The 288,358-nt window shown below is 31.8% G+C and overlaps 26 protein-coding genes, 1 long non-coding RNA gene and 1 pseudogene across 34 annotated transcripts in view; 20 read left to right on the forward strand and 8 right to left on the reverse strand.

Moving 5' to 3' along the window:
• LOC25495189 (methyl-CpG-binding domain-containing protein 9) overlaps positions 1–464 on the reverse strand; it is a 14,189-nt gene extending 13,725 nt beyond the window's left edge. The window contains exon 1 of the mRNA XM_013595371.3: positions 1–464. This exon is cut by the window's left edge and continues 264 nt beyond it. Within this exon, the coding sequence (XP_013450825.2) occupies positions 1–233 (233 nt within the window). The 5' untranslated portion in view covers positions 234–464.
• Positions 465–10,110: 9,646 nt separating this feature from the next.
• Positions 10,111–14,441, forward strand: LOC25495191 (uncharacterized). Of its 2 annotated transcripts, none has more exons than XM_039826656.1 (6): positions 10,111–10,359; positions 11,737–12,106; positions 12,299–12,405; positions 12,543–12,675; positions 12,785–12,979; positions 13,651–14,441. In XM_039826656.1, exons 2-6 carry the CDS (start codon positions 11,825–11,827, stop codon positions 14,071–14,073), a joined length of 1,140 nt encoding a protein of 379 aa, XP_039682590.1. In that variant the 5' UTR covers positions 10,111–10,359; positions 11,737–11,824; the 3' UTR covers positions 14,074–14,441. The 2 variants fall into 2 exon arrangements, with proteins under 2 accessions (XP_039682590.1, XP_013450827.1); XM_013595373.3 differs by having other exon boundaries at positions 11,809–12,106.
• A 3,018-nt stretch (positions 14,442–17,459) lies between these two features.
• Positions 17,460–17,810, forward strand: LOC120580952 (RING-H2 finger protein ATL3). The gene has a single exon (XM_039835308.1). It carries the CDS (start codon positions 17,460–17,462, stop codon positions 17,808–17,810), a length of 351 nt encoding a protein of 116 aa, XP_039691242.1.
• Positions 17,811–26,720: 8,910 nt separating this feature from the next.
• Positions 26,721–27,601, forward strand: LOC25495193 (putative RING-H2 finger protein ATL37). Its single transcript, XM_013595375.3, has one exon. It carries the CDS (start codon positions 26,830–26,832, stop codon positions 27,295–27,297), a length of 468 nt encoding a protein of 155 aa, XP_013450829.1. The 5' UTR covers positions 26,721–26,829; the 3' UTR covers positions 27,298–27,601.
• Positions 27,602–33,472: 5,871 nt separating this feature from the next.
• LOC25495194 (probable zinc transporter 12) lies at positions 33,473–35,976 on the reverse strand. The gene is made up of 3 exons (XM_013595376.3): positions 35,155–35,976; positions 34,605–34,754; positions 33,473–33,971 (listed from the first exon to the last, which is right to left on the reverse strand). Exons 1-3 carry the CDS (start codon positions 35,740–35,742, stop codon positions 33,660–33,662), a joined length of 1,050 nt encoding a protein of 349 aa, XP_013450830.1. The 5' UTR covers positions 35,743–35,976; the 3' UTR covers positions 33,473–33,659.
• A 922-nt stretch (positions 35,977–36,898) lies between these two features.
• Positions 36,899–40,223, forward strand: LOC25495195 (nodulation receptor kinase). The gene is made up of 6 exons (XM_013595377.3): positions 36,899–37,233; positions 37,329–37,442; positions 37,719–37,940; positions 38,053–38,168; positions 38,887–39,147; positions 39,824–40,223. The coding sequence occupies exons 1-6, from the start codon at positions 37,113–37,115 to the stop codon at positions 40,067–40,069; spliced, it is 1,080 nt and encodes a 359-aa protein (XP_013450831.3). The 5' UTR covers positions 36,899–37,112; the 3' UTR covers positions 40,070–40,223.
• Positions 40,224–58,447: 18,224 nt separating this feature from the next.
• Positions 58,448–65,456, forward strand: LOC25495196 (potassium transporter 8). Its single transcript, XM_013595378.3, has 8 exons — positions 58,448–59,280; positions 59,401–59,890; positions 60,274–60,327; positions 62,177–62,437; positions 62,525–62,577; positions 63,111–63,234; positions 63,325–63,579; positions 64,101–65,456. The coding sequence occupies exons 1-8, from the start codon at positions 59,242–59,244 to the stop codon at positions 65,153–65,155; spliced, it is 2,331 nt and encodes a 776-aa protein (XP_013450832.1). The 5' UTR covers positions 58,448–59,241; the 3' UTR covers positions 65,156–65,456.
• An 8,181-nt stretch (positions 65,457–73,637) lies between these two features.
• Positions 73,638–94,127, forward strand: LOC120580953 (uncharacterized; annotated as a pseudogene).
• Positions 94,128–101,859: 7,732 nt separating this feature from the next.
• On the forward strand, positions 101,860–105,921 carry LOC25495203 (uncharacterized). Its single transcript, XM_013595385.3, has 7 exons — positions 101,860–102,132; positions 102,222–102,311; positions 102,526–102,702; positions 103,878–104,048; positions 104,186–104,428; positions 104,544–104,632; positions 104,959–105,921. The coding sequence occupies exons 1-7, from the start codon at positions 102,045–102,047 to the stop codon at positions 105,787–105,789; spliced, it is 1,689 nt and encodes a 562-aa protein (XP_013450839.1). The 5' UTR covers positions 101,860–102,044; the 3' UTR covers positions 105,790–105,921.
• A 2,869-nt stretch (positions 105,922–108,790) lies between these two features.
• On the forward strand, positions 108,791–109,610 carry LOC25495204 (uncharacterized). The gene has a single exon (XM_013595386.3). The coding sequence runs from the start codon at positions 108,883–108,885 to the stop codon at positions 109,351–109,353; it is 471 nt and encodes a 156-aa protein (XP_013450840.1). The 5' UTR covers positions 108,791–108,882; the 3' UTR covers positions 109,354–109,610.
• A 4,814-nt stretch (positions 109,611–114,424) lies between these two features.
• Positions 114,425–117,958, forward strand: LOC25495205 (uncharacterized). The gene is made up of 5 exons (XM_013595387.2): positions 114,425–114,475; positions 115,246–115,351; positions 116,752–117,465; positions 117,575–117,678; positions 117,920–117,958. The coding sequence occupies exons 1-5, from the start codon at positions 114,425–114,427 to the stop codon at positions 117,956–117,958; spliced, it is 1,014 nt and encodes a 337-aa protein (XP_013450841.2).
• A 5,288-nt stretch (positions 117,959–123,246) lies between these two features.
• LOC25495206 (RING-H2 finger protein ATL46) lies at positions 123,247–126,219 on the reverse strand. The gene is made up of 2 exons (XM_013595388.3): positions 124,480–126,219; positions 123,247–123,671 (listed from the first exon to the last, which is right to left on the reverse strand). The coding sequence occupies exon 1, from the start codon at positions 125,643–125,645 to the stop codon at positions 124,491–124,493; it is 1,155 nt and encodes a 384-aa protein (XP_013450842.1). The 5' UTR covers positions 125,646–126,219; the 3' UTR covers positions 123,247–123,671; positions 124,480–124,490.
• Positions 126,220–129,317: 3,098 nt separating this feature from the next.
• Positions 129,318–133,239, forward strand: LOC25495207 (WAT1-related protein At4g15540). The gene is made up of 7 exons (XM_024786253.2): positions 129,318–129,715; positions 129,868–129,933; positions 130,074–130,187; positions 131,058–131,289; positions 132,187–132,345; positions 132,427–132,578; positions 132,992–133,239. Exons 1-7 carry the CDS (start codon positions 129,522–129,524, stop codon positions 133,164–133,166), a joined length of 1,092 nt encoding a protein of 363 aa, XP_024642021.1. The 5' UTR covers positions 129,318–129,521; the 3' UTR covers positions 133,167–133,239.
• A 2,143-nt stretch (positions 133,240–135,382) lies between these two features.
• On the forward strand, positions 135,383–140,350 carry LOC25495208 (WAT1-related protein At3g28050). Its single transcript, XM_013595390.3, has 7 exons — positions 135,383–135,722; positions 135,868–135,933; positions 136,023–136,136; positions 137,645–137,876; positions 139,482–139,640; positions 139,726–139,877; positions 139,994–140,350. The coding sequence occupies exons 1-7, from the start codon at positions 135,529–135,531 to the stop codon at positions 140,166–140,168; spliced, it is 1,092 nt and encodes a 363-aa protein (XP_013450844.1). The 5' UTR covers positions 135,383–135,528; the 3' UTR covers positions 140,169–140,350.
• Positions 140,351–141,984: 1,634 nt separating this feature from the next.
• Positions 141,985–145,530, forward strand: LOC25495209 (WAT1-related protein At3g28050). Its single transcript, XM_013595391.3, has 7 exons — positions 141,985–142,365; positions 142,658–142,717; positions 143,088–143,201; positions 143,411–143,642; positions 144,329–144,487; positions 144,575–144,726; positions 145,164–145,530. Exons 1-7 carry the CDS (start codon positions 142,172–142,174, stop codon positions 145,336–145,338), a joined length of 1,086 nt encoding a protein of 361 aa, XP_013450845.1. The 5' UTR covers positions 141,985–142,171; the 3' UTR covers positions 145,339–145,530.
• A 1,278-nt stretch (positions 145,531–146,808) lies between these two features.
• Positions 146,809–151,301, forward strand: LOC25495210 (WAT1-related protein At3g28050). Its single transcript, XM_013595392.3, has 7 exons — positions 146,809–147,221; positions 147,431–147,496; positions 148,126–148,239; positions 148,848–149,082; positions 149,658–149,816; positions 150,287–150,438; positions 151,076–151,301. The coding sequence occupies exons 1-7, from the start codon at positions 147,022–147,024 to the stop codon at positions 151,248–151,250; spliced, it is 1,101 nt and encodes a 366-aa protein (XP_013450846.1). The 5' UTR covers positions 146,809–147,021; the 3' UTR covers positions 151,251–151,301.
• A 1,973-nt stretch (positions 151,302–153,274) lies between these two features.
• Positions 153,275–183,407, forward strand: LOC25495211 (WAT1-related protein At3g28050). Of its 3 annotated transcripts, XM_024785589.2 has the most exons (8): positions 153,275–153,585; positions 179,452–179,497; positions 179,723–179,788; positions 180,235–180,348; positions 181,011–181,242; positions 181,628–181,786; positions 182,162–182,313; positions 183,209–183,407. In XM_024785589.2, the coding sequence occupies exons 1-8, from the start codon at positions 153,432–153,434 to the stop codon at positions 183,381–183,383; spliced, it is 1,098 nt and encodes a 365-aa protein (XP_024641357.1). In that variant the 5' UTR covers positions 153,275–153,431; the 3' UTR covers positions 183,384–183,407. The 3 variants fall into 3 exon arrangements, with proteins under 3 accessions (XP_024641357.1, XP_039682788.1, XP_039682787.1); XM_039826854.1 differs by lacking the exon at positions 181,011–181,242 and having other exon boundaries at positions 153,276–153,585; positions 180,235–180,310; XM_039826853.1 differs by lacking the exon at positions 179,452–179,497 and having other exon boundaries at positions 153,420–153,581.
• A 1,395-nt stretch (positions 183,408–184,802) lies between these two features.
• Positions 184,803–188,815, forward strand: LOC25495212 (WAT1-related protein At3g28050). Its single transcript, XM_013595395.3, has 7 exons — positions 184,803–185,107; positions 185,362–185,430; positions 186,059–186,172; positions 186,669–186,900; positions 187,469–187,627; positions 188,041–188,192; positions 188,520–188,815. Exons 1-7 carry the CDS (start codon positions 184,914–184,916, stop codon positions 188,695–188,697), a joined length of 1,098 nt encoding a protein of 365 aa, XP_013450849.1. The 5' UTR covers positions 184,803–184,913; the 3' UTR covers positions 188,698–188,815.
• Positions 188,816–190,169: 1,354 nt separating this feature from the next.
• Positions 190,170–193,181, forward strand: LOC25495213 (WAT1-related protein At5g40240). Its single transcript, XM_024785897.2, has 6 exons — positions 190,170–190,525; positions 190,622–190,687; positions 191,128–191,241; positions 191,932–192,172; positions 192,554–192,712; positions 193,026–193,181. Exons 1-6 carry the CDS (start codon positions 190,335–190,337, stop codon positions 193,179–193,181), a joined length of 927 nt encoding a protein of 308 aa, XP_024641665.1. The 5' UTR covers positions 190,170–190,334.
• LOC25495214 (alpha-dioxygenase 1) lies at positions 193,040–202,630 on the forward strand. Of its 2 annotated transcripts, none has more exons than XM_024785896.2 (10): positions 193,040–193,177; positions 197,193–197,456; positions 198,082–198,231; positions 198,376–198,509; positions 199,718–199,934; positions 200,247–200,392; positions 200,641–200,874; positions 201,030–201,232; positions 201,342–201,585; positions 202,045–202,613. In XM_024785896.2, the coding sequence occupies exons 2-10, from the start codon at positions 197,214–197,216 to the stop codon at positions 202,268–202,270; spliced, it is 1,797 nt and encodes a 598-aa protein (XP_024641664.1). In that variant the 5' UTR covers positions 193,040–193,177; positions 197,193–197,213; the 3' UTR covers positions 202,271–202,613. The 2 variants fall into 2 exon arrangements, with proteins under 2 accessions (XP_024641664.1, XP_013450851.1); XM_013595397.3 differs by lacking the exon at positions 193,040–193,177 and adding an exon at positions 196,644–196,915 and having other exon boundaries at positions 202,045–202,630.
• A 7,851-nt stretch (positions 202,631–210,481) lies between these two features.
• LOC25495215 (alpha-dioxygenase 1) lies at positions 210,482–216,402 on the forward strand. Its single transcript, XM_013595401.2, has 10 exons — positions 210,482–210,655; positions 211,059–211,322; positions 212,270–212,419; positions 213,797–213,930; positions 214,048–214,261; positions 214,357–214,502; positions 214,737–214,964; positions 215,126–215,328; positions 215,453–215,696; positions 216,023–216,402. Exons 1-10 carry the CDS (start codon positions 210,533–210,535, stop codon positions 216,246–216,248), a joined length of 1,932 nt encoding a protein of 643 aa, XP_013450855.1. The 5' UTR covers positions 210,482–210,532; the 3' UTR covers positions 216,249–216,402.
• A 9,620-nt stretch (positions 216,403–226,022) lies between these two features.
• On the forward strand, positions 226,023–231,701 carry LOC25495216 (alpha-dioxygenase 1). Its single transcript, XM_024785898.2, has 10 exons — positions 226,023–226,179; positions 226,899–227,162; positions 227,393–227,542; positions 227,689–227,822; positions 228,529–228,742; positions 229,021–229,166; positions 229,489–229,716; positions 230,261–230,463; positions 230,563–230,806; positions 230,961–231,701. Exons 1-10 carry the CDS (start codon positions 226,057–226,059, stop codon positions 231,184–231,186), a joined length of 1,932 nt encoding a protein of 643 aa, XP_024641666.1. The 5' UTR covers positions 226,023–226,056; the 3' UTR covers positions 231,187–231,701.
• Positions 231,702–235,267: 3,566 nt separating this feature from the next.
• LOC25495217 (uncharacterized) lies at positions 235,268–236,271 on the reverse strand. The gene has a single exon (XM_013595404.3). It carries the CDS (start codon positions 236,103–236,105, stop codon positions 235,524–235,526), a length of 582 nt encoding a protein of 193 aa, XP_013450858.1. The 5' UTR covers positions 236,106–236,271; the 3' UTR covers positions 235,268–235,523.
• Positions 236,272–239,037: 2,766 nt separating this feature from the next.
• LOC25495218 (protein ALTERED XYLOGLUCAN 4-like) lies at positions 239,038–242,572 on the reverse strand. The gene is made up of 3 exons (XM_013595405.3): positions 242,115–242,572; positions 241,485–241,771; positions 239,038–239,978 (listed from the first exon to the last, which is right to left on the reverse strand). The coding sequence occupies exons 1-3, from the start codon at positions 242,446–242,448 to the stop codon at positions 239,181–239,183; spliced, it is 1,419 nt and encodes a 472-aa protein (XP_013450859.1). The 5' UTR covers positions 242,449–242,572; the 3' UTR covers positions 239,038–239,180.
• Positions 242,573–251,102: 8,530 nt separating this feature from the next.
• Positions 251,103–258,579, reverse strand: LOC25495221 (uncharacterized). Of its 2 annotated transcripts, none has more exons than XM_013595408.3 (4): positions 258,021–258,579; positions 256,330–256,701; positions 251,923–256,238; positions 251,103–251,616 (listed from the first exon to the last, which is right to left on the reverse strand). In XM_013595408.3, exons 1-3 carry the CDS (start codon positions 258,132–258,134, stop codon positions 251,955–251,957), a joined length of 4,770 nt encoding a protein of 1,589 aa, XP_013450862.1. In that variant the 5' UTR covers positions 258,135–258,579; the 3' UTR covers positions 251,103–251,616; positions 251,923–251,954. The 2 variants fall into 2 exon arrangements, with proteins under 2 accessions (XP_013450862.1, XP_024642413.1); XM_024786645.2 differs by having other exon boundaries at positions 251,912–256,238.
• Positions 258,580–268,869: 10,290 nt separating this feature from the next.
• Positions 268,870–270,727, forward strand: LOC112422452 (uncharacterized). The gene is made up of 3 exons (XR_003012749.2): positions 268,870–269,170; positions 269,309–269,410; positions 270,437–270,727. It is a non-coding gene; the product is annotated as an uncharacterized lncRNA (long non-coding RNA).
• Positions 270,728–272,564: 1,837 nt separating this feature from the next.
• Positions 272,565–276,805, reverse strand: LOC25495222 (uncharacterized). 2 transcript variants are annotated; one of them, XM_024785351.2, is made up of 7 exons: positions 276,652–276,805; positions 274,812–274,891; positions 274,624–274,712; positions 274,366–274,514; positions 273,746–273,827; positions 273,491–273,636; positions 272,565–272,867 (listed from the first exon to the last, which is right to left on the reverse strand). In XM_024785351.2, the coding sequence occupies exons 2-6, from the start codon at positions 274,846–274,848 to the stop codon at positions 273,523–273,525; spliced, it is 471 nt and encodes a 156-aa protein (XP_024641119.1). In that variant the 5' UTR covers positions 274,849–274,891; positions 276,652–276,805; the 3' UTR covers positions 272,565–272,867; positions 273,491–273,522. The 2 variants fall into 2 exon arrangements, with proteins under 2 accessions (XP_024641119.1, XP_013450863.1); XM_013595409.3 differs by lacking the exon at positions 272,565–272,867 and having other exon boundaries at positions 273,148–273,636.
• A 3,422-nt stretch (positions 276,806–280,227) lies between these two features.
• Positions 280,228–282,887, reverse strand: LOC25495223 (protein ANTHESIS POMOTING FACTOR 1). Of its 2 annotated transcripts, none has more exons than XM_013595410.3 (2): positions 282,735–282,887; positions 280,228–281,577 (listed from the first exon to the last, which is right to left on the reverse strand). In XM_013595410.3, exon 2 carries the CDS (start codon positions 281,542–281,544, stop codon positions 280,522–280,524), a length of 1,023 nt encoding a protein of 340 aa, XP_013450864.1. In that variant the 5' UTR covers positions 281,545–281,577; positions 282,735–282,887; the 3' UTR covers positions 280,228–280,521. The 2 variants fall into 2 exon arrangements, with proteins under 2 accessions (XP_013450864.1, XP_024642428.1); XM_024786660.2 differs by having other exon boundaries at positions 280,228–281,602; positions 282,735–282,844.
• Positions 282,888–288,358: the final 5,471 nt, after the last annotated feature.

Consider the following 288,358-nt stretch of genomic DNA (forward strand, 5'->3'; position numbering starts at 1 on the left):
CCGCCAGGAAGAGGCGCAGGACCACCGGGAGGAGGAGCGGGATTTTCGTGATAAGTACGAACGATGTCGACGGTGAAGTCAGGTAGGGTTTCAACGAAGGAAGAAGAAGGTGAAGGGATCTCGTTAAGGTCGATGCAGAGGATTGAACGCGTGTCAATTTGTTGTGGAGGTTGTTGCGGCGGCGGAAGGTTGTTACCGGCGGCGGTGGAATCGGTTAGTTCCGCCATGATCATCGGAGTGAGTTAGTTACGAAGAATGAGTTAGGGATTAAGGGTTGAAGCATTGTACGAATTGTACGAATCGGTGTGAGATTTTGTGGGAAGAGATCGAAGTGAGAGAAAGAGAGAGAGGTTTTTTTAGAGAGAGAGTGAGTTTCAGAAAAGGGAAAGACAGGGATGGGACCGTATCGAAGAGTAAACTCACACTCGTAAATCTCTTTCTGTGTTTCTATGTTTCTGTTTCTATTCTCTCTCTTCTATCTTCTCATATCTAGTGAGCGACACAAATCGAACATCAAACACAATACTTATTCGATCGACGGATAAAATATTTGAAAAAAATAAGCTAATTGTACCTTCTTTCTCCGTTTAGTTTCTATTCTCTCTCTTTCATGGGTTCATGAAGAGAGACGATATCTACCAACTAAACAGAGATATTAGATGTGGACATCATAAACGGTGTTGACTCTAATCGATCAAAATTTGAAAAAATAAGTTAATTGGATGTAATCACATATTTAGTGTTGGATATCAAATACGTTTTTCATTAAAAGTTTTGGTGTTGATGATAAAGAGGTTGAAGGTCCAACGAGTTTCATCAAACACGATTCTGATCGGTAGAAATTTGAAAAAATTAATTGGACCTAATCGCATGTGTAGTGTTGGACATCGGACGTGTTTTTTTGTTAGTAGTGTTGATGTTGAAGATATAGAGATTGAAACTCTATTGAGTTTCAGCAAATTAAGCGAGGTTTGTATAAATTTGGTATAATTAGTTTGAATTTTAAACATGGATGATTGTGTGTGGAATTGACATCATTAGTATGAAATTTGGTCGTATTCATATGAGTTTGGTGTAATTTACGTGGGTTTTTATTATTATTACTCTCTTTTGTTTGTTTATATCTATCGAACGCATGTGCGAACACATATCTTTTTTTAAGGGGCAAACATAGATGTTGGACATCGTGACATTGATATGGTTACACCGATATTGGTAAAAACATGAAGGAAAAGAATATGAATTAATTGAACTTAGTTGCATGTATTGGTGTTGAACACCGACAAGTGTTGGATTTCAGATATATTTTTTATTAGAAGTGTTGATGCTGCAGAGGTTGAAATTCTTATGGATTCTGCCAATTATGTGAAATTCATATGTATTTTAATCAATAGATAATTGTGTGTTGAAATGTTTATTTGAGAATGTGTTGTTAGTTTTATTTTACGGAGTGTTGTTAGCTTGTTAGCAATCTCTTTTATTGTATTGTCAGTGTTTTGAAAATTGAAGTAAGGTAAAATTATTTTTTTAACAAACATGTAAAGCTAGTTTTTTTTTAAGGAAACATGTAAAGCTAGTTGATTGATACAAGAATTTGTATTGTTTATGATTTAGTTACCTTAATGATTTGATTTTTGTTTTGTTTTGGTTCGAGCAGTTCGATTGCATTAGTTTTCACTTTACAATTATGACGTTTTAATGAAGTTTTATATGAGAAGCTATTGTTTGTGTGGTGCACACTTGTTGTATGTGGTGCGCTGTGTAGTTTTTCTTTCTGAGTTCTTCATTTTTCATTTAGTTTCCTCATTTGACATGTGCTTAGAACTTGAGAAAGAATTAGGTCGTGTTTGGTCTGACTTATTTTTTACTTTTCTACACAATAAAAATAGAAGTTTGGTCAAACATATTTCTTGAGAAGTTGCTTATTTTTCTTGTGTAAAATACATAAATAAAATTCTTTTGCTAAAGTTGTTGGAACTTACTTCTGAAAATTCTCGACAACTTTTTTCTAAGTGTTTCCCTTGAAAACCTATTGACCACATTTTATATTTCATTTTAATTTATTTTTCTCATATGTGCTCTTCAAACACTATTTATTGTTTTTTGTTTGTTCTTAACATATATATTTTTTTTTTTGTTAATTGTTGTAGTTTGTTTATGTTAAAAAATGGTTATAAAAATTGCTAAAAAAAACATGGTTATCTTTTATTAACCGTGTGACCAAAAAAATTAGTTATAAAAATTTACCATTCACAATTTGACATCATGGTACTTTTGACAATGGTATATTCTTTTTTTCAAAAGGAATGGTACACTATTTATGACATCTCTTTTAAATAAATATTATGATGTAAATTTAAAGGCCCACTATTTATATATTTAATCAAGATTTTTCCTTTTGAAAGAATCAAGAATTATTTATTGAGGCCTTTTAATATAATTTACATTCTCATAAAATGATTTTTATTTTCTAAAATATTTTACTAAATGTTTAAATATTAATTTATTTATCATAATTTATTATGAAACATGAACTTTCTTAAAATAAATTATTTTATTTAAAAATATTATCAAACACTTTAACAATTAAATTTGAAATAAAAAAACAACATGTACCAAACAACTTTAACTTTATTTTGTAAAGCTCATGTTTAGAACTTTAAGTTTAAAGTAGCTTTTATGTTTCGAAAAAGTTGGGCCAAACGCACTCATATATACTTTGTCTACTTGCTTCCATAACTTCTTGTGCACAAATAGGAGGGAGAAAATCTGGATTGGTCGTGGGCCTACGTGCTCCACATAAGACCCCTACATGCGGCACACATAGAAAATTTCAAATAAGAAAGCAATTACGCACACATCAGCGTGTACCAGGGGCAGAGCTAGGTTTTAAACATTGGGGGGACCAAGTCATAATCGGTACTACCTCCGTTCTTTTTTAATTGTCACATTTTGACATTTTACACAAATCAAGATAATCAACAATTGATACTACTTTTGATGCAATAAGTTATACTTTTACTATAATGACCTTATTCATTTAATATCTCTTTTCATATATTTCTTTCTCTGCAATAAATAATTAAGGACAATATTGGTAAAACAACATTTAATGTTGCATTGAACTTCGAAAGTGAAAGTTAAATAGGAACAAAAAATTTCTTCAAAAGTGACACTTAAAAAGGAACGGAGGGAGTATAATTTATCAAAGAAACACTAAATCTTCAATAAATATATATATATATATATATATATATATATATATATATATATATATATATAAAAGATATTTAAGTTACATCCAAAGTTAATTAGGTCTTTACCATAAAAGATAGAATTGAGGGCTCCAACTTACATAGGTCTTTAGAAGTGGAAAGGATTTTTGTACCATAAAAGACAAAGGCCCAACATACAATGAACACAAATTTTAATCACCGAGAAACCATATTAATAACCATGTGTAAATGCGTAGTATATAATAATAGTATAAAAAAAATTGAAAATTTGGGGGGGACCACGGCCACCACTGGCCCCCATGGTCCCTCCGCCTCTAGCGTGCATGATGCGCATAGCCATGCGTTTTTTTATTATTTTCATTTTATGGGTTTAAGGTTTTATTTATGGTTTAAAAATTAGAGTTGTTGTTGATTATGATGATGGTGTATTGATTAGATTGTGTGTTGTTGATTTTGAGTTGATGAATTTATGAGTTCGTAAGTTAATGATTAAGTAATTTAAGGATTTATGAGTTTTGGGAGAAGAAGAGATGAAGATTGGGAAATAACTTTGAATTTTTTTGTATTTTTTTTCTGGGTTTGGATGTGTGTGAAGATAGTTGAAGATGAAGAAGAACTAGACCGAAGAAATGAAAGAAAAATCATGTGTTGGTGGTTCATTATTAGATTCAATGGTCTTGCATGATCTAAGGGTCTATTTTATTTCAAAATGATTAAAGGGCTAAAATTAAATAAATTAATAAGGTCTACGGTAGGTCACCTACAATGTTGGTCCACATTAGACATTTTCGATTAAAATTAACAAAGAGAGACCAAATTGGCTGACAGAAGCATATTTTTGGAACCAAAACGCAACTTTTATTAATTGGGAGATTAAAACAAAACCTGAAAAATAATTAAGGGACAAAATCTCTAATTTTAAGCCTTAAAATAAATACTTTTTTTTAAGAGAGCCTTAAAATAAATACTTAAAATTTCACAATATCAACGCTAAAATTTATTCAAATAATTTAAACAAAATATCACTTACAATCGCACAAAGTGTGGATCCTATTCTAATTATTCTTGATACAAGATACATTTTTGTGCTTATAACAAACTTTAAGAAAATCATGAGAGATTAAGAATCATAAGAAAAAATACTTAAGAAAATGCATCAAGTAGTGTGGAAGGAAACTTTTTATCTCTAATTGTGCTTGAGATATCCACATTATTTCATATGTTCTCAATTGGAAAGAAAATGAACACCGATCTTGAAAAAATAACTTTCAATGGCAAATTATAACATCTTTGAAAAGACATCAATAATTTGAAGATTTTCAACTATATAAAGCTTCCATGTCCTTTCCAATATTCGATAATTTGTTTTCATATGGTTGAAACCAATCTCACAAGAAGGTTTCTTATTCTATACTACATTCATCATATACATTCTTACTCCTTTCCATAAATTCAATTGGATCCATATTCTTCATTTCTGGGGTGCGAATCAAAATCTTTGCCATATTGGTATGGCATCGTTCGCCCATATTCACAAGCTTATCACAACATTTCTTTGTTGTGCTCGTATTATTGACTATACTGTTTAATACTTCTTCTCCACAACGTGAGCCTATTTTTTCTATGCACGCGGATAAAAATTTGGTGTCGTCAGGTCTAGTAGCAAGATCACATTTGTTAAAAATGTCATCAGCCCTGGTAAGATAATGTATCCATTCTTCATTTTCGTACTTCTGATTGGTTTCAAGAATAAATAAGGTCATTTTTGTGTGACAATAACTTCCCGTATCAAAAAGCTTGTAACAACAATCTATGGAAATCTCAGTCTTACTAGAAGTAAACATTTTGTTGTACACTTGTTTTCCACATTGTTCTCCCACGTGGTTTGCACATTGATGCAAAAAACTAATATCATTACTTTGAGATGAAGCTATTGTTGTTGTACAAATGGAAGCAACCGAAATAAGAAAAAAGCCAAGTCTTTCCATGAGAATTTAGAAGAAAAAAAAATACTATATATTTTATATATTGAAGCTTTCCTATTTGATGCAACGTTTCATCAAAATATTTGTTTAAATAGGGAGCTAAATGTAATATGTTATTTTGTTTTCTATAATAATAACGTGTGGTCACATTGATCATAGTGAAACATAATAATAAAACATATGTTACTACTTGCATCAATTTTTTAAGTGGTTTAAAAGTTACACTCTGTATTAATGGAGGGTTTTAGCTATGGAAAGTAACTTATCTAATAACAACTTAAGAAAATCATACGTTATTTATAAATCAAACTGGCATTCAAAAATTAATTGAAAACGTGGTAGAATCGAGGCAGAGAATTAAACAACTTAAATAGATTTTGGCATACAATCTTACCATGTCATTATATTTCTCATTCCTTAAGGCACAACTAGCAGAAGACCTGCGTATTCATACGAGTATGTTGATTTGTAATTATATATATATATATATATATATATATATATATATAGTCGATATTATACAACTTAGAAAGTTCATGTGTATTTTTAAAATATCAATATCAATGTAATATTTTTATAATATATTTGTTAATTTTAAATGCAAAAATTTGATAAAATATTTTCACCGTGTGTGTTGCGTATTTTACGTGTTTATACCAGCCGGTACAAATTTCTATTGTCCCACATATATTTACCAAAGAAAAATATTTGTCCTTTTTTTCAATATTTAGCAGTGCACGATGATATTAATTAAAATCAAGATCGTCGAGTACATACTAATCATGCACAACGACGAGATATATGTTATTATAGTAAACTTTGATGAAATGTTGAACATTTTTTGATTGAAGTAAAAATATGAAAAATATAATAGATTTAGCTAATAAATAGTGAACCGAAAAAATTAATTGAGAAAGTGAAATATTAAATTTGATTAGAAGAAATATAATTTAATGGTGAGATTGAAAGAGATGAAAGAAGAAAAGTTGAAAGAGAAAAGGAAATTAAAAAAATATATTTGAAAAGTAAGAAAAGTTGTAGGTTTGTTAAGTAACGAAGCTCCCACAAAATAAGAAAGACCTTGGACACACAAACAGTGAAGGTCCAAAAGGAGTATATAAGGAAAATACTACGGTGTTTGAATAAACCTGTTGATAAGAACTTCATTCTGAGGAAAACCAAATGTCAACTCTGTTACCAGCTATGCAAATCTACCACACACTTATCTTAAAAACAAGGTCGAGCATAACAAAATTGAAGGAAAATTGAAAGAGGTGCAAACGTCTATGACAACATTTAAAGCACCTCAGAAGAAAAAGAAGCTCTTTTGTGACCACAAGCTGAAATATCCACCTTGACTTCAGTGGTGGTTCGTCAATCTCAAGACATTAAATATGCGATGAATGGGAGACAACCCATCAATTTTACATATTTAAATCGATCTTTATTTTTCAATCATTTCTTTTATTAGCCACTCCATCTCACAATTGTTTCTTTTTACCGTTTGCTAACTCGCAATTATGCTCGTTGTGTTTTACATGGACTGTATATCTTTTCCTTTTCTAAAAATTCCAAAAAAAAAAATATTTCAGTCTTTAGAGAATTATTCTAAAAACAAGAAAATTGTGATTTCTGCCCGCAGCAAAAGCACTAGGCACGTGGTGCAATGCGCAGGGGTGCATTACACAACCCCAAAATGCAAGGGCACACAACATATGCACAAGGGGCACATTTGACAGCCCCTTAAGGGTGAATTTTATAGTTTGTCTTTAAAAACCTTCTAAGAATTCCTTGATCCTTCACATGGTGTCTTGACTTGTCAAATTACATGATATATGAACAAAAAGACTCAAAACACGTATGTAGTTACATGATTAGGGATACAAGTGAATTACAACGAATCAAATGAAAACAATACAAAATGATCCTCAAACCATGGGCAAAGTACCTCTTATTTGTCTTCAAATTCAAAGAAAATAACTAAAAACATAACCTGATATATCATATGATGCTCCGTCATCACAACCCCAAACTTAAACTATTACCTGTCCTCTAGCAACAAAATTGCGAGAAGTTAGAATCTACATGAATTTCAGAATCGAAACATACCTTTTTCGGAGATGGTGCGTATATTGTTTCTCTTCCCACTTTCAGACTTGACTAATTTACCATTATCATGCAAGTGGGACAGACTTAGAGAGGATACTCATACTTTTATCCGCATTCATTTCCAAGATACACTTATGCATCTCCTAAAACAAGTGGGGTCGGTCAAGACATTTGTCACACTCAAATCGTCATGTGATTGCACCTAGCAAATGATATAACAATAAAAAATCAAGGGTTAATAGTGTTTCTGGCCCCTGTAATATGGTGCACTTTCGGTTTTAGCCCCTGTAAAATTATCTTTTTAGATTCCACCCTTGAAAAATGAAGATTCTTCCGGATTGGCCCCTGACCTCAATGTGTCAGTAGAATCTCCTACGTGGCAGTGATGTGTCAATTTTTTTTTTCATGCCACGCGTGTAAATTTAAGGCCACGTCATTTATAATTTAAAAAAAACTGAAAATTTTAAAATTAAATAAAATTGTTTTTTTTTTTTGTAATTAACTATTTTAAAAAACATATTATTTATTTAAGAAACAAAATCAGAAATCCTTCGATACTATTTATTTTCAAATCATTATCTAGTGAAACCACATAATTAAGGGTAGACTTCATCAATCTTCATAAAAATTTCATCAATCTTTCATTTAAGAGTAATCTAGTGTCCCTTCATATAACCTTCATCAATCTTCATAAAAAAAAAAACACAATTTTTTCTTTCAAAAATTTATCATTTCAACTTTAACAAAAACCACATAATTAAACCCTTAAATTTAGAATCAACATCACCACCATCATCTAACTCACAATCAAAACTAACACCCATTTATTAAATTCATAAAAATCAAACCCATATTTTCAACCTTGTTTATCAAATTCCTTCTAAACTATTCATTATCTACAACATATTCATTATCCATGTGTCAAATCCTTGTTCATACCCATCTTATGTCACTATAAGTTTATTTATACGACCCTTAAACAAAAAAAAATTAAAATGTTGGGAGTGAAAATTTCTCTTCGCAATAACACCACCACAATATCTCTCTACCATAATTTCGCTCTGCGCCACTTCAACAAAAAAAAAAATTGATTGTGTTGGGTTTGGAGTGATAGAGATTTGGTTAGTGTTAGGAAATTGTAGGATTTAGCGTAGTTGGGGGTTAGGTGTTTGGTTTTGATTTGAAAATCATGTTTCTATATCCATCTTCATTTCGAGTGCTACTGTTTGCAACTACGAAGAACCACTTTTCCGTAATTTTCTAGTGGAATATCATCGAGTAATTTTAGGAAGGGTGATGATGATGACAGTGTTGGAAAGATGAAGATGGTGATGAATTCTGGAAATTTTTGGTTGATTTTGGGTCAACAAATTCTGGATTTTATTCCCTAAAAAAAATTGAATTTTAGTTTTATGGATGGATAACTTCTGGGATTTCTTTTTTGTTAATTATTTTGGGGTTTTAAAATGAAAGATGTTGATAATGATGATGATGGTGTTTGAAAGACGATGGTTGTTTTCCATAGATGCTGAAAATGATTTTTTTAGGGGATAATATTAGGTGGAGGATGGATGGAAGATGAAAGGGACCTAGTATCAGGTGTTGGTGATACACGGTTAGATATGATGAACTTACTTTATCCAACGGTCTTCTTTTTGAGGGATTTAAAATTAATAAAATAGGACCAAATCGACGACGAAAACAAAGATAAGGACCAAATTGAAACGTTTAATAGTTAAGGGACCAAACTGAGAAATTAAAATAAGTTAAGGGACCGGAGGATGTATTAAGCCAAGTTTGAATTTGATAACCAAACAATTATATTCAATTGATTAATGAGTTTCACAAAATAATAAATTATTCAGGAGAATCCGAGATCAATTCTTAGGTAGAAGAATAATTTTTAGGTAAATGATTAAATTTGGGGATCAACTTGACAATTTAATAAAGTCGGGGACATTTTCAAAATATTTATAATCTGAAGGACCTATTCGAGAATGTCTCATAATGTGAGGGACTAATTTGATGATTTATTCCAATGAGCCGTCTGAAAACAATCGTAGTCCCATGGTTGATAATCTCAATTCTCAAATCAAAATTGAACTATATTTGTTTCGACCTTCATCTTTTGAATATGATTTACCGAAGTTAAAATATAGACGGTAAATTAAGATAATGTAATACAAGTGCTAGATACTTGAATCCTTTAATATTTTAGTTTGGAGTACGATTACTAGCCTATGCATATGGAGAAATATTTTAGAGAGATCAACCACTTTAACAAATCTTAATTTTATAAACAATAATATAATTTAATATAATTCATTTTGCTTTAAGAATTGATTCTATTTAAAGCTACAAATTGCAGTTTCTCATTCTAAAATCGATATTTACACATTAATTTATTGTTTAATTTTTTTACATAAATATAATATAAATCACTTTAGTTTCAACTTAATTTTAACTAAAATCAATTTTACAAATTCATTTAACTCAAAGTCGATTCAAATGAAAGTATATATTACTAAATTGAACATTTCAATTTTGAATAGACAAATGAATGCACGTCATTACACACAGTTTTCGATCTCGACCGTCAATCTAAGATCAGACGATTCATATCAAAACTGTCTTTGTTAGTAAGAGCGATCTCGACTATTGATTTGAAAATGAACGTCTGAGATTCAAATTTCGTAAGTTTTAGATGGTGTTTGTCACTTTATCGTCCGGATCAAGATCAAAAAATGAAATTAATTGGGATCACCTGATTCAGCTGGATACCCATACACACACTCACATGCAAATGTCAAAACCCAAATCTCTCTCTCTCTATTAATTGCCGGCCTCTTACCGTTTCCACTTAATACGCCGTCGTTTCATCCTTTGTCTCTTTCTTTCTTCACTCGTCGGTTACTATAATACTCAAATCCCACTCTTTTCAATTTCATTCTCTTCTTCACTACCGAGTTGACTCATTCTTCTTCTCAACTCGTTCTCTCAACTCACTTTCTCTGCATTTTCTTCATTCGGTACTCTCTCTCTCTCTCTACATTTTTACTTCTGATCCGTACGATTCACTGTAATTACTCTCGATTTTCGTTACTTGATTTTGTACTGAATCTGTTGATTTTTTTGATGTGATTTGCGATGTGATTGAATCGCTTTGATTTTTGAGTTGAAATTATTCTTAATCATGTTAATAATGCTTGATTACTGTTTCAATTTTTTGATTTTGATGAATTTTTGGTTAATTTTTGTGGAGTTTGAATCGAATGATTGTAATGTTAGGTTTTAGGATTGAAATGTTAGTGTATTTGTTCAACAAGATTCAGAGATCTTGCTGTTACTGTTGCTTTGATTTTGTACTGAATCTGTTGACTGAATCACTTTGATTTTTGAGTTGAACTTTGGTTAATCAATGCGATATCTGTGCCAATTTTTGATTTATTTTCTGCATTTTGAATCGAATTATTGTAATATTAGGATTTATGATTGAAATGTAAAGGTTTTTATTCTTGAAGATTTTGATAGTTTACTGCAACACATGCTGAGATCTTGCTGCTAAGTTTTGTAATTGTATAGTACTGATTATATTAATTTTGTTAGAATTTTGTTAGGAGTTTTAGTTATGTTACTTAGTTGCTTTGATTTTGTACTGAATCTGTTAATTTTTGCTAATGTGATCAATTCACTTTGATTCTTGAGTTGATATTATTGTTAATCATGTGTAATAATGCATGTAATTTTGCTTCATTATTTTTGTTTCTTGAGACTTGTGTGCAGTGATTTGAAGTGTGTCTGGTTTTAGTGTTGTGTTTGAAGTCAAAGTTCAGTTCTAAGATTGGAATTGACTTTTGTTGCAATCATTGATTTTCTTGGAAGTTTCGATATATGTGTGTGTTTGTGTTTGTGGTATCTTAGATTTAGAACTACAAAATTAAAGCAATGGTAGTGTAATTGTGATTTGGTGAGATATGGAAAACCATGAGCGAGTATAGCATTTTTTGTTCTGTGGCTTGTAAAAGTTATTTTCATGACTGTTAATTTGTTTTTAAGTTCAAATTTTGACTTAAGAGTGTTGTATTTGAAGTGGAAGTTCAGTTCTAAGGTTGGAATTGGCTTTTGCAGTAGTTGTTTTTCTTGGAAATTCAATATTAACGTGTGTCTGTGTTTGTGATGACTCGAATTGAGAACTAGGAAATAAGAACATTGGTGCTGTAATTGTAATTTGAAGAGATATTGGAAACCATAAGTGTTTAGAACTTTAAATAATTTTTTTGCCCTATGGTGTTAATTTTTGTTTTTTCGATGATTGCTTCTTTGTTGTTGAATTCAGATTATGACTTGAGAGTTTTGTTTTTGTTGTTGTTAAATTCGTTGATTTGTCATTGTACTTGTTTTTACAGAAGTTAAATAAATGGTGGTTTGAGTTTTTCTTAGTGCCGAGTTTAATTGTCTGCCTGGCTTTTTTATCTCAGAATATAGCTGACCGGGATGTCGGAGACAGCACTGAAGGATCTCAATAATATTCCTGCAACTGAAAGGAAGAGTGAGGGCTCTGGTAAGGCGTGTTTGACCAAACCTCCTGTTGACAATGCTAATGGAAATACTGAAGAAAGTCAAAAGAAGAAAAACTGTTCCTCTTTGGTTTCCCCACATGTTAATGGAAATCAGGCCGTGCCTGCTGATTCTGTTGTAGAGGTTGGAACTGTAGAAGTAGAATACATTGATTCTGAGAACTTAAATGATCTAGAAGATGTTGATGCTTGTGTCAAGGTATTATTTTATCCATCTTTTTTGGGTAGAGGGACTAGATGGGTTTGAATAGTTGATAACCATTGAAATTGGTGTGGTTCAATACCTTGGGGTGTTTCATTATATTCTTTTTCGTTATTTACCTTTGATTATTAGCTTTATATAATATTCCTTCAATACCTATCGTTATTAGTTATTTGTTTTTGTTAACAGACCCTCTTAGCTGGACTAGACTCAAAGGATTGGGTCCTGGTTTGTGATACTCTAAATAATGTACGCCGTCTGTCTATTTTTCATAAGGAAGCAATGCTTGATATTCTGTAAGTATTGAACTTTTTTCATCAATGTTTTCTGATTGAAAGATGGTTTTTAAATTAAAATACCATTGCTTAATATGCAATGGTTTTTGTTTGGTTTTATAAGTTATTAAATTGTTCATATGCTATATGGTAAACAGGGGGGATGTGATCACACGTATTGCCAAGGCCCTGAAAAGTCCTAGGAGTGCTGTTATCAAAACTGCCATTATGACATCTGCTGACATTTTCGGTGCATATAATGATCTTATAATAGATTCTTTGGATCCTCTGGTAAGTTAGAATTCCTCCTGTGTACTATTAAATTTGCAATCTTAAGCATTATGTAATCTCAGCATACACTTGTGGTAGTAAATTTACACGTTCTTAATGGTGGATGCAGCTACTACAGCTTCTTCTCAAGTCTTCACAGGACAAACGCTTTGTATGTGAGGCAGCAGAAAAAGCCTTGATATCAATGACTACTTGTATTTCCCCTATTTCATTGCTGCCAAAATTGCAACCATACCTTAAGCACAAGCACCCCCGTGTTCGTGCAAAGGCATCGATGTGCTTTTCTCGAAGTGTTCCACAACTGGTATGAGTACCTTTATGACTTTTGCTCATCTTGATGACTCTTCATATTGATGTCTTTTAGTTTTAATTTATTTCTAGAGTTGTTTCCCACGAAATGATTTTCTGTGATGGAAAAAGAAAAGCGACGAAACCAAAATTTTAGGAAGCCAATTAGTGATGCAGGCAAAGAACCTTGGTCACCACTGATGATGAAATTCCATAATTTTTTACGTTTGTTTTGGACATCTGACTGAATTTGAAAAAAGTTGTTTCAGACCCAAATTATTTAAGAAAGCTTCTCATGTCTATGTTAAATTTGTGAATGGTTTATCATGATCATGCATGTAATTCTGTTGTTGATAATTGATATATTTCCTAACATAGCAAAATCAAATAGAAGGACACTTAGTTGTGTGATCAAATAGCAAAGATTTTAATTGATACATGGCATGCCCTGAAAATATTAATTTGTTTATTGGGAGCATGTATTGGATTTCTAGGTTAATGATTATGTGTTTAACCTGCTAGTATTAATATTGGTCTTATATCTGTTTTGTTCTACCATGGAATGCTCTGCTAGTATTAATATTGGTCTTATATCTGTTCTGTTCAGCTAGAAAGGTTAATAAATATGGCCAGCCTATGTTTGCGACTGAATGTGGATCATTAACATTTTCTCTTTTGTTTGGATAGGGTGCAGAAGGCATAAATACATATGGCATTGACAAATTGATTCAAGTAGCTGCATCCCAATTGAGCGACCAGCTTCCTGAGTCCAGAGAAGCAGCTCGAACCCTACTTCTGGAGCTTCAAAATGTGTACGAGAAATTTCCCAATCTCGTGCCAGCAGCCACTGTATCTGAGGATCCAAAGACCGAGACAGTATCAGAGGATTCAAAGACCGAGACAGTATCAGAGGATGCAAAGACCGTGACAGTATCAGAGGATCCAGAGACCGTGACAGTATCTGAGGATCCAGAGACCGAGACAGTATCTGAGGAACCAGAGATCGCGACAGAATCTTGGGAAAGCTTCTGTCAGTCAAACCTTTCTCCTTTAAGTGCTCAAGCTGTACTTCGTGTGACCAGCATTGCACGGGAGGGTCTTGTTTCATGACACACACACATGAACTTCAGTTAGTGCACTTCATTATTTCCTGGTTTGCATGCCATTTTCTTCTGTATATACAGCGAGACAATTGAGATGATTTGAGTTGCCGGTTCGAAGCACGTATTGAGCCAAAGGTTTATGGCGTATTTTTTTTACTGAGCTGTCGTTACCTATGATTGATATTTGATAGATATATAAATTACGTTACTTTCGTTGTCTTCAAGGTTTCTCCTCTTTTGAATTGCATGTAAGTAATTGAGTTTGCTTTTATTAATTTTACAAATTCAATGTTGGCATGTAAGGGATCGATTCTGTCTAAATTTTGTAGGCCTTGTTAATCTTATACTAGTAGTTTTGGATTTTAGTATGTTACATAACGATGTTGTGCTATTTTATACACCAATTTTTTTGTTAATAACACAAATTTTAGAGGAAGAATAACTTGCATTATTAGGAATGATCACGGGTCATTAGGACTAATCAGTGGGCCATTAACTTTTTAGGTTTGGAGAATAACTTGCATTATTAGAAATAATCACGGGTCACACAGATGCTGTGTGGTTATGATCATTGAAGTATTAGTCTAAACAACTAATTAACTTTTGCTGATTAACTTTTTGCTGGACAGTTCAAATGTAGTAAGGTGACAGTATACTAATACTAGAACCAATTCAAAACAGCATTTCTATTGTGGTTGTAATAGAACTATCATAGTTGTGCTGTGCTACTACATCATCATTTACTTAACTATTATCAACTCTTAATCACACATTCAAAGCGTAAGTGGTCGTCTGATCAAAATCGGACTGTTTAAATTTAAGTTTTGTATTTTGAGTTATAAAATATATTTTTTAGGTCGTTCGATCTGGATCAGATAGCCACCAATGTTTCAAATGCGTGAATGTTGGATTTTTCCGACTGTAGCATATCCCATTTCCAATTATTGTAGATTTAATGGTTGAAGTATCATGTGCCTAAGTTGCAAAGACACCGAGAAGCTCAATTATTTGAACTAACTAGTAGACGCAATTGTAGAATTCTTTGGAGGGAACAGGGTGGCCTGCATACAGGAAGATGAGCTGTAATTTGCAATTTAAAGGCCATTCTTGAGGGTCTAGACATTTATTGTATGTTTGTAATGTTATTTCACTAATCTCGTCACAAATTTAAACATCTATTAAATTAGTCCCTCACTTTGTAAGATACTCTTAAATATTCCCTCCGTCCTTTAATGTAAACTCTGTTTGCTTTTTTCATATTTCTTAAGAAAAGTTGTCAGTGTAATTAATGTGTCTGTTTTGTGTGTTAATATTACTAAATTGTCCTTTGTTTGTATGTGTATTAAATTTGACTTTTCAAATTTCAAGACAAGTTAGTAGTATTAATTAAGGGTATGTTTAGGAAAATAATAATAAATGCATCTAATAATTTGGAAAGGTGTTTATATTTAGAGACAAAAATAAAATCAAATGAGTGCTTAGATATAGGGACGGAGGGAGTAGGTCTTTGAGATAATGAATATTTCAAAATGGTCCTTGACAATATCAACTTTTACTCAAATTAGTCCTCAATATGGTAGAGACTAAATTGATAGTAAGTGGTCAAAGATAGGGACTAAATTGATGGTAAATTGTTAAATAAAGAGACCTACTTAATATTAAGTGGTTAAATTTGAAGACCAACTTAATAGTTTAATAAAGTCGGAGATCTTTTTAAAACATTCATAATCTTAGAGACCGTTTAAGAGTGGAGTGTCTTATTTTATTCTTTAAACATAACTTAGTTTTCGAAAGAAACAAAAGGTTTGATTGGTTTTCTACACGGTAGTAGCTTTTGATCACTGGCCAGTGGCCACCATTCATGTACCCAAATCAGGGACCTCTTGTGCAAGAGGCAAACAGACAAGAGTATGACTATTCAATAATCAATATTGAGATGCGTGACAACCTGTAACAAAATAATGAATCTGAGTATATTATTAGCAGAAGGATCAATTTGATGTGCTAAATGGAGATATTTTTTGTTTCTTTTGACTCAGGGTTCTTTTTGTTTTGAGAGGATATAATATTTTGAGAAACCCACTAGCTAATAACACTGATTTAACTACCACTCTATTAATAATGAGTGTATGATATTTTCATTAGGGACAATCTATTTTGTAAAGCGATCGATCGATCTATTACGTAAAAAAAATGTAGAGATGATCTATATTTTTTTTTGAAAGGAAGAGAGATGATTTATATAAATATTTGATATAATTTTTATTTTAAGTAGTATATATATTGGCTAGAAATTTATCTTTAAGTAACTAAGTGTGAAATGAAAGCACAGTTCAACCCCCATTCACTCCTTATACAATGTAATCTGCCTACTAATCTATTTAAACTCACGCGACAATTATATGATATAATTAATGCTAAAAAAATTGACGTTAATTTAGTTTCAAAGTAATTGAAAAACCATCAATATAATTTGATGCCAACCATCTTTTTTGGACCTTAAACACTCCACTTCTCTATATTTAAAATGTGTGAACTCAAACTAATAAGCTACTTAGACTAAAAAAATATCAAGACAATATTTCCTATTTTTTATCAACAATACCCTAGTTAATTAAATATCTTCCTAACTATTTCACTAACACTACTACTTTGAACTACTCCAATTAATATATATACTTTAAACTATACACACTATTTTACTATCTAGTTCAACATAGCTAATAATTTTCTTAAGAAATATGCATTAGCTTATAATGACACGTATAAGATGGATGATTTTTGTAATTTTTTGCTTGAGCCAATACTTTTAGGTATCTTTTTTGTCTCATGTTAATGAGAAAACTTAAAGGGTAACACACCAAAACCAAAAGAAAAAGAAGGGAATTAAAGAGAAAAAGGAAAAAAAGATAAAAAAAAAGAAGGAAAAGTTTCAAATTAGTAGCTAACCGTACTTTTTTTGCTTCCACTTGTCAAACTAGTTACCTTGCCACCCACTCCATCGACATTCCATTCACCTAATACACAAATGACCAATATATATAAAATTGCTGATCAATCTATTTAATGATGTACAATTAGGTTCTTTTAAATGACATTCTTGTGTTTCTCTAACACAATTAAGTTACGTTAATCATCTTTCGACCGAACTCCACATTATCAGAATCGAGAGTCAAAGAGTTAAAGATGAAAAAATCACTCTTTCTTGTTATTTACTTATAGCTTAATGTGATGAAAGAAGCTTTTTCACACATGCATTGTTAATATATTTTATGCAATATTATATAGCAGAAAATATACAACATTATGAATTCATGTTTAGGAAATTTATAGTTTTTCATACAAGTGTTGAGAATGTTAGTTTTTTTAACTTGGTTGTTAATATTTGTGGGAATGGTGTTTTTGGTCATATTTCATGCATGTGTTTCTGAGTGGTTTTCTAGAAGAGGAGGAAGCGGAGCAATGATTGATAGGGGAAGAAGAAGAATTTCCAAAATTGATTTGGAGAATCTTCCATGTTATGATTATGTTGTTGATCATAGAACTAGCACTATTGATTGTGCAATTTGCTTGGAGAATTTCACTATTGGGGATAAATGTAGATTGTTACCTATTTGCAAGCATAGCTTTCATGCTCAATGTGTGGATCAATGGCTTTTGAAGCATCCCATTTGTCCAATTTGTAGATCTATGGTTGGTTCTCATAGTGGAGACAAAGTTGTTATAGGTAACAATGGAAGATAAATCATAGATTTTTAAAAGTTGTTATAGGTAACAAAGTTGTCCATCTTGAATAGTTAGTAGTTTTTTACTAGTTAGCTACTCGATTGCTCTATATCTAAGTGATGTAGTCCCTTGACCCTTGAGGTAAACATATTTTTCATTTTTAATACAATTTTCTTATAGTTTGTGTATATTGATCTCTTCATTGGCCTCTATCAAGTGGTTTGACACTGCAACTTGTTAATTTAGTTGGAGATTATATATATGGATTTTTAAAAAACGGTTGAAAGTTAGGACATTACTATTTTTAATAAAAAATAAACTCTATAATAATAAAAAATAAAAACAAATTTCATATATTTTAAAATTTATTAAAATATTAAGTTCGAACCGGGTCTTTTTTTTTTTTTTTTTTTTTTTTTGTGATGGCCGGGATTCGAACCCCGGACCTTGCATTTAGATGCTCTTGTTTAAATTAATCACAAGTTAGTTACGTTTAATTTTTAAGTTAAACATAATTTAAAATAACATTTTTGACAAGAGTAAAAATAATTAGATGGTGTTGTAATTTTTTTTGCTCCGTTTGGAATTATATTCTTATGTGGCTTGAAGTATATGCCGCTTTGCATTGCGATGCTTCAAATCATTTTTATCAATTCAACTTTATTGGTGGAGTTGCAAAGTCAATGCGATCCATGTTACAAATCATTTGGTTTGCAACATAGTGAAAAATATGGAAAGAAAGAAACAACTGGATTTTCAAGAACAAAAATTGCTCTATTCCACAGGTAGTAGACAAAATTAAGGCGCTAACTTTCATGTGGTTGAAGGGGAAATTTGTCAGTCTTCCTCTCAATTACCATGGTTGGTGGCAAAGTCCGTTTACTATCCTAGGCATCGGCTAATTGTTGTTTTTCTTTGGTGTTCAGCCTTAGCCTTGTAATTATTATTCCGACTTTGATTGTTTTTTGGTGTTTCTTCTTTAGCACATCTTATGCTAGGAAGACCTCTTTGTTGTGGTAATATAATTCATTTTACCTTATTAAAAAAAAAATGGTCTTGTAATTAACATTTTCTCATTTTATCAATTTAAAATAATCAACGTGTTGAGTAAAAATAATTAAAACGTGTCAATTAATTTTCAATTTTTTACAAGAGTCAATGATTATTGAAGGTGTTTGATTCAAGTCTAGCAATTACATTTTCCGGAATGCGTTGGTAGATACTACTAATATTTATGCCTACCTTTGTTATAAGGTTAATTTATTTTTATTTTTATTTTAGGGTATAAAAGTTTTCAATAATGAGATAACTTTCATAATTTGCATGAATTTATTTACGAGTGAGAATGCAATAATTTGCTTTCATATGAAATTTTAAGTACATTTTTGTTTTAAAAATAGGTTTTTTTTTAGAAATATTAAATTGTGTGGCAAACATATTTTTATAAAAAAATACCCGAAAATCAATTCCCATACTTATCTTATCACCAAGTTCTATAGTTGACTAGCTACCCCTTTTACTACACTCAACCAAAAGGTACTATTTTTTAACAAGAACCAGTTAATACTCTTATGTATTATTTTTAAACTCATGTTTATAAGAAAACTAAAAGTTAAAGAAAGGAATTGAAGAGAAAAAGGGAAAGTTTCAAATTACAAGCTAACCGTGATTTTTTGCTTCAACTTGTCAAACTAGCTACTTAACTTTTCCACTCACTCCATCAACCTTCCAGTCACCTAATACACAAATGACAAATATGTTAAATGGAATTTTTGAGTCACCTAGTACTATAAGTTCATTGTTACATTCTGATCGAACTATAGATTATCAGAGCCTTACTTTTTTATTTTTTTTTATTATCAGAGCTCTTGTCTTCTAAGAACCAAAAAGTTAAAGACGAGAAAAAGCTCACTCTTTCTTGTGGTTTATTTATAGTTTACATTTTTTTTTGGCAGATATTTTGTACCATAAAGAAACTGAGGAAAATTGGTGCATCCAATGTCTTGCTACATTTAATTACATTTCTAGAAGCAGAAGAATTTCCTATATCAAGACTCAAGAGGTGACAACAAAAAAAGGTTGTAATTTTTAGAATTTTTCTTATAATATGCACACACAAAAAAAAACTCAAAATTATGAATGAAGCTTCACCCATACATTGTTAATAGATATTTTGCAATGTTATTTAGCATGAAAAATACTCAATTTTATGAATTTATTACGTGTTGATACTTGAGAATATATGTATGTATGCATGTATGTATGTATGTATGTATGTATGTATGTATGTATGTATGTATGTATGTATGTTTTAAATGAGAAGGTCTTTATAATTTTTACTAATATTTGTAGGAATGGATTTCTTGTTTCTATTTCGTGAGTGTTGTTTCAAAAGAAGCATTTCCAAAACTGATTTGGAGAAGCTTCCATGTTATGATTATGTTGCAGAAGAAAATGGAAGTAACCCTTTGGATATTTGTGCAATTTGTTTGGAGAATTTCACTATTGGGGATAAGTGTAGATTGTTGCCTATTTGTAAGCACATTTTTCATGCTCAATGTGTGGATAAATGGCTATTGAAGACTCCAATTTGTCCTATTTGTAGATCTAGGGTTTGTTCTCATAGTGCAAACAAAGTTGTTTTAGGTAACAATGGAAGAGAAAGCATTGAAAGTGGTCTATCTAGAAATGTTGGTTTAGAATTGAGAGAAAATAATCCAACATAAGAAGTAGAATCACAAGAGCATTAATTAGGTAAGGCATAGGGAGGAAAGGGAAGAAATTATCCTATCTAATATGGCTAGCTACGACGTGGTGTATTTGGTTGAAAATAAATAATACTCTTTTCGAAGAAAAAGTGGCTAATATTTTAAAGGTATTGAATCGTATCAAATATTATGTATTGGAGATGTAATTAGTTAATAGTTTATTAACTAGTCACTTGCTTACTCTCTATATAACTCATGTAACCCTTGATTTAAAATAGTTTGTCATTTTCAATACAATTTTATTTTATAATTTGTGTATATTTAATCTCTTCTATAACCTAAATCCGTTGCTGGATAAAAAAGTTGAGATGATATCTACTACTATTTTTTCTTATGTTGTAGAGATTGGAGCTTTATCTATAACATCTATAAATATAACTATATAAATGGAATATATCATTTTGTGTTGAATTTTTTTCTTGTATTTTTACCCTTCATTTAAACTATTTTATCATTTTATATTATTATTTAAATTATCAATTGAAAATTAATTAAATCTCATTGAAATAGGAACAATAAACAACAACAATGAGGAATATTCAACAATATAAACAATATTGAACACTATAAAAAAACCTTATTTTTTGGTCTTATATAAAAAATATTGTGTTCTAATGTAACATTTTTTTCTTGTGATTTTACCTTCTGTTTAATTATTTTTATTTTATCATTAAGCGGAAAGAAATACATGTAACAATGGAGTATTTTGTCATCGAGAGTTTAACTCAGTTGACAAGGACAATGCATAAAATATGCAAGGTCTGGGTTCAAATCCCGACAAAAAAAAACAATTGAGTCTTTTATTATTATTAGTATCATTGTTATTAGTTTTGATCCTTCTAGTTTATTCATTTCTTTTAGTTGTCACACTTCAATGTTTCAAGTATAAAGCACCCATTGATTGCTGAGTTGAACAATGATTTGCTTGTTAGATGGAGACATTTACTCATGTCTTAGAGTTAGTTCTGCAGCTTCTGCTCATGGGTCACTTTCTTACCTTTCTTTAGCTATTTTTTTTTTTTTTGTATATTCTATTTTTGAAGGATTTTTTTAGTATATTCTATTGCGATTCCTTTTTTTTTACCATTAGATTAAAGAGGTCTACCTGCACTTTATTCATCCTTTAGATCTAGAATTCTATTCTACACGGGAATGAAATGATTTTCCTCCCTTATCTCTTCCATGTCCCCCCCCCCCCACCCCCACCACCACCACCACCACCACCACCAAATAAAAGCATTTACTTTCATCATTCTGGTTTCACCCATCCATCATCACCATGAACATCACACACATAAAACACCAACAACAACAACTTGTTAAACCCATAACCATTTGTTCAAAACACATCTGTGTTGTTTTCTATTTTCAGTTTGTCTTTCTCCTTACAAAATCTCTTGTGAATCATTAAAGAAAAGTTGTTAAAGATTAAATGATTCGTTAAAGGTCAAAGATTAAAAGATTTCTTGCGTGTGTGTTTCTTGCAATAATCTGAAGCAATAAAGAAAAGCTATTAAAGATTAAAGATTTGTTTTCTATTTTTGAAACATTAATCAAGTCTGCTAATTTGAGCAAAGTCCAAAATCTGGAAATGGAAGATGAATACACTGTGATGGTGAGTTGCTGGTTGTGGTTGGAGGAGAGAGAATTGTTGGGGAAGATAATGTGAAAAAAATTCAATGTAGGGAGAACATGATAAGAGTGTGCTCTTTATTTAATCAAATGGCTAAGATCAACTTTCCCATCATGGGGAACTACTTCCCTTTCCCATACTAAACCTCACCAGGAGTTGGAGAGTCTAACCTTCTAACTGCCGAGTTCAAATTCACTCGATGATAATTGTAAAACCATCATTGAAGTCATTTGAACCGAATGCTATTATTTTTTCTACTATATACGTTTACTACGTGTTTTATTTGTTTTTTTCTTCTTCCGAACTTACCTTTTGTTCAACAGATATAATCTGAACTATAGTTTCAGCTTCTAAAATTCGAACACGTCTTATATATAACTCGAAATCAGAAACTTCCATCACTTCAACAATTCATATTTTAATTTTACCAAACTTCTCTCTCATACCCTAAAATTCGAAAGCCTAATATTATGTGATTCTTGACAATTTTTTTTACTCAAAAGCATCATATTTTAAGCATTTTCAAACATCAAACACAAAATAAGATTACATTCTCTCGATTTCTCAATGTTTGGGTTGCAATTTTTTTGTTCCTGTCACTGAACCTGTTCGGATTATATTCGCTGAACTAGATTTTTCCTGATTTGGTAAATTTAATTTGAACTGCAACAATATCTGTTTTTTTTTATTTTATTTTTGTTAATTGTATGTATATGTGATGTTGCGTGTTTTAGATATGGACCACTTGGATCGTCTTAGGAACAATAGACCTTCCATGTCTGTTTCTGCCAGGCGAGAGCAATTGGAGAGGCAGGGGAGGGGAAGGGACCGCCGTTCTGAGTCTGAGCCTAAGGTGTACGAGCCTGAGCCCCAGCCCGAGCAATATTATATGGAGGAGGAGGAGGAGTGGAGGTGGAGAACACATATGATGATGAGCAGCCGCATGTGGAGGTGGTGCCACAACCGCTGGATGACTATCCAAGTGTCCCACATGATGTGTATGTGCTTGAGCATGTGGCCTATCACATGTTCGAGGGAGTAGTAAGATTCTTACAACTTTAAATTTTTTGTACTATTTTTATTACGTAAACTTAAGGCTATGTTTAATTTTATATAAGTAAACTAAACTGAATCGTGTCATGATATTAATTTTTTGTTTTTTAATTTTTGCAGTGGTGTGCCAGCTTAAAGTGTTTGAAGAACGAAAAAAAGCTTCAGGCTATACAAGAGTCAAATTTGGATAGGATGCAAGAGCGATGATTCAAAGATGCCATGCAAGTTTGGGGACTTATGTACTCACATAATGCAGCTATCTTGTCCGTGACCACGACTTGCTGTCTTCTTTTCTTGAGAGATGGCACAAAGAGACGTCTAGCTTCTACCTTTCGATTGGGGAGATGACAGTGACACTTGATTACCAATTGTTATATATTTTTGCATTTTACAAATACAATGTTCATCATCCTATTAAGGACAAATTTATTTATTTTAAATATTTAAGTAAATGTAGACAATATATTTTATAATAAATATTGAAAATACAATGTTTTAAAACAAAAATTGAATACTTGTAATACTATAATCATAGGCGTAGATAAATCATGTAATAAAATTGATGAAGACTAAAATATTATTCTTGGAGTCAAGAAAACAAAAAACAAGAAAATAATTCTTAATAAATATCGTTAAAAATTAAGGTTAAATATGTTCTTGGTCCCTATAAATATACCAACTTTTCATTTTAGTCACTCTAAAATTTTCCTTCAACTTTTAGTCCCTATAAAATTTTCAATCACCACTTTTGGTCCCTATTATAAAGTTAATTTTTAGATTTTATATATACATATTTTTCGTTAATTATATTTTAGTAAATTCAAAATTATTAAATTTATTATTATTTTTTAAGCAAAGGAGGGAAGCCTAGCAGTGCGCTAGGACAACCCAAAATAAATTACCAAAGAAAAAGGAGAAAACAAAACAAAGAGGAGGGGCCAAACCAAACCTCCTCAGGGATTTACAAACCTATAATTAGGCATCCCAAGCCTATCTCTGACAAAAACACCTCTAATACAATTAGGAAGATCCATCCAAATTTTCAAATTTATTATATATATGTATTTAATATCTAACTTATAATAATTGATTATATGTTTTTAAGTAATAAATAAGTTCCTTAAAAAAAGTGTTGAATAAGTTTTTTCTGCAAACAAAAATGTCAAATAAGTTTTACGCCCCTAAAAATAAAGACAGTTTTGATATTAGTCCTTAAAAATAAAAACAGAAGGTTTTTGTCCTCCCAAAATTTATTGTTTCATTTTTTTGACGCAATTGGTTGGTTTATGTTCATATTAATTTAAATGTTACGACCATTTTATGTTCAATTTGTGTTTAAGTTATATCCATGTGTTATGCTCAACTCTCATATGTCAAATTGTGGTCATGGTGATGTTACCTCTGGCGACATAGTTTGGAAAGTTGTTCCTTTTAATTATGACTAGGGAAAAGCTTTCATTCATTTTATTGTTTTGTATTTTAAACGGCATTTTGAGACAAGAAATGGATTAATTGCAACATAAATCATTATCATACAACTAGTTCACCATTCTCTTGTTATGTGACTTAAAACAAAATGAATTGCAATGATCATTGTGAGTAAGAAAGATTATCCTAAATATATATAATTTAATATTATACAAATGTGTAATCAAGATACCAATGTCACGTTGATCTCTTCCCTTAGTGCATATGTGTGCAAACTTTAATTTGTATTTATATTTTTTTTTTTAAGCAAAAAGGGGTGCAAATGAATTGAAACACCCTAAGTAAATTGGGGGACATAAAAATCTAACCAAGTGGTAAAAAAACAGTCCCAAACGGATAAAATAAAACAATAGAAAGCTCAGATCCAAGTCTATAACAAACATCCACACACCGCATGCACAATCTAGCAATTTGATTACGGATTCGAAACTAAATTACAAAAAAAAGACGATGAGTAAACTGAATTGCAACAAACACTGATTTTGAGAACGGTCCAACAACAATAAGTCGACCCAACAACAATAAGTCTTAAACTACCATTTATGGTCCAACAATCCAAGTCTAATTAGGAGCAACATAAAAGTTGTGTTAAGACAACCCTCAACCCAAAAGTCGTGCTTACGAATCTCCGGTTCAAGACAACAAAACAAGCAACCAGCCACAACAGAAGGACGCGTAAGGGTAGACGTACCACGATGAGCCAAAAGCAAGATCTCACAACCTCGACTGTGAAACCAACCAATCAATTCGGAATCCGGATCCTTGTTAAAGCTCACGTTGGACCCACCTTTCGAAACCCATAAGACCATCTACAATGGGGGGTTCTTTCCATATTTAACACCAACCTAAACAAGCACCCCCACTGCTGCATTGTGGATGGTCTAACTCATAACCATCGACAGAGCCTGGTGCAGCGGCGGTAACACAACCATCCACCAAACTTTTGAAAAACCTAACCAGAAGACAAAACAGACCGCAACTGAGATAGTAAAACCACCTGCATATATGGAGTTTCGACGACCATATTTTATTAAGTTTATAGAAGATCATAATTTCAAATGCTTATTTAAATTACATATAACTCAATTATAACCGAGTTGGTTCATGTTAGCTCTTGCCTCTAATTTAATATGTTTGCAATGTATTTGAGGCTGGTAATTAAAAATTGATTTGTGAATAAATTATACAAATTTATTTATAGTTATATACTTTTGCATTTAAGTATTTATTAATATATTTATTTGAAATTTTCTTCAAAACAGGCCCTTTAAATATTATGTATAAATTTAAACTAGGTATTTGTAACAACTTGAATCCGTAAGACCCTTCCAACTGTATTAAAGTACCTCCTTTGCAACCCGTTATGAAGCGTCGCAAAAACACTATTGGGAGTGGTTAGCAACCGTCACAAAATTTTGTATCGACGCTAATTTTCTCCAACCGTTGGAAAATTGTTGCAAATGACCATCTGTGACACTTAAAACCGTCGCAATCCATCATTTATCAATCGCAAAATGCTTTTTTTATTGGCAAATGAAAAGAAAAGGCCATTTTTTTTCTTAATAATTTATAATTTATAGTCAAATGAATTTAAATAAAACATAGATATTGATTATTTTTAAAATCTACCTAATATAGTTTAAATTACTTTTAGTTTTTTTTTTTTGAAATATATTAAACAAAAACTAGTGAGCTATTACAGCACAAGATGTGCCGGAAAATTACTTTTAGTTTTCTAATAACAATGATATTAAAAGTGTAACTTTTAGCTACCTTGTTGCAACTTCAAAATACGACAATGTGAGAACCATGTTGATATTCGACCAATATAGTTCTCAAAGACCGATTGAGTTAGACCCTCCTCGGTGAGATTCCTATAACTCAGTCAGGTTACTAATAGTTACCTTCTGGCTCACTGTTTCTTGTACTTTACTTTTTACTTATAGTTAACTTTCTCTTTGGTAGATTTTTGGTACTACATAGAAAGTGACGAAAATCTTTGCTAATTTAAAGGGCTGTCTTATAAATATTCAAACTGATGAATGAAGCTTCACGTTTAGAAATTTTTTAGTTTTTGCATCATTGAGTGTTGAGAATGGCATCTATTATAGCTATAGTACTAATATTTGTGGGGCTAGTGTTTTATGTCCTATTGCGTATGTGTCTTCCTTATGGGATTTACAGGATTATGAGAGTTGATAGGGGAAGAAGAAGCCTTTCCAAAGTTGATTTAGAGAAGCTTCCATGTTATGATTATGTTGCAAAAGAAAATGGAAGTAACCCTTTAGATTGTGCAATTTGTTTGGAGAATTTCACTATTGGGGATAAGTGTAGATTGTTGCCTATTTGTGAGCACAATTTTCATGCTCAATGTGTGGATCAATGGCTTTTGAGGAATTCCATTTGTCCAATTTGTAGATCTATGGTTGGTTCTCATAGTGGAGACAAAGTTGTTATAGGTAACAATGGAAGAGAAAGCATAGAAAGTGGCTCATCTAGAAATGTTGTTATAGAATTAAGAGAAAATATTCCAACATTAGAAGTAGAATCACAAGAGCACTAAATAGGTACAATTGAAGATCGGTTTGAAGTAGAATCACAAGATCCATTAACAGGTACACTATATCCTTTGGAGATTACTAATAAATTTAATGTGTCCATTTTGCATGTTGATCTTCCTATAATATCATTGTAATTTTTTTTAGGAAGTTATTTGGTATATTAATATGTCAAACTTCAACTTTTCATATTTCAAGTTAAATTAGAGTATTAATAAAGGGTATGTTTAGAGGGGAAAAAATGATAAATGCATCTAGTAAATTGCATATAAATGTTCTTTCCCATTTTTAATACAATTTTATTTTATAGTTTGTGTCTTTTTTTTTTTGAAGAAATTTTATAGTTTGTGTCTATTATATCTCGTTTAGCATAAAAAAAAATAGTATATCTCGTTTATGAACTCCATCAAGTTTTTTTAATACAGCTTCGACACTCTGTAATTAGTTAGAGACATATATAGAGTTTGTAGCATAACATAGCACCTCAATTAAGATACTTGAATGATGAACAATGATTGTCCATAACATAGCACCTCAATTATTGCTTAGTTGGTTCTCAGCTTTTGCTAAAGGGTCACTTTCTTACCTTTCTTTATCAAAATTTATTTTCTGAAACAATACTCTTTTTTTTTTGAAACGATGAATCCACTCCACACAAATTTAACCATTAACATATTTGGACAAATCATCAAGAAACTTTTTTTTAACAATAGCAAGAAACATAAAATAAGGTCAAAATTTAGCAAACATGAAAAGGAAAAAAAAAAAAAAGATCCAAACCTCTAAATTGTCATAATTGTAGATAGAAGAAAAAACGGATATCTAGTCATATAGAAATAGACAATTTTTAATGTTTTTGTACGTATTTTTAGTGTGCACAAAAACATTTAAAAATACATACAAAAACATTGAGAATTGTCTGTTTTTATATGACTAGATATCCGTTTTTTCTTCTATCTACAATTATGATAATTAACAAGTTTGGATCTGTTTTTATTTTTATTTTTTAATGTTTGCTAAATTTTGACCTTATTCTATGTTTCTTGGTATTGTCAAAAAAAGTTTCTTTGTGGTAAGAAATGAGTAAGGGATTATGTGAATGAATGGACTGTTGGCCCATGAAGGAATCAAACAATAAAATTACGATTATTACTTTTCCCACCCTCTTAAGTTCTCACGCGCCCTATATAATTACAAAAAAGCCCTTCGGATTATATATTATAGATAAATAATTTCCCATAAATTTCAGGATTATATAATTCAGAAAACTTTTTACCAGTTGTACACACTTTTCTTACACTTGCTTTATATTATATTATTTAGATGCTAAATTCATAAAATAAATACAAATAAAACATACAAATATACGAACAAAAATGGTACAGATTACATAATCTTTGAAAACCTTTGAAAACGTGATTCTTGTGGTGTAGACCACCGTCCAAAATATCCGAATATTTACGACATATTACAAAAAAAGGGCCTTTAGGCCTTTACAACAGGAAATCAAGCTCGAAGAAGCGGAAGTGCCCCAGAAACCAAATAAGTTCGGTGTCGAGATGGCAAGTGAGAATTGCGGATCATATCATAATCCTCATCTGCACCTGGAGATGGCAAGTGAGAATTGCGGATCCTATTGCTCATCGCACAAGCCCCGTCGGAAAGACAAGTGAACTTGTACTCATAACTAGGGGGCATAAAACGTAGTTCGAGTAGACCCCAATCGAAGAGAAGATCGTCGGCACTGAGCAAGATGTTGTCGAGTGAAAAGGTCATGACAGAGGGAAAAAAAACCTATCTCTGACGAAACCTTCGCTTGCCAGCACTTTCAACATGATCAAGAAGTGCTTGGCTTCATCTGACCCTGCACGTTGGGCGCTGCTAAGAACAAATTGAATCCTTGGCAGGCCAGGGTGAGGTTGTTGAAGCATTTGAGCTGCTCTGACAACGCAATATAGTGCATGGCCACTGAGAGTAAGTTGCTGCATGAACTTCCTTTGTCCCGCATTAGACGAAGTGAGGAGAAGAAGGCGCATGCAATCTTCCCACACCGCTCTGAGCACCACATGGTTTTCGGAAAGTCTCCGATGGAGTTTCGCGGATGCCCGAAAGGTTAACAACTCTCTAGTGCTCGAAGCGGCGATCTTCTTGGCAATGACGAGTTGAAGTTATGGCGGAAGCATTTCCATGGTGTGAAGTAGTTTATTGTTGCCTTGTGGGAGAAGGGAAGATGCAAAGGAAAGAAAGTCAGGATTTGGTGGAGAGCAAGAAGGTAACAAGACATTTTATAATGGTAAATGTGACTTGAGATCTTGGAGAGAAGCAACTATCATGGAAAGAAACAAATAAGCATAAATGCCTTGAGATAGTGGATAATTAATTGCATTGGGAGACATAAAATCTTGTGAAGAAAGATGCAATGATGATGAAAATTGGAACTTGAAATATGGATGAAGATGGAAAGTTCAAATAGGGCGTCCTAGGATCATAAATAAGTATGTTGATCTTCCAAACAAGATGTCTAGATTTTATAATCTGAATAGTTTTTGTCATTTCCGGATTATATAATCTGGACACCCTCAGTTATTTTTTGACAGTGCGTTTCACCAAAGGTTTGGCCGGTTAGTGGAGTTTTAATGCGTTTTTTGGACGGTTTTGAATGACAAACACGTTTTCATTGTATGTACTTATGACCTAGGACTTATATAACGGTTAACAGAGACCTTTGACATAAAAAAAAAAAAAACACCAAAAAATCTCATATCGAATGTGTCCGGATTGTGTTTTCCGGAAATCTTTAACAATCTGGTTCAGATTACATAATCCAAACCAGGGGTGATTTTGGTTTTTTTTTCTTTTCAGGGTGCGCGAGAAACAAGCAAGGTGGAAAAAGTAATAGTCTAAAATTAAAATAGAACATTTAGGTTATTGTTATATTATAAAATAAAACCATAGTGACCTGAAGGATTAAAAAAAGAGGTAAGATCTTTTCCATTTTTTTAATATAAATGGAGGATTCCATTTAGAGAGATCTCACTACTACTCCATCCGTCCCAAATTGTATGTCACTCTAGAAAAAATATTTGTCCCAAATTGTATGTCGTTTTACAATACCAATGAAAAATTAATGTTATTTTCCTATTATATCCTTAACTATTTATTACTCTCCCTTCTTTCAATTCATTCATTTATCTTTCCCATATCATTTATTGAGGACAATTTTGTAAAACAACTCATAATATCTCTTTCCCACACAATATTAATTACATTTCTTAATATGTGTGAAATGCCAAAAACGTCATGCAATTTGGAACGGAGGGAGTATTAATTATTTTATATTTTTTTAACTTTTTTGTGCATATCTCTCTTCAAATAAAATAAATGAAAAAGATTATAAATGGAGACAATCCTAACCCAAAAAAGGGACACATAGAGAGACATAAGTAAACGTGTAAGTCAATTTATCGATGGTAAATAGAAAGTAAAATTATTAGCTTTCAGTGTCAATCAGCTGTCCAACAAAGGAGGATGAGGAGTCAAAGGAGCGGGAGACTCTCGCTTGTGGACTTGTATAGGTTGTGGAATAGTCAAAATATGTTACAGGGTGAGAGTTCAATTACATTAGGGTGAAATAAGTGAGATGGACGAGATAACCCGTATTTTTCACAAGTTCATTTGAGGCTTGCATGCAAATGGTTGTAGCACTTTGAGAGATAATTAAATTAATGTAAAAATTTAGAAGTGTGAGATTAAAAGATGAATAAAAAACTTTATTTTGGTCTTGATTGATTTAATTTATGTTCAATGTGTGGTAATTGATATCTTTCATAAATTTGATATTGTAGTACTCACGTTTCATTTACTACAATTATTTGATTTGTTGAATTCTTTTGTTTTTTTTTTGGCAGATTTGATTTGTTGAATTACTTGATGATCAATATGACTTACATGATATGACTTATATGTGACGTAGTGATATAATTCTGACTTATTATGTAATGTACTCCCTCCGTCCCTAATTATAAGATCCTTTTGCTAAAATTACGGGAATTAAGAAAATGGATATTTGTATTAAAGTTGTTTGTAATCACTGTTGTTTTTACAATATTATCCTTAAGAGAGAGAGTTAGTTTATGTTTTCCATATGCTATTTATTTCTGATTGAAGAAAAATATGTATAATAAATAGGGGCATGTATGTAAAGAAATAATTAATGTAGTTGGAAATAACAAAGAGGTCTTATAAAAAGGGACAAAAAAAATTCTCAAAAGGATCTTATAATTAGGGATAGAGGGAGTAATAAATTGACATGAGAATAAATGATAATGAACGATCTTATGAATTTGAGACAATTAATTATTGGTGTTATCTCTTAGACGATGAAGTAGTGATAGTTCAAATCGCACTCCTAACGAGTATCATAGGCCCAGCGACGAAGCTAGAATTTTTTTTATGCAGGGGCCAAATTTAAAGGAAGAATAAAATATTTTTAAAACAAATATATTAAATTTAAGGATAAAAATAATTTTAGTCCCATAGATTATAATTTTTTAGGTTTAGTCCTTACAAAAAATTTATTCAATTTTTGTCTCAATTTTTAAAAAAATTACTAAAAAAGTGTTTTTAGTCTTGTATTTAATCTCTAACAAAAAATTAAGGACAAAAATCAAACAAAATCTTATAAACACAACTCAAAAATCGTAAGTGTTCTAAAGACTAAAAACAAATTTAATTCGAAAATTAATGACAATAACTTTTACTTATATGAAATGTAAATTAAAGCATCAACAAAGGATAAAAATTGACGATAGCTATTTAAAAAAGTTGTGTAAAATGCATTTCAAGAAACCAATTTTATCCATAATTGACCGTTTACTAAATAGATTAATAATGTCTTTTCCAATGTAAAACAAATTGGTTATTTGCAAGAAACTCAATGTCCATTTAATTTGTTTATGTTAATTTTCGACAACTGAATTTGTTTGGGGTAGCTCAATGTTTATTATATGGGGTAGCCGAATATTAATTTACACCAACTCATTAAAGATTAATATATTTTTTGGGGTAGCCAAGGCTACCCCTTGTCAATGAAGGGCTGCGCCCCTGCATAGGCCTAATAAGAGGAGACAATAGATGTAGTCTTGAAGTCGGTGGCAGAGCCAGGAATTTTATAGAGTCTGGGCATAAAATTTATCGCAAAACGTTACTTCCTTCCTGCGAATAATTTCACATTTCCTACGGATATATCTTTTATGCGGAACCTAAATCCTTGGCAAAATCTGCAGGAAATGTGTTTCCTGAGGAATTTACACAAAAATCCACAGGAAAAGCTAAAATTTATAGTAATGGTTGGGTTTGCTACAAAGAAAGTTGGAGCCGAACCTGGGCACTAGCCCAGACTAGCTGGGGGGTGGCTCCGCCCCTGCTTGAAGTGAAGAATATTTTGTCATCATCTATAGGTAGTGTTTGACAAACCTAAACGAATAGGGTCTAATAGTATTCTTTAAGAACGATATTCGACATTTAACCGATTTAATTACATGGAATGATCTAATGCATTTGTTGTGATCCTATCAAGTTTTTGGCATGATGAGAAGGTAAATATGATTAGACATTGATGTAAATCAAATTACCATTTACGGTATATATTGTCTAACATTAATTGTCATTTTAAAATACTAATAAAGTGTCATTTACTTTTTCCACCAACTCTCTTATTTTTTTTTGATAGATCTCTCTTATTTATTCATTCTACCTAACTATTCCACATTTCCACTAATTATTTCATTAATAAGACTATTTTAGTCAATGAAGCACATTTCTTTATAGAAATTAGTACACAAAGTTAATGTGCATATCTTTAAACTACACAAAGTTAAAGTTAATATCAGTATGTGTGCGAGTAATTCCTACTTCATCCGTCTTACAATTATTTTCTTTAAAAAAATTTCTTTTTCTCAAAATAATTGTCACTTTACAATATCATTGCAACATTTTTTTTTCTTCCCACTATTATACCTTTTTTATTGAATTTCATTCAACTTAACACTCCACTAACTACAATTAATAAGGGTGTTTTAGTAAATGCTACTAATTTTACCATTGAGATCAACATAATTAATCATTTTCTTAACAATCGTGCATAAACCTTAAACGAGTGATATTGTGAGTCGAAGGGAGTAAATTTTTAAATTTTCTTATGAAAATCATGTAATGTTTAGAAGAAATTGATACAACTAGACTTGGCTACTCTCGATGCGGCACCTATTGTATGTTTACATTTCTTTGTACCCGCGAGCTTATTGTGCACCTTGCATACTCTTGATGTGAATAAATATTAGCCGTTTAAAAAAAAAACTAGACTTGGCTAGGAATCTTCCCCCAATGCCAAAATTGACATACAAATCATCCCCACAAAAAGTGCTAAACTTGCCCCGAGTTGTAGCCTAAAATTGGTTAGCATTTTTGAGTTCATGAAGTCAGTTGCAACAAGATCAACAAGTGCCATGTTAATGAGAACCCCTGCAGATGCTGATAGAAGAAATCCTTCAACTATTAGTGACTTTGGACTACTTTCATTGTAGATGTTTGATATTCCCATACCAATGCCAATTCCAATTGGAAAAATCAGGCAAAAGAATAGTATCATAATTGTAACCTTATAGTATTTGAATTGTGCCTGATAATAGAAACAAAATGAGTATTAATACACTTGACATTCTTGAGTAAGTCAACAGTTCTCAATTGTAAATTTTGTTAGTCAATTTGGTAATCAAATGTGTTTTCTCTTAGTTAGTTTATTCCTCGAATATGTCTTCTATTAGTCGGTCACTTTGGTCCAAGAAATTACTAACAAAAGTGTTGGGTACGGCTCGTATAGTTCAGTGTAATGTTGTAATCTAGACCCTATTTATATATAAGATGTACATTGTAATCCCGAATCTTGAAGTAATAATTCGAAGGAACTGCAACCACTCTGCAGTCGGAGAGGTTGGCAAAATTGGCCAAACTTCATTACCAAACATTGTATGTTCATTGGCTGCGTTTCTTTTTGTATCTTTATTCTTTTGACTATGGTATACGATAGAACATTATGACTTGTTTGATTTATGTAATTGATCTCATTTGATCCGGAGTTGCTTTTCTAACAAGATTCACTTAATGAACTTTTGTATTTTCAATATGTTCTTGGACTATAGTGAAACTGACCACACATTTAGAGAAAAAAAAATGATTGTATAAAGTAATACTAACATATAAATAAGTTTCCCCTAAAAAAATAAAAATATAAATAAGTAAATAAATAAAGTACCTGAGAAATGCAGCCACCAAGTCCTATTCCTTCAAAGCATTGATGAAAAGTTAATACTGCCACCAATGGTTTGATTGTTTTAGGACTTCTTGACACCCCAAGAGATATCCCTAAAATGACTGAATGTAACACAATGCCTAGCTCCAAAATCTGCATATTTTGAATATATGACTAATTTAAAATAAAATAAAATTTAGTTCAAGGTATCTCTTTTAGTCAACATTATCAAATGTTATGGCACATGATACTCTAAAAAATCTTATATTCACATTCCAATTTTTAAGACTTTACTAACTTCTTCTTTTGGGTGAAAAGAAAATAGTCCTCAATAAGGTGTAACACTTTAATGATAAAATTTTTGTGATTCATCAAAATTAGCTGATTTTAGCCGCGCGAAAGCATATATCGAAAAAAATATCATAAAATCCGCGTAAAATCTGTGGAAAAAAAATAAAAAAAAGTGTTTAAATAGGGAAAAAAATCGCGAGTTTGACACTTATTAACTTTATATCATCATATTATAGACAAGATAATAGAACGGGTGAGTTACCTGAGAAACTATAGTATACCGGAGGCGATTTGTTGAATCTAATCTATCTGATGCAATTGAAAAATTATGAACATGACTACTACCATTATCTGAATGATGAGTCTCATCATTCTCATCCAAAGGCTGAGCTTTTTTCATTTCAGATCTTTTATGGTAGCCCATAATCAAAGCTTCCATAATTAAAGTTCCAATGGCTGCTACCATTGTAACAAAACCTGAGAAAGGAAACAATTTCCATGGCTTTTCGCTTATACAAGGACTCGTTAAGGCTTCGAAAGCATCTGGAAGTATGTGTATGAACCCGGTCGCTAGAATCACACCAGCAGCAAACGCTTTAACCAAAAAATAAAAATCATTTTCCGGATTTAAATATGAACATTTTTTTGCAAAGATTGGAATGCATACACCAATTAGACTAGAAACAAAAACTGTTGCCATAGCAATTAATTTATATTTCAATGCCTCAGATACTTTATGATAAGAATCTTCTACTTGATTTTCACAGCTACATTTTGAAAATACCAAGTTTTGTTGAAGAAGAATAATTATAGAAATGGTCATGAATTTGCTTGTTACAAACTTGATCATTGTATCTAAGGCTTTAAAAATAGAGAGAATGTGAAATGAAAAATTTTGTGGTTCAAATTGGTTAACTAGGAAAAAATTTCTAAGTGCTTGAAAGGTATATAGAATATATGAAGCATAATGAGTAAAAGCAATAGAAATAAAAGGAGAAACTAATAGAAAAATAGTTGACAAATACAATGAAATTAGTTTGTGCTAGGTAACATCAAAGGAGAATATACAAGTGCTTGTATTTGTCACCTTTGGAGAATCTTTGCCTTAGAATGATAAATCTTGTCTCTTGTATTTTTATAATAACCATTGCTTTTTAGGATATTTTAATTTGGTTTCTCTTTAATTATAAATGCATGACAATGATTTTTTTTGTTAAAATAGAAGAAATTGTCTTATCAAGTGAGAATAACATTATAATTGGACTATACAGTAACTTGCATTGGCCGGCAACAAGACTAATTGTACACAAGAATCAAAAGGGACTGATTTGTTCATGTTTCAATTTGGACGGTCTAACCTAAACCTCTTGAAATATTTTTATATGCATATGAATACTCTATTAACAAACATGAAATTAAATAACAAATATTCTATTAACTCTAAAAAAACCATGTTGGAATTCAAGTGCGAGTGCCTAGTTTCGCATTAATTATAACTTAGTTAAATGAAAGTTATATAAGAGACTTGACACATATATCTATCATCTTAAGATTTTGGGTGTGGAGATGTGATGTTCACGCTCTTAGTGATTCAATATATTATGTTGTTGCTCTCTGTGCTCTCTCAAGACTTCTCAACAAGTGGTATCAGAGCCCTTGCTCAGTTGGATGGGGAGCGGGAGTGAATCTAGATATGATGGATCCTTGTATCAAAGGTATTATTATTGGTAATGGAGTCAGGTGACATGTTTTGTTTCCGTTGGTTTGTAACGGCGGTGCAAATAGTTGGAATTTAAGTGTGAGTAATTCGTCCTAGATCGACAAAAAATTAGGAGAAATGACTCGTATATTTAATTAATACCTTAAGATTTTTGGTGAAGCTGTGGTGTCTCATAATAGTGGTTTTTTTTATCAATAGATGTGGTGTCTCTTTGTGATTTGATTTAATCCTTTGTTGCTCTCACTGCTCCCTAGACTCTTCAACAACTTTTCAATTATATAATTTTTCCAAGATTTTCTTGTATATAGTATAAACCAGTCCAATTCACAAAAAGAGAAAATCTCGAGTCTCCATTTTTGCTTTCTCAGTTTCATAAGCAAATAAACAAATATTTATACCAAATTGCAAATGTTTCCTATTTACACACCTCTTAGTTACTGGCCACATGTTATCAGAGTTACATTTTAAGAATTCCCTTTAATTTTTATTTACATCTTTATATGGAATCAGGTATATTGATTTTGATTGGAGCAGCAACAGTAGGGGCTATTTTGATATCATTTATCACTGCATACATCATTTATCTTAGATTCTTCAGATTAGCCTCACTACAAAATAAAGGTAAGACCAAAATTATTTTAAAAACTCATATTAGATACCATATCATATATAAAGGCTATAATATTATGCTTATGTATAAAATTATTATTCTTCAGTGACATTTGGAAATTTGTTAAAGAAAATTTCTTGTCCAAAAATTTCTATCAAGGAAGTGTATGCTGCCACCAACAATCTCAATGAAATGAATATCATTGGGAAAGGAACTTCAGGTGAGCTTCTTTTTCTCTATGTTAAAAACTAAATTATCGGATCGCGTCGATTCGGTAAGATTTCTAGGTCATGATTCAACTGCTTTAAACTGCTTGAAATTCTGGTTTGGTATATTAAATCTTAAGTCTTCTCCTTACCAAACCAAGTGAAGATATTCATTTATTTGCAGACCTTACTTACCTCTAGACCGAACATCAGATTGTTATGACTCCTTTCTCCTAGAAACCAGGGGTTAACAAAAAAAGAAGTCTTATTTGAATTTTATTTGATGTTAGGTAAGGTCTATAAAGGTACAATGAAAAATAATCAGCAAGTTGCAGTGAAGCACATAATCAATGATGATGGAAATATAGAAACTTTTGTGAGAGAAGTTACAAGTCTATCTCATGTCAAGCACCAAAATCTTGTTTCTTTGCTTGGCTGTTGTGTTGATGGAGATGAATGTCTTCTTATCTATGAACTATGTCCAAATGGAAGTCTTTCAGAATGGCTATTTGGTAATTAATTTTTTTTAAGTACTTATTGTGGCATGAGAGTTTGAAATTTTGTTTACTCTTTTCTTTTCACTATGATCTTTGAAGATTTACCAAATGAATATGTATACATTAGGCAAGAACAAGGTGCTTTCATGGATAAAGAGGCTAGAAATTGCAATTGATAGTGCTAGAGGTGTTTGGTTTTTGCACACATATGAAGGAGGCTGCATTGTTCATCGTGACATCAAGGTCAATCTTTATTAACATCTTAAACAAATTGAGTACAATGCTTAGAATTGCCATAAAGTTGACAGAATTATATGATGACACCTTGATTTTGTTAAAATTGTGATATCGAAATTTTGTCAAATTCACTAGTAATCGAAACATATATACTAATTTTTGGTTTTGGTACGACATGACACGTAGATTAATAATTGTGGTAAAAGGAGTCTTGTGTTAGTTTTTTTGGTTACACAAAGGGTGGGAGAGGTGCAACACAAAGACTTACCAGAAGGTCACCCATCCTAATACTACTCTCGTCCAAGTTAGTTTGAATTAAAAATGTAAAGACAATATATTCGGAAAATACTTAGGTATAACTATATTTTTCTTTCCTAAAAAAATGTACTTTATTCAATTCTTTTATTTTTTATAACTTTTTCAAATATGTATTTGTGATTAAATGGTGTATGTATCAAAATGTTTGTGACCACATAAGACTTGTATATGTGACTAAATGATGTATCTAAATGTTTGTGACCATACAAGACTAGGGTTCCTGCAATTAGGAGGAACCCACATTCACGTAGTCTGATATTGGGAATCGTCTGATCTTGATTGAATGGTCATCTTGATCGAACAATCAAGATTATCCTGAATGCGTGACTGCGTACTTTTGTTGACCGTAATAAATCTAGTTTGTATAGATACAAAGAAAATAGAGTGATGTATATTTCTCATGCAGCCAACAAATATCCTTCTTGGGTCAAACTTTGAAGCAAAACTATCAGATTTTGGATTATCTAAACTTATTGAGATAGGTGAAACATATGCTAGTTCAGAAGTGAGAGGGACTTTTGGATATGTGGATCCTGAATACCAAAGCAACCACCATGTAAATTCATCTGGTGATGTTTACAGTTTTGGCATGGTACTTCTACAAATTCTCTCTGGAAAGAGGGTCATAAATTTGAAACTGAAAAGACCAATGTCACTTAGTAAAATGGTAAGAAATCATGTCTCAAATCTCTCACACCCTCAACCTCGTACTAAATGTTACATTTAAAATATATATATATATATATATATATATATATATATATATATATATATATATATATATATATATATATATATATATATATATATTTTGTATTTTAACGCATCTAACTATTTCATTAACTACTATATTGACAAAGGTACTTTAGTAAATAATATGATCTTCGTCTTGATTATAAGCAAAAATTTAGATAATTGCTATTCATATTTTTGATCTCGTATTCTGAAAAACCCTTCAAAGGAAACTTATTCCGTGTAATTAATTGATGAGTATTTTATGAATGATTCATTGTATTTCTTCTTTTTCTTAGAAAACTTTTATTATATTTGAGATCACTTAATATAAACGTTTTTTCTTCTTATATTCGAGACTGAATTTGTAATTTAGAAATTAATACACTAAATGTACCATAAAAAAAAATTAGTACATTAAGTGATTTATGAAGGTGTGCATAATCTTTAACGGTATATATTTAACAGTGTTTTAAAATTCGGACTGGACCGGTCGGTATGGTAATATTTAATAAGAGATAGAGGAAGTACTCTTCTTTCATTATTCTTTTTTTAATCTTTGGTCAGAAGTTTGACCCTTTGTGCCAATTTTATGTGACTTCATTTCTTAGGCAAAAACATTCACTAGGAATGGTAGCATCACAGAATTTGCTGATCCTAGACTTGAAGGAAATTATTCTGAAGAAGCATTTGATTTTACACTTCAATTGGCTCTATCATGCACATCCCTTGACCAACAAAGACCATCCATGGAACAAGTTGTCAAAACACTAGAAGAGGCCTTATTGATTTCAAAGGGAAGGAAGAATTTTACTAAAGAAACTCTAGAAGATCTTAGTATTCCAATTGGTCCATGAAATGATTGTTATTAAGCTCAAGTTTTGTAATCTTAGTTTGGAAATTGTTTATTTTTTTGAAGTACTTGTTTTATGAGAATGTTACTTCTTGTAAATGAATTGCAACATGGAATTTTGTATTCAGATAATGAGAATAGTTGGAACTTTTATGTTACACCAGTAATAGTTCCGGCTTGTGTGGTGAAGATTGCCCCCACTTATAAACACTTTGTCAGACACCCTCTTACGATTTGGCTTGTGAGGTGAGTATTGTCCCCACTTATAAATACATTGTCAGGCACCCCCCTCACGGCCTGCACTATTGAGCTTGGTTCTTGGACATAAATGATGGGTAACACGATAGCGGAAACCAGATAGCATGTAGCCTAATGGACAATGAATTTTGAAGAGGCTCTGATACCATCTTAGAAATGGTGGCTGAACCTAATACAACCTCACAAAACAAAATTGTGAGGTGAAGATTACCCCTACTTATAGACACATTGTCAAACCATTTTCTATCCGATGTGGACTCTTAACGTAAGGTCTTTTAAAATAATACTTAAAATATCATTTAGTAAAAAGGAAGTTTTTTTTAAGGAAGTAAAATAAAACAAATTGTAATACTATATTCACAGGCGTATATGAACATGTAATAAATTTAATGAAGACTTTTTTTTTTTTTTGGTTACAAATGAAGACTAAAAATTCATGGAGTCAAAAAAGTAAAAAATAAAAAATTATTTTTAATAGTTTTGTTGAAGAAGAATAATCATAGATATGGTCATGAATTTGATTGTTACAAATTTGATCATTGTATTTAAGTCTTTAACAACAAAGAGAATATGATATGATAGTTTTTGTGGCTGAAATTTGGTTAGCTAAGCAAAATTTCTAAGTGCTTGAAAGATAGAATATAAGAATACTATATGAACCATAATAATGAGTTAAAGCTATAGAAAATAAAAGTAAAAGATAGTTTTTGATGAATTCAATGAAACTAGTTTCTTGTATTTGTCACCTTTAGAATTTTTGCATAAGAAAGATAACCATTCCTTTTTAGAATATTTTAGTTTGGTTTCTCTTTTAAGTTTTAAAAGAAAAATTATTGTTTCTTATTTTATTTTCATTTTAAAATATATATGTACATGAAAATGATTTTTGTTAACATAGAAGGTAATGCTTTATGAAAATATTTTACAATTTCAAAGATAAGTAGTGAGAATAACATATTATTCTAATTGGACCATAAATGTAAGGCTGTGTTTGGTAACACAAAAAAGCTAGCTTATAGCTTGTTGGACTAGCTTATAAGCTTGTTTTGATAAAATGAGACGTGTTTGGTAAAAAGCTTTTCTCACTAGCTTATAGCGTTTTTTAAGAAGCTAATCCAAGTAGCTTTTTAACTTATAGCTTGTAGCTTTTTATACTTTCTTCCCATTTTAACCTTTTCTTAATTTTATTTTATTTTATTATAATAAAAAAAAAACTACCCACTATCTTCTTCAACTAACCATGTTTACCATGTATGGCTTTTTAAATTTTCTTGTCCACTTTTTTGTTTTTTTTTTACTTTGCTCATAATTCATATAATATATAATTTTATATAAAACTTATAATAGTGAAGCAAGTTTAGTTAAATAAAATTCATAAAAATAAAATAAAAATTCGATTGAATTCATAAATACATTTATTATTTTGGAGATGAAAATAATTTAAAATATATTTAAATATTTAAAAATAAATGTGTTAAGTAATAAAAATTATATATATGATATTAAAAAAAATTAAACAAGCATGTCCTTTTATGTCATTTTATATTTATAGTCACTTCAACAACTAATTTTACCAAACACTTTTAATTTTAATCAGCTAACTTTTCAACTATAAGCTATCAGCCATCAGCTATAAGCTAGCTTTTCAGCTATCAGCTAACTTATAGCTTTTTTTTACCAAACACACCCTAAATTGCATTGGTCGGCAACAAGACTAACTATTCACAAGAATCATTAGGGTGGTATTATATTAGTTGATTTGTTCATGTCACAACTTGGAAGATGTACCCAAAATCTCTGAATTGTTTTTATATATGAATACATAAAAACCATGAGCATAGTAGGAGTTTTATGCGATCATCATTGCATACATCATTTATCTTATATGCTTTAGTTCAGCCCCACTAAAAAATGAGGGTAAGATCAAAATTATTTCAAACTTCTATATGTATTTATATATCACCGACAGTTCATATTAAAAACATGTTTGATATTCAACATGTGTCAATGTCTTATCTTTGCACAACAGTAACATATATGATTACATTTATTAATTCCATTTTCTCAAATTATTACTAACATTGACAAGCATGTAATGTGTGTGGTAAATGATGCCCAATGATGCTTATTACATTATACATTTATGCTTATGTACTACTTTTCTCAGTGACATTTGGAAACTTATTAAACAAAAATTTCTTGTCCAAAAATTCCTATCAAGGAAGTGTATGCTGCGACTAACCATCTGAATGAAATTAATATCATTGGGGATGGAAATTCAAGTTATAAAATGATACTCTTAGGTGGAATATTTTATATACAAGCAATGAATATTCTTCGAGAAAAACTGAATTTGATTCGTTGAACAACTCTTGACGAGACTTTACTTACCTTCTGACGGTCAATCTCCAGGTTACAAATACTCATTCTTCTATGAACAGGAGGTTGACACAGAAAAGATTACATATATTCTTTTGTTTCCTAAAATAACATAAACCGATTACTAGTATAAAGATTTGGTGACCTAACAAATTTGTCAATCATTGAGGAGGTGACAATTCTTGAGGACGAACGCTACACCAATTTTTTTTTGCCAAAAATGTACTTGTCCTCCTTCTCTACACAAATTTTGTCATTGTTGCTTTTTGTCTTGTCTTGGAACATGTTTTTACTGTATTATTTTTGTGTGTGTGCCCCGTTGCTAGCTTTTCATATACCAACTTATTGTAAGTATTATCTTTGGAGATTTTCTCTTCTAAGAATTGTCATCTGATTCGGATTATAAAATTTAAAATATTTTAAAGTGTTGCAAGTTGTTTTTAACGTATTTTTACATAGTTCGGATTCTATAATCCGAAATGTTTGAGACATGGGAAAAGAAATTCTTATACCATTGTGTTTGTTTGTACCATTTTTGTTCCTTTTCTTCTCAATCTTCTTACTGTTCACATAAGGAACCAGTAGACAAATAGTAGATAAGAATCATATGTAAAAAAAAACGAATTACAAACAAACATTAAGTAAAATAATTTTGAAATCAAAACAGCGAAAATATGACCACGCAGCCATGTTTATGTGATGTAGTATCTCTTTCATTAGGTTAGGGAAAAGAGTACCGCTCTTCTTGCATATGTTTTTGTTCATTTCCGTCAAAATTGTCGAACGTGAGTTAACTCATGCAAATGTATTCTCAACGTGAATTAACCGGCGCATGTGTATTTCTCAACGTGAATGAGCAATTCTCTAAGGAAAAGGCATCAATGGGCCTATTAAAACCCTGCTCAACATAATTCTAAAATTATAAAAATATAATTTCTCAATTCACCCCCTTATATGCTCATAGGCCCCCAAAATACACTATCGGAAGGATCCTTTCGATATTATTTCGGATAAAATACATTATTGAAAGGACCTTTCGATAGCTAATGGGGTCATACAGGCAGATTGAGAAATTATCACAAAAGAACTATATGATTAGTTTTTTGTATTAGCAAATTTTCTAGGGACAAATACATATGATCAAACTTTTTCCAGTCATATAGTGATCCATATGATCAAACTGCTAGTGTTTCATTGGTTATGCTTCCATTGTTGGCTTCAAGTTTGATGCTTGTTCATTTGTCAAAAGACAAATACATCAAAAGACAAATACATAGATGATATCACACGTCCACTATCTAAGGTGTAAGAAATCTGGAAAAGAATTTTCCTCTGAAAAAAAGAAGCATGATGAATTCAAAGACTTCAAAAGGTTATATGTTATGTATTTCCGTCGCAACATATGCAACAATAGGTGCAAAACTGAGTGAATAGAAGAAAAAAAACTCCAAAATTGTAACTTTTGTCAAAAATCCCCTTGACTTCAAAGAATCTTCAAAAACCCCCCATAAAATTGTCAAGCGTTGCTCAATTACCCCATCTGTTTGTTTTGGCAGTTAAACTCTATGACGTAACAGTTACATGTGGCAGCTCCACGTGGACTGAACCTTATGCTACGTCATTTATCCTATGTACACACGTGGACTGAACTCTTGACCTAATAATTGTGTTGCGTGTGTGACTTTCATTGCTGTTTGTCACTTCGTCTATGTATCAAAACAAAATTCCTCCCAAATCTAATACAATGTTCTTTAGAGGGACCAAGCGAGATTTTCAAGGCATTCTGCCCAAAAGGAATGATTCCATCTACATATCCTTTTGTTCTTTTTTTTTGTTGTTCGATGATCTTCATATCCTTTTTGTTGTTTGGAGTTTTTCACTTGGTTTTATACTAGTCGTTCTATTTGCATTAATATCCAACTCTAAAGTAGCTCAAACTTAGCCACCTATTTGAAGACTAAAAGCATAATAATACTGAAAATGACTTAGCACAAAACCTTATGCATCAAAGGGAGTGATTAATCTCAATCGTTTTGTCGTCCATGGTAGCCCTACTAGCTTTGAGAAGTTAATTTGCAGTTGTGCGTGGAGGATATGCGCATTCTGATTTTTACAAATAATAGCATTAAAACGATAACTAAAATGGATAGAGGAATAGTATTCGATTTTTTTTAGCTACACCCTATAAACGTTCAGCTACTCCATAAGTTGACGAAAATACCCTTAGTCCCTTTTTAAACTTTCGATCAAGTGATTAAACTTGACACTCGAAAAGTTTGAGCAGAAGGTATCCAAATGAAAACTACGATATGATAATATGATATGATATTTGTTCACTACAAATTGGACAGAGTAATGTACACCATAAAATGTTTTCTCTGTTTTTTTTTTACCTTTTTAAATTGAAGGACGTGATTTGTTAAAGTAAATATATTTGTCTCTCCATGAGCTGCAATTTGCAGTGCACATACCAAATCTCAATTGGTAGGTTTGAATTTAATAGACACAAAGGTTGTCAATTGTCAGATCATGCCCATGTGTTCCAATTGTCAGCATTTAATGGTTTCATCTTTTTCAAACCATATATTGAGCTTGTTTCCTTAGCTAGGGTGTCTAGATTTTTGTTAGTCCCAACAGTTTTTATTCTATTCCCATCTGTATTTTCTCTTTTATATTGTGGAACGTGAAATGGAATGAAGTGCAGTAGTAAATTAGAGAAAATGTAACAATTGACATTAGTCCTTTATGTTTGTAAATAAACATTCACACTGCTGAACTTTGCAACACAATTATTCAAGTTTTCTTAATAAAATTATGTAATTATTGAGGTAATTTGATCGCAATAATCATAAAAGAAACTCTAAAATCAAATTTTCGGAAAACGGTTCAATTAAAGAGAATTTGAGTGACTATCGGAATTTATGTCTAACCAAAAGTTAGACTCTTGCAATGTAACGAGTTAAGATTCGAATTATAAATGTAAGAGATATTCATATTTACTGTCGATACTTCTCAATTCTCAAATTCATAATATCCAGTAAAATAAAATAAATTATTTGAGTGAGACATTTGCTTTGTACCCATGCATGCTACCATATGTTAGCACGGGTAGTTCATTGTTTTTTTTTTGTGTTCGTGGTTCGAACCACGGACCTTACATATATCATGCATTGTTCAATGTATTTGTTTGGGTAGGAAGCTATCTATTTGAGATTTTTTTTATTTTAAATTTAATTTAAAATAAATGTAAAGCAAAATAACATTTATTTTAAAAGTATACTTATAGTAGTAAATATTAGAACTACTTCGTTCTTTACACTTTTTTAAAGAAAAACATGGGAATAAGTTTTTTCTTCTTCTTCAAAACATGTTCATTTTGCATGTTTAAACAATATATGTTCATGTTACCAACTGTATATGTTGAACAAAAAAGCATGTTCATGAACAATATATAGAATTCCTCAAAAAAACAATATATGGATTTAAACATGCAATTAACTACCAAAAGTGGAATGGTCCAGTGGCAAGAGACATGAGTCCCTTAAATATGTGGTTAGGGGTTCGATTTTTGGCTCATGCATACAAAAAAAAAATTGATTGAGAGAAGAGAACCCACCTCATATCAATATTATGGTAATCCAACAAAAACAAACATGCACTTAACTGTTCAAACCTCATCTCTTACATATTTAATGTCCTTACCAGCTAAATTTTGTTCAAAAAGACAACGTTAATGATTTTTTTTTTGTAGTGGCTGGGTTTTAAACCTCGGACCTTACATATATTATGCATTGTCCATATCAACTGAGTTATACCGCATCGATGAATTCTTTATTTAACATATTGAGACTGAGAGCAAGGAAAATGTTTTTAATTAAAAAACAGGGCCGGCAAAGAAGTTAAAAACAGGAGGCAAAATCAACTTTAATAAAAGATTTTTTTAAGAAGCAAACAAATTCTTTTTAATTGATTTTGAAAAAAGACAAATATTTTTCCCTCTTTATGGGTTGAGAACAGTTATATAGTTGTGACGTAGCACCTAATGATATTCAGCAAAGTGCCAATAAGATAATGCCAATCCAATATGTGCAGTATCATTCATCACCCTAATAATCTGTTTAAGAAAGCGATATTACTCCCTCCAATCTTTGTTACTATAAGAGAAATTCAATTTTAAAGTTCATTCAATAAATGGTAAAAACTATTATTTTATCGAGCATCTTTACAATTATAACTAAACTTTAGTATAAGCATACGTGTCTAGTTCAACTTCTACACTATAAAAAACACTTTTAATAGACTTAAAAGTAAAAATTAACAATTTCAACATGTTTGATTCTGTTTCTCAAAATCAATTCTCATCTAAGCTGGTGATTGACGATCTTCACGATGTTCTAAACTCTCATTTTAAATTTGGTTCTAAACTCTCATATCCAAACTTTAGTATAAGTAAAACTGCTAATTTGTTAGCAAATGAGTTGGGTTGGTTTCTTTTAAGAAAATCTTTATATAATTAAAAGGACTCAAATTCAATTTAATGTATGAAAGTGAATGTGATTTTAATTTTTGCAAGAAGTAGTTAGAATCACGCTATCTCATTAATCTTGATTTGATATTAGCCACCAATATTTCAATAACATACTAGGGTTTACCTTTGGCATCTTTTGGTGAGACCATCATTTTGATTTTTAATCCTTCGTAATTAGAATCTTTTTACTTTTAGTTGGAACATCTTTTTTCTTTTTTTAACAAAAGAGAAAAAAAGATAGAAAATAAAACCAAAAAAAGATTTTAACTAGAGTCGAATGAACTCAACGTCTGTGATATCCGTTAAAAGAATAGATAACATATCAACGGACTTTATGGAAGACAACAAAATTATTATCACTTAGAGCACTTTTCTTAACTAAATAGAAAATGAATTGCAGCATTACCCTCACGCAAAATGTGTTGAAGCTATTGTTTGATAGCTCATATCACATTTCCATATTTGTAAAACACATTCAAACCTTTTTAAACAAGGTCAAACTTCCTAAGTGTAATCATAATCAAGTTTGAGCATCTAACTCTAGAAATCGAGTCATGATGTGCACTCTCAACACTACTTTGGTCATAATTTTGAAATCATAATAATAAAGTAATAGCAACAAAACAACCCGTACCATTTTTTCCCTAAAAAACACATAATTAATGCAAGAGAAGAAGACAAAAATCAAATAGAGATATTTCAACAATTATTTATGAATATCAAAATTTAAAATCAAAGGGCCGGCTCGATTTGAGGAATATTAGCCGGCTGGAAGAAGGTTGAATTGAATGAACTCAATCAATTTTTGAAAGGACTCAATCAATATTATATACATTAATTATGAAGACCTTGAATAAAAAAATAAGGAAATTAACATGTTTAGTTTGTCAGAAGATCGACTAATATTATGAAAACTACTAGCATATTAGTGTGATAGTTCTAGTTAGAATCTTTTTGATTTTATTAATTTGACTGGAGTAAGAAATTAGAAAAATATAGAACTTATCACTTTCATCTACATGGCTACACCTGAAGTTTGTGGACTCTATCATTCGATATCAATTTTTTTTTTTAAAAAATATTCATTCTACAATTGGCAATTTGGCAACCCTTCTCCAATATTTTATTAAATAAATTATTGGAGTCCAAGTTTTAATATAGGGTTGTTGGTTGTAGGGGCATCGTTGAGAGTACAAGATGATAAATGAATTTATGGTTTTTTTTCCTAATATTTGGGTGTGACATTTCTATAGTTAATAATGAGGACATGAGTGTGAATAGGTTATGTTAAGCTTTGCAAGACACCGGTCTTGTCTGCTTTGAAAAAGTCAAACATGAATCCAACCATACTCTACTATAGATCTTAAATTTATTTTGAAGGTTTGAATTTGTTTTTATAAAAGTTTTTAAAAGATTAATGAGAATTTTCTATGATTGATTACACCAAATTTCAAAAGGCGGAGGGACCAATGTTGAAAAATTTAGGGATCAATTTCCAATTTCAAAAATTTAGAAGGACTAATTTTTTGAAGTAGTGTGTGGAACATTTTAATATTTTAAAAATTTATAAGGACCAATTTGTAAAATTGAAAAATATATGCAACAATTTGAAAAGAAAAAAGGAAGGACTAATGTGTTAACTTTTGAAATTTGTACTTTATAGAGTAAAGGGAGGAATTTCAATTTCTTAATTTTTAATTTCCAATTTCAAAAATTTAGAAGGAATTCTTTTTTGAAATAGTGTGTGGACCATTTTAATATTTTTAAAATTTATAAGGATCAATTTGTAAAATTGAAAAATATAAGGAACAATTTGGAAAAGAAAAAAGGAAGGACTAAAGTGTAAACTTTTGAAATTTGTACTTTATAGAGCAAAGGGAGGAATCTCAATTTCTTAACTTTTAGATAGTATTTAAATATGTTTTAGTTGTGACAAAATACTTCATAAAATCTCTTCATTTTAAAAATTCTTGAAATTTATCACCTATATATAATGAAGTTTACACTTTAAACAATTTAAATTATCTTCTAAATTTAATCTATTTTTAAAAAATCATCCAACTTAACACACTTTAAAATTCATCTTTAAGATCATGCTAATAAGTGTTCGCGAAACACTATTAAAAAAGTAAAAAGTATAAATTACTTATTAAAAACAACCGTTATTAGCATTTTCCTAACCTTTATTTAAATTATGTGTGTATATATGTATGTATGTAACTTAGTCTATTAAATTTTAGAATTTTTCAATTAAGATGTCTCATAAAAGTAAAATTTAAACTTTCTTATCAAAAATAGATGATATATCAGCCTCAATCTCTAGTTTAAAAATAAACTTGAACTTTCTTGCCGAAAATATAAAAATATTAATCTCTACATTTACATGTGAAATATACTCAATTTACACAAAAATATCCAGCTCAACCAAACTCCTAATCCAAAAAAAGGAGAATGGAAAGTTACCATAGTCAGCTTATCACTAATATTTGACGGTAGTTTGAGATGATAATAGCATCGTCACCTTTAATTGCAACACTATATTCTCAATGAAGATATTCTTTATCAACTTGATGATAATGCCAAATGTTATGTCCATGTCTGATTTAGTGGCACCTTGTACCCTTTTTGGGCTCCAAAAATGACTATGTGGGTCCCTTTAGGGAAAGGTCAAAGGTCTAACTGTGCTGTTCAAATTTTGACCATGTGCTTTTTTGTTGACTAGATGTAACTGTTTTTTTCCTCACAAATTCATAACACATGTCATGCAACATTCATGCATCAACCAAAGAATCAATAAATAGTCAATTTCTCCTCTGAATTGTAAGGTTTCGTCAATTATCTTCTGAAATTAAGAAAACTTCAATTATCCTTTGAAATTGCACAACGTTAATCAATTTATCCCTCCGTCAAATTTTTCTGTTAACTGTTTACGATTATGATCAAATATCCCCCTTGAAATTTTGCACTTATGTGCAAAATGCCCCCTAAACTTGAAAATTTATATTTTTTTTATCCTTGACTCAAAAGATATTAAAGGCAAACAATTAACAATTATTGATTATATAAATCTTTATGGAATGTATGTTTATGCAGCCATTGGTCATATAAATCTTTATGGAAGGTATGTTACTCTCATGTATTTTAAATATATACATATATATAAGACTTTTTTTTACACAAGTTGGTAATTATGTTAGAGTATGCAGTCATAAAGTACACAAGTCTTTGATAATTGTGTGTCCATAAATAAAATTCATAGGTTAATATCTGCAGAAGGAAGAAGAAACAAGGCTTAGGTTTGTGAATTTGCAACTTAATTAATGATATAATTTTTATAATGCAGGAAATGTCATATCTATTAGCTACAACATGTTAAATAGATTATGTCATAGACCTTCTGCATGAAGCCGATATATCACATGGTACTACAAAGTTATGTGATAGATATCAATTTTCTGCTACTATGACATTCTTGTCTTGGTGTATTTCAACAGCTTGATATATTTTTAGTGTTTGGTTTTTAGTTTCACCTTCTTTGTAAAAAAATTCTCTTGCTCCTTGTTGATAAATATGAAATATGAATGAAAAGGCTGCACATGACAAAACCATGATTTCTTTGGCATATATTCATTCATTTTCTTGTGAATAGAATTTGTATGACAATAGGTACAATATACTACTTAAAGAACTAAATGTATGATCTTTGGTAAGAAAAAAGTCTAAATTTTTAAGTTTAGAGGGCATTTTGCACATAAGTGTAAAATTTCAGGGGTATTTGATCATAACCATAAACAGTTAATAGAAAAATTTGACGGAGGGGTAAATTGATTAACGTTATGCAATTTCAGGAGGGTAATTGACGAAACTTACAATTTCAAAAGGAAAATTGACTATTTACTCACCAAAGAATTTAATGTATCATTTTTGTGGACGGCTTATTGAGATATTTTTTTGGGTAGAAGGATTATTGAGAATCCTAATTATTATTCATATTTTCATAAATTTAAGAGAAAATATGGTATATGATGCTAGGGTAAATTACTTCTACATTAACATCTAATTCAATGTTTTACATAAATTTTAAAAATGACGTTATATGTTTTAACTGTTTTTGTCTCGGATAGCTAAATTAATATTATTATTATTATAATATATCACAATAGAAATACATATTATTGAAACAACTAAATAGAAAAACTGTACTAACTTATTCATAAAATTAAATAGATTATAGAGAGCTAAGACTACCACATTTTTTCCATAGACAAAGCAACAAGCGTAAGAGACTGCGTCATTTTACACAAAACTCTTATTATACAGCAAATATAAGTTAGAAGTCTCATGTTAAAAAAAATGAAGGTAATTCGCTCATGCCTTTTAAATATTGTAGCATGTGGTAAAAGGACTAGCTCTATTGCCATGATGATAGACACCAAAAAAAGTCCAAACAAACACGAAGTGATGGACAAAATTAACCAATAATCGAACCGAGCCGGTTAACTGAATCGAACCATATCAAAATTAACTGAACCATTTCAGTAATTTTTGAACTGAACCATTATTTTAATAACAGTTAATTAACCGAACCGAACCATTAATAACCACAGTTATCCAAACCGAACCGAACCATAACCATATAACACAATTACACAACACCTCTTATTTTTCACTTCTAATCCATGTAATATCGATGCTTCAAAATACAATATTGGCACTTTAAAATTGCTACTTCTGATCCATATAATATTGATGCTTCAAAATAGTAGTAAAAAAGAGAATTTAAACTATTGTTCTTGCCAAAAGATATCCATATGCGCATTGTATTAATTTTCATCATGCATATTTGGTTATTATTACATGTAGTTTTATGAACAATGTTTTTAAACAAAAATTCACCGTTTCATTGATCTGTCATAACCAAAAAAATGCAGTCAGGTTTAAATACCATAAACCATGCTTGGAGATCAATATGGACAGAAGTAATATTAAGTGTATATCGTGTTATTATGATATAGGCAATAAATAATATGTGAAATAGTAAATAACAGTCACATTTAAATACCCTAAACCATGCTTAGAGATCAATGTTTGAAGTAACATGCGAAGTTATTTCACCATGTTAATGTAATTTGTGTACTTAAAATATAGGATAAAAAAATACATTTTGGTTCAAAATTTTGGTTTTGATTCGGTTCGGTTAATAGGCAAATAAACGGTTAACTGAACGATAACTTTGGTTCAGTTCGATTAGTTCCAAACCTTAAACAGTTCGATTCGATTATTCTGAACCATTTTAACATTTCGGTTCAGTTCGATTCGGTTAATATGGTTAACCGAACCATGTCCACCCCTAATTATAGCATAGGAGAAAGGGGAAGTTATGTTTGGTTAATTTTTATCACACCAATCATGATTTTGCTTCCAAAATCGTGTTAGACAAACTGAAAAAAAAAAAAAAAAAATCAATTTTTTGACAAATGGAAATTTCGTATTGATTTTTATAATTAAGCTATTATTATAAACACACGTCACTTTCTTTACTCTCCAAACTCATTATTTTCAACTAAAATCAATTTTGGAAAAACTCACTCAAGCACACAAATTTTGAAAATAATAATAAGCAGAATAATCTTTATTTTTCCTCAAAAACTCACCTTAACCATTAGTTTTTCCTCTGGTTTTCTTTCAATGGACTAGTCCCTTCGAATTAGTCGTTCCTTAAATCGGACACCGAGTTTTTTTAAAAAAAAAACTTTATTGAAAACACAACAATATTAAAAAGAAATAAAATAGAGTTTTACCGTCTATTGTGGTTATGTCCAACTCGAAAGAGATTGATTGTTATGCATAAGGATACCTGATTTCTTTTTTTTTCTTTTTTTTTAAAGCAATATGTCTAGACATTTATGTTTAACTTTTTTTTTTGGGACAACAATCATCACATAACTTGCCGTTGCCTTGTACACATAAAAAAAAGTTAAAAAAACAAGAAGAAAAGAAATTAGATTTTTCAAGAAAAAGCAACAAAAAGAAAAGGAACTTTAATTCTTTTTAAAGTTTGATGATAATTGGGATTTGATATGGAGGCAAAGCAAGGCAATTTGAGCATAAATTTACTCCCAAAACTTGAGAGGCCATGGACATTCACAAGATTGGAGATAAAGGGAAAGTGGTCTCTCAAATAGACAAGTAAGCCATTGGGAGGGCCATGTGTGATTGAATTGTACAAAAACTATTAACATTTTTGTAGCAAAAAATAGAGCCACTTGTCCCAATTGTTTAAATTCAGATGGTCTATAGTTCTAATATCACGCATTCACGCGGTTAGTACATGAACGGTTCATATTTCATATTAGTTAGGTATTTTGGTTTTGAAAAAAATCTTTCAAGTTTCCTAAAAAAAATAAATCTTCCAAGTTATTTAAATACGTGGAATTAATGATTAGTTTTGAATTTTATTTTTGTGTAGCTCGATTTTAAAAAAAATAGTCTCTGATAATCAGGAGTTCGACTGTATGATAAATGTAACCTTTTCGTAATTTCAATTTCAATTCTTTTCACATTCACAAATAAACCCCCCTTGGATGAGAATGAAATCACATTATTAATTAGTGTCACTTTCACTTATCTCCCACTTTATAATACTACTTATAAGAAGCCATACTTTTCTTATCTCATCTCCCTAATCTCTTATACTAAATTATTTTAATTAAGTCCAAATCACTATAAAAATGATAGAGCAGAAAAAAGCAATCACTAAAGTGATTTTGGCCAAAAACTTTAAATGGAGTTGGTATAATAGAAAGAATGGTGGTGGGGTTGGTTTATTTTTTGGGGTTGGTTTATTTTATGTCTTACTATAAATTTGGTGATTGGTTCCATTAGGTTACTTATAATACACAAAATTGTATTCTAATAATATATATATAAAATACCTAATAAGTATTCTATGGGACCCTTTGTGGTCAAGAATGAATATATTTAAATTGAAATTAATATTTGAGCAAGTAGCTTACAAATATTTGATTAAGACAAACAAGCCACTCAAAGACGTGTGGTTTTATCACACTACACACGTAACTTTCTTCACAAATTGCTTGTGAGATTTGAGTGGTGAAGGGTAAAACTTCTCGAGGTTTCTTGAAGATTAATGTGAAAAATGTGCATGCCACGTGTAACATATTTTACGTATAGAATTTAAATACTTTGTTCTACGTACGTGGTTATTATAATCATGTTCAGTGTAGCTGCAAAAGTAGAAGGCTTTTTAGGTAGAATTGAAATTCAATAAAATGCTATGATTTATTCTTTAAATTCAAACTTCTTTAGATCATACTATTCAGAATAAGAAAATTTTGAAGAGAATATTCTTTTGTCTAATTTGGAATGCACAGAATATTAAAAGAAAAATTCGTTGATACACTCAAATTTTGTTTGATACAGACACAAAGGTCTTAAACTTCATGAAAACTTCACCTTCCTTTTATATAAACAAGTAAATTCATCCTTGTGTAGTTAATATGAATTAGAAGTCTTGCATTAAGTATAAAAATAGATGTTGAAGAATATATCATTGAGAGGACTTAGCTTATAAATTAAATGTCTTTAAAGTTTTTGGTTAAGATGTGTTGTCAAACTCTCTCGTTTTATTATTCTTGATCTAATATAGTAGATGAACCCCTATACTTTTTTCATGACCCAACATGTGACCGACTCCTTGTGTCAGAAGTCTTTTTATCAATGGTTTCATGCGACATATCCCTCCTACGTGAGGGAGAGCATAACAAAATAATTGACGGACGCACACTACAAGATATTATTGTTGTAGTAAATGCGACTTAGAAGTAGCAAATATATAAGTGGGAAGAATTGATTAAAATGGATATTTTGAAGGTTGAGAGATTGATTTTATAGACATCCAAGTTTCTTTGATGGAGATGAATGCGCACAATCAACAACAATTATCCGTTTCTCAAGTGGCATATTGTCGAAAATTGGTCACATCAACGTGTCTTTGATGAGTCAATGTGTCTTAAAGCCTATTACAAATACATATTTTAGTGTTTTTTTCATTTGTTTTTTTTTTATGGACTAAATTGACCTATGAGAAACATAATTGATGACTAAGGGTCTTGTTAACTAAGTGATTAATTTTCTTAAGGGGAATGATATTTATGCAATCATTATGTGATAACTTTTTGACAACTTTCTTTCTCATATTCGCATAAGATTTTTATTCTCTCTCTCCATTGTTTTTGACCAATAAGAAGAGAGAAAAACAAGGTTGTCACCAAAGTTGTCATCAATTGGATGTACAAATATCACTACTCTTTTCTTAACTAATAACATAGTAAAACTAAAGAAATATTCTCTTCATGAACTTAACTCAGTTGATATACACATTGTATAATATATGTAAGGATCGAAAGTTTAAAACTCAAATACTCTATTTATTCACTTTAAGAGGTGGACTTTTAGACTATTGGACGATAAAACTAAAGAAACATTCATTTTCTTAAAAAAAAATAGGTCATTAACTTTTTTAGATCGACAGAATGACAATCTTCATTAAAAACTCATACATATAAATAAAATAGTTGAAATTCAAACACGACGACGACGTCTAGCCTATCAATTTCGATATTTTTTACCTATTGAGATACTATCTTTGGACAAAAAATAGATGATTATTATTGAAAGAAAGAATATTATTTTTGAATAGTGACAATGAAAGTAAAATAAAGATATTAAATAGCTAGATAGGTCAGTTTCAATTTCAAAGAAGTGGTCACTGGTGATTTGTTAGGTGATTGTAACTCCAAATGTGTAATGTAAGGACGTCGCAATTACTGTGTGCTGGTGGACATTGTTAATGCTCCCTCTCAGCATGGAATTGGTATGGATGAGGATACCCTTTCTCTTCACCTATGTCCCACACAATTCCCTCAAACATTGTTCACTCATTCTCTCTCACACTCACACATGTATGCAATAGTACAACTGTTCTCCATGATATTTCTTTCATCACTCCAAAATATTCCTTGTAGAATCTCAAAAAATCACAAAAAATCATTTTATATTTCTTAAAAAAAAACATTTTATATGCAACAACACAATATAAAAACAAATGGTGGTACTATTTACAATATTAATTTTGTCATATTTCACCAATGTTTTTATTATCCATTTTAAGATGCATGTTTTAGACAATAAATAACTTTATAAATATCCCCTTAAAAAAGAAAGTGTAAATAACTTTGTAACGTAAGTGTATATATACATAACTTACTGTATGTAAACTATCAGTTATATTGATAAAAAAAAAAAAAAAAACTTATCCATTTCATATTATGATTTTTCTTAAATAAGAAAGATGATATAAATATTTTTTAGAAATATTAATTTTAGTATCACCATGATAAACTAGTTTTGACCAAAATAAATTATTTATTATAAAATGTAGATTTTTTAACTAAAACTCTAAAAGTGATAAGTGTGGATAAAAGTGAATGGTCAATGTATTTATTTATTTATATTTTGAGCAAGATTGGTCAATGTATTATAGATTACGAAATTAGGATATAAACATTGGTACTATAATAATGATTTTTAAATATATTAAATTAATTCTTTAAAAAAATTAAAATCAATAAATAGTTCAAGTCAAACAAAAGTTTAAAAGATGATTGATATATTATAAAAAATTAAATTGGTTACTATAAATTTTACCCAACACTATTATAATTCTTCTAGAAGAACTTTACTTTTTAATCATAAATATTTTTCAAGGCTACCTTGGTGAATCTTCTCTCCCGACCAAGGTCGTAAAAATTGAGATTTTGTTTCAAATCGAAAGAGCATATCAAAATTGTAATATCTAAAATTACAACCAGAATGAAAGGATTCTAATAATTGAATTTTGTTGAATCGAATGGGATAACAAGATCCTAACCAAAATTAAAGGATTCTACTAAGTCACATTAAATATATACTATAAAGGCTCTGTTTGGTAAAAATAGCGGATAGCTGATAAGCTAGCTGATAGCTTTTAGCTGATAAGCTAACTGAAGTGTTTGGTAAAAATAGCGGTTCAACTAGCTGATAAATGTAAAATGACATAAAGGGTATTCTTAATTCATAATAAAAATTATATCATTAATTTAAGTATTTGTAATTTTGTAAACTAATTTTTCTTTAAAAAAATACTTTAAATTTATTAATTTAATATATCCTATGTATTATAAATTAAATTAAATTTTATTCACCAAAATTTTATCTTATATTTATTATCATTTAAGTGTTTCCACTTTATAAAAAAAATAACATTTACCTTAAAAACAAAAAAAAAAAGGTAGCACTAATAGAGTAATACTAATAACAGAGAATAAAGAAAATAACACTTACCTCAAAAAAAAAAAAAGTAACACTATTAGAATAATAGTATTTTGTTTCGTAAAAAAAAAAAAAACGAAGGTATATATTTTTTCAAAAAAAAAAAAAAAAAAGGTCAGCTGATATATATACAAAAATTGAAATAAAGGGATAGTAGTCTTTATTACGTAGCTTATTATAAAAATTATAATGGATAAAAATACAATTTAAATGAAATAATAAGGGTAAAATTGGAAGAAAAAGTGAGAAGCTATAAGCTATAAGCTCAAACACTATTTGGAATAGCTTCTGAAAAATAGCTTATAAGCTCGTGAAATAAGCTATAAGCTCATGGTGAAAAAGTGTTACCAAACAGAGTTTTTTTTGTCAAACGAGCTTATAAGCTATAAGCTATAAGCTAAAAGCTCTTTTTTGGGTTAACCAAACAGACCCAAAGTGTATAAAGTACTTAAACTTTGAAATCTTAAAACAAAATCGTAGAATTTTGATCAAAATTTTAACAAAAACGCTCCCAACTATGCTTTTCTAATCCATAAGTTTCAAACTTAAAATCTTATTTTCATTGTCACGATTGACGAGCTAAATGAGTTATAAGTAAGATGTCTCGAGTTTAATCATTAAAAAACTAAAATAATGACTACACTAGTTACAACCTATAAAAAAACTCATGATATTTAAGATATCTAATTTCTCAAATAACTTCAAGTTTGTTTTTTTTAATGGGAAATGAAAGTTACACAAAAAACCAAATACACTCAACCAAAACTTAAAACCTCACCTTAACCACCATCATTCACAAAGCAACAAACACCTTTCTTCTTTCCCTAAGTATCTCTCACACACAACAAAACACACACTCAACTACCACTCATCATCTAATCTTCACATATTAGAGAAACTAAAATTGCATCGCTATTTAACGTAAACTAATCTTCACTCAAAAAACTTATGTAACACACAAAGTAGATTCTTCTTTTCAAACCGATGTTTTTCCTTACATAAGAGACGAGATCGAACCCATAACCACTCATAGTTTTAATGACAAATGAAAGTTACTAATTATTGATAAAAACTTAAAAAACCAAAATCCTCACACTTCATCCCATCATTCATCAAACAACAAACACCTCTCTCTCTCTAAATATATCTCTTTCTCTCTCACACTCACAAAAACACACAAAAACAAAACATACACTCAACCATCCACTCATTATTATTCTAATAATCTCCATTTCTCAAAACTTTCTCCAACAACCTTACCTCACCTCATCACACCACTATTCTCTAAACTCTCTTCTTTGTTGTGTTTCGTGTTTGTTCTTCTTTTGTCTGCATTTGTCTCTCTTTCTTGGTTCATCCACTTTTCCCCTAACACACACTTTTTTTTTCCTCATTATAATAATATAAAAAACATCAAAAAGAAAAGAATAGTAGAAAACGTTATACATATACATAGTACATTTTACACTGTACCATTAACAAAAAAAATCACTTTTTTCCTCTTAAATTTCGGTTTTGCTTTCTTTTTGACTTGTTTTTTCAATTGGGTTGTGTCTAAATTCATAAAGGGTCATCTAAAAATGGTTTCTTTTTAGTTTTCAAAACATCAAATTTTCATCATGGATCTTGAGTCTGTGATCTACAAGAACCCAGTTAAGGTAAGCATGAACCATGTTTGTGTCATGTTTTTGTTCATGTTTGAATAAGAAACGTGTTAAAAATCTTTGCTTTATTAGTAATTATGTGACACATGATGTTTTTCTTCTTCTTTTGTATAGGATGATTCATGGAAGCATGTGTTGGTTTTGGCATATCAAAGTTTAGGAGTTGTGTATGGAGATTTAAGCACTTCTCCACTATATGTATACAAAAGCACTTTTGCTGAGGATATTGAACATTCAGATACAAATGAAGAAATCTTTGGTGTATTGTCTTTTGTGTTTTGGACACTAACTTTGATTCCACTTCTGAAATATGTGTTCATTGTGTTGAGAGCTGATGATAATGGTGAAGGAGGGACTTTTGCTTTGTACTCTTTGCTATGTAGACATGCTAGAGTGAGTTTGATGCCTAATACTCAGCTAGCTGATGAGGATTTGGCACAGTACACAATGGATGAAACTGTTGCTGTTGATAAGAAAAATGTTGGGTCTAGATTGAAATCTTTGTTGGAGAAACATAGAGTGTTTCAAAGGGTGCTTCTTGTTCTTGCTTTGATTGGGGCATGCATGGTTATTGGTGATGGTGTTCTCACACCAGCAATTTCTGGTATTTTTTTTTTGTGATTTTTGGTTCAGTAATAGTTTCTGCATGTTTGGATTGGCGGTGAGATTGGTAGAATTACTTTGAGCCATCACGATTTTGACAAAAGTTACACTTTTGTGTTTCAACAAAATCACGGTGCCACGTGATTTTGTCAAACTTGGTCATCCAAACATATGTTTTGTGCATGTTTGAAATTACGGTGAGTTTGAAGAAATCAGGGTGACATGTGATTTTGTTTATAAAATCATGGTGACTCACGGTAATTCCGTCAAATTTACTGTTAATCCAAACACAAAGTTTGTGATTTGACTGAAAACAGTGAACATATTTGATCTTGGTGGTAACTCACTTTTGTGGCTTTTTTCCTTTTTTTGCCATTTTTGCAGTTTTTTCTGCTATATCAGGTTTAGAGCTTTCCATGTCTAAAGAGCAGCACAAATGTAAGTTTCCTTTTTGAGAGAAAAAAAGCACTAGTTTTATTTTCAGATTATTTTATTTCCTTCCATTTCTTCTTCAAACTATGAGTCAATGTTGTAAAAAGGAATTGGAGATTGAAACGATGAGGCATGCCGTGGTTTAAACGGCTCGAACCAAGACAAAACCACGATCGAACCACTGAAATAACCGAACCATGCCGAAGAGTGGTTCAAGGTTCAATCGGTGGGACTGCCTCGTTTGATTTTTAAATCACTGCTTTTAAAGGAAATAGTGATAATCTAGCTTCTATTATAGGGAGTTTAAGCTTTAATTACTATATGGGGTATTTGTTGCTAACAAATAGGTCTTTTGGATAACCTGAGTGTTAGTTGGAAAAAGCTGTCCAATTTTAAATACACAACTTGGAGTTCATTATTCAATCATCAATTCTTTTATTTTATATTTTATGATACTACACTTAGCTTACAATTGCAGATTAAACTATTTGATTTATTTTAAAGAATCAAACTTTGATGAAGAGTAGATATCAAAATGTTTGGTATCATGAACAATTCTTGGGAATATGTTCTCACAATAATTTACAAGAAGTTTAGAATAATCCTCATTGTTTCTGTATCTTGTAATATGTGACATTGCATTTGTCTTAGTCAATGGTATATATGCTGTAAAGATAATTTAAAGATAATAGGATTAAAAGTTTGATTTGGTAGTATCAAAATGGATTTGTTTAATGCATGTATGAAATCTTCTTATTTTTAACCATTTCCTTTTCGTTTTTCCTATGCATGCTGTTTAAATTAGTGGAAGAAAATGGAGAACCAATGTCAAAGTCACTTTTCTGCTAAAACATGTAACCAATGTTAAGTTGATTAAAATAATTAAACATGTGGCTAAGGTGTAAAGTTTTGTAATCAGAAGATCAAGTATTAAAAAAAAGTTAGTTCCTTTAAAAAGTTAACCTTTCATTAGATTATAAGTTATAATATAAAGCACTGTGGTTTAGATGAGACTTCATTCAATAAATCCCTGTGGATAAATCTGGAAAAGTCATTGATTGAATACAAAATTAGGTTTGCCACTATTAGATTAGTCATGTACAGTGTGTGCAATCCCACTTTGATTTATAAATAATGATTATCTATATGGCCTAATTCTGTCAACTTCAAAATAAAATTTAGTTGTTCAAATACTATAGCATGAAGTCACCGCGATTACACTTTTAAATATTCACCTAACTTTTTCATTTTCAAGTTTGAAAACTGTATGATTATTCTGTTGTTTTATAGAAAAGTCATTTGAATCACTGTTACCTAACTTTTTTTGGCAATATATTCTGAAATTATGACTTGATGATTTGTGGACCAGAAAAGTTACCTTGGTAGTTAATATATATTTTACATAATTGAATTTTATGAAGCATTGCGCTAAGCATTCAAACACTAATTGACATTTAGGGCCGCTTTGGATTGGTTTATTTGAGTTTGTCTACTGACATAAGCACTTGTGGAAATTTTTTAGAGAGCTTATTAAAACAACTAATGGCATGTCCATAAGCTGCTTTCAGCTTATTTCCATGATATCCAGAATAGTGTGTTAAAACAGCTTATAGCTTATATGAAAACAATATTTTATTTTATCTTTTGTTATAGAAATAGCTTTTGCATAAGCACTTATATGATAGGTGCTTATTCTCTATGCACTTATATGATAAGTGCTTATGCTATATCAACTTAGTTAAGATGTTTATCCAAACAGGGCCTATATTTCTTAAACACTAAAATTAGAAAATTTCCATTTGCTGTACATTTGCTTTTGTTCTTACTGTTACACCGGTGTAATTTGGTTATGCAGATGTGGAGGTTCCAGTTGCTTGTGCGATACTGATATTTTTATTCGCTCTTCAACATTACGGCACTCACCGTGTTGGATGTCTTTTCGCACCTGTTGTGTTGACCTGGCTGATATGCATCAGTACTATTGGTCTTTATAATATAATCCATTGGAATCCACATGTTTATCAAGCTCTCTCCCCATACTACATGTTCAAATTTCTGAAAAAGACTCAATGGGGAGGTTGGATGTCTTTGGGAGGGATTCTATTGTGTATAACAGGTATGGAGTATATGCGGAGGAACTTGTATTCATGTATGCTTGACACTTGCTTTATCTGTATCTGATATTGTTGGTTCTATGTTGCAGGCTCAGAAGCTATGTATGCTGATTTAGGACACTTCAATCAATTGTCTATTCAGGTACACAAGAAACGAAGCCTTTTTTATTTGGCACATTGTATTCAAAATTGTGGGCGAATATTGGATGGAAAGCAATGAATTGTCTAAATTGTGAGCTATGTATGCGAATATTGTATTCAAAATTGTGAGCGAAATTACGATGACACTTTGGTTATGTTGAAACTCCGAAGTGCATGTAGCTTTTGTCAAAATTATGGTGATCTACCGTGATTCTACCAAAACCACCATCAATCCAAACATGCACTAAATCATAAGAAATTACCAAATTTACTTTGATGTGTACACATTCAAACTTACAGCACACAGTGTGTGTGCATTTGATGCATTCATTAACGAAGAGATATATATAAGCATCATTGTGTCAATGATCATGTAAAGTATCACATTTTATTAGCTAAATTAATTCATATGAAGAATTACGAATAAAGCTTTTACTTCTAGAAGTTGCTTTTACCTTCAAAATAAAATCATACTCAACATTTTGCAGAAATGGAAAATGATCAACTGTTTAACAAAAAGTTGTTTGCCTGCAGATTGCTTTCACTTTCTTGGTATACCCTTCTTTGATCCTAGCATATATGGGACAAGCTGCATATCTTTCCAAGCATCATGCTCTTGAAAGTGACTATAGAATTGGGTTTTATGTGTCTGTACCAGGTACATTTTCTGTGACATTCATGCACAGATTCAAAGAACGATTATTGTTTTATTTAGCTGTATATCTTACATTTTTTTCTCCTTTTTTAGTAAAACTTAGATGGCCTGTTCTTGCGATAGCCATACTTCAAGCTGTGGTTGGAAGTCAAGCAATCATCACTGGAACTTTCTCGATAATCAAACAGTGTTCCTCTTTAGGGTGCTTCCCCAAAGTCAAAATCGTTCACACATCATCGAAAATACATGGCCAGATTTACATTCCTGAGATCAACTGGAGTTTAATGCTTCTATGTCTTGCTGTTACAATTGGATTTCGAGATACCAAACGAATGGGAAATGCAGCAGGTAACTCCATCTTTTTATGTAATAATTTTATGAGTTGTTCAATCCAATTGCATCTCAAAACTTTGACTACACTGATGGTCGATATTAGTCAATTTTTTTCGCCTTTGACATGATCAAGCATCTTAAGTTGTGTTGCACCAATACTTCTGATTGAAGGTGTGTCCAGTGTCAACACATGTCAGTGTCTAACACTGACACGAAACCGATTCATTTTGTCACATTAAATAACTTTTTTCTTAAATCATTATTGGTGTCTATGTCTCAGTGTCATATTCGGTGTTTATGTGTCACTGTCAGTGTCGAAATCTGTATCTTTTGATGTTTCATAGACCTTAAGCATGTATTTGGCGTATAATTATATAAACTTTGGTCGTGATAGTTGAATTAGATAAATAAACTAACAATCCTATTCTTATAGGGAAGTTTTCTCAACAGAATATAACTTAAATCTATACATATCTTAACAGAGATTAAATTTGAAATATATTTGAAACGATTATTTGCTTTCTTTCGATAAACAGGTCTGGCTGTCATAACTGTCATGTTGGTGACCACATGCCTGATGTCTCTAGTCATAGTCTTATGTTGGCACAAAAGTGGCTGGCTAGCTATTTGCTTTCTATTGTTCTTTGGATCCATTGAAGCACTCTATTTCTCTGCATCCCTCATCAAGTTCCTTGAAGGTGCTTGGGTCCCTATTGCCCTCTCACTCATCTTTCTTATTGTCATGTATGTATGGCACTATGGCACAATAAAGAAGTACGAGTTCGATGTTCAAAATAAGGTCCCTATCAATTGGCTCCTCGGTTTAGGCCCGACTTTAGGAATTGTGAGGGTTAAAGGTATTGGCCTAATACATACCGAGCTTGTAGCTGGAATCCCAGCTATTTTCTCTCATTTTGTTACCAATCTTCCTGCCTTTCACCAAGTGGTAATCTTTCTCTGCATCAAATCTGTCCCGGTACCGCATGTTGCACCTCGAGAAAGATTCTTAGTTGGTAGAATTGGTCCAAAGGAATATAGGCTTTATAGGTGCATAGCACGGTATGGCTACCGTGACATTCACAAAGATGACATGGAGTTCGAGAAAGATCTTATATGCAGTATAGCCGAATTTATCCGATCCGATACTTCTGAATACGGCTTAGGGTTAGGAAGTTTCGAAGACGATACAAAGATGACAGTTGTCGGAACTTCATCATCAAACTCAGAAGGCGTAAAGATGTCAGAAGACGATCAAGATGATAATTCTCAGATAGAAGGAACTTCAGAGTTGAAGGAAGTTAAGTCACCCGAAAGAGTGAAGAAGAGAGTGAGGTTTGTTGTGCCGGATAGTCCGCGGATGGATATAGATACAAGGGAAGAATTGCTTGAGCTTATGGAAGCAAAGGAAGCAGGAATGGCATTTATAATGAGTCACTCATATGTGAGAGCAAAAAGAGGATCAAGTTGGATAAAGAAAGTTGTTATTAATTATGGATATGATTTCTTAAGAAGAAACTCTAGAGGACCAACTTATGCTTTAAGTTTACCTCATGCATCTACCTTAGAGGTAGGTATGATCTATCATGTCTAAGTTTTTGGCCAGTTCTATATCAGTTATATAGTTTAGTTTTGTACCTAGTGATCCTTATAGATGATAAATGGTGGCATTTTGTATAGTGACCCTCTAAGTGCAAGCTTCTTTTTGTGAGTAAAATGCTACCAACCTTTTGTTGTGTTTTGTATTTTCTTGGTGTACATAAATAAGGTATTTGTTGGGACTAATCCCTCAATATCAAGCTCTTTTTCATCCTACCATCAATATGAAATGTAGATACTGAAGAGTATTTTGAATGAAAAGGAGAAAGCTCAATGAGAAAGGGCTTAATAGACAATGTGAAATATTAAACGCCGCAATATATACACTTTCACGTGCCATATACAACTTTTGTAAACATGGTATGTTTCTAAAGTCGATTTAAAGGGTGATTGAAATATTATATCATCATTTATCATACCATTCTTTCAACTTTTTTAAAATTTCAAATATGTCAATATACAGACTTAGTTCCCGAAAACATTTTCATGCAAAACTAAACTCATGGAAGATGTAAACTTTTCGAACTCGTACTCCTTTATTGTGCCATAGTGCCATACATACATGACAATATATATTGCATTAACATATTACTTTTTTTTTTAGAGAACATTAATATATTACTTGTTTGTTTTTAATCTTATATATTACATTAATTTAATTTATATTATACTAGTACTAAGTCATATATTTCAAATAAAATTTATCATTTTCATTAATTTTTTTATATACTTGTGTTATATTTTGTATTGAACCTATCATTTTACCGTGTATGTAGAGTATTATATTAATAAAAAAAATTACATGTTGTATTTTGGATATCCAAAAACTCATCCAAATTAAACTGCATAGGTTTAGATTGGATTGGATTTTTTTAGGGTTTTTCTATCATGTGCAAATTTTACACGTTTTTTTTTTTTTTTGAGAGAAAATTTTGCACATGTTAAAAACTTTAAAATAGTAACTTTGCATTGAACATGTACATTTTGTATTTAATACTCCATCCGTTTCACAATACTTGTCGCTTTTGAGAAAATTACACATATCAAGAAATCAAATAAACTTTGTTATTTTTGATGAAATTCTTCGTGTTTTTCCTATAACGCCCTTAACTTTTTGTTATTTTATTCTATTTCTCTCTCTTTCTCTCTAATAGGTAACAATATTATTGACAAACCAATAATCAATGTTGCATTGGAAATTAAAAGTGACAAGTAAAGTGAAATAAAATTATTCTTCAAAAGTGACATGTATTGTGAAACGAAGGAAGTATATAACTTTTTAAATAATTATTGTTTTCAATAAAAATATGTTACTTTTAGTTGCTTTAACATGTGCAATATTGCACATGTTAGACAAACCTTTTATTTTTATTTTGGCTTAATTGCACTTTTGGACCCCTATCTTTTCAAAAGTTGCGGTTATGGACCCCTAACTAATTTAAATACAAAACAACCCCCTATGTTTCGATTCTTTGGCAGTTTTGGACCCCCAAGACAAAAAAATTTAAAAAAATTGACACGTGGCACCTCACTTAGGGTGCCACGTCAGCGTTGACCAAGTCAGCAATGGACTGGGGGTCCAAAACTGCCAAAGAATCAAAACATAGGGGGCTGTTTTGTATTTAAATTAGTTAGGGGTCCATAACCGCAACTTTTAGAAAGATAGGGGTCCAAAAGTGCAATTAAGCCTTTTATTTTTATAATAGTCATCTAAACTACATTGAATCATATGCGATTTTTATTATGGATTAAATGACTTCTTACCTCAAAATCGATCCAAAACACGTTGCTAACACACCTACATGTGTGATCTATGTAACTACATATGCACTTCTTTTCATCTATATTTTTGAATCGGTGCTTTTTGTGGTCCAACTAGGGTTTTTCTTTTTGAGAAGTGGTCCCGTAAGTTGCATTTTTTCTTCTTCCATAAATAGTTTTTTTAAAGGAAGTGATTAGTGGTTGACTGGCTGTTTTAATTGTGGATGAGAGCACGCTACAAAATCAAGACTAATTTGGTGGTTTAAACCACCAAATTTTTCCATAAATTTTGTAGAACACTCCAAGGTTTTTCCCATCGATGCAAGACTAAGAAGTTTTTAGGGTATTTTTCATTGCATTGATGTGCTTGTTTACAAATGTTTTTCATGAGCTACAACTTCTCTATAAGAAAATGTACATTTAATTGCTTTATCCAACTCCTGCATAAATGTTAATGTTAAGCTTCATGCTCTTCTTGTGGTGTTGGGAAAATCCCAAAACGTTGTTCTATCTACAGAGCTTAGTAATATGTATGTCACTCTTGGATATATCTCATTAGTCGCTCTACTTGTATTCACCATATAAAATTCCAATCGTAAGGATTCCAAATGATTCATGGTAGATGGAATCTCCTTTGAAAAAGAAAGACGTTGAAAATTATTCCAAAAGAGCAGGTTTAACTAGAATTCTAGTCAAGCACACTCTAGGGACTAAAAAGAAAAGAAAAAGTTAAACATGCTTATTTGAAATAAAATGGAACATAAACTCTTTAATCGACCCTTGATTTTTCAGATTTTTGAATCCGAACAATGTAAAGGATGGGAAAAAAAATTATGCAATTGTCTTTTATCATAAAGGTAAAGGGGGTTTGAAACATGCAAACAAAGTGTTCCAAATCTAATATCCTTATATGTAAAAAATGATTTTTTTTCTTCGAATTCTAGAATCCAAACATGTAAAAATTGTTATGAACCGTGGCTATATAACTGTGCTAATTTTCTTCCTTCTTACATGGTGGTAAATCATGGGAATGGATTCTCTCGATTAAAATCTCCTCAATTGTTGCATCTTAACCATAATTAAAAAAAATTAAAAGAATTTCAATTGAGAGAATCTATTCCCATAAAACACGCTTCATATTTTAGAATCTGAGACATTTTTTAAAAACCGATGAACGCGAGAGAGGTGTGTATAGAGATTTTACAAAGAGGAATGTTAATTTGGGCTGTTGAAAGCCCAAAAAGCTTATAACCCAACAAGAAAGAAAATGCTAACCTCTTCTCTCTCGCATCAAAGTTCAAAACTCGCTTCCGATCTCTCTCTCTCTCTACAACCCCTAGCTTCTTCGTCTTCCTCTTCCATTTTCAGCTCAGGTAAATTCATCTATTTGAATTACATTCCTTAATAATGTTTTTATACTACTTATTTTAATTATATTTCCTCACTAATAATGCTCATATTAAGCTACTAATAATTACTAAAATATAACACATCCCCATTATTAAAATAAATTATACAAAAAGACACTAAACTCGATAAAATAAATAAATAATAAAATAAGGCGTTACAACTCTACCTCCCTTAAAAGAATTTTGTCCTCGAAATTCAGAGCACAAGAGAAAATGAATTTAATTATTGCTTAAATATTTTAAACTATATATAACAAAATAGAAACTTAAAACAATACACAAAATCCACATTAAAGTTAGTCAGTTAAACATGATCACATAATAAAACATAACCATAACTCTATGGTCTAAAAGATATAGGTCGAACTCTAGATAGTCTTGACCAACTCAAGAAAATAAGAGAACTGACGCGATAACAAAGAAACATCTCAACCGTTGCACACTATTTAAACAATGAACAAAGTACATATAGATAACATGACAGACAAATAACACACATGGTCGGACTGGACCGATCTGCTCTGATACCAATTGTAACACTCCGTTTTCCCAAAATATAAATAATATAAAATAAATCAGAGTTAATCGCAAACAGGATGTCACATTTCGTTCTTCAAAATAATATTTAACACAAATAGAGTTAAAATCCACTCTTTATTTAAATCATCTGCTTCCAATAATTTTCAACAACGTCGCAACGGAAAATAATTATTCTTTCAACAAAATTGGCACTAAGGCCTCAACATAAACAACGTCATTAAAATCCAACAAAATTGGTCCAACAATAAATTCATAAGGAAAAATACGTAACAATGGAAATAAACATCAAAGTCCCCATCCCGTTACGTATCAGAGCGACTTCTAAGACGACACGAGGAATCAACTCACATCAGCGGTTACTCGTGGTTATCTGCACGTTACCCAAGTAGAGACAACATTCAAACAGAATGCGTGAAATTTCACATTCAATAATAATAAGCAATAATTCTATAAAAGAATTTAACAACATGAAACAACAACAATTCATCATCAAAAATACTTCACATAATTCCAACTACAAATCATCAATTAATTTTTGCTCAACAATGTAACAACAACTCAACGATACAAAAACACGACAACTCAACAACTACAATATGCATGTGGTACCATCAGAGCATCAAGCTCTCTTCATTAATGCCGTAATTCGACTTGACAGGTTACGACCCCCTTTCGCTTAAAATTAACAGAGCATCAACCCCTCTTCACTTAGAATTGACAGAGCATCAAACCCTCTTCGTTTAAAATGATTATGCATTGACACTACCAATGCAACAACAACAACAACATCGACAACAACATCAATAACAACTTCATAGTCTCACAATTCATTAATGGGAAATACATCATATAGGCATCATATTAAACAACCACAATTCATCATTCATCTTCATAAAAACATATTAAATTATCCACAAAAGGTTTTCACGTCAAACCAAGGCTACTAGAAAGATAACACAATTATCAATAAGTTTCATATTTACACTAAATGCCAACTCAAAATAGAAACGTGTGAGACAGACGCGAGAACGCGAACATGGCAGACTACCACTGAACAACTCGCGAGGCGAGCCAATCGACTCGCTATGACGAGTTCATCATATGGACTACTCGCCATGGCGACCAAGGTACTCGCCGTGGCGAGCTAAAACTGATAGCTCTTGGGAACTTGACATTTTTCATCCAAAAATCCCATTTTAAACTTTCCTATGCCCAAATTTGATTCCAAAACTTGTCTAAACATTTCTAAAACATGAAAAGGCACTCAAAACCATACAAAACATGACACAAAACATTATTTTAGAAAATCATCATTTTTACTACTGATCAGTCGCGAGGCGAGTAGAACACTCACCGTTGCGAGTTGATATCGAAGTCACTCGCAAGGCGAACAAGATCACTCGCCGTGGTGAGCGATGACAAACAGTTCTACGGGAAGAAATCTATTTTTTCCCAAAAACCCAATTTTCAACCACCCAAATTCCAAATTCAAAAGGAAACTCAACCTATGTTTATTCTACAATCTGAACCTCATTCCTTACGTTAATTCAATGAATTACCTACTCTTTCAACAATCAATTTTGCAATTTAACCCTAATTTCTATAACATCAAAACTATTAACAACTACAAGCTTAAACCCTTTTTCAGAACTATATACTCATGATTAAAGAAGGTTAGTCTCACCCTTACCTTAGATTGGTTGAATTCAGACTCTATAAGCTTGCTCCTCTTCTCTTCTCTGACTTCTCACTTTCTCCCCTTTTCTCCCAAAAACAGTTTCTACGTATTCTGACTTTCTAATTTGTTGTAACCCTAATTCTCTAATGGTCTCATCTATTTATAATCACTATCTGAGTTTGTTTTTCACTTAATCTCTTTGATTATAAACCTACATAATCTTCCTTATTCCAATTCTACCCTTATGCCTCATTAATTTATTTTAATTATATTTCCTCATTAATAATGCTCATATTAAACTACTAATAATTACTAACATATAACACATCCTCATTATTCAAATAAATTATACAAAAAGACACTAAACTTGATAAAACAAATAAATAATAAAATAGGGCTATAGCAACTATCAATCTATGCTCCAGGTGTGGGACAATAGATTGAATTATAGGTGTGGGACAATAGATTGAATTACACGAGTAATTAGAACTTTGCTAACATTTTAAAATGATTTTAAAATGAGTTTTACAACTAAAATTTAGAACTTTGCTAACACGACCTCATATCATATACTTATGAATGCAATTGACTAAATGGATGAAGTCCTTACGAACTTATAGTACTAGATTGAGTCAAATATAATTCTTATTTGCATATAGTGTTCTAGACCCCTTAGTAATAATAATACATATAAATGAAATTCTTGTATAATATGTTTTGTACTGAAACGTGTTTTGCAATTCCAAAAATATACCAAGTTGAATAAAAAGATTGTAATATGACCCACATCGGCAGCTTATATAGCATTTGAGAGGAAACCTTAGCTATAAATAGGTAGGGGATTGAACACAATTCAAATACTATCAAATGCAAATTCAACGTTTTTAAATTTGATTGGATAAAACAAATATTTGAGGTGATATACCTTTTTGAACATTAGTATTGTTTTTTCATAAACGAAAAGATGTGATGTTCAAAAGGGGATTTTTCCTTTAATTATTTGTCTTTATCCGTGCTTGGTCTCTATTATGGGACACACAATAAAATTATGAAATTTTGAGGCCCTATATCTCTAGCAATTCCTTTATGTTATTGGTATTTATTTGATTTGCATTAGTTTTTGGTTATACTCCGTCCGGAAAAGTTCGTTTATCTTTTATAGATAAATGCATATAGTATTGATTGCTTATATTCTAAGACAAATTTATAATTTTTACGAGGTAGATAGACGAAATGGTAAATGAAGTTCATCATCATAATGAAAACCAAAGAAAATGCAGAAGCTTATAGAAGAAGAAATCTCAGAAAATTAAAATGTTTATCGAATTGTGTTGAGTTTGTTACGGTTGATCTATATATAGAACCTATAGTTCTAACTAACTTAGATCTTCCAACCAATTAAGACACTAACCAACTTCTATATGGCTAAACTTCTCTATGTACCATACACTACTGCAATAGTGTAGCTAAATGGAAAACAAGCCTGTGACTCAAGTTAACTGATACCGAGTAACCGTTTTACAAGTTTTATAAAAAATACTCACTGAAACTCATATCCATAAGGGGATGGTCTGGGTTTCAAACCTCGGTCACGACGCTCAATCTAACAATTTCGTCATTTTTTCAATTGAGATAGAACTTGCGGACACGAATTTGTAGTATTAATAAGGGATATATTTTAAAAAAAGAATAATAAATACATTTAGAAATGGTCTAGTCTTATATACTAAGTTTTTTGCATGTGCAGTTTACTAAGTTCCGTCAAAAATATACTAAGTTGAATAGAGAGAATAGTTTTGACCTCACTTTTTTATTTCCAATTATACTCTTAAACAAATTTGCTATGAAAATGTTATATTGTTGGTGTCATTAAAATAAAGGTTAAATATATTTTTGGTCCTATAAAATTGGGACCTTTTAAGTTTAGTTCTTACTTAATTTTAATAGTTCTTTTAGTTCCTTAAAAAAATTTCTGCATCAGTATTAGTCCCTCCTCAATTCAAATTTGTTTTTTATGCTTAAACTCTTGAGTTTTTGAACAATTTTTTGCATACGTATTAAGAACATTACTAAAAGTTCCTCTGCAAAAAGTTGTCACAAAATTTGATTTCTACGTCCAAATTTTGTATTTTATCTTTAACTTTTACCGTTTTAAAAAATTCATATTTAACTCATTTAATGTTAAAAAATTCTAAATTTTAGTAAATGAACCTTTCATAATGTTATAAACTTGTCTCAAAAAAATCGTTCAAAAATTTAAGAGTTTAAAGATAATTAAACAAACTTTGTTGTAATAGGAACTAACATTAGAAATACTTTTTTTTGTAGGACTAAAAAACCTATTAAAATTAAATAAGGACTAAACTCAGAATTTCCCAATTTTATAGGGACCAAAAACATATTTAACCCTTAAAATAAACCATTATACTAAATATTAGGTGCAATAATGAATGGCAAAATATTTTTCTTTTACTGATTTAATTTTCTCTTAGAACACTTTCATGAGACCATTCATAAGTCTCACTTTGTTTATCCAGAAGAGATGACATAAAAGAAAAAGTAGAAAGTGAAGATCTTAAAAAAAGACGAGAATAATTAAGTTTGTCTTTATTTATTTTGATGCTGCATTTGATGGAACACTCTTTCATGGTCCATCTGTCCACACAACGATCGATAACTAAGTTTGTCTTTATTTATTTTGTTTGTAAGTTCACATTTACTATCTGAGACTGAGAATAATTAGAATGGCGTAACTCAAATAGTTAGACATCAAATGAAATAAATCAATTTTTTTTTGTTATTTATGTATTGAATTGACCAATTTTCTTGTCAGGTTGAATCTCATTCTCATCAAAATGAAAAACTGAGAATCAACCATAGTTGAACCAATCGGTAAATTGGCGTTTTTGAATGTTAAAATATATTTAGATCTTACTCTCAAAATTTAACTCGAGTCAAAACTAAGGAACATTGACAATGTGTATTAAAATATAACTTCAACATCCATACTAACGTCTGCGTGGATCTGAGTCTAATTCTCACATGTCATAAAAAATACGGCTCTCACTCTCAAAGTTATCATAATAAAAATGGATTGCACAACTGATTCATGGCTTTTGAAAATCGATCCTGTTTCCGTAACTTGGCATTCAAGCAAAGGTGTTAAACAAGAATCTCATGAAATTGTTTCAGCTATTTTGAAAGATGTTGAAGGTATGAACTCATCTGCAATAACAACAAATTCTTCTTACTTTTATAGTAAATTGATTGCCAGGGCTGCAAGGTTGGCATTAATTCTTTAAACAAGGGTCTAATATGACTGGTGCTGATTTTGGGTTTTGAATTTATAATGACCATCATTATCATTTAGAATACTTTCTCTATAAATTACAGTCTTGGGCATGCATACTATTCTGCAGCCCTGATTGGTATGAAGATGCTGAACTTGCATCAATTGCAAATGTTGCATCAACACTTACATCATTGGAAATTCTTTCTGCTAAAATGTGCTTATATGTCCCAATACAAGAGAACAATGAATCATTGATATCAAGCATTTTCTCTTACATATGTCCCACATCGGTAGCTTATAAACATGGAGAGGACACCTTATCTATAAACTGGTAGTGGACTGCACGTTTTAAATCGCAACCAAATGCAGATTCAATGCACTTAATTTGAATAAATCAAATCTTTGAAGATAATTTCAATCTAATGTCATTTTGCTTATTTAAAAGCTATTTTACTTTGAGATTGAGATTATTTCAAAAATTTGTTTTCATTTCAATCAGTTTAGTTGTTTTGTGAATTTTGTCTCTATTATATAATGGGACACAATAATATTATGAAGTTTTGACGTCCCTACAAATTTTGAAGCTTACTTTTTATTGCAACCATTTACCAATGAGTAAACGTAATTGTTAACTATTATAATTACTATATTATATATATGCTTAAATATGATAATTGTCTTTGTAATTTGGTCCAGTTTTGATTTTTGATCCCTGCAAAATTTTTTTTGTTTGAAAATAGTCCCTGACCCCACTATTCAGCTGAAGTGGCATGACTTTGCCCACGTGGTAGTTGCTGACTGTGCAACTTTTGACACGTGGCATGCCACATAATATTAAATTTTAAAAAACATTTTGAAATTAAGAAATCTGAAAATGATTTTAAAAAATAAAAAAATTCATAAAAAAACTTCCGATTATAAATTTTTTAAAAATATAATTTTTTGAAATATGAAAAAAATGGAAAATTGTTTAATTAAATAAAATCCGAATATAAATTTGTCAATATTTTAAAAAAAAATTTGAACATATAATTCTCAAATTTTTCCAAGAACTTTTTTTTTTTTTTTGAAAAGTTATTTTCTTGTTCTTTTACAAAAATATTCGTTTTTTTAAAAGAAAAAACTTTGAAAATTAAAATTTTTGAAACTAATTTTTTTGACAAAAAAACGTGAAAAATAAATTTTACGGCAATAGATCTGCACATTACTGATGATTGCCGTATAATGATGCCAACTAACTGAACGTTAAACCATGATACAAAACTAACAACTCTACATGGATGATTGTGGAATACCAACATTTTCGGCCAACTCATATAGCCAACTGCCATCAATAAATACATATATTTGATTTCGCTTTGCATTTTACACCGTAAAATTTCCCTTATTGACATATAAAATTTCCCTTATTGACATATAAAATTCGTTTATGTCTATTTTGATAGATATGTTAAAACATCTTTACACTTGTGTTTTTTGTTGAAGGGATCAATATGAACTTGCATCCTACTCCATCTCTTATTCTCTTCTTCTCACCCCTTCTCTCTCTTGATTTTATCATTTTATCTCTCTTTTGATCTTCTCTCTAAAATTTTAAGAGAGAAAGATACATTACTAGTTATTTAGTAGAAAACTTTATCATCCATCATCAACCGTGATCTATTTGGACTATCATTGTAACTTGGAAAAATGTTATATTAATTAATTGTGTATTTTCTTCTCGTTGAATTGGTTAAATCATCCAAATATAATGTCTATATTAACATTGAAGAAATTTTAATTTAACAATATGCAGCAGCAAAACAGTAGATATCTGAAACAAGAAATCCATAAGTTTCAATGAATATGATATAGTGTGAAAGCAATCATTCACATTAACTTTTTTCGGTTTGATTAGCAAATATATAGCATAGTTTTTGCATTAGGATGAAAAATCCATAAGTTTCAATGAAACAATGATATATCAAACACTCTCTCTTACATTTCCTTTATGTTATCTGTTGGATTTTTTGTCATCTGTGGTTATACTGCACATGTTGCTACTTGCTAATATATAACTATATGTTAGCATATATTGCCTCAAATATAATTCTTAATTGTATAGAAATCAAAGGCTCTCATTCACAATTACATATTTCCATATGAGAACCTTAATAAGACACATGAATAGAAAAGATACCAAAAAGAGAATCTTATTGAGGTTAAATCATGAAGTCATTTTATAATATGTTTTGAACTGAACGTGTTTGGCAAGTCCAATTGACCAAATTATATAATTATAAAGTGAATAGTAATAAGTCCCACATCGGCAGCTTATATAGCATTGAGATGAAACCTTTGATATAAAAAGGTACGTTCCAACTACTATCAATTACATGGTTAAAAAATGGTAAAATCAAATGTTTAAGGTGGTGATGTTGCCCGTACAAACATTATATAGCTTTTGTATATCTATATATACAAAATGATGTTCTTATGGGGAATCACTACTTTAATTATTTTGTTTTCATCTCAGTTGTTCTAAGCAATTTGTCCCAATTATGGGACAGAAAATAGTTATGAAATTTTGAGTGCCCAAAATGATTTGTTTTTGTCAATTTAACATTTTTTACTTCTATCAGTCGAAAAAAAAAAACATTTTCTTCAATTAATTTTATAAAACAAGAATAAATTTGCTTTCTGGAATACGTTGTTTAGTGGCATGAAGCAGGAGCACTAAGAATATGTAGTGGTCGAGATTAAAATATATTTTTTATTAGGGTTTTTTATTTTTTACTTGTTTATTATTTATTAATCTACTTTTTTTTTCTTCCAGAAAATATAAGGGGAAGCCTAACGTTTTTCACTTGGTAAAAATTTGTTGGAGATGGCACAACGATTGCTTCGCACCATTTACTTCCCTTTCCCTTGCACAAGGAATGCTACGAACAAATAAAGAAAAAAGGAAAAAAGTGTATTACATTGGATAACAAAGTAAAACATAAAAAAAAAAAAAAAAGCTTTTTAGATGGTTAAAAAAACAGAAGACTTCTTACGATTTCTATTGTTAATAGGCTTTGTATCAATAAGATTGGAAAATCAATTTTGCAGCACATGGTGGGTGAGAGAAGAAGAAGATGAAATGTTCACAATTGATTGGTAAGACACATGGTGGGGAGAAGAAGATGAAAAAGGAAATGAGTTTATGAGAATTGATCTAATAAGGTGAGGTATATGTGACTTTTTAATGTCAACCATTTATTTTGAATCTAATGGTTGATAATCATTCTCATATAAGATAGTCATTCTCATATTATACATTATATATATATATATATATATATATATATATATATATATATATATATATAATTAAGAAATTGTAAATGATTTTATAATTAAGAACACTTGAAATACTTTTTTTATTATGGCATATGCTTATATGTTTATGTCAATAGTAGATAAACTCAAATAAACTCTTTTAAGCTTTTGAATAAAAAAATTGTGTCGATTCATTGGTATGATTGTTCAAAACTCAAGGAGATTGTAACGACCTAAGTTAGGCCCAATTGAATAGAATAGGTTGAAGTTATATTTTTAGGTGAATGAGTCATGCTTTCTAGAATGATCTAGAGAGATCCTTTGTGATGAGTCATTGAAATGTCAATGCTATAAATAATGGTTTTGTCATTGTAATCATTGTGAAATGAATGAGTGAAGAATTAGTTTTTTAGAATAGTGTAGTTGTAGCTTTTAGGTCCTTTTTAGAGTAATTCTCCTCCAAAAGTTGTTCATAACAGATATGATCCTCTAGACACTTCTCATGACCCAACACTAAATTTACAAAAACTATTTCAAATTTTGAACCTAAACAGCTTTGCTCATTCTCAAAGTAAATGTCCATATTACCTTTGCGTGAGTTAGCATTTAAATCCCAACGTGAGTTAACTCACGTTGGTTTTCATGGGTAGTGAGCAACAGAAAAACACGATACTGTTGTTGTTGCTAGTATCATGTACCTGAGATAGAAACAGAGAGCTTGTCAACCAAAACACTCAAGTACAAAGTGCAATAAACCGAATAGTAAACTGATGTGAAAATACAAATAAAATAGGAATATATCGCTAGATAGCATGCATAGTACAAATGCTTTCCCTGTGATCCATAATATGCCTAGGTATTACGTAATTTGATAATTAAGTATAAATAAACAGTAAACACATAAAGAAATAGCTTCAGTGATTATTATAAGAATGATAGCAACATATAGTAATATATGAAAGAAACCAACGTGACTTAACTCACGCTCTGGGAGGTTCAGTATTTTGATCATTTACTTTAAAAATGAGCAAAATCATTTGGATAAAGAGCAGAATTCAACTATTTCTATCATAAAACAACCAATGTTGAGTTTGAGCTAAAACTTTAGTCTAACATTGCGCCCAACATCACCAGACACATTCACACCAACTCACAACTTTTTGCTAATTTCTTGGACCGTTGATCAAGAATTGTTTAAGTTAATATTTAAATTTGAATTCTTCGAAACAATTGTGTTTTATTGTCAAATAATTTAGTGGATAGAAATTCGTATTTAAGATAAAAAAAAGTGGATGTTTGGGGTTTGACCTCAACCTCTATATATGTTATATAATGTTCCTACCAACCGAACTTACTAAGTGTATTTTCTTATGAATATAGATCAACGAATTAAAGAATTTTGGAAAACATCAACCTAAATAATTTTATATTAAAAATGTAAAGAACACAATGAACCCTTCAAGTAAATAAATTATGGTTTAAATGTGTCATTGGTCTCTGCACTTTCATCAGATTTTGGCATTGGTCCCTGCACTTTTTTTTGTTTGGCATTGGTCCCTGCACTTTGTTTGGCATTGGTGCTGATTTCGGGTTTGGAATTTATAACGACCATCATTATCATTTAGGTCCTAAATTTTAGGATACTTTCTCTATCGAATTGCAGTGCTTGCAAAGATTGATTCAATTTGGGGTAGAAAATATAAGCCTCAAGCCTATTCACTCATTGCCGATTTTATGACCTCGAGTAGAAATTCGAACTCTAAGGTATTTTGTGCTTTGTAAACTACACTCTTGGGCTGGAGGGCTAACTGAATTCACTGATGGAAGAAATCAAGAGAGCGCTAGTGAAGCAATGAATGCATATTATTCTGCAGCCTTGATTACTATGGTATATGAAGATGCTGAACTCGCAGCCTTGAAAGGAGGAAATATGCATGAGAAAGGGTTTACTAAAAGTAATTAGTATTCTTTGGTCCTACAAAAGAGAGTGTTCTATGGTTTGGTCCGGCCTTGTGTAACATGTTTTGTTCTGAACGTGTTTTGCAATTCCAAAAATATAGTATGTTGAATAGAGAGATAGTAATAAGTCCCACATCGACGGCTTATATAGCATTGAGAGGGAATCTTAGCTATAAATGAGCATTGGACTGCATGCTTTCAAAATACAACCGGTTGCAAATGCAATGCATTAAATCAATGCAACTGGAGTGAAATCAAATATTTGAAGTTGTTAGCTTTTCATAAATTAAAAGTTGTTTTAGTGGGTAATAATTTCAAATTTTTGATCTTGTTCCAGTTGTCTTGAGGAATTTGTCTGTTTGTTTCTTGCAACATTGATTCTCTCTCGGTGTTGTTGCTAATATAATTTTAACGCATATACATTGCAATTTCAGTGTGTACTTTCTACTTTTCACTTAGGGGTAAATTTTTAAACAAATTTAATTTTTGCACACCTGAATCAAGGATCCAACATTTATATAATTCAACTAACTAAAAGAATTTTGCAAAACATCAATCTAAATAATTTTGTTATAAAATGTGAAGAAGGCAATGAAGCATACTTATAATGATCTGATTGTAACCTTAGATATCCCTTTCTTCAAATTTGCTGACCTTGAGTAGAAACTCTAACAATAATTACACGTGTCTGAGGTGTTTCGATCTTTATAAATTACACTCTTGGGCCGGAGGGCTAACAGAATTCGCTGATGGTAGAAATCAAGAGAGCACTAGTGATGCAGTGAATGCATACTATTCCGCAGCCTTGATTGGTATGGTTACTATGGTATATGAAGATGCGGAATTCGCAGCCGTTGCATCAACACTTGCGTCATTGGAAGTTCTTGCTGCTAAAATGTGGTGGCATGTGAAATAAGGAGGAAATATGTATGAGAAAGAGTTTACTAAAATTAAGAAAAATCAAGAAGTACATGGATAATATGTTTTAAACTGAACGTTGAGTAGGGAGACATTATTGAGTCCCACATCGACAGTTTATAAAGCATTGAGAGGAAACCTAAGTTATAAATGGGTAGGGGAATGCACCAGTTTAAAATACAATCAAATGCAATTGCAATGCAGTCAAAATGGAGTAACCAAATAATAATTGATATAATTTTTTGCGTTATCCATGATTTTGTTTTTCTATAAAAAAACAAGGCTAAAGTGCATTTTTTCCCCTTTAATTTTTAAAAATTTGCAATTTTGGCTTTTTAAGTTCAAAAATTATAATTTTGTCCCCGTCACATGTGTAATTATTGAATTAAAAAAATTAAAAAAAACATTTTAAATTAAATAAATGAAAAATTAAATTAAAAAAATATTGGTTTTTTTGTTTTTTTAACTTAGATGATTAGATTTGTTAGTTGAGTGTATTGTGATTGAGATTTGAGACTAAAATGTTCTGTATGATGATGATGGTAAAAGTGTTGTTATGAAGGGTGTAACACACGGTGCTTGTGATTACTTGATTAAGCCTGTTAGTATTGAGGCTTTGAAGAACATATGGCAGCATGTGGTTCGGAAGAAAAAGAACGAGTGGAAAGATATGGAGCAATCAGGCAGTGCTGATGAGGGATATTGACATCCAAAGGCATCTGATGATGCTGATTATTCGTCTTCTGCTAATGAAGGAAATTGGAGAAACTCGAGAAAGAGAAGGGATGATGAAGAGGAAGGTGACGATAGAGATGACTCGTCAACACTAAAGAAGCCTCGGGTTGTTTGGTCTGTCGAGCTCCATCAACAGTTTGTGGTTGCTGTGGATCAACTAGGAATTGACAGTATGTATCCTCACCAGCACTGTTCAAAAGTTTTTTTTTTCTTCCATCTTTTGTTCTCTTCAACGATAGAGAACGATTTAATGGTTTTTTATTTTTTTCTTATTTTTTTTTATTTTTTTAATTTAATTTTTCATTTATTTAATTTAAAATGTTTTTTTAATTTTTTTAATTTAACAATTACACACGTGGTGTGCCACGTAGGCATTGACCGGTCAAAATTGACCAAAATGACCAAAGATGCAAAGGGGCTAAATCTTAGGGGGCCAAAATTGTAGTTTTTATACTTAGGGGGTCAAAATTGCAAGTTTTTAAAAGTTAGGGGGAAAAAAGTGCACTTTAACCAAAAAACAAAATCATTTTAAGGAAGGAAATTAATTCAATTATTTATAATGTTGTTTTATTTTGTTTTTATTTATAAAAGTAAAATGATTTTTGACACATAATTAATTCAAATATTTTTATTTCTATTATGTTTTTTAATAAAAAGCAAAATGGTTATAGATAAGACTTCTTAAATTCTAGCTTAATCAAATAAAAGATTGAATTAGAGTGTAATATCAAATAATTTTTTATTTAATTAAATAGATTCAGTTGTGATTGAGTATTAAAAGTTTTTGTTTGTTTGTGTTTGATTATTTGGAAATTTATTGTTTGTGTACTTATTTTTATCTTTAGTGATTATAGTGGAAATCACTTGGAAGTGAAAGAGGATTTGATGGATTTGATTGCTCTCGGTTTGTGGGAGGAACCAATATAATTGATTTGTGTCTCTTTTTCTTTCTGTCTATTTGTGTTTGTTTAATAAGTTGCATTCAGAATTTGAGTCAGACCATCTCCTTTTTCGTTGCGACCCTTTTAGCAACGTTTGGTCTGCGGTTTTGCAATGGCTTCACTTATCCTTTATCGCTCCATCCTGGAGTAGGAATCACTTTTATCAATTTGGACATATGACTGGGTTACTGCGTTCTTCACACACTTTTTTTCGGGTAATCTGGCTGGCTTGTGTCTGAATTATTTAAAAGGAAAGGAACAACAAGGTTTTTCATCAGAAGGTTGCATATTCACTTTATTTAGAAGAGAGGGTCAAATATGCTTACTTTTGCTTTTAGCTATCATAAATGGTGGCGACATCCCATATCTTGTATGGGCATTAATCTGTAATCTTCTTATTTTTCCGTTACTTTACTTCGGTGCTCGTTTTTAAGCATCAATGACTTTTTATTGTACTCTGTTTTGGTGATCATATTTTGCACACCTTGTGGGAGACGCATTCAAAGTCATGAAACCCACCTGAGACAAATTTAGGATCATGTGGCCCACTTATCTTTTTTTGTTTTGTTTTGTTGTTCTTTTTTTTATCAATAGTTGCATTTGACATACGATGTTTTGAGGTACCAGCCTAGCTGAGATATCAATTGTCAAAATTATTGTGTGTCTCATCAATTTCAATTAGGTAATTTCTTATTATAAGTGTGATAAAATTATTGATATAAGTTATTAAGTGTCCTAAAATTAACCATTGAAAGTACACATTTAACAATAGTATAACATTGATTTTGTATCATCATAATGAACTTGCTAGAAATACTTATAACATATAAAAAGATGAATGATGCACTTCTAGCATACAAAGGAGCTCTTGTATTATTGATTACTCTAAAAAGTCTAAAACTAATTTTGTATCATGTATTATTGTTATAAGTTTAACATTGGAGAATTTTCCATCCAAAAGTTTAAAATTTTAGAAATTACGTATTGATATATTTTTACTTTTTGAGTTTAACATTGGAGAATTTTCGATCCAAAAGTTTAAAATATAATTAATTACATGTTTATATATTTCTATTTTTTTGGTGTTATTATTCTTAGATGCTAAAATTTCAGTCTACTTCGCAGATGTTATTGTTCTCTACTTCTGCGGTATTTTATTTTGTTTTGGTGTTGGTATACTAGTCCAGAAGCCTAATCTTATATCAATAATCAGAACATTGGTGAATTAAGCCTCACTCAATTAAAAAATCTCCAATATAGTGAATTTTCTGTTCTGGATTCCGAGAACAATAACATCTACAATACCTCAAGCCAATGTTAAGATGTAAATTTCCTTTGCTGAAATTTTTCGCAGTTTGATATATCTTTCTTAGCTTAATATTTCAGTCCTTATAATATACACTTTTTCCTTTAAAAAAAATACACTTTTTTAGTCCCTATATAAAATCTTGTTGAATAGGAAAAAGTTGTTTTTGGTCCTGGTTATTTTGTATTTTAGTCCCTATAATATTTTATCTATATGGAATTAGTCCCTTTAATATATAGATTGATTGTATCTTAGAAAACAACATGAACTTCATCTGAAATGTGACAATGACTAAAACCAAATAATAAGGACGAAATAATCTCTTATGTATTTTAATGACTAAATTGACAATAAATTTGTTTAGGGGGGTTAAAACAAAAAAAGTTAGATAATACATTTGTATATGTGATTTCAAAAGTTAGAAAGTATTTGAGTGAAACTTTTCATAGAAATGGAATTCTCTATGGTAAGAAATGGGGAGCTATTATAGCCAAACAAGGGTCTAATAATACTGGTGTTGATTTCGGGTTTGGAATTAATAACGACCATCATTATCATTTAGGATACTTTCTCTTTGGAATTGCAGTGCTTGCAAAGATTGATCCAATTTGGGGTAGAGAGTATAAGCCTCAAGCCTATTCACTCATTGAGGATTTTATGACCTTGAGTAGAAATTCAAACTCAAATTACGCACGTCAATGATGTTTTGAGCTTTGTAAACTACGCTCTTAGGCTGTAGGGGTAAGTGAATTCACTGATGGAAGAAACCAAGAGAACACTAGTGAAGCAATGAATGCATATTATTCTGCAGCCTTGACTGGTATGGTTACTATGGTATATGAAGAAGCTGAACTCAGCCTTGAAAGGAGAAAATATGTATGAGAAAGTGTTTACTAAAAGTATCAGTGTTCTTTGGTCTTACAAAAGAGACAGTGGTCTATGGTTTGGTCCTGCTGAGTGGAAAGAATGTCGGCTCGGCATTCAGCTCTTACCATTTCTTCCTATCTCTTAAGTATGTGAAAAAAATTATCCAATTTTGAGACAAGAACCTTATTCAGCCTAAGTCATGAAGTCCTTGATAATATGTTTTGAATTGAACATGTTTTGAAAGATGTTGAAGGTTTGAACTCATCTGCAATAACAACTATATCTTCATACTTTTATCGTAAATAAATTGCTAGGGCTGAAAGATGATGATTTGGTGGCTGAACTGACTAAGTGTGTGTTTTTTACAAAGTAATTGAGAACAGTGAATCAATGATGTCAAGCATTTTCTCTTACATTTCACTTTTTAATGAATTTTAGTTTTGATATTGCAAATATGTTTATCAGTTTCAATGTTTCCTGGCAGTTAAGTGTTGACAAGAAAGTGAATGTGTTTCGATTGTATCTATGTTAGTTTCATCCAAATCTTGTTATTATATAGTGTTCTAAGCTTTTAAATAAAAGAAGTAATAATGCATAGAAATCAAATCAAATATACTAAAAAGAGAAACTTATTGAGGCTAAATCTTGAAGTCGAATTTACTAAGTTTCTGTCAAAAATATACAAAGTTGAATAGAGAGACAATATTAAGTCCCACATCGACAACATATAAAGCATCGAGAGGACACCATAGCTATAAATAAATACGTAGTGGACTGCAAATTTAAACTACAACCAAATGTCAATAAGTTGGTGAAAGCAAATATTTGGGGATCCTCCATTTCAACATTGTGTTGCTTTTTTCTTTTTTAAAAGAAATAATGTTGGACGGGATGGTATTTCCAAAAATGTGTTTTTACTTTGGTTCTAGTTGCCTTAAAGAAATTTGTCTATCTATTATAAGGGACACAAGAGGCCTCAAATATTTTGGGGCTTACTTTATGGTTTTTTTTAGTGGGTTGGGATTTCAACTTGAAGTTTGTGTATATTATGTATTGTTCATATTAATTGAATTAAGTTTACGAGTATAAATATATGTTTTAGCTTATTTTTATTAAATTCTTCTAAATATAACTAGTGTTTGTTAAAATAAAATTCTAATAACAATTTCAAAACCAAAAATAAAATATCCCCACTAGATCATGTATCTCCGGTACCTCCAAGACAGACAACCGGAGTCCACAACCAATAGACCCCGATAATTATTTAGAGAAATGCTACAAATTTGATTTTTTGAAAATTTAATTTATGAATTTAGGATCTTTAAATAGTATTATGAGGGAATTCGTTAAGAAGAATTTTTTAAATTTAAAAAAAAATAAAATAACAAGACCTTTATTTAATGGTTATAAACCAGAAAAATCATCATCTCCATGCGAAACTCGCTCATCAGTTACGATTCCCAATCCGTAATCGACAAGTCACACGTGTGTCAGACAACGGCCATGCAACACTCACTCTCTATATAAAGGGGACTCTCAGCGGTCCACAAGGTTAGAATCTTCTTACTCTCTCACCCCCCCATTTTGACTCAATACTGACTTGAGTGTCGGTGTGTCTGCAGGTACACACCTCCCGCTCTTCCAGTCAACCATCAAAGGCATTCAAACACCGCGTATAAACTGCACAGGTAGTCCATTTTTGATCAGGTACGATCAAGTAGTAAATACATCTAAAAATTTAGAAAATGTCTTTTTTAATTTGTAAATTATATTATAATTAAGAGAATTTGAAATACTTTTTTTTTATTTTTTATTGTGGCATATGCTTATATGTTTATGTCAATAGTAGATAAGGCAAGTTTGTATTTTGACCACCAAAGACATAATAAAACAGAAAGAAAAGGAATGAAAATATATTCGAAGAATTTGTAAAAGAAAATTCCCATCACGAAACCTAGACATATAAAAACTTTTAACTTAACGATAAGGCATATATTTCTCATACACAAAATTTGTATATCCGATTTTTGTGTGTATACATAACACAACTCCTTAACAATACATGGAATCTAACCATTAACCGAAGAAGCACGTGTTTATCTAGAAGAGATGACATATAAGAAAAAAGAGAACGTAAAGATCACAAAAAATAGGAGATTTCTCACTCTTTCATGATCCATCGGGCTACACAATATTCACTAGGATTGGCCAGTTTTGAATATTAATTGTATTTATATCTTACTCTCATAATTTACTAAAAACCATAAGGTTGTTAGTGTTTTTTGGCCTAACAAAAGAGACAGTGATCAATGGTTTGGTCCTGTTTACTGGAAAGCTGGTTGTAAGCTCGACATTCTGCTCTTACCATTGCTTCCAATTTCATATCAAAAAGAGAACCTTAGTTAGTATTGAGAGGGAAACCTTGGTTATAAATAGGTATTGCACTGCACAGTTTCCAAATACAATCAAATGCCAAGCACCTATGCAATGCGTTTAAAAGTTGGATAAATCAAATATTTGAGGTGATGGATCCCACAAACGTCCTTTTGATTTTTCATAAATTAAAAGTTGTTTTTGTGGGAAATCATTTCAAATATTTGTTTCCATTCCAGTTGTCTTGAGTAATTTTTTTCAAATTATGGCAACACAATAAAATTATTAAATTTTTTGAGGCCACAAAAATTGAGGCTTATTTTCTATTACAATGTTTTACTAATGAGCAAGATTAATTAATATGTTTATTTCATGCAACATTGATACTGTCTCGTTGTTGTTGCTAATATAATTTTAAGGCATATACATTGCAAACATTGCAATTGCAGTGGTAACTTTCTACTAATTTTCACCTTTGGGGTAAATATTTAGCCTCTACTAAAAAAACAAATTTTGGAACCCTGATTTAAACAAATTTAACAAATTTAAATTCTGCACCCCTGAATCAGGGATCCAACATTTATATAATTCAACTAACTAAAGAATTTTGGAAAACATCAATCTAAATAATCTTGTTTAAAAATGTGAAGAAAGCAGCGTAACCTTACCTAATCGTTATTTTCAAAACAAAAAAAAAAAACTAACCTAATCGTTATAATTACTAGTGTATTTGCCCGGCGTTGCTCGGTTTGACATATATAATTAAGAATGACAAAAATTTACCGGGACGAATATCTTAATAGGTACACACAAATAAAATAAAATTCATCCAAAATCACAAATGACATGCATTCACCCAAACACGCCTAGAAACAATTGTACAATGCAATTCTATCAATTGTACACTTTCAAGGCATGAATGTTGAATGCGACCAAATTTATTAGTCCTCCTCTAGAAATCGATTTGTTTGACAAAAGTCTGGCAAAAGTAAAAGAAGTGGCAATATCCCCTTCATCCTCCTTTCTTTCAGAAGTTCCGAGCGGGAAAGACGGGAGCACAAGAGTAAATGAGGCAACAAACAGTTTTGGCAACGCATGAATGACATGTATCTGCTCAAAAGTCACTGCTAGACAACTGCAAGAGGCCAAAAAAGCCACATGTTGTCGGCGAATTCCCTCTACATTCGGACTGAAAGTGTTGAGGAAGCCATGAAGGAGCTTGCTGAAGTTTTCAATTCCATAGAGCATTCCCCTTAAACCAGCTTATGACATATCCATAAGCTATAACCTCCCCACTATTGTTTATGAAAACATCTTGTAGCTTATATGACGACATTTTGACTTTATTTTATCACTTGTCGAAACAGATTGTACATAAGCTCTTATATGATAAATGTAAATGTTTATGGTTAATTGATCACAGTTCAGGATAGTCCAAATTGAACAAGGTTATTAGTATACTTTGGTCTAACAAAAGAGACAGTGGTCTATGGTTTGGTCCGGCTGAGTGGAAAGAATGTCGGCTTCACATTGACTCGAAATATAATTCTTAATTGCATATATAGTGTTCTAATATTTTAAATAAAATAAGTAATAATGCATAAAAATCAAAGGTTCCTGTATAATATGTTTTGAACTGAATGTGTTTTGAAAGTCCAATTTACCAAGTTTCTGTCAAAAATATAAAAAGTTGAATAGAAACCGTATTAAGTCCCACATCGGAAGCTTATAAAGCATTTAGAGGACACCTTAGTTATAAATAAGTAGTGGACTGTCATATTTCAAATACAATCAAATGCAAATGCAATATTTTTCTTTTGAGATTGGGAAATTAATAATTCGGTTTGACTTGTGGTGTCGACTTCATAGTTATAAAGATTGGATTCTAATGGTTGTGACACCAGAAGGAATTGAATTATTTGTTTCCTTGTCTCTATTTGTTCTATTGTCTCAATTATTTGGGACACAATAAAGTTAAGAAATTTTGAAGCCCATAATAAATTTGAGTTTTTCTATATTCCATGACCAATATAGCCTACGAAGAATGAATGTAAATAAACTTTAATAAACTCTTCATGGATTTCGTGGAATACATTTTCCCTCTTGAATAATACATGAAATCTATAAGCTATGCTAGAAGAAATGACATCTACGGAAAAAAAAAAAATAGAACGAAAAGATCACAAAAGAAGAGATTTGAACACTCTTTCATGTGCCATCGGGCCATACAATAGTATTGGATCCATAACTAAGTTTGTCTTTTATTTTTTTTGTTTGTTTAATACTCCCTCCGGCCCTATAAGAAACAATTTACTTTTTTGATTAATTGAATAATTGATGTATTTGGTCTATTTCTAGGCTAGGTACATCAATTATTGAATAAATCTAAAAAATTAACTTTTTCTTATAAATAGGGTCGGAGGTAGTAGTTCAAATGAAGAGTTTTTTGTGGCGAATTTATACATTGAATTGATCAATTTTTTAGTTGAATTAAATCTCTTTGATGAAAAAAAAAGAATAGGGTCGAACCGATGTTCTACATAGCTATAAAAGATCGAGAATTGACCATAGTTGAATCAATCAACATATCGGTCATGGTCATTTTCTGGTTCAACTGTTGAACCGGAGGATTTAATCTAATTATCAAAAAGCATACCTTTCGGCTAACAATGGTCAAACTTGGATTTTGTATGCTTCTTCGCCTGTAAGGTTTAGTCACTGTCGTTCTAAAATCACTTCTGAAGTATTTTCTGGCATTTTCCAAACTTAAAAATGAAGTTGTTCTTGACAGGTTTAGTTCTTGTTACCCTTTGTCAGTTGTTGCTATGTTTGAGAAGAAAGATTCAGGTATTTCAATAATGTTAACTGATGACACTCAGTCATTACTAGCTTATTAGACATTTTTCATGTAATTTTAAGGATATTCATTGTGATTCATGGAGCTGCAAGCTACAAAACAACAAGAAATTGAAGTTTGAAGAAGTCAGAATTCGGCCACCGATTTTACAAATCGGCCAACGAATTTGCTGCTGATTTTCTCCCTTTTGATTCGACAAAAATCGGCCACCGAAGATGCAAAATCGGCCACCGATTTTTCCAGACTGGGCACACGTTTTAGTGCATTCGGACACCGAATTTTGGGCTCGGTGGCCAATTTTGGCAGGCTTATAAATAGAAAAGTTCGTTTTCAAAGTAAGGGTTCACGATTTTAGAGAGAAAAGAGATAATTGGAGCGGAGGCTTTGTAGATTTGGTGGGAGACCATCACAACTCATAGTCAATCATCCAATACATGTATGAACCCTTATTTTTATGTGAGTTATCTTGTACTTTAGATATGAGTAACTAATCTCTTTGTGGTTGAGACTGAGATGAATCTGATGTAATCCTATGGGAACCCTAATTTATTGAACTCCTTTGAATGTCAATGAAAGTCTAGTTTTTATTCATATTACTTTGTGTTTAATGCTTTTTGTATTGTTTATCATCGACTACTAACCCTAACTTTATGAATATGCAAATTGATGTTAGAGATTGAATGACCACTAACCCTGACTTTTGACTCTGATCTAGGTAATAGGTTTAACCTAAGTAATCAAGCTAGAGATAGATCATTATTAGGTTATGACATAGGGATTAACGTTATGTTAAAATCTCCAATGGTTTCAAATTCACTTAAGAGATTAAGGAGTTGTTACTTGCGGGGAGAACTCTAGGTCAAGAGATTGGGTAGAGTTACTTTGTTAATCTGTCGTTGAACTAAATAATCGTTGATTGAACTAGGAGTGCGAATTACATAGGAGAACTTCGGAGGATTCGAAGGTCTTAACCATACTTCTCTCTAATATTCTTAAAACCAACTTTTATTCTTTTATTACGTTTACTTTATAAAAACCAATCCAACTGTCTAGGAAAAATCAATATAAATTTATACATCCTTTTTGATAAAGAAATTGCCGAGTAGAAATTAACAACGGTCCTTGTGGATACGAATTTATTTATTACTTCGATAATTTTGGTTCACTTGCCAAATCTCTATCATTAGCGCATCCTCTTCATCTTCAGCTTTTGTCTAAGAAAGATTGTAATTCAGTGTTTTGAGTTATTTCAAGTATAAAAGCTTTGATCGAGAGCCTGTCGGTGCTGTTGGTATTCATGGATTTTGAAAACCGATCATGTTTCTGTATCTTGGCATTCAAGAAATTGTGTAAATGAAGAATCTAATGATGAAATTGTTTCAGCTCTCTTGAAAGATGTTGAATAATTGAACTCATTTGCAATAATATCAAATTCTTCATACTTTTATGGTAAATTGATTGCCAGGGCTGCAAGGTTGGCATTAATTGTTTAAACAAGGGTCTAATATGACTGGTGCTGATTTCGGGTTTGGAATTTATGATGAGCATCATTATCATTTAGGATAGTTTCTCTAATGAATTGCAGTGCACAAAGATTGATCCAATTTGGGGTATAAAATTTAATTAAGCCTCAAACCTATTCACTCATTGCAAATTTTATGACCTCAAGTAGAAATTCGAACTCTAATTACATGTGTCTAAGGTGTTTAGATCTTTATAAATTACACTCTTGGGCCGGAGGGCTAACAGAGTTCGCTGATGGTAGAAATCAAGATAGCACTAGTGAATCAGTGAATGCATACTATTCTTCAGCTTTGATTGGTATGGAATATGAAAATGCTGAACTCATATTGGAAATTCTCGCTGCTAAAATGATGAACAATGTTATTGGTGTACGTTGGTCTAACAAAAGAGACTGGTTATGTTTTGGTCCGGCTGAGTGGAATCGGCATTCAACTCTTACCAATTGCTTCATGTTTCAGAAGTTTTATGGTCTCTAATTTTAAGTATTTTAAGGGACTAGTAGATGTTACGTACTTTCACTAAGTGAGTGTTTTTCACAAAGACAATGAGAACAATGAATCATAACTTTGGTAACATGCCTTAATATACTTGGACCATTGAAATCCATTCACTAAATATTGTCTTATGAACTTATAAATATTCTTAAGTGTTCTAAGCTTTTAAATAAAAGAAGTAACAATTTACTAAGTTTTGTCAAAAATATACTAAGTTGGATAGAAAGATAACTATAAGTCCCACAACGACAGCTTGTATGGCATTGAGAGGAAACCTTAGCTTTAAATAGGTAGGGGACTGTCATAAACACAATCAAATGCACATTCAATCCTTTAAAGACGGGGAAATCAAATAATGGAATGCTTTTTGAATATGTCAACATCATTTTCTTTTTCATATTTGAAATATGTTGACATGTTAAGTGTTCCATTATTTGTTTTTGTTCTAGTTGTCCTAAGCAATTGTTTTATGGGATACAAAACACTTTTGAAATTTTGAGGGCTTAAAAACAATTGGGTCATGTTAACTTGTGCGCATGTTAAACAATTTAAAAAGGGCAATTTTGTATTAAAACATAATGTATTAACTTTTAATAAGTTGAATGCGAGTTTTTATGTGTATATTTCTTTAATAAATTCTTTAACATGTACTCTTGAGGGTACAAATTAACATTTGACAAAAAAAAATTAAGGGTCTTGCTAACCGGTGTTTCTAGGGCACTGGTTAAACATATCATAAAAGGGAATTATTACCATGAAAGGAAACTGTTTTTAACTTTATTATAAATTAATTACACAATTTTAATACATTAATTATTATATAATTTCTTTTTTTATATCCTTAACCAGTGCTCGGGGGCACGGTTAGCTTTTTCGAAAAATTAACGCCCTTTTATCTCTTTTAATTTTTTCATTTTATTTCGTTAATGTTATTGATATATTTTGTTTGATTTAGATACATTCCCTTTTGGTTATACTTCCTGTCTCTTCTCTTAATAGAGGAATTATTATGTAACAGGGTAGCTCTCTTTTTTGCTTTTTTCTGTTTTTGTTCCCCAGATTTCTTTGATTGTATTTGATATTATTCAGCTGGGTTTTTAGCACTTCTTGTGCTGAAATATTTAGGCGTTCAGTAATATATTCCATTTTAGCTTCTTCAAAAAAAAAAAAGAGGAATTTCAAAATTAATAAAGTTATTTAAAATATTTGTCATTATTACTAAGACCATTGTCTCTTAATAGAGGAATTTCAAAATTAATAAAGTTATTTAAAATATTTATCATTATTACCAAGACCATCGTAAACTAAAAAAAGTCTTTAAATGATCTTATGTACACATTATTTATTTATAATTTTTTAAATAAAAATACTATTAAAAACTTAAGAGTCTTGTTAACGAGTGCCCCCGAGGCAGCCCCGGGGCACTCTTTAAGCATATTAAATTTAATAATTATTCTTTTAAAAAATCAACTATTACAATTTCCAATGCATTCAATACACAACTTTTAATTAAAAACTTATCATTTAAAAGATTTAAAGAGTACTCGGGGGGACTCGTTAACCTTTCCCAAACTTAATAACTCCAATGATATTAAACTAAAAAGAATTCTTAAATAGGTTCATTAATATATACAAGCATTTAAAAACTAAATAAAAAGAAATTGAAAAGAAGAATCACATTTTTTTTAAGGGATCCAAGGTGAAATTTGAGAGTGGTTACAATGTTGAAAGAATATTCAATGGAAGTTAGCTTCGAATTGAGCCACACTCAATTGAAATATTATCAGATGGTGAAGATTATGGATAAAGTACAATATGTTTGCTACATAATTTTCTTTCCATCACTACAGTCCATGCCATTCACTCTTTTAATTTTCTTCCAATAATTCTCTCAAAAGCATACTTTTCAATTTAACAATGGTCAAAATTGAATTTTGTATGCTTCTTCACCTATCAGGTTGAGTTGCCATCTTTCTGAGATCACTTCTGAAGCATTTTCTGGCATAATTCAGGTGATTTAATAACAATGTTGGCACATCCTCTTCATCTTCATCTCCAGCTTTTGTATAAGAAAGATTGTTGTGTTACTGTTTTGAGTTATTTTAAGTATAAAAGCATTTATGCAGAGCTTGTCAATGTTGTTGGTGATTCATGGATTTTGAAAACCGATCATGCTTCCATAACTTGGCATTCAAGCAAAGGTGTAAAAGAAGAATTTCATGATGAAATTGTTTCAGCTCTTTTGAAATATGTTGAAGGTTTGAACTCATCTGAAATAACAAGAAATTCTTCTTACTTTTATGGTAAATCTATTGCTAGGGTTGCATGGTCGGCATTGATAGCTGAAGAGGTTTGTTTCCTTGATGTGATTCCAAAAGTTAGAAAGTATTTTAAAAAAACATCGAGCATTGGCTTAGCGGAACTTAAATGATCAATATCATTTAAGTTACTTTCTCTATGGAATTGCATTGCATGCTAAGATTGATCCAATTTGGGATACAAAGTATGAGACTCAAGTGGATTCACTCATGAAGGATTTTATGACCTTGAGTAGAAATTCAAACTCTAATGACACGTGTCTAAGGTGTTTCGATCTTTGTAAATTACACTCTTGAGCTGGAGGGCTAACTGAATTCAAGAGAGCACTAGCGAAGTCGTGAATGCATACTATTCTGCAGCCTTGATTCGTATAATATAAGAAGATGTTGAACTTGCAGCCATTGCATCAACACTTACATCATTGGAAATTCTTGCTGCAAAAATGTGGAGGAAATATGTATGAGAAAGAGTTTACTAAAAATAATAAGGTTATTAGTGTTCTGTGGTCTAACAAAAGAGACATGGTCTATGGTTTGGTCCTGCTGAGTGGAAAGAATGTTGGCTCGGCATTCAGCTCTTACCACTACTCCCTATTTCTGAAATTTTGTCCTCTGATGTTAAGTATGTGAAGGGACTTGTGGAGTGGACATTGCCTTTCTTTAGAAAGGGATGGTGTTGGAGAGGGTTTGTATAATGGAAGTGCACCACAAAAGATAAGAAAGTGAAAGGGTTTGTATAGCAGAGCTGTTTATCTGGTGGCTGATTTCACTAAGTGAGTGATTTTTACAAAGTATTGAGAACAATGAACGAATGATATCAAGTATTTTATCTTACATTTGGTATTCGTTGTATTTGCAATCTTTTTTTGGTTATATTGCACATTTTTCTACTTGCTAGTATAGAAATATGTTGGCATAAATGTTTCATTAACAGCTTAGAGAGAGAGAGTACTAAGTTGAATAGAGAGATAGTAATAAGTCCCACATCGGCAGCTTATAAAGCATTGGGAGGAAACCTTAGCTATAAATAGGCAGTGGATTGCACATTTCCGTAACCAATATCCAAAATGCAATGCTTTTAAAATGGGGATATCAATTAACTACAATGTTTTCTTTTTCTAAATGTAGTGTTTTTCATAAAGGCTATGATGTTAAAAGGGGGAATCATTTTAGTTATTTGTTTAAACTCCAACAGTGTTTTAAAATATCTGGTAATTGGGTTAGTGGTCTGACAAGTTTGTTATTGGTCGTACTGAATGACTATTAACCTGGTCCAATTAGAAAAAAGTATGATAAAAAAAAGGTGTGCAAGTATAAATAAAAAATAAAAAATAAAGGAAAAAAAATATATATACAAGCTAGTTTATTAAACTTTTTAACAACTTTTTTAGAACATTTCACTTTTCATCACTTTTCAATGCAAAATTTTTATATAGTCTTAGTTAACAATTCTGTATAACTTTTATGCATTATTATCAAATAAGTTGACTTGGCTTACTGGTTAAGATTAAGAATAAGGTAGCAAACTGGTTTGGTTCCGGTTGGGCTGTTCCGGTTCACCGATTTGACCACCAACTCAACGGGGGTTTCAGTGGGTTATTTGCATATCTGGTCCTATGTGCTGACCGAACCGATCACCCCTCCGATTCTCGGTCGGACCCAACCAGCCGGTTATGTCCGAGTTTCAAAACACTGATTTCAATTGTCTTGAGTAATTTTTATGTAATTTTGAGGCCCTATTTTGGAAGAGGGAATGATTTGAGGTACTGTAATTTTTTTGGAAGAATTTAGTTAGTTTTTAGATAAATTCTATTGTTTGGACAAATGATGGAAATTTACGGCGTATTTTGATTTTAAATCACCAATTTTGTACTCGAAATTGCAATGGTCTTTGGAATTTAAGACCGTTAATCAAAACAGTAATTTTGTTGGTTACAAGTATGAGGTAGTTCATTAACTGCATATGTGGCGGTCCATGTAAATATCACATCAACATCTTTTGAGACGCAACCACAAAAAAATTACTTTGGAATTTAGTGTTTGTCCTAGCTTCCACTTTATTGTTTTTAGGGTTAAGTATTTTTTCATCTCTATAAACATGTCAACTTTTCGTTTTAGTCTTTCTAAAAAATTTCTTTGACTTTTAATCATTCAAAAGTTTTACAGGATTTTATCATTAAAGTTATAGTCAGAGTATTTAAATGGTCACAAAATGGTGTGTACTGCTAGTTTGGTAATAGAAAACTTTTACACAAACTACCTGCATATGCACTACCACTATGTAAATGCTAATAGGACACTTGCAAGGCATGAATGTCGAATGTGATCAAACATGTTGGTCCTCCTCTAGTAAACGAGGCAACAAACAGTTTTGGCAATGCATGAATGACAAGTATCTGCTCAAAAGTCACTTCTGGAGAACTTAATGAGGCCAGAAAAGCCACATGCTGCCACGAAGCCATCAGGGAGCTTGCTGAATTTTTCAAACCAGCTTATGACATATCCATAAGCTATAACCTCTCCACTATAGTTTATAAAAACCACTTGTAGCTTATATGAAAATATTTTGACTTTACTTTATCGTTTTTTGTCGAAATAGGTTGTACATAAGCTCTTACATGATAAATGTAAATGTTTATACTAGAACTTTTACCCGGGCGGATAACAATGGAGAAACTAATATATTGCAATCTGATCCATTACATTAATAAAATGTAATGATATCTCTTATTTACATACGGGTCATATCAGCTATAATATATAGAAATCAAATATATCATTTTATTGATTTGAAAAGAAAATAAGTTGTATGATGCGTAAAGTTCACTTAACATTAACATAATTAATTATAAAATATGAAATACTTCTCTATAGACTACGTTTGAAATTACATTAGTATCTTTACCGTATCGATTATCATAATCTTTTGAAGACCGTTTTAATCTTAAAAATTGGACCCTAAATGAAAAGAAGCACAAAAAACTCAAAACTCAAAAGAGAAATCTTTATTTGAGTTTAAAAAACATCAAAAACTGAATGCTTGTTCCAATACAAGTCCATATAGTTCGTATGAGAAAAATGAGTTTTACAACTAAAATTTAGAACTTTGCTAACACGACCTCATATACTTATGAATACAATTGACTAAATGGATGAAGTCCTTATAAACTTATAATACTAGATTGCCTCAAATATAATAGTATTCTAGACCCTTAGTAATAATACATATAATGAAGTCCTTGTATAATATGTTTTGAAATTCCAAAAATATACAAAGTTGAATAGAAAGATTGTAATAAGACCCACATCAGCAGATTTATAATGCATTGGGAGGAAACCTTACCTATAAATAGGTAGTGGACTGCACATCTTTCATATTCAATCAAATGCAGATGCAATGTTTTTAAATTGGATTGGATAAATCAAATATTTGAGATAGTATCCCTTTTCGAACATCCAATTGTGTTTTTATAAACGATGCGATGTTCGAGAGGGGGTATATTTCTATTATTTGTTTTTATTCCTGTTTGGTCTCTATTATGGGACACAATAAAATTATCAAAATTTTAGGCCCTATATCTCTTGGAATTCCTTTATGTTATTGGCATTTATTTGATTTGCATTAGTTTTTGGTTATATTCTGTCCGGAAAAGCTAGTTTACCTTTTATGTATAAATGTATACAATCTTGATTGTTTCTATTCTAAGACAAATTTGTTTTTTTCTTTCTTTTCTATAAGATAGAAACTAAATATATATTTTCTTGTGAATCACCAATCTCGTACTTGAAATTGTAAGGATCTCTAAAAATTAAAGATTGTCAATCAAATGGTTTTTCCATTGCAAGTATGAGGTAGCAAGTTGACTGCATATGTGACGCTTACATGGAACGTCTTTTAGATTCTGTCAAAAAATTACTTTAGGCGTGTCTTATCTTCTTCGACTTTATTTTTTTCTATTGACCATGATTTATCATCATTTACGATACTTTCTCTACGAAATTTCAGTGCTTGCAAAGATTGATCCAATTTGGGGTGGAAAATTTAAGCCTCAAGCCTATTTACTCATTGCAGATTTTATGACCTGAGTAGAAATTCAAACTCTAATTACATGTGTCTAATGTATTTCGACCGTTAAGGCATATACAAAACCCTTCCAACAACATTTCATTTTAAAGGAGGTGATGCCCACTCAACATAAAGAGAGCAAACCTTCAGAAATAGGAAAAAATGGCAAGAGCTCAATGCCAAGCCGACATTCTTTCCACTCTGCAGGACCAAACCATAGACGAGATGTCAAGTATGTGAAGGGACTTGTGGAGTCGACATTACTTGCTTTGAAAAGGGAACGGTGATGGAGAGGGTTGGAACTTGCTAATATATAAGTATGTTGGCATAAATATTTTCACTTTTTCATGAAATGTTGTGAACTGAACGTGTTTTGCAAGCCCATTCACAACTTTTCTAAATACAATGGAGTACTAAGTTGAGTAGAGAGATAGTAATAAGTCCCACACTGGCAGCTTATAAAGCATTGAGAGGAAACCTTTGTTATAAATAGGTGGTGGACTGCATACCTTTCAAATATAACCATATGCAGGTATGCAGATGCAATGCTTTAAATTGGGAAGATGAAATATTTGTTACTGTTTGTTCATCTTAATGACTTTTTGTTTTTTCATAAATGAATCGATGTTGAGATGGGCAATCATTTCAAATATTTGATTTCATTCCATTTGGTTATATAGTAATGGGACACAATAAAATTATTAAATTTTTCGCCCCAATATTTTGAGGCTTTTATCTCAATGCTTTACCAACCAAAGAGTACGGGTAATGGATATGTTTGTTTCTTGCAACATTGATACGGTTGGGTTGCAAGTGTGAATTCTATGTCTCACATCGGATAAAATAGTAAAGGTTGAACACCTTATAAGTAAGAGCACCCATAAATCCATTGCCTTAAGGTTTTGGATAAGAGTGTGGTGTCTCTTTTGCTTGTGCGGTTGTTCTAGCCTCGATGTGGACGGTCCCCCGAGCTTCCCCATGACCCAACAGATACTCCCATGTTTTCTCTCAAAAAAAAATGTATGAGAAAGTGTTTACTAACAATAATAAGGTTATTAGTGTACTTAGGAAAGAGACAATGCTCTATGGTTTGGTCCGGCTCAGTGGAAAGAATGTCGGCTCGGAATTCAGCTCTTACCATTGCTTTCACTAAGAATGTATGAGATTTTTTTTACAAACGAATTTGTTTATCTATTCCTTCAACAAAATGTTTTTTTGTTTATCAGTTTCATACATTCATTCTCAACTTTGGGTCTAGATTGCAGTGCCGTCTTAAATAATTTAGAGACTCGTCTAAAATAATTTGAAGATTGTTTTAATCTTAAAATTTGGACCTTTAATAAAAAGAAGCACAAAAAACTCACATATAATGAAGTCCTTGTATAATATGTTTTGCACTGAACGTGTTTTGCAATTCCAAAAATATACAAAGTTGAATAGAAAGATTGTAATAAGACCCACAACGGCAGCTTATAATGCATTGGGAGGAAACCTTTCATATAAATAGGTAATGGACTTCACATCTTTCATATACACAAGCGAAGGGTCGAGTTTCAAACCCCAATCATGACGTTCAACCTTTCAATTTCGACATTTTACTAGTTGAGTTAGGACTTGTGGACACAAATTTATAACAGTATTATTAATAAAGGATATATTTAGAAAAAGAATAAGGAGAATAAATGCATTTACAAGTTGTAGAGTCTTATATTTTGGGACAAAGAAAATTTTGTAAATGATATTATTATTAGAAACTAAATGTGTTTTGCAATGAGGCCTTCAAGTAAATAAATCATTCAAATATAGTGAGGCTAACCTCTTAACTTAGGAAAACAGTGACTAAGAAGTATCATGTTAGTTTTTGCTTTTGTGGTTCTTCTTGGTTTGTTATCTCCAACTTCAGCTACAAGAAGTTGGTTATGAGAATGAAAGGCAACTGCAGAAGATAAGAAAAAGTTAGATGGTTTTGATGATGGAAACTCAATAACTACTCTATTATGGTGAATTCATAGCAGAACTGATGAATTGGTAGCTGAACTCAATGATATCTAACATTTTCTCTTACATTTCCTTAATTTGTTATTGATATCTGTTTCATTTATAATCCTTTTTGGTTATATTACACATGTTGCTAATACATACGTATGCTGGCATTTCACTTTTTCATGAAATGTTGTGAATTGAACGTGTTTTGCAAGCCCATTCACAACTTTTCTGAATACAATTGAGTACTAATTAAGTTGAATAGAGAGATAGTAATAAGTCCCACATTGGCGTCTTATAAAGCATTGAGAGGAAACCTTACTTATAAATAGGTGGTGGACTGCACATCTTTCAAATACAATTAAATGCAGATACAAATGCTTTTAAATTGGATGAATCAAATATTTGAGGTGATAACCCATTTTGAACGTTAACATTGTTCTTTCATAAACGAAATGGCATGACGTTCGTAATGGATTTTTGCTTCAGTTATTTGTCTTTGTTCGTGTTTGGTCTCTATTATGGGACACAATAAAACTATTAAATTTTGAGGCCCTATATCTCTAGCAATTCCTTTTATGTTATTGGTATTTTGCTTGATTTGCATTCCTTTTTGGTTATACTCTCCTGACCTACGAACTACTTTTCTTAAAAGTAATTGAAGCAGTAAACTTGTCTAATTTATAAATGCATGTCATATTGATTTTATATATTTCAAGACATCAAAAAAAAAGAAAAAAATTCAAGGCAAATTTACAATATTAATAAGAGATAGTATCTCTAATTTATCGGTGTAATTGCTCAAAACTCAACATGATGATAATTTGGACTCCTCATAGTCTATAATCATCATGGACATAGACACCTGCCCACAACATTTTCATCGTGGATAATGGCAATATTTCTTGGAGTGTTGGTCAAGAACTGCTCCAACTAATCTTTAAACTCGAATTCTTTGAAATGATTCATACTTAAGTCAAAATTATTAACCACTTGTTTGTGAATATAGTTCAATTAGCTACATAATTTTGGAAACATCAACCTAAACAAATCTATTTAAAATATGAAGGGAAAAAGCGATGAAACCTTCAAGTAAATAAATAAATTAAGAGAAATGCTAACGAGTGTCATGAGGGTTTAGGACACTTGCTAACAAATCTATAGAGAAATATTGTTTAAAGAATGGTGTATTCAACATATTAATACTTAAAAAAAAAAGTAATTTTTTCTATAAAAAAAAACTTAGCATCAATTATTTCCATTTTTTATACACGGAAAAGGGTAAAAGGCTTCACCACATTCCACTTGATTGGTAAGTAATAACGTACTAATGTTTCAAGTATATGGAATAAAAAGAAGAGGCTAGTTTACATTTTGACCACCAAAGACATAACAAAAAGAAAATGAATGAAAATTAGATTCGAAGAATTTGTAAAAGAAACTTCTTATAGCCACAGCATAGACGCATATAAACTTTTTTTTTTTTTTATTACAAAAGGGTTTAACACCCAAATAGACGCATATTAACTCTGAATAAATACATACATGAAATCTCTAAGCACATGTTTAGTTAGAAGAGATGACATGTAAGAAGAAAAAAAAATAGAACGAGAAGATCACAAAAGAAGAGATTTGCAACTTTGATGCATTTGATTGAACACTTTTCATGTGCCATCGGGCCATACAATAGTATTGGATCCATAACTAAGTTTGCCTTTATTTATTTTGTTTAATAGTTCACATTTATCATCTAAGAATAAATATGGTTTAATGCAAACAGTTATGCATCAAACTAAATAATTTAATCAAGAGTTTTTTTGTTGATTAATACATTGAATTGGTCAATTTTTTTAGTTGGATTAAATCTCTTGGAACAAAAAGAATAGGGTCGAATCCGATGTTAAACCTAGTTGTAAAAAATCGAGAATGACCATAGTTGAAACTATCGGTAGATTGTTCAGTTTATGGTTCAACTGTTGAATCGGCATATCCACTCTAACTTTCAATGTTAAATTAATTTAGATCTCATTCTCAAAAGCTAGCTCATGAGACGAGAAAGACAAATCATACACACACGCGCACCCACACAACCCAAGAACCTTGACAATGTGAATTTCAAATACAACTTTAACATCCACTCTCACGTCTAGCGCGAGCTTGAGTTTACATGTCCTACAAAGTAATGCTCTTATACCATGTTAAATTGATTTTTATCTCAATCTCAAATAATGAGGGTACCCAAAGACAAAAAAAAAAAAAACAACTTCAATGATAATGGGTACATAAAAAAAAAAACACAAAAGTTATATAGTATCATTCAATGTCTCTCACTATATATATATATCAGTTCTAAACTCTCCTGCCCATCTTCCAAAACCTGTATCATATTTATTTTCTATTCCCTTAATCCTTACTTTTTTTTTTCTTTCTAAAAAGGTAGTGCTGATTTCATGTAAAGAATAATAGCTAGCTTATATTAGACACCATCCATGTAGTATAATGTGTGAGCATTTCGTTTCATAATTTTGTGATCTTTTAGTCTCTTAACTTAGGAAAAGAAACAATGACTAGGAAATGTTTCATGTTGTTTTTTGCTTTTATTGTTCTACTTGGTTTGTTATCTCCAACTTCAGCTACACCACCACCTGCTAGTAAGTGAAACAACCTCTAAACTCTTATGAATATTTTTATTTTTATATTTTATTATATAGTATTAATGAAATTCATATGTGACATGCAGAAATTGTTACTGGAGTTGTTTCAAATGTTGTTTCTTCTCTTCTTAAATGGATATGGTCACTAAAATCCAAACCAAAAGTTAAAGTACCAGGTAAAGTTATTACTAGTAGAAAAATCAAAATCAATAACGAAAAAAATTGTTAGAATTTCCCCGTCACAAAATTTAGCGAGAGAACCAGTGACAGATTTCACTAAATTTTCGTCACTAATTTTTTTTCTAGTATCTTCCATTGGGTTTATAATTTTCTTGTTACTATATTAAAGTGCCAACATTGATCTAATTTCATGACAAAATGATTTATCAGTGCAACATAGTCGATCCATGGTGAAATTTGAGAGTGGTTACAATGTGGAAACAATATTTGATGGAAGTAAGCTTGGAATTGAGCCACACTCAATTGAAATATCTCAAGATGGTGAATATTTGGTTCTGGATTCTGAGAACAGTAACATCTACAAGATCTCAAGTCCAATGTCAAGATGTAAATTTCCTTTGCTCAAATTTTCTAAGTTTCATATATCTTTTTTAAGCTTATAATATTTTTCAGTCCTTATAATATACATTCTTTTATCACTATATAAAATCTTGCATATTGATCTCAAATGTTACAATGACTAAAACCAAATAACAAGGATGAAATAATCTCTTATGTATTTTAGGGACTAAAGTGACAATAAATGTTTATCTCCAAGACTATAAAAAAATTTAAGCCTACCTTTTATTCAAATTTCCATTCTTTTGTTGATGCTCTTTGTTGGCATATTGATTTTAATTTAAGATTATCATCAAGTTCTTTAGTAATGTGGCTTTATTACTTTGCTTCACTATGCAAATATACTAGATTCAAAATTCAAGTGTGTCCTTTAAGAATGTTTATTGTTTCAGTTATACCTTGTACATAGGACTTTGCTTCATGCCCGGGAAAACTTTTGATTCTCCTAAGCTTGTTGCAATAAACTTTTGTTAAGCTCAAGGTTCCACTTTATATGTTACAACATTCCTTTAGTCACAAATAAAAATAATATATAAAGTATAACATGGAATATCCACATGGTATTTTTTCTTTTTTGCAATCATTAGAGGAACATCAAAGGAAATTAAAGAAAGGAATATCTAGAGACAATTAGTTTAGACACTAGTTTGACTTCTATACCCCACTATGATCCCTTTTACTTTTCTTTTTGGTACTTCTTGCTACTTGGTATAAATTTCATGTACATAATCATATTGTAATTATTATTTATCTTTGAGTTTCTTAAAGAAATTATGAAATATCACATGGAGATTGGAATATAACTAACAATCATAGAGAAGACAAAATTTGGCTAAGTGGTTAAACTCGAATGGTTAATGAATTTTAGTTAAAGATGAATCGTTTGAGAGAATCCGGATTTAAAATCTGGCAAGAAAAATTCTTGATCAGACTTCACTTACGTCCTGGTTGAATTTTGGATTACCAGAATCCACTTCCGTGATATTCAATTCCAACCTCAAAATGATATTACTAGTTTCTTTATTGATATATGATTGGTAATTTGTAAATAAAATCTCAATTAGTTTGAGATTTTGTCTTCTTTGAGTTTCCTCTATAAATTTTTCCCCATTTTTGGTTTCATTTTTGTTTAGCTTTTTCTATAATGCATGTATGAACAACAGATAGCAAACCAAAACTGCTTGCTGGATCTTCTGAGGGGTATATTGGACACATAGATGGAAGGTCTAGAGATGCAAGACTTAACCACCCTAAAGGACTTACAGTTGATGACAGTGGCAATATTTACATTGCAGACACATTGAATATGGCCATCAGAAAGATCAGTGATGAAGGTATACATGGAAAGCATATTTGACTTTAATTTATTTTTCGTTATAGAAATAGTTATATAAGCACTTATATGATAAACGTTCAATTAAATTGTTTATCGGAACGTAACCCTAAACTCTATGACATGCTTTTTGTATAGGGGTAACAACCATTGCAGGTGGAGGAAAAAGAGGCCAATTAGGAGGCCATGTTGATGGTCCAAGTGAGGATGCAAAGTTTTCAAATGATTTTGATTTAATTTATGCTAGAAGTAGTTGCTCTCTTTTGGTGGATGATAGAGGAAATCAAGCAATTAGAGAGATACAACTCAATCAAGATGATTGCATTACTAGTACTACTACTACTAATGATGAATATGAGTATGACAATAGTTTCCCCTTAGGTATGATATGATTATGATCCTTATTTAATCTTATATCTAGTATTTATTTTCATTTGTTTATTATTTTATAGGAGCATGCTAATCTAAAATTTGTGTGCAAATAATAACATTACAGGAATAGCTGCTCTTGTTTCTGCTGGATTTTTTGGTTATATGTTAGCATTACTTAAGAGGAGGGTGACGGATATGTTTTCATCTTCAGATGTAAGTTATTATCTTCTATACAATGACCCCTCAGGGTGACAGATTTTTTTATCCCTCAGATTAGTTGACCCTTGAATCAGATACCGAGTTTTCAAAATATATAGTAAGGGTTTTAAATGGTGGTCATGGTAACGATTGCAGTCATGCTGCAATCCTTAATATTGCGGAGAATTACAATCAAATGTGGTTGATGCAACGTCAAAAGTGGCTGCGTTGTAATTTTGGCAACGTAAAAAATTGTTATATCGTGGCCTATATCGCTACCTTTAGTTCTAAACATGTTATAGCATATAACCTAAAATTTCATAATCTTGTTACATTTTCAGGATTCAAGGGCGCATATAAGAACAAAAGGAACACCATTTGCATCACAACAAAGGCCTCCTCCTAAATCAGTTAGGCCTCCTTTAATCCCAAATGAAGATGAATTTGAGAAACATGATGAAGGTTTCTTTGTTTCTCTTGGAAGGCTTTTAGTGAACTCAAGTTCATCAATGGGGGAAATATTTTTAAGCTTGTTCTTAGGATCCAAAAGAAAACCACTTTCATATCATCAATACCAACAACATCAACAACAATATCACTATGCAAATAGACAACATTCTAATTCATGGCCAATGCAAGAAAGTTTTGTGATTCCGGACGGAGACGAACCACCTCCTAATATGGAAACAAAAACACCTACACAAAGGAAAACATATCCTTACACAAACAAAGAATTGGAAATGTTGGAAAAAACAAGAGATAACGGTTTCTATGAAACAAATATTTTCCCTCCGCCTGTGCCGATAAATAGACAAACAGAAAGTACAATTTCAAAGCACAATCGTGCATACTTGAACATGTTAGACAAAAGTTATGATCATGAACAACTACAACAACATCATCATCATCATCATCAAGAACAACAACAACATCAAAATCATCATCAACAACCACAACATTCGAAGGTGCAAAGTCATTATTCTTCGACTACTCCATCGAGTTACTATGAGAAGAATTGTGAAACAAATGAGATTGTGTTTGGTGCAGTTCAAGAACATGATGGAAGACGTGAGGCTATGGTGATAAAGGCTGTTGATTATGGTGATCCAAAATTTAGCCACCATAATATTCGTCCTAGGTTAAATTATGTTGGTTACTCTCATAATTATTGAAGATTAGTGTGTTGATTTTGTAGCATCAAAGTTCATGAAGTGATAATTAGTACTTTTGTTTTATATTATCTACCGGAGAATGTAGCAGTATTAAAACTCTTGAATGAGAAATTGAGAATGTTTGTTCTTATATTTCTATCTAAGTCAAAAAATTAGTCGTCGCAGTTGTGTCCATAACTATTTAATTTATACCAAGAATATCATCTACTTTAAAAAAGGGGACAAAGTTTCTTAGTAAATATTGAAATATGATAAGATGAATTATCAAGAAAAAAAAGGATAAAGCAAAAAGAAAAGTGGGATTTGTGAGGGAATTGTAGTATTGCTTTTATTTTGTAGTGGCAAATCAAAAAGCAAAGGAATAATTTAAAGAAAAATTAAAAGAGCACAATGTGTATATATATATACCTTATGATTTTTCAATTAGATTGTGAGTAATAAAAAATGTTTGCTACTATTTCCTTAAAAAAAAGTGTAGTACGATTAGATTTCCAACAAAGCCAGAGAAGCAACAATGAAAGTGAAAAATAAAAAATTATGATTATGCTTCATGGGTGTCATTGTATTTTTGTTGCTGCAACATTTTCTTTTTCAATACTTGAATAATTTTAAAATAATAATCTACATAGAATTACTTATCAAAGTGGTCTATCATAATGTGGTAACCAAAAAACAAAAGTGGTCTATCATGCAATCCCTTTAAAAATATTCTTTGGTCAACAGAACCCCTTTAAATTATTCCTAAGATTCTATAGTAAGATGCAATTTAAGGATCTAGAAGTCCTAGTTTAACTGGCAAAAATGTCGATATTGTTAGGCCGGATGCCATGATCGGGGTTCGAACCCCGGTACCTCCACTTGTGTGTGTGAGTTTATAATGGCTTTGCCATTTCGTCTATCTACCAAAAAAAAAAATGCAATTTAAGGAAAATAATTTGTATAAATGAGTAGGTAGGTATTTGTACCTAATCAGGTAAATGAGTACATTTTTCATTGACAAATTTCCAGTTATTAAAATTGAGATCGAGATGTATTCCTTTTACTTTTTTATTTTCTTCGATAAATTTATTCTTCCTTTTTTTTTATTTAAATCTAGCGTCGAATTCACACACTGTGTTAGTACGAGGCATAAATATATTCATTTTAATTATTTATTGATAGATAAACGAAATAATAATATATAGAAAATTTATAATAGTCGAGTTTTTATTACAGTGTCCAACCTAACAATTTTAATATTTTTTTGTTGGATAAGTTTATTTAAAAAAAAAATGTTGGATAAGTTAGAACTTGTCAACGTATTCCAATTTATATATTATATATAAATCAAAATATATACATTTGATTTTTTATTTATAGTGATAAAATATTATATTCCTTTGAAAAGGTGATTACCTTACCTCGTTTAGCAGTATTAGGCTGGAGTAATATTTTAACAACTTACCACATATATTCTTGTAGGAAAGTAACACGTCACAAATAATGTACACTTTTGGATTTGGTGTGCTAATTTAATTCACATTATTTGTTGGTTTTCTTGAAATCACAGCTGTGCGTGGCTACTAAAGTATGTTAACCACCAAACCTTGTAAGCTAATCTAATGATTAATCAGTGATTTTTTAGTTTACTCGAGTTTTGTTTTGACCAATTATTTAGTTGATATGATTAATCATAGATTCTGTCCAAAAATAAAATGATTAATATATTGTTCATTATTGAAAGTTAACGAGTATCCCGGACACTCTTTAAAGTGTCGGTTACAAATAACGAATGAGTAATATTCCTATTATCTTGAATATCAATATATTGTTCATTATTGGAAGAAAAAAATTCCAAACTCTAACGTGAATGCTTTTCACAAAAGAACTTTCAACACGCATTTAATATTTCTTTATTTTTTATTTTAGTATATATATTAAAAACATTATGATTAATAAACATATTTTAGATTAGAGTTCGTTAAATTGGTGAACTCAAAACAAGGTCAATATTGACTTATCTTCGTATAAACTTCACATCAGAGTTTATTAAATCAGTGACCAACAATTGTCTACAATCTTTGATTATTGCCATAAAATCTAAAGACAACATCCCTACCATATATGTTATCTGTTACAAGCCTACAACTTTGTAATCGATTTTGAAATTCATATTCACAACGTTGCGATCTTTTGCCCATTGCATTGCAGATAAAGTCATATGGCTTCATTATCGTAAAAAAAAAAAAAAAAACAGTCATATAGCTTCACCCAATCCACATCAAGTAAATGTGTAATCCATTCGCTTTTTGCTATGACAAAGTTTCCTTCTACGTCCCGTATACAAACTTCAATACCTACCTTGTCGAGAGAATTTGAGAAAAAGGCATCAACATTGCATTTGAATTGGCCTTCAACTGGTTTGTCCACTTTGCTAATTCACTTTTCTTATGGCACTTGTTGGTGCTCACATACCCCATTCAAAGTATATACTACTCTCTTCGATCCTTGTTATAAAAGAATTTAAAAAGAAAAATGTCATATTTATAAAAAAATATCACAACTTTTAAGTATCAGTTATTGTTTAAAAGACTTTTCTATCTCTCATTTAATATTTCTCTTTTTAATATTAATGGAAGTATTTAATGTTTTACATTTTGTATGAGAGTATATTTGTAAAAATATTTAAAAAATTACATTAATTAATGATTTCGTTGATTTTGATATTTTTTTGATTTTATTTCTTATAATAAAGACAAGATGAAGTGTATATACTTTGCCATTAAGACAAAAAAAAAAAAGCATGCATAATTATTACTTGATTTATCTAGATAAAATCTCGTTTTTTTATCCAGAAAGATACAAACTCCTTATTAGTTAGATAAACAGTAAAAACACTAATCACGTTGTACAAAAACAAAAAACACTAACACTAATTACACACCTTTTACTAAACGGTAATTAAGTAAAAATTTGTTACACTCGAACAGTCATAACCGCCACCGCTATATATACACCCTCCCAAACCCAAACGTAACGAAGAAGAAGAGAAAGCTAGAGAGAAAATTACTAAACTAACCCTATCTCTCTTCGTTCTCTTCTTCTCCAGCCAGAATGTCTCCATTACCGGCACCGATAACAAAAACCACCACCGACAACGACGAAGACATGCAGGAAACTGCATTCCGGAAGAGAGGATGCATCTGTTTTCCAATTCCATGTTTCTCATCAGAAACATCATCACCGTCATGGTGGGAACGGATTCAGATACAATCACCGGAGAAGAATCATCATCATCAATGGTGGTTTCGTGGATGGATGAAGGTACGTGAATTGTCAGAGATTGTTGCAGGTCCGAAATGGAAAACGTTCATTCGTCGATTCGGTAAGAATCGGAATAGTTATGTTAAACAAGGTACGTTGAATTATGATCCGTCGAGTTATGCTTTGAATTTCGACGACGGCGCTACCAGAGAAGATGGTAATTTTTACGGTTATGGTGGTTTTTCGGCGAGATATGCAGCGGTTCCGGTGACGGAGAAATCGTCGATGGATTTAAAGAAAGAAGCGCCGGTGATCACGTGAGTTTCACGGAGATATGCTTTGTTTTCGTCGCATTATTAGTTATTGAAATTAGTTTATTTTTTTGTTGAGTATTTTTTATTGTTTTTGTAATTTGATGCACATTGCATTGAGAAAAAAATTAATGGGAGAAATTAGAATAATCTTTGGGAGTTTGTAAAATCTTATTGAAGTATTTCGTGTAGTTAGGAATTAGGTCGATAGCACGAAGAAGGTGGCAAATGAATATGTAAATAAAAAAATGATTTGATTCATATATATTAGAGATTTAAAGAAACATGTGATACATTTTTTGTTTTTTGTATAAAGAGATGCAGAGACTTGTGTCATCTTATTTATACGTTTTTGGATTGCGATACATTCATTTACCAATCAGTATTGTACACTTGCAATTTTTATTTTTTTTGTTACAACACTACTTCTAATCTAAAGTGTAAGCATTTTTTTAAGAGGACTCTCCGTTTCTTTTTATGGTTACAGAGGACTCTCCGTTTCTAAATATAAGCAAATTTTATTTTTTGGATTCATTCAATTAACAATGTATGTGGTTTATAATATGGACCACATACATCATTAATTGAATAAACTTAAAAAGTAAAATTTGCTTATATTTAAAAATGGAGGGAGTAGTGTAAAGTATATTTATTTTGACAGTGTATCACAATAAACTCTATTAAATAGCACTCTAATGTGTAACTCTAATGGTGGTTTCTTAAAAAAAAAAAATTAAAAAAAAAGTACTTTCAGGGTGGTCTTATCCAAAAAAAATATATATTGCAATCTTGGCTCCAATAATTCTTAGGGTGAAGAGGGTGGGGTTTAGTTCATGTTATGTGTATTGTTCGTCATCTTCATCTTAATCGTGCTATTTTTTAATCAAATTATATTATTGTTACAATTGTTGTACTCAATCGTTCTACCTCTGTATCTTGTCTCGTTGTCCTCAATCGTTCTGCCTCTGTATCTTATCTCAAATCTATTCTAGAAGAGGTTCTTAATTTACTTCATCTTTCATATTAGTTTGCCATTGTTCAACATTGGTTTAGAGATGCCAACTTTTATGCAAATTTGTTGTCAAAAAAGAATTTTGAAGCCTTTGCTAGATGCTACTCTTGTTGGAGCTTTCAAAGAGTATGGTTTTTTTGGCGTTAGGATTTTGAATTTTGGAGAAAATCGAACATTGAAGTTTAAATTGGATTATTGCATTTGTTGAGTTTTTTTCTTCTAGGTTTAACGATGAAGGATGGTGAAGGGGTGATGGATTATAGGTTTAATTATGAAGATTAATAGTTTTTTTACAAAATTTAACATAAAAGATTTATTTGATTGACGGAGGTATACCTAAGGTGTCTAAATGTAACAAGAATTAATTAAGGGATCAAAATAAAAATGATTAATAAATTAAGGGACCATATATCTAATTTAGATTTTTTTTTTTTTAATTAATTGATAAGCACGTCCAATATAAATATTTTTACATTGTGAATTAATCAAAAGTATTTAACTTTGATTAAATAAAAGTTATAAAACATAATAATAGGTTATGGTTAATTAACAGTCTAATTAAAATAATATAAAATATTTTAGTAATAAAAATTTATAACAAATTATTTTTTTTTAATGTTTCTTTTGATTTTTTTTGAATGTTTCTATTCGACTAAAAAGTCCATGAATTTCTTCTAGTTTCTATGTTGTTTTTAAGCTAGAGCTGGAGTTTGAAAAAAAGGGTTTTAGTTGATATAGATTGAACAAAGATAGCCAAAACCATACCAAGAATTTAAAAGATATTATATTTTTGCTGGAACAAGGAGATTTGGATTGATATAACTTGTTGAGAGAAAGTATAGAAAAGAATCATGGAGATGTGTTAGGACAGAGAGAACGATGAAGGAAGGAGAAGGGTTAAGGGAGGAAAGAAGGTAGAAAAAAAATCATGTGCTCTTTCTAGATCTGTGCACTGTCTAATCTGCACCGTAGAGTTTAATCTAATGGTCATTTTTTATTCCTCTCATCTCTCATTTTAAAATGTCCTCTCACTTGATATGTCTACTATATATATATATATATATATATATATGCTCAACTAGCCATAGGAAAAGGACCCTAGCCCCACGTGTGATAAAACCAACAAGATTCAACAATGAATCTTTCTCCGCTGCTGTCAAGTTTTTCGTGAACCTGAATCTGAAGCAACCAAGAAACCCAGCTCATAAAAATTATCAACACAAATCTTCCCTCCACAAGGTAAGCATTGGACTGCCGTTAAGAGAACCACAAACACGATACAACCACGAGTCTTCAAAGATCTGACCGCCATGTCGTGTTATTAAAAGACCCTGTTGGGGTTATTTGGAATGGGAACATACCTCAATTGTGTATTTGTGCTAGACTATTTGGGTTGGATTCTCAAATTATGAGGCTTACGCTCATGATGAATTAATCTTTTGGGTTGGATTCTTATCGTAAACCTGATTCTAACAAGACTATTTAAATTTTGCTCTTCACCCTGCACTTTTCACTCGCACCCTGCAGCAATGTCAAAAATGCCCTTACGTTAGTTAACTAACGCATGTGTAAATCAAACATGACTTAATTTTACACATGCGTGACTTAAGTCACGCAACATAAGTTAACTCACGCAGGTTATAAACCCAGTGTGAGTTAACTCACGCTAGTTTACATATCATATAACTTTCTGTTCGTTACAGACAGAGTCTTACGTAGAAGATCATCAGGAACTCAAAGAGAATGGTGGCATTTAATATTGGCACTGGCAACCACAGTCGATCGCGACTCAACCATTGGACCCAATTCATGCTCATTAGATGCCTACATAGCTAACAATCCTACAATAAAAGACAACAAAATCTCAAGAATTTTAAACATGAATACGACTCATTAGATGCCTACAAAAATCTAGAAGAAAATGAAGAAAACTTAACGTTTTTGAATTAAGACTAACGGAAATGACCAAAATGTGTAACGAAGAGAAGTTAAGGAACCCAAATAAATCGAATTTTAATTAAGGGACCAAAGAGATACACCTAAATAGTTAAGGGACCAAAAATGCAATTTAGCCATTATTTTATTATGCAAGACATAATTTTTTGTCTTCAAGATTGCACTTTGTGAGTTGTGATAAATACTTTATATTTTTGCGTTGATGTTTTTTTGCTATTTATCCTTCATGGATGTTGATTTAATAAATGTTTTATATATCATGTGACTAAGTTTATGAACACATTGATTTATTTGATAAATAATAATTTATGTGATATGTTTCTATTAAAAAAAATGTAATTGGTAGATGTATTGTTCATTGCATCTTTCTTTTTTATAAAAAAAATAATAATAATACATTTGAAATTACAGACCGGGTTGGCCCAATTGACCATGCAGCCAATTACTAATTGAGTTGGCTCAATTTCGGTAGCCCATAAATCAAGTGTGTCTTCATTTATATGAACAACCCACCGAACCGAGGTGGGTTATGTCAGACCAGCCCAATTGACAGCTATAATTTTAAGACAAATAAATCGTATGGTATAACAAGCTATAAAATACATAATTCACTCTTGAATCAATTGGTAGGGATATTGCATTTATTTGCAGATGCCAAAGTATAAACCTCGAACACCTCACTTATTCATTTTAAGAGGTGAATTTTTAGCCACAAGACTACTTGACAAAAAAAAAAAAAAGAATTCAAATTATTAGAAAGAGATAGTTTTTCACAATGTAGTGAATCAAGGTTCGAATCTCAACTGAGAGATGTATTCATACTTTAGTGTTGGACACATATCATATAAGATTAGATATAGGTATGAAAACTTAATAAAAAAATATCATAAAGAAATTATTATACTTTGGCCCTACTTTTTGAGAAGAAAATAATAGTCACTAAACATAAATTTATTTTCAAATATTAAATTTTTAATCCTTAAAAACTTATATTAATTTTTTTGTTTTAAAATAATATCTATATTTAATGCACAATATTTTTTTAAAAATTAATTCACAATATTTAAATTTCAGTCAAATGATCATAATTGATTTTTGTTTATATAAAAGTAAAAAACTAAACTAAAATCTATTTTTTAAAATTTCTTTTTTGACGAAGACTATTGTAATTGTTACATAAAGCAGTCAAATGATCATAATTGATTTTTACTATACAAAAGTAAAAAATTAAACTAAAATCTATTTTTTTTTTTATAAATTTTGACGAAGATTATTGTAATTGTTAAATAAATCAGTTAAATGATCATAATTGTTTTTTTTTATTTATAAAAGTAAAAAACTAAACTAAAATCTATTTTTTCAAATTTCTTTTTTGACGAGGATTATTGTAATTGTTAAATAAATCAGTCAAATGATGATAATTGACTTTTTTTATATATATAAAGTAAAATCCTAAACTAAAATCTACTTTTTTTTTTAATTTCTTTTTTGACGAAGATTATTGTAAATGTTAAATAAATTTAAGTATAGATACGTCCAAAGATGACTAAACAAAAGACATTTACCATCTCACTCTAACATTTGTCATACTAAACAAAACATAGCCCCAATACATAACTTCTCCTTCGTCGTTTTTTCCTTTTTTCCTCTATCTCTCTCTCTCTCACTCACTCTCCCTCTCCCTCTCCCTCTCCCTCTCTCTCTCTCTCACACACAGGTACCTATTTTTTACTCCAATGTATGCATGTATTTTTAGTTGATTTTTATGTTTCTGTCTATTTTCAATATTTTGATTGTAGGGTAACTCATTACCATATTTTCTTTTAGTTTGATAGAATCTGATGCAGTTAAACATATTTTAATTTATTTGCGACATATAGATTTAGATTACACACACACAAACACACATATATCGTTTGATCGTTTTTACATTCTTATTTTCATCGTGAGTATTGTTTATGATTGGTTTTCATTTACTTTTGATGTGTGTATTTTGCCTGTTATGTTTTGCAATACTTAACGTATATTCTTTTTTTTTTTAAAGGACTTAACATTTATTCTACTTTATTCATGTCATCAGTTAGTTGGTAACTGGATCTTTGAAATTTACGATATGTCAAGGAGTACCATGAAGCGTGTTATTACTGATCGAGATGTTGATATGGTAATTAATGATTTTATCTCTCTTTAGTGATTTGAATATGTGAAGAATTCTTCATCTTTTTCCATTGTTTCTCTAAAAAACAATGTTTTGATTAGTGTGTAAGTAAATATAGTCATTATTTTTATCTTTGCCTTCTTTATTTCACGTGCTCTTCTTATATTTATTTTCATTATAAAAAATAATGGGAATGTCCTTAACGAGTATTGTTTTATTAAGGTTGTTGAGAATATATATATGGATTAGAGAATTGCACTTATGGGTTAGACAATTTATTTTTAATACAACAAATATAATACAATAGTATGTGTATTGGTTTTATGTAGTTTTGACTTTTTATAGACGAGGTTTTCGTTATTACTCAGCTCAGTATTGTCAATTAGGAATCGCGAAAAATAGTGGTTTGGTCAAATTCCACTACTCAACACTGCTATAACTCCGCTACATATGTTATTTCATAATTTTTTTTTGCACTAAATAGAATAACAATGGCAGTTTATTCAAATTCTCCAATGTAACATATCTATAGTGTGGCTATGTAACAACAATATTTCGAATCAGTAGCTAGGTTCGAGGAGCACATGACTTTTCATAGTTGGGTTAATATTAAGACTTGATAAGTTATCAAAGGTTTACCAATAGTGTTGCGTAATTGTGTTCCTTCTTTTCCCTCATTTCCCTTTCCTGAAATCTCTTACTTATTCTATATTCTGTTTGGTTCACCCTACATGTATGAGAAATTGCTAACAACAAATTTATATGCCTCATTACAGGTGAAAAATCTCATAGAGCGATGCATGCAATTGTATATGAGTCCAAAAGAAATATTGAAAACATTACTAGAGAAAGCAAATATTGAGCCTGAATTCACTGAAATCGGTAATAAAGTTATTTTCTTCTATTTTTGTTAATTTACTTTTGATGTATTCTACGATATCTAACTTGATTAAAAATTTAATTGAAATATTTTTTTAATATAAATCATTTAATTATTGATATTTTGTTTATATTTTGTTCTAAATAAAGCATAGATTTCTGAAATATGACCGAGGTCTAATTTTACAATAGCTATGTTTTTCAATATGAAAAGATTAATTATAGTACAACAATGATAGTTAAGAATAAGATTTTAAGAAGAAATTGAGAGTTTTCAAGAAGAATTTTTATTATGTGCTTGATATTTAGTCTCAAGTTCTAAGTAGTAACAATGATAATATTATTTTCTGGTTCATTTGATTACGTTGCCACTACTTTATGTTATTTTGTAAAAAAAAAGAAGTCAAAATATGTTATATTTTGAAAGGAGCTTGTTTAATATTCGGGGTTGTGCACTCTTGTTCATGATTGTTTATTCTGTATTTTTATGATTGGTTAGGTTGATACTTCAAAAATAAGAAACATTTTTCTTCATTAAAACTTCAAATTAAAGAAATTGAATAATTTTTGAATGTGTGCAGTGACAAAATAAAGAAACTAGCTTGTTTGCTTTATATATGCAGTGAATTCAATTAATGGTTAAAAAAGCTTTCTTAGATTAGATACAACTAGAGTACGGTTCCATAAATGTAACATGTTTTATTTAATTTTCAATTCTTGTTTATTTAATCTTACATTTTCCATCACTGCCTTTATAATTGCTATGGTTTAATATTTGGACTATCATTTTTAAGAGGTTGATAAATAAAAACACACACACACACACAAGTTGCAATTGATAATTTAATTTATAGACTTTCAATGTATATCCATCCCAACGATTTTTACATTTTTGTTATAATAAAAACCGCAATAGTTTTATTAAGTTTCTTTTTCCTTCTCGTCTTTTTAGTTTGGCAAAAGCTTAAAGAAGAAAATCCTGAGTTCTTTCAAGCTTATTACACAAGATTGGCGTTGAAGCAACAAATTGAACAGTTCAACACATTGTTGGATAAATAAAAGAAATTAATGGACTCGGAACAAATAAAAGTTTCATCATTTCCTACATCTATCGGATTTCAGTATCACGTTGTTCCATCACCACCAAATTTTAATGGATCACATATCAATTCTAGTAGGTTTCTTCTTACTTTCTGACACTTATATGCAACTCTAGTATAATATGACATGGTTTAAAGACAATATTTATGAACTTTATAATTCTGAAAATTTAAAAAAGACATTTATTGTTTTGGAATTGAAAGCAATGAAGTTACATGATTTATTATTCTAAGTATGATATTCAAAGTTCAATTGTAATCTATTTTGTTTTCCGGCTCTAAATGTAATTTTTTTTTATACAGTATCTGAGAATCCAACAAGCTATCATGTTGATGTGCAAACTTCAAAAGGCTTGAATCTAAAAAATATTCTACATGGTGTAGATTCAAGTTTATCTAATACTAAAAATGGTGGATCATCATCCGGTATTATTGATATGTCTTTTCATGGAGATATTTCAAATGTGTCGACTTATAATACTCAAAATACAAACATGAGTCTACAACAAGGAATCAGTGGGGGGGCAAACATATCAAAACCTGGATATTCAAGTTCTTCTCCTCTCATGTTTGGCATTGATGGAAAAGCTGTAGAGGTTAATCCAAATATCGGAGATGCTATTCTACATGGTGTGGATTCAAATTTATCTAACGCGTTTAATAATGGTGGGTCATCATCTGGTATTATTGATATGTCTTTTCATGGAGATATTTCAAGTGTGCCTTATAATACTCAAAATACAAACATGAGTCTACAACAAGGAATCAGTTGGGGGGCAAACATATCAAAACCTAGATATTCAAGTTCTTCTCCTCTCATGTTTGGTGCTGATGGAAAAGTTGCGGGGGTTAATCCAAATATCGGAGATGCATATGTTACACCAATCACTAATGTTGAACCTAACTCACGTTCTGTGAATGGAGCAATTCTGGATCATACAAAGACTTCTTCTAATGAACTATTGTCTAGAAATTTTAGCTTTCCAGAAGAGTCTTCTCATGCTTCTTTGTTTTTAGGTATGTATTCTCTCTTATGTTTATGTGGATTAATGTGACCCATTTTTCAATTGTTACATATAAAAATGTATTCTTAGTTACAAAGTATAGTTTGAATTAATCAATGCAGGTAGTAGTTCATCTCCTTCTTTGACTGGTGTATTGGATGATTATCCTAGACCGCCACCTTTTTTAAATTTTGATGATGATAACTTGCTTGAAATACTAGAAAAGGTACGAAATTGTCTAACTCCCCTGTCCATAAAATTTTGGTTTGTGCCAGAATGTTTCTAACATTGCTACTGTATTGCTCTTACAAAAGTTACAATAGACAATAATATGTTGGGATTTCAAAGTTAATAGTTGACACTCTTTGATCATATCATTAATTTAACCCAAATAATTTTAGTTTTTGATAGATACATGGATAGTTTTCAAAATAATGAATATTTTAATCGTTTAATCTTGCTTGCAGGTTGAACAAAATGCTTATAAAACAATAACTCGTAGATGAACATGTGCTTGATATTTGAAAGTTCTTCACCTCTTTCCGCGTGAGAAACACAAATTGGAACACTCCTGTGAGGCAATGCAGATGATTATATGATACTTTTTTATCTCGTTTCTTTTAATAGGGAATATTTATTTTTCCGATCTATTTGGCATTTTAGTACTTTGTTATGTTTTTTTTAGGGGAGTACTATGTTATGTTGTGTGACTTTATTTTATTTATATCCGTTGTTCCAATACCGTGTTATAAGGAATATTCCATAACTTTTGTACTCAAAGTTTGATCATTTGACGTCACATTACTTTTTATATTTTATTATTTTTAAATAAATTTAAATTTTTGACTAATATTGTTCTATAAGTATTGAATACTCGCTTCTTTTTTTAAGATATCAAGGTATTCTTCTTCTCTATTTTTCTATTAAACATCATGTTCATTTACTTAATTTTCCTGAGACAGAGTGAACAAATTAAATTATTATTTTTAGGCCAGTGCATGTTGTTTCAGTTGATAAGAAGCTGAATTATACGCAATAAAGGTGTGAGTTCAACATGTGCTATCAATTTAAAGACCTCATTGGTTGATAACTATATTAACCAAGACATTGGACTTAGCTACATTTGTTAAAACGTCGTGAAACTAAATAAGCACGTATGGAAAGAGAAGATATTCTAACATAATCTAATCAATGATTTATTTGTTTTATTTCCTCAAGTCAATCAACTATTTCCAAGTGCAACCCCCGAGTTACTTATCCTAATCATAATCATGTAGTCGATAAGTCAGAATTTCACAATTCATACAGATACAAGCTTTTATAAATATTACTACTTAACGACAATTCAGTACACTTGCTAAACCAAACCATCACAAACAAAATAGCACCAAATTCAAAAAAGGAATTGAGAACATTGTTTATACTGTCAACCACTAGCTTGTAATCAAGTTCAATTGACACCATAATGACTCCTAATTCTCCAATTTAAATTATTGCTTCGATTAACCCCAAAACTTCCGCCTCATGAGATGGTGGTAATCCATGTATCCATGTTTGCTTTACTTGAATAAACTCGCCATTTGATCCTCCTATACACATCCTTCATCAATTAATGTTGCATTTTCTCTTTTTTGCTTCAGGTTTGTTCCATCGCTTCCCTATCGTTCTACCTGTTTCTTCCCTAACATAGAGAAATTCTAACATAGTCGCAAACATAAATAAAAGGTGATTTGGCACACATGAATACAAAAATTAAAATAATAAATGAATGAATGATTTGACTAAATTATTTCTCATTTATTTTTCTCCATTTATGTGAGTGTGTCCAAACATATTTCATTTATATTTGTGTTCAAGTAAGAATAGCTCACATAACATATGCCTAGTCCACTGCAAATATTTATTTATATTCTTGTATCTATTAACAACACACAAATGTATTTTTATCTTATTTAGAAAAAAGTGTTTTTATCTTAGATTTGCAATAAAGGACAATAACATATGAAGAACTCTGCTCCAACTCATGTTATATTTGGAACGCAGTGGAGAAATATATATATATATATATATATATATATATATATATATATATATATATATATATATATATATATATATATATATATATATATATATATATATTTTAAACAAAAGGTAATGCACCAACTCATGTTATATTTGAAACGCAGTGGAGAAATATATATATATATATATTTTAAACAAAAGGTAATGCAGAGAGCATTACTTCAACTTCAAATAAAAAAAGAAATACAAAGAGAAAAGGGGAATTAGGTCAAGACCTTTTTAAAAAGAGACAAATCTATAGTTAGGAAGACCTAGCTTATTTCTAACAAATTCAGCTCCAATACAATCCGGGACATTAAGGAACCACACATGTGAAGAGAGAGCTAAACCCAAGTTAGCTAAACCATCTGCACAAGTGTTCCCTTCCCTAAAAATACGACTAACAATAAAAGCATGTTGTTAGTAGCCTCCATGCAGTTGTACAATCTATTTCTAATGATCCAAGGAACCATAGAAGCATCCTTGCAAGCCAGAAGCACTAATTTGGAATCAGTTTCGAGCCATAGGTTCATCCAATGATTAGCAACAGCTAGTTCAATAGCAACAATGACAGCAAAAATTTCAGCAAAGAAAGCAGAAGTGCAATTTGGGATATCTTGAGCAAAACAGCCAATGCAAGCTCCCATAGCGTCTCTAACTATGCCTCCACAAGCAGCTTTAGCTGAATTTTTTATGTAGGCTCCATCAGTGTTAATCTTGAGCCAATTGAAGAGAGGAGGGATCCATAAAACTTCAATGATGAGAGGAGCCTTTGGAGGGTGGATGTTAATGTTCAAAGCTTTAAGGATTGCAAAATTCGGTCATGTTGACTGAAGAACAAAGTTTAGTAGTGTTCCCTGTCATGGAAACATTAGCAATTATAGTGATGATGGCTGATTTCTAGTGAGTTTTTTTTATCTTGGAATCTAATCAAGTTTCTAGCCCACCAAATAATATTGATCACACAAGCCTTGATGGCTAACCTGCATTGTGGGGTGTAAGAACTACCAATCTTCCATAAATCTTCAAGAGAAGAGAAATTAAAATTGGTGTTAAGAATGTTAACCAGCCAAGACCACAAATGTCTAGCAAAGGGACATTGGAGAAATATTTATTGATATTAAGATCCAGATGCGAACAAATTACAAAAGGGAAAAAAGGTAAATGGAGGAGGATGAAGAATATATACTTTTTATTTTGAGATTGTAAATGTTTTTTAGTGATCAATTTTTTTTTTAAAAAAAAAAAGCTAAAATGGAATTTATTAAGATAACAATGAATCTTAACCAGCACAAGGAATACTAGGCTCGGAGTCTTACATTAGCAACAAACAAAGGATGATGGGAAGCCCCAATGTAAAACTCATACATCCCTGAAAATAAAGAAAAATCCAAAAACCTATTGGAAACGCCTCCTAACAAATATACCATAATTTTTTTTTTTTGGGTTAAATATGTTTTTAGTCCTTACATTCTACACCACTTTAAAAAATAATTTCTACATTTCATTAAATGTTTTTAAAATCCTCACATTTTATCTCCGTTATCAAAATTAATTCTCTAACGGAATGTTGATGTGGTGGTTAATGGGTCTCAATTATTTTAAGGTTAAATATGTTTTTTTTCCCTACATTTTATATGACTTTAAAAAATAGTCCTCACATTTTACATAACTTATATTTCCAATTACAAGTTAACAAGATCTTATTTTAATCAATTCATGTATCTTTTTCTCTTATAAAAAATACAATAAAATCATCAAACCTCAATATCACCCAAACATTTTATGTGGATTTGTGAGTGTTAAAAAACTTTTTTTTTTATCTTATCTTATCTTAATAGTATTTCCATGAACAATAGTAACACACGCGCTAGTAGAACGTGAACTTGAAATTTGTGAGCAAAGGTCGTTGACAATTTCCAACAGTGACAGTAGCATGCACAGTTGTACCCTGACCTGCAGAGCTTTGGGCCCAACCAATAACAAATACTAGCCCATAGTTCCACACCACCCATTATCACCATAGTTATAATCAAATTCATTTTTTTTTTGGGTACAAAGTTATAATCAAATTCTATTATTATGGTACAGTGATAATCAATTAATCATCATAATTATAATGATATACCTATTTTAAAAAAAAGTCAATTATACCTATGCTTATTAATGTTGAAATTATAAATAATTCATCCGATCGGATATATTAATTATTCAATAAATTTAAAAGATTATTTTTTGTTTATAAATGTAACTGAAGGAGTATATATTTGTGTTGGTAACTGTGTACATGTAAAATATTTCATTCATTCCTCCGTCTAAAACAAATATCATTCTTTATTTCTTTCTCTTTTACCGTATATTTTTTTGGATTTGGATTAAGTGTGTTGGACTTTCCGATCAAAATCAAAAATTAGATTTTGTGTTTTGATTTGATTTATTTTTTAAATTTGAAATTCAAGTTTTAAATGTAGACGTCTGATCTTAATCGGATAGAGCATGTATCCCATGCTCACAAACCCAATTCATATACTTCCTCCGTCCCTTAATACTTGACCTATTTGGAAAAAAATATTTGTTCAACAATACTTGACCTTCTCAGATTTTTAAGCAGAATTTGACAAATTTACCCCTTATAAATACTTTTTGTGATCTCCATGTAAAAGTTTGTAGTGGAACAAAGAAAGTAATCATTACTTAAAAGTGAAGGCTTCAAAATAATAACAAGGGCAATTTAGTAAAAATATCATTCCCTTTCTTTCATCTTTATACTTTTCTAATCTGTGTAAAATTGTCAAGTAGGTCAAGTATCGAGGACATACGGAATATTATTTTTCTAGGGTATAGTGTTGATGAGTTAATGTTCAATTTAAATAATATACATTGAGATTGAAGACATTGTCATTTCATAAATGAGAGTACTGGACTCTTGGATTTTTTTTCTTTTTTTAAATGAAATTTGTCATTACTCTTATGGAAGTTAGTACTAGCATGCAATCAATAGATTCTAGTAGTACCTAACCAACCAACTCTTCACAAGTTAGAGTTAAGCTACAAGAACAAAAGATGCCACCACCTCAATGTACAAGTGCAACCAAAACATTTTTTTTGGGCATTACTTATTATAATTATAATCAATAAGGATTCCCTCTCCTCTGAATTGATCCAATTTGCTTATGTGTTGTTTTTATTTTTTATGTATCTTTTCCCCTTTATTAATTGATCAAGTTTGTGTTGATTATTTGATCAAGTTCCACTATTAGATCAAGTAAATTATAACTAGACTTATTGATTAAATGATAGGAAAAAAAATTGTGCATCATAAAATTAACCAAAAATGTAATTCACTGCACAGAGACGTTCATTTTTGTCATTCAATACCAAATTCTCATTACATAGATTCAATTTTGGTGCTTAAATCCATAATTCCTCAAATATTTAGATGCTAAAATGTTAGTAACACATGACTATAGTGTTATTGGATGGTTGATATTGATGGTATATCAAATCATTAATCTAGAAAACTCAACAGCTTGGTGTTTGATTGCAAGTTAAGTAATCTTAAAAGTGCAAATCATGGCCATTTTCTTTTTGAACACCCCTCCCTAAAGTCAATTTTGAGATTAATTGATTGTAATTATGACCAAAATTAAAGAAAATTTGTCTTTTAATTTCAACATGGACAGATGGGAGGATTAAAAAGTGGCCCCATAAAAAGCATCTACAACCAATATTTTGAATCAAAATTCATAAAAAGATAGATATATTCTTCTATTACACCAACTTTGGTGGACCTCACTATCACTGCCCAACTGTCCAAAAACTAAAAGATATTCAACATAAAAAAAGTTTGTATTCACACTCTCCTATAAAGTATGTGGAATGATAATGAAATATCAAACAAAACCAAAAACCTTATAAAGCAAATGCAATTGTCACACAACATGATCTAGTAGACAACTAGACATATTGATGGTAAGATAACATTGACATAGAAAGAGACAAGTCTGGCTTTGAAACAGTTTAGGCTCTAAACCAAATTCAATCAACTACCTTGGATCTCTCCATTGTACTAGGAAGTTGATGTTTGCACCATGTTTATCAAATCCAGATTCTTACTATTGTATGTTTGGTTTTGCCCGGCGCCAAAAATTGATTCTGTAAAATTGATTCCGGATTCCGGATAAAAACGAGTTGAATATAATGTTATTTATGTTTCGAAGGATATATGTATAAGAGGATTTAACAAGGACTAAAATCAATTGCAGAAGCCAAAAACTGCAAATTCTAGCTCCATGCAGAATCAATTCTACAAGCAAAATCAATTTTCTTTTAAATCATCCAAACATGATAAAAACAATTCTACACCTTCTAAAATCACTTTTGATCCTCCAAAATTGTAACCAAACATATGCTAAGAATCGAAAGAACTGTTTTTTGACTGCGATTCTAATATTATCATGAATTACAAGATACATTACTAATAAAAATATGATATTTTGAAGCAAAAACAAGTGACATAGCAAAATTATAAGCTAATATAGATCAAAGTTGTAAATCAAATGACAAAAGAAAAGTTCCTAACTATACCAGTTAAGAAAAAAGTGGCTGGTTACACTAAAGTTTAGTTAGTGATTCATTGTAATGAATAAGGAGGATTCATCATAGTGAATCAAGATTCAACATAAACAAGATTTTCACTGTGTATAACCATATAAGATCAGATTAACATTTACAATCACCAAATCCAATTTCATCATACAATGGAGTCAGAAGATCTTTTTGAACAAAGAAAGGAACTGTATTTCATATATTTTCTCTCTAATAATACATCAAAATATTATGCCACAATCTCAAAATTAGCAAACCAAATTCTTTTGGAACTCTAATGCAAAGTGAAGCAGCTTCAATCAATGGATTGAAATGAATAATCAAGTGAATGAAGAAACAAAGTTAATATAGATACCTTTCATTATTTCATACACCATGATTCTGCAAATCTTTGTTAAGATAAGATGGCAATGTCATTCCATTATGAGCTTCTAAAGAACTAGAAGAAAATTTTCCCTTTCTTGGCCATAACCAAATCTTGGAAATAGAAAAACTTTCACCTTTACTAACATTACTAATCTTCTTTCCTTCCAAATCACTCTCAACACCATTTTCAATTCCTTTGATAATCCTTGTATCATGATGAGTTATACTCTCATGGTTTAAGGCTACCCTTAACTCTGAATTTCCAACCACATATTGATAAGATCCCATTGAATAACATCTTCTTGCATCCAAATTACTACTACTTGTTTCCCCTACTTCTTCATTCTCTCGACCGACTTCCACATTCGTCTTCTTGAATTTCCCGAGTCGAACTGGCAAAACCCCTTTATCTACAACTTCATCAACAACAATTTCTTTTTGTCTAGTACCAAATCTATTCTCTCCATTACAAGGACAACCATCATCTTCCCTAAGATCATCGAAATCGAATATCGGATTTTCAATAGAAAATCCATTAGTTTGAAGTGTTCCTCTACAAAGAGGACAAGTAGAGTTTGAAAGTAGCCAAGTATCTATACAACTTATATGAAAAGCATGGCTACACATAGGTAACAATCTTAGCTTGTCTTTCTCAGTAAACTCACACAAACAAACAGCACAATCAAAAGGCTCATTCAAACCAACAATCTCCTTGAATTGAAAAACAGGTAGTGCATCAATAAAAGCTTGATCTAAACCAGAATCATGAAGATGAAAAAGCTGTTGTAGCTGTCTTTGAAGTGCATCAGAAGTTGAAATTTCATTATGATGTTGTCTATTAGAAGAACTTGATGAAGATGGATGCTTTATGAGAAATCTAACAAGCAAATGAAGTAAACCAGATATGAAAAACAAAACAGCAAGAACCACTATGATGAAAAGAACAGCTGGACTAATCTTAGTACTAGAAGATGAAGATGGTGCTGTTGTTCCTGATGCTGTTGATGTTGTTGAAGAACTTGATGAAGATTGTGATGATGGTGGTGGAAAATTTATAAAGTAACCATCTTTTTGATAAATTTGATGATGATTAATCAAAGACATTCTTAAATGGGTATGTTCAAATAACAACTTAGGATACATAGTTTCTGACATCTAAATCTAGTAACAAATCATAAACACAATATTCTCTTCCAACCAAACAAGATCCTAGTCACATCTTATCTTACAACAATAACAACAACACAAAAAGTACTAACAAAAAAAAAAAAAAAAAACTAATCTTAAATTTTCAGACCAAAAAAAAAAAACAAAGTACAGTACTATGATGTTTCACTCTCTTACACATCTATTGGCTCAAAACCCACTTCAAAAAAAAATATAAAAATCAAATTTTTATCTTTTTTCTATAATGGATTTTTGGTAAAATAATACTAAGAACTTAACTCAGCTAAATGGAACACTGTTTTTTTTTTGCATGTTTTTGTTGAAGTTTTGAAAGTGAGTTTGAAGTATGAAGGAACAAGAAGTGAAAGAGAAAAGTGAAGAGTGAAACTGTAATGTGTTGGAAGTGTGTGATGGATCCAAAAGAAAAGTGGACAAAATTTGTTGGGTTTATGGTAAGAAGGAAAGAATCCAAAAACTGTGAAAGTGGGAAGGAAGCAGTTCCCAAAGTGAGAGAGGTAAGGGATGACAAAAAGAAACAGAAATAGTTTCAATCTCACTCGCAATAAAGGAGCGTGGATTCTGTGCATGTGTTTTGTTTTATGCCACATAAATTTATTTTATTTTCAAGAGCCAAAATTAACCATGGAGAGAATTTAACATGAGACTAAATGGTTAACGAACTTTAATCATGGTAAATTGTTTAGAGATAAGTTAAGATGTTAAAATCTATATTATTTGATTATTATAAGTAAAAATTAATATTTTAGATTTATTCAGTGAATAATGTATGTGGTCTTTAATATTTTTTTTTGGTTTGAACCTCAAATCTTGCATATATTATGCATCATCCTTACCAATTGAGCTAAGCTCACGTGGATGTGGTTTTTAATATAAACCATATATATCATTTATTGAATAAATCTAAAATGTTGATTTTTGTTTGTAATAATGACCGGAATGTGCAAAGGTTTTTTTCTTGAAAAATGTGTATTTAATATTTTAAAAGTTTCAAAAGTTATATTTTTAATATAAAACTTATTCTTATTCCATTTTAAGCCCTTAACTTGTGTTAAAAGGCACAAATTTGCATGACCTAACTGTTTATTAGAATCTGAATTTAAATTTAAATTATCGTAATGCTCGATCAAATTATACTCCTTCTGATATTTTTTGTATGAGTCCAGAATAGTAGATGTATTTGATATAATATAAACATAATACATCAAGTTTTGATCGCCTATTTATCTCTTATAAAAAAGATCGAAAAAATATTTATTTTTCTAATAAACTCAGGATTATAATTGATTCTTTTTACTGAAAATTAGTGGGTTAAAACAAAAACAAAATTAATTTTAGGCTAAAATATAGCTTTAATCCCTGCAAATATGCCTCGTTTTGGGTTTGGTCCCTGTAATATTTTTTTTTTTTTTGTGAATTTCTTTACAATAAACTATTGAATTCATTTTGTGGTAGTTAACTTGAGTCTATAATAGACTATTAACTCACACAAAAATAAATTCAAACTTTGCACTACTCCACCTGAATGTGTGCAAAAAAAAAGTTTTCACCACAAAAATAACCTCAATGAGGTTAATAAATGAATGAATAAAAGGTTTACAATTAGGAGTACTTTATTTTTTAACAGCTTACTTAATAGGGGTACTTATTTATCATCTTTTAAGTAGTAGGTTACACGTTATGTCGCTGTAAACCCCGAATTGAGGACTGTGGCATGTCAATTATTGATGCCATCTTTAATTCCTTATTAACTTATTAGTCAAAAAAAGAGGGGGAAAACAAAAGAAAAAGGGATACATTCTGGTAAGTTTGGTAGAATTAGGAAATATGTAAGTAAGTACTATGGTTTTCTCTAACCCTATGGGTTACTTAAAATCAAAATCTTTGTTGGATTTATTGAATACTTCTATTTAGGATGTTACCTACAAGAATAAGTTATTTATATGAATTACTAGTACTTTATATGTACTAAATATGTATAAAAAATTACACCTTCATTCAATCATATTTGTTTTACAACTAATTTTTTATTTTTATCATATCTAACTTAAAAGCCTTACAAATTGTGGTTTTTATTGAATATATTAAAAATTTACACTAATAAAGCATCAAAAGTACTATGTATTTAGATTGGTGCTTCTTTATCTTAATTCATAGGAATTAGGTTAGTGGAAGACTTTTAAACACATCTAGTGTAAATTTTCTTTTTTGGGCCAAACTAGTACTACAAATTTAGATGTTACATTATTGTCATTATTATTAAATAGAAGGAACATGCTTAATTAAAGGTTTTGTGCATCATGGTCCACCAAACAGTCTTTTTAAGTCTGTCCTCTAAGTCATTTTACTTGAGCTGGTTTCTTTAAGCAAGATCTAACCACCATTGAGGTCATTGTCTAAAATATTAAGTTTGTCATTTTAGTATGCTAATTATTTAATTTCTTCTTATTCAATAATTGCAAGATAGTAGCTTTTTCATTAAATCATGCATAAATATAGTTATTGCTTTTCGCACCATGCATGCGTCTAGTGGAGATATGTAGAAATTAGGTAGGATACACAGGATTGCCTAGAAAAATTACAATTGTTCCTGTTTCTATTTACTTCTTAATTTAAACATTTAGATGTCCTTAATGATAATTTTTGCATGCTTAAAGAGCACAAATCAAATTCATCTTCAAGTTGCCATAAAAAAAGGCGTTAACATGGGTGATCCATTGACTTTTTTTCTTTTTCTTTCTTCTTTCTTGGTGATGGAAAGTTTAGGGGCGTTGTGCGTAAAACTTCTTCCTCGGATTTTGAATGCATCTATATGTAGGGATTTGAAAGCAAATTGAGATAGTTTAGCGCCGTCAAAGGTTCAAACTTTTGGTTGACAACTTATTCTCAAGAGGTTACCTATCCACGACAATCTAGCGAAAAGAGGTATTTTGAGTGGTAGCTCGGATGTTGATTTGATTGTGTTTGGTGCATGCCCAGGTTATAGAGAGGTGGAGGATGGTTTATTTTGTTGGTAGCTCGAAGGTGGATTGCTAGTTTCATTTGGTATCATATTTTTCTGTTAGTGGGAACGAGTGTAATCTTGCCCAGTATTATATTTTTCTATAAAGAGAAGTCTAATGCTTATTTGATACACCACACAACCGTTTGAAAAATTTTAGGGGTATATAATGACATTATTTTTTCTTCAAAATCTTATAGGGCCCATGACTTGGTATATGATATCATTGCCACTTCTTGGAAGTGGTTTATTGTTAGGAAAAAAAGGTGATGCTAAATCAAAATCTTTGCCATTTTCTTGAAGATGCTAAATCTAAATTATCGTGGCAGTGAAGTTGTCATTTTCACCGTTGTTATACAAGATTTTTTTTTCTATTCTACTTGTTTCTCGTATATCTTACGAGATTTTCAATTATTTAATTTGAAAAGCACGAAACACGTTAAAAAATCTTTCATTTTTGAGTTTTAAAATCGAAAAATTGGGAGTGCGACAATGTGAAAAGATTTTTTTTTATTATATTGATATCATGCCCAATTTTCCATGTAAATGGTAACAAAATAATACTATTAATTTACAAAACTTTTAAGATATTTTGTCAACACCATCTTATCAAAATTATAGTATTAAACTAATCACATGACTCAAAATAATATAATAAGAAAGTCTTCTGAGTGTATCTTAATTTAAGACAACCAGCTTTTAACTTTCATTTTGGTTTTTGATTAAAAAGATGGTCAACTCAAAAACTCATCATCATCATCATTAAGAACATATACCATATATTCTGAATTTCAACAAGGTTTGCCATTGTTGTGTAAGGTATAGAACTTAAAACACATAGAAAGATGACAAGAAGATGGTCCTTTTACATGGATTTTCTACCAATTGTGGTGATTGCAAGCAATGAATTCAGTGACGTGGCTTTAGTCATTTTATACAAAGCAGCCACACTTCAAGGGATGAACAACTATGTTTTTGTTGCCTATGCTTATGCTGTTGGTACTTCTGTTCTCCTTCCTATCACCTTTTTCAAGAGACGGTAGGTTAGACAAAATCACGGTAAACGAATGAAATTTTGGTAAAATTAAAATATCGATATCATCGTAATTTTGTTAAACTCACTTTGATTACAAACATTATATTTCTGTTGACTAATTTCTTCTTTTTTTTTCTTTACATATATTTTTGCAGATCAAGAGTGGTTCCTCCACTCAGTTTTTCCATATTATGCAAAATTGTGCTTCTTGGGGCGATAGGGTAATGGCAAAATGACATTTTTTTTAATATATATATATATATATATATATATATATATATATATATATATATATATAAATTTGCTATTATATTTGGTCATTATTTTATGGTTCTGATGGTTTGTGTTTCATGTTATACAGATCTTCATGTCAAATTATGGGGTACACTGCTATTAGTTACAGTTCTCCAACACTTTCTGCATCAATTGGTAATCTCATACCTGCTTTCACTTTCATCTTAGCTGTCACTTTCAGGTTTGCAATTTTTATTTGAATTTTTCATATTCTTACCCTTATAACTAACTAAGTTATTTATTTTTTTATCACTCAAAGGAATTTTTGTGCATATGATAGCTTAAATATCTAAGAATAATATAATTAAAATTTGGTTCAAAAGCCCTAGCTCAGCGGACAAAATGTCAAAATTGTTAGATCAGACATCATAACCGGAATTCAAATCCCATCACTCCACTATCGTTTATCTAAAAAACAAATATAATTAAAATTTGAACTAATAATTAAAAACAAATATAGCAAAATTTAGGTTTAAACACATTTGTGTTATTCTATTCTTATTGATTCACAATTTAAACATTTTAGAAATTTCCGCACGACTAAATTTAAGGTTTATTTTTGTTGATGTGTTGACAAAGGATGAGTTGACAATATATCGAGTGTCGTGACATTATATGCGTGGATTAAATCTTATTTTGTTTTCATGTCAATAAAATATTGGATAGTACTTAAGTGACATAACATAAGGTGACATTGGTCAACCACAATGTCATAAGTGACTTTCTTCTCTATTTTTCACAAGATTTTTTTGTACACTTGTAACATGTGGTTGGTCAATATCACTCAAGTGCTACCCTAAAATATTACTTTAAAAAAAACTTTAATTGCAAAAATTTAAAACTAAAAAAAAGAATTTCCAAAAAGTTATACATTGTCACATCACTAAATGAAGAGACTAAAATCGAAAACCAAAGAGACCAACCATGTATTTAAACCTAAATTACATTTAACATACTTCCTCTAACAAGAAGGAAAGTTGACTTATTCTATTTTACAATAAACTTATTCTATTGTCCACTTATTTGTTTTGCTCTTATCATTGCAATTAAGGATGGAAAAGTTAGCTGCAAAGAGTAGAAGTAGTAATGCTAAGGTAATTGGAAGCATAATCTCAATAGCAGGTGCTTTTGTGTTGACTTTCTACAAAGGACCATCCATCATGAATTCATCTTTACTTCATCAACCAGTTGACTTTCTCAAGTCAGAGGATTCAAGTTGGGCTTTTGCTGGCATTCTTCTAACAATCGTCTATTTGATGTTTTCACTTTGGTACATTTTAATGGTAGGATTTATGGAATGTTTTGATCATATTTTAAAAGTTTTAAACACCAAATTCCACACTACTAAGCGTGGAACATTTTCTTTTATCTATAATAACCCTCATTTACTTATTTTTTATTTTTTTATTAATCTTCTGGTTTTTGGTGAAAAGGGTTATAGTAATATGAAATTCGATCGAAAAGTTAATAAAGTTTGGTAAAAAATTGTTCTATTCGAGAATCGAATTCGGTTCTCCTAAACAATTCGTGTGTTAACCACTTAAGTCAGAGCACTTAGTTCCTCCCTTATCAATTAGAACATGTTTTCTTATTTGAGTTCTTGCTCGAAATAACCTGTTGAATATTGAGAGGTTTTTATCTTATATTCAAGTATATTTTTTTTAAAGTATATTCATGTGTATTCTCTAAAATTTTGTTGTTTATTTTTGAGGTTCATGATTCTTGTCTATTGTTTGTGACTTGGTTCATGTGGATGTGGTGGTAGTATGAGAGATATTCTCGGTGGTCATTATATGGAGTGTTTTTTTTTTTTTTTTTAAGGGAACTTGTTAGAGTTATGATCAATATTTTTCAACATGAATATATTTTTATACAAAATAAGAGATATTATACTTCAAAACACGAAGACGGGACTTAACACTAACACACAAACACTTTTGAAAAAAAATAAAAGTTACTGAATATAACAATATGTATTGAATGTCTCAATTTGATGTCTTCAATTTAAATTTATTAATATGTTGAAAAATACGTGTTAAGGGAAATGAGAAAGTATCGCTAGTATTATTCTTCTCGAAAATATGCAAGATACTTGTTTTTTCATAGAATCAATATCCTTTACAAGTAAATATTTCTTCATTTCTTTTTATTTAGTTCCTAATCCTATATTCATTTCACAGGTGCATATCTTGAAAGAGTTCTCAGATGAAGTAACTTTAGTCTTGTTATACACCATAACTGCTACCATCATATCAACAGTTGTAGCATTGTTATCAGTTCCAAATGCAAGTGCTTGGAAAATAGGACTAAATCTCTCACTCATCTCTATAGTTTCTTCTGTAAGATACACTTGAAAGTACTATTGCTGTACTTGACCAAATAAATTTACAGCTCTTAATTTGACACATTTATATTTCTAGGGGATTTTTGGAAAATTAATAAGCAGTATAGTTTATGCATGGTCATTGCGCTTAAAGGGAGCTGTCTATGTAACATCATTCAAGCCACTCCAAATTGTGTTTTCTGTTGCCTTGGCTGTTATATTCCTTGGTGATACTCTTCATGTTGGAAGGTATGGTTTATTCAATTTTAGTTTAATCAAGTAAACGGTCCTTATGAATATTTAGAACTTCGTTTTTTGTCTTTAATTTTTTTTTTCACCTTTTAGTCCTTATAAATTTTCCGTCAGATTTTTAGGCCTTGTAAAATTTTCTATCAACAATTTTAGTCTTTGTAAAAATTTTCCGTCCACATTTTCGATCTCTAAAATGCTAAAGGAAAATGTTATAGAAATTAAAAAATACATTTTTTTGTAGGGACTAAAAACTAAATTATAAACATTAATAAAGATCATTTACTTAATTAACCTTTCAATATTTGAATTGGATTTTTGGCATTGTTCTTGCTAATTTTTATTATTTTTCCAACTTAATCATATGGTTGTTGACAATCATTAATTTGTGTATTTCTTTCTACATTCTACAGTATAATTGGAGCCATAATCATCTCAACAGGTCTTTATGCTGTAATGTGGGGCAAATCAAGAGAAGAGATAGAGGAAGATGTTGGTAGCTCAGAGTCACCATCTACAGATAATGCACCTCTATTGCAAAGCTGTAGAATTGAAACTTTTGAAAACAAAACAAATGGAAATGTTTAAAAATAAGGTTATCTAATCTAAGGAATTGTAATGTAAGATAGATGCGCAGTAAAAATATGACATTTTGAGCCAAGTGATACATGTACAATTGATAAACTATATTCTGACCTCAAAATAATTTAAGAATTAAGTCCTCTAAAAAGAAAAAAGAATTTAAGATTTTTTTATTTTTTTTGGATAACAAGAGGGCCTAAGCCCAACAAAGAATGAAATTACTGCCTAACAATACGCGGAGTACAAACACCAGTTAAATCAGCTAAAAACAAAATACTAATTTGAGCAGGACAATGCTCATATAACATCAAAGTGAATCCTCCATCACAAGCTATATTTGCAAGTGCGTCAGCACAAGCATTATCTTCTCTGTAAGAATTTAAGATTTAAGTCATAAATAAAAAAGACAAAAATCAAAGATCGTCCGTGAATTAAAGATAGCCTGACAATGAATTGTTCCACCTAAGAATCGAACTTTGGTTCTCCCAAACGGGTCGTCCTTTATTTTTGCATCATTGCAAGACTTAAATGAAATAAGATCTATAAGATCTTGGAATCTTGCATTGAGTTTGTTGAGGACTTCTGCATAGACGGCTGATTTTAACTCTTACGATGTGCAACAAACTAATGCTCAAACATGGATTCACATTGATGGTCTTGCATGTGAGTATTGACTACCCACAATTTTGTTTGAAATAGTTGGGGCCTTAGGCATTCCATTGGCTCTTGATGAGGCCACTAGTAGGACTTCAATCACTTTGTAAGGATACTAATAAATATTGATAATAAATATTGATTCGAATTTTGATTTGCATGAAAGAATCCTTGTTAAAAGGATGAATTAGACTTTTATGTCGATGTTGAATACGAGAAACTTCATCCTTTATGCTACTCATATAAGATAATTAGACATACTATTCAGAATTACAATATCAAAGTCTAAAATTTCAGCAAGTACAATAGTCGTGCACAAGCAACCTATTGCTAAGCCTACTGGATCAAATGTTGAAGTTGAGAAGGTTGTCGAGGCTACACCTTTGGAGCCAGTTCCAAAAACGCAACTAGGAGATGGCATATATTGTTTATGTAAGACATGTCTTTACTCATGAGGTAGAGATATCTCCTATTATTGTTAGAACAATTCATGTGCAGTTAGTGCAGGTGGAAGACAACTTTGATCATCCTATTCTTCTGGCTGAGAATCAAGAGGAAAACCAATAGAGCAGCAACGAAATTCCTCAAATGCGTATTATTGGTCTTTGGAGTGATATGGTGATATATTTGGATTATTCAAGATACCCCATTTATTTGTGGCATGAATTCTTCCAATGTCATTGTTACTAAATATGTCTTAAATCCTAATGTCACTCATGACTTTTAGATTTTTTAATCGTATTGGAAGGGCAATGATTCCTTTGCCAAGGGGCCTCAAGTTTATACCGATGAGGAGGAGAGAGCGTCAACTATCAATTATTTGTGAAACCACTATGCTGTTAATAGTCTTTCATTGAGGTAACATATATGACCAAGAAAAAAAAACACACAGAAGAGTATTCATGTTTATAATACCTTCTCTAGGGGAAGACATCTAGATTGATTTGTTCTTTGTCTTTTTTCTTGGTTTGTTTTGCTTTTTACTTTCTTATTATTTTCTTTGTTATGGGTATGACTTTCATCCTCCAATATTTGTTTAGTTTTTATTGTTTCAGACGGTTTTGATCCATATTCCCCTTCACCTTTTTTGTTGTTGTCTTTTTTATTTATTTTTATAATTAGGGTGTTGAACCCATTTTGCCTAAAAGAAATAAAATAATTACAGGCTTTAATTTCTATAGTTTTTAATTTTTTCTACCTATTTTTCCACCCTTCTGTTCCTTCAATTGGCTAAAGAAATAATCAAATAAAATAATTTTTAAAACTATCTTCTTTTTTTTTTTTTTGACAAAAAAGAAACTATATATTTGAATGCTATAGGTTCATTTGCAAAAATTATTTTATGAAGATGCTAAATCTAAATTATTATAGAAACGAAGGTGTCATTTTCACCGTTGTTTGTATAATTATATCATGAACCTAATATGGGCCCAATTTTTCATGCAAATGGTAGCAACATAATACTAACTAATTAACAAAATGTTTGATATATTATGCCAACACCATCATGACTCATGAGTAACATGACTAAAAACAATATAATAGTAAGCAAGTGTGATATATATTAATTTAAGACAATGAGCTTTAACTTTTATTTTGGTTTTGATTATAATGGTCCAACTCAAAACCTCATCAAAAGCATCTAACAACATTCTGAACTTCAACAAGGTTTGTGATTGTTGTATATAGGATAAAACTTAGAACACATAGAAAGATGACAAGAAAACGGTCCTTTTACATGGATTTTCTGCCACCTGTTGTGATTATAGGCAATGAATGTGTTGACATGGCTTTACTGACTTTGTTCAAAGCAGCTACACTTCAAGGGATGAACAATCATGTCTTTGTTGCCTATGCTTATGCTGTTGCAACTTCTTTTCTCCTTCCTATCACTTTTTTTAGAAGAAGGTAAGTTTGACAGAATCACGACGTTAGAATAAAGTTTTGGTAAAATCAAAATTCATTGATGTTTCAACAAAATAACAATATGACCTTAATTTTGTCAAACTCGCAATGATTTCAAACATTATACTTAATTTTATTATTTTTGCAGATCAAGAGTGGTTCATCCACTCAGTTTCTCCATAATATGCAAAATTGTGCTTCTTGGAGCGATAGGGTAATTGAAAAATAGCATTTTGTTAATATAAATTTATTATATTTGGTCTTCAATTTTATGGTTCTCATGGTTTTGTTTATGTTAAACAGATCTTCATGTCAAATTATGGGGTATATTGCTATTAATTACAGTTCTCCAACACTTTCTGCAGCAATTGGTAATCTTGTACCTGCTTTCACTTTCATGTTAGCTGTTATTTTCAGGTTTGCAAATTTTATTTTAATTTAACACATTTCTTACCCTTATGAATAAATTTATTTTAATACATGGTAAACACATTTTAGCTGTTCTATTTTGACTGATTCATGATGATTTTAGTCTTAAATTTGAAAATTTGGTAGCTCAATTTTCAAATCTTAAGAATTTCCCTATCAAGAAATTTGAGGGTCATGTTGTGTCAAGTTGAATGATGAGTTGACATGTCAACGAGGGACCTGACAAGTGTGGATTAAATTTTATTATTTAATTTTTTCATGTCATTAAAATGCTGTTTAAAAATAAACTTGAACTGACAAAATTTAAAACCCTACAAAAAAAATAAGATTCTCAAAAACCATACATTGTAACATCACAAATGATATGTCCACTTATGCTCACGTGTAGCTACTTGTGTCAGAAGTGCATGGATAATTAGATAATAGTTGGTGTCTTTTCTTTGCTACGTTTCCAAACTCTACCACCGTATCTTAGAGCAATTCTTTCTTTTTTTCAAGCATTTTTCTCTATAAATTAATCAAATAATAAACGAACATTTTATTTACCATTATAATTGTTACCAACTACTTCATATTTACCGTTGCATATTTAAAATTAGGACCGTTGGACTATTTCAATATATTAACTCCCTTTATCAGTTTTTTTTCTTTGTTATAAAATTTAGTTTTACTTCATTTTTTCATTCACAAACTTCACAATCATTTCCAACTTCATTCCCTTCACACATAAAAAAAAAAAAAGACATTCTTAACTTTTCTCTTTATTCACATTCAATATCAAACTTCTCTTGAAATGGATCCTTCCAATCCATCTCATATTGCAAAAATGTTCATGGATTATATGAATGATGGCATGGATGAAGAACTTGTGAGGCTTTACTTTGAAAGTTTATCCGCAAGAAGAGTTTGCAAGCTCAAGTAGGCCTAGAAGCCAAAGAAGGAACATAGAGAGGAATCGTGAAGAAGGATATAAGCGGTTATTCAACGATTATTTTTCAGAAGCTCCGGTTTACATGGATGAGTAGTTTCGTCGAAGGTACCGAATGCATAAACATGTCTTCCTTCGCATAGTTGAAGCTCTTGGTCAACATGATGAATATTTTCAGCTGACGGTTGACGCAACTGGTATCACATTTCCCAATACCATTATGTCAAATTTTTACTTGGTACCGTAGTACTGCATTGCTAAGGTGATTTTTCTGTTTTCTTTGATAAACTTAGTGTTAGAAAAAATTTCATAAATTTTAAAACTTGGATGATTATGTTTCAGATTTAAAATGAAGAGGCTAAAATCATGAATCAGGAAAAATAGAGAGACTAAATATGTATTAAATCTAAAGTTTAATAAAGTTCAATGAAAAGTGTTAGACTAAGTACATATCACATATTCTCTCAGTTTCTCTATCAAGAAAGAAGATTTTAAACTACATGTATACTCTACATTAAACTTAGTCTGTTGTCCCCTTATTTTGTTTGCTCTTATAATTGTAATTAAGGATGGAAAAGTTAGCTGCAAAGAGTAGAAGTAGTAATGCTAAGATACTGGGGAGCATAATCTCAATAGTAGGAGCTTTTGTGTTGACTTTTTACAAAGGACCATCCATCATGCATTCCTCATCTCTTCATCAACCAATTGGCTTTCTCAAGTCAGTTGATTCAAGTTGGGTCATTGCTGGCATTCTTCTAACAGTTGAATATCTTATGTTTTCACTATGGTACATTTTACTGGTAGGATTTGTGGAATATTTTGTTCATATTTTAAACATAAAATCCCACATTGCTATTTGTGGAGCATTGTTAGACTCAATCTTTGTTCACGTAATTCAACCAATTGTGTCCACCTCTACGACAATAGAGCAATTATAGTTTGATACATTTCTTTTGATGAATTAGGGTTTACAAAGTAGATATAGTACTATGGGTCAAATTACAACAATACCCATGAACCGTACCACTGGATGCTATCGCCCCTCCACCCTCCCCCAACAACAATTGGGTCTAAAACACATTTGGGTCAAACGCAAGGGCATGGGTTGAGGGAGCTTTGCAACACTCCGCTAGCTCAACCTTGTTTCTGTCCCTTGTCCCTCTTATGTGTCTATATACGAGTCATACTACCATCTATACATGTTCTCTTCCTCTTCCTTTATCTCTCCTCATCAGTATTATTTCGTAGTTCTTTTATTTGGGTTCTTGCTTGAAAGAACATGTTGAATATTGAGAGTTTTTCCATCTTATGCAAATCGATTATCAAGGTGGTTGTGCTTTCATGTGTATCCCTAATACTTTGTGGTTTATTATATAGGTTCATGATTCATATCTATGGTTTGTGACTTGATTCGTGATACATGGTCGGTAGTACGAGAGATATTATAATTTTTTAATGACAAATGTTGCTAACGAATAGTATGTTTGAAAGTGTGTGTTTAATGAAACTGAAAGTATTGCTAGTATTACTCTCCTCTAAAGTAAGTTACTTGTTTTTTCGTAGAACCTAAATCCTTTATGTAGAGGATTGTGCCTTAAAATCAGTTGTGTAGGGTTTCAGGTGGTCGTGAATCGAAACATAATAAGAATATGAATCGATTCACTATGTGTTTTCCCCCTATAAATTAAGTTCTTTTACAACATTAGACGCAACTCAGAAAATAGAACCTAGAGAGAGGGGACACGAGAAATCCTAGGGTTTGTGTGTTAAGAGCTCTTGGGGTGAGATTTTAGGGTTGAAAAACATTTGAGAAACGCCTTGGATAGTGAGGAATCATTAGAGGAAGGATCCAAAATTTCTTTAGTGAGTTCTTGAGTGATTCATCTTTGAGTGGGTTGAGAGAGAAAATGGGGATTACTTTTGGGGAACAATTAAGGATAATTGCTTGGTCACATTTGTAACTCTTTTGTTCATGGGAAGAGATTGCAAAAGTGGCAAAAAATGGGTTTTCTTGTTGAATTTAATTTCTTGTAACCTCTTTAAATCTATTTGTAAAGACTTATTCATAGTGGATTGAAGAGTATCTCTCTCGGACATAGGTCAATTTAGAACGAGACGGGTAAACAAATTTTTGGCGTGATCGTTCCTCTTCTCTTTATCTTGTTCTTTGGTTATGATTATGAATTAGCTATACATCTAGCTAGGTTGCTATATTTACTAATATTGATTATTTTTGCTTGGACTGTTTTAATTTGTTGGTTGCCTTTGTTATTTGCTCCACGCATCGTGTCATTTGTTCTAATTCACAACACTTTACAAGTACTTGTTTCTTCATTTCTTCTTATTTAATGAGAGCTTAATAATTTTAGTTCTAAAGAGTTTTAGTTTCTATATTCATTTCATAGGTACATGTTTTGAAAGAGTTCCCAGATGAACCAACATTAGTCTTGCTTTACTCCATTACTGCCACCATCTTATCAACAGTTGTAGCATTGTTATCAGTTCCAAATGCAAGTGCTTGGAAAATAGGACTAAATCTCTCACTCATCTCCATTGTTTCTTCCGTAAGATACATTTCAAACCATATTGCTTCACTACGACAAAAGATTTTACACCTCTTATTTATATACATTTATTTAATTTTTATAGGGAATTTTGGGAAAATTAATAGGGAATATAGTTTATGCATGGTCAATGCGTTTAAAGGGAGCTGTCTATGTAACATCATTCAAGCCACTCCAAATTGTTATTTCTGTTGCCTTGAGTGTTATATTCCTTGGTGATACTCTTCATGTTGGAAGGTATAGTTAATTCAATTTTTGAATTGGATTCTTGGCATTGTTCTTGCTAATTTTTATTGTTCCAACTTAATGACATGGTTGTTGAGAATCATTAATTTGTGCATTTCTTTCTATAGTATAATTGGAGCCTTAATCATCTCAATTGGCCTTTATGCTGTAATGTGGGGCAAATCAAGAGAAGAGATAGAGGAAGATGTTGGTAGCTCAGAGTCACCATCTACAGATAATGCACCTCTATTGCAAAGCTGTAGAATTGAAACTTTTGAAAACAAAACAAATGGAATTGTTTAGAAATATGGTTATCGAATCTAGATTCAATTATCAACCAAAATTCATGTATGTTGAATCATGAATCTAATCTTATAATGAATTATCAAATAGATGCGCCATAAAAAATGATAGGAAAAAGGTAAAGGATTGCGATCTTTTCTATAGGAATGTGACCTTAAATTCCAATATTTTTTTTGTTTGAATCAACTTTTTTAAATGTAGAAGTCGTAGCTATACTTGTTAACTTTCATAGTCACATGCTTCGATTCAATAAGACTTAGTCACTTTATGACCTTTTCCGTGAAAAATAGTAAAAAAACGAGTAAAATTCGTAATTAAAAAGGAAATTCACTTAATCACCATTCTGGCTGAATTTTAGAAAATGCTCAAATCAACTTGTCAAAGTTATGCATGTAAAATCGAAATTGATATATCATATTTTAACCTCAATAAATCTAGATTTAAGTCATTAATCATAACAACAATAGAAGTAGGTATGGCTACCCGAAGTTCAACGGAAATAAAAGATTCATCATATTTTATCTAGATTCATAATAAGATTCATGTCTTAAGTAGGGATTTGGATTTCCTGCATTTACAACAAGGTGTTGTAACTAATCTAGGCCATCCGATTCTAAATGGATGGCTGAGATCACTTTACAGTGTCAAACTGTGTTTGAAATATGTAGTGTTTGATTTTAAATTTGTGGCTATGGCTAAGATCCACTAGAGCATTTAAGTGCATGGTATTTGTAGAGCAGAAGATCCAGGTCCCTTAAATAGACATGTACAACAATTCATATCGATTGATTTCATTTTATTTCAAAATTGAAATATGAACATGTATAGTATGATATTGGTAACTGTGTTTAAAAGCTTCTTATACTTATTTGCTTCTTTCAAACACAAACACACTTAATTTTTATTGGATGTTGGTGTAAGATTACACCTCGTCCAATTTTTCTTAATTATTTAAGTTTCTTACAAATATAATTTTTTTTTTTTTTGTAAATTTAAGTGCAGTTTTTCTCTCTATATTTCAAAAGTTTCATATACAAGTTATATTCTTTAATGATGTGAAATCACATTTAATTACTCGACATTTCAACTTTGGATTAAAAAACTCTCTTACAATTTTATTTTTTATTTTTCTAATGCAACAAAAAAAATTCTTTCTCATTTACATTGGTTAAATGTAATCATATTCCTTTATTTAAAAATATAATCATATTATTTTGAAATACATTATTTATGGTCCAAACGAGCATTGTCACATATAACTCTACATTATTGATGAATGTGACTTGTCATAGTGATCCACAAAGTTGTGGGGAAACATGATAACCCTTGTCAGATGGGATCTAAAGTCTTGAATTTAAAAATTGGGAGACTAAAATTTTGTTCGATTAAAATAAAGGTTAAAATATGGTTTTAGTCCCTGTAAATATGCCTCGTTTTGATTTTAGTCCCTGGTAAAAAAAAAAATTGTTTTTGGTCCCTGCAAAATTTTTTGTTTTTGAAAATAGTCCCTGACCTCACTTTTGTGATAATTTGCATACGTGACACATTATAACCGAACCAATTTTATAGTTTTTGGTCCCTGCAAAATATTTTGTTTTTAAAAAAAGGTCCCTGCAAAATTTTTTGTTTTTGAAAATAGTCCCTCCCAAAATTTTTTGTTTTTGAAAATAGTCCCTGGGACTATTTTCAAAAACAAAAAATTTTGCAGGGACCAAAAACAATTTTTTTTTTACCAGGGACTAAAATCAAAACGAGGCATATTTGCAGGGACTAAAACCATATTTTAGCCTAAAATAAAAGATCAAAATGTAGCAAAGTACAATGGGAGTATATAAACAGTTTCTTAAATAATATACCAACTTTTAATACAACCAACCAACTTTTATCTTTCATTTCAGTTTATGGTCCAAACCTCATCATGAAAAACATCTCATAGAAATTCTGAACTTCAGCAGAATTTGTGATTGTTGTGTAACTGATAGAACTTAGAAGTCAGAGAAAATATGAGAAGAAGATGGTCCTTTTACAAGGATGTTTTGCCACCTGTGGTGATCATAGGACAGGAAACTATTGAAATGGCTTTACTCACTTTGTTCAAAGCAGCCACACTTCAAGGGATGAACAATCATGTCTTTGTTGCCTATGCTTATGCTATTGGTACTGCTATTCTCCTTCCTATCACTTTTTTTAGAAGAAGGTAAGTTTGTCAGAATCACGGTGTTAGAACAACATATGTATACAACAACTTAGTACATGTTTAGATTGACGGTAAATTTGTCAGGTTCATCACACTGTACCATCAAGATTTTGACAAAAAACAGTTTTGGAAACTCATCGTGATTTGAAACTTACACTTAGCAATTACATTTCACTTAACAAAAGTTACAGTATCTTCGTGATTTTGTCAAACTATATGCGATTTCAAACACGCACTTAGTATTTATACAGACTAATTTCTTCTTGTTTTTTCTTATGATGTCTGTTTGCAGATTGCTTCCACCACTAAGTTTCTCCACAATATTGAAAAGTGTGCTTCTTGGAGCAATAGGGTAATGCCAAAATGATCTTATCCTTTACTCCAATTATTGTTAATGTGTCTTTTAGTATACTACTACCTCGTTCTTTATTATAGGAGACAGTTCACTTTCTAGGTTCATTGAGTAACTGATGTATCTGGTCTATATGATAGATCAGATACATCAGTTACTCAGTGAACCGAAAAGTGAATTGTCTCTTATAATAAGAAACAGATGTAGTAGTAATTTTGTCTCCGGATGAAATAGTGATTGTTTACAAAATTTACCTCCTAATCAAACTCCGTATTACCAAGGTCTATTTCTCCACGGTTAGTTAGTTTTGGTGAAATTGGTCTCTTTATTTAATATTATGCTTATGATGGTTTGTGTTCATATTATGCAGATGTTCAGCTCAGATTTTGGGGTATATTGGTATTAACTACAGTTCTCCAACACTTGCTTCAGCAATTGGTAATCTGGTACCTGCTTTCACTTTCATTCTAGCTGTCATTTTCAGGTTTGATAATTAGTATATTTGAGTTTTTCAGATTCTTATCATTTTAAACGAAGTTATTTAATTTTGAGTGAAGACTCATTTTAATCTCTAACAAAAACTATGAGTTAAAATTTTATGAAGTTATTTCATGCAGTGATTTGATTAACTTCTATATGAACATGTTAGTTTATAGTCCACTTATTTGTTTTCTTGTTATCATTGCAATTAAGGATGGAAAAGTTAGCTGCAAAGAGTAGAAGTAGCAATGCAAAGGTAGTAGGAAGCATAATATCAATAGCAGGTGCTTTTGTGATGACTTTCTACAAAGGACCGTCGATCATGAATTCTTCATCACTTCATCAACCAGCTGGCTTTCTCATGGCAGTGGATTCAAGTTGGGCGATTGGTGGCATTCTGCTAACAATTGACTTCTTTCTGCTATCGCTACGCTACATTTTTCAGGTAGGATTAGTATTATGCAAAATGAGAGACGTTATACTTTAAGAATTGAAGTTCGGAAACATATGAAACACTGAAAGAGTCATGAACATTAAATACTACACTGACATGTAGAAAATGTAAGTGATCATTGAATGTAACTACGAGGAAAATTGAACCGAACTGTTAAAATAGTTCGGTAAAATTGAACAGAACCTTTAATGGTTCGTCTTGAACTAATATAAACGTTCGATGCACCTATTATGTGATTTCAAACCAAACATGATCGACGTTAAAAAAAATGAACTATACTTTTTATAACCTTACTGATTCTTTCTGAACCAAACTGTTTCAAATTGCTTCCAAAACCAATCCAAATTGAATGTCAGAGTTGTTTATAAAAGTACTAAAAAAAAACGAACCGAATGACACTGAAAAGAACTGAATTGTTACAGATAGTTCACGAGCTGAACCTGTTCAATTTGTGAACTGTCAGTCACAGTTCAGTTTGGTTCAATTTGATGGTTTGGTTTTCAATTTATTTTCAACCTAAATGTAACCACACGTGTCTACGTCGGTGCTACATAATATTTGCCAGAATGTGAAAATTGACTACCTCAATTCTCTCATCATTTATATTTCATAAATGAGAGCTTAAAAAATTTTAATTCTAAAAAGTTTCAGTTCATAATCCTATATTCATTTCACAGGTGCATATCTTGAAAGAGTTCCCTGACGAAGTAACTTTAGTCTTGTTATACACCATTACTGCCACCATCATATCAACAGTTGTAGCATTGTTATCAGTTCCAAATGCAAGTGCTTGGAAAATAGGACTAAATCTCTCACTCATCTCCATTGTTTCTTCTGTAAGATACTATTGCTGCACTTTGACCAAAAACATGTACTTTGACCAAAAATAGTGTAGTTTATTGATGTCACATTTCTTTTTCCAGGGCATATTTGGGAAATTTATCAGCAGTACAGCTATTGCATGGTCATTGAACATGAAGGGGGCTGTCTATGTAACCTCATTCAAGCCTCTACAAATTGTTATTTCTGTTGGCTTAGGAGTTATATTCCTTGGTGATATTCTTCATATTGGAAGGTATGGTTAATTTAATTTAATTTTTGCATTTAAGCTATGGAATCAACTTATGGACTTGTCATAAACTACTTTCATAAATCTCTTTGAAACTATGAAGTACAAATGCTCCTTGGATTAGGCGTGTCCGGATGTCGGATATCATACCATGCCCGACACTGACACGATAATCATTGAATTATATCATTTTCTCAAATTATTATTGGTGATGACATGTCCGTGTATGTGTCGTGTCCAATGTCCGTGTCTGAGTCTGTGCTTCGTAGCTTTGAAACAATCTGATTAGTACTAAAGTCAGTTTATAAACTCAAATAAGTTGATCCAAACCATGTCGGTGTATTCCTAAAAAATTTAGAATTGTTTCTTCTCATTTCTCATATTCCAACTTAATGATATAGTTATTGAAGTGTTCATTTGTGTATATTTTTTTCATTGTGCAGTATAATTGGAGCCACAATAATCACAATTGGTCTTTATGCTGTATTATGGGGCAAAGCAACAGAAAAGATAGAGGAAGATGTTGGTAGCCTAGAGTCACCATCTATAGAGAATGCACCTCTTTTACAAAGTTATAGAACTGAAACATTTGAAAAGAAAACAAATGGAAATATTTAAAAGAGTGAATACGCTTGTTAGTCCTTTAATTTATGCATATTGATCAACTTGGTCCTTGGATTTTTTGAAATAGCTAAATAGTCCCTCAATTTCATTGACGTCTATCAAATAAGTCCCTTCGTCAAGTTTAGATGTTAGACAAGCTGACATGTATTGAAAATGCCCTTCAATCAACCTGTTTATTTAGATCAACCAGGTTGTAGATATAGCATAAATCTTAATTCTTGTGGTGTATATGAAATCTGTTTTGTTTTTACTTGTGACTTTTATTTTACTTCAACTTGTTTGGTTAAGGGTTTGAGTGATAACTCAGGCACACATTTGATTAATTCAGGCACCGAAACTTTAGGAATAAGATCATATTTAAAGTCAATAAGTGAATCAAATTGAAATGAAGTGTGCAAATAAACCATGTGATAGGGGGTACTTGTTTTTGTTGGTTTGCAAGGACATCAATTATTAAAGGAAAGTTATGTTCTTGGAAAATAATAGTTGGAAATCCATTATTCGTTTTACACCTTACCGACATAAAAATTGAGAAAGTAATATGATAGATACTATAAGAATAGAGATAACGAGAAAATAAAATGTTGAATAAGTGTAGTTAAAAATAAAGGTTTGATAACAGTTTTTGTCACTAAGTTTTATAAAGTTGTGATTTTGGTCACCTAATAAAATAAAATACAATCCGACCCTCTAAGTATTGTTCCTTTTGCATTTTTGACACCGAGACCAATTTTGACAAAGTCAATGCTGATGTGGACGCCACATGTGATATTCTATTTATTTATTAAAAAATATTTTTGAATTAAAAAAAATTACACACATGGCGTCCACATCAGCATTGACTTGGTCAAAATGGCAAAAGTGGCAGTAGTTAGAGGGCTGAATTGTATTTTATTTTGTTAGGGGTTAAAATCGCAACTTTCTAATACTTAGAGCTCAAAACTGCTATTAAACCAAAAATAAAATAAAGTGTTGATAATTGTATGCGAATTTTCCCTAAAATATATCTATATATATATATATATGCGAATTTGAGGTATATCTAGCCCACAGGGATTCTGGACTTCGTTAATATCATTACTTTGTTTTTTTTTTTTTTTACGAATAGTACATTGACTAGACTCACTCCAACTTAAGCATTGAGAAATTGAGTATTACATAACCAAACTAAAGCACTTTGGTGCGACTCAACATGAGTATTTTCAATGGATCCATACCGCTATTTCACTTTGAAATAACTCATTCTTTTTTAGTCCGTTAGCGCAACTTTTAAAACTTATATTGAGTCTCACAACTTAAACCAACGTATTAATAGTTTACGTAGATTTCCTTTTATATGCATTTATCAAATAAAAAACAAAAGAAATGTTTTTTTATTCTCAACAATCAAAATACATGCTTTGTGTCAGAGAGTGCGCTAAAATCCACAAATCAACTTCCTTTCATTTTGAGCCTTTCACTTCAAAACCATTATCAGAAAATTTTCTTGTATAACATGACAAAATATATTATAAGCACGTTTTCTATATATGATAATAATTAAAGAGTAACAACAGCCTTATCTTTCATTTTGGTTTTTGGTTCAAAAAATGGTCCAAATCAAAACATTACCATAAAAAGCAATTAGAAATTCTGAAGTTCACCAAGGTTTGTAATTGTTGTGTAAGTGATAGAAACATGACAAGAAGATGGTCCTTTTACATGGATGTTTTGCCAATTTTAGTGATCATAGGACAGGAAACTATTGAAATGGCTTTACTCACTTTGTTCAAAGCAGCCACAAATCAAGGGATGAACAACCATGTCTTTGTTGCTTATTCTTATGCTGTTGGTACTTCTGTTCTTCTTCCTGTCACACTTTTCACTAGAAGTAGAAGGTTCACATTTATCTATTGCAATTTTCATTAACATTCAACATATTTATATAACTTAGTAAATGTTTGAATTGACGGTGAGTTTGACAGAATCACGCTATAAGAATTTTGGCAACAAGGTGCTACCAAGATTTTCTCAAATTCACCGTGATTTTAACAAAATCCACCCTTGATTAATTTCTTTATGTTTTGCATTTCATATCTCTTTGCAGGTCAATAGTGGTTTCTCCACTCAGTTTCTCCATAGTATGCAAAATTGTACTTCTTGGTGCAATAGGGTAATGCCAAAAATGGCCTTATACTTTACTACAATATTTGATTTGACAGTTAGGGTAAAAGTTAACTATCACATTAGTCTCTTTGGAGATATTATTAAATAGGTCCTTGAGATTTACGAGTATTTCGAAAAAGTCTCTGACTCTATTAAACTATTAAGTTGGTCTCTATACTCTACCACTTAATATCGATTAAGTGCCAATATTTTAACTACTTACTATCAATTTGGTCTCTAAGTTTATCCGATTACTAACAATTTAGTCCCTAACATATTCTTTAAAGGATTAATATGAGTAAATTTAACAGAGTCGAGAGACTTTTTTGAAATATTCATAAAGTCAAAGATGTATTTGAAAGCGACCTATAAAATCAAGGTCTAACTTGAAGGTTTACTCGACCTTTAAGTGTCCTAGTAATTTGGTCCTTGACCGAAACAATCTTCGGTGGAAGTTTACTTATTTTCGGGTCAAACTTCAGACTATCAGAGCCCCTTTATAAGACAAAAAATATACTAGTAATTTTGTTATAGCTAGTATTGATGTTAGTTTGATTTGGTCAAAGGGTGTCATTAATTGTATGCTTTTGATGGTTTTTGTTTCATGTTTTGGAATTTTTTGGGACCGTTATGCAGATGTTCATCTCAGGTTCTGGGGTATATTGGTATTAATTACAGTTCTCCAACACTTGCTTCAGCACTTGCTAATCTAATACCTGCTTTCACTTTCATGCTAGCTGTCACATTCAGGTTTGCTAGTTAGTATATTGAGTAAATAGGCAATTACAATTACCTTTGACGTTAACAAAACTTCAATTACACTTCTAAAATTGCATAACGTTAGTCAATTTTATTCCTCCTGAAATTGCATAACGTTAGTCAAGGGGTAATTGAAGTTTTATTATTGTTAAAAGGCTTAATTGCACTTTTGGACCCCTATCTTTCCAAAAGTTGCGGTTATAACCTCCTAACTAATTTAAATACAAAATAGCCCCATATGTTTTGATTTTTTGGTAGTTTTGGACCCCCAGTCCATTAGTGAGGTGCCACGTGGCCCCCTAAATAATACACGTGGCACCTCACTAATGGACAGGGGGTCCAAAACTGCCAAAGAATCAAAACATAAGGGGCTGTTTTGTATTTAAATTAGTTAGGGGGTCATAACCGCAACTTTTGGAAAGATAGGGGTTCAAAAATGCAATTAAGCCTTGTTAAAATGGTAATTGACGAAACTTACAATTTCAAGAGGATAATTGCCTATTTACTCTTAGTATATTTGAATTTGCTAGTTAGTACATTTATGAAACATCTCAGTCTATTGTCCACTTATTTTGTTTCCTCTTATCATTGCAATTAAGGATGGAAAAGTTAGCTGCAAAGAGTAGAAGTAGTAATGCCAAGGTAATGGGAAGCATAATATCAATAGCAGGTGCTTTTGTGTTAACTTTCTACAAAGGACCACCCATCATGAATTTCTCATCACTTCATCAATCAATTGGCTTTCTCAAGTCAGTAGATTCAAGTTGGGATGTCATTGCTGGCATTCTCCTGATAGTTGACTATTTTCTGTCTTCACTATGGTACATTTTAGTGGTAAGTAGGGTAGGATTAATATTATGCAAAATGAGAGAAAATGGAAATGATTGACACAGTCACGAACACCAGACATAATACTGACACTAGCACGTAGACACGAATAGTCATTTGAGAAAGAGAAATGATATTTGTACAACCACTTTATGACAACTTTCTCTTACATACTTACATTATACTCTTATTCTCTCTCTTACTTTTTCTCTCTTCATTGTTTTTGACCAATGAAAAGAGAGAAAAAAGAGGTTGTCACAAAAGTTGTTTCAAATAGATGTTCAAATATCACTACTCTTTGAGAAAATGGAAATGATTGAATTTAACATGCATGTCTATGTCCGACACCAGCACGTGCCAGACATCGATACATGTTGGACACTGAACACGTTTTCAATATGAAGTATCAGTGCTACATAGTATTTACTAGAATGTATAATTCTTTTTTTAAATGTTACTTTTTTTTCTTTTCCATAGAATCCAAATCCTTTACAAGTAAATATTTCTTCATTTCTTGTTATTTAATGGGATCATCAAAATTTTAGTACTGAAAAGTTTCAGTTCCTTTATTCATTTCACAGGTACATATCATGAAAGAGTTCCCAGATGAACTAACTCTAACCTTGCTTTACACCACAACTGCCACCATCATATCTATAGTTGTAGCTTTGTTATCAGTTCCAAATGCAAGTGCTTGGAAAATAGGACTGAATCTCTCACTTATCTCCATTGTTTCTTCTGTAAGATACTCGCAAAACTACTTCTACACTGACCAAAAAATTTGAGTTGTGTTATTTTGAAGCACAAATTTGATATCAAAATTTAACATTAACCAATTATCTGGTTAACCACGACTTTGAACTTCGTCAACCTCTACTATAGTGTTCAAATATAAATAGACCGATTAACTATTTAAATTGTGTTCAAATATAAATGGTATTCATTAATCATAGTTTAAGTTCCAATATACTTTTGTAAACCGAAGTTAACAAATTTGTGGTTAATTGGGTTGAGTGAACGATTAATAAGATGCGACACTTGATAAATCAGTCACGGGACGTAATTAAGCACATATTTGAATTGTGTTAACCATCTTAGTAGTTTTATGCTTTTGATGTCAAATTGTTTGTTGAAACTTGAAATATCATTTATAAAATATTTAAACCTCTTAAGGTTGTGTACTTCATTGATGACACGTCTCTTTTTCTAGGCTATTTTTGGAAAGTTTATAGGCATTGCAGTTTGTGCTTGGACAGTTCGCTTAAAGGGGGCAGTCTATGTAACCTCATTCAAGCCACTTCAAATTGTTATTTCTGCTGGCTTAGGTGTTATGTTTCTTGGTGATACTCTTCATGTTGGAAGGTATAGTAAATTCAATTTTTGCATTTGATTCTTGGCTCCCACCGGATATTTAATAGTCTACTCAATAATTAATATCAATGGTTTATATGGGATATTCTTGGTTCGGTTCAGAAAGGAAGATTGAACTGAACTGTTACAACAATTCGATAAAATTCAACTGAATTGTTAATGGTTCGTTCCAAACCGTTTAGTGCACCGATTATGTGGTTTTCAACCGAGCTGAAAATACCTTTACAAAAAAACCGAACTGATTCTTTTTGGAATCAAACTTGAAATACCTTTAACAAAAACCGTATTGATTTTTTGTGGACCGACATGTACAACATTGCTATCATCAAACCAATAATAAGGGCTTTTGAAAGAAAAAAATAAAAAACTAAAAACCAAAACAGAATTGTGTTAAACTAAACTGAATCAAAATGAAAATAACCGAACTTCAGCTCTGTTGGTGAACTATTGATCACATTTTGGGGTTTCGTTGTGGTTTTATTCGGTTTAAAGTTTCAGTTCGATTTTTAGTTTTCTTTCACAACCACATGTGGAACCTGCATGATTTTTCAACTTATTTGAGTTTATCTACTAGTATAAGTCGATTGTTAAAAGTGTTCATTTGTATATATTTTTTTTCATTGTGCAGTATAATTGGAGCCACAATAGTATCGATTGGCCTTTATGCTATATTATGGGGCAAAGCTACAGAAGAGATAGAGGAAGATGTTGGTAGTTTGGAGTCACCATCTAATGAGAATGCACCTCTTTTGCAAAGCTCTAGAACTCACACTTTTGACAATAAAACAAATGGAACTGTTTAAAATATGGTTATCAAATCGAGATTCAAATATGAACTAGATTCCTTATATATTGAATTATGAATTAAATCCTAAGATGCATCCACGATAAAAATATAACATTTATTTTTGGTAAAAAAAAATTGACATTTTAATTCAAAAAACAAGTGATATATGTGAAATGATATCAACAATTAAATATGAAGTCAAATAACTAGTAAAAATGATATTAATTCTAAGTACTAAAATCAACATATATACATTGAAAATGGAGTTTTAATTCCCGTGAGCATAGGTCACTTGGCGGTGACTATACATGAGCTGAAATTCAAAATCGAATCCCCACCTGTTCATCTGAATGTGAATTTCTAGCCACTAAACCACTTGATAAAAAAAAAAGTTTAATGAACTCAAGGCAAAAATAAAATAGAAGAAAGAGATCATCAGTAGAAGTAATCTATAGGGAAAAAAGGATCAATAAAAGTATGAAGCTGAAGAAAGAAATCCATAAATATAAAACAAATAAAATACTGTAGATAAGCTCACATGTATTAGAAATGCACATTGATCAACCTGTTTATTTAGATATCGTGAACAAGTTTTTCACTGATTAATCATGTTGTAGATAGCATAAATCTTGATTCCTATGGTGTATATGAAATCTGTTTTGTTTTCACTTTTTTTGTGACTTTTATTTTACTTCAACTTCTTTGGTTAAGGGTTTGAGTTTGATAATACATGCACACATGTGATTAGTTTTGCATTTTAGATACATAGGTCATCCCAAGCACTATATTATATTAGTAGTATTCCTACAAGGACTAAATTGATATTAGTATAATAAGAACATATTTGTTAAGTTTTTTTTAAAAGGTTAAAATGTATTCACCCTTATCTTATTATTTGAGCAAATTTTGGTTTATCCTTTATAAAAAACTTAAAATTCTCATCGTAAAATATAGATTATTTGATTTCCACCCACAAACACATCTAATTAGGTTACTTTGGTGATGTGTGGCATACTGAGTATGTAAATATTTTTTTTTTTAATTTCCAAATGGATTTAAACATTTACATCTCATCAAAAGATTAAAAAAAATAAAATCTTCATCATCAACAAAATTCATCTTCATCAAAGCTCATTCAGATCTTCATTATCTAAACTTAATTCTTCATTCAAATTCATTTAATAAACATCATCAACAAAATTGAAGTCTCTCTCACACACGCGCGTAGTAACACCATATGGAGAAACAAGTGATATAAAAGAAAAAAATAATAATAAAGTGTTAAATAAGTGTATGTGAATTTGAGATGTTGAATAATTACTCGGTTTTTTCTTTGTTGGAAAAATAGCACATTGACTAGACTCACCCACTTAAACATTAAGAAATAGAAAATTCTATATTTGATCTTAGAGTACCACCAATAAAGCAAATCAACATGAATATTTTAAGTGGGTTCACACCGCCATCTCACTTTAAACTAAATCATTTATTTTTTACTCAAGTGGTGCACCACCCTTAAATAATTTATATTAGATCCCACAACTTATACCAACATATTCAACATTTATTTTGTTGATCTCAAAACTCTGCATTTGACAATTTTTTATTCTCAAAATACATTGCTTTGTGTCAGAGAGCGTTACCTCAGGAAAGTAACGGTGCCACCAAGCTATCGTTCTACACAATACCTCCAATGGTGTGCATTGGCTAAAGATACAAAATAATTTTAAAAATATAACAATATTTTCTTTTACAAGAAAAAAATGGTAATATAATGTCTATATATATGGTTTATTAAAAAAAAAAAGTATGTATATGTTAATTGTTCGTCAGCCATTTTTTTAAGATTCTTTAATTCTAAATTATTTTTAGCAGCCAATTTGTCATTTTCATCATTGTTTTAATATTGCTATAATGGACCCACTCTGGGCCCAATTTGTCATGGCTAAATATATGGTAACAAATACCGATATTTTATAAAAAGTTTGAGATATTTTGTCAAAATCATTATCGGAAATTATTCTTATATAGTATGTCAAAAAATCAATATATAATATACTCTATCAATTTAATAGTAATAGCTTTATATTTTATTTTGGTTCAAAAAATGGTCAAAATCAAAACCTGATCATCAAAACATGTCACAGAAATTCTGAAGTTCATCAAGGTTTGTGATTGTTGTGCAAGTGACAGAAACATGACAAGAAGATGGTCACTTTACATGGATGTTTTGCCACCTGTGGTGATTATAGGCAATGAATGTTCTGACATGGCTTTACTCACTTTGTTCAAAGCTGTAACACTTCAAGGGATGAACAACCATGTCTTTATTGCTTATGCTTATGCTGTTGGTGAAGGTGAGAAAAACACAAGAAGGGGGGGGGTTGAATTGTGTTTTCTTTTTCTGTCTAAAAAAATTCTTCTTCTGATAAATCTTCAGAAGCAGACTGAGAGTGCTTCTGATGAAATGATCAGAATCAGATATGCAGCGGAAAGAACAGAGCAGAGAAAAGAAAGACAAAGACATAAGCAGTTATCCTGGTTCCTTCCACAACACGGAAGTAGTCCAGTCCCCCTTGCACTTCCAAGGAGATTTCACTATAATCACAAAGATTACAAATGCTCAATACTATCAAAGTATGAGACTTCACAAGACTGCTCAAGCACACACGCAAGAGTCTTCCAATGCTCAAGCACTAAGCAAGAGACTTCTAATGCTCAAGCACGCAGGCAAGAGACTTCTAATCAAACAAAAATACAGAGAATTGAGTTTGAATTGAACACTTGATATACAATCAGTGGTGTTCACAATACAATACAGAAAAGACTCTAGACTTTGAATTTCTAAGATGTATCAAATCAGTGCAGAAATTCAGTGTGCTTTGTAAAATCAATTTGACAGAGTTTTGGCGCTTTTGAACTTGTATCTGTTTTTACCAATCTTCAAGTCTTCACTCCTTTATATAGAGGCGTGAAAGAGACGTTGAGATAATCAGCACGTCTAAAGAGTCGTTTGAAATCCTTTGATTATCCACCAGTGATCCTTTGCCTGATTTGGGTGTAGTCCTTTGAAGAATAAACTTCAAATTCATTCCCATCTTGAGTGTACAAATTCTGCAGGCATGGCTGTTGTTTTGTCTTGTAGCGTAGACAGAAAACAGAGTAGTGGAGGTAGTGGTTGTACACTTGTACTTTGTCAACTCTATTAACGAGAGACAAGAGCTCAGTGCTATCCATATATCCGTTGATACCTCCCTTTCAATTCTTCGTTCTTCTTTGATAAGACTGAATTGAGAATCAGCTACTTTGAATCTTCAGTTTGATTAAAGGATCAAATGTAGCTTCTGGTGAAGATATTGCTTCTGATGAAAACTTTTGCTTCTGATGACTTTCTGCTTCTGATGACGTCATCTCTTCAGGAGCAGTTTAGCTTCAGGAGCAGTTTTCTTCAGATGCTCAAAATTTCTTTTTCTTTCCATTGTTCTTCCAAGACCTATTGAAATAACTTGAGTAGCCTTTGGTCCTGTACACTTGAACAATTATTAGTAATAACCAATTGACAATTTTTAATACCTTGTTATCATCAAAACTCAATAAGGTTCATTGTGAAACACATTTTGTTCCAACAATCTCCCCCTTTTTGATGATGACAAACAATAGTATTTAAAATGTTCAATTGTTGTTGATCTAATTAATAAGTTGACTACTGGGACAGAGGTTTGTAAGCTCCCCCTGAGTCTAATAGATCTTTAAGGTGAGGTTTGTAAGCTCCCCCTAAGTTCTATTCTTATTAATTAAATTTCAATAAAATACTTATAAAATCAAATCAGAAGTATTTAAAAGAAATTTAGAAGAGGTTATAGTAGGGCTCAGTGCCTTAAAAAATACTATACATTTACTCCCCCTTTTGTCATCAACAAAAAGAATAGAAACAAAAGAAAGAGTATCAGAGCAAGCAGCATTAAAAACAGTAAATATCATCAGAGTTAAAGCTTGTAAAACATATTGAAGGTGAAAAAGCACAAGATCCAGAAACAATGATAATATATATAAAGAAGATTAAGATACAAGGACACAGCTACTAAGAACAAAAGTAAAAAACAAGCTAGAGTTGGGTGTGCAACTAAGGTTGGGCTTGCTTATACAACTGTTCTAAGAGATACTTGATCTGATCATCCTTCTTCTGAAGTAGCTCATCCTTTTCCCTCATTCTTCGTTTATATCCAGCCTGAATTCTAGCAGCCCTAGTGATGTATTCTTCTTCTGGATAGAAAGGAGTGATGTCCAGCAGAGGCACAAAATTCAGCTCTTTCTCCTTAGCTGCTTCATGCATATCATCCAAAAGCTTCTTCAGCATAGCAGAGTGAGATGACACACATTTAGTTCTAAGCTGATCCAGCAGCTCATCAAAGCTCTTCTGTAGATCCATCCACTGATCATAATAGTGAATAGGAGGTACAGGAACTGTTCTGCGAAGAATCAGTGCCTGAATCTCATCACTAAGTCTGATCAGTTGTTCCTCTATATACTCAGACTCCAGGATATGGTCAGGGATGGGTGAAGGTTCAGTTTGAGTTGTATTTGATGTGGAAGGTTGGTCAGAGGTTAAGTCTATTATAGTGGGTGAATCTGGTTGTTGTTGTTGTTCTGTTGTTTGGTCAGAAGTTGTTTGGTCAGGAGCAACTTGTTCAGAAGCAGTTTGCTCCTGAACAGTTTGCTCAGGGATGGTTTGAGTTTCTGTTTGGGTTTCCAAGACAGTCTTCTCAGAAACTGTCTTAGAGGCCTTAGTGGGTGTTGGTTGCATTTCACCACCTAGATGTTTTTCTAAGTTGTGAAGGGTTGAGGATTCTTGGTGTTGGGGGGTTTCTGAAGTAGTTGCATCTGAAGCTACTTCAGAGGCTTTTTGTGGAGATTGGTTATTTGGTGAGTTTGTTTGGGTAGGTTCAGGTTGTTGTAAACTAACAGGTTCTGGAGTATCTGGATATAGTGGATGAGTAGTAGGCAAATTGAATTTCTCACAAAGTTTTATCCTATTTTTTGAAAATTCTATTTGAGTACTCTCATAGTCAAGTGTTCCAAATTCTGTTAGTTTGGTAGGTTTGGTTTTTAGAAGCTTGTTTATATGTTGGCTAAGGGGTTGGTCATCTGATTCTGTGGATGATGAAGAGGGTGAAGAGGGTAGAGATAGAGACTGAGTATTAGTTGGAGCTTTAGATGGATTACCTGAGGACTGAGCTTCTGGATGAATTGCTTCTGGAGCTGTTGAAACTGGATCTGATGAAGTTGCTCCTGAAGCTTGCTTATTCTTCAAGGCTTGAGAAAGCAGAGTTGCTCCATACTGAACAGTTTCTAACTCAGACGCTAAAGCAGCAATGTCAGGAGTAGGCACATACCCTGCAGCCTTGAGACGCTCATCCCTTTCTTTCTCAAACACTTCCTTCAACCTTTTCTTTTCTGCTATCTTGGATGCAGAAACCTCCCTAGCGTACTGCCTCATTTCTTCAGTCATTTCGAAACTGGGCATGACTATGGGCTCAGAAGTTGCAGTCCTTTTTGCCTTCTTGGGGCTTGAGTCTTCATCCCAGTTCTCTTCCAGTTCTTTCAACATTTCTTCCCTTCTTCCTTCAGCTGTCTTCAGATTTCTTGTTAAATTAGACCTCTTCCTTTTGATGGTCTGAAGAGCAGCTTCTCTTTTATTTTTGGGACTTGAAGGCTTTTCAGAAGCAGCTTGATCAGAAGCAGCTTGTTCAGAACCAGTTTGTTCAGAAGCAGGCTGTTCTGCTGTTTCTTGAGTACTCCTTGTCCTTTTTCTGATAAGAGGGACATCATCCAAATCCTCCACTTCCTCAAGAATGGTGGACATAGCAGATTTTTCCTTCTTAGCTTTCTTATGCTTCTGAGCACCCACCTCAGTAGCATCTTCAGCAAGGTATTCTTCCTTGGTGATCTGCTTCTTTTTAGATTTTCTGCCTTTGGCCACAGGCAGATCACCACCATACATTTCTTCTGGGATATCTTTCAGGCTGATTTTCTTGTTGTAGCTCTTGTAGTAGTCCAAGATGTAGGCCCTCTGCACATCCAGGGGATCTTTCTTGCAGATGGGGATGTGATGAGTGACTAGATCAGATATGACATCAGATTCATGCATATCTGTATCTAGTTTCCTGCTTGAATGATTAGATCCCATTCCTCAATCGACATAGTTCTTCCTTTGATTTCATAAGCAGGAGTATCTATATCCATATTCGATGAAGAACCACCGGCAGAACTTGAAGATGCCATTGATTTGAAGTAGAATTAGGGTTCTAAGGTGTTTTGAGAGGTTGAGAGAATGTGCTTACTTACACAGAGGGTTGAGAAGAAATTAGAAAGTGTTTGTTGTGAAGTGAGAAGTGTGTGAAATGACTTAGTGTTTTTATTAAAACGTTTGTAATTCAGAAGGGACAAACAAACACAACATTAATGACAAATTGGGGGCGCGTGAAAGTATGTTAAAAAGCGAATAAAAACATCATTGCCCTTTTTGTTATACTCCAATACAAATAGACCACGTCAGAGACTCTTCAGAAAATTACCTTTTGGGTAATGGGACAGCTGTTACATAAAGTAACTGCCAACGTTCCCACTAACCAAGCTATTCAGAAGCAAAGAATAACACTTCTGAAGTTTTAGTACTGACGTCATCTTCAGAAGCACATTTTCCTCAGAACTTCAGTTAAGAGCTTCTGATGAATCAAAATGCTCCTGAATAAACTTCAGAACCAAACTTCTTATTCAGAGGCAAGCAATTTTTCAATCAGACACAAAATGCATGTTCAAATTTTTCTTAATAAAATCAAATCTTTCAACAGACAAAGGTTTTGTAAATATATCAGCCCATTGATGTTCAGTATCAATGAATTGTATATCTAAAATTCCTTTTTGAACATAGTCTCTGATAAAATGGTGTTTGATTTCAATATGCTTGGCTCTTGAATGTAGAATTGGATTCTTTGACAAACAAATAGCAGCAGTATTATCACAATAAATGGGAATACTGTTAGCATTGATCTGATAGTCTTCCAACTGATGTTTCATCCAAAGTAGTTGTGTGCAACAACTTGCAGCTGAAATGTACTCTGCTTCTGCTGTAGACATAGCAATAGTTGCTTGTCTTTTGCTTGCCCAGGATATCAGATTCTCTCCCAGGAATTGACAATTTCCACTGGTTGATTTTCTTTCAATCCTATCACCAGCATAATCAGCATCACAGAATCCAATCAACTTATAATCTAGGGATTTCCTATACAGGAGTCCAAGATTAGTTGTTCCTTTCAGATACCTGAAGATTCTCTTAACTGCAGTTAAATGAGATTCTCTAGGATCTGATTGAAATCTTGCACACAAGCATACACTGAATAAAATATCAGGTCTAGATGCAGTGAGGTATAACAGAGAACCAATCATACCTCTGTATAGCTTCTGGTCTACTACTGTTCCAGTATCTTCTTTGCTTAAGGTGCAGGTTGGATGCATTGGAGTGTTCATCACTTTACACTCTTCTAGCTTGAACTTCTTCAGAAGCTCCTTTGTATATTTTGTTTGATGAACATATACTCCTTCTTTACTCTGGTTGATTTGAATTCCCAGAAAGAATTTCAATTCTCCCATCATACTCATTTCAAATTCATCCTGCATTAACTTAGAAAATTCTTTGCAAAGAGATGCATTAGTAGAACCAAATATTATATCATCAACATATATTTGCACAATCAAAATATCTTTCTTAAGAGTCCTTCTGAAGAGTGTTGTGTCAACTTGTCCTCTTTCAAAATCATTTTTAATTAAGAAATTACTTAGTCTATCATACCAAGCTCTGGGAGCTTGTTTCAAGCCATATAGTGATTTCTTAAGTTTATAAACATGGTCAGGATGCTTAAGATCCTCAAACCCAGGAGGTTGTTTAACATACACTTCTTCTTCAATGACACCATTAAGAAAGGCACTTTTGACATCCATTTGATATAATATTATGCCATGATTAATTGCGTAGGATAGAAGTAACCTGATTGCTTCCAATCTTGCAACTGGAGCAAATGTTTCAGTGTTGTTATACCCTGTTTTTGGACCTAAAATTACTGGGGCCCAATTGCATTTCAAACTTTGTCAACTATCAAATTTCAACTGCACAGTTCAAATTGTCTCTGCTACGCGGTATTTTCAATCACATTTTTACCTATGTTTTTTATGCATAAAACTTTTCAAAATGTCTTTACTTGTCTTGTAGGTCATTCAAAAGTGTCTCTGAATCATTACATTGCGTTTTTCTACAGTTTATTTCAAAATTTGCAAAAAGTCGTACAGAAGGGTATTTTGGTCATTTCCTGCAGTGGGACCCATTTTCATCCTTGTGACTGTCTCTGAGTCTTTTCAGATTGTCTTTCGCATTTCATCAGTAGACCTTGTTAAAATTCATTTCAAATTAGCGTCTGAGTCAGTGTCAGAGCCTGTTCGAGTCAGTTTAGGTCATTTTTAGCCCTAGGGGCATTTTGGTCATTTCACCCAAAATTTTGGCATAGAGAGGTTACTTTGAAGTACCTCATTTAGGCCATTGGTTCGTTTTAGTCCGTTTGTTGATTTTATTTTAGGTTCACTTTACGTTTGGTCAAAATTACAAATTTTAATTCATTTTATTTTTATTTTTGCATTTTAGTCCCTTGATTTTGTTAAAATTGCATTTAAGTCCAAATTGTCCATTTTTTATACTTTTTAGTTCCGTTTTTAAAATTTGCAGTCCAGTTCCATATTTTACAAAATTGCAGGGAGGTCCTCAAGGTCCAAAATCACAAGTCCAATGCCACATGTCAGCTTTCTAATGGTCCAATCACTCACACATGTCAGCTATAAAAACAACACAGTGTCAGATTCTCAGGATCAGATACACAATCATTGAAATCACCACAAACAGATTCTTTTTCTCTTTCCATTCAGTTACAGATCAAAACAGAAAAAGTCTCAAGAACAAAGAAAAAACCCTAACTGTTTCCAGAACCAGATTCAGCAACAAATTCACCAATTCTCAGAGATTCACTGATGAATCTTCATCATTGAATTGATTCCCCTGCAATTCAAGGTACGAATTTCTCACCGGAGGCGAGAAACTCCAGCACCGATCACAGAGGAGAGGAAAAACGTGAGGAAACGCGAAGCCGGAACCAAATCGCAAAACACAGAGAAGAAAGAAGAAGAAGAACGCGAAGGACTGTGAAACCAGAACTGTGGAACCACAAGCCAGAATCACAAGCACAAGCCAGAATCACAAGCCAGAACCACAAGCCAGAACCGCAAAGCACAGTGGAAAGGTAACTTTCCGCGCTTTCCTTTTCCTTTTTCTTTGTTCTAAAAAAAAGTTTTCCTCAAAGTTCAAGTTTAGATCTACTCCGATTCAAAGCTCTTTTGAAAAATCTAAGCTCGGATTCGAGTAGTACGTAAAAAAGGATGTTTGAAAACGTAAAAATTTTTTGAATCGGAGCAAGGAAAGTTTTCCGGCGGCGGCGCCGCCACCTTGAGGTGGCCGGCCACCGCGCCGGAGAAGCTAAGCGTGACCGGAGAAGACAACCGGATTCTAGAGAGAGGACAGACTCTCTCTCTCTAGAATCCAAAGTAGAGAGAGGTTTTTTTGAGGATTTGGTGTTTTTTTTGGTTGAAGTTCCTTTTATATACTCTTTTGTTCCCACGCGCGCGCGTACATGCTCTTGCTATGCTCCTTCGTATTGTGAACCATCAGATCTGGATTGTTCCAAGATCTGATGGCTGTTGTGTATTTGATTTTGTTTCCTGTGTGTGATCTTTTGTGTGGAGTATGTTGCATATTCTGTTTGAACCGTTAGATCGTTGATCTAACGGTCACTGTGCTTCCTGCATTTTACACTATCTTTTATGCTTTTTTTCTGGACCCTTTGATCTTTGATCAAATGGCTGTGATGTGATCTTGAGGGCTTGATCTGGACCTCTGGATTCATCCAACGGTCCAGATTAAATCCTGCTGAGTTTTTTTTAATTGTGTTTTAAATACCTTTTTTACACTTTCTTGGTGTTTTATGCTTCTAAAAAATTTTCTAAAAATATTTCCCCATCATTTTAATTTTTCCTCTAAGTATTAGAATTTGTTTGCTTATTTTTGCATTTATTTCCTTTACTTTGTTCTTTAATTTTTGCTCATTAAAATTCCATATATGTTCTCGATGCATTTTTACATATTGTGATTGATAAATTCTCATGTTTTTACCCCTTTTTATTGCATATTCATTTGGTGCATTTTTCATCATTTCCATTATATTTTTCCTTGTTTCACTAACATTTTGTTCCTTATGTGACTTCACTCATAGCATTTCACTATCTCCTCCACTTTCTTTAGCTTAGCATTTATTTTTGCAAATTTTAATTCATTCGGTGATGTAATTTGTTATCATTGGTTTGTAGCTTGGCAAAGAGGCCATAGAATGTATTTAGGCAATTTTTGTAATATGGACTATGGACACTATGGCGCACCGGCACGCACACACTCACCCTAGATGTATGCCTAGGATTGCATGTGTAGATGTGTGGCTAGGATTGCATGGTTAGATGAATGCTTAGGCTTAAACACTTAGAGAAAATCCAACTTTTTTTCCAAAATATGCAAACAAACTCGCTTCAAATATTTTTCATAAAAATGGAGTCAAAACTCCAACAACTTTTCACCTTTTATTTTCTTAATAAAATTCTCAACTAAATCTAATCATTTAGACCTTTTTGCAAAATCACTAAACAAATCCTCACTTTTTCATACTCTAATGCTCATGAAGCCTCTCAATCCCTTTCTTCAAAATCATTTTCAAAGTTTAAAATCAAACAATTAAAACAAAAAACAACAAGTCTTTTTAGCAAGAACTACGCCGGTTTTGATCCCGTAAAACGGTACGTAGGCAAGGGACTTTAACCCCTCCAAGCCGAAATAAAATCAAATTCTACTTCTTTCCCCCCATTCTTAACTAATCACACCTTCTTTTTTACAAATAAGCAATAAAACTAAAGCGTAGAAATAAACTTAGGAGAGCGGCTCTTATGGAGTACCATAATCGCTCCGGGTGCCTAACACCTTCCCGTAGCGAAAACGACCCCCGAACTTAGAATCTAAGGGTTTTTCTCAATTTTGCCCTTCCCAAGAAAAAATAGAGAATATCAACGGTCAAAAGGTTCAATTCCAATTAATGGCTTGGCACCCAAAAACCATGATAACAGAAATGGCGACTTCACTGGGGACTCTTTTTAGCGGGTTGCGCCTAGTTTTCCTTAGTTTATATTTACGCTTTGTTTTATTGCTTACATATGTGAATACTTGTTTATTTTCATTTGACGTGTGGGGTGAGAATATCAAAAGTCCTATACCCGGGCTGAGTGAACTTATGTTTAGGTAGAGATATAATCGACAATTCGATCCGGGGGTTGCCTCGTGTATTGGATTATGCGATCAATCTCACATAGCTGAGGCATTTTGAAGGTGATATTGTCGGCGTGTGTTGTCATGCTTAGGCACTTCACTTTCAATTGTTCGACGAAGCTATGAACCGTAGTTACCAAACCCATCCTAGCCTTTTTAGGACGTAGTGCGGTGGCTAAATTGAGTGTTGTCTCAAACTTTAGTCGTCACGCGATACTACACTCAAACTAGACCTTCTCACAAATAATCATGGAACGGGTGTCGTCCTGTACTACCATGATATATGTGAGAGAGGTTGCAGTTTGGGAACTGTGTTAGAACCTTGGTTACTACTATCCAAAGCCTTAGTTCACCGGACGCCGTGTCCATCCATGGCCCTGTTACTTTGAATCTCAACCCACCTTTTTCTTTGTAACTAAACAAAACAACCATGCATACATGCATTCATGCATAAGTTTTTTTTCACGCATACATCGAAGATTTTTTTAGACAGATCGAAACATTGTAAGACACCGCAGGTGTGAACTTGTATTCATAAGTTTACCATTGTAAAACCTTATTTTGCTTGTTTAACAGTGTTTACAATGTTTCGAATTTGTTTAAAAAGTCCTTCGATGACATTAAAAATAGTCGTTTTTGCATTTGCATCTGCATATCATGCATCATATGCATCATACATCGGTCACAAAGGCTTCCAAGTGCTCACTACCTCCTGGTTCCTCTGCCACAGTTTGAAAAGTGGCTCGTGCTCAGAAGGTCTACGAACCTGACAGAATCGATCGAACCAGAGAATACAGAAGAAGGAAAAAGGCTATGGAAGAAGAGAACGCTCAGCTCCGTACCGAGTTAGCCACTCTAAGGGAGGAATTGGCTAAAGCTAATGATGTCATGACTGCTCTGCTAGCCGCTCAAGAACAATCAGCTACGGCTATCCCTATAGTCACAGCTGTACCGGTGACTACAAGCATGCTCCCAACCGCATCTGCAGACGCTCGCTTTGCTATGCCAGCTGGGTTTCCGTATGGGCTTCCACCGTTTTTCACTCCTAGTACTGCAGCTGGCGTTTCTGGTACTGTCAATAATGGCCAGATTCCTGGGACGAACCCTATCTCTGTCAATACCAGCTTGCCTCAGACAACGGCCACTCTGGATCAATTGAGCTATCGGGGAACTCCCTTGGGAAGGAGCACCTTTCTGGTTAAAGCCTTCGACGGATCCCGTAAGAACATTCTTGGGGAGATAGATCTGCCAATAACTGTCTGTCCCGAAACCTTTCTGATCACGTTCCAGGTCTTGGACATCAATGCTGCTCAGCTACCTCCGTCGTACCCGTATGCGCAATACTCTCAGCATCCTTTCTTTCCACCATTCTATCATCAGTATCCTTTGCCATCGGGACAACCTCAGGTACCCGTTAATGCCGTCGTTCAGCGAATGCAACAACAGCCTCCAGCTCAACAACGACAGCAGCAACAAGCTAGACCTACCTTTCCTTTGATACCAATGTTATATGCTGAATTACTCCCGACTCTACTTCTCAAAGGGCACTGCACAACCAGACAGGGCAAGCCTCCACCTGATCCATCGCCTCCCAAGTTCCGTTCGGACCTCAAGTGTGATTTCCATCAAGGTGCTATGGGTCATGATGTCGGAGGATGCTACGCGTTGAGGTACATTGTAAAAAAACTCATAGACCAAGGAAAATTGACCTTTGAGAATAACGTCCCTCATGTCGTCGACAATCCTCTTCCGAATCACGCTGCTGTAAACATGATTGAGGTATATGAGGAAGCTCCCAGATCGGACGTTTGTAACGTTGCAACTCCTCTGGTGCCACTACACATCGGGTTATGCCAAGCCTCTCTGTTTGACCATGATCATGCCAGTTGCCCAGAATGCTTCCATAATCCTTGGGGTTGCTACGGTGTTCAGAATGACATCCAGAGACTGATGAACGACAATTATCTGACTGTCAATGACATCCAAGAAGGACAAGCTGCTGGCTGGGGCAAGTTAATACAACTCCTTGAGAATAAGCATAAAGAGGGTCTCGGATATTCCCCAACTTCAGGAGTCTCCACAGGAACCTTCTACAGTGCTGGGTTTGCCAATGCAATTACTGAAAAGACGACTGGATTTGATCCTAGGCCTATGTTTGTTATACCAGGAGGCATTGCGAGAAATTGGGATGCCATCATCATTCCTTCAATCATGCATGTTTCCGAGTAATGTGTCTTGTTGCTTAAGTGTTTTGTTTTTCAAAAAATAACAATCCTCTCGCTCTGCCCGAAGCGACAGTGATATTTTCTGTAAGGGCATGTTTGTTTCGGCATCGCCGTTATTAATAAAAATTGTCGTTTCTTTCACGACTTTTATTTTTTTTTTAGTGCTTTTTTCCTTGGAAATAATGGTAATACCAGAAAAAACCAAAACATCTTTATTTTTCTTATCAATTTCAAAGAACTGCATAAAAGAAAAAAAACCATTTTCTAAAATCATTCAACCATTCAATGCAGTTTGAACCATAATAAACCCGTTGAACACAGTAATCCTACGGTTCCTCCAAATTTTGAATTCCCTGTGTATGAAGCCGAAGATGAAGAGGATGATGACATACCATATGAGATCACTCGGTTACTTGAGCAAGAAAAGAAAGCCATTCAGCCTCACCAAGAAGAGATTGAGCTTATCAACATAGGTACCGAGGAGAACAAGCGAGAAATCAAGATTGGTGCTACTCTAGAGGAAGGGGTTAAACAGAAGATCATCCAGCTCCTCCGGGAATATCCGGATATTTTTGCATGGTCATATGAAGATATGCCGGGTCTAGATCCTATGATAGTGGAGCATCGGATCCCCACCAAGCCTGAATGTCCTCCCGTCAGGCAGAAATTGAGAAGGACTCATCCTGATATGGCTCTCAAGATTAAGAGCGAGGTTCAAAAGCAGATTGATGTGGGTTTCCTCATGACAGTTGAGTACCCTGAATGGGTTGCCAATATAGTACCTGTGCCAAAAAAAGATGGTAAAGTCCGGATGTGTGTTGACTTCAGAGACCTGAACAAAGCCAGTCCGAAAGACAACTTTCCATTACCTCATATTGATGTGCTTGTTGATAATACTGCTCAATCTAAGGTGTTCTCCTTCATGGACGGTTTTTCCGGTTACAATCAGATCAAAATGTCTCCTGAAGATAGAGAAAAGACCTCTTTTATCACTCCATGGGGTACTTTCTGCTACAAAGTGATGCCGTTCGGCCTAATCAATGCTGGTGCTACCTACCAAAGGGGAATGACCACTCTGTTTCATGACATGATTCACAAAGAAGTTGAGGTATATGTGGATGACATGATTGTGAAGTCAACAGATGAGGAGCAGCATGTTGAATATTTAACAAAGATGTTTGAAAGGTTGAGAAAATACAAGCTGCGATTGAATCCCAACAAATGTACATTCGGTGTCAGGTCCGGAAAGTTATTAGGCTTCATTGTCAGCCAAAAGGGCATTGAAGTCGATCCTGATAAAGTCCGGGCCATCCGAGAAATGCCAGCTCCACAGACAGAGAAGCAAGTCAGAGGTTTCCTGGGACGCTTGAATTACATCTCCCGATTCATATCTCACATGACCGCAACCTGCGGGCCAATCTTCAAGCTACTCAGAAAGAACCAGCCTGTTGTATGGAATGATGAATGCCAAGAAGCTTTTGATAGCATCAAGGATTACCTGCTGGAACCACCTATCCTTGTCCCACCCGTGGAAGGAAGGCCTTTGATTATGTATTTGGCAGTATTTGGTGAATCCATGGGATGCGTACTTGGTCAACAAGATGAAACCGGAAAGAAAGAGCATGCTATCTACTATCTAAGCAAGAAGTTCACCGATTGTGAAACTCGGTATACAATGCTTGAAAAGACTTGTTGTGCTCTAGCTTGGGCTGCCAAACGCCTGCGTCATTATTTGGTGAATCATACGACTTGGCTGATATCCAGAATGGATCCGATAAAGTATATCTTTGAGAAAGCGGCCGTTACTGGGAAGATTGCACGCTGGCAGATGCTTTTGTCTGAATATGATATTGTGTTCAAAACTCAAAAGGCAATCAAAGGCAGCATTCTTGCCGATCACCTTGCTTATCAACCTCTTGATGATTACCAACCAATTGAATTCGATTTCCCTGATGAAGAGATCATGTATTTGAAATCCAAAGACTGCGACGAACCGTTGATTAATGAAGGTCCAGATCCCAATAGCAAGTGGGGTTTAGTCTTTGATGGTGCTGTCAATGCTTATGGCAAAGGAATTGGGGCAGTCATTGTATCCCCGCAGGGGCATCATATTCCTTTTACCGCCAGAATTCTGTTCGAATGTACCAACAACATGGCTGAGTATGAAGCATGTATCTTTGGGATCGAGGAAGCAATTGACATGAGAATCAAACACCTCGACATCTATGGAGATTCTGCGCTCGTCATCAATCAGATAAAGGGTGAATGGGAGACCCACCATGCTAAGCTGATTCCTTATCGTGATTATGCGAGACGTTTGCTGACATACTTTACAAAGGTTGAGCTGCACCATATTCCTCGTGATGAGAACCAAATGGCTGATGCTCTTGCTACTCTATCCTCCATGTTTCGAGTAAACCATTGGAATGATGTGCCAATAATCAAAGTGCAACGCCTTGAAAGACCTTCACATGTGTTTGCTATTGGGGATGTGATCGATCAGGCTGGCGAAAATGTGGTTGACTATAAACCCTGGTACTACGACATCAAACAGTTCTTGCTGAGCCGTGAGTATCCGCCGGGTGCTTCCAAACAAGATAAGAAGACCCTGAGAAGATTGGCCAGTAGATTCCTGTTAGATGGAGATATTCTGTACAAGAGAAACTATGACATGGTATTGTTAAGATGTGTTGATGAACATGAAGCGGAGCAGTTAATGCATGATGTACATGATGGTACCTTCGGGACCCATGCTACAGGGCATACTATGTCAAGGAAGTTGTTACGAGCAGGTTACTACTGGATGGCCATGGAGCATGATTGCTACCAGTACGCCAGAAAATGCCACAAATGTCAAATCTATGCTGATAAGATTCATGTGCCTCCGCACGCTCTCAATGTTATTTCATCCCCATGGCCGTTCTCGATGTGGGGCATCGACATGATTGGAAGAATTGAACCGAAGGCTTCAAATGGTCATCGTTTCATCTTAGTGGCAATTGACTACTTTACCAAATGGGTTGAAGCAGCATCTTATACCAATGTGACCAAGCAAGTGGTAGCTAAGTTCATCAAGAACAACATCATCTGTCGATATGGTGTTCCCAGCAAGATTATTACCGACAATGGTACCAACCTGAACAACAATGTGGTGCAAGCTCTTTGTGAAGAATTCAAAATTGAGCATCATAACTCTTCTCCCTATAGACCTCAGATGAATGGTGCAGTTGAGGCCGCCAACAAGAATATCAAGAGAATTGTCCAGAAGATGGTAACCACTTACAAGGACTGGCATGAGATGTTACCCTATGCTCTGCATGGCTACCGCACTACCGTGCGCAGTTCAACCGGGGCAACCCCTTTCTCTCTTGTATATGGTATGGAAGCAGTTCTTCCTTTGGAAGTGGAGATCCCATCTCTCCGTGTGATAATGGAAGCAAAGTTATCTGAGGCTGAATGGTGCCAAAGCCGGTATGATCAGTTGAATTTGATTGAGGAAAAACGTATGGATGCCATGGCTCGTGGACAGTCATATCAAGCAAGAATGAAGACTGCCTTTGACAAGAAAGTCCATCCTCGAGAATTCAAGGTAGGGGAACTTGTATTGAAAAGGAGGGTAAGCCAGCAACCCGACCCAAGGGGCAAGTGGACGCCTAACTATGAAGGTCCTTATGTTGTCAAGAAGGCCTTCTCCGGTGGTGCTTTAATCCTTACACACATGGATGGTGTGGAACTTCCAAATCCAGTGAATGCCGATATAGTCAAGAAATACTTTGCCTAGAAATATGAAAAGAACAGCGTGGTAGGTCGAAAACCCGAAAGGGCGGCCTAGGCAAAAATGCGCTTCCCGGTGGATCGAAAACCCGAAAGGGCGGTCCAGGCAAAAATAAGGGACAAAAAACAAATATGAAAAGCTCGCTGAGATTGTACACAACTCAGGCAAGAATGAGCGTCTCGATGAGCCGAAAACCCGGAAGGGCGGTTCATGCAAAAATGAGATTGAAACAAAAGGCAAGTAACTATATCTGGCCAACCACCGTCCCCCTTGGGGCATCTGCAGCTGTTAATGACCATCTTCATCTGAAGCTTCTGTACTTGTGAATTCAAAGTTTCTAAGAACTGTAGTGGTTACTGTGTTCAATGTACCACCAACCAATAAAAATTACCATTTTCCAAGCTTTGTGAATCCATGGAGTCACGCCTTCGGCTGACCACCAATCTTATACATCAATTTGAGCCTTTGCTTTTGTTTGAAAACTCTATTTTCTTCTACTTTCAAAGTTATATACAAAAACATTTTCTTTCTATTTTGATAATGACAATGCTTGAAACAAACATTTTTTGGAAATTGAAAACTTTTTGTCTATTTTGAAAAGCAAACCTGAGCAACAGGGTACATTCAAATGAAACATGCATGAGCGAGAGTATGTTGATGTCTATTTCAATATACGTTACAAGCAGGTTCTCCTCCAGGATAGTCTGTGGTCAATGGCAAGATTGAAAAAACAGAATAAAAATGCATGAAAGTAAATGAGCTCGCTAAGTCGAAAACCCGAAAGGGCGACTTAGGCAAAAATGAGCACCCCGCTGGATTGACAACCCGAAAGAGCAGTTCAGGCAAAAATGGGGCATTGAAAAGAATTTATTTCCCCCGGTGGATCGAAAACCCGAAAGGGCGATCCAGGCAAAAATGGGATGCAAAAAATGAATGATTGAAAATTGAGAAAATAACATGCAAAAAGCATTGACCACAGATGCGACATCCACGATACATCCGGCATTATTCCCAGTAGAGTCTTCCGAGATTCTATCCCCAGCAAGTTGCATACCTACCTGCCCTCAGCCATGGTTCCGATACGTCTCCCAACGACGTCATCTCCAAGGAGGATTTCCCAGAATGTGTAATATAGCACGAGCCACTACGTGCCCAATACTCTGATGTCTTGTCTTCCCCGTGAAGTCGTGCCTACAAAATGCCAACAGTCATGCATTACAAGCATTCATACATGCATAATCATGCATATTACGTGCCTATGCATTTAATGAAACTGTTATATCATCCATGCATGTCGCATTTCCAATGTTAACATCAGTCTCAGTTCGATACTCATGTCAGGTTCTCTGTCAAAACCTTGTGAGCCAATAATATCGGTCAATTTCTACCTTTCAAATCGAATCAATGTTAAGTCAATCTCAATCTATATTTTGTCAAAACAAACCAATCCCCAGTGAATATGTTTCTGTTTGGTCAAGTGGCTAGTTCAAGTCCAAGAACAGCTTGTACCTATCAATTTGCTTATGTTATCGGTCGAGTGCCCAGCTCAATCCAAGAGCAGCTTGTACCTGTCAATATGTTTCCGTTTGGTCAAGTGGCTAGCTCAATCCGAGAGCAGCTTGTACCTGTCTATCTGTTTCTGTCCGGTGGAGTAACCAGTTCGCATCCAAGAACAAGCTCGCACCTGTCTATTTGCCTTGCTTTCAGTCGAGTAACCAGTTCGAATCCTTAAGAACAACTCGTACTTGCCAATTTTCTCTTTTTCCAGTCGAGTAACCAGTTCGAATCCATAAGAACAACTCGCACTTTCCAATATCCCCAAGTGAGTTACCAGTTCGAATCCATAAGAACAACTCATGTTTGTCCAGTAACCTCTATCCCCTGTGAAGTGACCAGTTCGAATCCATAAGAACAACTCGCAGTTGTCTGTTTGTTTCATCCCCGGTCAAGTGACTAGTTTGAATCCAAGAACAGCTTGTACCTGTCCAACTTGTTTCTAGTTTCCCGTTACTCTGCTATTCATTATCTTTGTCAATGTCTACCAGTCCCGCAATGGATACGACATATGTTGTTAATTCCAATCCCCATGAGGTCTTGCATTCATAATCCAAATGATGCATGGCATGCATATTATTTGAAAATGGGTAGGCGTATTTTTACGTCCAAACACAGTGCAAATGCTAATATTTAAGTATCTTCGTCCTGTCAAGCCAAAGGCTCCGTCTCTTGACTCTCCAGACAAAGAAACTTAAATAGGGGCAGCTGTTATACCCTGTTTTTGGACCTAAAATTACTGGGGCCCAATTGCATTTCAAACTTTGTCAACTATCAAATTTCAACTGCACAGTTCAAATTGTCTCTGCTACGCAGTATTTTCAATCACATTTTTACCTATGTTTTTTATGCATAAAACTTTTCAAAATGTCTTTACTTGTCTTGTAGGTCATTCAAAAGTGTCTCTGAATCATTACATTGCGTTTTTCTACAGTTTATTTCAAAATTTGCAAAAAGTCGTACAGAAGGGTATTTTGGTCATTTCCTGCAGTGGGACCCATTTTCATCCTTGTGACTGTCTCTGAGTCTTTTCAGATTGTCTTTCGCATTTCATCAGTAGACCTTGTTAAAATTCATTTCAAATTAGCGTCTGAGTCAGTGTCAGAGCCTGTTCGAGTCAGTTTAGGTCATTTTTAGCCCTAGGGGCATTTTGGTCATTTCACCCAAAATTTTGGCATAGAGAGGTTACTTTGAAGTACCTCATTTAGGCCATTGGTTCGTTTTAGTCCGTTTGTTGATTTTATTTTAGGTTCACTTTACGTTTGGTCAAAATTACAAATTTTAATTCATTTTATTTTTATTTTTGCATTTTAGTCCCTTGATTTTGTTAAAATTGCATTTAAGTCCAAATTGTCCATTTTTTATACTTTTTAGTTCCGTTTTTAAAATTTGCAGTCCAGTTCCATATTTTACAAAATTGCAGGGAGGTCCTCAAGGTCCAAAATCACAAGTCCAATGCCACATGTCAGCTTTCTAATGGTCCAATCACTCACACATGTCAGCTATAAAAACAACACAGTGTCAGATTCTCAGGATCAGATACACAATCATTGAAATCACCACAAACAGATTCTTTTTCTCTTTCCATTCAGTTACAGATCAAAACAGAAAAAGTCTCAAGAACAAAGAAAAAACCCTAACTGTTTCCAGAACCAGATTCAGCAACAAATTCACCAATTCTCAGAGATTCACTGATGAATCTTCATCATTGAATTGATTCCCCTGCAATTCAAGGTACGAATTTCTCACCGGAGGCGAGAAACTCCAGCACCGATCACAGAGGAGAGGAAAAACGTGAGGAAACGCGAAGCCGGAACCAAATCGCAAAACACAGAGAAGAAAGAAGAAGAAGAACGCGAAGGACTGTGAAACCAGAACTGTGGAACCACAAGCCAGAATCACAAGCACAAGCCAGAATCACAAGCCAGAACCACAAGCCAGAACCGCAAAGCACAGTGGAAAGGTAACTTTCCGCGCTTTCCTTTTCCTTTTTCTTTGTTCTAAAAAAAGTTTTCCTCAAAGTTCAAGTTTAGATCTACTCCGATTCAAAGCTCTTTTGAAAAATCTAAGCTCGGATTCGAGTAGTACGTAAAAAAGGATGTTTGAAAACGTAAAAATTTTTTGAATCGGAGCAAGGAAAGTTTTCCGGCGGCGGCGCCGCCACCTTGAGGTGGCCGGCCACCGTGCCGGAGAAGCTAAGCGTGACCGGAGAAGACAACCGGATTCTAGAGAGAGGACAGACTCTCTCTCTCTAGAATCCAAAGTAGAGAGAGGTTTTTTTGAGGATTTGGTGTTTTTTTTGGTTGAAGTTCCTTTTATATACTCTTTTGTTCCCACGCGCGCGCGTACATGCTCTTGCTATGCTCCTTCGTATTGTGAACCATCAGATCTGGATTGTTCCAACATCTGATGGCTGTTGTGTATTTGATTTTGTTTCCTGTGTGTGATCTTTTGTGTGGAGTATGTTGCATATTCTGTTTGAACCGTTAGATCGTTGATCTAACGGTCACTGTGCTTCCTGCATTTTACACTATCTTTTATGCTTTTTTTCTGGACCCTTTGATCTTTGATCAAATGGCTGTGATGTGATCTTGAGGGCTTGATCTGGACCTCTGGATTCATCCAACGGTCCAGATTAAATCCTGCTGAGTTTTTTTTAATTGCTTTTTAATTGTGTTTTAAATACCTTTTTTACACTTTCTTGGTGTTTTATGCTTCTAAAAAATTTTCTAAAAATATTTCCCCATCATTTTAATTTTTCCTCTAAGTATTAGAATTTGTTTGCTTATTTTTGCATTTATTTCCTTTACTTTGTTCTTTAATTTTTGCTCATTAAAATTCCATATATGTTCTCGATGCATTTTTACATATTGTGATTGATAAATTCTCATGTTTTTACCCCTTTTTATTGCATATTCATTTGGTGCATTTTTCATCATTTCCATTATATTTTTCCTTGTTTCACTAACATTTTGTTCCTTATGTGACTTCACTCATAGCATTTCACTATCTCCTCCACTTTCTTTAGCTTAGCATTTATTTTTGCAAATTTTAATTCATTCGGTGATGTAATTTGTTATCATTGGTTTGTAGCTTGGCAAAGAGGCCATAGAATGTATTTAGGCAATTTTTGTAATATGGACTATGGACACTATGGCGCACCGGCACGCACACACTCACCCTAGATGTATGCCTAGGATTGCATGTGTAGATGTGTGGCTAGGATTGCATGGTTAGATGAATGCTTAGGCTTAAACACTTAGAGAAAATCCAACTTTTTTTCCAAAATATGCAAACAAACTCGCTTCAAATATTTTTCATAAAAATGGAGTCAAAACTCCAACAACTTTTCACCTTTTATTTTCTTAATAAAATTCTCAACTAAATCTAATCATTTAGACCTTTTTGCAAAATCACTAAACAAATCCTCACTTTTTCATACTCTAATGCTCATGAAGCCTCTCAATCCCTTTCTTCAAAATCATTTTCAAAGTTTAAAATCAAACAATTAAAACAAAAAACAACAAGTCTTTTTAGCAAGAACTACGCCGGTTTTGATCCCGTAAATCGGTACGTAGGCAATGGACTTTAACCCCTCCAAGCCGAAATAAAATCAAATTCTACTTCTTTCCCCCCATTCTTAACTAATCACACCTTCTTTTTTACAAATAAGCAATAAAACTAAAGCGTAGAAATAAACTTAGGAGAGCGGCTCTTATGGAGTACCATAATCGCTCCGGGTGCCTAACACCTTCCCGTAGCGAAAACGACCCCCGAACTTAGAATCTAAGGGTTTTTCTCAATTTTGCCCTTCCCAAGAAAAAATAGAGAATATCAACGGTCAAAAGGTTCAAGTCCAATTAATGGCTTGGCACCCAAAAACCATGATAACAAGTGTAATCAATGCCTTCTTGTTGACTGTAGCCTTGAGCAACAAGTCTGGCTTTGTTTCTGGTTACTTCTCCTTGTTCATTCAGCTTGTTTCTGAATACCCATTTTGTTCCAATAATGTTCTTCTGAGAAGGTTTGGGTACCAGATCCCACACATCATTCCTTTGGAATTGATTTAGCTCTTCTTGCATAGCTAATATCCATCCATCATCTGAGAGAGCTTCTTCAACAGTTTTAGGCTCAATTATTGAAAGCAGTCCTATTAAAGACTCTTCTTGTCTAAAATGTGATCTTGTTCTTCTAGGACTATCTTTGCTTCCAATGATTAGCTCCTCAGGATGTGAAGATTTGTGCTTGAATTTAGGTTGAATAACCTGCTGAGTGTTATCTTGAAAGTCCTCAGAAGCACTTTCATTCTGTACTTTTGGGCTAGGTTCTGCTTCTGAATTAGACTCAGCTTCTGGAGTGATTTCAGCTTCTGGACAAGATTCAACTTCTGTATACTTTTCAGAATCAGAAGGTTGATCAGATTCTGATGCATCTTCAGAATCAGTTGTACCTGCATTACTTTCACTTTGCTCTGAAGTTTTACTTCCAGGCTCTCTATCATCAAATTTTACATGCATAGATTCTTCAACACATTGTGTTTCTAAATTATACACTCTGTATGCCTTTGACCTTTCAGAGTAACCTAAAAAGATTCCTCTTTGAGCCTTGGCATCAAATTTCTTCAGATAGTCTTTAGTGTTTAAGATGTAACAGGTACATCCAAACTGATGAAAGTAAGAGATATTGGGTCTTCTACCTTTAAAGAGTTCATATGCTGTTTTCTCCAACATAGGTCTGATATAGATCCTATTTTGAATATAACATGAAGTATTGACTGCTTCTGCCCAAAAATGTTTAGCTAAGTTGTTTTCATGGATCATGGTTCTGGCCATTTCTTGTAAAGTTCTGTTCTTTCTCTCTACAACTCCATTTTGTTGTGGAGTTCTAGGAGAGGAAAACTCATGGAGAATCCCATGTTTTTCACAAAAAAGTTCAAATGGCTCATTTTCAAATTCTCCACCATGATCACTTCTGACTTTCAAAATTTTCAATTCTTTTTCAGATTGTATTTGAGTGCAGAAGCTGCTAAACACTTCACATGCATAGTCTTTTCTTTTAATGAATTTTACCCAAGTCCATCTGCTGTAATCATCAACAATGACTAATCCATATTTACTTCCATATAAAGATGCAGTGTTAACTGGACCAAAAAGATCAATATGGAGTAATTCTAAGGGTCTGGAGGTTGATACAATGTCTTTAGATTTGAAAGAACTTTTCACAATTTTCCCTTTCTGACATGCACCACAAAGTGCATCTGAATGATAATCAATGTTAGGCAATCCTTTGACCAGTTGTAACTTGCTAATTTTAGAAATTAATCTCCAATTAGCATGTCCCAACCTTTTATGCCATACCCATTTTTTATCATTCATTGACAGAAGGCAAACTACCTTCTGATCAGCCAGATCAGAGAAATTTATTTTATAGACATTCTCAACTCTCTTTCCCTTGAATGTAATGGATTTGTCATCCTTGTTGACTAGTGTGCAGTTGGTCTTACTGAACGTTACATCATACCCATTGTCACAAAATTGACTAATGCTCAATAGGTTATGCTTCAGACCATCTACTAGCCACACATTATTAATTGAGATGGAGGAATTACCAATAGTACCTGTACCAATGATCTTTCCAGTTTGGTTGCCACCAAACTTCACTTCTCCTCCATCTTTCATTGTAAGGGTAAGGAACAAAGCTTTCTCTCCAGTCATGTGCCTTGAACATCCGCTGTCTAGGTACCATGACCTTTGTTTCTCTCTTGCCCTTAAGCACACCTGCATTTTTGGCCAATTCAGATTTAGGTACCCATATCTTCATGGGTCCTTTTGGGTTAGTTTTGGAGGTTTTACTTTTCCTCCCTTGTACCTTAGGGTGAATGCTGAGTGGCTTCTGATCATTCAATACTTTAGGTTTGACACCTTTTGGTATTGTTTTCTCAGAAGCAGTAGCTGCTTTGTTCTTCTGATCCTTTTGTTTTGGAATTTTAGATTCTGGTTTAATCAGATTCTGATGAACAGGTTCTGATCTTTTCAGAATTTTAATCTTTTGACTCTTAGGATCAGATTTTGTCATTACCTTGATCTTAAGATTCTCTGGCTTTGATGTGATCTTAGCCTGTGAACCTGAAGCTTCAGGTTTTGACTGAACAGCAGTTATAGCATTTGTACCTTCAGGCACAAAGGTGGATTTCAATCCATCCTTGATACAATCACAGTAGCTCTTGAGACTGTATTCTTTGGATTTCTCCTCAGAATATCCAATCCCTTTGCCTTTGTTCTTGTATGTGCTGTAGATCATAGAAGCAACTTTGCTTCTGTCTATTCCAGCCATAATAAAATCATCCAAGGCAATCTCATGTTTATTGCCTGAACCTTTATCACATTTTTCTTGTAGCTTCTGACAAAGACTCTTGAGTCTATCTTCATATGTTGTTGATATGAGGTTAAACCCTTTGAGTTCTTCTTCAGAAGCTTTCAGTTCCAATAGAGTTGACTTTTGTTGTTTCATCAAATCAACATATTTTTCTTTTAAATCTGTCAACTCATTGGTTCTGTGTTCAAACAGTGATAAAAGTTCTTTTAGAGAATCAACAAGTTCTTGTCTAGGGATTTTGGAATATACCTCATTTTCATCTTCTGAATCTGATTCAGCTTCTGATACTGCTTCTGATGATACTGTTGCCACTAACCCCATGGCTGCCTTAGCATCATCATCAGCTTCTTCTTTATCAGAACCAGATTCACTATCCAAATCTTCCCAGGTCGCCATCAAGCTCTTTTTGATTTGCTTTCTGAATTTACTGGAATTGAGGCTTGATTTCTTGGATTTGCCTTTAAACTTCTCCTTCTGAAGATCAGGGCAATCAGCAATGAAATGACCAGGCTTCTTACAATTGAAGCATCCCTTCTGATCTTCTTTCTTGGAGTTCTTGTAGCTACCTCTCTTGCTCAAAAATTTCTTCTGCTTCCTTGCCAGATACTCAAGCTTGTTGGACAGCATAGCCATTTTTACAGACTGATCTTCGTCAGAATCTCCATCAGGTGATTCTTCTTCAGATTCACTGGCTTTGTAGGCTTTGGAAGATTTTGAGATCTTTCCTTTAGATGGTAAAGCAATGGATTTACTCTTCTTAGAGGTTTCATGCTCGTTTAAACTCATTTCATGCACTTTGAGTGAGCTAACAAGATCCTCAACACTTAAAGTGTTTAGATCCTTAGCTTCCTCAATAGCAGTTACTTTGGGTCTCCATCTTGAAGGTAAGCTTCTCAAAATCTTACTAACATGATCAGAAGCAACATAGCTTTTCTTCAGTATTTGCAATCCAGAAACTAAGGTTTGAAATCTTGAGTACATTTCTTCAATACTCTCATCATCCTTCATTCTGAATAGTTCATACTGATGAACTAGCATCAAAGCTTTAGCCTCTTTCACCTTCTTGCTGCCTTCAAAGTTGGCACATAGTGACGCAAACATAGCCTTCGCAGTATATTTGTCACTCATCTTCATGTATTCAGTGCGAGGTATAGAAGCCACAATAATCCCTCTGATTTTGTGGTGCTTCTTGTAAAGCTTCTTCTGAGCAGGAGTATGTATTTTTCTATCTATAGCAGCTCCTTCTTCATCTAAATCCAGGTCATCAACTCCATCTTCCAGTATGTCCCATAACTCTTCATCTAATCCCATGATAAAGCTGTACATATTAGTTTTCCACCAAGAAAACTCTTCTGGATCTCCATTAAACCTTGGAGCTTTTCCAGAGTCTGTTTTCTTGTCAGCAGTATCATAGTCATGCTTGACGCTTGTGTATTTTGGAGTAACTGATTCCTCTTCTCCAAACATGTTTTTCTAATAGATCTTGAACTGTAACACGGTTAAGTGTTGTGATAACAGAGCAAGCTCTGATACCAATTGAAGGTGAGAAAAACACAAGAAGGGGGGGGGGGGGGGGGGGTTGAATTGTGTTTTCTTTTTCTGTCTAAAAAAATTCTTCTTCTGATAAATCTTCAGAAGCAGACTGAGAGTGCTTCTGATGAAATGATCAGAATCAGATATGCAGCGGAAAGAACAGAGCAGAGAAAAGAAAGACAAAGACACAAGCAGTTATCCTGGTTCCTTCCACAACACGGAAGTAGTCCAGTCCCCCTTGCACTTCCAAGGAGATTTCACTATAATCACAAAGATTACAAATGCTCAATACTATCAAAGTATGAGACTTCACAAGACTGCTCAAGCACACACGCAAGAGTCTTCCAATGCTCAAGCACTAAGCAAGAGACTTCTAATGCTCAAGCACGCAGGCAAGAGACTTCTAATCAAACAAAAATACAGAGAATTGAGTTTGAATTGAACACTTGATATACAATCAGTGGTGTTCACAATACAATACAGAAAAGACTCTAGACTTTGAATTTCTAAGATGTATCAAATCAGTGCAGAAATTCAGTGTGCTTTGTAAAATCAATTTGACAGAGTTTTGGCGCTTTTGAACTTGTATCTGTTTTTACCAATCTTCAAGTCTTCACTCCTTTATATAGAGGCGTGAAAGAGACGTTGAGATAATCAGCACGTCTAAAGAGTCGTTTGAAATCCTTTGATTATCCACCAGTGATCCTTTGCCTGATTTGGGTGTAGTCCTTTGAAGAATAAACTTCAAATTCATTCCCATCTTGAGTGTACAAATTCTGCAGGCATGGCTGTTGTTTTGTCTTGTAGCGTAGACAGAAAACAGAGTAGTGGAGGTAGTGGTTGTACACTTGTACTTTGTCAACTCTATTAACGAGAGACAAGAGCTCAGTGCTATCCATATATCCGTTGATACCTCCCTTTCAATTCTTCGTTCTTCTTTGATAAGACTGAATTGAGAATCAGCTACTTTGAATCTTCAGTTTGATTAAAGGATCAAATGTAGCTTCTGGTGAAGATATTGCTTCTGATGAAAACTTTTGCTTCTGATGACTTTCTGCTTCTGATGACTTTCTGCTTCTGATGACGTCATCTCTTCAGGAGCAGTTTTCTTCAGATGCTCAGAATTTCTTTTTCTTTCCATTGTTCTTCCAAGACCTATTGAAATAACTTGAGTAGCCTTTGGTCCTGTACACTTGAACAATTATTAGTAATAACCAATTGACAATTTTTAATACCTTGTTATCATCAAAACTCAATAAGGTTCATTGTGAAACACATTTTGTTCCAACAGTTGGTACTTCTGTTCTTCTTCCTGTCACTCTTTTCAATAGAAGTAGAAGGTTCACATTTATTTATTGCAATATTCATCAACATACAACATATGTATATAACTTGGTGTCTGTTTGGATTGACGGTGAGTTTGACAAAATCACGCATGTTGCGAAGATTTTGGCAACACGGTGCTTCCACGATTTTGTCAAATTCACCGTGTCTTCGCTTGATTTCAACAAAAGCTACACTTTATGCTTCCGTTTATTAATTTCCTTATGTTTTTCTTTTTGCAGATCAAGAGTTGTTCCTCCTCTCAGTTTCTCTATAATATGTAAAAGTGTGCTTCTTGGTGCAATAGGGTAATGGCAAAAATGGCCTTGTACTTTATTACAATATTTGATTTGACTGTCAGGGCCTTTTAGGAGTTAACTATCAGATTAGTCTTTTGTAGGATACTCTCAAATAGGTCCTTGAGATTACGAGTATTTCGAAAAAGTCCATGACTCTATTAAACTATTAAGTTGGTCCCTACACTCAACCACTTAATATCGATTAAGTCCTTATATTTTAACAACTTACTGTCAATTTGATCCTTAAGTTTATCCGCTTACTAACTATGTAGTCCTTAGCATATTCTTTGAAGGACTAATGTGAGTAAATTTGACAGAGTCAGAGACTTTTTTGAAATATTCATAAAGTCAGGGACGTATTTGAGAGCGACCTACAAAATCAAAGACTAATTTGATGGTTTACTCGGTCTTTTAGTGTGTCTCATGTTTTGGAATTTTTTGGTACTGTTATGCAGGTGTTCATCTCAGATTCTTGGGTATATGAGTATTAACTACAGTTCTCCAACACTTGCTTCAGCAATTGCTAATCTGGTACCTGCTTTCACTTTCATGCTAGCTGTTACTTTCAGGTTTGCTAACTAGTATATTTGAATTTGGCAGATTCTTACTCTTTTAAACTGCAGTTACTTCTTAAAAAAAAACTGTTATTAAATTTTGTTACTCAAGGTTAGTCTGATGGTATTGACTTGGGACATTGGATTATGCTCCTCCTCAAGGTCTCAAGTTCGATTCTTTTCAGTGCTAATTTGGATTAGCTAATTTAACTTCTTAAAAAAAATGTTACTAAAGGAAATTTTTCGTTACTTTTCTTGCACTCAAAGAAATGTCTTAGAAACAATAATACACTCTGATACTTGTTAGTAGTGTGCGAAAAGAGAGCATGACTTATTTACAAACTCCACCAGTCACACTCACACCCTTCAACATGTCATTGACTGCGTCAAATTGTCGATCGTGGGAAATAGTAGTTTATTCGAATTCTGTTACGCAACAGAGTTACAGTGCCGCTATCGCTGCTATTTGATAACAATTTGTACTAAATATTTTGTTGCAGAACAATAGTGATTTGTTCAAATTCCACTGCACTATAGTGCTGTAGTGCTATAGCCGCTATTTAACAACTTCGGCCAAGAAAATTGTTTAAAACTACATTTTTCGCAGTGCTTTATATTTATGAAACACCTTAGTTTATAGTCCACTTATTTGTTTTCTTGTTATCATTGCAATTAAGGATGGAAAAGTTAGCTGCAAAGAGTAGAAGTAGCAATGCAAAGGTAGTAGGAAGCATAATATCAATAGCAGGTGCTTTTGTGATGACTTTCTACAAAGGACCGTCGATCATGAATTCTTCATCACTTCATCAACCAGCTGGCTTTCTCAAGTCAGTGGATTCAAGTTGGGCCATTGCTGGCATTCTCCTAATATTTGACTATTTTCTGTCTTCACTATGGTACATTTTACTGGTAGGTAGGGTAGGGTTAGTATTATGCAAAATGAGAGATATTATACATTAAAAATTAAAGTCCATAAAGTATATGAATATTGACACAGTCACGAACACCATATATAACACTGACACTAGGACATAGACATCAATAATAATTTGATGAAATGGAAAAGATTGGATGTAACATGCATGTCTATGTCTGACACCAGCACGTGCCAAACACTAATGCCTGTTGAACACTGAACACGCCTTCAATGTGAAGTATCGGTGCTGCATAGTATTTACTAGAATGTGTCACAATTGGCTTCCTTACAATGAAATATTTTTTCATTTCTTGTTATTTAATGAGATCATCAAAATTTTAGTACTGAAAAGTTTCAGTTCCTTTATTCATTTCACAGGTACATATCTTGAAAGAGTTCCCAGATGAACTAACTATAATATTGTTTTACTCCACAACTGCCACCATCATATCTATAGTTGTAGCTTTGTTATCAGTTCCAAAAGCAAGTGCTTGGAAAATAGGATTGAATCTCTCACTCGTCTCCGTTGTTTGTTCTGTAAGATAGTCAGCAAAACTATATATTTTGACATCAAAATTGATATCAAAATTTAACGTCAACTTAGATGGTTAACACGATTCAAATATCTGTGTTCAAATATAAATGATATTCATTAATCATAATTTGAGTTCCAATATACACTTGAAAATCATGGTTAACGATATTCAAATTTGTGGTTAATTGCATCGAGTGGACGATGAATGAGTTGTGACACTTGACAAATCAGTCACTGGACGTAATTAAACACTTATTTGAATTGTGTGTCATCTTGGTGGTTGTTGACTTTTGATATCAATTTTGTGTTGAAATATCATTTCTAAACAGTTTGCACCTCGTAATCGTAATTTATTGATGACAAATTTCTCACCCCAGGCAATTTTCGGAAAGTTGATAGGCAATACAGTTTGTGCCTGGTCTGTTCGGTTAAAGGGGGCAGTCTATGTAACCTCATTCAAGCCACTTCAAATTGTTATTTCTGCTGGCTTGGGTGTTATATTCCTTGGTGATACTCTTCATGTTGGAAGGTATGGTTATTTGAATTTTTTGCTTTTGATTCTTTGCTTGAAATGAAACATTAGGAAGCAAATATACAAAGATCCCACCATGTAGGTTCATTATTGTTCGGTTTAGGAAGGAAAATCTAACTGTTACAACAGTTCGATAATGATTCGTTTCAAACCAAATTGATATAAAGGTTTAGTGCACTGATCATGTGGTTTTCAACCGAGCTGAAAATACCTTTACAAAAAACCAAACTGATTTTTTGTGGACCGACATGTACGAAATTGCTATCATCAATTAATAATAAGGGCTTTTGAAAGCAAAAACAAATAAAAAACTAAAAACCGAACTGAATTGTGTTAAACCAAACTGAATCACAACGATGATAACCGAACTTCAATTCAGTTGGTGAACTATTAGTCACATTTTGGCTTTTCAATGTCGTTTTAATCCGTTTAAAGTTTTAGTTCGATTTTTAGTTTTCTTTCACAACCACACCACCACGTGGAGCCTGCGGAAGATATATGTGGAAAATTAAGAGTTAGCTAATTACCTATTATACGGCATGTTATCGCGTTTAGATCGTGTTTGAATAAACAACTTAGCTAAACATTTATAGCATAAATGCTTATCGTATGAGTGATTATGTATAAGCTATTAACTAAATATAAAATAAAGTCAAATTATTTTTATATAAGCTATAGATTGTTTTATAATCTTCCCGGAGAGATTATGAAATTAAATTGTTTCCATAAACTCGTCGAAGCTAGGTCTCCAAACCATATGTTGCTTTTCATCCTCAACCAACCAGCACAATTTATGATTTTTCAACTTATTTGAGTTTAGTTCTTTTGCTCATTTCTGATTTCAATGATTGTTAAAGTGTTCATTTGTGTATATTTTTAATGCATTTTGCAGTATAATTGGAGCCACAATAATATCAATTGGTCTTTATGCTGTATTATGGGGCAAAGCTACAGAAGAGATAGAGGAAGATGTTGGTAGTTTGGAGTCACCATCTAATGAGAATGCACCTCTTTTGCAAAGCTCTAGAACTCAAACTTTTGAAAATAAAACAAATGGAAATGTTTAAAATATCATTATCAAATTGAGATTCAAATACAATCCGAACTTCATATATATTTAATTATAATTTGTAAAAACACATTTAATTATAAATTGATATTTTTTATAAATAAAAAAAAAATATCAAACTAGTCCACCGAAATTGATACCAGGAAAATTGAATATGACAACTTGAGACGAATACACTCTAAAATTTTAAGTCAACACTAACAGATCAACCCAAATGAGTTTATAAATTGAATTTTGTAATGAATCGTTAGATATATCTACAATAAAAATATGACATTTCAATTTGTTTGCCAGTTTCATGAAGTCAAGAAAAAAACTAATTCTCTATTAATTTAGTTTTTTGAAGAAACTAAATCACCTAAATTAGTACTAGAGAGAATTGAACCTGAGACCTCGAAAATAAGCACACTCCGAAGTCCCAAGTCAATATCACAAGACCAAGTGGGTTTAGCTAATTAGTTTTATGTTACCCTTCTATTTTCAAATTTGTTTATTTCTTTGACCTTGTCTTTTTATTTTCTTATCACTAAATCAAACTCTTTAATTTTCCTTTTATGTTACCCTTCTATTGGGCAAAGAAATAAACTAATTTGAAAAACAATTTTTTTTGGCTGTATTACAAAGGAACAAAGTAAAAGAAAATAGAAAAAATCTAAACAATACATAGTTAGTTTGTCTCTTAAAAAGAGAGACTCTAAACTATCTCGAGGACGATCCCAATGAGATGAATGAGCGGAATGGACACCTTTCCTAACTATAAAGTCAGCACATATATAATGTTTTCTTGTAATGTGAACTAAATTGATAGTCCCATGGTATAAAACACCGTAGATTTCTAGCAACAACACATGCAAACTTGTATTTGTCATATTGAGAATAAGATCTATCGCCTCCAAATAATCATTTTTAGAAATGAAATTTGTATAACCGAGATTATAACATGATGCAATTTCAATTTGTTTTTTTCAAAGTATTTTTAATCAATAAACTAATATAATGTGTATGATAATGGTTCAATAGCGCCAGTTTTTTTTTTTTTTTTTTTATATATAGGAAATATAAATTATCTTAGTGGCTAAACTGTCATTTTCACGTATTGTAAAAAAAGAAAATTGTCATTTTCACGATTGTTTGTATTTTATTGCGACATCGACCCATTATGGTCCCCCAATTTTCCACGTCAAATGTACTATAACACATAGTAATATTTAATGCAAAGTTAAAGATATTTTGTCACACCATTATGAGAAATTATTATATGACATGACTAAAATCATAACTTTTTTTTTTTAAAGAAACAATCATAATATTATAAACATACGTTTTTGACAAAAAAAAAAAAAAAACATTTTACAAGAGACTAATTTATTATTATTATTATAAAAAATGGCTTATAGCTTTATCTTTCATTTTGGTTTTTATTTGAAAAGATGGTCAAAATCAAAACCTCATCATAAAAAACATCTCAGAACTTCAACAAAGTTTTGTGATTGTTGTGTAACTGAAAGAACATAGAAGTGACAGAAACATGACAAGAAGATGGTCCTTGTACATGGATGTTCTGCCACCTGCTGTGATTATATGCTATGAATGTATTGACATGGCTTTACTCACTTTGTTCAAAGCAGCTACACTTCAAGGGATGAACAATCATGTCTTTATTGCTTATGCTTATGCTGTTGGTACTTCTGTTCTTCTCCCTGTCACTCTTTTCACTAGAAGGTTCACAATTATTTTATTTATGTCAATATATCATAAACATATGTTACATATATATATAATTTAGTGCTTTGAATTGACGGCGAGTTTTGCAGAATCATAGTGTTCCACCAAAATTTATATTTTGGAATTTCAATAGAATTATGGTGTTACCGTGATTTTGTCAAATTGACCTTGATTTTAATCATACACTTGGGACTTATATTTCATTTGATTAATTTATTCATGTTTTTATTTTCATGTATTTATTTTTGCAGATCAAGAGCTGTTCCTCCTCCAATCAGTTTCTCCATTATATGCAAAAGTGTGCTTCTTGGGGCAATAGGGTAAGTGCAAAATTGCATTATACTTTACATCGATAGTTCATTGTTAAGTCCTTTTTTTCCTGCTGTTTATCCACCGTAATTAAACTGAAATATGGTGTATGATAGAACATTATGGCGTAATTTGATCCATGTAGTGGGAAAAGGCTTGGGTGTTGCTTGGTTGTTGGTAATTCACCGGATATTTGACACACAATTGGCATGCTAAGATATCTCCAGGACTTGGGTTTTTTCTAACCCTTGAATCGGCAGTGAGACATCCAAATTTTTCACAGGAGGTTTAACTGTCTTCTAAATAGGTGGCTCCAACAATCGAACTCAGGTTCTTTTCCCGAGTTCCCTAAAAAACTGTACTTTTTTGAGATGTTACCAAACTCTCCAAAATGTCAGGATGATTTCGTTAAAGCCTATGTTGAATTATGTCATTTTCTCAAAAAAAATTATCGGTGTCAACGTGTCTATGGCAATGTTGTTTGGTGTCCGTGTTTGTGTCCATGCTTCATAGGTTAAGGCCTTCAAGTATTATAGTAACTTTGTTATATCTAGTCTTGATGTTAGTTAGTTATAGTTACAGGGGTTTCATTAATTTTATGCTTCTGATGTTTTGGAATTGTATGGACCTGTTATGTAGATGTTCATCTCAGATTCTGGGGTATATTAGTATTAATTCAAGTTCTCCAACACTTGCTTCAGCAATTGCCAATCTGGTACCTGCTTTCACTTTCATGCTAGCTGTTACTTTCAGGTTTGCAAATTATATTTTATTCTGACAGATTCTTATATCATTTGAAACTAAATTTTGCATTACTTGTCTTGCACTCAATGAACTGTCTTAGAAACAACAATAGACTTGATACTTGTTAGTATGTGAAAAGTGGGCATGACTCATCTACAAACTCCACCGCAGTCACACTCACACACTTTAACACATGAGTAACAGTGGTGTCAATTACGGATCGCGGAAAATAGAGGTTTGTTCAAATTCCGCTATGCAACGGTGCTATAGCGTCACTATAGTCGCTATTTGACAATAATTTGTACTAAATAGTATATCGCAGAACAATAGCGATTTGTTCAAATTTCGTTATGCTAAAGTGCCGCTATATAGCTGATATTTGACACTTGAGTTTTGCTTAAATCCCTAACAGAAGATAGTTAAAATTTGAACTAATGCACCATAATGCTAAGGAAACTTAGTCTATTGTCCCCTTATTTGTTTTCCTGTTATCATTGCAATTAAGAATGGAAAAGTTAGCTGCAAAGAGTAGAAGCAGTAATGCTAAGGTAATTGGAAGCATAATATCAATAGCAGGTGCTTTTGTGTTGACTTTCTACAAAGGACAATCCATCATGAATTCCTCATCACTTCATCAACCAATTGACTTTCTCAAGTCTGTGGATTCAAGTTGGGCCATTGCTGGTATTCTGCTGACAATTGACTATTTTCTGGTTTCACTATGGTACATTTTACAGGTAGGGTTACTATTATGCAAAATGATAGATGTTATTATACTTTTAAACCTAAAATGCAAGTTAAGAAACAATGACGTAGATTCTAGACACAACGCTGACACGTAGACATGAATGATAATTTGAGAAAGCATAACTGATTGAATATGACAACACTTGTCGGTATCGCACACCAGACACATCTTATATCTGAAGTGTGCTACATAGCTATTTACTTGAATTTTTGATAATTGGATTTCTTAATTTTCTTATTGGCGGTTACCACTTTCGCTTAATTCTCTTTTCAATAATACTAGCAAAAGTTCTGTAATTCATTCTTTCTACACTCCACGTGAATTTCACTCAATAACAGATAGTATGTTTGAAAGTGTTTATTATGAGAAAGTGTTTCGAGTATCTGTGTATGTTCGGATACACGGTTGGTTTGACAAAATCACAAAGATACCGTGATTTTGTTGAAGTTTGCTAAAGTCACCATGGTACATGTGATTTTGTCAAACTCTTTGTCAATCCGAACACACATTTACTCTTCAATAAGCAACTTGTTTCAGTTATTTTTTTCATTTCACAGGTACATATCTTGAAAGAGTTCCCAGATGAACTAACTTTAGTCTTGATATATTCCATAACTGCCACAATCATATCTACAGTTGTAGCTTTGTTATCAGTTCCAAATTCAAGTGCTTGGATAATAGGACTAAATCTCTCACTTATCTCCATTGTTTCTTCTGTAAGATACACTGCAAAACTACTGCTACACTTTGACAAATATTTGAGTTGTGTTATTTGACTCACAAGTTTGATATCAATATTCAACATAAACTTTGAGCTTTGTTAACTATGTTCAGCATATGGTTAATTAATATAATAAGGTATCACAACTCATGAAATATGTACTGAACACAATTAACCATGATTTTGAACTTCATTGACCACTACTTTCACACACGTATTTATCCATTAACCATCCGAATCGTGCTCCAATATATATGATATTCATTAACCACACAATTTGAGTTCAAATATACGCTTAGAAATTGTGGTCAACGATATTCAAAATTGTGGTTAACTGTGTTGAGTGGATGGTTAACGAGTTCTGACACATGTTATATATGTGTTTATTGATAACACTTTCTTTTCCAGGGAATTTTCGGGAAGTTAATCGGTAACATAGTTTCTGCCTGGGCAATACACTTAAAGGGGGCTGTCTATGTAACCTCATTCAAGCCACTGCAAATTGTTATCTCTGTTTGGTTGGGAGTTATATTCCTTGGTGATACTCTTCATCTTGGAAGGTATGGTTAATTCAATTTTGCATTTGATTCTTTGTGACAGAACTATACTAAATTGTTCTTGTTAACTGATAATTAGGACTTCAAAAAAAAAAAAAAACTGAACCAAATCTAATAGGACTGTTTAAATAGACCAAAAACCAAACCAAACTGAAAATAACCGAACTGTGATGGATAGCTCACAAACTTAACTGAACCGAAGTGCTTTGGTTCAGTTCATGAATTGTCGGTCACATTTCGGTGCGGTATTGTTTTGTTATAAACTGACTAAATGAAGAGAATACAAGTGAAGTGTTCATTTATGTATATTATTGTTTATGCATTTTGCAGTATAATTGGAGCCATAATAATCTCAATTGGTCTTTATGCTGTATTATGGGGCAAAGCTACAGAAGAGATAGAGGAAGATGTTGGTGGTAGCTTGCAGTCACCATCTACTGAGAATGCACCTCTTTTGCAAAGCAATAGAGCAGAAACTTTTGAAAAGAAAATAGATGGAAATGTTTAAAAACATGGTTATCAAATTGAAAATGTTTATAAGCATATGAATCGTAAGATACATGCACAAAAAAAATACATTTAGCAAAAACAAGGTATATATGAAAATACTAAGTTCGATTTTTTTTAGACAAAAATAGATGATATTCATTTAATTTGATAAAGTACACTAAAAATAAAACGGGTGAATCTGTAAACACACTTACATCATCGTTAATAGCATAAAATGTCAGAGTAACTATACGGCTATGCCTACAAATATGAATATATTCAAGTCTCTATAATATTCGCGTCCTCGGATCTGCAATATTGACGACGTCAAAATCATTAACTGAATTTGCACTTGTTCATAGCTAATCTTTCAACCTGAATCAAATAAACACCGTACTAAGACGGGAAAGCAAAAACGGAAAATCAAAACAAACAAAATCTGCATAAAGATAAAATATTAGCAAACTCGGCAGTTGACCCAAAAAGATTAACAAACATAAGTGAAAAGATTAAGGTCAAATGCATTAAAGGTCCTTTAAGTTTTTCATTTTTCCCAAAGTCGTCCTTTAAGTTTCCAAAGTCCCAAACAAGTCCTTTTAGTTTTTGAATTGTTTCAAACAAGTCCTATTGTAGATAGCATAGTTGGTAATTGCTTCCTTGAACTCATCTTTGATACCAAATCTGGCTCCTAACACCCACTTAAAATTAATCATCTTTTTAGGCATGACAAATGGTGGATAATGCTCTTTGTTGCTATCATCTAAATCATCACCATCATCCTATAAAAGGACTTGTTTGAAACGATTCAAAAACTAAAAAGACTTGTTTGGGACTTTGGAAACTTAAAGGACTTGTTTGGAACTTTTGAAACTTAAAGGACGACTTTGGAAAAAACGAAAAATTTAAAGGACTTTTAGATGCATTTGACCAAAGATTAACATACAAAGTCTCTCACATTTGTATCGAATCCTAAGTGATCAAGGATTCAATCATTGACCCTATGCTTACGTAGAAAATTCGACAGAGAAAAATCTACCTTAGTCTACATGTTTCTTGATAAAACTTGATCATCGTTAAACATCAGTGAAAACTTTTTACCTATAATTTTAAATTTACTAATTGCCAACTTGTCAATACAAATATCAATCATCATATTGGATATTTTTCAGTCAAATCCTATTTTTGGTGCAACCATGATATTTGTGGCAGCCAAATTTTGGTTTTTCTAAAAAAAAAAAATCACTTGGTCATTGACATTGCGTGATGCCCTTTTCTTCCATCCATATAATATATTTTTTATAATATTTTACACTATGATAAAAGTAAACCGGTGTAATAAAGCTTCCATACGCAAAATATAGGAAGGGTTCCATTATTTGGATATTGTAGACAGTCTTATCATATTTTTTACACAAAAAAAAAAAAAAATTATTTTTAGGACTTAAATCCGATAACCTTTCAGTTATATGACAACATCTTTATCAGTTGCGTCACAGTTACCCCTCATTTTTACGGTGATAAAACTTATTACACCCAGGAGTGTGCAATGATTGGTTGTTGTTAACTTTTCTAGTACATATGATATGATTAATATATAGTACATGAAATTTGAAGTGTACTAAAGAGTGTCTGAAAAACCAAGTCTAGCTGTGAGGGATGGACAGAAGATGCTGTTACAAAGATTTGCTACCTTTTACTTCTCTTGTTGGCAATGAATGCATGATTGTTGGTGTATACACTTTGTTCAAAGTAGCTACTTTGCAAGGATTGAGTAACTATGTTTTTATTGCTTACTCTTATACTGTTTCAACTATTGTCCTTCTTCCTGTATATTTTTTCTATACAAGGTTTGTATTATTACAAATCATATGCTTACGTATTTATGTATATAACTTAGCTTATACACTTGATTAATCATTGTTTTTTCATCTCTCTTTTTCCAGATCAAGAGTGGTTCCTCAACTCAGTTTCTCCATCCTATTTAAAATTGCTCTTCTTGGGGTCATAGGGTAATACTAATAGGCCTTTCTAGTATTAAAGGTCTGTTTGAAAAAAAATCAATTTTATTTAGTGATTATGGCGTAAGAGCTTATGTATTAGTCATTTCTGTAACAAAAGATAGAAGGGTCAAATTATAAGTTATAAATTTTTGTGTGTATTAAACCTCTGATTCTGAGGGACCCTTCATCCGAGGTAAGTAAAGTCTAACCAATAATTGTTCTACCCTCGAATTAAACTCAGGTTCTCTTAAACAATTTCTCATTGGTGGAGTTTATTAACCACTTTAGCTGAATTGTTTATAGATATATTATAAGCTATTTCAATAAATTTGAGAAACATTCTTATAAGTGTTTATGCGCTTGATTAAGTTGTTTATCCAAACATTGTATAAGTATTGTACTTGTTCTTATTTTTATTGGTTTGAATTTTTTGTGGCTATGAATTGAAGATGTTCTTCTCAGATTTTGGGGTATGCTGGCATCAGTTACAGTTCTCCTACACTTTCCTCTGCAATTGGAAACCTCATTCCTGCTTTTACCTTCATGTTAGCTGTCATTTGCAGGTTTCCTCCACTCTCATAATTGACAAAAAAAAAAAATTACCAACTTCATTTTATTAATAAGGTCCAATCCAATAATTTTTTATAATTTTTGCTAGACAAAGTGGGCCAAAGCTCTATTATTTTAGTCCAATCCAATAAGCACCATAAATATTAATGTTAGAACTCCACTGTGTGGTTAGTTACACATTGATTAGAATGAGCAAAATGAAAGATACATTGAAAAGATTATTTTAATGTCCAAATTATAAAGATTTTGGGTCGAGAATCGAGATATGGTGTCCTGATCTCGATGCTCTTGTGATTCTTAACAATTAAGAATGAGGAATTTTAGCAACACACATTTTTTTTATTGATTAAAATTTACAAAGATCATACCAAATCATATGGGTCTTATATAAATTTCGTGGAACCATGTGAATGTTAACTAATTAAAATGAATGTTAAAAAGCGTGTTAAAATATATGTCGCTTGCATTTCTGAAAAAATTATAGGGCCTCACTACCTCTTCCTCTTTTTTCACTTATCCTTGTTAATAGTATAATTATTTTAAATATTTTATTTCCACACCATTCTGTTTTCATTAGATAATGTGCAAGTTTTATTAATTCAATTTTCTTTTCATCACCTCCAAATTTTAAAAATTCTCACTATCATCTTAGCTAGTATTCATTCTCATTATGTTTTTTTAAGGATGGAAAAGATAGCTATTAAAAGCAGAACTACACAAGCTAAGATTTGGGGAAGCATTATATCAATATCAGGTGCATTTATAGTGACACTTTACAAAGGCAAATCAATCATCATTGCTCATAATTCCATTCACCTTCAACAATCAAATAGCATTCTTACTTCAATTGATACAAATTGGGCAATTGGTGGACTTCAGCTAACAGTATCCAATATACTACTTACAATATGGTTCATTGCACAGGTATATGTTCTTCGTTGCAAAAATATTGAAATCAATGTTTTAAAAATCGAACCAAACCGTATGGTTAAACCTTAAACCGGCATTGTGTAAAATAGGGTTGTTTGGACGGTTTGATTGAAGTTTCGTCATGGTTCGGTCAATTTAAAACAGATAAACCATGATCTGGAGGTCTCGCCGGTTCGATGTCCTATTCAATTTTTAAAACATTGATTTTGGTGGTGGCTGATGTTCGAACCTCGGACCTTGCATATATTATGCATTGTCTATACCAACTGAGTTAAACTCACGAGAACTTTTAAAACATTGATTGAACTATACAATAAGGTTGCGATCTAATAATTTTAATTAAATTAAATTCTAATATGTATGTTCATTTTGAAGGTGGAAATCATGAAGGAGATTCCAGATGAACTAACTATTGTCTTCATTCACAACATATTTGCAACCATTTTAGCTTCAACCGTAGGTTTTTTAGCAGAGAAAAATAGGAGTCTTTGGAAGATAAGACCAGACATATCATTGATCTCTATCATTTGCACCGTAAGATAAGTTACCTTTTAAAATTCTTTCAACTTGAATTTGTTTTTAGTCGCTATAAAATTCACAAATTTTTGAATTTATAGCATCGACAAAAATTTTGTTCAATTTTAGTCCCTATAGAGAAATGTTCGATTTTTTTAAGTTTTATCGCTAAATAAATATTGTTCAACTTTAAAAAGTTGAACAATATTTATATAGAGACAACTTAAAAAAATCGTATTTTTATATTTAACCCATTTCTTTTTCATAATCACATGAAAACTAATTAAGCTAATGCAATTTATTGTTGATATTATGATGTATTTATTCTTAGGGAATATTTGGCAAGTTCCTGAGCAGTGCAGTATATGCTTGGGCAATACATTTAAAGGGTCCTGTATATGCAACAATGTTCAAGCCACTTTCAATTGTTATTGCTGTTGCTATGGGTATTTTGTTCCTTGGTGATACTCTTCATATTGGAAGGTGAGTAGCTTTTATATTTGATTCTAGTTTTTTTTTTTTTCCTTGGTTAACTCTCCGGTATCTAGGGAAGGAGACCCTAGTAATCTGGAGTTCGTCCGAAAGATAAGTAAAATCTGATAAATAATTATCCATTAAAAAATAAAACTTAAGTTTTCAGGATGATTCGTCTTTAGGTGGAGCACATTAACAACTTGTGTCAAATCACTTGTTATATTTGATTATAGTTTACAACATGAGAAAGCATAATAAAAAAAAGGGTCATGTTAACTTATATCCTAAAGGCACAAGTTAAGAAATTAAAAATGAAATTAAAAGTTAACTTCTATATTGAAAATATAAAATTTTAAACTTTTAATACAATAAATGTACAATTCGCAAGAAAAAAAAATTCTATGTTTAATTTTTAAATGTGTGCCCTAAAGACACAAGTTAACATTTTCGTAAAAAAAAAAAGTAAATAAGACTAATGTGAAGTAAGATGAGGAAAATTAAAATTTATGTAATAAGAAGATTTATGATGGTATCAAATATTTATTGAGATATTTAAAGTAAGTGATCAAAAGTTTGAATGCACACTAATAAAGTATGTGATCAATAGTTTGATCGCAAACTAATACGAGTAGTTATGAAAGGAATTTGTTGAGATAGGTCATCCCTTTAAATACATCTAGTACTTCAGGAATTAGTCTATATTACCTATTAGGATAATTAACAAATATCAATTGAAGGTTCACTTCATTTTGATTTGGAAGCTTCAAAAAGTGGTAAAATTGATTCATATGATTAAGAAAATAAATAAACAAACATCATTCATTTGATTCAGAATTTCCAAAAAGTGGTAAATTCAATTCTAGTACTTTTCTTTTAAATAATATCAATTGATGGTTTTGCTAGCCAGGAATCACAAACTATTGAAAATGTTCCTCTCTTGAAAGGTTATAAAAGTCTAAAATTCTAAAAACAAAATTTGGAAGTAGATGTAGATGGAGACATTATTAGTAGAAGACATGTACATGATAGATAACTCTCTTGCCTCTCAATTATAAGAAATTCATAATTCATTAATGTTTAATATTACTACTCTCGTAATAGAAAAAAGATATAGTTTTACACTAACATCCAATAGAAATAAATATTTGATAGCTATACTTAAAAAGAGGGTTACAAAATAGGTCTTCATGTAAAGAAGGTAAGTTTCTATTGAACGTCCGTTAAACGATGTTGTAAAATATTTATACTGTCAATATATCGATATTAAACTCTTCTCCTAATATCCTTCGTCAATGTAACCAAACAATTGAAATGAGATTAGTGAAATGAGATTAATTCAAACACGGGGCCACTTGCCCTCTTTCGTCTCCACCATCTGGAAATTCCTCTTCTTCCTCTCCATTAAAATTAAATGTGGCCACTACATCCTCATCCTCCCTCTTCGGAGAAGAACGAATCTACTGATTGAAGACCGACGACTCGAAGTCATCCACACCTCTAAGAGAGATTGTGGATCTCAGATCCTAACATATTGCAATTAAGCAACTTAACAAACAACATGTATTTGGACTTCTTCTTTTTTTTATTGGTGGGTTTTGTTAATTTTTAATATTTGTTGAAAAAAACTAAAAAGAAATTAGGTTGCTTCTTTTCAAATACAATAACATATTGTCAATGATCTACTTGAATACATGTTGTTTATTGGAACTAGTCATGAGTACACACAGCATCACTAGTTGCATTGCAATTGCTGTTAAGGATTTTGGCTATATACATGGATACAACAAACCAAATGAATAATCAGGAAATTATTTACTATTTTTTGAAGGAAGGAAATTATTAATTATTTTTTGCAAATCATGGAAATTCAACACATGGATAGTCTGGATTCGAAGGGCAGAGACAATGCCACCCCCAAATTAGTGTCATCTTTCTTTATATTTTTATGTAAACATTTTTGGTGGCATTCCATTTGAAAGTCTAGAGTCAAATTTTTTTTTTTAATAAAGGAAATGTCTTGAATCAATTGTATTTTATTTTACAAAGGGAGAGTCTTGTGTCAATGTTTTATGTGTATTTCTTGCACTTTTAAATTAAATGATCGATTAATTTTTTTTGACAACAATTAAATGATCGATTAATAGATGCCTTTAATTTTTGTGTTTATACCTTTTTATTTATTTTTATTTTTTTTGGTAGATTCCTTTTTATTTAATATTTCTATGGATCTATTTAGAAATTGGCACCTTTTGAGGAATATATTTCTCTTTCAAGTGACATTCAAAAATAAATGGTGATTCAATTTCTTTAAAAATACTCATTTGAAAGCAATATTGAATTTAAAACTGACTATTTTTTATATTTGGTTTCTTAAATATATGTACTCGTATATCACACGTTAGTCAAAATTCAAAACAAATTAAATAGAGAGTGAGTTTGTAACCACTAGACCTTATTAGTCTAATAGATGTCAGTTCATCGGTAATAACTTGACTTCAAAATATCAAGGAACATAGTTCAAAATTCATATCAAATGATTATTAGTGTCATCTTTATTAATAACAAAATATTTTCTTCTTAGTTTTTTTAAAACTATACTGTTTTGTTTTTTTAGGGGAAAACTATCCGTTTAATGAAAATTTAGCCATTGGCATATTATTTCAAGGACTGATATGAATAAAATTTGACATAATTAGGGATCCCTTTAGAGAGAGATGGAGGGAGGGATTAGGATAGACCGTGAAAGTGATGCCAAAATATGGGACACCCGTGTACACAAGACCCCTATCACATTTTTACACTATACATAGATACACACAAATTTAGTCGAATAATGATAGTCAAGGTTTAGTTTTGATGGTCATGTTGATGGACAATATAATTTGAATTTGATGCTATAAAACTTTGTTTATAAACACCACATGTACGTTTCACTTTAGATACATTCAGTCAATCAATTAACTTATTTTACTCGCATTTTATCATTTTTATAAATATTTAAATACATTGAAACGACTTGAACACAAGCATGTCATATCCATATATAAGAGTAAAAAAATCACAAACCCCTACGCTATCAGGAACCTAATCGAGTTAGTTTTGGATATTCTTGCTTAAACATTGTAACAAGCATGTCTTCTTTCAAAAAATATTCTTGCTTGTTACAATATTTAAGGAACCTAATCGAGTTATAGCCAAATCATCGGTTAACTTTTAAATTCGACAACAAATTAACGTGACTACTATTGTGGGATGAAAGGAATACTATATTGGTTGCACTAATTATGTAAAACATTGTTATTGCATAGGCAATTCAATCAAACAGCTCATGATAGTTTGACTAAAGTTAACAAGTCTGCAATAAAATTGTATTCAAATATTGCAAACATGTCATGTATGAATGAAAAAAAATCGACAAAACCCGCCAATATAAAAATATCGCAAACATGTCATTGTATTTATAAAATGGCCATATCTGAATAAGAAAATGGCGACCTTCTTCCCACCACATTCAAATTGAAAGAGACGAACTTCTAAGTCCTCACCCTTGAGTTTATAAATACTCTAAAGTTTTTCTCTAAATGACACACACAAATTTCATCAAAGTATAGCCTTGTATCAAGCAAAAGCATGTGGTCTACAAATCCCATTAGAGCTCTTTTTACAAGACTTATGCACCATTCCATCCATAAAGATTTCCATGAAGCAGTGACCAAAATGTCCATCTTTGATGCTTTTCTCTTCTATGTACAAATACCCTTCTTCATCAAATATATACTATATTGTTCTTGTTGCCCTAATAGTTACATCACAATTGTGTTTCGAAAATATTTTGTTGATATATTATAAAGATCAGACGACTCATATTTTAAGTTAGAGTTGATTTAGTAAAATCAATGAGTCGTTTCATCTTTATTATATAGTCAGAATCTAAACTTTGTGTTTTCTCTTACTAGTCAGTCGTTTTATCTTTATGTTATAGTCGATACCTCTAATTAAATGATACTTTTGTTGATTTACACAGATTGTACACTCCGTTGATAAGATGGCAATATGGCCCCGTTTACCTGTTTTCTTAGGCCTATTTTACTTGTTCATTAGGCGTCATCTTCACCAACGGTACAACCTCATAGATGTTGGGAAAATACATGAAGGGGTTAGATCTAGCACTTCTACTCATCCATATAGAACAGCTGATGGAAAATATAATGACCCTTTCGATGATCAAGCTGGAAGCCAAGGGTCTTTCTTTGGAAGAAACGTTCTTCCTGTGGATCAGAAGAACAAGGTCCATATTAAAAATTAATTATATAATTGACTTTTTATTTTAAACATATTTGACATTATATCTTTTATTTTTGTACAACTTTATATATATGTTTTTATACTTGGTTAAGACTTAAGAGAAAAATATTGGACATAAAAAAAAGTTGAATTACTTACAAAAAGTTTTAGGGGGAAAAGGTTTAAATTTTGTGCTTGTGTAATGAAAGACGCCAAAATTTAAATCTATATATTTTTTAAACTATTTCTAGTTTGTGTAGATAATTCATATTTTTCATACTTAATTATCAATAATGGAAATAAAAATCTTATACAAATTCAAATTTAACTGTTTCAATATTAGGCCCTAAGTATATAATTTTTTGTTTCTATTTAATTGTCACTTTTAAATTTTAATGCAACCTTAAATATTGTTTTTATCAATATTACCTTTAGTTATTTATTGCAATGAGATAAATATATGAAATGAGATATTAAATGAATAATACTGTTATAGTAAAAGTATAAATTATTTCATCAAAATTAATAACATTTATTGATTATCTTGGTTTATATAAAATGTGAAAAAGTGACAATTAAAGAGGAACCAAGATAGTTGAAAGAATATATAATATATTTTTTTTGTGCAGCTGTTGAAGCCAGATCCAATGGTGGTGGCTACAAAACTTTTGGAGAGGAGAGAATACAAGGACACAGGCAAGCAATTTAATGTGATTGCAGCTACTTGGATTCAATTTATGATACATGATTGGATAGATCATTTGGAAGATACCAATCAGGTAGGAATAAAATTACATATAATTTTATTTTGAATGGAAAATTATATAGAGGTTTTTAAATATGAGAATGCATTAAAATAATATGTGTGTGAAAATTACATATTATATTTTCATCTACTTAAAATAAATGTTATTATATTATAGATAGAACTGACTGCCCCACAAGAAGTTGCAAGTCAATGCCCACTAAAATCTTTCAAGTTTTTGAAGACAAAGGAAATGCCCACTGGGTTCGATGATATCAAGACTGGACATCCAAACATACGCACACCTTGGTGGTATGATTTTTATATACTACTCGCTCCGTTTCAAAATAGTGTCGCTTTAGGATTTGGCATACAAATTAAGAAATATAATGAAATAATCATTGGATATAACGTTTTTACTAAACTTCTCTTACTTTATAAGGAAAATACAAAATTAAAGTTGCATTGAAAATTGTGTGAGAGAAAAGTTGGAGAGGGTGAAGTTGAAAAAAAAAATTAAAGTTGTATTGAAAATGTAAAATGACATTCATTTTAAAACAAATTTTTTTGGCTAAAGTGACACTCATTTTGAAACAGAGGGAGTATATGATAAGCACTAATCAGTTATATCTTTTATCTACATTCATGATCATGAATCAAACGAGATGAGCTATATATAATTGACATCCATATTATTTATTTACCGAACGTAATTTTCAACGTTCAATTTGTTTGACGATAAATCAAATTCAACGAGTTAATTATCGAGTTGAGTGATTTGAACAACGTTCGAGGTTCTATGTTAATGTCGACCTTAGTTTAGCCCAAAATGTGTTGCTTTATTAGTGTTTTATTGTAGGCAAAATTACACTTTTAGTCCCTTAACTTAATTTCAGGTAAAAGTTTAGTCCTTTATCTTTTTTTCATTTCAATTTGGTCCTTTTTGTCCATTTTCATATGAATTTTTAAGTTTAAAATTCATGATTTTATTTTCTTATGGTCTTTCAATCTTCAAATCTATGATCCTCGTCTATTTTTGCATAAGAATGTTAGATTTGAAGTTTGAAAATGTATATAAAAATGGACAAAAATGATCAAATCGAAATGAAAAAAAGATAAAGGATCAAAAACCCTTCAAAAAAAAATAAAAATAAAGGACCAAACTGTTACCTGAAATTAAGTTAAGGGACTAAAAGTGTAATTTTGCCTTTTATTGTATTATAGACTTCCTATGATTTTTCTTAGCCCAAATTTTTAAGGAAATGATAGTGTGCAATCTTTGTGATCTTTCATACAAGGTGAGTAAAGTCTTCTCGATTTGATACCGGGTCAGGACTTTCTTAATGATATTCCAATTGAAAAATATATATAGTTGCTGTTTATTTTCTATTTTAAATTTTACTCATTTTTGTCTTTACTATTTTCATTGAACATTCCATCTACCCTCCATAAACATATATCAATCATTTGAATAATAATATCCTTTCAATTAATACAATATTTACATTTATATTTAAAAGGGATGGAAGTGTGATATATGGAAGCAATGATGAAATTTTGACCCAAGTGAGGACTTCCCAAGATGGGAAGTTAAAAATATCAAAGGAAGGAAATCATCTTCTACAAAACGAAGATGGAGTTGCAATTTCAGGTGATGTTCGCAATAGTTGGGCTGGTGTTTCAACTTTGCAAGCCCTTTTCATTCAAGAACACAATGCTGTTTGTGATGCTCTCAAGGTATGTATAATGTTGATCTTGGATTGAGATATTTTATGAATAGAAACCTAGAAATTGAAACATATGTGCAAGTTAAGTACGCTAGAAAAAAAGTGATGATATTTTTGTGTTAACAATCTGTTATCATGAGAAATGGGTTCTGGTAATCCAGAGTCTCACTGAGAGATAAGTAAAGCATCGTCAAGAACTGTCCCACTTAGGAATTGAACTAAAGTTTTTCTGAATAATTCGTCATTGGTGATTATATATTAAATATAATTATATCATACAGGAAAACTAATTTTTTTTTTATTTTTATATTGTACTTATTAGAAAGAATACCCGTATTTGGAAGATGAAGATCTTTATCGTCATGCTAGATTGGTGACTTCAGCTGTTATTGCAAAGATTCACACCATAGATTGGACTGTGGAGCTCCTTAAAACTGACACTTTGCTTGCTGGCATGCGTGCTAATTGGTATGAACCCTAATTTACACTAGGAGTGAAGAAAAAAAAACGTTTGAATGGGTTGGATTTGAATTGTATTGTAAGTGGATAGATCAAAATAATTTATCATCCCTTTACAATTCTCAAAAAGTTCTTTAACAAGAACTTAATACATCCATTCAACAAAAAAATTAATATTCCATTAATTATCATCTTTTAAGAGAGGATATACATCTATGATCCATTCATTTGTGATAAAATTTTAAATTTTATTTTAGGTATGGATTATTGGGAAAAAAAATCAAGGACAAATTTGGGCATTTTGGAGGAGCCATCTTGAGTGGATTTGTGGGTATGAAGAAACCAAAAAATCATGGTGTTCCATATTCTTTAACTGAGGAATTTGTGAGTGTCTATAGGATGCATCAACTCCTACCCAATTCTCTGCATTTGAGGGACATATCTGACTCTTCAGACCCAGGGCATAACAAATCCCCCCCATTCACCGAAGAGTATGACTATTACACTATATATATATATATATGAATAATGGAGTAAAAGAATATATTGTTAGCACTCTAAAATCTCAAAATGTATTTAATTATACCTAAATTATTTCTACCTCTCACAAGTTCTTAAAAAATTTATCTTTTGATATTATATATAGGATTCCTATGCATGAATTGATTGGATTACAAGGAGAAAAAAAATTGACAGAGATAGGAGTTGAAAGCACACTAGTATCAATGGGTCACCAAGCTTGTGGTGCCCTAGAACTTTGGAATTATCCCTCATTTCTTAGAGATTTGGTACCACATAACGTAAATGGCACAGAAAGATGTGATCATGTGGATTTAGCTGCACTTGAAAGTATGATATACTAACCACAATACTTTCTATTTTAAGAACATTTTTATTATATTTTATGTAAGTTATTACATGGAATTAAGATTGTAACTTGATGTAATAAATAATGCAGTTTACAGGGATAGAGAGAGGAATGTACCTAGATATAACCAACTAAGGAGAGGACTACTAATGATACCTATTTCAAAATGGGAAGATTTGACAGATGATAAAGAAGTAATTAAAGTATTGGAAGAGGTATATGGAGATGATATTGAGGAGCTTGATGTACAAGTAGGTCTAATGGCAGAGAAGAAGATAAAGGGTTTTGCAATAAGTGAAACAGCTTTTACAATATTTCTTCTCATGGCATCTAGGTAAAAAATAAATTACAATTATTTTATTTTATTGATGTTTTTACCTTCATAATATTAAAAGTATTGAATTATTACACACATAAGGTTGAAAAACTATATAAATATCTAATCATAACTCATGTTGATATTTGTGTGGACATTTTTTATGTTGTTAACTTGTCGTAGGAGTTTGCCCTTATAATCTTAAACGACAAATGTTAAAGTAAATTCTCTTGTAGACAATTGTAAAATGATTATTCCTTCAAAAAAAAATTGTAAAATGATTATTATAAACCTGTTTTTTTTGAACAAGTCAAAATGAAATATTAGGAATTTGAAAAAAGGGTTAAGACTTTATATTCTCAATCAGTTTATAGCTATTAAACTCATCTCTTGACATGTCAAAATAGAAAAAAACATAATAATATTTTTATATGTATGAAAATTATTTATTTGATTGAACTTTAATGCACTTTGTAGGAGGCTAGAAGGTGATAGATTTTTCACAAGCTACTACAATGAGGAGACATACACCAAAAAGGGGTTAGAATGGGTCAACACAACTGAGAGCTTAAAAGATGTGATTGATCGTCACCATCCACAAATGACAAACAAATGGATGAACTCTTCCAGTGCTTTCTCTGTTTGGGACTCACCCTCAATCAAACACAATCCTATTCCATGTTACTTACGTATTCCTAATTGATCACAATATTTTGTAATTTGTATTAATGAGTGAGTGTTTTTGCTTTTCTTTTAAATAATTCACACTTGATCAGTGTACATGCCTTTATGCATGAGCCGGATTAGTCGCCCATCTTTGTATCTCATATTGTTCTTCTCTTAAGTATTTTAATTATTTTCTGCTCAAGATTTGTCCTTTTCTTGAACAGCATCAATTGATTTTTTTATAAGGAGATTTTGAATATGTCTGTTGTTGAGAGAATCTTGTCTTAATTGGTTGACTGTTGCTTGTAGCTGTAATCTGTAAGGTATATTTGATGCTTGATCAAATCTTCCCTTAAATGAAATGGAGGGACATTAATGTATCTATATACTTACTTTATACTATTTGTTAAAATTGATATCATATAAATTTTCAATTTTGCCCCTAAGAGGGGCAATTTGGTAATTCTAAAATTCCTTATCCTTGGAGAGTGCCAACTCATCCAAACTTTATATTTTATATTTTATATTTTATTTTATATTATTTTATTTTATATTTTATATTTATTTTATAAGATTAAAAATATCTTAAATTCAGTTGCTTCTACATTGTCGTTGTGGGAGATTAAGGTATCGTTTGACCCGACTTTTTTTCAACTTCTCTACATTTTTTAGAAGAAGTTAGGTCTATGAAGCCCGCATACCCCAAATTGGAGACGTACCCGTACTGGATACGTATCAGATTCTAATACTCCGCGGATACTCTTGGATACGTATGCACGGAGTATCGGAATTAATTATTTTAATTTAAAATATATATTTTATCGGATACTTAATCGACAAATACACACGGGTACTTATACATTTTATATTTTGATTACATGTATTATTTTTTGTAAATTGCGACTTTTATAATTATATAGTATTGAAGAGTAATCAATGTTTTTCTAAGTATTTTACATGCATATAAATTTTAGTATAAATAATTTGTTAACGTATCTTAACTATATCGTATCCTAATTTTAAAAATTTCGCGTATTCGCGTACCCGTATCTGTACTACGTATCAGTGCTTCACAGGGTCAAACACAATATCAATTAAGTACTTACTAAAAAAATACTTTTTTTGAATGCATAAAATTGAATGGAATGAGCTTTGGCCAAAAGTTGTTGAATGTTACTTTATAAAACTACTTCTTGACAATTTATTTCACAAACACCTCTTTTCAACTTACGTTGGGAACCTTTTCTTTTATTTTTAATATTATATTTCAATATGTTTTTTCTTCCATTTAACTTAATTTTATTTAATTTTTTGAACCAATCCATCTAATTTTTTAAGGAGGTTCCATTTAATTTTATTATCTTTTTTTCAAAGGAATTTAATTTTTTTTTTTATCACTTATATATTTAATTTCAATATCGTTTAGTCATCACAACCTCACAAATATTTTTATTCACGCTGTGATTTAATGATACCAAATATTTTTATTTTCTTTCTTCAACCTCGCGAATACACACACATATTAACATTTAGAGTAATATTTTATGTCCATTGGTATGTTTTTTTGTTACGCTAATGCATATAATTTTATTTTAGTGTTGCTTGGTTGAGTGATACCTCACCGATTTTTTTTAACTATTTTCCAATTTTTATATTTTTAAATTTTTTTAACTATTTTCCAATTTATTTTTATTTTTAACTATTTTCCAATTTCTTCTCCCAATTTCAGTTGCTTCTACACTGCTGTTGTGGGAGATTAAAATATCGATTTACCCGGATTTTTTTTCCAACTTCTCTACATTTTTAAGGAGAAGTTAAGTCAAATACAATATCAATTAAGTACTTACTAAAAAAAACACTTTTTTTAATACATAAAATTGAATGGAATGAGCTTTGGCCAAAAGTTGTTGAATGCTATTTCAAATAACTACTTCTCGACAATTTATTTCACAAGCATCTCTCTTCAATTCACGCTGGGAACATTTTCTTTTATTTTTTAATATTATATTTCAATATGTTTTTTTCTTCCATTTAATTTTTTTGAACTGTTCCATTTAATTTTTTTTAAGGAGGTTCCACTTAATTTTTTTACCTTTTCTTCAAAGGAATTTTATTATTTTTTTATCATTTATATATTTAGTTTCAATATTGTTTAATGATCACAACCTCACAAATATTTTTATTTACGCTGTCATTTAATGATACCAAATATTTTTATTTTCTTTCTTCAACCTTGCTAATATACACACACACGCATTATCGTTTAGAGTAATGTTTTATGTGTGTCTGTTTTTTTGTTACGTTAATGCGTGTAATTTTTTTTGGCGTTGCATAATGCGTATGTTTATTTTTATAAAAATTTGGTTTTAATTAAAAGTAAAATTGTAGATGTCTTTTTTTCAAAAAAAGGTATAGGTACCTAAAAAACTATGCTTAATTTATTTCTTATTCATAAAAACTAAACATATTTGTTTCCATGACACCAGCAATGTAACAAATATAATATAAATTCTTATATTTTTGAAAGAGACCGAAAATATGGTATTCTTATAACGAAATTTGTTATAGAGTATAATTGAAATAAAAAAACCAACTATTTTGATATTATTTATGTTATTATTTCAGACACCTTAAATTGTTTCTCCTATTCAAATATTTTTTTTTTGAGAAACCTATTCAAATATTTAACAAGTCATTTATATGATGATACAAATTTGTATTCATGTTACACAAAATAAACGTTATTGAGTAAATATAGTATTTGTAAAAAAAAGTATCTTTTTTTTTTAACATTTTTGGCCTTCAGAAAATATTTTAAATATTTTTATTTATTTATTATGTTAATTCATAATAAATTCAAAGTTTTGTCCTCGTGAGCTTTTGATAGGAACAATGCATAAATAAATCTTACTTTGTTATGTGGAGTATAGTAGACATCATGATGATTGAATTTTAGCTTGTGGTAAGGTTTTGACACAATTGTTATTTTAGCTTCTGGTACTGTAGTTGAAAAAAATTGATGCATGCGGGTTATTTTATTTTTTGTGAGTAATCCTAAAGTTGTAACAGTTTTCATATTTGATTTATTATTTCCTATATCATTGAGCAGTACGAAAGTTGATTGGTAATGTCAAATGATGCTAGCTATAGATGCCCATGCAGGAGCGATGTTTAATTTCCGTTTGCTTCAACAATGTTAATTAGCCAACGGGGTACATATAATCCACATGCATGCATTTATCTAGACTTTATAGGAAGCTAATAGGAAGATAAATTAGAAGTCATGATACATTTTCTTTAGCTTATGCTACCTTTATTTTATAAATTATATGTAACTATATTCACATACATCTTATCCATGTTAATATGCATTAGACTAATATTGCAGTTATTTCTCTGTTTAGCATTTTCCAAACGAGGTGTCAAGAACAATTCTGAAAGAAAAGTGCAAAACAATCACTCTCATTGGTGACAAGACACAAAGAAAGTATAAGTGTCGCCTCATTACCTCCGAAAGAGCAAGCTATGAAAAATATTTGGGTGGGCAGTGGTTCAATTTCAGCAGAGAACATGTGATAGAAGAAGGTGGTAAGCTCATCTCGAAAAGTCATCGAAGAACTTGCACGTTCGAGTTGTTCAAAAGTAGATCTTTATTGTTGAACTATTTGAACTTCTACTATTTGCACGTTCATGTTTGGTTAGTCTATGACACTTGCGGTCTCTTTTATAAATCTAACTATTATGTAATGTTAATATGCACATTGTTGTTTCCTTCATTGGTTCTAATTAGTATCATGCTAATTATAATGTTGTTTTCCTAATCTCTTAAACAAAATGAGATTTGTGCAATATGCTTGCTTGATTTTCACATTTATGAACGACAACAATTTCTTAGAAAGATGTAGTTATTTTCCTTAATTTGCTCATTTCTTCTTTATAACAAAGTTTTTTTAAAAATATAGTAACAGTGATTTATTTAGAATATCCGAGTTTGTGCAATATTCATTAATTTGCTCATTTTTTCTTTGGAACAAATTTTTTACAAGATACGATATTCAACCCGTGCGAAGCACGGGTTTGTAACTAGTTAATGGGAAAAAAATGCACATATTCCTAATTGTAATGTGAAACTACTTTGAATTATTATAAAGTTAGTTATAAGCAACTATAACAATATAAAATATCCTAAAATAAATCACTTTTTCTTTGCAAGTTATGATATCTATCTATATTTCAAAAGCTCAAACAAACAGGTTTGAGAAATATTGTCTCATTCAATAACGAAAAAATGAAACCCTAATTATCTCACCATAATTTCCCCAAAAATGTTTGGAAAAAATACTCGGGTCATGAGCCTTGTCCACATCCATTTCTTTCAAAGCTAGCTAGCATAAACTCGTCTCTGATAAACGGCAGAATCGACTATGGATTTTTTTAATGAAAAATATTAGCCGTTAGTTGTTAAATTAATATTTATTTTTATGTCCTTCAACTTATTTTTTCTTAACTCAAATTAGTTGAGCTACTCCAAATCTAAATTATCTTTTGATAAAATACAAGGCATCGTTGTACTTCAAGTAGGTTCGTACACAACTTCAATCTAAAATAGGCTTTCATAATATTCACCGGCAACATCACAAGTCTAGGACATCCTCTACCATATCTCCTCTCTCGTTTTGGATCTTCACAATTTTACCCTCTTTCTTGCATTTAGCTTATGCATGAAAAATAAAATTAGAGTTTACGTCACCATCTTTGAGCCAAACAAATTTAGCCCTAATAATTTGCCAAAAAATAGGCCTCCTATTTTACCAACTTATTCATATTGATTTGTGCTGCCAATAAGGCCTTCAAATTTTGATGGTTGTTTATGCATGCTATATACATTCAGAACGATGAAGACTAATTCACCGCACAAAAATTGGTTTACTTAGATAAGATATTTAAAATAGTGGATAATTTTTTTTTGAAAAAGCTTAATGGTACGATAGCTAGGCGAAGAAAATCATCGAATCCACTACAGTCATAGGATTATATATAATAACCATTGGATTTAGGTTATATTTTAAATTTATTTATTTTAAAAATGTAAAAATTCTACCGGCGTGTTATTGTGTGCAGTCGTGCGCATATATTTTGCACTATATAGCAAGGATGGTTTTTTTTTTTTGTTGACAAAAACAAAGTGACATTCATTCATTCAAATTGATAGAATATATCATATCATATACAATAACATCATCAAAATCGTTAAAAACGTAAAGGATGAATCTGCGAACAAACTCATAGTACCGAAATTAATAGCATACAACAGAAAAATGCATATAGATAATATGATAAAATATAAATCACCAGAATAATCATGTTTCCGGATCTGCAACGTTGACGTCCAAATCATTGATTGAATCTGTGATTGATTGAAGTTGATCTTTTGATATGAACCAAACAAACACCGCAACCAGACACAAAATCAAACAATGCCGCACAAGACGACTAGCAACACAACGCCCACTCTCAGACGACGAAATCACGAAAAAAACACAAAAGAAAAAACTTGATATATGTGAAAATAACTTATTTAGATCGAAAAAAGGAAAAAAAAAATATGCAGACGAGTGATTCTAGGTCAAAAAATGATCTAAAATCACTCATCCTCGATGAGTGAAAAAGAACTTAACGGTGAATATTTTTGTTGAAATAAATTGGTAAAAGTTGTACTACTTCACTTTAGATTTTTTAGAAGTAATATATGGATCCATGTTCAATGGTGTTGTCGGGAACCCTAGCTTGGGGTTTCAACTATTAAACTTTGATTAATAATTATAATAATATATATATTAAAAATTATATTGTATTCAATCTATATTGTACTGAAAGTACCTTTTTTTTTGACAATTTGTAAATTTTAATATGTATCACTTAAAAATTAGCAGATGAAGTATTATCAATATTAAATAATTACTCATAGTTATCTCTAAATGTATACTTTGTTTTCATATTGATTCAATTTTTGAAGAGTCTCATGTATTGAAATTGTGATTTTGTATTCAAATATATTTTTTTATTTGTCAACTTAGGTTATAAAATTATTGTTTAATGTAACCAAAAAATTTGGTATATTTAAAGATTATAGTGACTGTATCTCATACATTAAATTACTTTATTTGTCCATTTAAAAATAAAAGAAGAAATAAAGCGAATGAAAAATTATTTAATAGAAAATTACTCAAACATTCAATGTAATAGATATATGAACCATTTTTTTTTTTGGCAACATCAATATGAAATTTTTGGTTGCAGTATAATATACATAATTACCACGGGAGTTAAAATGTCATTAACTAATTAGGTGGTTTACCAAAAAATAATTGAAAATGCTAACACGCTGTTATTCTGTCTTAATCAATATGAAACTTTTTTTAAGGATAACATATAGTTTAATTCGGTAAGGGAATATAGGGCTTTATTGCTTGTTTGATGTGTCTATGCAGGTTGATACTCATGACCGTTGAATTTGGATTCCATATTAAAATGCCGGTTATCCTGTTTTGGGTCATTATTGTCTTCGCACTCATTGAAGGTGTCTTTATTCGTTTGGAGGTTGTTTAGGAATAGATTGTCCACAAAGGACAATTTGTTCAGACGAGGCATGGAATCGACATGTCATTTGTTTCTGTTATGCAATTTTTTTTTTATATGTGGCCTTTAGTGCGTAATTGGCTTATTTTTCTTTGGCTAATCCAGCAGGTATTTTGGATCAATTTTTATAGTTTGGCAATATGGCAAGTGTCTCAAGATTAAGGCGCTCTTATATGACTCTCATATAGTTAGCGTGCACTTGGGTTATCTAAAAGGAAAGAAACAACAATATTTTTAATAAAACCAAGCAAGCACTTTAATTCAGTTTTTAGATGATATTAAGCTACTCTCTTTATGGTGGTTAAAGGCAAAATTTGAAAACATCGTATTCAATTATCATAACTAGTGCCTTAACCTTCTGACGTGTTCAGATATTGGCTAATCCTTATTGCATTTTTTTCCCTTTTGTAATTGATTCATTTGCCTCGCACACCTTGTGATGGGGGAAATGGTTTCTGGTATTAATATATTGCATTTTGACTTTTTCAAAACAAAAAAAAAATGAATTACATATAGTTATTCAGTCTTAAAAGTTTTTTTCTTTTTTAAAGGAAAGTTTTGTTATCAATTTTTAAAAGTATAAAACTTTTCTTTTAAATATAAAATTTCTTAACAAGTATCATCAAAGCACACGTTAACAAGATCCAAAGATAATTATCATAAATCGAGTTTATGGCCTAACACATTGAGTCAAAGAAAGACCTCTTTAACTTGCACAGATGACATTATTATCCACATGTTCACATGTGTTGAACTACTTGCTTTACTAAAATTAGTAATTAATAATTTCAAATAATATATTATAATTGTTTCAAAATTAATTTATAATATGGTTAATAATACGGACCACATACATCATTAAATGAATGAATTAAAAAAGTCAATTTTATTTATATTTAAAAACGAATGAAGTACTTGACAATTTATTAGCATTTTCCTTACTAATAATAATCGAGTCTATCACCTAACACCTTGAGTCAAAGAAAGACCTCCATAACTTGCACACGTGACAATATCAATTTTTGAACCCCTCGAACCCACATGTAGCATGTGTTGAACTACTTGATTTACTAAAATTAGTATTTAATAATTTCAAAATTGTTTCCCTCAAAAAAATAATTTCAAAATTGTTCATTTGTTTGGTTCCAAAGAATCAAAATCTATAGCAGCATATATAAATACATACATGATCCTATTCATAGAATCAAGATCCAGATATCAAATTGTTTATTTGATTATTTGTCCATATCCTATCTTGGTTTCTACACACAGGACTAGTTGATGTAAACAATGTGTAATCAAATGAATTATTGCCATTAGGTTGCTTGGAAATTAGAAGCAGCCTAATCTTTTAATCATTTTCTTCAACAAAAATACAAAAATTAACAAATCATCGCGATCCTCGTGGTTGTATTTTAATTTATTTTACTACTTTAGAATTATTCAATATAGTTATCATTTTCAATTACTCTTGTACGATTAAATTATTGAATATTATTTAGAATAAAAAAATGGTCACCTTCCTAGCAGCCAATGAGACCAAAATTGAAAAAGATAAACTTTTCAATTATCACTATTTTCCATCTATAAATACCCTATAGTTTTTCTTTATCAAACACACACACATTTCATCAAATTTAGTCCTGTATCAAGCAAAACCATGTGGTCTATAATAACGAATCCCATTAAAACCATCATTTCAAATATCATACACCATGCCATCCATAAAGATTTCCATGCAGCAGTGGCAAAAATGTCCATCATAGATGCTTTTCTCTTCCTTGTATAAATACTTTTCTTCATCATATCATATATATTGTTTTTGTTATTTTTCATAATTTAATCCTTGATAATTGGGAATATGGATCAAATTGTTATCGCATCAATGGTGTTTTTCTTTATAGAACCAGGTGGATAAGTCTATAAAACAAGGTGGATAAGCTGTTAAAACTGGAAAATAGTTATAACCTAGTTTATAGGGTTTGAATCAGGAAGAAGAAGAATAGAGAGAATTAAGTTATATTTAAAGTCTATTTACTAAAGTATTAAAATGTTTCATTTCATCTTGATAAAAAACTATTAACCAACTATACTAACAAATTACATATCTACTAATTTTTGTATAGTAATTTTTACTTTATTATGCTCATGAACCCTACTTACATTTTTTCTTATGGCATGTATAGATTGTACACTCCATTGACAAGTTGGGAATATGGCACCGTTTACCTGTTTTCTTAGGGCTAATATACTTGGCAATTAGGAGACATCTTCACCAAGAGTACAATCTCATCAATGTTGGAACAACACCTGTAGGGGTTAGGTCAAACCCTACTGATTTTCCATACAGAACTGCTGATGGAAGATATAATGATCCTTTTAATGAAAATGCTGGAAGCCAAGGATCTTTCTTTGGCAGAAACATTCTCCCTGTTGATCAGAAGAAAAAGGTACAAAATTGAAAGTTACACCATTGGCTATTTTAGACTTTTTTTATATTATTGACCTTTTCTTTTTTTGAGCAATTATTGACTATTTATAGTAAATAATATTAGTATGAGGTATATTCTCTTGTAAAAAATAATGTTAGTATATTATATTGGAAGTGGAGATCTAACAATTGACTATTGTTACTAACTCCCTCCCCTCACATAAGCTATCAAATAAACTTTATATCTGCCCCTTAAAATAAAGTAAACTATATATTATCTCTCTCCCAAAATATAAATATAAATTGGTCGACAAAAATTTATATATTTGATTTAAAATTTATACTAAATTCATCAACTTATATTAATTCATTTTTGCTTACATTTTAGAACAAGAGTATCTATTTTTCAAACTTACCAATTAGAGATATAAATTTAGACATGTGTAAAAAAATTATATATAAAATTAGAGATGTGAGAAAATTGAAATTATAGTCATACACTTTTAATGCATATATAAGAATTAATTACATATGAATACAAGACAAGCAGACAATAAACTGCACTATAATGCTTTTTTAGGAGTTGCTACAATTTTTTTTAGGAGGAAAGATGCTACAAATTTTGAAGATCATTTTAGTTTGTTCTATATAGCTTCTTTTAATAAACATTTTGTTCCTTAATTATCAAAGAAAGAAATTATAGAAGAATCTTATAATACTAATAAGATGTTTTAGGTAGCTAGTTAATGAACCTTTTTCGGTTAGCTCTTTTTTATTCCCTTGTTGAATATAAAAGCACAAGATGTGCATGTGCATGAATGTAAAACAACACTAGAAACAAGAGCTGCCGAAACCGAATAAAAGGTTAGCTACACAAAAAACACTATGATGAGTACATAATTTTCAAAGAATATATATAAATATTAATATTTTTGTTTGACCAAGAAAAATATTGTGTTTATGCAGTTGTTGAAACCAGACCCAATGGTGGTGGCAACAAAACTTCTAGAGAGGAGAACATATAAGGACACAGGGAAGCAATTCAATGTGATTGCAGCATCTTGGATTCAATTTATGATACATGACTGGATAGATCATATGGAAGACACTCAGCAGGTGCAAATGAATATTTTTTCTAAAAATAAATTGAATAAACATTCATTTTTTCCTACTTGGTATTCATCGGTGTCACGACGATATTTATTAGATATTTTTTATAATATTACTATGTAGCCTGGTAAAGTAAATTCTGTTATTTCATCGATGAATATGCCACATCATAAAAAACGATTTAAAAATTGACGGATATGTCACATCGTTAAAATGACTTAAAAATAAGATGAAAAAACTTGATTTTTATAGTGAAAAGACAAAATTTCTTTGTTTCAATCCCAAATACTAATAAAAACTAAATTAAATTAGATTCTCTTTGACAAAAATATCAAAATTTATCAATTTACTTGGTTAACCAAGAGTAGTTAATAAAGTCAACACATTATTTTTATCGCCAATTATGTTTAGACATCCTTAAATTTCATACAGATATTTAACATTTTATTTTAGTTTAGTTTTTCTTTTCTTGTCGAATCATTAACATTTTTTTTAAGTATTATCACATCATTAACTCATCACCTTAAATTTTCTAATTTTTTTCCCTATAAAGATATTTACACCAAAAAGTCTCCACCTAACGTTATGCTAATTTCATATACTCATCATTTTAGGAATTATACTAGTTTCTCAGTTTTTTCTAGAGAATACTACTAGTAGTGCCTTGAATTTTACACGTTACGTCTTTGGTTTTTTTTAATATATTTATGACGTTACATATCGAAAACATCATCATCATAAAATAATATAAGAGACGTAACAATGTAACACTACTAGAAAAAGCAAAATTAGCGAGGGAAATTAGTGACCGAAAAAATGAAATTCCTCACAAATTTTTTGGTCGCAAAATTTAATGACGGAATTAGAGAGGGATTTCATGTTTTCTCTCACTGAATATCCCTCACTAATTTTTGTTTTTTAGTAGTGTAACTCTATTTTTTTTAATGCTTACTCACGTGTTTTCTCCGATCTAGAATATAATTAAAAAAAAATAGCAATCAAAGTAGATGCATGTAGTTCAATTTTTTAACAAGATAGTACGTAAATCAACTTTGTATAACTTTTCTTTTTATCGGAACAAATACATATTAGCCACGTAAACACATATCCATGAATTATCTTGACCCCACAAATAAATTGCTCATTTTCATTGGTTTATAGGTAAATTATCCACCATTCTTCAAAGATAATTTAGAGGAAAAAAACCCGACAATAAAGTGTCAATTTAGTTTAGTGTTATATGGATGAAAAATCACGATTACGAATGACCTAAGTGTACTTATACAATTTATTAAACAATGTTTAAACTAAAATTTTATTGATAATGTTGTTGTTAATTTTCAAGAACATTTACAAATAATGTTTTATATTAATTACATACAGATTGAACTCATTGCACCAAGAGAAGTTGTAAACCAATGCCCACTTAAATCTTTCAAGTTCTTCAAGACAAAGGAAATCCCAACTGGCTTCTATGAGGTCCAGACCGGACATGCAAACATCCGTACACCTTGGTGGTAAGAATTTTTCTAAATCAGAGACAAAAACATATTTAATCCTAAATTATATAAATTTAAGACCTTTTAAATTGAACTTACACATGACATGACATGAATGAAACTATATGATAATAGGGATGGAAGTGTGATATATGGAAGCAATCAAGAAGTTTTGGACAAAGTGAGGACTTTCAAAGATGGTAAAATCAAAATATCAAAGGAAGGTGAACTTCTTCATAATGAAGATGGAACAGCAATTTCAGGTGACATTCGTAATAGTTGGGCTGGTGTCACAACTTTGCAGACCCTTTTTGTTCTAGAACACAATGCTGTGTGTGATTCTCTTAAGGTATATGCATATTATATACATTAAACAAATCTATAAAATGATATAATAAAATATAAAAAAACTAACATATATATTTGATAATTGTACTCTATTAGAAGGAATACCCAGACTTGGAAGATGAAGATCTTTATCGCTATGCTAGACTGGTAACTTCAGCTGTGATAGCAAAGATTCACACCATAGATTGGACTGTGGAGCTTCTTAAAACTGACACTTTGCTTGGAGGCATGCGCGCCAATTGGTAAGAACACATGCAGTGATTTTCACTGTCGTTATTACTTCATATACGTCTCATTACGGGTCATTGCAAAACTATGTATTTAATATAAAATGCACAAGTTTTAATATTAACTTGTTAGTTTTGATTTCTTAATTTATGCAAGTTTGCACATGATAGAAAAACCTTTAGTTTTTTTTTTTTTTTATGTTGATTGCATTAATTTATGTCATGATACTAAAAGTTCAATTGTTTTAGGTATGGATTACTGGGAAAGAAATTCAAGGACACATTTGGGCATTCCGGAAACTCCATATTGAGTGGATTTGTGGGCATGAAGAGAGCAGAAAATCATGGTGTTCCATACTCTTTAACTGAGGAATTTGCTAGTGTCTATAGAATGCATCCACTCCTGCCTGATTTCCTGCACTTGAGAGACACATCTGCCTCTCCTGGGCCTAACAAATCTCCGCCATTAATCAAAGAGTATGACAATATATTATGATTTTTACATCATCATAACTATTACGCCCTCTGGTCTTAAAATATAAGAGAAGATTCTCTTTTCAAGTTCATTGAATAAATGATGTATTTAGTTCACATTATAATCTATAAAAAAAGTCTCTCTTTTCTATGGTATTATATAGGATTCCTATGAACGATTTGATCGGACTACAAGGAGAGAAGACCTTGATAGAGATAGGAGTTCAAAAACAATTGGTATCAATGGGTCACCAAGCTTGTGGGGCCCTAGAACTTTGGAACTATCCATCATGGCTCAGAAACCTAGTACCACATAACATGGATGGCACAGAAAGATCTGATCATGTGGACTTAGCTGCTCTTGAAAGTATGATATATGAACCTCACCTTTATTTTTAAGAATTTCATTTTTTTTTTTTTTTTTGGGTTACATAGGCCATTTCTTATCTTATATTGAATTGACTTATAATGTGATCATATAAATGGTGCAGTTTACAGGGATAGAGAGAGAGGTGTAGCAAGATATAACCAATTCAGGAGAGGACTATTCATGATACCTATTTCTAAATGGGAAGATTTAACAGATGATAAGGAAGTTATAAAAGTATTGGAAGAGATATATGGTGATGATGTTGAGGAGCTTGATGTGCTTGTAGGTCTCATGGCAGAGAAGAAGATAAAGGGTTTTGCAATTAGTGAGACAGCTTTTTTAATCTTCCTTCTCATGGCATCTAGGTAAAATCGAACTAAATTTTTTATTTTATTTTATTGATGTCTATACCATTTACGAGGGGTAACCTTGGTGCAACTGGTAAAGTTGTTGTCATCTGACTGGAAGGTCGCGGATTGAAGTCATGTAAACAACCTCTTGTGTAAAAAACAGGGTAAGGCTGCGTACAATACACCGAATGGTGGGACCCCATCCTGGATCTTGTGTATGCGGGAGTTTTTGTGCACCGTGTTGCCCTTTTTTTATATATCTATACCTCTTTTATATCTAAATGTTTAGGGTTTAAGCTTTTATAAAATTGAATTTGATTGAACTTTAATGCACTTTGCAGGAGGCTAGAGGGTGATAGATTTTTCACAAGCAACTACAATGAGGAGACATACACTGAAAAGGGTTTGAAATGGGTGAACACAACTGAAACCTTAAAGGATGTGATTGATCGTCACTACCCAAAAATGACAAACAAATGGTTGAATGCTTCAAGTGCTTTCTCTGTTTGGGATGCACCACCAAACAAACACAACCCTATTCCAATTTACTTGCGTGTTCCTAGTTAATCAATTTAAGTTAGCATTATATCTATGTTGTATTTGTGTTTATACATACACATTTATGTTTATGTGTATGTATTGGTGTTTATTTATTTGTTGATTTGTATCTTTCAAAATAATCATCTGTCCGTTCAAGAATAAAATCATGTTTTGTATTTCAGTTGATGGGTGTTCCACTAGTTTTTTATTTGTATTATGATGTTTCTAAGTTAATATAATGATGCTTAAACTGTAAACTTAACGTTGCACTACAACATAATTAAGATTTGGTAACATTTGATAATTGTAACTAAATCAAGAAAAATATTACTGATAAAATTTAATAACATTTGAGCAATTGCTAGGTAAAACCTTTGTTATTAAATATCTTTAGTTACATTTTATAGTATTATCTGTAACAATTAAAATATGTCGCAAAATGTTACATTATTGTAACATCTTTTGTATCATATAAAAAAATGTTACATTCATAATTTTTTAAAAGTTGTAAAAAAATGTGGCAAAATTGTATAGACAAAAAAATTGTGAATCTATAAAAAAAATTATTCCATTGAAATAAATTAGAAAAAAAGTGGATGTTGTAGTCAATCAACCACAATTAATATAGAAATCACGGAACAGGTATTTTTACACAACCTAGACAAATCATAGTACTATATTTCGATCAACAAGTTTGGATAACAAGCCATGAAATAAGATGTCCTAACTAAACCTATTTATCACTTTTTCCACAAAATAAAAAATAAAAAACTAGCCATGAGGGAATCTAAGCAAGCTAATGATGCAACCCAATTCTTCTTGGTTGTACTTTCAATTGTTTGATAAGTTTGCAACACCATCTTAATTAATAGTTTCACTTGGAGCAACAAATATCTTCTAGCCGCAAGTATTTAGAAGGAATGTGAGAACACAAACAAAATAAAAGTAAATTTGAGGTATAAGTGATTGAACCAAATCTGATAATCACAAAAAAAAATTGAGATATAAAGATGGAGCAGAATTTACCTTTTCTAAAAACAAGCAACAAAAGTCTATTGATTTAAGTGTTACTACTTTCTAAACAGAGTAAGGATCTGATAATGCATAAACCAATGTTTTAATGATATATAATATCCAACATTTTTAAACCCATGCATTGTTTTTCTTTTGGTTACAAAAACCCATGCATTGTTGAACAAAACTACCTCAATTAAAATAAGTTTTGATAATATAACTAAGGCTTAAATATGTGTATAGTCCTTGCAAATAGACCGTGGTTGAATTTTAGTCCTTGTACTTACTAATCCTCCTAATTTACCACTGCAAATATTAATCACTTAAAATTTGGTCCGAATTATGATTTTTTGATGAGGTGGAGAGTCATTAGCGACGTTGCGCTATGTATCAAGTGGTGACTGGGTATGAGCGATGCCACGTCAGTAGAACAGACTTGAAAGATCATTTTTGCCCTTAATGAGAAAGCTTATGCTGAAAAGATGGGTTTGCCCCTGTCTTCATCTTCTTCTCATTCCTATTCTTCTTACTGGATGTGCAACTCTCCTTCCTTCTTCTCTCCCATGAACCTTAACAATCAGAATAAAACAAAATTAATTCTCAAAATTAGAAAAAGAAAAACAGTTAAAGTCTTAAGTTCCCATCATTATTTTCTACATAAATTGTGTTTCTTGTCACTAGTTGCTTCAATCTAGCATGTAATAATAGTAGGATTTCTCTCTCTTTTTTTCCTTAATATCTCTTGTGAACCGTCACCAAAACTCTAATTTCTCCTTCTTCGTCCATAAAAGAGGGATGATTTTAAGTTAAAAATTTACTCAAAATCACCCCTCTAACTCGTTTTTCTCTTTCCCTCTTATTGAAATAAGTGATTTTTGCATTTATTTTGTTTTTTATTTTGTGATTTTGTCGTCTAAGTACAACGTTGGTTTGTCTGTCGTCTTTGTGCGGCGTTGTTTGTCTTTCTTGTGTCGTTCAGGTAATTGTTTGGTTCAAATTGTCATATCAGCTTCGATCCAATGCGGATCCAATCAATAATTTTGGCGTCGTCCACGTTGCATATCCGAAGACATGAATATTCTGAAGATTTGAATATAGTACTATGTGTGGGCTTTTGTGTTTTGTTGTTTTATGCTATTAACATATTTGCAGCGAACTTGTATTGTATCAATGTACTCTATCAATTTGGATAAATGAATATCATTTATTTTTGTAAAAAAATATATATATATTATAGTAGAGTTTCATTATCCAATGATTAATTTTTTTTTTTAAGTTCACCCATGCTGAAAGAGTTGTCACACTGTCTCACACTGGACCGAGCCTCAACAAATATTTTTATCAATGTTTATAACTTTGTCAAATTCCCATTAAAGCAAGAAAATTGCTCTTCACGTTTTTTATTTTTTATTTTGTTTATTCTCTTAATTCAACGTGAATTAACTCACGTTCGATATTTTTTATGTTGGCATTTTTATAATTGGTTCAATCATTTTTTAAATCAATTCAACCGATCTTAAAAATGTCTGTGTATACTAATTCATGCTGAAAAACGTCAAACATGAACTAAGTGACATTGAATTAAGGGAATGACTAAAATCAAAAGGGAAAAGAGCGATTCTCTTAAAGCAAGGTAAGGGTGTGAGCAGAACGTGGGCATGGGAAGGAACAGATCCATCACATTCAGCATTCTGCAATTTAATTCCAACCACAATAATTACAAGAGATTTACTTTTCCCACCTTATGACCTTCTCCTGCACACTGTAAAATTTTCAAAAATGCCCTTGTGGAGTTCGGATTTTAAAATCCGAATTCATTTTTACTATTTCGGATTTTATAATTCGGAAAATTCTTATGTATAATCAGTCATCAGACTCTCACATTTCGGCAGTTTTGACTTTTGCTTTTAAAAACAACAAAAAAACTAAGTAAAAAATGCTTAAAACTTATCAAATAAAATCATAAAAAACAAAAATACCACAAAAAATTCTAAAAATCAAATAAAACTAATGCAAAAAATTTCGGATTTTTCTAAGAATATGAAAAATTAAAAAAAAAAATTTAAAAAGGGGTCTAAACGTTGGAATTTTGGATTTTGAGGGGCGGAGTCCCGTAAGAAGTTTCAAGGCAATCCGATCAAATAACCCGAAAATCCGATTTTTGAATAAAAACAGGTAACAATGTCCCAAAACAGAAGGATGAGAGTTAGGAAGATTAATATTATCCCTAAAATGACTATCCATGTTACAAACATGTTTAGAATTTGTGCCGATACAGTTCGGATTATATAATCTGAATTGTTTTCACTTGAAAAATGGGGTTTAGGGGTGTTCAGATTATATAATCCGGAAAATTTATGTAACGCACCCTAGTTTTTGAAGTTTTCGGATTACAAAATCCGGAAAAATCCGTAACTCATTTTTTCACCCTTTGTCAAAAGAAAAACACCATTCCGGATTATAAAATCCGAAAACTCAAAGACATTATTGAAAAAAAAATAGGACGCACGAGGAAACACACAGGATGGAAAAAAATAAGGAAAATTCTACGGTGAAGTCATAAGAATGACTTTTTTTGGTGAAGTTAACACTATAACATCAAAAATGTAATGAGTAACACCCCACTGTTTGTAGAATGACATCAAAAGTTCAGCCCTCATAGTATCATGAATTCATCAAGTTAACAAGACTACACTTAATATAATTTTATCATACCTTGTTCTAAGCGTAACACCCTACAAAGTGTAACACTTAAGACTATCACATAATATCATCAACTCTATTTGCATGTTAAAGATTCCAACGATAAAATAGTACATGTAAGTCCAAGATGTTACAAGCATTATTAGATGAATATACTATTGATCATTAATCAGTAATCAACAATTTAAAAATGAATCAAACATTAAAATCAAAATTAACTTTTTTCAAAAAAGTCAGTTTCCTGACTGCACCGTAGAAGCTCCAAGTAAGAAAATCTCTAATTACAATAGGTTAATATTGGGAACAAAATAATAAAAGAGGTAATGGATACTGTTTTTGGCATGGAATCTGATAATGCCAAATTCGTGGCATACCGTTTTGTTCAAATATGATATGATACATAAATACAATAATGTCACCATCTTAGATGTCTTTGATATTTTAATCAATACTCCATAAGTAATTGAAATATTGAATAAACACAAAAAAAAAAAAAAAAAAAAAAAAAAAAAAAAAAAAACTCATTTGTCAAGAAAATAATCATGAATCCATCATTGTCAGAACAACATTGAATCAATACAAAAAAACGTGTCGAAATGTAACAAAGAAAGTGCAGGATTTGAGAAATAAATCATCCAATGAATCTTTTTCTTTCAAAAAGAAAATCATCAAATGAATCTTTTGAAAGATATACTGTCAAAGACTCAAAATGAATTATAAAAGTTAGATATGAGAACAAAAATATTCTCAATGAAATGTTTATTACATCAACATTTTTCCCCCTAGATTTAACCGAGTAGATAAAAAGATATTTTCAAAAGATGCCGGAATTAAAACCAAAATGTGCTACAATGGAAGGGACAAAACATATTTAAACTTTTTCTTTTACATTTGAATGTAATGGTCGAGCATCTATAACTGAGATATTTTTTTTTGGTACCTAAGTGGGTCTCACGTATATATAACTTATTTATAATTTTTTTAATAATAATACTAATAAGCACTCAATTCCTTCAACTCATCATCTCATACAAATTTCTTAAGTAGGATCCATTAATCAATTATCATTAATTTTATATCATTACATTTAAAAAATTAAATATTAAAAAAAATGTGGGTTCCACTTGAGATTAGACGTCTTAAGTGAGACTTTGAATCTTATAAAACTTTGACAACTTTTTTTTCTCCAATAGAGTCCCTAACAAGTACCAACTCTTAAAAAGTTTAAAACTTTTCCATTAGAGATTATTTTAGATAGAACTAGGAAAGGTGAATAAAAAATTGGTTTTTAGATATGCATCAAATAGTGTGGCAAAAAAAAAAATCTGAATCAAATGGTCATATGTATTTGTTTTATGGGTCTTGTTAACCAGTGTCCTCGGGATAATGGTTAAGGAAACTAAAAGTAGTAGTTTTGTATTGGAAATTACAACTTTTTGACTTTTAGAAAGTTGAATTTAACACTTTTTACCATTTTCCAACAAATTATTTCTATTTATGTTCTCTTAACCAATGCCTCAAGAACACTCTTTAGCATTTCCCTTGTTTTATAGTATAATCAAGTGTGCTTGATCAATCTTGCGGTTTTAAAGGTAATGCAAAGTTAGAGATCTATCAAAGTCTTCTCAATCTAGACTGAGCCATAAAAATGGATACATGATTTATTCTCGTGAGCAGAAGTCATTTAGTATAGATAATACATTGTATAGGCATGACAACAAAACTCATATTCGCAGGTACGCACCTGAATCAAACTCAATTTGACGGATTTTCTTCGTTTTGACTGGGTTCGGGAATGAGTTTGGGTTTTCACCGCTATCGAAACAGGGGTACGGGGTGGGTAATGGGATATATGTACTCATCTCAAACCCATACTCAAACTCGTTCCAAATGTAGAAAATCAATTTATTACCCCTTTTATATAAATAAAAATCCAAACCCTAAGTCATTATACTCACACAGTCAGAGTATCTGACTTTCAGATGACACTCACTTATCATAGTTCCCTCTTTTCTACTTTCATATCTCACAATCTTGACCTCTCTCTTGTCCATGACCATAGCCATCAATCACCATCATCTTTTTGTTGGATAATGCATTACACTATTGCGCTTGAGGCTGAAAGATACTTTTATTTTTATTAAAAAAAATTATCCGTTGCGGGGATGGGATGGGCGATGATACCCCAACCTGTCGGGGACGAGGATGGGATTCGATTTCTCGTCCCCGCTGGATATGGGTAGGGTAACGGGTAAGTATATAGGACTAAGGTATGAGAAAGAGAAGGTAAAACTCGTCTCCATCCTACCCTATTGTCATGCCTAACATTGTCACATGCAAAAATGGGAATTTGAATCTCACATTCATACTTTTTTAACTTTTTATCTTTCATTAATACTTTTTTGAAGGAAATCTTTCATTAATACTCTTCAATTGAATTATTTATTTTTATTGTAATTTTATCTTTTATATAATATTTACATATTTATTAAAAAAAAATTGTTTTTTTTTAAGAAAGGACTTAAAATTTTTGTTAAAACTCGTTATAATTGGAACTATTTCATTACAATGTAAACCTTTTCTTTTACTATAGATCAAATCTTTTGATTGTGGTATATTAAAAGAAAGGCTTAAATGTTATTTTGGTCTCTTAACTATTTAATTGGTATTGCTTTGGTCCCTTAACTAAAAAAAAGATTGTTTGAGGATTTTAAGTTTTTTTTTAGTCTCGTTTTGGTCCCTTCTGTTAGGTTTCCATTAGGGTTTTAAAAAAGAAGTTAACTATTTAATTGGTATCGCTTTATTTTTGTTTTCCTCAATCAATTGGTCCTATGTCATTAATTCTAATCTACTAAAAAAGAAGACCGTTGGATAAAAGAGATTCATAAGATGTAACGATGTATCACCAACACATAATTAATTTTAATTTCATTATCTTCTTCCTTCATCTTCATCTAACCTTCTTCATCAACATTCATCATCTTCAACAAAATTATAATCTTCACCATCATCTTTCCATTACAACCTCCTTTAACACATCACATCCAATCATTATTAACCGGTTTCATCTTTGCCATTTTTATTTTTATTTTTGTAATTTAATCATATTTTAGCCTTTCATCTTCTTTGCATAACCTCTCATAATATTCTTGAGTTTCGTTGCTTTCGCTCGATGGAAAAGCACAAATTATGTATTAATCATCCTCCCCATGATAATTAGCAAATAATCCTTTTCTTTTATTTCCCTAAAAAACAAATCCTTTTCTTTTATTCTTATCACTTTGTCATCGCCAACTTCTCAAACCAAAAAAAGAATCAAATCTTCAAAGATAATAAATCTGAAAAAACAAAACCTGCAACAAACATGGAACCTAATGAATGAAAAACCTGCACAGATTCGAACGTCAAGCTGATAAAAAAAAATAAAAAAGGGTTAGGTAAAGTTGGCCCGGCTTTTTTTCCAGCTTTTCTACATTTTTAAGGAGAAGTTAGGCCAAACACAATATCAATAAAGTATCTTCGAAAAAAAATACTTTTTTAAAATGCATAAAATTGAATTGAATGAACTTTAAGCAAAAGTTGTTGAATGCTACTTCAAAAAACTACTAAGTAATTCATTTTTTTTATAGTTGTGATTATGAAAGATTTTCTTATTCAATCAATAATGACTTCGACAATAACATCACTAATACAGAGACACAAATATTACAAACACCTTAAATTCATTCATTTTAATTTTAGTAACACGAACTTTATATCATTTCAATGTAACCTATCAATTTCATTGAATTAGTTCTTTATATCATTTGCTTCCACAATTTATTTATTTTATAAAAAAAATAACTAGTGAGATGCATGTGAATTTCGATTTGCTATGAATTTCGATTCTATGAAATACAATCAACCAAACAACTGAACACTCTTGGAATTATTAACCTTTTGCAGATCAAGCCAGGAATACAACAGAAATTCAACCGTTTCCAAAAAGAGAAATTCAACTCATGGCCATGTGAACTCGTGGCTTCAATGAATTCAACTCATGGCCACGTGAACTCGTGGCTTCAATTTTTTATTTTTAAAAAGTTGAGTTTATAAAAGTTTTAGTGAATCGAGCATTAAAGACTTATAATTATAGCAGATCTTAAGACGATAATATAAGATCAGATATAAATTTCTATATGTATTGATTACTCTTTTTTCAACCGAGGCTAGAACAACCGCACAAGTAAGAGAGACGTCACACTCTTACTCAAAACCTTAAGGCATTAGATTTATGGCTCCTCTTACTTGTAAGGTGTTCAACCTTTACTCTTTTATCCGATGTGGGACATATAACTCACACTTATACGCAACAACAGATGACACCAATTTAGATGAAAAAAATATATAAAGAAAACGATGAAAAACTGTGATTTCGGAACAAAAAATCAGCCAAAATCACTAATCTTAAGTAGGTAAAGAAGAAGGTAGAACTTTTTTTTTTTTTTTTTTTTGGTACAAAGAAAGTAGAACTTCTATCAATAAACAAACTAGAGTCGGCTTAAAGTTCGAACACTAAAATGATTTCTTTCTTAATTGAAATCAAATTAATTACTTATTAATCTTATGTTAAAAATGTCTTTTAAGTCGTATTATAAACCATACATAAACATATACTTTCTCGTGTCACCATTATAAACAATTTTTTATTTATTTATTGAATGATTAACGTAAAAACAATAATTTATTGAATAATATATATATATATATATATATATATATATATATATATATATATATATATATATAATTTACTATACATTTTGAATATATTAGTTATTTAATGAATTAAAAAAATAAAATATTTGCTTATAATAACTTTCGAGGGAGTGTATTATCTTATAGAAAGCAACAGTGTTCGGATATTATTCAATATGAGTATTCTTCTTCGTTTTTCGTGTAATGTTATACCTTCTTTTTTCCTGAATTAAATAAATAACTTAAGGAAGAAAAAAAAACTCAAAATTAAAGTTAATTGGGGTGGCATCGAACACATATGTCAAGTGTGAGTTAAAAGTTTTTCATTAAGTGAAAGGGCTAATACTAAACAAGAAATAATGAGTAAAATAGATAACTCATACATCTAACTAATATCTTTTTCATTTTAAAATAGATAACACTCTCTTTTGAACATTCACTTTAGTAACATCTTTTCAATTTTGACCTTGTCTTGGAATCATTTTCAAGTAGTACACATTCCGACAATAATGATAGAAACATTTTATAAAGAAACATGAATTTTGAACTCTGCCCATGTGCACGAAATAAATAAGTGGGAAATCTTTGAAAAGTGTTAAACATGAGAATGTGAAACAAATTCAATAAAGCTAATGAGTGTAAAATTGGAATAATGTCATTTAATAGGATGACTTTAGTATATCTTTGCTTACATTTGAGACCACAAATTTTTTATTTTGTTTCTTACATTTGAGATTAGACAGGGTATATACCAATATCCCATTTTCAACCATCTCTTTAATATTCACTATATCACTGTATGAAATTAATGTAGATCTCATTGTTATGTCTAAATCCCATTGATATTTGTATTTAAGGAATGTTGTCACGTCAGTTAGTGAGATATTGCAAGTCTTGTGTACTCATTAATGAGATATAACAAAATCCCATTTTCAACTATCTCTTTAATATTCACTCTATCATTATATGAAATCAACGTAGATCTCATTGTTTTGTCAAAGAAATAAATGTAGATTTCACTGTTTTATGTGAGATCCATTTCTAAAATTTGCAACCTACATTAATTGTATTTAACGAAAGAGTGAATATTTGAAAAACTGTTGCTAGCATTACTTTAAATGATATGACAACACATCGTTAATGCACATGTATAGAACTTATACCGACGGGTTATATAAATTAAACTCTTTAAAGATATGTCCACGTTTTCAATTACTCTTGTATGATTTTTTTTTTATCATAAATTCAAAAACAAAAAAATTAAAGAGATAAACTTCTTGGTCCTCTCCCTCTCATGCTCTCTATAAATACCCTAAGTCTCTTCTCTAAATAACATGCACAAACACATTTCATCAAATCAAGTCTTGTATCAAGCAAAATCATGTGGTCTTTAGTAACAGATCCCATTAGAAATCTTGTTACAATAGTTATACAACATTCCTTCCATAAAGATTTCCATGAAGTAGTGAAGAAAATGACCATCATAGATGCTTTTCTTTTCTTTATACGAATACCCTCCTCCATCAACTCAACTATATTATCCTTCCTTCCTTAATAATAAACATACATAGGGTCTATTTACACTGACTTTGTTTGAGTTTATCTACAAGTATAAGCTTTTTTACACTTAGGGAAGAACTTTTTTTTTTGAAGAACTTATGAGAACAATTTATAATAGTGTTCATCTTATTTTCGTAATTTTTCCAAAATAGCTTATGAAAAACTTATAACTTGTATAAAAACAATATAACTTTGTTTTATCACTTGCAAAAGAAATAGTTTGTAGATAAACATTTATCTTGATAAGCGCTTGTACTATAAGTCGTAAATAAGCTCTTTATCCAAATAGGCATACCATTATTGTAGCAAATTTGAGTTCTCTATGGTCACATATATAATCACAAATCTTGTAGGTACTCGGTGAAGATTAGATAATTCGTATTTTGAAGACAAATTTAGTGATAATGTCATCAAGATATGAATATGTTTATCTTTATTCTGCGGTCAAGACTCAAGATTATGTTTTTTTAAACCATGTTACATGTAATCACTTCATCTGTAACAAAATATAAGTAAAAAAATAAAATGCTTTTGATTCAAATTTTAAACAAAAAAACATTTAATTTATCGGCTTCTTTTTGCTTATATTTTACTACGGATAAAATAATTTTACTTTATTATATATATGTTCATGACCTCTAACTACATGACTTTTTTTTTTAGATTATTCACTCCATTGACAAGTTAGGATTATGGCACCGTTTGCCTGTTATCTTGGGTCTATTGTATTTGGCCACTAGACGCCATCTTCACCAACAGTACAACCTCTTCAACGTTGGACAAACAGCTGTGGGAGTTAGGGCTAACCCTAATGATTATCCATATAGAACAGCTGATGGAAAATATAATGACCCTTTCAATGAAAGTGCTGGAAGTCAAGGGTCTTTCATTGGCAGAAATATTCTTCCTGTTGATCAGAAGGACAAGGTTCAAACTAAAAACTAATTACATGATTAATAGTATATACAATATGTTTTTATGCTTTAGTTAAGAGAATATTTTGACAATATTAAAAAAAGTTATGAACTAAAAAAAAAAATTGTGCGCGCGCACGTCTGTGTAACTTTTTCCTTAAAAAAAAAAAAAAAAAAAAAAAAAAAAAAAAAAAAAACCTAAAACTTTTTAAGACTATAGAATTGGATATTGTTTTTGTGCAGTTGTTGAAACCAGACCCAATGGTGGTGGCCACAAAACTTTTGGAGAGAAAAACGTTCAAGGACAATGGGAAACAATTCAATGTGTTAGCAGCAGCTTGGATTCAATTTATGATACATGATTGGATAGATCATTTGGAGGACACTAATCAGGTTTCATCAACTTCAAATTATATATAATTTTGTCCAATAATTTTCTTAATATGATGGTGGAAGCATGCTAGATTCTCAAGTAGACCAACATTTTAATGTTCGTGTTGTGATTGATTAATGTTAGTATTATATATATATATATATAGATTGAACTCACTGCACCACGTGAAGTTGCAAGCCAATGTCCACTAAAATCATTCAAGTTCTTGAAGACAAAGGAAATTCCAACGGGTTTTTATGAGATCAAGACTGGACATGCAAACATTCGTACACCTTGGTGGTAAGAATATTTTCCATATACCTAAGCATTAATTGATCGTATATATACATATATGATTAAATAATGGAAAAATGTTATTAATTAAAATAGTGTTAATGATCATTTTACAACGATCTCAATGAAATTTGGACTTTTTATCTTGAGTTTATAAATTCAAACTCTTTACTATTGATTTCAAACCATCGCAATCATTTATATATAAACTGATGTAGACAAGCTAGCAGCACGAATCGAGGAAGAAGTGGCGCGCAAGAAAGGTTGAATCGGAACGGTGCTGATTTTGCATCCGATGTCGGTTTGACCCGAATTATACCTTTTCGGAAAGCCCCTGACGTCACGAAAAGGTATCAGAGCCTGGTTTCCCTTGGTATCAGAGCCTGGATTCCTCTGTTCTCTCGTGAACGTGATCCATCCATGAGGTTCGGAGCTTTCCGAAAAGGTATAATTCGGGTCAAACCGACACCAGATACAAAATATGCACCGTTCCAACTTGCGCGCCACTTCTTCCTCGATTCGTGATGCTAGCTTGTCTGCATCATAAATATATGGAATATAGTTTCTGAAAATTAGGTGTGTTACATATAAACATTGTTGTTTTTATATATCTAGGTCTATCTAATTTTGTCTAGTAATTATACTTATAGTCTCAATTTAAGACCTTCTAATTGAACTTACACATGACATGCATGAAACTATATGATAATAGGGATGGAAGTGTGATATATGGAAGCAATCAAGAAGTTTTGAACAAAGTGAGAACTTTCAAAGATGGGAAGTTAAAAATATTAGACGATGGTACCCTTAAGCAAAATGAAAATGGAGTAGCAATTTCAGGTGACGTTCGCAATAGTTGGGCTGGTGTCTCAACTTTGCAGGCTCTCTTTATTCAAGAACACAATGCTTTTTGTGATGCTCTCAAGGTATACTTGTAACTATATGCATCAAATTTATTTATTTAAATAATTGCTCTGGACAAAAAATATTTTTTTTGTCAAAAAAGTGACATATGATATAACTACTAAAAAACAAAAATTAGTGAAGGAAAACATGAAATCCTCTATAATTCCATCACAAAATTTTGTGACCAAGAAATTTGTGACGAATTTTATTTTTTCCGTCACTCATTTCCCTTCCTAATTTTGCTTTTCCTAGTTTTACATAAAAGATAACTACTTTTTTTTATACCGTACTTTATTAGAATGAATACCCGGACTTGGAAGATGAAGATCTTTACCGTCATGCTAGATTGGTGACTTCAGCAGTTATTGCAAAGATTCACACCATAGATTGGACTGTGGAGCTCCTTAAAACCGACACTTTGCTTGCTGGCATGCGTGCTAATTGGTAAGATTAAGTATAGAGTGTTTTCCCTCTAGTTAATTTTTCGAGTTTAATTAGTACAGTCTATCGGTATATTATATACTTATTTTATACATACATTTAATGATATGTTATCATGTCAATTAATGAATGTGGCAACACATAATTGACGTGACAATACATAATTAAATGTATGTGTAAAATAATTGTACACTGACAATGTATACTAATTAAATTTTATTTTTTACACGTTTTAGTGAAATTTTAATAGCTCAACCTAAATAATAGTAATTTTGATGTTCATTGCATTAACTTTTGTCATGTTACAAAATTTGATTTTATTTAGGTATGGATTATTGGGAAAGAAATTCAAGGACACGTTTGGGCATGTTGGTGACTCTATCTTAGGTGGATTGGTGGGCATGAAAAAACCAGATAATCATGGTGTTCCATACTCTCTAACTGAAGAATTTGTGACTGTCTATAGGATGCATGCACTCCTACCTGATTCTTTGCATTTGAGAGACATATCTGCCACCCCAGGACAAAACAAATCTCCACCACTGATCAAAGAGTATGCCAAAATATTTTTACACCAATATTATAACTTATTACTATATAGCATCACAAACTTTAACAACTCATTTAATAGTCAATAAATGAAATTTATACCATTTTTAAATGAGTCTTATTTAATAGAAAATGAGATCCATATAATTGGTGGAATACAAAAATTTACCCAATCATATACTTCATTCGTCTCAAAATAATAGTCGTTTAAGGTTTATACACAGTAATTAAGAAAAAGATTAATTGTATTGATTTCAATGGTAAAATTAGTATCATTTACTAATATACTCTTATTAATTGTAGTTAGTGAAGTAGCTGTGTTCGATAAAATTCAATAAATAAGGTATAATAATGAGAAAAAAATAATAAATGTTGCATTGTTATTATAAAGTGACAATCATCTTGCGACAAAAAAAAAATGTTAAATAAACAGTTATATTGAGACTGAGGGAGTAGTGTTTTGAAAAAGAGTAACAAAGATTGTGTTTTTTAGCACTCCATAATCTAAAAAAGTTCTGAATTTTTTTATCTCTTTTGGTATTATACAGGATTCCTATGAATGATCTGATTGGCCTGCCAGGAGAAAAAACCTTGTCATCGATAGGATTTTCAAGCACATTAGTATCAATGGGTCACCAAACTTCTGGTGCCCTAACACTTGGAAACTATCCATCATGGCTCAGAGACCTAGTACCACAGAACATAGATGGCACAGAAAGATCTGATCATGTGGACATGGCTGCTCTTGAAAGTAGGATATCTGAGTCACAATTTTTATTTAAAGATTTTTTCATATTTTATCTATAAATCACTTGAAACTGATTGCAATTTGATATAATATATAATGCAGTTTATAGGGATAGAGAGAGGAAAGTAGCCAAATATAACCAATTCAGAAGATCATTATTAATGATACCTATTTCAAAATGGGAAGATTTGACAGATGATAAGGAAGTAATCAAAGTATTGGAAGAGGTATATGGAAATGATGTTGAGGAGCTTGATACACTAGTTGGTCTCATGGCAGAGAAGAAGATAAAGGGTTTTGCAATTAGTGAGACATCTTTTGTGATATTCCTTATCATGGCATCTAGGTAAAAACAACTGATATATATATATATATATATATGGGGAATGCTAATACACACCCACTTCAATTTTAGAAGGTGTGTATTAGCATACTATTGAATTTGTCTAGTAAAATAGATGCATATTATGGATTTGATTAAATTTTCATGCACTTTGAAGGAGGCTAGAGGCTGATAGGTTTTTCACAAGCAACTTCAATGAGGAGACATACACCAAAAAGGGTTTGGAATGGGTGAACACAACTGAGAGCTTAAAGGAAGTGATTGATCGTCACCATCCAGGAATGACACAAAAGTGGTTGAATGCTTCAAGTGCTTTCTCTGTTTGGGATGCACCCCCAAACAAATTCAATCCAATTCCACTTTATCTTCGTATTCCTAGTTAATCAATTTGACTAAGCAATATGAAATATGCTAGCAACACATTTTTTTTAATGCAGACTCTTTAATTTGTGAAAATTAAAACGAGTTTCGTTAAATCAATGTGGAACCTACATGATTTAATATGAACTATTAAAAAAAATTCAATCATTTAAAGATTGTATGTTAAAAATGGTGTGTTTGCTAGCACTCTCTTGCATTTGTGTTAAGTTGTTGTATTTGTGTATTTCAAAATAATCCTATAGTAATGAATAAAACTAAGGATAGGAATAATGAAATGAGTGTGGCAACTCATCTAGAAGAACCAATGATTAGAGGCTTGATGAGTGCTTTTGCATCCTCTCCTTGTTCAAGGTTCCACCTTATCTTCTTCCTTTGTGTTTTAGTACTTTTCCCTTTTATTTCAGTACTTTATATTTCCATGAAATGGATATGATTCCATACCAGTAAATCTAGTTTCTGATTTCCATAAGCTCGACCTCATTTGTAATGTTACATTGTATTAATGAAGTTTTGAGCACTATTGTTCAGTTTAAATATTCTTCTATAATTTCCTGCCTTCTTTTTAGTGAAATATTATTTCCTGCCTTTTCATCTTTAATAATGAGGTGAGAGAGGTGGAGTAAATCAAAGTGTTATCTTGGCGTTTGAGTTTAAATAAACTTAAAATCCTAACGTTTTTGTATTATGATTGGTGTTAGAACCCAAAAAATTATCTTTGAAGATTAATTTGAAGGTGCTAGAGTAGGTAACTTGGTGGTTTGGGGGGCTGCTATCATATCATAGCACTTTATTCTGGCTATCGGCACGGCAGTGCCAACTTTGCAGGTGTGTGGGAGGTGTCCTCGGTGCTGTCATGGTTTTTGCTGAGTTTTTGGGGGATGATCGTGCTGCTGTTATTTCTGATTCACACTCGATTATCAAGTCAAAAAAGTAAAAACCACGTAAAGATATAATAATTCGATAACCAATAGAAAGAAAATGCATATATTTTTTCATCAAACTTTTAAAATTTAGCTTCCTTAATGAATCAAATAAATACAACGAAAAGCCATAAACATGTTTCACATTGAAATACTTAACAGAAAAACCAATCCAATACCATTTACAGCTGGCTAGGAAGTGTAGAGAATAAACAAAACAAAAGTTACATTGACCATGCTGTTAGATTCATTCATGTGTCACAAACATTTTGATCTCTTTGTTAAACGTCATTTGCAAATTAAAATCTGTTACCATGTTTTCTGATATCTGACAAACACGAAGTAATAAAACAGATATGCATAAGCAAAATCTAGGCTTACAGACAATTATCCCTTCAATTGCATCATGATCACATCACTGATATCTAGGCTAGGATCACAATACGGTAACATGAATTAAACGAAAACACTATGCAATACTATAGCACAAATGTTTATAGCAGTAGATAGATACTCTGAAAACTACAGCAAGCCAGCTAAGGCAGCTTCAATGCCAATGACAAATAGCGAAAACAGCAACAGCTAGGATCACAATACGGTAACATGAATTAAACAAAAACATGTGTGTAACTACAGCTCAAATGTTTATAGCAGGAGACAGAAACTTGAAACTACCGTCAAAATAACAACAGGTATCATATTTAGAGACAGTTTGGATAAATAGTTCAAAATACACTCGTGTAAAAACAAAAGTCAAAAGATTCTTCCCATATTAGGTGAAATTAGCTTTCATAAGTGAATAGTCGTAAACTTGTTTCAATTGAGAAGCTTCTGTGATACAAAAGCTAATCCAAACCAAAGCCTTAATAGAGAACAGTTTCCCAACTTCTCATAAAGTAACCACATGATAAGACTATGCCCACTAGGAATTTAGAACCAAAATTTTAAATCACAGTGGTGATCACCCTTAATCTAGTACAAACTAACAGAAAAACACAATCACAACTGCAGTTGTCAACTACAATTACAAACATTGATTAGAACAATTTACATGAAAAGAAGTTGAATTACTTCTACAAGAGCCGTACAAGACAAAAAATATCCACACAACATTGTCTTATAATCTATGTAGCCCGGCAATTCAAATTGAAAGTGTGCTTGGTGTCAAACACATGTCACTATCAAACATCGACACAACACTCACACATGTGGTTGCATCCAACCGGTGTTGTCAATTGCATAAAGCAAAAAATAGAAGTTTGGTCAAATTTTATAGTGTATAGCAATAGCACCACTATAGCCTCTATTTGTAAACACTTTGCACTGAATAGTGAATTGCATAACAATAGCGGTTTGTTCAAGTGCCGGCACCCTATAGCGCTATAGCGCCGCTATAACTGTTATTTGACAACACTTGCGCCGCTATATCTTAGCTGCAATTTGACAACAGATTATACTAAATATTGAGTGTATCTCAGGATAATAGAGATTTGTTCAAATTCTGCTAGGCTATAACTCTATTTGACAACACTACCTTCAATCCACTTCATTTTCTTAAACTATTAGTGTCTGGTATCTATGTATCATAGCTTATAATCCAACTTCCAACTTTCCAAAACTAATCATAATTCGTAAATAATTCCTCCAAAAAAAGGTCCCATTTTAGAATAACTAAGTTAGCATCATCAACAAGGGTATTATTACAAGACATATCTCCGCACATCATTGCCTTATAATCTATGTAGCAGGAAAACAATTATATTGAAAGCATGCCAGTTGTCCAACATGTGTCAGTGTCAATCAACACCGTCAATCAACATCAATTCAAGAATAATTCAATTACCATCAACAACAACAACCAAAGTTCTTAAATTATTACCAATGTCAAAGTTAACACCGTGTCAGGTGTCTACACTTATAGTTTATAATCCACCCTCAAACTTTCCAAAACTAATCATCATAATTCAAAAGTAATTCCTCCAAAAAAATGTTTCAGTTCAAGAATAACTAAAAGAGTCGAAGAAACAAAAACTACCTCAGGGCTCTATAAAAGAAGTTGAATTACTTGTAAAAGAGCCACACAAAACAAATATCCACAGAACATTGCATTATAATCTAAGTAGCACTGACATTTTGAATTGAAAGGATGTCTGGCGTCCAACACGTGTCAATGTCAGTCAACACGACACCGGCACATGAAATTACATTCAATCACTTTCATTTTCTTAAATTACTACCAATATCGACATGTCAGTGCCGATGTTGTATCATATATCTGAGCTTCAAAGCTAATAATCCAATTTCCAACTTTCTAAAACTAATCAACATAATTCATAAACAACATATAATTGGCGGTTAGGGTTTTAAGGATCGGTTCGAGTTTAGATGGTACTAATCTCCACACAATATTGCCTTATAATCCATGTAGCACTGACACTTTAGATTGAATCTATGTCCAATGTCCAACATTTGTCGGTATCCAACACCAACATGTGTGGTGGTTACATTCAATCACTTTCATTGTCTACAATTATTACCAATATCTACGTGTCAATGCCAGTGCCATATCCTATATCTTTGCTTCATAGTTAATAAGAAAACCTCCAAATTTCCAAAACTAATAATCATAAATCATAAACAATTTCTCCACAAAAAGTTCAAATTTAATAATAACTCAATTACCATCAGCAACAACAACAAACATTCATCAATTATTATCAGTATCAATGTCAGTGTAGTGTTGTGTCAGGTGTTTGCACTTCATTGTCTGATTTCCAAAACAAATCAACATAATTCCTCCAAAAAAAGCTCCAATTCAAGAACAACTCAATTAACATCATCAACAACAAAAACTCTTAAACTACTACCAGTATCAACGTCAGCGTCGTGTCAGGTGTCTGTAGTTCATAGTCTAATTTCCAAAACTAATAATCATAAATCATAAACAATTCCTCCAAAAAATAGTTCCAATTCAAGAACAACTCAATTACCATCAAGAACAACAACAGAAAAACTTTTAAATTATTACCCGTATCAACGTCAGTTTCGTGTCAGGTGTTTATAGTCTGGTGTTTTGCAGTTCATAGTCTAATTTCCAGAACTAATCAACATAATTCATAAACAATCCAAAAATAGTTTCAATCCAATAATAACTAAATTATAATCATCAACAACAACAGCAACAATTCTTAAATTACTATCGGAAACTATGTGTCAATGTCGTACAGGTACCTGTGCTTCATAGTTTCTAATCCACCTTCCAACTTTGGAAAACTAAACTTCATATAGTTCATAAACAATTTCTCGAATAAAGTTCCAATAATAATAACTAAATTATCATAATCAACAACAACAATTCTTATTACAACAAACTATCATATAATAACATACATTACATGAGATTGAATTAAAAAAAACAATCAATTCTCATTGACATTATTATTACCATGATTACCAAGCACAAAGGAGAAAACTTCTTGAACAGGATTAAAGCTAACAAGAGCAACATCAACAGCATAACCATTAACAGGCAATTTAATCTCCCTCAAAATCGAAAACGCTTCCGTCATTCTCCCTTTACTAACATTTTTCGCAACTTCACAAGACGGAATCCAATTCCCAACACAAAACTCATCACCAACATCAACAACATTTTCCTTAAGAATGGAATCAATCAAATTCGAGTGAAAATTGAGAAGAGCGAGAGAAGGAGTAGGAGAGAGAAAGAGAGTGTTGTTATCGTTAGAGAACGACGAGATTGATGAGAAGGAGAGAGGGAAAGGGGAGGTTGTTGTTGTTAGGGTTTTGAGGAGAGGTTCGAGTTTGAGAGGATCGAGAAGAGAAGTGGTGGAGAAGAGAGTGATGTGAGGACGGGAGGCGGTGGTGATTAAGGAGGTGCTGATTTGACGGCGAGCGAGGACGTTCCAGGATTTGAGAACTTGGTTTTCGAGTGCTGGATCCATGTAGAGTTCGATTGCGTAGCCTTCTGGGGATGAAGACATTGGGATCGGATAATTGGAGGTTGGAGAAGAGTGGCGGTGGTGGTGGTGGTGGTGGTGGTGGTTGTGGTTGGTGGTTGATTCTGGTTGTGAAATCTGGAGTGAGTAGAGTGGAAGGGAAAGCTAAGAAAATGTAATAATAAAGGCTATGACCATCGAGTGACTTATGACTGACCAATAACAGATAAATTTATATCTTAAAACTAAAATTTTAAGTTATACTACTTAAATTATCTTATAAAAAAACATTAAAAGCTGGTAAAAAAAAAAGGGTTAAATATATTTTTGGTCCCTATAAATATACCAACTTTTTGTTTTAGTCCCTCTAAAATTTTCCTTCAACTTTTAGTCCCTATAAAATTTTGAATCACTATTTTAAAGTAAATTTTAGTATTTATTAATGAAATTGTACAAAAAAAATTAGAATTTTTTAAGTAAACATAAATTATATGTGAAGTTTTAACCATAAATAATATAAAAATTCATATTAAATTCATGTTTTGTTAAAAAATTCTAATTTGTTTGGCAGAGATTATTATAATATTATGAATTTTTATGAAAAATTTGATTCAAAAATATGAATTCTACATATGAGTTTACTTTAAAAGAGGGACCAAAAGTGAAGATGGAAAATTTTTTAGGGACTAAAAGTTGAAGGAAAATTTTAGAGGGACTAAAATGAAAATTTGATATATTTATAGGGACCAAAAACATATTTAACGCAAAAAAAAAAAATGTTTATGTATGGGAAACGAAAAAGACAAGAAACCACCAAGAAAGAAAAAAAAAAATTAGGTAAATTTGAAGGAAGGTTGTCCTTGTAAAGTCACTAACAAGAGTAGTCGAAAAAGGTGTTGAACATTGACTCCAAGCAATTGCGTCACCCTCCAATCTTGCTTTGTATATCGCTAATTGATTCGCACATCTATTAACTTCCCTCAAGGAATGATGGAAAGACAAGAGCCAAAGATAACCAATAAACCAAATAATGAGGCCAATAACATGTGTATAAGGGTGGATTGTTGGAACTCCTTCCTTAATCAAAGTCCAAGCTGATTGCAAATCTGATTCACATTCAACATGTGAAAGCCATTATTCAAAGTTATGCATTCATATTGGTAGTAATACCACAATTGCTGGCGAAACACAATAACCAATTACCATTAGTGTCTCTAATTAAACCTCTGAACCCATATCAACCCGGATTACCAATAGAGCTACCATCAACATTTAATTTAACAATTGCACCTATTAGAGATTTCCAAGCTACCAAACGTGGTACCTTATGTGTGTTGACAGACCAAAACACCTAACAGTAGCTTCATGCTGCGTGTTAATGAGATTTAAAATTTTCCAATTTATCGAAGAGGTGTTAGAAAAAAGTTATTAATTGTGAGTTCTCCAAATGAACCAGCAAAATATCAAGAAGAGATGTCTATCCCATCATTCTCATAAGCAAAGTGTTTAATCCACTCATAACAATCAAACATCTGAAAATTGTGTTTACAAGAAAAATGCAACAAATACTAGATTCTAGATGTTTTCAGACAATTTCTTAGAGTGTGCAAAATTGTTTCCTAAACCACCCCACATCTTAGACAAGAGACATCATTAGTCATGTGATTGCTGAATCTAATGGAGTTAATTGGTAATCTGTCATGCATAATCAACCAAACAAAAAACCTTATATTCTCAACAACCGATAACTTTCAAATTCATAACCAATTAGTGTCATGTGATAGTCTATCATCATCCATATCCAAAAGCCACGTATAAGAAATCAAAAGAAATAACTTTTATAAAAATATTGGGTATTTAGGCCTCTGACAAGTGTTTGATACATATTTTTAAGATATAATTTTCTTTCATGATTTTCATAAACAATATTTTTATGACATTTATTAGCATAAGTCTTATTTAAACGTCGAACTAGAATCAACCGCAAGTGTGACAAGTTTACAAATTCTAAATGTACTACTTTTTTTTTCGTGACGTCCAGAATTCGAACCTCAGACCTTGCATATATTATTAACTGTCTTTGTCAACTGATATAAGCTCGGAGGAACATCTCATAGATACTACTAATCATACTCCCTAAAATTTCATCAAGTTTTATTCAAAATATGTTTTGTAGCCGCAAAACAGTTGTTTGATATTCAACCAAAAAGGCTCCAAGAGAAATCTAAATTTCTAATAAAGTTCTTATTGGATTCACCTTCAAAGTGTTTCACGCGGTTGCGGATGCCAAAGTGAAAAATGGATTATAAATTAGGTAACCCGTTCTTAACATTATTTAGGATTAAAGAACTAATTTGTTGACATAAAAAACAGTAGCAGAACAAAATTAAGCAATGCGAGATGAAATTCATTTGAGTTTTTGAGGGTTGCGCCATCAAAGTAAAATGTATATGAACTACTTAAAAGTGAAGTGCCATAATCAACTGCTTAAACTATATCCAGTGAGTTATACTCTCACTAATACATATTATGAGTGTGTTTGGTCCGAAAAAAAATTAAGAGATAGAACAATTTCAGTTAAATTGTGTTTGATTGTAAAAGTGTTTTAAGAATAAGATAAACTGAGAGTAAGAGACATGGCAAAATGTGAATATCATATAAGGTAAAAAAAATTGGTCAATACCATGAAATTTTGACATGTGTTGTTATGTTTTATGTTGTAGTATTTTGGGTTTAATCAAATACTTAACTTTTAACATATCAAACACATCTTAATGGAACATATAGAAGAACTTACGTGAGTTTAATTTTTAGATGAAATGATATTTTGTCAGATTTTTCTTATATTGCAGTCTATCTCATGGTTACTATGGTCTCTTTCCGTAGAAATCGGAGGGATAACAACAACAACAAAAAAAACAAGACGAATAAAAAGTTACAATATTGTGGGTAGAATGGAAGAAGAAGAAAAAAAATAGTCCTAAAAATTAAAACCACAAATCAATGAACTAATTAAAACAAAACAAGAATATTATTCTCATGTCCTAACAAATATATAAATTGCTATTTCCCTTTAACTATAACATATAAAAACTAAAATCATCTTTTCATATTTGATGATTACTCTAATCCAAAACTCATAATCCTCTCTTGATCACCTTCCCTTTGAAGTATAGCCAATAACAACTCACTCCAAACATCAATAGCACCAGGCAAACACCAATGAGTACAATCATTATAACCTTTCATCCATTTATTTCCCCAATGTTGACCAGGATGTCCATCTGGTCTCATCATCATTGCATTTGTTACATCCAAAATTTCAAACCTAATGTTCCCTTTATTATTATTTTTAACTTTCATAAACTCTTCCATTTGAACATTCCTTAAATTCCATTCAAATCTATTCAAATCAACTTCACCTTTGTTTATAGGACTTGTCCTATTGCAATACCCTCCAGTGTTCCATATTCCACCTTCAAAATGTGCTGGTGCAAATGTCCTCAAAATTGTTAACAATTTTCCTTTTCTACATTCCTTGCAATTATTTATGTAATTCAATGTTGCTTCAAATGCTAACCTTAGTGTAAAATCACTGTCACGGTTAATGACATTTTTTTCACTGCAATAGACACAGCCTAGTAATTTTCCACCTTGATGAAGGTACATTAATCTGAAAAACCAATGTCCACTTGAAACTATTGCATAGTCCAATTCAGGTATTACTTTAGCCCAATCTTCATCGACTTTGTCGAAATGTAGGTCGAAAATGCCTGTATCTGTTCCATTTACAATTCTTTCTTCACCTACTATTAGAAATCTGCTCCATAGTATCATTAGAGTGAAGTCATACTTAGGGAAATAATATGTTCTGAATTTATCTTCTGAGTCCTTGTGTATATCCTTTGGAATTTCCTCCTGCAAAATTTCAACGGAAATTGTGACATCTAGTAAAAAAAATTGAGCACAAAATTAAGTTTATGTTTTGATTCATGAGTGGCTTAAACAAAGCAATACTTATAAAATTATTGCATTTAAGCAATGCGGATTGGGTCTAGCAGAAGGAACCAGACTCTTATAATATGGTGAACCAAAATTTGAATTCCAACTAAAAGAGGTACGCATATTTAATGTCTGACACACCTCAAATGTTATCTATAATATTGTACCCAAGTTTTGTCCCAAGTGAAACCTTGATATTCATGGGATATACAAATTCAAATTCATAGCTAGGAGTTAATTGCCATCGAGGGACTATGACATGACATGAAATTAATATTCATTTCTCATTGGGTAACTCTAGTTTGTTTTCTTGTCAAATAGAAACCAAACACTTGGCATGAGGAGAAAAATGGAGAAAATTAAAAGCCATGGAATGTCAATGATTAATATCATGGTAGTTATGATTGACTTAACGTTATGGTATACAACAAAACAGAATAAAATCTCAATCATGAAGCCTAAACATGGGATAGTTGACCTATTGAATTAAATATAACAATTATTTATATTATGATATCAAATTTACTAATTGATTATATGATATAAATTATGTATATTATGATAAAAATTAGATGCTAAGTGATAGCCTAGACAATGCTACATAATCTTACTCAAATAGACATTGCATTTGTGATATACAAATAAACATCGCATTTGTGACATCATAAAAAACATTAATTATAAGTTTTTAATTACCATTCTCAACAAACTCACTCTCTTAAAAATAATATGGAAGATTTCTCTCTTTTCCCTTAATCCCCTCCCTCTAAACTCATTTTATCCTCTCCAATCTCGCAAATAGACCCATTAAAAGAGTGTGAAGGTCATTTGAGTATCACAAGAATCCTCTCACTCCAAAGTCATCTTATTCCCTCCAATTTCACAAATAAACCCATAGAAAAAATTTGTTGGTCATTTGGATCCCACAAGATTTTAAAAGATTAGTCTCCACAAAACAAAAATGTCTTTTTGACAACTAATGAACCTATTAATGGGTGAGTACAAAATACTTTATTTCCCCATAAGTGAAATTGATTGCCAAACAATTAAATTTAGAAAAAGTCACTGAATTGGTGAACTATCCCTTACTCTCTGCCCGAACTTTAGCTTTTGACTTTGCATGTTAATTCTAAAATAACGTCTCATTTAAGGGGAATACTTTTAATTCTTTTTTCTTGTTTTTGGTCAATATGCAAATTACAACTTAGGACAAAATGTGAAACTGAATTGCATATAAGAAAGTGATAAGCCATCATGTGGCATCACATTCAAGCCTCCAATTTTATTTACAAGAATCACATTCCCCTTATAATTCAAGCAAAGAATTCACAACACCTCAAAAGCCAAAAAAAATGTGCACATTACGTGAATGTGAATGTGCAACGTGTAAAAGAAAAATAAACTTAACAAAAACAAACTAACCTGTGACAATAGACAAAGGAGAGAATCCATATGGTTCCTAGCCACAGAGTCACCAATGAAAGCCATTTTCTTGCCACGAACAATGTTGAGAAAAATTTTAGGATCAAACATTGGAAGTTCACATTGTTCAGGTTTCCATTTCCAATTGAGAAAATCATTGTCCATTCTTCCATGCTTGAAACAATTTTTGCTATCTGGAATTGTAGGGCAACTTGAATTTGTGTAATAAGATGACCCTCTTAAACCTCTTATCCAATGACCCTTAAATAAGTCACATGTTTTCTTCTCTAAAAAAATAAAATAAACAAAACAAAACATAAATTAAACATAAACTATTGGAGAAATCGAAAGATGAATTCACACATATTTTCGTGGTTTGAGTGATGTGACATAACAAAAAAAAGACAGAAATTGTCAATAATTCGCAATGATAATACAATGTCAAACCTATTTTTTCTCCTTAATATTTTGAGCTAGAATTTGGCTAGGTCAATTAACATAATTTAATCAATCTCAACAAAAAAAAATATACAAACTTTGTTTAATGATAAATTGATGCAAACATATCAAAGAAATTGAGGATTAACAAAATCAAACCAACATATGAATGTGATCATTTTTGGAACTTACCCTTATTTGGTTTGGATGGTGAAGGTTTTGATATATTGACATGTTGATCTTCATGTTCTTGATTTAGGTTTAGGTTTTGGGAATGATGTTTAATGAAATCATTGGCATGTTCATGTTCTTCTATTTGGGAGTGATTATCAATGAATTCATCATGGGTTTGATTAGGCAAAAGGGTCAAAGGATTTGGAGAATAAAGGAAGAAGAAAGTTAAAATGGTGGCTATGAATAGAGATGTCAAAACAAAAGGTAACCCTTTGATCAATAGGTTGGCACAGCTTTCCTTTTTGCCATAGTTATGAAACTTGTGATCAAATGGCTTACTAGATGATTTCATGGTTTTCTAAAACATTCCCTAAGATACAAAAAGCAGTGATAGAGAGAAGAGGAAAAAAAGGGGTTTAATGTGAGAAAATCAAGAGAACCACAAATCATAAATGAGAGGAAATAATGGAAGATATGTGAGTGTTGAGGATTTTATATGTAACCTCCACATTAGATTTTTTTTTACTCAACTATCAAGAATGTTTGGGTAAAGATATTTGGATATTAAAAAATTGAATTGATTAGCAAAAAATAATTGAATTGAAGTTATTAATTATTATTTTGAAGCGAGAGATTCATTTTATATGTTTAATGTTAAATTAACAAAGCAAAATATATTAATCATCTTTGACCAAAAAAAAGTTATAATTAATCATAAAAATCAATAAATTTCATTTAATTGTTTAAAATTATTTAATAATTTATCACAATATGTTTCATTCTAATAATATTCGAAACATTATTGGTTATTGTAACCAAAAAAAAAAAACATTATTGGTTGAATATGACATTTTTTATCCCCGTGAGCTTAGCTCAGTTGGTAGGGATATTACATATTATATGCAGGGGCCGGGGTTCGAACCCCGGACACCCCCACTTCTCGACAATTAAATTGTATGAGTTTTAGCCACTAGCTACTTGACAAAAAAGAATATGACATTTTCTTTCGGTCGAAATTTAGATTTTAGTTTATAATATATCGTGTCTATTTATTTAACAGCTCCCTTTTTTACTTTAGAATAGCATGTTCCAGCTATTTTACACTACTTTTGTAGATTACAGAATGAACTGTATATATGAACTATTTTATTTAAAAAGGATATTATATAATAAGAATAATTCTTTTTTAGGGAATATATAATAAGAATGATGTATTTAATTAGTAATTACGTGCAAATATCAACATCGTATCTAAAATCATTAATGACTTTTTATGTTTTATCATTTTTGTTTTTTTTTTATGATAGCATATGATCATTTTTGTCTCTGATCGTTAGCTTTTCAATGTTAATTACTTTAGTCCTTCAAAAAAAAATGTTAATTACTTTAGGTAATTGACGGTTTTGTAAAAGAATTTACGGAAATGGAAAAACAACACAAGTTTATCGAAGAGAAATGATGTTTGTACAACCACTTTATTACAATTTTTTTACAATTTTCTCTCTCATACTTATATATTATTTTTATTCTCACTCTTCCTTTTTCTCTCTCTATTGTTATTCTTATTTTCACTTTTCTTTTTTCTCTCTCTATTGTTTTGGAACAATAAAAATAGAAAAAAATGAAAGATGTAATCAAAGTTATCCCAAATGGTTGTACATATATTATCACTCTTTATCGAAACGGAGAAATGTGAGAGTATAGATTGATTTGTGAGAAAATTTGATTTAAAGTTCAATCTCTATTGTATACAAGGTGAGATTCTAAGATGAAAGTTTAATTAAGTCCATCACCGATTAATAAAAAACCACATCATTAGATTACTTCAATGATCTAGATTTATTAGATATAAAACCAAAAATATCTGCAAGTGCTAATCGATTATTAGATTCTTTTTTGACATAAGAATCTAATAATCGATTATTAGATTCTTAAAAATAAATTTTAATCATATATAACTTAAACGTTGTACAAATGATAATTTGTGATTGATTGTCTCTATAATTTTTATTACACTCACAATGCATTATACTTGATATTTTTTACTTTATTTAGAGTTAAATATAAGTTGGTCTCGAGAAAAGAGAAAATGCTATGAGAAAATAAGATACACACCGATGTCAAACTGGTTTACACCGACAACTAATAAAGCTGGATTGATTTTGTTTTGGATCAATTTGTCATTTTTTTATTGTGTTTGTGATTATATTTTGGATCGGTTAGTATGGATCAATTTTTATACCTCTCAATTATAAAAAAAAAATAGCCAATCCTTCTCAATTATATGCATGTCTTACATGCATATTATAAAAGAAATCACCTAGATAAAATTTGTAAGGCCATCCTAATTAAAACAAAAAGAAAAGAGTGCCACCATCAGATCAGACTGTTGTCACAACTTGAACTGAAACATCATCATCATCATCAATCTGATTTTCTCCCTTGCACGAGTAATAAGCATATAATATGAGCTGAACAGTGAGATTACTTCGATATTATATGTTCTTCGGGACACTGGTTAAGAAATTTAAAAATAGTAAAATTATCTTGAAAATATAAACTGTTACTTTAAAGGTTTTTTCTAGATTACCTTTGAAGAATGGTGGGTAATTTACCCACCAACCAATGAAAATAAACAATTTGTTGGTGGGGTCAAGATAGTTCATGAATATCACTTAAAAATGTGCTTATGTGACTAATGTGTATTGGTTGGGGTAAATTACCCACCATTCTTCCATGGGTACTTTAGTTGTCACCTACTTTAAACCAACTAATTATTACACCTTTTTTTAATAAAATTTTACTTCTTTTACCTGCTTAACCAATGCCCTCCAAATATTTTATCAAATATAAACTTTAGATGATCTAAATATATACAAATGGAATAGAAGTTACTTACCACGATGGTAAGAGGAGAGACATACATCAATATGGGGAAGATATCACAAATATCATCAATTATTTGAGACCTTTTTAAACTTTCATCTAGTGCCAAACATTGTTATGAGAACAACTGCAGCAAAAAAAACAGCCTCACCAAGAAGCCAAATCCCCAACTTCTTCTGAAATTAGAAAGAAAAAAAGTAGTGAGCAGCGAAAGAATATAAATGGTTACATAAAACACGTACGAATGAGCTAACACATCATGGACTGTAATCGGAAAAATAAAAGATTATCGTAAAACATAATAATAAGATTACATGTATTTGATATTTACAAATTAAATCGGCAAACTTTCATGAATTTTCCATTAATAAATACCATAATCATAGTGTGAAAGCATACGTACCCTTCCTTTCTTGTTGGCATAGATAAAAAAGATGGTAAGATAGACAAACTTGAAAACAAGTCCAACACCATTGATGGTGACGACCAAAAGGCTGTTTGGGTGCACAAAAGGCATTCCATAAAACACCCAAAATGCACAATTCAGCAGAGTTGCTAAGTATGGATCTGGTTTGAATTCTTCCACAGACTTCTTCTTGATAATTCAATAGAAAGTTGGATTGCAATTCATTCAAATAATTCATTAGTAACCCTTAATAATGTTATTCTTAGAATAAATTTTGATCAACCTTATAACAAACATGGTCGGTCATTCCCAAACCATAGATTTTTAGAAGCAATATTTGAGAGAAGCAATTCATAAAACAAGTCACTTATTTTGTCCCCAGCAAAAGGAAAAACAACACAAGTTTATCTATACGTGGATGATTTGAGAGAATATCTGATTTAAAGTTTAATCTATATTGTATATGATTCTACGGTGAATGTTTAATTAAGTCGATCATTGGTAGATAAAAATCAATTGTTTTTTATAATAAAGATCAAAGTAGTATTATCTCTCCATATGAATATTAATATATGCATCAAAACTAAAGAATATATTATTATAATAAAATAATTAATATCAATTTGACTGGAATTGTTGCAGAGTGCTGACAACATGGGCAACAGTTTGCACTTTGCAGGCCTTTATTTTTCAGCCAACATTCTTTAGATTTTTTAGTATCATGCAATCTGCAGTCTCTTTTGCATTCCCACTTTAGAAGATGGTGATAGTGACAGACACTAAAAATATTGGTCAGAAGTCAAAAAGCACCCTAGCTAGTACCTATGCTATGGTACGAGGCTGCATTTAAAAATTAAGCATAAAAATTGTCTTATTTTTAAGTTTTACTTAAATTTCTGAAAGTTTACTATTCATGTTAAAATGTTTGAATCTGCATGGAATTTGATGATTGATTTGAGTTAATATTTTTTGGCTAAAATATGTTTTTGGTCCCTGCAAATAAAGCGAATTTGGGTTTTAGTCTCTGGTAAAAAAAATAAATTGAAATCCAACCCTACAAAATTTTTTATTTTTTAAAATAGTCCTTGGTCCTACTTATCTGATGATTTGGCCAATTTTTGCATATGTGGCTGGTGCTGAATGTATTATCATGTACATGTGGCACACAAGTGACATTTTAAATTATTTTATATATTTAAAAATCGTTTTAATTCATAGAAAATTAGTTTTTTTTAAAAAAAAAACATTTAAATTTAAATTTAAATAAATAACCGGAAAATGAACATGGTTCTCCGTTTTCAGGTTTCTTCTTCTTCATCAACTCCCCTTCATCTTTTTCTTCCTCTTTCTTCATTCAAACTAATGAAACGTCTTGAGCTACAACAGACCTACGGGATTCTCTCCGATTCAAAGGAATATGTTTGGTATAATTCCCACCGATCCTAAATCATCGTCTCAGATCTGGCGGTTGAATTTGAAGGTGGAGGTTGTTGACAGAGGCGGCGAATGACGGTGACGACATGGTGATGGAAGAGAGTCACATGAGAAGGAGAGTGAGAACAACCACTTTGTGGCTGTCGTCGGCGATGGCAGATTTGGTGGTTGGTGAACCGGACGCCGGCGGTGATGACGGTGGTGTGTGCATTACGATACCCTCCCTATTCATTGCAGGTTGGTTATTTGTCAGCACGGGTTTAGCTTACGATGTATTTGAAAGTCCCCGTCCAAACGAGTATTTTACAGAAAGCCGACAATGAATTCCATTTATAACTGGCCGTTTTGATTCTTTGGAACAACTCGATGAATTTAATAGATCTTTTTAGAAGGCTCCAATGACCATAGGTAGGATCTATCCCATTTTTACAGTACGATGGTTGGTTGTTCACGGACTAGCGGTACCCACCGTTTTTTTTTTTTTGATCAATATCAGCAATGCAGTTCATCCAACGATAAACCTAATCCGAATTATAGAGCTACGACACAGTCAAACCCAAATGAACAAAATGTGGTAGGGCGACGAGGCCAATGGTGCAGAAGTGTTTAAGTTGCGGTGACTTGATAGCTTCATTTTTTTTTGTGTTTTGGCTTTGTTTGCCCCTTCCCTTTTGTTGTATTTTTTTCCTGCAAAGTCCCTTGCTGCTGCTGCTGCGCTTGTTAGTATGCAGGAGCTTCATTATGTTTCTTTGCTCTATTGTTTCTCTTTTGTTGTTGCTGTTGCAGATCCAAGAGATAATCACAGATTTTAGCAAATTCTTGTTGTTATTATTTCTTTTCTATGTGTGGATTTACCAAAAATGAATTTATGGGTTTGACATGAAGCTATGTTTGTGAATGAATTTATGATTTTTTCATAAAAATGAAATTCTGGGTTGGGAGATGAATTTGTGTTTCGGGATGAAATTAAGGATGAATTTATGAATTTAGGGATGAACTTGGCTTTGAATTTCTGGGTAAGGGATAAATTCATGAATTTCCCCCCTTTTCTGCAGTTTTTTTTTTTTTAATTAATTAAAATTAATTGTTATTTTTTTAAATTCCAAAAATATATTATTTCATTTTTTAAAGTATGATAAATGATATAATTGCCATCTGGATGACATGTGGCCAACTTTACACAGTCAGCGCCTGCCACATATGCAAAAATGGGCCAAATCATCTGTAAAGTGGGGTCAATGACTATTTTAAAAAACAAAAAATTTTGCAGGGATGGATTTAAAAAAAAAATATCAGGGACCAAAACTCAAATTCGCTATATTTGCAAGGATCAAAAACATATTTTAGCCATATTTTTTCAAGGCTAAATATGTTTTTTGTCCATGTCGTTTTAATTTCTCTAAAATTTTCTTTTAATTTTTAATCACTATAAATTTTTCAATCGCTACTTTTGGTCTTTATTTTTAAGTACTTTTTTGTATTTTTTTTTAATGAAATTATGCATAAATGTATAGAATATTTTAAAATTTACTCAAAAAAATATTTTTTTTTACCACCAAAAATATAAAAAAATCATATTTAATTCATATTTTGGTTAAAAAAAAATTGGAAAGATCCTTATAATATTAAATATTTTTCTGCAAAATTTTAACAGAATTCTAATTTGTAATTCGAATTAAAAGAATATTCAAAACAACTAGGCAAACTTTATTTGGAAAAATATGAGCAATAAATTACGAAAAGTTTAGAGTTTTGTGTAAATGGAAGGAGACAAAAGACTTCGTTGAAGCAATTATAAAATCGCGTTATTAAACTTGAAAATAATTTTTCTATCATTTTTATTTATTACTATATATAAACAGAAGCAAATAAACATTATTACAAAAATATATAAAATAAAAAATGATAGCTAGGCCATACAATAGCAATAGATCTATAGTTATAGATTGATGTTTACATGATAATTTACCCTAATATTCTTGTATTTGTTGGTAATACTTAAGTTTATTTTCTAAGAGCTTGTCTTTGTAATCTTTAAAAAAAAAAAAGACTTCAAATTTTATAAGAACAATCGTAAAGCAGTCATTAATGTTACTGTTATTAATATTTTTATTTTTTTTAAAAAATAGGTAGTATGTTACATTTTTTGTATGTCATCAGGGGTGGATGCATTGTGTGGGTAAAGCAACACATCCATTCCCCAAAGTTTTTAAAAAAATAAAAAGTAAAACACAATTATATCAAAACACTTCTCTCTCGCGTGCGAAATAAATAAGTACAACATATTTGTAATAAATTATAAGCTTTTGAAGTTGATTTTGTTCTTGTGGATAGCAAACTAGCAATTGCAAGTGTTAAGTGTGTATTTTCAGCTACAAAAGTTGGGAACAGTCAACTATGTTCTTTTAAAAATTAGCAATGCTATTATTTTAACTCATTTTCATCAAATAGACATGAGACAATTTTCATTGTTATTGTATTGAATCAACCAATGTTATTTATTATTTTTAATATAGTTTACATTATTTTTTCTTTAAAATTTTAACCACACATATACCGAATGTCTAGATCCGTCTTGTATGTCATATTTAATTCTTTTAACTAGCATATTGAGATAAGAATCGAGTCAAATTGTACTGTTCAAATCATTTTTTTATTAAGAAAGTTTTAAGTTATTGTTCTTCCCCCTTCTTATATGCTTAAATCTGTAAATATACACTTGAAAGTTTTTTCCTGGTAAAAACAACAATAAAAAAATGCATTTTAGGGAGTTTGAAGAGCAAAACAATCACCAGAAGTTTAACCTTGTAGTGAACTTCATCAAACTACGAACCCAAAGTTGAAAATTCTTAGCACTAAGACTGATTGTTTCATCAGTTGAATTTGTGACCACACATCCCTCTTCCCCCCCCCCCCCCCCCCCCCCGTTTCCCTATGTCGAGCACTTGCGGTCAATAGCGGATACATAAGTGAAAAGTTAAGAAGTTGAAAATCTATCTATATTATTTGCTTATATCATGCGGTTGGCTGACAAATTGAAAAGTTGAATAATCGTTTTACGTAAGTGAATATGTTGTTTATGTCAGAGACAAGACATGTGAATTTTATAATGAGAGTATGTCAAATCACTACAAATTAGGGAAGACCTGAATAAAACTACAAGAAACTATTAAAAAACATCTAATTATATAACGTTAAGGTATCGTTTGATTCATGTATAGAATCGACAGACATGGCTCTATTGTAAACCAAGAAAAACATGATTTATTCAAACCTATGCTTACAGATGGTACAAAAAAAAAAAATCCCATCCTTTTTTCAAGCTCCCCAAAGAGTTATTCAAGATTGATAAAATGTTTCAAATGGCATGCAACCAATGAGAAAGAATCAACGGACATGGCTCTATTGTAAACCAAGAACATACAAACACCCTAACAACAAGCAGATACCCCTTTTGGTTCATCAACAGCGATTGCTCTACAAGCCCTCCGTGTTGGCTCAAAATGGAGGGGCTACCAGAGCAATAGAGAGTCAGATGAGCCGAACTCGTTTCAAACAATATGACAACGAGACTAACATGACGTTTATTACTGGCTATCGAGAAAATTGTGTTTGGAAAGAGCATATCGATGCCAACGTATTACAACTCACATGCTTTATTAAAAACAATTTATTTACAATCCAAACACGTTAAACACTTCTCACAACAGAGAGTTCATTAAGTAGTCACAAACATGAAAATGACCAATTAAGGGCCCCTAATTGGGCAGTTATTGAATTAACGCATTAAACTTGCCATATCACTCATAATGTGCTCATGTGGTAACGGCGTTTATGTAAAAAAGAACATGGCCAACAAGATATGATCAACCAAAAAAAGAGTTGGCTCACATATATCTACCAAATCTAAATAACCAAATTTAAACTCCATTAACTCCTAAATGTTTTGCACTCTTCGCTAGCCTACTAGATACAACTCACAAGCTTTTATAGCATAACAATCATAAGCATCCAAACACGCTGAAAATAAGAGGATCCAAACACACGAAATATAAGAGACCAATGCTATTTCTCGCGATAAAAAAGTTCGCATATGCATTACAAACACAAATGACCGGTGGGCAGTTATTAAATTAACAATATCTGCAGTAAACATGTCATATCACCAGCGTACATCTGGTTGACAAATTCACTAGAAACAATTTAACTTTAAGACAGCCACACCCTAAAAGAGGACGGATTCATAGGAATTCCATACCAATTCCAACTATGATACCAAAATTAAAAATGATGCAAGAGCACAGCCATGTAATAACATTAAGGGGAAGAAGTGACAAATTGTACATGGTGGCGCTAACCTGTGCATAACCAGAATGTGATACTGATAAGTAACAAAATTCGGAAGTCATGACTACAGCAATAACTATATATGTAACAAAAGTTGAAAAAAAAAATGATTTAAAGAAGCCAAACTGGCCTCAACCAGTTCATACATCCAATCCTCTCATTCCAAATGTTCGAGAATGGATTGGGCACAGTGCTGTTGCAGAAAAGTAACAGTCAAACACTTTGATGCCAATTTCTCTGATTCTAGGCCGGCATATTATCACGCCTGCTGTTTCAGTTAGATATCTACACAGGAAAAACAAAACTCATCTGCAAGAGACTATCTGTGAGATCAGATTTGCACAAAACAACCACATCGGAAGATCTGATCACTTTACGACCCATCAGCAGCACGAGTAGCAGCATCACTCATAGTTTCCCCAATTTTTCTGACATTTTCCATAAAAGCTGCATATAAACACAAGAGTTACGACTTCAATTCATCAAAACCTTTAAACTTTGCGTAACCAAAACAGAATCAAATCAGAAACATACAAACAAATCTGATGCATTAAAAAGGAACTATTTTTTAACAAAAGTAATAGAAAGAGATGCTTCTCGAATACAAGATTGCATGTCCATGTAAGAAATATGTTTGGAACATAACAAAATCCCTAAATCGGAAATGCATGCAAACTGTATATCATTGGAATTATGATGTTGAAAATACATTGCAAAGAGTTGACATAGTCAGAGAGCTTACAAGGGGCTGACCTCTTAAAAAATTGCTTCGTAGAGCTATTATCCTACTGCCATGAAGGGGGATGTTTGTAACTGAATCTATCAGTTCCATCCCAACCGCCATCAGGTTCCTTTCTTTTTAATGCACCTGCCATCTGAAACATCTTCAAGTGATCCTCCATCAAGGCTTGTGGACTGGGGACGGGCATCTGCCTCAACCCTGAAGGCAATCTGTCATCTCTGCGCTCGGCGTCCGTACCACCAGGGCCTGAATTAAGATCCAAACTCTGACTTCCCCATTTTCTGCTGTCGGGAATTACGTTACTTGTACTGCCTGGAAGACTCATAACATAAGGGCGGGGATATGTAGATGAGACAATGCCTCCAGGCCCAACCGGCTGCGAGGGCATAGTAGGAAAGCAAAGTCCACTGACAGTTGATGAATCCATAAATGGTGTTGAACAACCAGAAAAGGCGTTTGAAGATAATGGAAAATTGGTTTCAAATGGAAATCCCGGATATGGAAAGGGGGTTGTAGGTGGATATGCAACAGCAGGAGAGGATGAAAGTACTGGCCCTCTGTACATTTCAGGACTGAAGGGTGAGCTGCCTGTCGAACCTATGATCCGCTGTGGCCCAGAAGCACCAACATAACTCTGTTCCCCTCTACCAGGCAAAAGTGGCGGGACAGTAATTGCAGAATACGAATTACCCGGAGGAAACCAAGAAGAATAGTTCCCAAATTCAGCGTTATTTGTTCTGGTGCCATGAACAGAACTTGAAAATGGCACAGGACCTTTCATCTGCAGACTACGAGCTGGGACTTCAGTACTAACTTCATCAAGGCCTGGCCCATTATTTAAATCAAAGTCTCTTGAAACACTTCCGCCATTAGATAACCCACTGGACAACGAAGGTTGTTTACTTGGTAAAGAAGGAATGTCCATTTTACCCATAGCGAAAGATCCAGCTTCAGGAGTCTCATCTAACCTGTTTAGATCAAGATCAAGTCCCACAGCACTGCGGTCATGTGCTCCAGACTCTAAGGAACCCCGGTAACCAACATCCTCAAAACCTATTTCATCTGCCACATTTAAATCAAAATCTAAAGGAGCACGGCCTTGTTTGACTGAAGTCGTTTCAACGGAAGGAATATCACCAGTATTTGATGGCATCTCAGCATTTTTCCTAGGTTCGGCTGGCCGGAATGCACTTGTAGCAGCTGAACCTTTCCATCCAAGTTCCCCCTTACTCCGCAATGGATTTTCTGGTAGAACAACTGGTCCTTTGGTAGCAGAAGCCACTGTAATAGAAGCATGGAAGGCCCCTGAGAGGGATGGAATAGGAAAAGGCAATGGGCAAGGAACATGAACTGCAGATGAACTGGTCGGATCTTCCTGTCTAACAATATCCCCTTGGCCTGCATCTTCAACGGGGTATCCCTCATTTAAATCAAAGTCCAGTTTTACAGCTGCATCAGAACCACTAGCAATTGGGGATGTATTAGCATTGCCTGCATTCAACTCTGCAGCAACTACAGATTTCTTTCCTTCTATATTAGAATCACATGTTTCGGGCACTTCGTTCTCCTTTTCAGAAGTAATTGGTATATCTGAGTTAAGAGATGAACTGCCAATGAGCTCTTTTCTAACAGAATTCTCTTCACAACGTTCATCAACACCATCTGCAACTGCTGAATCCAGATCCATTCGTTTCTCAGAAGGCTTGCTCTCAACTGCCATCACATTATTAGTATTTTCGTCCCTGGATACCGTCAAAGCACTACCAGAAGCAGGTAACATAACATCCTCCCTTTTCACATCTATGGACTCACAGGTATCTGCAACTGGAGAGCCTTTTTGCACAGGTATAATACCCGTCACTTTCTCCGCACTGATCTGGCTCTTACTATCTACACCTGAAGATAACTCGGGGGATATTTTACCTGGTTCATTTTCAATCATACCACTTGCAACCGTTTCTGAAACTAACATTTTCCCGTGCTCTGTGAGACCGCCATCCTTGTTATCAGTCTTCTGATCATCATCAAAAGAGGAAGTCCTCAACTTTTTAGAGCCTGGACTAGTGCTGTTTTTAGGCCATTGAGTTCCCGATTCCCTCCTCTCGTGAAAACCCTCCGCACCTCCCGCCTCTGCATGAGACTCCTTTCTGCCTGGAAATACAGTTTCAGACGTATCCTCTTTGGTGTCAGGCCGTAAGCATGAACCTTCAGTATTCTGTATCGCGTCTGTAGTAGAGAAATTTACTTGTTTTTTACCATCACCAGTTTTCTCCACACAGCTAGATGAAACGGCTTCACCATCTGAAAAATCACGCGATACCATAGTCACCAGATGCCTAGAATTATTTTTGAATTGCAAAGTATTCACAGGATGCTCTCCGGTAGCCCCACCATCAGACTGTCTCTGAGTGCGACCAGCTGCTTCAAAAGAATGTCGATCATTCCCTGAGCTTGATTCATCAGCTGCAGGAGACTTCCTCTCGGGTGAAGGCAGAGGTGAGACATTTTCACATCTGGACATTTCTCCTGCAGCCACAGAAGCAAGCAGATTCATACCATCATCTCCGGGGGACACAGAGGAACTTGCTTCAGAAAATTTCACACAGCTCTCAACTAATGCATTCATGGGGCTTAAAGAAGCATCATATGTCTGCCCTGATCTGGAAACAAATCCAGTTGAAGAACTGGTTGTTTTTGACGTTTCTGCTACTTTATCACCATCTTCATTAGCCCTGCACCGCTCATCCACTCGCGGAGAACACTTAGCTTCATCACAACCAGTAATTTCCTTAGCATTGGATGCATCATTCATCACATTCGACACATGGGTTTGCAAACAATCAGTTTTAGCTTTAACTCTTCTGTCCTGATTCTCATTCTTGTCGGCAGGAGGTGATGTTTTGCCGCATGTAATAGCAGGTTCTTCAAAAGTGCCCCCACTAGCTACCCTGGAAGGACTGCGCCCAGTGTTCGGCAACCTCACAATCAGTCGTTGATTATGCCCTTGATCGGAAAGGGGCTGATCAGATGGTTTTTCATGGGACATTCTGGTTGGCGAAACTTTATCAGAAGGTGAATTTCTTGTCGAATTCTTGGCAGAGCTATGGTCCTTCAGAACTACAGCAACGCCAGCTCCATGTATACCATTACTCGACTTTCGAGATCGGGAAGCATTACCAGGAATTTTGCTCCCACTTATAGACCCTGCAGTGGAGCTCTTCGCATGTTCACTAGAACAAGATCTGCTGTTGTTTTGAGATTGACTAGAACTACTGCTCCTCTCCTCCTTGATGGGTGTCAGAGGTAAATCTGATGTTGTTGCACCAACAATGAGTTTAACATTTTGATCTTTTGTGTTGCTGCCTACTGAGGCAGTCATTGATTTAGTTGAGCCAGGGGATGAAGAGAACTTGGATAGTACTTCTCCAGAATTATGTTTAGATTGGGAATTTTTGGATGCTGAAGGTTGAATAGGAGAGCTCTTCGCAACATTCTCAGAGGATCCTCCGGTTCTCCTATTTCCAGAGTGAGAAACATCTGACGGTGATGGCTTTGTGGGCCAAGAAACAGCACGGGTTGAACCAGGTTTTGTATCAGTCATATTCATTTCAGCTTCAACACGCTTTTTCCATGTGTCTACCAAACTCCTGGCTTTCCTCTGAATTTCAGAATTTTTGTGGCTGCGTAAATTATTAACAGATTTTCCAACATTACAGGTTTGTAGTGCATGAAGGTTCACAGGAAGCTTATCCAATGCACGGAGTAAAGCTAACAAAAATTCTTCAGACTTATCAACATTACCATCGCCAATTTTCCCCTTATGGACCTCTTGTAGCCATTCATCTAACACAGGCAAACCACGAAGCTGTACGAACCAGCCTAGACAGTCATAATGTTCTGTGAGCGATATCACGTCAACAAGCATCGTTCTCCCAGCCAAATCAATTTTTTTATCAGCACTATCAGGTTGCATGAGCTGTACAAATTTTTCAACCCCTTCAAAGTCCACAAGCCCGCCTTTTTCAGTGATTCTAGCAATCTCGGTCCTTAGCATCTCCAGTCTAAACTGACCAGAATCTCCAACTTCTACCTTAAATAATCGCTCTTTTTTAGACGAATCAGATCCCTGATCACCTCGCTCTCTCTTTTTTCCCTTACCCTGTACACCAAATGAAGAACTATTTTGAATGTTATCAGAACTAGATTTCAATGACTGTGTTGACGTTGGACCATTCAATGGTTTTGGAGAACGGCCTCCTGACTGCACAGCCCCATGCATTTCTAGTTTTGTCTTGTCTAATAGGTGGTCAACTTCTTCCTGCTGATCCTGAATCAACGGAAAGATCACAAATTTATCAGTTATACACAATTATACACAAAAAATAGTGAAAGAAAATAAAATATATATGAAGACTTACATTAACAAAGTCCTTATCAGTTAGCCACCGTAAACAATTGTTGTCAATGTCGTACACTCGTCTACAAACAAATGCGGATATCCCTGAAGGAAGTTCAACACCTTTACGGAGAAATGCGACTTTACAAGGATGGAGTAATGATGCAGCATGTGTCTCATCCTTGTGAAAGGAGTAGAAGACTTCGTTTGGTGCAGCTTCCACTGCAATCCCTTTAGAGAGCTTCAAATCAGCAGGTCGGTAAAACCAATTCACTTCTAAACTTGGACTTTCTTCTTTATTAAATATTAACTTGCGAATTATTCCAATAAAAGGAGGCGAATCCTGGGGTGGTTTGAATAGTGCACAGTCACCAACACGAATCTTGCGTCCATCCTACAATGAGTAACAATGAGAACTAATTAGATCAAAAGATATTCAGGAAGACAACAAGCAGGAACACGACAAGGACATAAAATGAATCTCGAAGCAGTTGAAGCAACTAAAAATAATTGGCAAAAACAGTTACGGAAAATTAGATGCTAATCTAATAAGCATAGAAAAATATAGATACACCAATATCGAAAGGGGGATGCAACGAAGATATACCAAATGCAAAGTTCAACAAAAAAAACGTAAATGAATTCATTAAGTTAAACAAAGACATAAAAATTTGGAATAAGATTCAAACATGATAGATTTACAAAAAATTTAAAAGCAAATTGAAGCTCAAAATGCAATCAATCCAACCATCAAAATGCAAAAATGATTGAGCTCAAAAACCAAGGTTTTAATCATCCCTTGGTCACGTCATCGATATTTAACAAAATTTAGAATGAAATGACAACCATAAATGATTTAAGATTTTGCAGAAGTAAATTAAAGCTCAAAATGCAATCAATTCAACCATCAGAAAAAAGTTTCAATACAGATAGATCTCAACAAAAACAATGAATCATTAAGAAAAATTTAATCACTTTAAAAAACAATCTGCAATAGCGATTGTGGGAACACTATCAAAACATGAATACAGCAAATCTGGAATAAGATGTCGAGCATAAATGATTTGCAAAATACAGAAAACAGTTATTAAAAACACCAACAACCAAGATTGCGGTGAGGCTTTTTACATAAATACAACGGCAATGCAGTTACAATTGCCGCTAATAACCTCAAAATCAGACACATTTGGCAAAATTTTCCCACAATATCAACTGTAATTTAAAAAACAAAAGTACCCATTTTGTTAACACAGACACAGATAAACCCAAATAACATCCAAAGAACTCAAGGACATTCATCCAACCCCCAAAACACCTCAAAACAATTATAAAAAATAAAATAAAATCCAAATTCCTTTTAAAATCAAAATAATCACCTCTTTAAACAGATTAAAGAACAGATCAAAAAAACCTCTCATCCAGATTAAGGTAATCAAACACAAAAACCATGAATCTCATAAATATAAAAATACACAAAATCAGCTCAAAAACCATAAATCATAAATCATAAACCAACACCAAAATCAGCTCAAAAAACATAAAATAAATCCAATCAAAAGCTGATAGATAAGCAAATTAATTCATCTCAATTTCAAAACCAATTAAATTTAACATCAAAAAAGGAAGAGAAAAAAATACAAAATCTTATGAAAATTTAATCAATCAACAATAAAAAACGAAACTTTAGAAGAAAATAATAGAATTGATATATACTTTGCATATAAATTTTGACGGTGAAGAAACGGTGACTACAGTGGTCGGGTTAGAAGGTACAGGCCACATGTGCCGATTGTGTTTCCACTTCTTCTCACCACCAAACCCATACATAATCCTCCATCATCTTCTTCCCTGAAAAGAAACATCAATTCCCAAATTCGAAACCCTAGATTCCAAAATCAATTTCCAATAAAACCCTAGATCAAGCTAAGATCTCATATTACAACACACCATGATTGAAAATTCGAAAGAAAATCGATCGAATTGAAATGAATTAGGGATTAATTAAGGTTTGGTGGATTTTTCTAGGGTTTTGTGTGACGAAAAAAAGGGGATTTTTTTGAGGGATTTTTGGTGTGAAATTGATGGTTGTAGATTGAATCTATAGATAGATCGATGAGGGAATTTTGATTGTTGTGAAAATAGAGAAAATCTGAGAGATTTTCTGCGAATGAATCGCGATGGTGATGAGAGAGAAAGTTGTGAGAGAGAGAAGAGTGAGAATCGCGAAACGGTGAAGATTTTGAGACAATAATAATATTTTGTGACAAAATTTTCGGTTTTTTTTTTTTTGTGTAGTTATATATAATTTTTATTTAGGTTAATTGCAATCTTGGTCGTGTATTATGTTTAATTTACAATTTTGGTTTATTTGTTTTTAAAATGCTATGATTTTTTTTTTTACATTATGGATTTTAATGATGTTGTAAATGAGATGTTTATATGACAATTCGAGTACGATGATGATGTCTTGTTTTATGTAAGTAGATTTTCTCGAGTAGAATCTCAACTCTTTTGTTTACTTCGAGTAAATTCTCATTTAACAATTCGTTTTTATTTGAAGAGATCTTCTTCTGTTAAATTTTTCTCTAGTAAAATCATGGTTACCTGTTTTTCTTATTAGTTGTTTAAAACATTGAAAAAAAATTGAACGCAAGATAAATTTATGGACTTTTCTATAGTGAAAATTTCACAAGAGAGGATTCAAAACGATTCTTATGAAATCAAAATATATATCGTAAAATCATAGGGTAGTTTTGATATATATTTTTATTACAAAGAAGACCGAAGTCCGAGATTGTCTTGATTTTAGTTAATCCAAAGTCAGACAAAATATATTATATTTTAGATATATGTATTTGTGGTTTAATGTTAATGATGTCATCGATATCGATGAGATTTTTATGTGTCAGTTGTGTTGATGATGACATTCTTGGTAAATAAATTCTCACCTAACAATTCATTTTTATGTTACTAAAATATGCATCAGAGTGTATCATTGAACAACTACAATTGAAATTTGAACTCACAAGACAAAACTATGTTGCATTAAGTTTGAATTTGACTGAAGATGTTCATCTGATAATTTTAACATTATCAATTAAATTAAATCTCATAAGTTATTTAAGTTTTCTTTTTTAAAAAACTATATATTTTTAGTTTTATTAAGACCATAAAACATGGGCCTGCTAAACGATGTCGTTTGATGCTTTCGTAACATTCACGTGGCTCATTTGCGTATTACGTGCGTGCTTTTTACCTCATTGTCGTGCCTACGCAATGCCTAACCCCGTTTTATATTATAGTACTACTAAATGTGATGTACTCCATTTTGTTTTGACAAAAAGAAATAGTAAATAGTTAAATACCCTTTTTAAGGAAATTAAATTACCCATAAACTGTTACTTTTTTTAAGGACCTCTTAGTGTGTGTTTTTAGAGGTGTTACTTATTGTATTTGTTGATAATTAGACTATTTTTTGAAATAAATTGTACTATTAATTGTTTTTTTAAGTAACAAATGAAATTACATAGCGACGGATCAAAACTCATCAACATAAAATGTGTCAAAAATAAAAGGTTAAGAAAATAATTGCAATGTCACATGTGACGTTGTATGGGTATGGTTATGATGAAAAAGATTATTCATTGTAATTAGCCTTCTAAATTTTTCTTACCATAAAAGGTGAAAGGGTTTAGATCTCGGCAAATGTTGAACGTAGATAAATACTTCCCCCGTCCTAAAATATAAGTAAAAGTTGGTCAATAAAAATTAATGCATTTAGTTTAAAATTTATACCAAATATATTAACTTATGTTGACTGATTTTTATTTACATTTTAGGACGTAGGGAGTATAAATAAATAAATGGATGAAATAAGTCTTAAATGAATTGAATACAATGAAAAATGTTAAATTATGGAACTAGTAGAAAGATAAAAGAAGGTCAAATACAAAACTTAACCATTATTCTATAAGAGTGTATCAAAGGAAAAGAAAGTAGTAAGTGAGTAACTTCTTTGATCTTCTTTATACTCTTCTTGTCAATCAAAGCTCCTTTTTATAGAAGAAGATCAAGAGAATTTTTTTTTGTTATGTTTATTCTCTTAATTGTTAGATCAAGTTAGCATGTCTCTTTTCTCTTACCAATTTTATTGATTCCACTTTGACCACTTAACTTTACTTCTATTAACTTTACTTCTATTTATATTATAACACAAGGTTCAAAGTTTTCTTTTTATTTTTAATACGGATATGGATAGTATTGATTATTTTATACGATTCTTTTTATTTTCATCTAAATTCTTTAAAATTGGTTTACCTCATTTGATCATTTTATTGTTGTATTTGAACAACTTACATGAATTTCTTAAACAATACGATTAAGTCACTTGTTAAAATTGACCGAATCGAATCAAAAATTAAATTGACCATGCAATTGAACCGATACAAAGAAACTTCAATAGTGCACATAGAGGTAGCTTGTTAAATGTAAGATTTATAAGTGTTGGATGTTACTTAATAACCAACTTTGAGTAATTTCATGACACTTAAAAGCAACTTTATTCACCTTCATGATATTATAGAAATTATCTCTAACTTTCAAATGACCTATTTTTTTATCTCAAAATGGCAGTTTTAAGTCTAGATATTGTCTTCAATACTAGTTAACCTAAGTAATTGTTAGCATTTCCCAATATAATATATCACCTTAAATTTGTAGTTCTTTTAACTATCCTAAAAGGTTGAATTTGAATTTTCTATGAAGAATAGAGTTGTAGATTTTTTTTATTTGCTTTCAAGTCAGATAAAGAACATCTTATTTTAATAGATCTACTAGATTGTTTTTTTGATAGGTTGTATTATTTCTTATAACTTAGATACTTTTTTAGGGGTTCTGATAACTTAATACTTCTTCATGTATTTAAATTGCAAGGTATGTTAACAATGTGTTTTTATTATTTGGTATTTATAAAATATTTATTTTTAAATAATATCAATTTAGAACAAATATATTATCTTAATAAGTACAATCATGTATTATATTATGAAAATACTTTAAACGGATATAGTGTTTTATATTCTGTTTACTATACACACCCCTTGTTTCTTTGTGTTCTCTTTTACTTGTGGACCCTTTTGTTTTATTAGGCCATACTTCGTTTCCTTGTCCTCTAGTCTGTTTACTTGCAGCACCTCCGTTGTCTAGCTTACTGCACCTCCACTTTCTTACTTAAAGACTTGATATTTGCACCCTGTTTCTCCTCTATTTCTATTTGTGCACCCCTTAGTTTTTCTCACCATATTAATTATACATACCTAATATTCTACTCTCCTTCCTCAACGATTTTGGTTTTCATTATTCTCCTCTACAAAGTTGGTGCTTTTTCTTCATTTTGTTTCTCTTGCTCACCACATGAACCATTCCTTAATTTTGTTTCTACTCTCCACTTTCTTCTTTGAATTTCTTGACATGATTCTCATCATATTCCTTTTCATGCATCTTCTTAATTTCTCATAGTTTTCTTTTTCCTCCTCTTCTTCTTTCTCAATCTCCTCTTCCTCTTCTTTTCTCTCATGCCTTTCTTCTATCTCTCCCTATTTTTTTCTTCATTTTCCATCATCCATGAATAATGATAATTATTCTTTAAGAATCTACAACATGAGTCAAATTAGTTTTATTAGTTATTAAAGTTCATTTTTAAGAACACTTAATCTATTTAAAAGAAGTAATTTGACTCATGTTTGAACTTCTTAGATACTAAAGTAGCATTAGTTTAGATATTTCTCTATAATTAAAGTACAAAATATAAGAGTTGATGTTTTTTTTTTAAAATATTCTTTTGGCTGTACATAAATAAAATAAAATAAAATAAAATATAACATCATAAGATAGTGAGTGTTCTAAGATTCTTCCATGCTTCTTCTATAGAACAACATCCACAAAATAAGCAAACCTGTATTTCACTTTTGGCCAAGCAAAAAGCCTTGATAGTGTGCAGTGAAATTTATTAATTTTTTTGGTATTATGATTCCTGCAACTGCAGACCAGAACATATACCTCTTTAACACACAAACCAAAACAACCATATTATAGTACAAAAAAAATCCAATTACATGTCACCACCACTTGGTCCACCACAACAATTTTGGAATGCCCTTATGTCATGTACGGTTTGATAGTGAAAACACACATAACATATGCACCATGCAGCCAGCTTAGCTAATCAAAAGGGTATCCACCATCCATGTGTGAATTTCAAATTTGAAAAACATGCATAATCTTAGGCCTAATTATCTATTATTAACTTTTTTTTGGTACAACTATTATTATCTATTATAGGACAGAATTGGACCATAACAGAATTTAGGTCTATATTTGACACAATAATATGATAATATCATCATATTTTTTTAGGTAAACCAGATATTCCAAGTCCAGAGAGAATATAATTATTTGTAGTATTTCTATTTATTTAAATGGTTTAGATTGATCTCTTCTATGCACATCAATCCAAGATTGGATTTGTGATAATATAGTAACTTTGCTCCTTTTTTTTTTTTTTTTATGGTCGAGGTTTGAACCTCAAACCTTACATATATTATGCATTGTCATACCAACTGAGTTAAGCTCACGAGGAGAGTAACTTTGCTCCTTATTTAAGTTTATTCAATTACAATTTTTGCATATATTAAAAGAATAATTGTGTATTTAATGTGTCTAAATTTTATGATTTTCACATATACTAAAAAAAAAAGTGTATTTAATGTGTTCAATTATTGTATGATTTTTTTCTAAATTATTTTTAAAAAAAAAAATAAATATTCAGTAATTTTAAATATAATTAAAGAGAATTTATATTTTGGAACAAATTAATGTGACACTTAATAAACTTAAATATCAGTTTTAGTAAAAAAAAAAACTTGAATATCTCTTGACTATGTCATCCCATATTGATGCAAGATTACCTCTTAATTATGTTGCACTATATTGGTTAAACATCACCTACATATGGTTAATTGGTTTTGTGACATTAGATTTTCATATATGTGATCTATGATATGTCACATTCCAAACCCACTTTAGAAATGGAATAGCATACACTATAGTCAATATCATCACTCCTCACATGGTTTGTCTTTTCCTACTTTGGTGTTTATGATATATGTTTGAAAGATTTGTTTGTGTATTGAGCTTTTGATAAAACCCATAAGAATTAGAAACCGTCCAAACCACACGGGTCTTAGATGTTGATGGAGGAAAGTGATTGATTATTTATGTTGTTGTTTTCTTTTGAGATGTTTATTTATATAATTTTCTACTATTTGTGACTGTTGAAAGCAACATTTGGGAACGTATCTAAAACACTGTCCTCTATTTCTTTATTTTGATTAAGACATGCTAGTAGTAATTGTTTTTTATTTAGCTTTAAATAATAATTATTTAAGAGGAGTGGACAAGCATTACATGTTCTTTCGTGAGGTTAGGGGCAGCTGAGGTGATGATGGCCACATATGCATGTGGGATACCTGTTATGATTATGACTCATGTAAATCATAGTCCATTCATTTAAGATGAGAATAAATTGCATCATTCTACTAACTACTAATTCATAAACAAATAAATAGGGTTATGTACTTTGAAATATTCAAAAACATAAATTATTTGGTGGTAAATTATTATTGTTTGAATTAATGAAATTATTTGATTATAAAATTATAGTTTATTCTTGTGGAAAAAATATAAATATTATTCAATGATTAGATTCATAAAAAGAATATTATATCTTTTGTAAAAAAAAATTATATCTAAATTTATTAGTATAATAACATGTCACATGGCACGGTTGCGCTTATGCCTTGAACACTTTTTTTTTTTGTTACAAACCTAAAAAAAAAGGAGAGAAAGAAAAAAACAACACTCCACTAAATTAAGTTCTTAGAGAGTTGGTTGAGAGTTCAAGAGAAGGGAAGGAATGGACCATGAAACCAATGTTAGAAGAAGCACAAAACTTAGCTAAAAAGTCAATAATATTTTTTCTTTTTCAAAGTGTGTGAGCGATGTGGGCCTTCCAATATTGATAGAGAATGTCTTTGATGTCTTAGATCAAAGTAGTATACTTGTGAAATCTTGGAGTTTAACCTTGAAGAAGTTTAACACAAATAGCAAAGTTTATGAAACAAAAAAACACCATGGTGATTCAACTACATAGCTAATGAAAGCCTCTAGTGAATTACATGAAGTTCAACATTAAGAATCTCATAGAATTTTGGGATGAACCTCGAGAAGCTTGAGATTCAAGAATCATAAAGGTGAAAAAGTAAATCACTAAAACCGACTTTGATAGGGTTGTCAAGGCAACTGCCATCAACATTGAGAACAATATAATCTTGATTGGAGGAATTCTATTTTACCCATCTGTCATGTCTCTCAAACGGCTACCACGAAAAGACTCATGTTTATGATATGTTTGAAAGAGATGAAACAAGAAGTAATATTGCATGCTTAGTGAAGGATAGTTGTATTTGAGAAGCAAGTAGTGTTACATTTTTGCTAAGACCACCAAATTCAGAAAGTAAAAATTTGTCTGCTTATAACAGATAACCCCTCCTTAAGCCAAATGATAGGGTTCAAATTGGAAAAGTACCTAATAAAGGGTGCATAATGCAATAGAGAATGTAAATCAATTATTTTTAGATGTTGGGCGGTCTATAATGCAATGGAGAAAAGACTACAATGTGGACATAGTCCATTTGGACCAAATTGCGACGTTGTAGCAAAAACAAGGTTGGGATAAAATTGTTACATGTCAATCACACAATAAACTTGATCTTTTATAGAAGGTGAAAGCACCAGGTCTAAGACTAAGATAAAAATGTTACATTAAGATTTTTCTGACTCAAAAGTCAGGTGTAACCAAACCTTGGTAGTAAAATAATCATTAATGTTATCAAACCAAAGGAGAGTATCTTCAATGTTTGGATTAAAGTGTGTAACGCTCGAGGCTGACAAGGACGAGGAGTGGTCGCCGATGCACAATGCATGACAATGTGCGACTCCTGGTAGCTTCTAGGCAAACCAAATCACATCGGAATGAGTGGTACTACATCGGACCGAGCAGGTATGAGACTACATGGTTGGAAGAAGGCTTACAAGAATTGTTTGGTATTACATATCTAAACAAGATGCATCTTCTTTTCGGTAGCTCATTTCATAAGAACTTCACAGTTAAACATTATTGATTTGGAGTAGTTTTTGGATGGGTGACCTTCTGAAAAGTTTTCCGAAAAGCATGTGAGTGAAGACAAAGTACGCTGAAAAAACTCGTGTTGATTTGTGGGATCAGTCAACAATATTTAAAGTCAACTGAGATGTTACAAGTGGTATTAGAGCCAACATCTCCCACTACAATATTTTATTTTGAATTAGTCATTGTCCTAATTTCTTTTTATTTTGGCATAAAATACTATTTTAGTCTCCTATATATAACTCATTTAAATCGATTTTTAAATTTACAATTTTGACCTCTTAATTTTTAAAATATTGACTTTTTCTCCATATATACAAGTTTAGATTCATTAAAATTTTACATTTTGAGATTGAATTTTTATAATATGTTAATAAGCCAGATAGTTATGTGAATGTGACAACGACCAAACAATCGGTATGATAATGCTTAACTAGATTTTCATTTAAACACTAATTTTTTGTTTCATCAAAATATACATTTTTTTTTTATAAGAAGCTAAATTAGCACACCTAAATTGACACTAGAGAGAATCGAACATAAGATTTCGAAGAAGAACACACTCCCAGATCCAAACCAATACCATTAGACCAATCTAAGTGGGTTCAAAATATACATTAACTTATATCACAAAAACAATCAAATTTATTATAAGACTCTTGTCAAAGTGAATTCTCACTAACAACTCACTTGCACGACATAAACTTAATTGTCATTTTTTTATGTCAAATGGTCTAGTGTTTTTTTTTTCTTTTCCTAAAACAAAGTTAACTATTATAATTAATCAACCAATATTAAATCTAAGAAGGATAAGAATAAAAAATATGATGACTAGTTCAAGAAGTGGTTAAAAATTCACCTCTTAAAGTAAACATGTGATATGTTTAGGGTTTAAACTCTATCTTCCTGTATATATAATACAATATCTCTATCAACTGAGTTTAGCTCACAGACATAACTTAATTGCCACTTAACTATCTCACTTGTCAAATTAAAAATTAACATCAAATGGATATGTGCAAATAAAATCAAACTATTTTAAGAATTAAGGGATGCATCCATGAATGAGACAAAATATGGGGATTAAAATTATATTCAATCTCTTTTTTTTAACCTAAGACGTGTAAGATTGCTTAAGGTGTATATATCAATTGTCACTATCATTTGTCTTTTTATGAAAACTTAACTTAGTGGTATAATCCTCCCTTCAGTCACAATCTACTAGTAATATATATGATGCATCACCATGGCCAGCATTTTCAGTAAATTTCAAAGTCTCTAATTAACAATCTAAGAAGACAAAATGGAATGAAATTCTGGCTTGACATCAAAATACACGTCTCTTTCTTTCTTTTGCTAGTATTTTTTAGGGGGAAAATGTAGATTGATCTATCATCATATAAACAAAAATGTGAACATCACAATTTTTATATATCCTTGAAATGGTGATCCTTGGGCTAGTTTAAATTATACTCTAGCTGGCTAAATCAAGTAAAGAGGATCTATCAATAGCTCAAACCACATGACAAAGGTGAGAAAAATAATCAAAAGTGACCCAAATAAGATTGACAATTTTTTGTGTAGACTTGAAAATTGTTTCCTTAAGCATTAAGAGTCAAATCATTTATATTAAAATCAAAATTAAGACAAGGACAACAAGATTTGTGCAACTAAAGTCCATAGTATTACATATGTTAGACGTTAGTGTAGGGGACATCAAAATACAATTAAGTGGGTTATTCCATAATTTATAAATCAATTTCCAATCTAAGCAAGAATTCTGTTTTATTGAATAGCTACTATTTTGATTATGAATCATGTAGAAGTATTTTAAAATGAGATAATTTTAGTTTAACTTTAAAAAATAGTAAACAACAATTCAGTTTCTTTTGTAAAAATAAAATAAAATAGTTTCTTGAAATTATAGAAAACAACACACAATTCCTTGAAATTATAGAAAACAACAAACAATTTATATTTTGAAATTAAAATAATTTAAAAATATTGAATTGTATTTGTTCATCTCAAATAATTTAAAAGATAGAATTTATGTTTTGCCAAATTATGAATTCTTTTGAATCAGTCAATTCTAATTTGTGTTAACTCTGATGTTCGCACAAAAAATAATCTTGGTAATTAAGAGTTCAGAAGAAGGTAAAAAAAAATCAGACTAAAAATTGTTTCGTCCAGTCTTTGGCGGATTTAGTCAAATTAATTGGTTACAATATTAATCCTTCAGTTAAGTTATGAACCTTGATAATCTTAAGTTCAGTCAGAAAGTAAGTAAATTCAAATAAAAAATTATTCCATTTAAAATGAAACTCCAATTCTTCTAAATAATTCGTCTTTCGTATAGATCATTAACCACTTGAAACAAATTGATTATTAAAATACTAATTTATTTATATATATTAGATAAAGTCAAGTTGATTTGACAAAATTGGAGTTGATGGGGGTGTGTGGTTGAGGTGGTGGATATTGAAAACGAAAGATATTGACTAGTTATAGCAAGTGACAAATCATGATGATAATAATTATTATTGTGGACACGGAACTGCTTTTGATGCTCTCTTTATCATTTACTATATGCAATATATTGATGCATGTCTCTATCACTAACATGGCTTTCGTTATTAGGGATTGTTCCTTAAGTCAGTTCTTGCTCCCCAAGGCATGGTGGCTCATCACTTTGGACCTCACTTGTGGGCCAACGATATGAAGAGTTCAATTTACACTTGTCTCTTTTTATACAAGCCCATTGGGCCACATGGTTTTTCCTATTCAACAAATTTTCTTCGAAAATCGCTCTGCTGATCCTTTGTATCGTTCATTTTTGGATAATAACTTTATTAGAAGATGACTTCTAGTAAGGTTTGATGGCAGAAGAAACCTTACTAGAAGATGGATTCCGATGGATAGGGTGGGGAAGCAGAGCAACAAAAGGAGGGGGATGAGTCGCACCCATTTTCTTTTAGATCTGGTGCATGTTTGTATCCCGCAAAGACATGAGAAGAATCGAGTAACCATAATTTTGTAAAACCTAATCCATCGTGATACTAAACACACCAAATTTATATACATATCAGTAATCTTTATTTTTGTTATCAATCAATTGTAATTGTCAGATTATTTAAAACAAGATATACGATTGATTATGATGTATTGACTGTGATTTCTTTTTACTCTGACAATGTACTATTAAAATTATACTTTTTAATTTTTTATTGCCTTTTTATCCCATACCTTAGACTTTGCAAGACACATAAATAAATAAATACTATACACATAGCACAATCATGATAATGTTAGCTTTTGTCACTTTTTTGGAATGTGTCCCCATATGCTATGGTGTTTTCATTTAACACATTCTATATTGCATGATTGATTGTGGGCCCCAAAAAGTGAATAAAGTAAAATAGGATGACTCAACAAAACCATGAACATGATTGATGATAAATGATAACAATGTCTACTTTTGCCAGAGAAATTTAGATATGTGCTGACAACATAAGCAAATGCATGTGTGCCACTTACCACTTTTTATGAGTACAGAAGGAGTAACAAACTTTCCTTTTGGTTAACAAATTGAACAACTTTCAAGACATACTCAACATTTGAGGTCAGTGTCATAGCCATTTTTTATTTTTTATTATTTTCAAAAAGTTGGTCCTAGTCTTTTGTTTGGCCATAATGTCATATGAATAAATGGCCTTAACTATATTGGTTTTGATGGTGAACCTTTGTGTGTGAAGAACAGAATTTGTATGGTAAGGAAAATAATTTTGTGTTTACTTTGATCCGCGATACGAGACCTATGAGAAGGACGCAGTCACACAGTTGAACGATCTCAGCCGATTGAGTAAGTGATATAGTTACGAGATTTTACTTTTTTTTTAAGCAAAGTTACGAGATTTTACTTGACAAGTTTGGATTTGATTTATATTGACTATTTTATTAACGTTAGATTTCTGAATATTTGTGCATTTTCCATTTTCATTTTGTTGTTTAGGTTAGGTTTGTTTTTCTAATTTCCTTGTTTAATAGTGTTACACAAATTAGGATGACTTTATAGAACACACATTTCTTCAAAATTCAAACATAATTTTGATCTATTTTGGTGAATAAAAGTACTAGTAATAATTAAAACATTTCACAAAAGTCTTTACTTCAATTTTGTACAAAAAGTTACCAAACTGACAAAGCTTTATTCAATGTACACATTACTGACAAAGTTTCATACATTTCATAAACTATCAATTGAACCATCTATTGCACAGTTTACTTGACTCAACATGATATTCTGTGTAAAGCTATTGATTTGGCTAATTGGCTATTATGCTTTTTTGGTTTTGGATTTTATGGTTTTTGAGTAAGCTTTTTATGAATCAATCACTGTTTGAATTTCATGTTTCAACACTGACATTAGTTTAAACTTCATTGAATCACTCCTTTTTGAAGAACATGCATTCCTATTTGGCTTGTTTCTGTGTATGTTAAACTCAACATCATAGGATCCAAATATGTTTAGGGTTTTGTATTTGATGAGTTTCCTTAACCATATAACAAGTTTTTTTTAAGGATCTCCCTTGTGTAACTTAAATGAAAAATCTTTCAATGTCTAACAAGTAATGTTTTAGAAACCGAATCGAACATTGAACTGGTAGATATTTGAGTCATGGTTCGATGACAATAAATCACTCGTACCGAGATGAAATTGCAGCCAACCGCTCAAATAATTGAACTGTATATAGTGTTGGTATAACCTTCCAGTCCACTTTTATAAACGGTTCTGTTATTTGTGCGGTTGGCCGCAATTTCATCTCGTTATTTGAAGATGGAAGACCACTGATGTTGGTATAACCTTCCATGTCAAATTTTGTTTCAGTCAAGGCTGAGGAGCATTTGGATTTTGGACTCCAGAGAGACTAGACGACCACTGATGATGGAACAAATAAATTTGAAATGTGTTTATGATGCTTATGGGTCTAAAACTCAACTAAAGTTGCCGTAAGGTTTAATGTACATTTTATTGTAACAGTAGAATTAAGAATTCATTTATATTTGTAAATGAAATTGTATATTTTAACATGAGTGAAAATGATTCCATTTATACTGAAAAATAATGCAACTTATGCAAGGACATCTTGTTTATTGGATAATGCAACTGCTCTATAAATAAGCATATATAGTAACATATTTATGTGAATATCTTGTTACTAAATGAATTTGAGAATGTCATCATGTTATATAAAAAAATCAAATCAGCACATAGGCCATTTGATTTAAATCATTTTTCGTGATTTCATAATAGGAGAATTATAATCTATAATAGGGTAAGGTAGCAGGTAACCTTGCTTTTTAAATTTTACCCTAGTCCTACTATTACCACAGGTTTCAAGTATAGTAGTTCTATTCACATTACTGGTTATGAAGACTAGAAAATAGTTGTGATTTTAGCATGAAAGGTCACTACAAATTTAAAGCTTGATATGCAGAAATAGACATATGAAGGATGGATAACTCAACCAGTATTTGAGTGAAGGAACCATTCATAAACTTTGGCCAAATTTGCATTGGAATGTAGATTTTTAATTGTATGTGTTTAAAAAGTTGAGTCAAAGAGGTTGTATAAGTTATGTACTTGTTTTTATTCCCCAAGTCAAATTTTAAAATAAGCATTTTGTTTAACTGAGATTCATTAAAGGGATTGACATCTTCCGACGTATGTTTTTCCATACACAACCTCAGGAATCAAACTCAAGATCAAATGGTGAAGGGACTTAAGCATCTACGAGTTGTGTCACATTGGTGGCTAAAATAAGCATTTAATTAAACTCTAAAGTAGCTTATGGACGAAGTGGTTGATTAAATAGCATTACAGACTAATAGAACATATGTTGTGACATTAGAGCTCTCTAAAAAATGTTCCAAAATATAGTGACACTAGTCACATTATCACAGGCCAAGTTAATAGAGCCTACCTGGGGTATTGGTACACAAAGGATGGTCAAATTTTGATAATACACCCAATAATTAGGAGAATTTCTCCTCCACCCCCATATGTTCTTAAAAATCTCTCATCCTTATTTTTTGAGAAAATCAGCCATCTCCGAAAGTATACTTCTGGATGGAATTTGTCCATTTGTATCATTATTAAAATTTTGCTAGGAATAAATGCAGTGCAAGAATTGAAATTTAATATCGTGTAATGATCGCCTATTCAATAACATAGTGGAGACCGTCCGTGGGGAAAGTGGTAGAAAAGATTTAAGGATTTAGCATAGCGGTGGTTTTTGAGTAGGGCAGCAAAATCATTTTGCCTCTACTACGAACGGTGTTGGGATCCTCAAGACTGTTTTTACGGTGATTTTCTGCATGGGGTGTCATTCATGTGTGCTATCGCAGGTCTTTTCTGGTTTTCTGCTGGTTTTTAGCAAGTTAAGTAGCATCATTTTATTACAAAGTTTTCTCTATAAAGATATAGAATATAAGGTTACTAGTTCGTGATTTAGAGTCTTAAAACATTGGACTCTTCTACTTAAACTTCATTGTTCGTGATTTAGAGTTCTAACTTGCTTGTCGTGGTTGTACAGGGCTCAGAGCCACCTTGACCTTTGATAGATCACAAAAAACATTTCATTGTCCGACATTAGCCATAAGGTTTCTAAGAATATAGGAAGGATGCAGAGGTTTATCTAGCTCGGTATCAGCTCATCAAAGTTAATCCCACCCCTCCAGATTTACCAATCTAGACGGGGAAAAAACAATTTTTCTCACATGCGAATGGGTAAATCTGGGAAAACACTTTCCCCCCGCCCAGATGGGTAAATCCGGACCAGAACGGTTTATAAGAATCACAGAGAGTGGGAAAAGAAACTGTCGTTTTCTATTATGTTTATGCTAGGAAATATGGAGTTGAGACTAAGAACTAGAAACTCAACAAAGTATCGTTCACCTCCTTTGCAAATAGATTGTCATTTGGGATTTTTAAATGCATATGTGGAGTCAAGCACTAAAATTGAGATCAGAGTTTTATGCACTATTAATTGATTTGTTCTTAACCAGTATCATTTTAGGTATGCTAAAGTTGAAATAACCATTATATAATGTAGACATTATTCTCTGAGTAAACCTGAATTTGACAACCATTCTTGTATCATTTCGATTCTTTTTTTGCTCTTCCAAAAGTTACCATTTCTCTTTGGGTGCAAGTGAGTTGAAGTAAAGCATAGAATTTGCTTTACATGTTTTTGACACTAAAATTTAAGTTCTGTTTTGAGTCCAGATTTCAGTTGATTTGAAGCTCATCATATCATCTGGCAAAGAAATGAAGGTATAAATAAAGAAACCATGGACAGCAACGATATTTAGTCATTCTCTAAATGAAAAATAAATGAAAGTGAGTGTGTGTGTGTGTATAATTTACAATTTTTCTATACCAGCACATATGTGTTGTAAATTCACAGCCAAAGTTACAATACTTGTACCCGGTGTACACATTGTATATTTCTTATTCAGTTTCTATCCATGAAATTATGTTTAACAAATAACAATATTCCATGCAATGCAATCAATTTCTTCACCTGAAACAATGACTTTGATAACAAGACTACCACATGCAATTACATTATCCTCAAATATATATTTATGTATCCAGTTTCTATCCATGAAGTTTATATTTACAAAATTTCATACAATGCAACCAATTGCTTCAAACCGTCTCCCTATAGTTATCCTCAAATCCTGTATCTAGTTTCTATCCATGAAATTCTGTTAACAAGATTCCGTTCAATGCAGCCAATTTTTCACCTATAGTGATGGCTTTGATAAAAGCTACTTGAATAACTTATTCATTTTGAGTTTACAATAGGAGTCGATAGTTACATGCTGATAAGGATGGACCTAAACAAATTACAATCATCAGAAGAAAACTGCTTACATAGTAATGGTAACATGAACAGTACTGCACAGTTACGTGCTCTTCCGAAGAACTAAATTCAAAAGGAAGCTGAGAGCCGAATCAACAGATGCTAAAGCAACAAGAAGAAATGCAACAATAACAAGAGTGAGTGTTGCAGTCCTCAGCTGCCAAGGATTGATCAAGACATATAAGTAACCATTCAACACATTGTTATTATAAATTCAACACATCATGATTTGTAACTAAAAATAACAATAAACTAATGAGACATACCGTATTACTAAAGCTTGGCCACTCTATGTAATTCAGCTGGCTAGGTTGCTCAATCAAAAATGCAAATAAAGATTTTAAACCCCTGAAAAGAAACATCAGATTGATGTTTGTAAATATGATTGATTTTTTCTGTAAATGCAATAAAAGCAATGGAGAGATTTACTGATTTGGGCAAATTCCTCGGTGGTTTATCATAGAGCGGTACTTAAAAACCACTCAGAACACTAATGACAATCGAAGATACCTCTCAATAGGAGAAACTCGAGGTTTTCCTTGTTCTTGCAACTAAGACGGTAACTTGACCAGTGTCGGTTCAACAAAAACAAAGGTAAACCAATATGCATGTCTCAAAATTAAACTCATGTTTCTCCTTGTTTTATTGAGGAGGTTCTCCTCTCCCTCACAACTGAGAGGGTAACTTGACCCTGGTAAGGTCACCGTCTCTGTTGTATGTATGAGGAAGACTGTCTGCTTCTACTTTCTAGAGGAATCATCGATCGTCGTTACTGTTTTGGGACCGAGTGATTTGTAATTTTTTCATGATATTCAATAAATAAGGAACAAGTGAGTGATTAACTAAACTATTGCATTTTGAGGACAAACTGAAGTTTCACAAATACCAGAAGGATTCTTTGATCAATGCTAGCAAAAAGGGCTCCTCAGGCGAATCATCATAGCTTATATTATAATGGTCATTTCTTGAAGCAGACGTCAAAAATTTGGTGCTAATATGGTTTGAATATTTTTGTTTTATCTTCGTTCTACAAATCTGCCAATACAAAGTATGCAGTCTCCAATGATAAATAACCACTAGAAACACATACACAGACCCATAAAGTGAAGGAGGGACAGATACAGAGAGATGAGGAAATAATTACCGTTTGTGGTGTAAGAGAACCATCTCTGTGATAACCAACTGTCGCTGAAAACTTCGATTGCAGAAGAGGAGTACCTTGATGAAGGAATCCTACAAAATATCAAGAAAATTGAAGTTAAACAGGAAGCGAAATTAGCATTCATGTGCAGAACAAACCATTATTTAGTTAGAAAGGAAAAAAAAAAAAACCTGAATAGTTTGTTGGCAACAGAGAAAGAATAGTCATTTGAGATTCAAATTTTTGCTAGTCGATCATAGCCAATCCAAACCTACAAAAGTTTTATATATGTCCATCAGCAATTTGTTTCAAAATGAAAAACCTTTTCTCTTCATGCTTCTTGTGATACTCAAGAACATTGACATGTATGGTTTTAAATTGTGGTTCTGGTTACACCATGGAACTATATATTTCGGTAAAATGCAAGCAAATACTGCTGATGCGGCTGCAACTGTTATTGCGGAGACGTCTAAATTGTTATATTGTGGCAGCAACTACAGTTACAGACTGCAATTTAGAACTACATTTTGATAGAAAAGAAGAAAGGGTAATTTATAAAGACACACTTTCATCAACGCAGCGAGGCGGACAAAACCGTGAAGGCTTAAATAAGACACAAAGCGGACAATACTTCATAAAAACAGTGCATCGGACTTGAGGTCGAAACAAATTCTATTTGATAATGCAAGAAACATTAGCAGAAGAGGGTTATAGAAAGTTTGTTATTATCAGCCAAAATAAAACAAAGAATATGCACATTGAGGAACATGACACCCACTATCAATCAATCCATGAATCATAGAAGCATGCATTGAGTAATCATTTTATGTAACTAAATTGATAATCGATTACTAGCTCCACAGTTTATAATCAAGCCAGCGTTTGAAGGCTATTAATAAAAAATAAAATAAAAAACTTGACTTGGTTATCAAAACGTTTTTATATATACATCATCAGCATCAATTAGTTTCAAAATGAATAACTTTTGTCTTTATGCTTGTTATTACACTCAAAGAACATTGACATTTGACAGAAAATTAGCCATTGATGCAAAATATAAACGTATCAGAAAAGAAGAAAATAAAACACGGCTTTAATGAGTTGAACTTGTATCTATTAATAGCTCATGAGATTGATTGTCATCAATCAAAGTACACGCACCTTAAATATATTGCAATGAAACTTATCAATTTACCATTGATTAACCGGTGTATCAAAAAAATCTCAATTTGTTTTTTTTCTTTAACAAGCCAAAATGAATTATATTAACAAACAAAAAAAAAAATTCTCAAATTGTTTGAGAATCAAGGTTAAGGATAGCTTATAAACACACACTCTCCTCAACTCACCAAGGCAGACAAAATCTATGTAGCACCGACACATTAGATTGAAGGTTTGTCCAATGTCTCACACGTGGGTGTTACCAACACATGTGGTTACATTCAATCATTCCGTTTCTCAAATTATTACGAGTGTCAACTATTCAATGTCAGTGTCGTGTATGTGCTTCACATGACAAAACCATGAAGACTTACACAAATCACAAAACAGACAATAACTGAAAAAAAACGATGCAGCGGACTAAGGTAAGAACAAATTCTACTAGATAATGCAAAAAAACATGAGAAGAAGAGGCTTCTAGAATGTCTGTTATCAGCTAAAAAAAATTAAAAACAATTAAATTGCAGATTGAGCAACATTATAACAAGTATCAAAACATTAAACTAGAATTTACTTAAAGGCATTAAACTAAAGCTTATTCCAAACAAATACACTAAAACAATTCTACTCGAAAACAACCAAACATGTCAAAATCAATTCTACGCCTCCAAAATCAATTCCGGTCCGGCCACTCTAGAAGTAAAACATTAAACTAGAATTTACTTAAAAGCATTAAACTAAAGCTTATTCCAAACAAATTACTCCTCAAATACACTAAAACATTATAAATCAAAGATTTATAAGAACTATCAATGATTATTATAAAAATGGTTAACATAAGGAAAATAACAAGAAGAGGAGATAAATTACCTGAAAACTGAGCAGGGACGGTGGTGAGCGGTGGTCGGGAACAGAGCAACGCTGTCGACGGAGAGAGATGATTAGATGAAGATGGAGCAGAGAGGAGAGAGCGATGAATGGGTTCCTCCTTTGTTGTGTGATTGATTATTGGGCTGGGCCTGTAAAAGTAACAATTTTGTTAAGAATTGTTATATGTGCCGCATAAATTGCTTAACTTGTGAAATAAGCCGGTTTAGAAGATGCGTTCTGATCCAAAAAATGTTTATCGGATCGTAACTCATGATAGGTTTTATACGATTGAGAGTTATGATCCGATAAATTCAAGGGAATTTTGAGAAATCCACAAGGTGTATAGATCATTTATTTTTCTACTTGTTATAGTTTTGGTTCCTCTATTTTAAGTTATTCATGTAATTAACCCTATGTTTTAAAACCACTCAGATTGTTCCTGTGAGTTTAGCTTAGTCGATTCATGGATCGGATACTGAGTTTTCGAAAAAAAAATAGTTTAGTTGGTATAGGCATTGCATAATATATGCATGAGTCGAGATTTGAACCGATCACCCCACTTATCTACCTTAAAAAGGATAATTTCTAACTAATATGCTACTTGACAAAAAAAAAAAAAAACTCTGATTTTCTTCTTCCATCATATTTTTGTATTTAAAATGGTTATTTGATATCTTTTAAGACGAATATACAACCTAATGCTGTAGAGTGATCAATACTCATGAATTCATAAAATAAAAAATAAAAAATAAATCATTAAAAGTTTAATTTCAACTACAATGCAAACTAATTTTAGCATTTGATACGGTACAAAGAGAGAGAAAAAAAAGGATATATTAATTTGATATTAAAAAAAATGTTGCAAGTTGAAGATCAAATTTACAATGGTGGCACAGTGGGATATTTTATATGTGTTTGAGATGATATAAAATTACAGCTTAATTAATCATGATACATGTACTGAGGAATCTAAGATCATTGTTAAGTATCCACTATGTAGGAGTCAACACATAAGATAGCACATGGATCTTGGGGATGTCCTACTCGAATCACATATAATTTGTGGCATGAGAGGTTAGATTCACTAGATTATACTGTACATGATTAGAAACTATGTGATTTTATTAGCAATATACTACAAATCTCAATCAATTCAAATGATTTTATGTGTGGGTACAAGAATCCAAATATATATTTTACACCATAACTTTCTTATAAGAGAAATTGAATGAGTCATGAATATATTATATGATTTTTCTAATATCTCCTTATGCATATGTGAAAGATCGAACTTTACATTAAATGGTTAAGCCGGTGTTTGGTTCACGGTGGTGTGAACGCAACCGTGTGTTTAGTGTGAAGCTTAAATATATAACTTATTAAAATTGTGGTGAAATCAGCATAAGGATATGGATTTCATTTGATAAAGTATTTGTTTTTAGTGTCGAGGGAGCCCCTTTTGTAATTGTAAACTAACCCAAGTTGGATATGGATTTCATTTGATAAAATATTTGTTTTTTATTAAAAAATGATAGTGATATAGTTGCAAGAAACCTAAAGATCTCAACATAATCTTCTTATATATTAAAGTTAACACAGAAGCATATTTTAGTCCTAATTTTAACCTAAACCTATTGCATAAATTTACTATTTTAACCTGATGCTAAATTCCTTTGTTTAACCTTATTGAATTTTCCCCTTCTCAATTTCTCGATACATCTTCTTATATATTAAAGTTAACACAGAAGCATATTTTAGCCCTAATTTTAACCTAAACCTATTGCATAAATTTACTATTTTAACCCTGATGCTAAATTCCTTTGTTTAACCTTATTGAATTTTCCCCCTTCTCAATTTCTCGATACATCTTCTTATCTTCTTATATATTAAAGTTAACACAGGAGCATATTTTAGCCCTAATTTTAACCTAAACCTATTGCATAAATTTACTATTTTAACCCTAATGCTCACACCTAATCTCCTATTTTCATGAACAACCCTAATGCTCACACCTAATCTCCTATTTTCATGAACAAAGCAAATCGGCATCGCTTTATTTACCCTATTTCTTCAAAACAAATCGCCCTATTTCTTCAACAAAACAAATCGCCATATTGGAATAAAATGGTTTTGAAAGATTATCTTCTTATTATATATTAAAGTTAACACAGAAGCATATTTTAGCCCTAATTTTAACCTAAACCTATTGCATAAATTTACTATTTTAACCCTAATGCTCACACCTAATCTCCTATTTTCATGAACAACCCTAATGCTCACACCTAATCTCCTATTTTCATGAACAAAGAAAATCGGCATCGCTTTATTTCCCCTATTTCTTCAAAACAAATCGCCCTATTTCTTCAACAAAACAAATCGCCATATTGGAATAAAAGGGTTTTGAAAGATTATAGCAACATTTTTTTTTGTTAATATTACAAACAGGTGGAAGAAACATTTCAACAAACAGTTAAAGGGTATCATTTACGGTAAATGTCAAATATTCGATAAAAGGAAAATTATTTAAATAAAACATTTTACATGTTGAGGTTAAGAATGAGCTATTTTTAGGTACATAATATAACATTAACATATAATTTTTACAAAATAATGAAGTAACATTTTGTCAAAAAAAAAAGAAGATGAAGTAACATACCAATAATATAACATTGACATATAATTTTAACAAAAGAATGAAGTAAGACACGATTGATAAAAATTAATATTTTTAAGGTGAATAAGTGTGGTGTCTGAGGTTCGAATTCCAACATCTGCATATATTTAAGACCACATGTTTTATTCTCTTTGATATGCATTGAGATTTGTTTTTGTCTACTGCATCTACAATGTATATGACCCGTGCGGCCGCACGAGTGGAAAGTCTAGTATCAAAAAAGATTGATGTGGCTTGCTAAAATATAAAATTCTGAAGGGTACCCTAACTGGTACATGGGTTCAATGATGCATCAGTTGTTCCTTATTATTATACGTGCTGTCAGATATTATTAAATTGCTCTGACCTGTTATGTTAAGCTAGCAATATTATTTTATTATCCTTTTAATACTATTATAATATAATTGTATGTATCATACATGTTACCTCTGTCTTTTGATGATTTATACACTAAGTTATGAATAAGACACAACAACGTGTTAAGTTTATAGGATCAATACTTGATTTTTATAGAATAAGTTTGAGAGAGTCGGATAAGGGAGGGTCAACAAGTTCAGAGTAAACCTCAAAATTTATATAGAATTTAATCAACGAGATTTTAACGTGGACAGACGAAGTTGAATTCACACTGCAAGATATGAGCCAACTCCTTACCAACCAACCTACATTGATAATCAGTATTGTCTTAAACAATTTGAAAACCCTAATCTTAAAAAAAAAAAACCATTTTTTATTTAAATTGTAAGTAACATAAGAAAGAATCACGTTCTGGTCAATAACATCAAAATATAACTTCATGTTAATATCGATTTTCTAGCTATTTAAAAAAGTCATTTTTAAGCAAATTCATCAATATTAGAGAACAAGAAAAACTAAGCAACTAAATATTCTGCAATTAAAACTTCTAAGCCCATTGAGTTTTTCAAGTTCAACTCCCCTGATTCATTAATTAAATAAAATTAGCAACTGGAGTAAACACTTACAACTTCTAATTTAATCCATAAATTTGTCCTGATAATGAAAGAGCGCTCAATACAATCAAAATTTATGGAATTTACAACATCTAATTTGCATCCTCAAAAGCAAAATAGCTTGGAATCTTGAGAAATTCAAAAGGCCTTGGTTGATTTCTCGATACACCAAAAGAGAGAAACTGTAGCACGGCTTCAGAGGAATAGCATGCATATTGGGTTGGTTCACTGGCTTTGGGGCTGAAGTCCTGCTTCGGTGTCCGTGCCACTATATTCTTCAGCTTTCAGATTCGGTTCGTTGTTTGGTATCCAAAATGTGAGAACAGTCGAGGCTGCAGCAAACATGGCTCGACGAGGAGCCCATTTCAAGCACGAAGGCACACCAATATGGCTGCTCCAACATGCTACTTCGTGATTCCTGTCAATACTCCAAGCGTGCATGGTCCCGCCTCCAGAGCCTGCTACGACATACTTCCCATCTGGGGTAAATGTAGCCTCTATCGAGGTACCATGAGATGGTTCCAAACTAAATCCGCAGCGTTTATCTCCTCCATATGCATCAAGAACATATATGTTGTTATTAGTTGTAGACAGAAGCATTGATTTGCCATCATTGCTGAATTTAATATCACAAACCTCGGCAGTATCACCACCAACAAGAAAAGTGTCGAAGGGACCCTTGTCATACGAACGTGAATCAAACAACTTAATAGCCCCGCCTTCCATTGCAACGGCGAAGACCAGACCTTGTTGGTCATAAGCAACAGTAGGTCTACCGCGTACATGTAAGATTCCCTGGCATGCATTTACACGTAGATCCCATAACCTTACACTGTGGTCGACAGAACCAGACATGAAGCTATCATTGATAGGAGACATGCAGAGAGAAACAACTCTCTGTTTATGCCCTTTGAAGTATCGTAGGCAGCGGTTATCATACATTGATAAATATCGCAACGATTCTCCGGTAGACTCCAAATTGTACCTTGAAGAGCATATGACAGAACTAGGGTGATGAGTAAAGCATATTTGATCAGTACCATGTTTCTTATGATAAGTGGTCTTCAACAGCTTAGCATTAACAATGTCATAGAGTCGCACTGAGTCATCCTCACCAGCTGTGACCAATAAATCATCCTTACGATGGAAATCAATCGAATATATCTTCCCAACGTAGTCGGAGAAAACGGCTCCTATGGACATGGTGCGGACAATGTCGTCATCAAGCTCTGTAAGTGAGGCCGTCATCCTCCCTAGGATCGGCCCAATCAAATCGAAGGTCTGTTCAAATAGTAAAAATGAACCCCTAATTAAAAAATAGTACAATTTTTTTAAAAAGAGTCATCCAATATTTAAACTGTAAATAAACATCAATAACATAAAAAAATAGTCATCCTTGTAACTAACGTAAAAAATAGTCATATTCTAATCAGTAACATCAAAATACAACTTCAAGCTCTATTAAAAAAAACATAGTTAACCATTTTTTATAATAATCATTCACAATTCTTGTAAATCTTTGATTTATAATGTTTGAGTGTATTTGAAGAGCAATTTGTTAGGAGTCAAGCTTTAGTCCAATGCTTTTAAGTAGATTTTAGTTTCATGTTTCAGTGTACATGTGTGTGCTGCAAATGATAATATCCAGCACTACAGCTGGGTGGTATATGCTTAATGGCTAATGAATGTCATAACCTAGGTTTGATCCCCATTTTCCTTCTTTTTATGACTTCGGGAATCGAACACGGGAATGCACGCATGCTAACAAAGTACATTCTTCCATTGAACCATCGCGACAAACATGAAAATTTATGAGCATTAAAAATATATAACTTATAACTATAATTTTGAATCCTATAATTTTTTGAGGCCTTGAGCCACGGACCTGGTTGCAGATGGTCAGGGTCGGCCCTGATCCTCCCGACCCTGCCACAACAGGCAAAATCCCTCCACTTCTCACTACACTGAAACATTAAACTAAAATCTACCTAGCTTCAAGTAGAATTGATTATGGAGACAAAATGAATTCTACTCGAAAACAATCAAACATGTCAGAAACAATTCTACACCTCCAAAATCAATTCCGGTCAGGCAGTTCTAGACGTAAAATATTAAACTAGAATTTACTTAAAAACATTAAACTAAAATCTACCTAGCATCACGTAGAATTAATTCTGGAGGCAAAATCAATTCTACTAGAAAGCAACCAAACATGTGAATCAATACTACGCCTCCAAAATCAATTCCGGTCCGGCCACTCTAGAAGTAAAACATTAAACTAGAATTTACTTAAAAGCATTAAACTAAAGCTTATTCCAAACAAATTACTCCTCAAATACACTAAAACATTATAAATCAAAGATTTACAAGAACTATCAATGATTATTATAAAAAAAGGGTTAACATAAGGAAAATAACAAGAAGAGAAGAGAAATTACCTGAAACTGAACAGTGACGGTGGTGAGTGGTGGTCGGGAACAGAGCAACGCCGTCGACGGAGAGAGATGATTAGATGAAGATGGAGCAGAGAGGAGAGAGCGATGAATGGGATTCCTTTGTTGTGTGATTGATTATTGGGCTGGGCCTGAAAATTAACAATTTTTAATATAGAATTATTATATGTGCCCCATAAATTGCTTAATTCGTAAAATAAGCCGATTTAAAAGTTGCGTTCTGATTAAAAAATGTTCATCGGATCGTAACTTATGATAGATTTTATACAATTGAGAATTACGTTCTGATAAATTTCAACGGACTTTTGAAAAATCCACGAGGTGCATTGATTTTTTTTTTTTCTACTTGTTTTTTTTTCTTCTTTATTTTGGTTAGGCTAGACATGTATATTATATTATACATAATTAAAAAAAAATTTGATTATAGTTTTGATCCCTCTATTTTAACTTATTCATGTAATTAACCCTCTATTTTAAAACCACTGAGATTTTTTCCTTCCATCATATTTTTGTATTTTTTTTTTAAGAAGATCAAATGAAATATATTAATCAAACATCATTATTTTCCGGCACAAGAAACATACAACTTGATGATATGGAGTGATTAGTATACATGTAGTTATTAAAAAGTTTAATTTTAACTACAAGAGTTATAATATAAACACAAAGTATGGAGAAAAAATTGATAGCAAGATTAAGCCAAAGCATTTTTTGAAAGATAAAGGCCCAAAGATTATTGAATCATTTTTTTTCTCCATATTTTCTATTCAAACTAATTTATCATTTGATACAATACATAGGGGAAAAAAGATATATTAATTTGATATTAAAACAAAGGTTACAAGTTGAAGATCAAAATTACAATGGTGGCACGATGGGATATAAAATTACACCTTAATTAATCAAGATACATGTACTAAGGAATCTAAGATCACTGCACTGTTAAGTAAGTATCCATTATCCGGGGTCAACACATAAGATAGCACATGGATCTTTGGGATGTCCTACTCGAATCACATATAAATATAATTCACTAGATTATACTGTACATGATTAGAAACTATGTGATTTTATTAGCAATATACTACTAAGTCTCAATCAATTCAAATGATTTTATGTGTGGGTACAAGAATCCAAATATATATTTTACACCATAACTTTCTTATAAGAGAAATTGAATGAGTCGTGAATATATTATACTCCCTCCGTCCCAAATTGTATGACGTTTTAGACATTTCACATATATTAAAAAATGTAATATATTTTGTGTGGAAAAGAGATATTATGAGTTGTTTTACAAAATTGTCCTTAATAAATGATATGGGAAAGATAAATGAAAGAATTGAAAGAAGAGAAAGTAATAAATAGTTAAGGATATAATAGGAAAAATAACATTAATGTTTCATTGGTATTGTAAAGCAACATATAATTTGGGACAAAATTTTTCTCCAAAGCGACATACAATTTGGGACGGAGGGAGTATGATTTTTCTAATGTTTCCTTATGCATATGTGAAAGATCGAACTTTACACAAAATGGTTAAGCCGGTGTTTGGTTCACGGTGGTGTGAACGCAACCGTGTGTTTAGTGTGAAGCTTAAATATATAGCTTATTAAAATTGTGATAAAATCAACATCGAAACGCAAGATTGGTAATTTGGACTGTAACCACTAGCCAAACATGCTATAAAAGGTGTAAGTATTTATTACTTGTGTTACAATATATTATTGCAATATATTTTTTCTATTTTCATCACATAATAAAGTAGACAATTTTAATTAATAGGAAAAAAACTAATATACAATTAATTATATACAATATTTTTTTATTTGTCTGATGGATCCTTAATCAAAAGCTAGATACTAATCATTTGAAGTACGAAGATCTAAATAAATGTTCTTCCATACACATCGATCATGAATCAAATACGTAATCTCATACTTAAGAGACTCAAGTCTCATACTTAAGAGACTCAAGTATACGTCAATTGTGCTACACTCTATTGGTAATTGAATACAAAATGTTGCAGACATTATTGATGTAGACAACCAATAACCAGGGTAGCTCACCACATGGGGTACCAATGAAGGGATTCTAACATCACATGACTTTGTCTCAACTCAATCACAAGAAAAATCTCATATTGAGATATACATTAAGTGCCCATATCCCATGTTTGTTTTGCTATCCAATTCTTGTGGGGTTTGATCGCTGGATGAAGGTGTGATTTGATACATGCTAGGTTACAAAACAACCGAACCAAATAACACTTTCAGCCCATAATTGTGTTTCTTTCTGATCATGTTGGTTTTCAGTTAGGAAAATTCAAATAATTTCTATTAAAAAAAAAGGGAAAATTCAAAAAATCAAATTGTAAGTAGTGCCTAGAGTACTTTTTTCAAATGAATGTTTTGTTCTTATTTGTGTCCTGAATCAAATTGACTTGTGTCATGTCCCCATGTAACAATGAAATCACCAAAATCTTAATTTGGATAAGAATATCATTATTATGCTATGATATGATAGAAATTGAACTTAAGTTAGTAAATCCAAGAATTTTAAGTTGTGTGAGGGCAAAAAGTTTAACATCTTTGAAATTGTAATCATTAAAAAGTAGTCATATTAGCATTTTCAAACTAAAAAAATAAATCCCTCAAAAAAAAAAAAACTAAAAAAATAAATATCAAAATTGATGTTTTTTGGAAATTTAAAGGATAAAAAGCATAAAAAAAAGGTTACATGAACTAAAATTAGAGTACTCTATTTATATGACAAACAAACAACATATTTAATCCTAAAATTAATTAGTGGGAGGCTATTAGAAAGCTTTGAAGAAAATTTAGGTACAGTAACATGAATACTTATGGTGTTGTCTCCAATCTAACATGAGATGTTGACTATGTGCTCACAATTATTTATTACCATTTTTTAAAAGAATGTCTACATGTTATGTTATAAATGGATAATAGCAGCAATGGTCATAGTACTGTAGTTAAGTTTCATGTTGAACTTGTGTGGGTTGAAGTCATAGAGGATTTAGTGTTCTCTACTTATGATAGTCTAAGGTCCTACTTGGATAAGTAATTTAATCAAGTGTTTGGAGCATAAACACTTGTCATGTGTGTTTATGTATGCGCTAATTTCTATAACAAAAAGTAAAATGAAGTCAAAATAATTACACATATTATAAATTGTTTTTATAAGATAAATTATTATGGAGGACTTATGAAAATAAACTTAAATATAGTTTCATTACAAAGAAAAACTTAAATTGAGATGGGATTTTCTGACGGAGGTATTTCTAAGATGGAAAGATAAGTTATTATAGAGGACTTAAGAAAATAAACTTAAACATAGCTTCACTACAAAGAAAAACTTAAATTAAGATGAGATTTTCTGACGGAGGTATATATTATTAGGATGGAATTTGCGACTATATTTTGTCACAAATATTTCTTTAAAAATTTATATATATTTTTGGAACGGGATTGATATTTCATCTCCGGCCATGACGTTTTGAAATCTTGTGATTTTAACCCATAACTCTATCCCGTTTGGGAAAACCTCAGTCTTGACTTAGTTCATGAATCTTAACAATATACACGAAAACAACTTCAATATATAATTGATTTTTTTCACATAAACCCTAAAAAAACCATAAATATTGTCCATAATAAATCTTAATTTATTTTTAACATATATATGCAATTGATATATTTTAATTATTTGTATAAGTCTCTTATTTTTTATGTTATTATTTTGCATTTAAAACGAGCCTTATTACAAAAATTTATTCTAGACTACCAAATCTGTTGGCTCGTCCCCGATTATCGTTGTAAGAATATAATCATAAAATTTAAACCAAGTCCTAAAATATCATGGTTAGTCATTATTACTATTTTTAAAGAGGTTGGTCATTATTTTTTGTCGACAAATATTATTATTTTGGTGAATTTTTGTTGACAAATATAACATGGTTAGTTATGACGCGTGCCTTATATTTGTTATTTGAGAAATGATACCTTTACGATCAATTTTTTGACAAATTTTAAAACAACCACTACTTCTCTTTAGTTTTGGAACAAAAGATAATAGAGAAAAAGAAGAAAATAATAATAAGATAATGTGGGTATAAAAGATTTGTATCAAAATTTATCACATAGTTGTATAATTATCATTTCTTTTGTTATTTATATGTAGACATGTGTTATGAACATTTTTCTCTAACATTTATCCTTTCATTAAGTGAAACTTATGTGGTATCAAGTGTTAAAAGCTAGATATAACAAGGAGGGTGGACGGTTGAAGAAGGGGGGAGGCACGACTCAATGTGGTGGTAGGTGATGTGTAACATCTGAGGGGGTGTGGGGGTGGGGAATTGGTTCAAAGACAATACTTGTCGGGTAGTCGGAAATGGCAGAAATACTTTCTTTTGGATGGATAATTGGGTTGGCGGTGTTCCTCTACGTACTAGATTCCGCCGACTAAATGATTTAGTCGTGCATCGAGAGTGTTCGGTGGCTGATGTGGCAGAGTTAGGGTGGGAGGTAGGAGGGAGTGGATGGGTGTGGAGGAGAGGTATTTTGGTGTGGGAGGAGGAGAGTATGAGGGAGTGTTCTGTTTTGTTACATAACGTTGTTTTGCAGGATAATATTTTCGATTATTGGAAGTGGTTGCTTGAACCCACTCAAGGTTATTCAGTTCGCGGAACCTATCATTTTTTGACAGCAACTGACGACGTCTTGGATGGGGGTCGCATTTCCAACATGTGGCATAAAGTTGTTCCATCAAAGATATTCGTTTTTACTTGGCGCTTGCTTCGCAATAAAATTCCTACCAAAACTAATTTGTTGCAACGTGTGTGTGTGTGTGTGTGTGACATATTTGACAGTACATGGTCTTTTTTGTGGTGTTACGTACTGCCAAAATCACATGTTAGGCATCGATTTTGTCCCTTCCGGCGTGTTGTTTGAACATTTTGAGCAGGTTCTTTGGATGGTGGGTATGCCACGCTCTACTCATTCATTCTTCAGGTTGATTTGGCTCGTTTGTGTTTGGGTAATATGGAAAGAAAGAAACGATCACATCTTTAAAAATGTGGCTTCAGATCCGTGTATCCTTTCCGACAAAGTGAAGTTGAATTCATACTTGTGGTTGAAATCAAATCTAATGTCTTTTAGTTTTTGTTATCACGACTGGTGTCGGCACCCACTTCTTTGTATGAATGTTACCATGTAATTTATCTTATTTTGTTTTCTCGTCTTGTGCTTCTCAGCGAGGCACCAACCGTGACTTTGTAAATTGTTCGCGTGTTTTTCTTCCAGCACGTCTTGTACGGAGTAAATCATATTTGGTTTAATATTATATTTCATTTTGACTTGTTAAAAAAAAAATTCACATATAGTTACTAGACATGCATGAATTTTATTTAATAAAAAAATATGGTTAGAGTGAAGGTCAGAAAGAGACTCTTGCTGACAATTCTATAATATATGTATCATATGACTAACCGACTATGTGAAAGAGAAAGAAAAGCTCCATTTGTCAACTGAAAGAAAATAACTATAATTTCTTCTTAAAATATCTTAGCAATTTTTTATTTTGGTGCA

The sequence above is a fragment of the Medicago truncatula genome, chromosome 6, assembly GCF_003473485.1.
Source record: "Medicago truncatula cultivar Jemalong A17 chromosome 6, MtrunA17r5.0-ANR, whole genome shotgun sequence".
NCBI lineage: Eukaryota > Viridiplantae > Streptophyta > Magnoliopsida > Fabales > Fabaceae > Medicago > Medicago truncatula.

Bases quoted from the DNA above. Each gene is read 5' to 3' on its own strand.
- LOC25495222 (XM_024785351.2), bottom strand. From the start codon at position 274,848: ATGACTATTCTTTCTCTGTTGCCAACAAACTATTCAG. The intron at 274,713-274,811 runs GTTTTTTTTTTT...GATATTTTGTAG, and splicing joins GTTGCCAACAAACTATTCAG to GATTCCTTCATCAAGGTACT. The intron at 274,515-274,623 runs GTAATTATTTCC...TTGTATTGGCAG, and splicing joins GTTCTCTTACACCACAAACG to ATTTGTAGAACGAAGATAAA.
- LOC25495217 (XM_013595404.3), bottom strand. From the start codon at position 236,105: ATGTCTTCATCCCCAGAAGGCTACGCAATCGAACTCTACATGGATCCA.
- LOC25495210 (XM_013595392.3), top strand. From the start codon at position 147,022: ATGACAAGAAGATGGTCCTTTTACATGGATGTTTTGCCAATTTTAGTG. The intron at 147,222-147,430 runs GTTCACATTTAT...ATCTCTTTGCAG, and splicing joins CTTTTCACTAGAAGTAGAAG to GTCAATAGTGGTTTCTCCAC. The intron at 148,240-148,847 runs GTTTGCTAGTTA...ATTGCAATTAAG, and splicing joins ATGCTAGCTGTCACATTCAG to GATGGAAAAGTTAGCTGCAA.
- LOC25495213 (XM_024785897.2), top strand. From the start codon at position 190,335: ATGGACAGAAGATGCTGTTACAAAGATTTGCTACCTTTTACTTCTCTT. The intron at 191,242-191,931 runs GTTTCCTCCACT...TGTTTTTTTAAG, and splicing joins ATGTTAGCTGTCATTTGCAG to GATGGAAAAGATAGCTATTA. The intron at 192,173-192,553 runs GTATATGTTCTT...TTCATTTTGAAG, and splicing joins CAATATGGTTCATTGCACAG to GTGGAAATCATGAAGGAGAT.
- LOC25495216 (XM_024785898.2), top strand. From the start codon at position 226,057: ATGTGGTCTTTAGTAACAGATCCCATTAGAAATCTTGTTACAATAGTT. The intron at 227,823-228,528 runs GTAAGAATATTT...ATATGATAATAG, and splicing joins AACATTCGTACACCTTGGTG to GGATGGAAGTGTGATATATG. The intron at 229,167-229,488 runs GTAAGATTAAGT...GATTTTATTTAG, and splicing joins GCTGGCATGCGTGCTAATTG to GTATGGATTATTGGGAAAGA.
- LOC25495215 (XM_013595401.2), top strand. From the start codon at position 210,533: ATGTGGTCTATAATAACGAATCCCATTAAAACCATCATTTCAAATATC. The intron at 211,323-212,269 runs GTACAAAATTGA...GTGTTTATGCAG, and splicing joins CTGTTGATCAGAAGAAAAAG to TTGTTGAAACCAGACCCAAT. The intron at 213,931-214,047 runs GTAAGAATTTTT...ATATGATAATAG, and splicing joins AACATCCGTACACCTTGGTG to GGATGGAAGTGTGATATATG.
- LOC25495223 (XM_013595410.3), bottom strand. From the start codon at position 281,544: ATGACGGCCTCACTTACAGAGCTTGATGACGACATTGTCCGCACCATG.
- LOC25495194 (XM_013595376.3), bottom strand. From the start codon at position 35,742: ATGATCAAGTTTGTAACAAGCAAATTCATGACCATTTCTATAATTATT. The intron at 34,755-35,154 runs GTAACTCACCCG...CAAAATATGCAG, and splicing joins GGTATACTATAGTTTCTCAG to ATTTTGGAGCTAGGCATTGT. The intron at 33,972-34,604 runs GTACTTTATTTA...TTCTATTATCAG, and splicing joins TTGGTGGCTGCATTTCTCAG to GCACAATTCAAATACTATAA.
- LOC25495209 (XM_013595391.3), top strand. From the start codon at position 142,172: ATGAGAAGAAGATGGTCCTTTTACAAGGATGTTTTGCCACCTGTGGTG. The intron at 142,718-143,087 runs GTAATGCCAAAA...CATATTATGCAG, and splicing joins GTGCTTCTTGGAGCAATAGG to ATGTTCAGCTCAGATTTTGG. The intron at 143,643-144,328 runs GTAGGATTAGTA...TTCATTTCACAG, and splicing joins CGCTACGCTACATTTTTCAG to GTGCATATCTTGAAAGAGTT.
- LOC25495212 (XM_013595395.3), top strand. From the start codon at position 184,914: ATGACAAGAAGATGGTCCTTGTACATGGATGTTCTGCCACCTGCTGTG. The intron at 187,628-188,040 runs GTAAGATACACT...TTTCTTTTCCAG, and splicing joins TTATCTCCATTGTTTCTTCT to GGAATTTTCGGGAAGTTAAT. The intron at 188,193-188,519 runs GTATGGTTAATT...TGCATTTTGCAG, and splicing joins GATACTCTTCATCTTGGAAG to TATAATTGGAGCCATAATAA.
- LOC25495193 (XM_013595375.3), top strand. From the start codon at position 26,830: ATGGCATCTATTATAGCTATAGTACTAATATTTGTGGGGCTAGTGTTT.
- LOC25495195 (XM_013595377.3), top strand. From the start codon at position 37,113: ATGGAATCAGGTATATTGATTTTGATTGGAGCAGCAACAGTAGGGGCT. The intron at 37,234-37,328 runs GTAAGACCAAAA...ATTATTCTTCAG, and splicing joins AGCCTCACTACAAAATAAAG to TGACATTTGGAAATTTGTTA. The intron at 37,443-37,718 runs GTGAGCTTCTTT...ATTTGATGTTAG, and splicing joins CATTGGGAAAGGAACTTCAG to GTAAGGTCTATAAAGGTACA.
- LOC120580952 (XM_039835308.1), top strand. From the start codon at position 17,460: ATGGTGTTTTTGGTCATATTTCATGCATGTGTTTCTGAGTGGTTTTCT.
- LOC25495211 (XM_024785589.2), top strand. From the start codon at position 153,432: ATGACAAGAAGATGGTCACTTTACATGGATGTTTTGCCACCTGTGGTG. The intron at 153,586-179,451 runs GTGAAGGTGAGA...TTCCAACAGTTG, and splicing joins TGCTTATGCTTATGCTGTTG to GTACTTCTGTTCTTCTTCCT. The intron at 181,243-181,627 runs GTAGGTAGGGTA...TTCATTTCACAG, and splicing joins CACTATGGTACATTTTACTG to GTACATATCTTGAAAGAGTT.
- LOC25495218 (XM_013595405.3), bottom strand. From the start codon at position 242,448: ATGAAATCATCTAGTAAGCCATTTGATCACAAGTTTCATAACTATGGC. The intron at 241,772-242,114 runs GTAAGTTCCAAA...TTATTTTTTTAG, and splicing joins ACCATCCAAACCAAATAAGG to AGAAGAAAACATGTGACTTA. The intron at 239,979-241,484 runs GTTAGTTTGTTT...GAAATTTTGCAG, and splicing joins TCCTTTGTCTATTGTCACAG to GAGGAAATTCCAAAGGATAT.
- LOC25495204 (XM_013595386.3), top strand. From the start codon at position 108,883: ATGTCTCCATTACCGGCACCGATAACAAAAACCACCACCGACAACGAC.
- LOC25495208 (XM_013595390.3), top strand. From the start codon at position 135,529: ATGACAAGAAAACGGTCCTTTTACATGGATTTTCTGCCACCTGTTGTG. The intron at 135,934-136,022 runs GTAATTGAAAAA...TATGTTAAACAG, and splicing joins GTGCTTCTTGGAGCGATAGG to ATCTTCATGTCAAATTATGG. The intron at 139,641-139,725 runs GTAAGATACATT...TAATTTTTATAG, and splicing joins TCATCTCCATTGTTTCTTCC to GGAATTTTGGGAAAATTAAT.
- LOC25495203 (XM_013595385.3), top strand. From the start codon at position 102,045: ATGACTAGGAAATGTTTCATGTTGTTTTTTGCTTTTATTGTTCTACTT. The intron at 104,429-104,543 runs GTATGATATGAT...ATAACATTACAG, and splicing joins TGACAATAGTTTCCCCTTAG to GAATAGCTGCTCTTGTTTCT. The intron at 104,633-104,958 runs GTAAGTTATTAT...TTACATTTTCAG, and splicing joins ATATGTTTTCATCTTCAGAT to GATTCAAGGGCGCATATAAG.
- LOC25495196 (XM_013595378.3), top strand. From the start codon at position 59,242: ATGGATCTTGAGTCTGTGATCTACAAGAACCCAGTTAAG. The intron at 59,891-60,273 runs GTATTTTTTTTT...CCATTTTTGCAG, and splicing joins TCTCACACCAGCAATTTCTG to TTTTTTCTGCTATATCAGGT. The intron at 60,328-62,176 runs GTAAGTTTCCTT...TTGGTTATGCAG, and splicing joins GTCTAAAGAGCAGCACAAAT to ATGTGGAGGTTCCAGTTGCT.
- LOC25495206 (XM_013595388.3), bottom strand. From the start codon at position 125,645: ATGTCAGAAACTATGTATCCTAAGTTGTTATTTGAACATACCCATTTA.
- LOC25495207 (XM_024786253.2), top strand. From the start codon at position 129,522: ATGACAAGAAGATGGTCCTTTTACATGGATTTTCTACCAATTGTGGTG. The intron at 131,290-132,186 runs GTAGGATTTATG...TTCATTTCACAG, and splicing joins CACTTTGGTACATTTTAATG to GTGCATATCTTGAAAGAGTT. The intron at 132,346-132,426 runs GTAAGATACACT...TTATATTTCTAG, and splicing joins TCATCTCTATAGTTTCTTCT to GGGATTTTTGGAAAATTAAT.
- LOC25495191 (XM_039826656.1), top strand. From the start codon at position 11,825: ATGTCGGAGACAGCACTGAAGGATCTCAATAATATTCCTGCAACTGAA. The intron at 12,406-12,542 runs GTAAGTATTGAA...TATGGTAAACAG, and splicing joins GAAGCAATGCTTGATATTCT to GGGGGATGTGATCACACGTA. The intron at 12,676-12,784 runs GTAAGTTAGAAT...TGGTGGATGCAG, and splicing joins TAGATTCTTTGGATCCTCTG to CTACTACAGCTTCTTCTCAA.
- LOC25495214 (XM_013595397.3), top strand. From the start codon at position 196,799: ATGTGGTCTACAAATCCCATTAGAGCTCTTTTTACAAGACTTATGCAC. The intron at 197,457-198,081 runs GTCCATATTAAA...TTTTTTGTGCAG, and splicing joins CTGTGGATCAGAAGAACAAG to CTGTTGAAGCCAGATCCAAT. The intron at 200,393-200,640 runs GTATGAACCCTA...ATTTTATTTTAG, and splicing joins GCTGGCATGCGTGCTAATTG to GTATGGATTATTGGGAAAAA.
- LOC25495205 (XM_013595387.2), top strand. From the start codon at position 114,425: ATGTCAAGGAGTACCATGAAGCGTGTTATTACTGATCGAGATGTTGAT. The intron at 114,476-115,245 runs GTAATTAATGAT...GCCTCATTACAG, and splicing joins CTGATCGAGATGTTGATATG to GTGAAAAATCTCATAGAGCG. The intron at 117,466-117,574 runs GTATGTATTCTC...TAATCAATGCAG, and splicing joins TCATGCTTCTTTGTTTTTAG to GTAGTAGTTCATCTCCTTCT.
- LOC25495221 (XM_013595408.3), bottom strand. From the start codon at position 258,134: ATGTATGGGTTTGGTGGTGAGAAGAAGTGGAAACACAATCGGCACATG. The intron at 256,702-258,020 runs GTATATATCAAT...TACTCATTGTAG, and splicing joins CGTCAAAATTTATATGCAAA to GATGGACGCAAGATTCGTGT. The intron at 256,239-256,329 runs GTAAGTCTTCAT...CCGTTGATTCAG, and splicing joins CTGATAAGGACTTTGTTAAT to GATCAGCAGGAAGAAGTTGA.